Here is a 281,569-nt window from a genome sequence, read left to right as displayed (position 1 = left end):
GAGTTGTGACAGCTACATAGAGTATCCCCTTCTGAAGCACCAGAACATCAGTCTAGTATAAAGAACAGCTCATTGGTTTCAAGGACACTGTGTAATGCTTAATTTATCCTGTGGAGGCACTGTAGAATAATTCAGCACTGTTCAGTGTTTTGAGCGTCTTTTAACTACTTTAGATTTCTAAAGACAACAAGCTGTTGAAACAAGGGACCTGATCATTCTTCAGGCATTTTTGGCAGGAAATACATGCTATGCTTTATAATGTAAGTTAATGGGAAGTCTCTAAAGTCATCAGGAAAGTGCCAGGATATCATTTTCTGTTCTGGAAAAAAACACTAGAAACTTTTTTCCTTATTCAATGGAGTTAAAAAAAAGAACACCTGGAAAATGCCAGTTAAAATGACGCCTCAAAAACAACTAGAAAATGCACAAAAAAATACTGGCGGACAAAATCATCAAAGGAGCGCACAGGAAAAGAGCAAAAAAAATCTAAAAATGATGCTTCATGAAAAAAGATGCTGTTGTTTCCTGAAGCGTCTTCTTCTTGAAGATCTCGGTGGGTTTGCTGCCTGCAAAACGTGGTGTGCACATACACTTAAGATTGCTTATTTCTATCTGTGGAAACACAATCCATATCGTCAGAGCAAAAAAATCATGAAGGCAACTGAGGCAAGGGATAAAAATATAAAATAAAGGAAGCGAGAGAATAGTGGAAGACAAGTACTGAGTGCTTGACAGATGGATGTGCATTAATCAAATGCTTGGGTAAACAGATGAATGTTAAGTCTGATTTTTTTTAAGTATTTCCGGTGAGGAGAACTCTCGGACTGTAGAGATGAGGGAAATCAGGTGTTCAGGTGTAAGAGAAAAAGGCTCTGGCACCTGTGAAGAGTGAAAATAACTCATAGTGATTGCGTGAGTCTGAAGCATCTTGCTTCAGCGTTATCAAGGTTGTCCGGTTTCTAAGCAAAATTTACCAGTGGCAGTGGTGTTTTGGAAATGCTAAAATCAGGTATTCTCACTGCTCTAACCTACATGGAAACAATCCAGGCACCTCCAGTGGTGTCCATTTTTACACTATTATTATTATTTATTTATATAGCACCATTAATTCCATGGTGCTGTACATTAGACGGGGTTACATCAAAATACAGATATCACTTACAGTAAACTGTGATGGAAATATATATCATATAGATCTCACTAGCATATATACTTATATATACTCACAGCTAATATATACACTATAATCAATTGCTTAAAATGGCTGACATAAACTGATATAAGCCAGACAGACTGTTTGGGACTTAGGCTACTTTCACACTAGCGTCGTACTCGGCCCGTCGCAGTGTGTTGGGCCGACGTACCGACGCTAGCGTTGTTAGCGCTGCACAACGGGTGCAGCGGATGCAGATTTTCAGCGCATCCGCTGCCCCATTGTGAGGTGCGGGGAGGTGGGGGCGGAGTTCCGGCCGTGCATGCGCGGTCGGAAAAGACGTTTCCGACGGAGCAAAAAATGTTGCAAGCAACGTTTTTTGCTCCCGACGGTCTGCCACAACATGACGCAACCGTCGCACGACGGTTGCGACGTGTGTCAATACGTCGCAAATGCGTCGCTAATGTTAGTCAATGGGGAAAAAACGCATCCTGCAAGCACTTTTGCAAGATGCGTTTTTTCGCCAAAACTATGCATTGCGACGTATTGCAAAAAACGCTAGTGTGAAAGTACCCTTACCAGGCAAAAAGCGGAACAACACCAGATGTACTAAGTGATGAATAGATGTCTCAACTTTGTCCTAGTTGCAGAAAAGGTGACAGTTATACTTTAGCTGCTTAATCAGCATTCATATGTGCATTAATCACAATATTCCATATATATTTAGATAACCAATAACAGAGGAGCTTGACAATATGGTAATTAACTAACCACCCCTAACCACTCCCTTTCTATATGCAATTATAAAACCATGTATGTACAATAAACAGTAGGTCAGGGGTTGCAGTAGCTCCGATGGTGTTGAGGTGGCCGTGTGGTCATTACAGGTTGTAAGCTTTTTTGAAGAGATGGGTTTTCAGGTTGAAGGATCCAAATGTGGTGGATAACCGGACGTGTTGGGGCACAGAATTTCAGATGATGGGAAATATTCGGGAGAAGTCTTGGAGGCAATTGGGTGAGGAGCGAATAAGAATGGAGGAGGTCAGGAATAGCAGATGGATACAGGGTGATTGGGATCAGGAAAGATGGGTGAAGGAGATGGGATTGCAGCCAGTGGTCATACCAGGAATAGCAGACAGATACAGGGTGATTGGGATCAGGAAAGATGGGTGATGGTGCTGGGATTGCAGCCAGTGGACATACCAGGAATAGCAGATGGATACATTGTGATTGGGATCACTATTTGATGATGTCCCATTCTTTGGTCCCCTGATCTATTTGATCTGTGATTGGTAAAAGCAGTCAAGTGACTGGAATAGTGATTCTGGAGGCGTCGAAGAAGCGTTGAGAAACGCACATTGGGGCAGAGGGACGCCTAGCGAATTCCACGTGGCTGATACCAGGTACACACTTTTCTGATATTAACTACTTGTGAGCAATGTCACTTAATGATTCAGCTTATATAGACACATAGGGGCAGTTTTAGATCTGCCCGATTACCTAACAAATTGCTAATTGCTGTGTTTTCTGCTTACAAACCTACAATGCATTTGTGAGGATGGACCATTGACTGTCATACTGCTGGGAACCCACTCACATCCTTAAAGGGTTTATTATCAGATTCTGTAACCTACTCTCACTGAATTTATTTATTTTTATTTATTTTCATTTTGGCCAATGTATTGGAATACCCCATGGTAATGAAGTCCCTAACTGGATCTAGCACCTTTCTATTGTTAATGTTTTTGTTTTAGTTTTAATTGTTTTCAATAAAAGTAATATTTTATCTCAAAATACCACCTTTGGGATCATCCTTTATTCATGTTTGATCACCATCTCAGTGATATATTATCTTGCTAAAGTGGTATATTGCCCTAATTGTTGATGGGTTTAACTACTTGGGGCACTCAATTGTGAATACATTTCTTATATATGGTAATAAAGCAGCAGGCAAAAATTGTATAGTAGTTAGATGGAGCAAAGGCTGGCAAAGTAAAGTAGACTTTATTACTCAGCCATAGGGTACTGTATGGTACTGAGAATTATTACTTTAAAAAAGAACTTTCATAAATTTTTGCTTTAGAAATCTGCACATAGTAGCAGTAGCATGAAAAAAAATGTTTGTACTTATCTCATATGACATTTTTACATGGTTTAGATACTTTTTCACACTCTCTGTGCAAGAAAATGTGGCTTCATGTTAAATGGGGGCATGGCCATCACTGCAATAAATTTTTGGAGCAAATTTCTGACTCAGATTAACCCAATCTAAATATTCACCAATCTTAGCAAAAATTGTAATTTTGGCTAAGATAGAGGACTATGAGTGGCTCAATTTGACTCCTTTGCTTGGGAGGTTTCAGCAGGGGCCTGGAAGAGGCTGTTCCTGTACTCATGCCTCAACTCCTATACATGTTTCATAATGCTCCGGTCTGGTTGGCACAAAATAATTTTATAGGATCAGCTCTCTTTTTAGTGATCTGATCTGGAAGGGTGGATGGGCATGCATTAAACTGGAACATTAGCAGAGATCAAAGGACGAGGGAGGCTTAGCGGTCCCTAACCCATGGATCTACTATATGCCAGCATATGGTGGGTTGGGGAGAACCTAGACAAAGTACATCAGCTGGGATAATCATGGTATATATGGTGGGGAAGGTTCTATTGCTAGCAGGTAGGTTCAGACTGAATTTTCAGCAACAATAAGACTGAGCAATTTACTCAAGGCTTTACTGACCAAAATTCAAATCAACCAATCCAGCTTAGTCAACTTATTATTAAAACTTAGCTTTTACTCATTTACGTCTAAAATTTCAATGGTACCAGACAACAAAACAAAAAACCACATATATAAAGTGCTCAAAAACACCACTGCTTATAAAAATTGGTTTGGTCTCACCCAGTTGTTGATTCCTATTTCCTGGGATCAAGCTTGCGCCTTTGAGACCCACATGAGAGCATTTGGGGGGAGAATACTGGGGTCTGACTTCGCTGTCGTGCCCACTGTGAGAGACTCCCGCCCTGACAAGGGCAGTACCTGAGTGTGGAACTACCTTCTGATACCCATGGTACATATGGCCTCCCTGGGTGTTATGTATCTCGCTTCCCAACGCATTTCCCCCCCTGTTCAGGGGGTTCGTCAGGGGAAGTAACTCAGATTATTCTGAGTCTCCTGCAGTGGCAAGTGAGACCCTTCTCTGTGCTATGTGTCTCTGGTATGCAATCTCTATGTTACTCCTCTATTTGCTGCTCTATTTGGACCATATGATTTTTAGCGTCTTTCATCATTTCCTTTTTAGATAGGCACCATTACCCCCGTATTGCTACGTAGCATGCGGTATTTCGGCGCCATGATTCTCAATCAGCCGGTTACCTTATCTTCTATCCGCGGCCGTATATTGTATTCGGAGCATGCGCAGTCGCCAATGCTCCGGTCATGTGACCATAGGTCCTTTTCGGTAAAGTACACCTCAGACTCACTGCGCATGTCTATTCTACAGGTCCTAACATTCCCAGTCTTTCTGTCTATAGTTGCGACAGCGCATGTCTATTCTGTAGATTCTACTACTTTCTACATGTATCTGGCTACAGCAGCATACTTATTCACATTCCATTATCGGAGTCTCTTGTTAGACGGGGGTAATGGTGCCTATCTAAAAAGGAAATGATGAAAGACGCTAAAAATCATATGGTCCCACCATAAAGGAGTTTACATGTTACGTGCCAATCTGGTTTGACCCTAGAATGGTGGAACTGATGCAATTGAGAGGGTTTGGTCAGTGGAGGCGTATAGGTATTTGATCCATGTCTCCGCTGCTTGATGGTGGTGTACCCAAGATGTTTGAAATGCTCAGAAAGGAGTTTCCTTTGAGCCAGAATTTATTTTTCCAGTATCTGCAGCTGAGACACGCTTTCAATAAACAAAATAATGTGTCACGTGTGGTTTTGCAGCCAGACAGTTTATTGAATTTCATAGGACCTCAGAGGAACACGAGGGGGTTCATTACCTTAATGTATAGGGGTCTGCTAGAAACATTCCTACTGTGTCACCCGTTAAGGATGAGAGAGAAATGGGTGGCAGACCTGGGTTTGATTTCAGAGGCTCAGTGGGTGTCCATATTACAGTATATTCCGAAGGTGTCTATGAGTGAGGCCAGAAGGGTGTCACAGCTGTACTTGGTCTATAGAGTGTTCAGGACTCTAGTGTGGATGATGAAGGCAGGACTGAGAGGGGACTCAAAATGCCCAAGGTGCTCTGATGAGGGGGCCGATACCTTTCATATGATGTGGTCATGTCCTCACCTTCAGCCTTTCTGGGTGAAAATTCTTAATCTGATCCAGGAGATGATGGGGGTGAATATTCCACGTACTCTGCTGACTTGCGTACTGGGATGTGTGGAAGATATTGCTATTGATGAATTAGGGAGATTGGCTATAGCCAAGCTTTTGTATGCTGCTAGAAAACTTATCGCGGTGCACTGGCTGGATGAGAAACCGCCAGTTAAACAAGAATTTGTGAATAGAATTAGCTTTATTATCTTGATTATCTATCATAAAGAAATATGTTTATTAAGAGAGGTCAACATATGCAATTTGAAAATGTGTGGGGTGGATGGATGGTCTTTCTGGGTGTTGCATCTGCTGAATTACTGCAGAATAGAATGGTTGCCGCCTAACCGCTTTTGACTTAAGTTTGTTTTGTAAAGTGAGATAATGTAAAGTTCTATACAAATGTGCTAAGCTGTGACATACATTATTGAAAATAAGGTATAATTGGATGGGGGTTGGGGGTGGGGGTGTGGGAAGTGGGGAGGGTTATTGTTTAGAGTTGTTACCTAATGGGGAAAAAATGAACAGGAAAATTGGCATCAGCTTGATGTTTGTATTGATCTGTTTTACAATTTTCCTTAATAAAAACTACCTGATTAAAAAAAAAAGTTTATTTGGTGATCTGAAACATTTATGACAAACATGCATTAGAATAGGAAATCAGGGAGAGGACAATCATTTTTTCACACTACTGTATATCTAACTCATCCTGCAGCAAATAGAAACCCTGCTAATCTCATAGAAAAATATTTAGAATTGAGAGTCCTAGGTAGTTGATGCCTTTCAATGGCTAACTGAAAAGATGGTAATAAATTGCAAGCTTTCGAGACTACACAGGTCTCTTCATCAGGCATAGACTAAAAGAAATTATGGAGAATCACATATTTATGCACAACACATCACAGAAAAAAAACAGATGAAGAGACCTGTGTAGTCTCGAAAGCTTGCAATTTGCAAGGTGAGGTGGTGGTCTGTTCCTGTCATCACAGTGTGATTTACTGGTCATCTCCCTTGTTCCCTCACGTATGTTCTCTTCCTTTGAAGTCCACACCATTAGACTGTTCAAACCCTTCTCCCTGCGAGTGGTGGTTGTGTATTGCCCTTCAGGCTCTTCCCGTCAGTTTCTGGATCACTTTGACACCTGGATGCTCACTTCCTATCCTGTGATATTCCCACTCTCATCATGGGGGATTTCAACATCCCAATTGATGAGCCGCTCTCACCATCTGCCTCTAATCGTTGGTCTTTCACAGCTTACTAACTCTCCTACATATGAAGACGGGAATATTCTGGACCAGGTCTTCTCATGACTCTGCTCGCTGCAAGACTTTACTAACTACCCCCTCCCATTCTCTGACCATAACCTTCTATCTTTCTCTGTCAAGAACTGTTTCCACACTGAGAAATCCCCTACTTACCCCACACGCATAAATCTATGTGCCATCAATACCCAGCAGCTTATGAAGAATCTACAGTTATCTTCAGCTCCTATTTCCACCCTCTCCTGTTAAGACTCAGTATTGCCACATCTTCTATCTGTCACAGAAGAAGTGACCAGACTCCTCACTTCTTCTCGCCCTACAACTTGCAACAGTGAACCTATTCCCTTCCATCTACTTCAGTCCCTCTCCTCAGCTGTGACTACCCACCTAACTAAAATATTTAACCTCTCTCTTTCTTTGGATATCTTTCCCTTTTCATTCAAACATGCCATCATAGCCCCTTTACTTAAAAAGCCATCCCTGTGCTGCTAACTACAGACCAGTCTCTAATCTTCCTTTCATCTCTACACTTCTAGAACACTTGGTCCACTCCCATCTCATCTGCTATCTCTTAGATAGCTCTCTTCTGGACCCTTTACAATCTAGTTTCTTCTCTTCACACTCCTATGAAACTGCCCTTATTAAAGTCTCTAATAACCTACGAATAGCCAAATCCAATGGTCACTACTCCCTTCTGTTCCTCCTGGATCGCTCTGCAGCATTTGACACTGTGTGGATCACCAGCTTCGCATCACCATGCTCCACTCTATTGGCCTCAAGGACACCATTCTCTCCTGGTTCTCCTCCTAACTATCTGACTGTTCAATCTTTTGAAAGCTTTTCTTTCTCTAATCTTCCCCTTACTATCGAGATTTTTCAAGGCTCAGTCCTAAAGGCCCCATCACACATAGCGATTTACCAACGATCACGACCAGCGATACGACCTGGCCGTGATCGTTGGTAAGTCGTTGTGTGGTCGCTGGGGAGCTGTCACACAGACAGCTCTCTCCAGCGACCAACGATCAGGGGAACGACTTCGGCATCGTTGAAACTGTCTTCAACGATGCCGAAGTCCCCCTGCAGCACCCGGGTAACCAGGGTAAACATCGGGTTACTAAGTGCAGGGCCGCGCTTAGTAACCCGATGTTTACCCTGGTTACCGAAAAAAACAAACAGTACATACTCACCATCTGATGTCCGTCAGGTCCCTTGCCATCCGCTTCCTGCTCTGACTGAGTGCTGCCGTACAGTGAGAGCAGAGCGCAGCGGTGACTTCACTGCTGTGCTGTGCTCTCACTGTACGGCGGCACTCAGTCAGAGCGGGAAGCAGCCGGCAAGGGACCTGACAGACACCGGAATGTGAGTATGTACTGTTTTTTTTTTTTTTACATTTACGCTGGTAACCAGGGTAAACATCGGGTTACTAAGCGCGGCCCTGCGCTTAGTAACCCGATGTTTACCCTGGTTACCAGTGAAGACATCGCTGGATCGGTGTCACACACACCGATTCAGCGATGTCAGCTGGACCTCAACGACCAAAAAAAGGTCCAGGCCATTCCGACACGACCAGCGATCTCACAGCAGGGGCCTGATCGCTGGTACGTGTCACACATAGCGAGATCGCTACTGAGGTCGCTGTTGCGTCACAAAACTTGTGACTCAGCAGCGATCTCGCTAGCGATCTCGCTATGTGTGACGGGGCCTTAAGCCCTATTTTTTCCTCCTTATACACTGCCCCTATTGGACAAACCATCAGCAGATTTGATTCCAGCATCATCTCTATGCTGTTGAAACCCAACTATTGTCTGTCTGCATTTCTTAATACCATGTCCTCCCTGTATCTGAAACTGAATCTCACCAAAACTGAACTCTTTCCTTTCCACAGCCTCCACATATACTGCATGAGCCCCACACAGCCTCCCCATATACAGCGTGAGCCCCACATAGCCTCCCCATTACAGCATTAGCCCCACACACCCTCCCCATATACTGAATGAGCCCCACACAGCCTCTCTATACACAGCATGAGCCCCACACAGCCTCCCCATATACTGCATGAGTCTCACACTGCCTCCCTATATACTGCATGAGCCCCACACAGCCAGCCCATGTACAGCATGTCGCCCCATGTGTGCAGCACCATGTCGCCCCCATGTGTGCAGCACCATGTCGCCCCCATGTGTGCAGCACCATGTCGCCCCCATGTGTGCAGCACCATGTCGCCCCATGTGTGCAGCACCATGTCGCCCCATGTGTGCAGCACCATGTCGCCCCATGTGTGCAGCACCATGTCACCCCCATGTGTGCAGCACCATGCAGCACCATGTCGCCCCATGTGTGCAGCATCATGTCACCCCCATGTGTGCAGCACCATGTCACCCCCATGTGTGCAGCACCATGTCGCCTCATGTGTGCTGCACCATGTCACACCCCCATAGCCTTCCCACTATATAGACAGGAAAAGCACCTGGCGCATTACCATAACATGATTATAAATCAAAATCAAAACGGGGTGCAGACAATGGTGAATACCTGAATTGTATAATGTAGAAAAAAGCACCACTGTAATAATGCACACCACATCATATGTACACAAAATACAAAAGAGGCTTTTATTGATACAACACACATGGGTTAAAACATAACTAAAAATGCAACACAGCAGAGAATCTGGTCCATTAGAAATGAAATCCACATAACAATTCATGCATAATAAAATACCTAAACATGGCCTATACAACTACTGGCTCATGGGACTGCTAATCTGAACTTTATAACCCGTCACACAAGTATGACTCTAGCAGAGAAATATATACAGTATATCCTACAAAAGGAGGAATAGAGCACGAACATTCCCAAGGCTGAAAAGCCCCTGGCTGGGAAACGTCTGTGAATTAACACAAAGGCCCATATAGCAGAAACCCTAGAGATCAGAAAAGAGTATACAGGTCCTTCTCAAAAAATTAGCATATAGTGTTAAATTTCATTATTTACCAAAATGTAATGATTACAATTAAACTTTCATATATTATAGATTCATTATCCACCAACTGAAATTTGTCAGGTCTTTTATTGTTTGAATACTGATGATTTTGGCATACAACTCCTGATAACCCAAAAAACCTGTCTCAATAAATTAGCATATCAAGAAAAGGTCCTCTAAACGACCTATTACCCTAATCTTCTGAATCAACTAATTAACTCTAAACACATGCAAAAGATACCTGAGGCTTTTAAAAACTCCCTGCCTGGTTCATTACTCAAAACCCCCATCATGGGTAAGACTAGCGACCTGACAGATGTCAAGAAGGCCATCATTGACACCCTCAAGCAAGAGGGTAAGACCCAAAAAGAAATTTCTCAACAAATAGGCTGTTCCCAGAGTGCTGTATCAAGGCACCTCAATGGTAAGTCTGTTGGAAGGAAACAATGTGGCAGAAAACGCTGTACAACGAGAAGAGGTGACCGGACCCTGAGGAAGATTGTGGAGAAGGACCGATTCCAGACCTTGGGGAACCTGAGGAAGCAGTGGACTGAGTCTGGTGTGGAAACATCCAGAGCCACCGTGCACAGGCGTGTGCAGGAAATGGGCTACAGGTGCCGCATTCCCCAGGTAAAGCCACTTTTGAACAATAAACAGCGGCAGAAGCGCCTGACCTGGGCTACAGAGAAGCAGCACTGGACTGTTGCTAAGTGGTCCCAAGTACTTTTTTCTGATGAAAGCAAATTTTGCATGTCATTCGGAAATCAAGGTGCCAGAGTCTGGAGGAAGACTGGGGAGAAGGAAATGCCAAAATGCCTGAAGTCCAGTGTCAAGTACCCACAGTCAGTGATGGTGTGGGGTGCCATGTCAGCTGCTGGTGTTGGTCCACTGTGTTTCATCAAGGGCAGGGTCAATGCAGCTAGCTATCAGGAGATTTTGGAGCACTTCATGCTTCCATCGGCTGAAATGCTTTATGGAGATGAAGATTTCATTTTTCAGCACGACCTGGCACCTGCTCACAGTGCCAAAACCACTGGTAAATGGTTTACTGACCATGGTATTACTGTGCTCAATTGGCCTGCCAACTCTCCTGACCTGAACCCCATAGAGAATCTGTGGGATATTGTGAAGAGAAAGTTGAGAGACGCAAGACCCAACACTCTGGATGAGCTTAAGGCCGCTATTGAAGCATCCTGGGCCTCCATAACATCTCAGCAGTGTCACAGGCTGATTGCCTCCATGCCACGTCACATTGAAGCAGTCATTTCTGCCAAAGGATTCCCGACCAAGTATTGAGTGCATAACTGAACATTATTATTTGATGGTTTTTTTGTTTGTTATTAAAAAACACTTTTATTTGATTGGACGGGTGAAATATGCTAATTTATTGAGACAGGTTTTTTGGGTTATCAGGAGTTGTATGCCAAAATCATCAGTATTAAAACAATAAAAGACCTGACAAATTTCAGTTGGTGGATAATGAATCTATAATATATGAAAGTTTAATTGTAATCATTACATTATGGTAAATAATGAAAATTAACACTATATGCTAATTTTTTGAGAAGGACCTGTAGATTACCCGTTTGTAGATATTGGCAGGGGCAGGTCACCCCATACACAAAGTGGACGGACCCAGGAACAAGGCCCCACGCATATCACCCTCCAGAGAGGGCTTCATCAGGAAAGTGTGGTGTACCTGTAGGCCTCTGTTTAAATAGGCCACTGTAGATGAGCCTGGTAGCAGGATGAGTAACGAGCTGTACCTGAGCAGAGAAAAAAAAAGGAAGGAAAGAGGGAGCCGTGCAGCTGCGTGTATGTGGCTGGGGTCAGCAGGTGTGCAACCGCGCCTGCGCAAGCTGGAGCGCAAAATGTGTACCAGGGGGAATGAAGAGCCCCAGGGCGCACGCGCGAATTGCCACGCGTGCGCAGAAATGCGGCCGCAGCGCCAGAGAAAAGAGCCGCGTAATGCCCCCATACGCAGGCGCAGCTGGGTGGAGCGGAAATCCAAAGCGCCTGCGTGAGTTGGAACGCGGTAATGCGTGCCAGGAGGGCCACTAGGCGCATGCGCGCGATGCCGCTCATGCATAAAAAGGGGGTATGACCTGAACGTTAGAGAGGGTGGGGGGCTGTATGACGAAAGGGGGAGAGGAAACTCCCGTGCATATCTGCATATGCACACAATAGTATGTGTGCACCTGCACATGAAATAAATGCACAGGAGTGTAGGCATAGAACGGGGAGGGGGCTGATTGGCACCAAAAGGGAAAAATTAACAACAAGGTACCGGCATGTAATGCCGGTGAAACCGGAGCTGGGGTTAAAAATATAATATGGACAAGCCATTGTGTTGGTGGTGCCAGCAATGGAATGCATACACTAACACACATACCTCATACAACCCCCGGGGGTGCATTCATACATGAATCCTCAGGCGCACAAGAACACAAAAAAAGTCATGATAAACATGTATAAATAGTATATAAAAAAAATATATATCTTTATTAAATATGGCACACCAGACAAAATTCCATCATTATACAATAGAAAATTTGCAAACAAATGTCACGAAACCCCCACAATACCAAAATTGTCCCCTCCCATTTTTTATTATTTATAATCCTATTCCCCCAGTTGTATGTGCCAGGTCCCCAAATAAAGATCCAATTGAATAATGCACTTTTGCCAAAAGCCCCGCCTGCAGAATGAAGATACTGAGCCATGGTCCCGAGAATGGACACAAACCCTAATCGAACAAGAAAGCCCAGGTGTAGGGCAAGGAAATAACTTGTATAGTCACAGAGAAAACAGACCTGATGCTGAAACAGCCTACCGTATATACTCGAGTATAAGCCGACCCGAGTATAAGCCGACCCCTCTAATTTTGCCACAAAAAACTGGGAAAACTTATTGACTCGAGTATAAGCCTAGGGTGGAAAATGCAGCAGGTACCGGTGAATTTCAAAATTAAAAATAGATACTCCATACCGTTCATTATGGCCCCATAGATGCTCCACATAAAGCTGTGCCACATATAATGCTCTGCACCGTTCATTATGGCCCCATAGATGCTCCACATAAAGCTGTGCCACATATAATGCTCTGCACCGTTCATTATGGCCCCATAGATGCTCCACATAAAGCTGTGCCATATATACAATGCTCTGCACCGTTGCCCCATAGATAGCTGTGCCATATATATAATGCTCTGCACCGTTGCCCCATAGCTGTGCCATATATATAGTGCTCTGCACCGTTGCCCCATAGCTGTGCCATATATATAATGCTCTGCACCGTTGCCCCATAGCTGTGCCATATATATAGTGCTCTGCACCGTTGCCCCATAGCTGTGCCATATATATAATGCTCTGCACCGTTGCCCCATAGCTGTGCCATATAAATAATGCTCTGCACCATTGCCCCATAGCTGTGCCATATAGTGCTCTGCACCGTTGCCCCATAGCTGTGCCATATAAATAATGCTCTGCACCGTTGCCCCATAGCTGTGCCATATAGTGCTCTGCACCGTTGCCCCATAGCTGTGCCATATAGTGCTCTGCACCGTTGCCCCATAGCTGTGCCATATAGTGCTCTGCACCGTTGCCCCATAGCTGTGCCATATATATAATGCTCTGCACCGTTGCCCCATAGCTGTGCCATATATATAATGCTCTGCACCGTTGCCCCATAGCTGTGCCATATAATGCTCTGCACCGTTGCCCCATAGCTGTGCCATATAGTGCTCTGCACCGTTGCCCCATAGCTGTGCCATATATATAGTGCTCTGCACCGTTGCCCCATAGCTGTGCCATATAGTGCTCTGCACCGTTGCCCCATAGCTGTGCCATATAGTGCTCTGCACCGTTGCCCCATAGCTGTGCCATATAGTGCTCTGCACCGTTGCCCCATAGCTGTGCCATATATATAATGCTCTGCACCGTTGCCCCATAGCTGTGCCATATATATAATGCTCTGCACCGTTGCCCCATAGCTGTGCCATATAATGCTCTGCACCGTTGCCCCATAGCTGTGCCATATAGTGCTCTGCACCGTTGCCCCATAGCTGTGCCATATATATAGTGCTCTGCACCGTTGCCCCATAGCTGTGCCATATAGTGCTCTGCACCGTTGCCCCATAGCTGTGCCATATATATAGTGCTCTGCACCGTTGCCCCATAGATACTCCACATAAATCTGTGCCATTGCTGCTGCTGCAATAAAAAAAAAAAAACACATACTCACCTCTCTTGCTTGCAGCTCCTCACGTCCCGTCCCGGCGTCTCTCCGCACTGACTGATCAGGCAGAGGGCGACGGCACACTATATGCGTCATCGCGCCCTCTGACCTGCACAGTCAGTGCGGAGAGACGCCGGGAAGATGGCGCGACGCCCGGCGTGTGGAACGAGGGAAGGTAAATATGACATACTTACCTGCTCCCGGCGTCCCGCTCCTTCCCCCGGACAGCTGGTCTTCGGTGCCGCAGCCTCTTCCTCTATCAGCGGTCACCGGCACCGCTGATTAGAGAAATGAATTATGCAGCTCCGCCCCTATGGGAGGTGGAGCCGCCTATTCATTTCTCTAATGAGCGGTCCCACGTGACCGCTCAGGGGAAGAGGCTGCGGCACCCGGAGACCGTGGGACGGGCAGGGGGAGCGACAGGAACGCCGGAACTAGGTGAGTATATGACAGTCCTCACCCGCCGACCTCACCACCGATCATGACTCGAGTATAAGCCGAGAGGGGCACTTTCAGCCCAAAAATTTGGGCTGAAAATCTCGGCTTATACTCGAGTATATACGGTAATTGAAAAGAATGTCCCATGAGCCAAAAGCCCTGTCCCTACAAAAAAAAAAAATATCCCATGAGCCAGGATATCCAAATCAATGAAGGGAAGAAAAAAAAAAAAGGAAAAATACATAATAGTGTGTATACAACACACATATTCTAAATTATTGTAAATAATAGTCACACCGATAATCAGACCCCAGACACGTGCCTACAGTAAAATCCAAATGGGAGCAGAGAATTAGGCACAGAACCTGAATAAGGTCCAAAACGCCCAGTCCCAGGCAAATAGAGGGCTGGTACCCAGAAGTCTTCAGTTGTAGTTCAATAAAATTGCATGAACCATTCCATTGCCATAGAAACCCATGGGAGCCATTGAAGTAATTATGGTGAAGATGAATCGATCTCATCCCAGAAATCCTGTAAAAAGGAGCTCCTCATTAAGATCTGCCAGGGCAACAGAACCAAGGTTAAAAATCCATCGGGATTCGGCACGCAGTAAGCAAGGCTTAAAGGGACCACCCCTGTTAGATAACTGGATGTGTTCCAGCCCCACAACCCGTGTATTCAGCGTACGGCCAGCGTGATGGGCCAAAAAATGAGCAGCTACAGGCGTGAGCGCCTTACCCTTGGACAGGTTACAGGAGGCCAAATTAATGGTGGAAAAATGTTTTTGGACCCTCCTGCGAAGTTTGGCCTACATACACCAGCTGGCATGGACAAATAAGAGCATAAATCACACAGGTGGTTTTACAATTAATGTAGGACTGCAACCTATGAGTCTTCCCATCCGCAGGATTAACAAAAACATCTCTAGTGGCCACCATATGGGCTCAGATGTTGCAACCACCACAGGCAAAGGAGCCCCTACGCCTAGTATCCCGATTGGTTCTGATATGCTGTCTCCTATAATGACTCCTGGTCAGGAGATCCCTGAAGTTCGGCGCCCTCCTAGCCGTAAGTAAGGGTCGTTCGCCTACAACCGCAGAAGTGTTCAAATCCGTTGTAAGAATCCCCCAGTGTTTTTGCAAAATGGCCCTGATGTTCCCCCCAGTTATCATTAAAACTGGTAATAAACCTGGGTTTGTCATCACGTACCTTAGTACGAGTGTCCATAAGTGATTCATGTGTATGGATACGTGCCCGCTGGAAGGCCGTGGCAATACTCCTGTGTGGATAATGTCTTTCCTTAAACCGTTCCGTCAGATTCCGTGCCTCAATCCGAAAATCCGCATCCGTGGTACAGTTTCTTCGCACCCTCAAAAATTGGCCAGTTGGAACACCATTCCTGGTGTGTAATGGGTGGAAGCTCCTGTAGTCCAACAGGCTGTTGGTGGCAGTTGGCTTCCGAAACAATTTTGTAGAAATAAAGCCATTGTCGAACAACACTTGCAAATCCAAAAAGGTCACTATAGAAGACGATATGGAGTAGGTAAGTACAATATTGTTGTGTGTTGACATTTAAAGATTCAATGAATCTCCAGCAATCCTCCCTAGTACCTGTCAAGATGAAGAACACGTCATCTATATATCTCGACCAATGGCACAAGCTGTTTTTGAAGGCCAATGATGGATAAACCACCGTAGCCTCCCACCATCCTAAAAAAAGGTTTGCGAGGGCCAGGGCACATCTGGCCCCCATGGCCACCCCCGAGGTTTGCAGGTAGTATGTTCGATCAAACAAAAAATAGTTATGCCTAAGAATGAAATCCAGCAAATCTACCACCAAGGAATCATGCATCCTGTCGGAATGCCCTATCATGTCCAAAAAATACAATACCGCGGTAATAGCCTCCCCATGCCAGCCCATACACGAGAAAAAAACCACCACATACCTCAGTCCCGTTCCCTGGCACTCTGCTTCTCTCCCTGCCTCCACTCACACGCTGATTGGTGGAGGAAGTGGCCGGAGGCCCCTCCTCCACCAAAGGACTCAGTGGTGGGTGCAGCACAGAGCTGCACATGTTGACAGTCAGAGGGCAGGCACCGTGCGGCCTGTGGACTTCTTATTTCCAGCCCCACGGCTGTCTCAGTCCACGGGCCGGACTGAGACAGCCAGAGGGCCGGATGTGGCCCGCGGGCCGCACTTTGCCCAGGTCTGATCTAGCCCATATGTTTTTAAGCATGCTTTAAAAACACATCTGTTCAGACAAGGCTATTACTTAGTGTTGAGCATTCCGATACCGCAAGTATCGGGTATCGGCCGATACTTGCGGGTATCGGAATTCCGATACCGAGATCCGATACTTTTGTGGTATCGGGTATCGGTATCGAAACAACATTAATGTGTAAAAGAAAGAATTAAAATAAAAAATATTGCTATACTCACCTCTCCGACGCAGCCTGGACCTTACCGAGGGAACCGGCAGCGTTCTTTGCTTAAAATGCGCGCGTTTACTGCCTTCCGTGACGTCACGGCTTGTGATTGGTCGCGTGCCGCCCATGTGGCCGCGACGCGACCAATCACAGCAAGCCGTGACGTAATTTTCAGGTCCTGAATGCCTAATTCTAGGCATTCAGGATTTGAAAATTACGTTACGGCTTGTGATTGGTCGTGTCGCAGTCACATGGGCGACGCGACCAATCACAAGCCGTGACGTCACGGGAGGCAGGAAACGCGCGCATTTTAAAATTACGTCACGGCTTGTGATTGGTTGCGTGCCGCCCATGTGACCGCGACGTGACCAATCACAGCAAGCCGTGATGTAATTTTCAGGTCCTGAATGCAGAATTAGGCATTCAGGACCTGAAATTACATCACGGCTTGCTGTGATTGGTCGCGTCGCGGCCACATGGGCGGCATGCGACCAATCACAAGCCGTGACGTCACGGAAGGCAGTAAACGCGTGCATTTTAAGCAAAGAACGCTGCCGGTTCCCTCGGTAAGGTCCAGGCTGCGTCGGAGAGGTGAGTATAGCAATATTTTTTATTTTAATTCTTTCTTTTACACATTAATATGGATCCCAGGGCCTGAAGGAGAGTTTCCTCTCCTTCAGACCCTGGGAACCATCAGGGATACCGTCCGATACTTGAGTCCCATTGACTTGTATTGGTATCGGGTATCGGATTAGATCCGATACTTTGCCGGTATCGGCCGATACTTTCCGATACCGATACTTTCAAGTATCGGACGGTATCGCTCAACACTACTATTACTTCAACTCACAAACCTAACACTCCCCTGTTTCCTCCATAATATTAATTGTATTTCTGCTCATGCCTATGTATCTGTCTCCACATCTTCTATGCACCCAATAGCACACTGTAACTGCACTCAGACAGATCCTGGCTGATGACTGAGTCATGCAGCTGAATATGAAAACCCTTACTTATTATAATGTTGAATGGACAGTACATAACAGCACGTAAAAAATTGCTTATTATGTCCCGCTATTTCCTTATAGATTGTAAGCTTGCGAGCAGAGCCCTCACTCCTCCTGTAACTGTTAAAATGTGTTACATTGTATTGTTTTTATAGTCTATACATGTCCCTGCTTAATTGTAAAGTGCTGTGGAATATGTTGGCGATATATAAATAAAAAATATTATTATTATCATTATTACCCTAAGCTAGAAGCTCCTAACAGGTATGGTGATATACCACAATCGCAGCATAGCAACAGCACACCAGCTTGTATCGGTGCTGACCACGCCACAATGAATTTTGCTAAGTTCTTTGCATGGTGGGAGCTGGTCATCAAGGGACTTGTAAACATCCTAGATCGTACTGAGAGCCAGAAGGCATGGCAAGCTTTCTTCCAGAATGCCATCTGAGATTTAGACTTTTCCAGTACTGATGAGCGGGCACTAAAATGCTCGGGTACTCGTTACTCGAGTCGAGCAAATCGTAATGCTCGGGTGCTCGACCTGAGTAACAAGCATTTTTCCTGTGCCCTTCCCCCTAGAGAGGGTCTAAAAATAGCTGGAAATGGTAAAAAAGAGAAAAAAATGGCATGGCAATAGCATGGGGATGACCCCTCGAAGCATCTCTGAATCCTAGGTCGCTGCTGGGAGCAATGTTGTGAGAGTATTACACCACTTTTATGGACTGAAAATAAAACATACAAAATGACAGTTGAAATGGATTTGACTGGAAAAAAAATGTTAAGAATGTCCCACCACTACCTCTTACATACAGATGCTAGAGAGAAACTGTGAATGGACACATCAAATCAGTTAATTTTGCCTGCTTTGAGGAATTTCTGAGTAGAGAACACCGTAAATCACATGAATCAGTCAATTTATAAGGCAATAATCATTGACTAGATACCTGTAATATGCTACACCTACTGCCACACTTCACCCTACATGAATTGCAGATAACAGTGGTATAATTTTAGAATATAGAAGGGATTTAAACTGACCCTGAAAAGATTTTTAGCTGTATGTGGCAGCAACAAACTCTGGAGGAAAGAAAGTAACGCTGGCAGCTTTGATGAATTTCTGATTACAAATCACTGTAACATCAATAGATCAATAAGTCCATGAAAAAAAGCAGCAGCAAGGCTTAGAATTTATAAGGCAATGATACCTGACTAGATGGCAGTCATACACTGTACCTACTGCAACACCTCACCATAGAGGAAATGCAAATAAGAGCGGTATTATAACAGAACTGAATTGAATTAGCCTTGAAAAAAGCAATTAGGTAAATGTAGCAGCATCAAGGACTGTTATTTCATCAACCCTGCTGAGGAATATAGCAGAGCATTTCGCATCTACTCAACATGATATGGAGGAGACCAGGATCTTATGTACTTAGTGTATAAGGTCTCCTGTCCCGGCTGAGAAATACTATGTAGCATCACCCTGTATAGTTTCTTGCTCCATCTATACTTGTTCCACCTGCAAAGCAGGATGGTGACGCTGATTATAGCGTCATCTCCACTCACAAACTTGGTCGAGACCTCAAAGTTTTGGAGAACCACATAGATATCAGACATCCATGCCTACTCATCAGCTCTTATGGGCAGAGGCTGACCGGAATACTGATGAGCGTGGTGTAGCTAGTATTCAACTACATGACAGGAACATTTGCCCACTTCAGATGGTCTTCTTACACTGTTTTGAGGCACAACTGGAGCAGGATAAATGGCATATAACATTGAATTGCTGAAAACAATTGCGATATTACTATTGCAGGAAAATTTGCACACCGCAGATGGACTGGTTACACTGCAGGAGCAATATAGCTATGTTATTGACATCCAACTAAGTCTGGCTGTATGCTTTTGACACACAACTGCTAAAATAAAAATGGTGTATAATGTTTTCCTGCTCAGAACAATTTGCAGGATTAAGAGCACAAAGAATGTTATTAGCCCTGAGATGCAGTTTTGGGTATGAGTAGCAGGCTGCAGCATAAAGCACGTGCAATTCACCCTATCCTGTCCTACACGATCCCTTAAGCACAATATATCCCTAAGTGCTGCTAACAACAGTATTACTACTGATTATAATTAGTCCTAAAAAGGGCTGTTGTTGTACTTGAAAGAAATGTAAATGTGGTTGAATCCCTGGCTAACACTGAGCTACAATTCTTTCCCTCTTTCACCAGCACCTCTCCGTGATCTGCTTGTTTCCGGGGTACAGTGTGATGAGCATAGCGTTACTGGTCTTATATAGATCCGAAGATGCTATGCTGCCATCCAATCACAGTAATGCCACAACCAAGATGGCTACAGCATTACATTGACTTGCAGGCAATCCACATTTGTTTATTGGCTGTCTAAAAAGCGCCAAACATGCGGGACTTGTACTTGAGCTCCTGCTCAAGCATTAAAAAAATACTTGCTGAGTAACAAGCATCTTGGGCACACTGATGCTCGAGCAAGTAATGAGTAGTGACGAGCACAGTCGCTCATCACTACTTTCCAGTAGTGAGGAGTTAGATCTCCTGGTAAAGTGGAATGGGAGCGTGTCTGTTAAGCATGCCAAAAGAATCAGAAACATTTAGGCTTCTTTCACACTTCCGTCGGCCATCCTGCGTCAGAGTGCAGTGAACCAACGTATCGATGGACGTTGCAAAAATAGTTGAAAATGAGTGGAAAGCATCCAGTGTTCTGACGGATGCGTTGCATGAATCCCAGGCTGAATTTTCATGTATAAATGTCGAGAGAGCAAGAGAGACTTTTCCCCGGGTTGGAATTGGCTTCCTGGCATGCTCAGATGGAAAAACTGCATCCGTCACTGGATTCCTGCGTTTCACATTGTGTGCAGGATCCAGTGTCCATAGGCTCCCATTCTGTGCAACGACAGATGCCGCAGGAGGCGTCGGGGAACGTTTTTCCACTGCAGACAAAAGACGGTCCGTCAAATTCTGCAGGATCCAGTGCACGACGGACAAATCGTGAGGCCATCCGTCGCGATACGTCGCTAATAAAAGTCTATGAGAAAATGCAGGATCCTGCAAATTTTTTTGCAGGATCCTGTTTTCTCAAAAACTGACGTATCTCGACGGAGCTACAAAGACGGAAGCGTGAAAGAGGCCTAACATAAAGTATTCTGACATGGGTCTTTGTATGTGGAAAAGATTTAATGAATCTTATGGGTCAATGGAAGCTATGGAAAATGCTTTACACAGTACGGAAAATAAGTATTTGATACACTGACGATTTTGAAAGTTTTCCCATCTACAAAGAATGGAGAGGTCTGTAATTTTTATTGTAAGTACACTTCAACTGTGAGAGACAGAATCTAAAAATAAAAACCAGAAAATCACGTTGTATGATTTTTAAATAATGAAACTGCATGAAATAAGTATTTGATCACCTACCATCCAGCAAGAATTCTGGCTCCCGCAGACCTGTTAGTTTTTCTTTAAGAAGCCCTCCTACTCTGCACTCATTGCCTGTATTAATTGCACCTGTTTGGACTCGTTACCTGTATAAAAGACACTTGTCCACACACTACACCAGTATGGATTAAAATCCTGCAGGGCACACCAGCACATGTCCAGGCCCATTTGAAGTTCGTCAATGACCATCTGGATGATTCAGAGGAGGCATGGGATATGTCATGTGGTTAGATGAGGTAGGTATCCAGGTTCCTTCTGCAGCTTATTCGGTAATCGCCACAGCTTGCCGAATAAGGCAGGAGCCGAACATATTCGGTCATCTCTAGAAGAGACCAAACCCAAGGATCTCAGGAAGCATTATCCTATACGTAGGAAACCTCATTCACTGCTAAAATGCAGAACATTCAGAGAGAAGTCTCAAGAAGACTGCAAGGGTTTCCTAAAAAAAACCAACAACATCTGTTTCAGATGCTGCGCTACAACATCGCACTTCACCAGGAACTGTGAAACCAGTGTGAAATGCACAGAATGTGGTAGCATAGAACACAACACAGCTTTACACACTGGGCCACCCTCAAGGGCATCTTCAGAAATGGAGAAACATGATAGAAAGCAGATGGACACTGGCATAGACACGTCAGTAGTCACCTATCAGTGTATGGAGATCTGTAGAGGACTTGTATGAGGAAGGTCTTGCTCAAAAATCTTCCTTGTCAGAGTCTATCTGGCAAGCCATCAGGAAAAAGCGATCATTACACGTGTAATTATGGATGATCAAAGTAACAGGTCTTTAGCTAAGTCCGTCTTCTTCGACACTTTTAACATTCCTACTCCCTGAAGACATATGCGGGTACTATTGAACCTGCGGGGAGGAAAGTGACTGGGTTGAAAGTGGAATCAGACCTGGTAGGATCTGTTTACCTCTGCTGACCGTATTGAACTGCAATCAGATTCCTGACAACAGGTCCGAGACACCTACACTGTAGGTAGCAGCACATCACCCCCAATTGATAGCGTATAGCTCACCTGATAACAGAACTGCACCTAGAGGCTCCGATAGTCTTACTCCTCGAAGAGACATATTACGATTCCATAAGGCTAGATGACAGATCAACTGCCTCCAGAACGCTCTATATGCCCATATTCTTGACCTAAAATGGGTCATTATAGAATACATCTGTCTAGGAAGAGCACACAAGCCGACTTCAGTCAACAGAACGCTCACTGGTACACTTGAAACTTGGACGACCGTCTCTTTTACAGCAGTGTCAGAATAGTTTCCTCGTAAAAGAGTTGCCACATAGTGCTCCTCTGTCTCCTCCTTTTGCAGACCTCTCCTGTCAAAACCACGCTTGTGATGTGAGCGAGATCGCATAAGGTGCACAGTCTTCCATAGGACAAGAGAAGATAACAGAGTTGCAATGCACATAGAAGATATACTGATTGATTGATACATTATTGATCAAGAAATTGTAAAGGATGAGTTAAAAGTTGGGTCTCACCTTTACCATTTAAAGACCAAAGAACGACGCTTACCCAGTAACATGGAACTTGTCTACAGTCAATTTGTCTCCCACAAACATAAACTTCAGAAGGCACCACAAACAATTGAACACTTCTTTACCCTCATGGAAAAGATATTTCAGAACAGCCATGCTGAAATCGCACCCATACTTAAAGACTCCAAAGAGTGTTGGTATTTACTAGTGTTGAGCTATACCGTCCGATACTTGAAAGTATCGGTATCGGATAGTATCGGCCGATACCCGAAAAGTATCGGATATCGCCGATACCGATACCCGATACCAATACAAGTCAATGGGACACCAAGTATCGGAAGGTATCCTGATGGTTCCCAGGGTCTGAAGGAGAGGAAACTCTCCTTCAGGCCCTGGGATCCATATTAATGTGTAAAATAAAGAATTAAAATAAAAAATATTGATATACTCACCTCTCCGGAGGCCCCTGCACCTCACCGCTGTTAACCGGCAGCCTTCTTTGCTTAAAATGAGCGCATTTAGGGCCTTCCATGACGTCACGGCTTCTGATTGGTCGTGTGCCGCTCATGTGACCGCCAGGTGACCAATCACAAGCCGTGATGTCATTCTCAGGTCCTAAATTCCAAGAATTAGGAATTTAGGACCTGAGAATGACGTCACGGCTTGTGATTGGTCGCGTGGCGGTCACATGAGCGGCACGCGACCAATCAGAAGCCGTGATGTCATGGAAGGTGCTGAACGCGCTCATTTTAAGCAAAGCAGGCTGCCGGTTACTACCAGGGCACGTCAGAGGGTGAGTATATCCCTATTTTTTATTTTAATTCTTTATTTTTTACATGGATATGGATCCCAGGGCCTGAAGGAGAGTTTCCTCTCCTTCAGACCCTGGGAACTATACACTGGGAACTTCCGATTCCGATTCCCGATACCACAAAAGTATCGGATCTCGGTATCGGAATTCCGATACCGCAAGTATCGGCCGATACCTGATACTTGCGGTATCGGAATGCTCAACACTAGTATTTACCCATTTTGGATATGTATCATACTAAGCAACCAGGTCAGATAAGAGTAGTATTCGATTTAAGAGCCAGATGTGAAGGTGTCTTGTTAAATGATGTCCTACTCTCCAGTCCAGACCTCAACAACAGACTTCGGTGACTACTTCTCTGCTTCCACAGAGATGGCATTCATGGCAGACATACAACTGATGTTTCACTGTTTTCTTGTCAAATGAGAACAAAGTCATTACTTGAAGTTCTTCTGGTACCGCAACAATAACCCCTACTAAGAAATAGCAGAGTATCGGATGAGGGTGCACATCTTCAGAAACAGACCATATATAGTTTCAGACATTCTGCCAGAGAAGATAAAGCAAAAGTGTGGGTTGGAAGATTGCTTCCTTTGTAGAAAGGACTTTTATGTAGACGACTGCCTGAAATCCACACCCATGAACGAGGCTGCAATCAGTCTCCTTAAAAGGGCTAAAGAAATACTCGCATTGTCTAATCTGAGGTTGCACAAGATTGCTTATAACACCCATACATTTATGGAAGAATTTCCCACCTAAGAGTAGGGTTGAGCGACTTTTATTTTTATAGGATCGGGTCGGCCGAAACACGAAACCCAATGCAGTGCAATGGGATACTATGGTTCCCAGGGTCTGAAGGAGAGGAAACTCTCCTTCAGGCCCTGGGATCCATATTAATGTGTAAAATAAAGAATCAAAATAAAAAATATTGATATACTCACCCTCAGACGCGCCCTGGTACTAATCGGCAGGCTTCCTTCCTAAGAATGAGCGCGTGAATGACCTGCGGTGACGTCGCAGCTTGTGATTGGTCGCGAGCGGTCACATGGACAAGTCGCGACGTCATCTAAGGTCCTTGACGCTCTCATTCTTAGGAAGGAAGGCTGCCGGAAAGAAGCAGGGCGCGTCCGAGGGTGAGTATATTCCTATTAGGTATTGTCCATGTGACCGCTCGCGACCAATCACAAGCCGCGATGTCACCGCAGGTCATTCACGCGCTCATTCTTAGGAAGGAAGCCTGCCGATTAGTACCAGGGCGCGTCTGAGGGTGAGTATATCAATATTTTTTATTTTGATTCTTTATTTTACACTTAAATATGGATTCCGATACCGATTCCCGATATCGCAAACATATCGGAACTCGGTATCGGAATTCCGATACCAGATTCAGAAGATCGCCGACCTCATGGCCGACCCCACACAGGGGTCGGGTCGGGTTTCATGAAACCCGACTTTGCCAAAAGTCGGCGACTTCTGAAAATGGCCGACCCGTTTCACTCAACCCTACCTAAGAGTACTGAAGTGACCTAAAAGACTTGGATGTAAGCATCAACTCACTTCCCTTGCAACAGAGCCTTGGTTTTCTCTGGTATTTAAAGGCAGACACATTCACTTTTCAAAACAGCAAGGAAGAAAGGCCTTTCATGCGCAGAGGTGTCTTGTCTGTCATAAACAGCTTATATGATCCTCTAGGATTCATAGCTCCTCCTACTGTCCAAGGTAAAATAATGTTGAGACTTCACCCAAGAGACATCATCTGATTTGGATGATCCACTTCCCTGTGGGAAGGTTGGAGGAAGTCTCTTGAAGTCTTTCCAGCTTTTGTGACACAACCTTATGGTTCCATGCCATCAACAGAAGTCAAAATGCCAAGACTTTGTATCTGCTGTAATGCCTCAGTAAAAGCGACTGCAGGAGTAGCATACCTAAAAACCATAGACGTCAAAGAACAATGCCATATAGGGTTTGTTATGAGCTGGACAAAACTGGTGGCACTCAACGAACACACAATACCCAGACGGGAACTCTGTGCTGCTGTGCTTGCAGTAGAGTTGGCTGAACTTTTCATGACAGAAGTGAACATAGAAATCAAAGATGTAGAGTTCTACACAGATACCAAGGTACATCTGCAATGAAACCCAACGTTTTTACGTCTATGTCAGCAATTAGGTGCTACGGATCAAGAAATCCATTTGTGCAAAACAATGACACTATGTGTCTACACACCATAATCCTGCAGACCACGCGACTAGATCTGTTGCACTAACCTACCTTAAGAACACAACCTGGTTAATGGGTCCTGCTTCCAGACATCATTCTACGACCTGCATTATCAGATCCGACACAATTGAACTGGTAGACCCAGATGATGATGAAGAAATCCGCCCTCGGGTATCCATTCTACGAATGGTGACTTCGGACTGCCACATCAAATCCCATCCTTTCAGCAGGTTCTCATTCTGTAATTCGTTCAATCGTGCCATTGCCTGTTTAATTCATATAGCTCAGTCTTACAAATTGATATTACCTGCGAGTCAGAACCCCTGCAAAGTTTGACATCAAAGCAAATACGATATTACCTTTTCCAACCTATGGAGAGCCAAGAACTTGCTTATTCGTACTATAAAACGTGAAGCAACCCATTTCCAGAGACAGTGCTTTGAAGTAGCTTGATCCAATCATTAACCAAGATGGGCTGTTATGAATTAGAGGTCATATTCATGAAGCCGAAGTTGAACAGATAGTGAAAGCAGTATCCCTCTACCTTACAAACAAGAAAGAAGTGACAGACCAACAAATCGAAGATCAAACCTGGTAGTGTTGTACTCATGAAGGACAGCCAGCCGCACCAGAATGAGAGCCTCGTCACCAAAACATTCCCAAGTAAGGATGGGAATGTATGCCAGGTCAAAGTGTGGAAGTCTGGTGAGAGTAAACTATTCCTCAGGCCAGTAGGGGAACTTGTTTAGTTGCTTTTGCCATAGGAGACTCTCAGTGGTATCACTTGATGCCAAGCGAGGAGTGTTCTGCCCATTAGGGTAAAACATGAGGTTAAATTATTGTTGTCACTTTAATAAGCTGTAGTACTCTGTTAGTGACATGTAATGTGGTAATAAAACCATCTGGTAACGTTTAACCCCTTAAGGACCAGGGGTACTTCCGTTTTTGCGTTTCCATTTTCTACTCCCCTTCTTCCCACTGCCATAACCTTCTAATTTTTTTGTCAATATGGCCATATGAGGGCTTGTTTTTTGCAGGACGAGTTGTACTTTTGAACGGCACCACTGATTTTATCATATCATGTACTGGAAAATGGGAAAAAAAATCCAAATGCGGTGAAATTGCAAAAAAGTGCAATTCCACAATTGTTTTTTTTTTTTTTTTTTTACCATGTTCACTAAATGCTAAAACTGACCTTCCATTCTAATTCTTCAGGTCATCATTTGTTCAGAGACACCAAACATGTCTAGGTTCTTTTTTATTTAAGTGGTGAAAAAAAATCAAAAGTTTGGAAAAAAAATGTTGCCATTTTCTGAGAGTCTTAGCGTCTTCATTTTTTGGGACCTGAGCTGGGTGAGGGCTTATTGTTTGTGTGCCAATCTGACATTTTTATTCATACCATTTTGATGTATATAAGATTTTTGGATCACCCATTATAGAATTTTATTGCAATGTTGCAGTGACCAAAAAACTTAATTCTGTCATTTTTATTTTTTTTCTCGCTGCAGCCCTGCTTTATGTAGCAGAAATGCTCACTTGCTATGAGTGCCAACTGCTGGGCGGTGTTCATAGCTACCCAGCTATTACAACCACAGGGGTCTCCTGCAGACCTCAGGTTGTCATGCCAATGGAGTGCCCCCATGGGGCCATGGGGTACTCAGTACCAGGTCCTTCGGTTCACAGGGGGATGTCACGATGGCTGACCCGGTCCGTGGCCCTGGGACATCCGTATTAACGGGAAAGGTCTTTAAGAGGAAATGTTCGTGACACCACCTGTGGTATTCGGTCAGAGTGACCGACGCTGCTTTAAGGGTTCCACTGGGGTGATGTTACTGTATGGCAGCTAGATGGTATACCTTCCCACAGGTGAAGTGTATCCCCAGGGCTTCCCGGTGTGTAGATGGTGGATGGTGAGAGGTGCAGTAAAGAACGAGGACACAAGGTTGCAGTCTCTTTACCTTTACTGAAGACTTCAGCATCCACAGGCCAGAGCACCAGATCACAGGGCCAGCAGAGTCTGGCCAGTTTGGAGGCAAATTCAGAGTCCCCTTGTCCAGGTGGAAATCAGTAGCCTTCCCCTAGCGCCATGGTGTTGTAGTCCCTTATGCTAAGCTTCTCATAAGGTCCTCACAGATGTTGTAGATGTTATGTCTCTCTCTCTCTCTGTCCCCCAGATAGGATAGGACAAACCCGTATGACCGGCGGCTTGAGGCGGTTTATAGGAACAGAAAAAAAACAGTAGTGCTGCACAGCCTCTCAACCTAGAGCGAACTATACACAGTCCAACCGCGGTGTGATGGGAAAACCTGACTTCAGCAATGGAGGTACTCGCATGAACAAAGATGCACATGTCATGAATAAAAAAAGAAGTTTGCGGCAGCACTCACCAAGCTTCATGTGGTTCAGTCCTTTATTAAAGACATGTTTCAAAACAGCATCTTCACAGCTCGGGGGAGTGCAGATGGAAGGGAGGTGAGCAGGGATCAATGACGGCCGTTTCGCGCTATTGCAGTGCTTCTACGGGTTTATAGGAACGTTATCATGCCTCAGCCTCTAAGGGGTGCCACCTTGCCTCCTGGGTGTAGGGCGGACAGGTATCGTGAAATTAGCTGTCCTGCTAGTCTCTGGAGCAAGGCATAAAGGGTCATTGCTCCCTCGGTGTTCCGGCTACCGGGATCCTGAGCCTCAGAAGGAGGCAGCCTGTGTAGGGCTGATCCTCTCCTGGTCTCCACTCCTTTGCTATGACTTCTTTTCACCCTCTCTGCAATACAGTTCTCCTTCAGTGTCTCTTTCTAGGAGCTGCAGCTCTCAGGGCATGCACAGCTCCGTGTCTTTCTTCCTCGATCTCTGACAGGATCCCACCCCTGTCACCCTGTCAGGGACCAACTACCTGAGCAGAGCTCAGCCAGCAACTCACTAACTTTTCCTACAGGTCACCAGTTTTACCAATGTGAGGAGTGACCTAATAAATAGGAGCAGAAGCTCCCTGTTGTGAATTCGGTTTGTGGGCTCCCCCGGTGGTCTGTTATGGTAGTGTCTCTTATGTGCCTTCCTCCATCTCTGATTACCTGTCGCCACCCTCTAGGGGAGTTTCCTATTTAAGGCTGCTTGGCTGTTAGTCACATGCCGGCCAACAATGTGCTAGTAGCATTCTGTTGCATTCACCTGCCTCAAGTTCCAGTTCAGCTAAGTTGAATTTTGTTTCTTGTTTTGCTATTTTTGTCCAGCTATCTGCTATGTGACTCTTCAGTGCTGGAAGCTCTTGTGGACAGAAAATTACTACTCCGGTGGCATGAGTTGTCACTGGAGTTTAAAGTAGTTTCTGGATGGTGTTTTTGAATAGTGATTTTTAGGTCGACCGTGAAGTAACTCTTTCCTGTCCTTCTGCTATCTAGTAAGCGGACCTCACTGTGCTAAATCTGCTGTTCATCCTACGTATGTCATTTCCTCTGAACTCACCGTCAATATCTGTGGGGGCCTACTATCATCTTTTGGGGTTCCTCACTGGAGGTAAGGCAGGCCTGTATATTCCTCTTATAGGGGTAGTTAGATCTCCGGCTGGCGCGTGGTGTCTAGGGCATCGTAGGTACATCCCCCGGCTACTGTAAGTGTTGGGTCAGGTTCAGGTCACGGTCGACCTTAGTTTCCATCACCCGAGAGCTAGTCCGTTTTGTATTTTTTTCCCATGGTCATTGGGGTAACCATAACAGTTTGGCCGGCCCATAAAAAATCTATGTGCACTAAAGTAGGAAGGAGAAGAAAAGGTTTTTTTTTCTGTGTTTGAAAGTGCACCTTAGTTTGATCATTTGTATTCCTTGCTTAAACTGCAGTCTTCAGCCTTTTTTTTTTCTCCTCTCCTCTTAACCTCTGAATGCTTGGGTTACACCCATTTGAATCATGGATTCACAGAGTTTAGTTGCAGGTTTGAATAACCTGGCGACAAAAGTACAGAACCTACAAGATTTTGTTATACGTGCTCCAATGTCTGAACCTAAGATTCCTCTGCCTGAATACTTTACCGGAGACAGATCCCGGTTTTTGAGTTTCAGAGAAAATTGCAAATTGTTTTTGTCTCTGAGATCTCACTCTGCTGGTGATCAGACTCAACAAGTTAAAATTGTTATCTCTCTACTGCGCGGCGACCCACAAAGTTGGGCATTTGCATTATCGCCAGGGGATCCTGCGTTGTTAAATGTAGATGCGTTTTTTCAGGCTTTGGGGTTGCTTTATGAAGAACCTAATTTGGAGATTTTGGCTGAGAAAGCCTTGATAGCTCTTTCCCAAGGGCAAGATGAAGCTGAGATATACTGCCAGAAATTCCGTAAATGGTCGGTGCTTACTAAATGGAATGAGTGCGCTTTAGCAGCTAATTTCAGAGAAGGTCTCTCTGATGCCGTGAAGGATGTCATGGTGGGGTTCCCTGTGCCTACAGGTCTGAATGATGCCATGAAATTGGCTATCCAGATTGATCGGCGTTTGCGGGAGCGCAAATCTGTGCACCATATGGCGGGGTCTTCTGAGGAAAAATCTGTGCACCATATGGCGGTATCTTCTGAGCAAAAACCTGTGCACCATATGGCGGTGTCTTCTGAGCAAAGACCTGTGCACCATTTGGCGGTGACCTCTGAAAAGGCATTAGAGCATATGCAATGCGATCGTGTTTTGTCTAGAGGCGAACGTCAAAATTACAGGCGCAAAAATGGATTGTGCTTCTACTGTGGAGATCTAGCTCATGTTATATCAGCATGCTCTAAACGTATAAATAAGGTTGATAAAAAGGTTGATAAATCTTTTTCTACAGGTACCTTGCAGTCAAAATTTCTTTTGTCCGTGACATTGATTTGTACCTTATCATCTGTGACTGTGAATGCTTATGTGGATTCTGGCGCCGCTCTGAGTCTCATGGATTGGTCCTTTGCCAAGCGTTGTGGGTTTGATTTGGAGCCGTTGGAAGTTTCTATTCCCCTGAAGGGTATTGATTCTACACCTTTGGCTAGCAATAAACCACAATATTGGACACAAGTGACTATGCGTCTTACCCCAGACCATCAGGAGATTATTCGTTTCCTTGTATTATATAACCTACATGATGTCTTAGTGCTTGGATTACCATGGTTACAGATTCATAATCCCGTCTTGGACTGGAAATCTATGTCTGTGTTGAGCTGGGGATGTCGGGGTATTCATGGGGATGCACCTTTGGTTCCTATTTCTTCATCTACTCCCTCTGAGACCCCAGCATTTCTGTCAGATTTTTATGATGTCTTTCAAGAGCCTAAAGTTGATTCTCTCCCTCCCCACAGAGAGTGTGACTGCGCTATTGAATTGATCCCCGGTAGTAAGTTTCCTAAGGGTCGCTTGTTTAATTTGTCTGTACCTGAACATACTGCTATGCGGGAGTATATCAGAGAATCCTTGGAAAAGGGTCATATTCGCCCCTCGTTGTCTCCACTAGGGGCAGGATTTTTCTTTGTGGGTAAAAAGGATGGTTCATTGAGACCTTGTATCGACTATCGACTTTTGAATAAGATTACAGTTAAATACCAGTACCCGTTACCTTTACTGACTGATCTGTTTGCTCGTATAAAGGGGGCTAAGTGGTTCACTAAGATCGATCTACGTGGTGCGTATAATTTGGTGCGGATTAAGCAGGGGGATGAGTGGAAGACCGCATTTAATACGCCTGAAGGCCATTTTGAGTATTTGGTAATGCCTTTCGGTCTCGCAAATGCCCCTTCCGTTTTTCAGTCCTTTATGCACGATATTTTCCGTGAATATCTGGATAAGTTTATGATTGTGTATTTGGATGATATTCTTGTTTTTTCGGAGGACTGGGAATCTCACGTTCAACAGGTCAGGAGAGTTTTTCAGGTTTTGCGAGCTAATTCTCTTTTTGTAAAGGGCTCAAAGTGTAGTTTTGGAGTTCAGAGAATTTCCTTTTTGGGATATATTTTTTCCCCTTCATCTATGGAGATGGACCCTGTCAAGGTCCAGGCTATTTGTGATTGGATGCAACCTACTTCTTTGAAGAGTCTGCAAAAGTTCTTGGGTTTTGCTAATTTCTATCGCCGATTTATAGCGGGTTTTTCTGCCATTGCTAAACCTTTGACTGATTTGACCAAAAAGGGTGCTGATGTTGCTAATTGGTCCTCTGCGGCTGTGGAGGCCTTTCAAGAGCTTAAGCGCCGCTTTTCTTCCGCTCCTGTGTTGCGCCAACCTGATGTGTTACTTCCGTTCCAGGTTGAGGTGGATGCTTCGGAGATCGGAGCAGGTGCAGTTTTGTCGCAGAAAGATCCTGACTGCTCAGTAATGAGACCATGTGCGTTTTTCTCCCGAAAGTTTTCGCCCGCTGAGCGAAATTATGATGTGGGAAATCGGGAACTTCTGGCCATGAAGTGGGCGTTTGAGGAGTGGCGTCATTGGCTTGAGGGTGCTAGACACCAGGTGGTGGTCCTCACTGACCACAAGAATCTAATTTATCTTGAGTCGGCCAGGCGTCTGAATCCTAGACAGGCGCGCTGGTCGTTGTTTTTCTCCCGATTTAACTTTGTGGTGTCATATCTGCCTGGGTCCAAGAATGTGAAGGCGGATGCCCTCTCTAGGAGTTTTGAGCCTGACTCGCCTGGTGATTCCGAACCTACCGGCATCCTGAAGGATGGGGTGATATTGTCAGCTGTCTCCCCAGACCTGCGGCGTTCTTTGCAGGAGTTTCAGGTGGATAGGCCTGATCGCTGTCCGCCTGGTAGACTGTTTGTCCCTGATGATTGGACCAGTAGAGTTATCTCGGAGGTTCATTCTTCCGCGTTGACAGGTCATCCTGGAATTTTTGGCACCAGGGATTTGGTGTCTAGGTCCTTCTGGTGGCCTTCTTTGTCTCGAGATGTGCGCATGTTTGTGCAGTCTTGTGATGTTTGTGCTCGGGCCAAGCCCTGCTGTTCTAGGGCCAGTGGGTTGTTGTTGCCCTTGCCTATTCCTAAGAGGCCTTGGACGCACATCTCTATGGACTTTATTTCTGACCTTCCGGTTTCTCGTAGGATGTCTGTCATCTGGGTGATTTGTGACCGTTTTTCCAAGATGGTTCATTTGGTACCTTTACCCAAATTGCCCTCCTCCTCTGAGTTGGTTCCTCTATTTTTTCAGAATGTGGTGCGTTTGCATGGTATTCCTGAGAATATAGTGTCTGACAGGGGTACTCAGTTTGTGTCTAGATTTTGGCGGACGTTCTGTGCCAGGATGGGTATCGATTTGTCTTTTTCGTCTGCATTCCATCCTCAGACTAATGGCCAGACTGAGCGTACTAATCAGACCTTGGAGACTTACTTGAGGTGTTTTGTGTCCGCTGATCAGGATGATTGGCTTGACTTTTTGCCATTGGCAGAGTTTGCCCTTAACAATCGGGCTAGTTCTGCCACTTTGGTTTCTCCATTTTTTTGTAATTCAGGGTTTCACCCTCGGTTTTCGTCCGGTCAATTGGAGTCTTCGGATTGTCCTGGAGTGGATGCTGTGGTTGATAGGATGCATCGGATTTGGGGACAGGTTGTGGACAATCTGAAGTTGTCCCAGGAGAAGACTCAACAGTTCACTAATCGTCATCGGCGTATTGGTCCTCGTCTTTGTGTTGGGGACCTGGTGTGGCTGTCTTCTCGATTTGTTCCTATGAAGGTCTCGTCTCCTAAGTTTAAGCCTCGGTTTATCGGCCCTTATAGGATTCTGGAGGTTCTTAATCCTGTGTCCTTTCGTTTGGACCTCCCAGCATCTTTTAATATCCATAATGTTTTCCATCGGTCATTATTGCGGAGGTATGAGGTACCGGTTGTTCCTTCTGCTGATCCACCTGCTCCTGTGTTGGTTGAGGGTGAATTGGAGTATGTGGTGGAAAAGATCTTGGACTCCCGTGTTTCCAGACGGAAACTTCAGTATCTGGTTAAGTGGAAAGGTTATGGCCAGGAGGATAATTCTTGGGTGACAGCATCCGATGTTCATGCTCCCGATTTGGTTCGTGCATTTCATAGTGCTCATCCAGGTCGCCCTGGTGGTTCTGGTGAGGGTTCGGTGCCCCCTCCTTAAGGGGGGGGTACTGTTGTGAATTCGGTTTGTGGGCTCCCCCGGTGGTCTGTTATGGTAGTGTCTCTTATGTGCCTTCCTCCATCTCTGATTACCTGTCGCCACCCTCTAGGGGAGTTTCCTATTTAAGGCTGCTTGGCTGTTAGTCACATGCCGGCCAACAATGTGCTAGTAGCATTCTGTTGCATTCACCTGCCTCAAGTTCCAGTTCAGCTAAGTTGAATTTTGTTTCTTGTTTTGCTATTTTTGTCCAGCTATCTGCTATGTGACTCTTCAGTGCTGGAAGCTCTTGTGGACAGAAAATTACTACTCCGGTGGCATGAGTTGTCACTGGAGTTTAAAGTAGTTTCTGGATGGTGTTTTTGAATAGTGATTTTTAGGTCGACCGTGAAGTAACTCTTTCCTGTCCTTCTGCTATCTAGTAAGCGGACCTCACTGTGCTAAATCTGCTGTTCATCCTACGTATGTCATTTCCTCTGAACTCACCGTCAATATCTGTGGGGGCCTACTATCATCTTTTGGGGTTCCTCACTGGAGGTAAGGCAGGCCTGTATATTCCTCTTATAGGGGTAGTTAGATCTCCGGCTGGCGCGTGGTGTCTAGGGCATCGTAGGTACATCCCCCGGCTACTGTAAGTGTTGGGTCAGGTTCAGGTCACGGTCGACCTTAGTTTCCATCACCCGAGAGCTAGTCCGTTTTGTATTTTTTTCCCATGGTCATTGGGGTAACCATAACAGCTCCCCCTGGTGTCCTGGAGTGTGAAATGCGTTGCATGTTTGTGATACCTGGATGCAGTTGTCCTTCCTTGCCTCCAAATGTAACATCTCTCTCTCCTAGAGGAAAATTACATTACTGCAATGACCAGGACCCTGGGGCGCTGCAACAACCCATCGGCGACCCGTGGTCATGTGACATGGGCAGGGTAAATGACACGCTTCCTGCGCTTGCATGTTAAGTGCCGATGTCAGAGTTTGACAGCGGCATTTAACATGTTAACAGTCGCGGGTGGATCACGATTCCACCTGCAGCTGTCTGATCAGATGCAAACAGGGAAAGGCATCCAATGTTGGATATATCCATCATTGGACGTTAAGGGATTAATTTTATTACATGTTGTTTTTCTGTAATGCAGTCAGTTGCATTGTGGGAGTGTCCAAAACATGCTGGGTTTGAAGGTCCTTTTGATAGAGTTTTCCAGACATGTGTGTGTCTTGTTCCCTGCATTGTCTTACTTGAACTCTGTTATCTTTGACAAAGTATATGTGTTTCGACATGCATTTCGATTCTGTGCCAACCGCAACAAAATACAACATGTTGCGTTCGGCGCAGTTGCTCCTGTTACCACCCTGCCATGATACTTTCCATTGTTTCATTTGAATCTCATTCATCTGGACCAAGGACTTCAAGCATCCACCTCACCTGATAAGACATAACATCTGTTCTTATTTAAAGAGGAGGATTCCTTCTACAACATTCATTTACCCTATTATAGGGCATGAACAGTAGTTGTCTGTTGTATGAATAGTTGTCTTGACACAACAGTCACTGTAAAAAAATTTGTTTTACCCGGTATATGCAAATATTATCTCTTATGTTCAGTATGCACAATCTCCAACATAAGCTAAGCATGCTGTATAAATCATAAGAAACTGTCCTCAGAAAGAGATAATAGAACCATTGTGTGCAGCACAAAGGAGTGCACACAAGGTGATCACACAAAAAAATGACCCACAGACAAAAGCACAGGACTATAATATAGATAAAGCGTTAATTAGTTAAATTGACGGCCTTTGATTTAATTACAGGAAGGGAACTCGGCAGTATACATCATTGAATAAGACATATAAAATAGAAACACCTAGTGCAAACAACAAACTGCTAGAGATCGGATAAGATGGGAGGCATATTTATGATATCAACATCTTGTCTCGCATTTAACAAAATAGGTCAAGCTGCACAAACAGTATTTTTAGCATGTGTCTTTTATCTACATCTACTTCCGCTATATTTTTTTTGCAAATTAAAGTATTTATAACCTTTTTTCTGTATTAAAAGATTGTCCTGAAAATGTGATAAAAGATATTCAAAATTGCAGGTATCTATATTTAATGTGCCAAAGATCTAAGCTCATCCATCTGTTTGTGTGTCGAGAGCAGATTATAGCACTGGTGTTCAGCAGTTCACCCGATTGGAAAGGATAATTCAGTTTTAGTTGTTTCAGACTGCGGTTGTAATAGCATGTGTCTGGATATGATAATACTACATTACAAACAAATATGATACATATGTTCTGTATTCCTGGGCCATACTGTATAAACCTTTGTCTGGTTATGTCTGGCAGTCAATACAATATTTTTAAGGGAGACCTTGATAAACAATGCAATTGAAAGCAATGAAGGAGGAGGGAGTGTGGTGCCCCTGAAGGTTCAGTCGCCACAGAGGTACTGCGCCTCATCCAGAGGTGTGGTATCCCACTCTCAGGTAAGGAGGGGGTACTACTCAGGACTCTAACACCAGCATCCAACACCACTCCAGTCAGGGCACCTGGGTGTACCCCATAGGAGGATGGCCTCATTCCAGTCTGAAGAGGGTTACTAGGTAGAGGGTGTGGGTGGAGAGAGGAGAGATGTCATGGAAACAAGAGGGAGGAGTTAGTTAGAGAGTCAGTTGGAGCTGGGGACTTGAGCAGCGAGGAGCTCATCCCAGCATCAGAAGACAGAGAGAGAGAAGTTGCTGAAAGTGAGAGAGAAAGAAGGGGTCCTAGGGGCATGGGTAGTGAGTAGTGTTGAGCGATACCTTCCGATATCGGAAAGTATCGGTATCGGAAAGTATCGGCCGATACCGTCAAAATATCGGATCCAATCCGATACCGATACCCGATCCCAATGCAAGTCAATGGGACGAAAATATCGGAATTAAAATAAACCCTTTATAAACTTGTAGGTTCATTCTACATGAAGGAAAACAACTAAGAATAATGTAGGATTTATTGGGGGACGTGGCGGAGATATTAAAGGCACAGAGGTTTAGCCCAATGTAATAGAATAGCAGGATTTTTTTTTTTTTTATGACGTTCGGCGTTAGAAAGAATTTGACTATGTTAATTTTTTTTTTTTTTATGTCAGATATTGATGTTTCACTACTTCCACGCCCTTCACCTTCTTTTTTACTTCTCCCACGCTTTCTTCTTCATTATCCTCATCATCAGCTTCTTTGACATCAACTTCTTCACCTTATTCATCTTCTTCTTCATCTTCTACCTATTATTTTTTGGGTTACATTGTTCATATTCTTTTTATTTTACTATTATCTTCATCATATTCTACTTCTTCATCATATTCTTATTTGTGACAGGCATTCCCTTAGTTGTTATCTATAAAAGTTTGAGGATTACACCTTCCGTTCTGCCTGTCACAAAACAGTTACATTTGTCCGCGTTCAGTTTGGCCTGCAGCATCAGGCTTTATCCAGGGGCACCACGAGGAGGAACGGACTCACCCCCATACACTGCTTAGTCTTCTTCTGCTTATAATTTAGATAATATTTTTTGCTCTGATACTTTGTGTTATGCTTAATGTTCTTCTGCTATTTGTTCTGCAGCCTCTTGTTCTTCTGCTTCTCGGTCTTCCAGGTCGTCGTCGTCTCCAGGGTCGTCGTCTCCGGGGTCATCGTCTCCGGGGTCGTCGTCATCGGGGTGGTCTTCAGGGTCGTCGTCTCCGGGGTCGTCGTCATCGGGGTGGTCTTCAGGGTCATCGTCTCCAGGGTCGTAGTCATCACGGTGGTTGTCGTCTCTGGTGTCGTTGTCATCTTAGGGGTGGTCTTCCGGGTCATCGTGTTTAGTCTCTTGAACTTGGAAATGTAGCAGAAGGTACAAGAAGGCTGAGAAAATGCCGAGAACCAGCTGATGGAACTGGAACTCGGATGGCTACCCGAAGGTCCAAGAGCCAATGGAACTACCGAGGACCAGCTGACGTTACTGGAACCCGGTTACTAAGCAGGAGGTACCCGTGCCTGAAAGCACTACCAAGGACCACCTGACGTTGGTGGAACTCGGATACCCAGAGGGAGGCACCTAAGCCAAAGGCTCTGCCCGGAACCAGCTGACGGTACTGGAACCAGGATGGGGAGCAGAAGGTACAAGAGCAAAAGACACTGCCGAGAACCAGCTGACGGTGCTGGAACCCGGATGGGTAGCCGAAGGTCCAAGAGCCAATGGAACTACCGAGGACCAGCTGACGTTACTGGAACCCGGTTACTAAGCAGGAGGTACCCGTGCCTGAAAGCACTACCAAGGACCACCTGACGTTGGTGGAACTCGGATACCCAGAGGGAGGCACCTAAGCCAAAGGCTCTGCCCGGAACCAGCTGACGGTACTGGAACCAGGATGGGGAGCAGAAGGTACAAGAGCAAGTGTCTGCGTGGCTTTTGCAGGACACGATGCCGGCTGCACAGCAGGGGAACAGCTGGCGGTGCTGAACCCCACTGACACATTGGCTGGTGTTTTTCTCTGTGCAGCTAGCAGTACCGGGCCCCAACTGGTGGTGTTAGAGCCCGGGGTCAGCAGGAGGAGGAGATGGAGCAGAGTGTAGGCCGAAGCCTGCACTGGCGGCAGCTTTTGGGTCTGTTGTGCCTGCGTGGCAGTTGCAGGACACGTTGCCGGCTGCACAGCAGGGGAACAGCTGGCGGTGCTGAACCCCACTGACACATTGGCGAGGTGTTTTTCTCTGTGCAGCTAGCAGTACCGGGCCCCAACTGGCGGTGTTGGAGCCCGGGCTCTGCAGGGGGAGCAGAGTGTAGGCCGAAGCCTAATTGAACCAATTTCAAAGGTAACCTTTAACCCCCCCTCAGGGGTTACAAAGTAGAAGAGCCACAGCTTATGCAGCAGTAGTGCTGCACAAGTCAAAGGTTGCTCTTTTAATTTCGCTCCTTGCACACGCTGAATGAAACACGTCTAACATTTAGCCCTTTATACAGTCAAACTGTGTTGGAGGCGCGAGTTCCCTTTGTAATGAGACGCAGCACAGATGTCAAGAATCCCACCTTGGTGCTGGGTGCAGCCTCCTGAGCGTTGTTATTTGCTGTACAGGAGTCTGCGCTGTCGTGTTGTCCCCTGGCCTAGCGCTGTTAGCGCTGCCCATCTTCTGACATCATTTAATGTCGGCCGGTGCGGTTCGCGATGACCATGAATCCCAGCCCCGCAGTGTCTTAACATTGTTAAAACACTGCGGGGCTGGGATTCAGGGCCTGGCGCAGCACATATGTTCGCCTCTCACACTCGGGTCCTTACACCCGCTTCAGACTGTGCGGCGTCATCTGATCCCTTATCGCATGCCACGGCCATGAAGCCGCACAGTCCGAAGAAGGCGGAAGGAGAGGAGGGACAGGCGAACTGATGCACTGATCATGCCCATCAATCACACCCTCGCAGTCCCAATAAATAAGACACCGAGGGGCGTTGTGTGGGTCAGGGCGGCCGCAGAGGCGCAGCCAGCCAAACAATGATGCCAGAAGACGGGCAGCGCTACCAAGGGGGTTGCAGCGTGTCATTACAAAGGAAAGTCACACCCCCGGGACGGTTAAATGGTCACACAGAGGACACATTTCAGACGTGTTTTCAGTTCCACATGTGCGAGGAGAATACGTTTATGAGCCACCTTGCAAACATGCAGCATTACCGCTGTACAAGGTGGCTGGATAACGTAAAAACGCCTGGGGGAGGGGGGACAGGTTCCCTTCAATTTCAGTTCTGGTGTCTGCGTGGCTTTTGCAGGACACGATGCCGGCTGCACAGCAGGGGAACAGCTGGCGGTGCTGGACCCCACTGACACATTGGCTGGTGTTTTTCTCTGTGCAGCTAGCAGTACCGGGCCCCAACTGGCGGTGTTAGAGCCCGGGGTCAGCAGGAGGAGGAGATGGAGCAGAGTGTAGGCCGAAGCCTGCACTGGCGGCAGCTTTTGGGTCTGTTGTGCCTGCGTGGCAGTTGCAGGACACGTTGCCGGCTGCACAGCAGGGGAACAGCTGGCGGTGCTGAACCCCACTGACACATTGGCGAGGTGTTTTTCTCTGTGCAGCTAGCAGTACCGGGCCCCAACTGGCGGTGTTGGAGCCCGGAATCTGCAGGGGGAGCAGAGTGTAGGCCGAAGCCTAATTGAACCAATTTCAAAGGTAACCTTTAACCCCCCCTCAGGGGTTACAAAGTAGAAGAGCCACAGCTTATGCAGCAGTAGTGCTGCACAAGTCAAAGGTTGCTCTTTTAATTTCGCTCCTTGCACACGCTGAATGAAACACGTCTAACATTTAGCCCTTTATACAGTCAAACTGTGTTGGAGGCGCGAGTTCCCTTTGTAATGAGACGCAGCACAGATGTCAAGAATCCCACCTTGGTGCTGGGTGCAGCCTCCTGAGCGTTGTTATTTGCTGTACAGGAGTCTGCGCTGTCATGTTGTCCCCTGGCCTAGCGCTGTTAGCGCTGCCCATCTTCTGACATCATTTAATGTCGGCCGGTGCGGTTCGCGATGACCATGAATCCCAGCCCCGCAGTGTCTTAACATTGTTAAAACACTGCGGGGCTGGGATTCAGGGCCTGGCGCAGCACATATGTTCGCCTCTCACACTCGGGTCCTTACACCCGCTTCAGACTGTGCGGCGTCATCTGATCCCTTATCGCATGCCACGGCCATGAAGCCGCACAGTCCGAAGAAGGCGGAAGGAGAGGAGGGACAGGCGAACTGATGCACTGATCATGCCCATCAATCACACCCTCGCAGTCCCAATAAATAAGACACCGAGGGGCGTTGTGTGGGTCAGGGCGGCGGCAGAGGCGCAGCCAGCCAAACAATGATGCCAGAAGACGGGCAGCGCTACCAAGGGGGTTGCAGCGTGTCATTACAAAGGAAAGTCACACCACCGGGACGGTTAAATGGTCACACAGAGGACACATTTCAGACGTGTTTTCAGTTCCACATGTGCGAGGAGAATACGTTTATGAGCCACCTTGCACACATGCAGCATTACCGCTGTACAAGGTGGCTGGATAACGTAAAAACGCCTGGGGGAGGGGGGACAGGTTCCCTTCAATTTCAGTTCTGGTGTCTGCGTGGCTTTTGCAGGACACGATGCCGGCTGCACAGCAGGGGAACAGCTGGCGGTGCTGAACCCCACTGACACATTGGCTGGTGTTTTTCTCTGTGCAGCTAGCAGTACCGGGCCCCAACTGGCGGTGTTAGAGCCCGGGGTCAGCAGGAGGAGGAGATGGAGCAGAGTGTAGGCCGAAGCCTGCACTGGCGGCAGCTTTTGGGTCTGTTGTGCCTGCGTGGCAGTTGCAGGACACGTTGCCGGCTGCACAGCAGGGGAACAGCTGGCGGTGCTGAACCCCACTGACACATTGGCGAGGTGTTTTTCTCTGTGCAGCTAGCAGTGCCGGGCCCCAACTGGCGGTGTTGGAGCCCGGGCTCTGCAGGGGGAGCAGAGTGTAGGCCGAAGCCTAATTGAACCAATTTCAAAGGTAACCTTTAACCCCCCCTCAGGGGTTACAAAGTAGAAGAGCCACAGCTTATGCAGCAGTAGTGCTGCACAAGTCAAAGGTTGCTCTTTTAATTTCGCTCCTTGCACACGCTGAATGAAACACGTCTAACATTTAGCCCTTTATACAGTCAAACTGTGTTGGAGGCGCGAGTTCCCTTTGTAATGAGACGCAGCACAGATGTCAAGAATCCCACCTTGGTGCTGGGTGCAGCCTCCTGAGCGTTGTTATTTGCTGTACAGGAGTCTGCGCTGTCGTGTTGTCCCCTGGCCTAGCGCTGTTAGCGCTGCCCATCTTCTGACATCATTTAATGTCGGCCGGTGCGGTTCGCGATGACCATGAATCCCAGCCCCGCAGTGTCTTAACATTGTTAAAACACTGCGAGGCTGGGATTCAGGGCCTGGCGCAGCACATATGTTCGCCTCTCACACTCGGGTCCTTACACCCGCTTCAGACTGTGCGGCGTCATCTGATCCCTTATCGCATGCCACGGCCATGAAGCCGCACAGTCCGAAGAAGGCGGAAGGAGAGGAGGGACAGGCGAACTGATGCACTGATCATGCCCATCAATCACACCCTCGCAGTCCCAATAAATAAGACACCGAGGGGCGTTGTGTGGGTCAGGGCGGCCGCAGAGGCGCAGCCAGCCAAACAATGATGCCAGAAGACGGGCAGCGCTACCAAGGGGGTTGCAGCGTGTCATTACAAAGGAAAGTCACACCACCGGGACGGTTAAATGGTCACACAGAGGACACATTTCAGACGTGTTTTCAGTTCCACATGTGCGAGGAGAATACGTTTATGAGCCACCTTGCACACATGCAGCATTACCGCTGTACAAGGTGGCTGGATAACGTAAAAACGCCTGGGGGAGGGGGGACAGGTTCCCTTCAATTTCAGTTCTGGTGTCTGCGTGGCTTTTGCAGGACACGATGCCGGCTGCACAGCAGGGGAACAGCTGGCGGTGCTGGACCCCACTGACACATTGGCTGGTGTTTTTCTCTGTGCAGCTAGCAGTACCGGGTCCCAACTGGCGGTGTTAGAGCCCGGGGTCAGCAGGAGGAGGAGATGGAGCAGAGTGTAGGCCGAAGCCTGCACTGGCGGCAGCTTTTGGGTCTGTTGTGCCTGCGTGGCAGTTGCAGGACACGTTGCCGGCTGCACAGCAGGGGAACAGCTGGCGGTGCTGAACCCCACTGACACATTGGCGAGGTGTTTTTCTCTGTGCAGCTAGCAGTACCGGGCCCCAACTGGCGGTGTTGGAGCCCGGGCTCTGCAGGGGGAGCAGAGTGTAGGCCGAAGCCTAATTGAACCAATTTCAAAGGTAACCTTTAACCCCCCCTCAGGGGTTACAAAGTAGAAGAGCCACAGCTTATGCAGCAGTAGTGCTGCACAAGTCAAAGGTTGCTCTTTTAATTTCGCTCCTTGCACACGCTGAATGAAACACGTCTAACATTTAGCCCTTTATACAGTCAAACTGTGTTGGAGGCGCGAGTTCCCTTTGTAATGAGACGCAGCACAGATGTCAAGAATCCCACCTTGGTGCTGGGTGCAGCCTCCTGAGCGTTGTTATTTGCTGTACAGGAGTCTGCGCTGTCGTGTTGTCCCCTGGCCTAGCGCTGTTAGCGCTGCCCATCTTCTGACATCATTTAATGTCGGCCGGTGCGGTTCGCGATGACCATGAATCCCAGCCCCGCAGTGTCTTAACATTGTTAAAACACTGCGGGGCTGGGATTCAGGGCCTGGCGCAGCACATATGTTCGCCTCTCACACTCGGGTCCTTACACCCGCTTCAGACTGTGCGGCGTCATCTGATCCCTTATCGCATGCCACGGCCATGAAGCCGCACAGTCCGAAGAAGGCGGAAGGAGAGGAGGGACAGGCGAACTGATGCACTGATCATGCCCATCAATCACACCCTCGCAGTCCCAATAAATAAGACACCGAGGGGCGTTGTGTGGGTCAGGGCGGCCGCAGAGGCGCAGCCAGCCAAACAATGATGCCAGAAGACGGGCAGCGCTACCAAGGGGGTTGCAGCGTGTCATTACAAAGGAAAGTCACACCCCCGGGACGGTTAAATGGTCACACAGAGGACACATTTCAGACGTGTTTTCAGTTCCACATGTGCGAGGAGAATACGTTTATGAGCCACCTTGCACACATGCAGCATTACCGCTGTACAAGGTGGCTGGATAACGTAAAAACGCCTGGGGGAGGGGGGACAGGTTCCCTTCAATTTCAGTTCTGGTGTCTGCGTGGCTTTTGCAGGACACGATGCCGGCTGCACAGCAGGGGAACAGCTGGCGGTGCTGAACCCCACTGACACATTGGCTGGTGTTTTTCTCTGTGCAGCTTGCAGTACCGGGCCCCAACTGGCGGTGTTAGAGCCCGGGGTCAGCAGGAGGAGGAGATGGAGCAGAGTGTAGGCCGAAGCCTGCACTGGCGGCAGCTTTTGGGTCTGTTGTGCCTGCGTGGCAGTTGCAGGACACGTTGCCGGCTGCACAGCAGGGGAACAGCTGGCGGTGCTGAACCCCACTGACACATTGGCGAGGTGTTTTTCTCTGTGCAGCTAGCAGTACCGGGCCCCAACTGGCGGTGTTGGAGCCCGGGCTCTGCAGGGGGAGCAGAGTGTAGGCCGAAGCCTAATTGAACCAATTTCAAAGGTAACCTTTAACCCCCCCTCAGGGGTTACAAAGTAGAAGAGCCACAGCTTATGCAGCAGTAGTGCTGCACAAGTCAAAGGTTGCTCTTTTAATTTCGCTCCTTGCACACGCTGAATGAAACACGTCTAACATTTAGCCCTTTATACAGTCAAACTGTGTTGGAGGCGCGAGTTCCCTTTGTAATGAGACGCAGCACAGATGTCAAGAATCCCACCTTGGTGCTGGGTGCAGCCTCCTGAGCGTTGTTATTTGCTGTACAGGAGTCTGCGCTGTCGTGTTGTCCCCTGGCCTAGCGCTGTTAGCGCTGCCCATCTTCTGACATCATTTAATGTCGGCCGGTGCGGTTCGCGATGACCATGAATCCCAGCCCCGCAGTGTCTTAACATTGTTAAAACACTGCGGGGCTGGGATTCAGGGCCTGGCGCAGCACATATGTTCGCCTCTCATACTCGGGTCCTTACACCCGCTTCAGACTGTGCGGCGTCATCTGATCCCTTATCGCATGCCACGGCCATGAAGCCGCACAGTCCGAAGAAGGCGGAAGGAGAGGAGGGACAGGCGAACTGATGCACTGATCATGCCCATCAATCACACCCTCGCAGTCCCAATAAATAAGACACCGAGGGGCGTTGTGTGGGTCAGGGCGGCCGCAGAGGCGCAGCCAGCCAAACAATGATGCCAGAAGACGGGCAGCGCTACCAAGGGGGTTGCAGCGTGTCATTACAAAGGAAAGTCACACCATCGGGACGGTTAAATGGTCACACAGAGGACACATTTCAGACGTGTTTTCAGTTCCACATGTGCGAGGAGAATACGTTTATGAGCCACCTTGCACACATGCAGCATTACCGCTGTACAAGGTGGCTGGATAACGTAAAAACGCCTGGGGGAGGGGGGACAGGTTCCCTTCAATTTCAGTTCTGGTGTCTGCGTGGCTTTTGCAGGACACGATGCCGGCTGCACAGCAGGGGAACAGCTGGCGGTGCTGGACCCCACTGACACATTGGCTGGTGTTTTTCTCTGTGCAGCTAGCAGTACCGGGCCCCAACTGGCGGTGTTAGAGCCCGGGGTCAGCAGGAGGAGGAGATGGAGCAGAGTGTAGGCCGAAGCCTGCACTGGCGGCAGCTTTTGGGTCTGTTGTGCCTGCGTGGCAGTTGCAGGACACGTTGCCGGCTGCACAGCAGGGGAACAGCTGGCGGTGCTGAACCCCACTGACACATTGGCGAGGTGTTTTTCTCTGTGCAGCTAGCAGTGCCGGGCCCCAACTGGCGGTGTTGGAGCCCGGGCTCTGCAGGGGGAGCAGAGTGTAGGCCGAAGCCTAATTGAACCAATTTCAAAGGTAACCTTTAACCCCCCCTCAGGGGTTACAAAGTAGAAGAGCCACAGCTTATGCAGCAGTAGTGCTGCACAAGTCAAAGGTTGCTCTTTTAATTTCGCTCCTTGCACACGCTGAATGAAACACGTCTAACATTTAGCCCTTTATACAGTCAAACTGTGTTGGAGGCGCGAGTTCCCTTTGTAATGAGACGCAGCACAGATGTCAAGAATCCCACCTTGGTGCTGGGTGCAGCCTCCTGAGCGTTGTTATTTGCTGTACAGGAGTCTGCGCTGTCGTGTTGTCCCCTGGCCTAGCGCTGTTAGCGCTGCCCATCTTCTGACATCATTTAATGTCGGCCGGTGCGGTTCGCGATGACCATGAATCCCAGCCCCGCAGTGTCTTAACATTGTTAAAACACTGCGAGGCTGGGATTCAGGGCCTGGCGCAGCACATATGTTCGCCTCTCACACTCGGGTCCTTACACCCGCTTCAGACTGTGCGGCGTCATCTGATCCCTTATCGCATGCCACGGCCATGAAGCCGCACAGTCCGAAGAAGGCGGAAGGAGAGGAGGGACAGGCGAACTGATGCACTGATCATGCCCATCAATCACACCCTCGCAGTCCCAATAAATAAGACACCGAGGGGCGTTGTGTGGGTCAGGGCGGCCGCAGAGGCGCAGCCAGCCAAACAATGATGCCAGAAGACGGGCAGCGCTACCAAGGGGGTTGCAGCGTGTCATTACAAAGGAAAGTCACACCACCGGGACGGTTAAATGGTCACACAGAGGTCACATTTCAGACGTGTTTTCAGTTCCACATGTGCGAGGAGAATACGTTTATGAGCCACCTTGCACACATGCAGCATTACCGCTGTACAAGGTGGCTGGATAACGTAAAAACGCCTGGGGGAGGGGGGACAGGTTCCCTTCAATTTCAGTTCTGGTGTCTGCGTGGCTTTTGCAGGACACGATGCCGGCTGCACAGCAGGGGAACAGCTGGCGGTGCTGGACCCCACTGACACATTGGCTGGTGTTTTTCTCTGTGCAGCTAGCAGTACCGGGTCCCAACTGGCGGTGTTAGAGCCCGGGGTCAGCAGGAGGAGGAGATGGAGCAGAGTGTAGGCCGAAGCCTGCACTGGCGGCAGCTTTTGGGTCTGTTGTGCCTGCGTGGCAGTTGCAGGACACGTTGCCGGCTGCACAGCAGGGGAACAGCTGGCGGTGCTGAACCCCACTGACACATTGGCGAGGTGTTTTTCTCTGTGCAGCTAGCAGTACCGGGCCCCAACTGGCGGTGTTGGAGCCCGGGCTCTGCAGGGGGAGCAGAGTGTAGGCCGAAGCCTAATTGAACCAATTTCAAAGGTAACCTTTAACCCCCCCTCAGGGGTTACAAAGTAGAAGAGCCACAGCTTATGCAGCAGTAGTGCTGCACAAGTCAAAGGTTGCTCTTTTAATTTCGCTCCTTGCACACGCTGAATGAAACACGTCTAACATTTAGCCCTTTATACAGTCAAACTGTGTTGGAGGCGCGAGTTCCCTTTGTAATGAGACGCAGCACAGATGTCAAGAATCCCACCTTGGTGCTGGGTGCAGCCTCCTGAGCGTTGTTATTTGCTGTACAGGAGTCTGCGCTGTCGTGTTGTCCCCTGGCCTAGCGCTGTTAGCGCTGCCCATCTTCTGACATCATTTAATGTCGGCCGGTGCGGTTCACGATGACCATGAATCCCAGCCCCGCAGTGTCTTAACATTGTTAAAACACTGCGGGGCTGGGATTCAGGGCCTGGCGCAGCACATATGTTCGCCTCTCACACTCGGGTCCTTACACCCGCTTCAGACTGTGCGGCGTCATCTGATCCCTTATCGCATGCCACGGCCATGAAGCCGCACAGTCCGAAGAAGGCGGAAGGAGAGGAGGGACAGGCGAACTGATGCACTGATCATGCCCATCAATCACACCCTCGCAGTCCCAATAAATAAGACACCGAGGGGCGTTGTGTGGGTCAGGGCGGCCGCAGAGGCGCAGCCAGCCAAACAATGATGCCAGAAGACGGGCAGCGCTACCAAGGGGGTTGCAGCGTGTCATTACAAAGGAAAGTCACACCACCGGGACGGTTAAATGGTCACACAGAGGACACATTTCAGACGTGTTTTCAGTTCCACATGTGCGAGGAGAATACGTTTATGAGCCACCTTGCACACATGCAGCATTACCGCTGTACAAGGTGGCTGGATAACGTAAAAACGCCTGGGGGAGGGGGGACAGGTTCCCTTCAATTTCAGTTCTGGTGTCTGCGTGGCTTTTGCAGGACACGATGCCGGCTGCACAGCAGGGGAACAGCTGGCGGTGCTGGACCCCACTGACACATTGGCTGGTGTTTTTCTCTGTGCAGCTAGCAGTACCGGGCCCCAACTGGCGGTGTTAGAGCCCGGGGTCAGCAGGAGGAGGAGATGGAGCAGAGTGTAGGCCGAAGCCTGCACTGGCGGCAGCTTTTGGGTCTGTTGTGCCTGCGTGGCAGTTGCAGGACACGTTGCCGGCTGCACAGCAGGGGAACAGCTGGCGGTGCTGAACCCCACTGACACATTGGCTGGTGTTTTTCTCTGTGCAGCTAGCAGTACCGGGCCCCAACTGGCGGTGTTGGAGCCCAGGGTCAGCAGGAGGAGCAGGGGGAGCGGAGTGTAGGCCGAAGCCTGCACTGGAGCAAGTTGAAAGGAAACCTTTAAAACCCCCCCCAGGCGTTTGTAGCTGGAAGAGCCATCGTGTACAGCACTAATGCTGGAAAAGGTCAACTTAGCTCTTTTAATTATGGTCCTTGCAGATGCTGAACCTAACACTTATGAAATGTGTCCCCTCACAGCGTTCAACCGTCCGGTAGGTGGAACTTTCCTTTGTCATGTGACGCAGCACAGCCGTCATTTTTACCCCCTTGGCGCCGTGCGCCACCTCCTCAGCGTTGTTTGAATCTGTCCCGGAGCCTGTGCTGTTAGGTTACCCCTTGGCCATGCACACATTTTGCGCTGCCCGTCTTCTGACATCATTTGCTGTCAGGCTGGCTGCGCCTGTGCTGGTGCGCTGTCCGAGATTCAGCCTCGCGGTGTCGTCTAATGTAATCCCACCGCGGGCCTGGGATCCGTGTCCATGCGCAGTGCATATCCTCGCCTCTCACTCCCCTCCCTACGGCTTCTTAAGACTGTGCGGTGTCACGGCCGTGGCATGCTATTAGGGATCAGCTGACACCGAACAGTCTTTAGAAGCCGTAGGGAGGGGAGTGAGAGGCGAGGATATGCACTGCGCATGGCCACGGATCCCAGGCCCGCGGTGGGATTACATTAGACGACACCGCGAGGCTGAATCTCGGACAGCGCACCAGCACAGGCGCAGCCAGCCTGACAGCAAATGATGTCAGAAGACGGGCAGCGCAAAATGTGTGCATGGCCAAGGGGTAACCTAACAGCGCAGGCTCCGGGACAGATTCAAACAACGCTGAGGAGGTGGCGCACGGCGCCAAGGGGGTAAAAATGACGGCTGTGCTGCGTCACATGACAAAGGAAAGTTCCACCTACCGGACGGTTGAACGCTGTGAGGATACACATTTCATAAGTGTTAGGTTCAGCATCTGCAAGGAGCACCACGAAAAGAGGCACTTTTTCCCTTTGCATCATTATTACTGCTGCACAAGGTGGCTCCTTCAGTAAGAAACGCCTGGGGGGGGGGACAGGTTCCCTTAAATTTAACTTGTTGTGCCTGCGTGGCGGTCGCAGTACACGTTGCCGTATACACAGCAGGGGAACAGCTGGCGGTGCTGAACCCCACTAACACATTGGCGAGGTGTTTGGCTCTGTGCGTACAGCACTTCTGGACGGCAACTGGCGGTGTTGGAGCCCAGGGACAGGTGGAGGAGGAGGAGGTTGGAGGAGGTAGGAGGGATTGCCACACACACAGCAGGGGAACAGCTGACGTTACTGAACCCCAATAACAGAGGAGGGACTGTTGACTGTGCGTACAGCACTTCTGGACGGCAACTGGCGGTGTTGGAGCCCAGGGACAGGTGGAGGAGGAGGAGGTTGGAGGAGGTAGGAGGGATTGCCACACACACAGCAGGGGAACAGCTGACGTTACTGAACCCCAATAACAGAGGAGGGACTGTTGACTGTGCGTACAGCACTTCTGGACGGCAACTGGCGGTGTTGGAGCCCAGGGACAGGTGGAGGAGGAGGAGGTTGGAGGAGGTAGGAGGGATTGCCACACACACAGCAGGGGAACAGCTGACGTTACTGAACCCCAATAACAGAGGAGGGACTGTTGACTGTGCGTACAGCACTACCAGGCAACAACTAGCGGTGTTGGAGCCCAGGGAAAGGAGGGGGAGGTGGAGGTGGAGGAGATCGGAGGGATTGCCACACACACAGCAGGGGAACAGCTGACGTTACTGAACCCCAATAACAGAGGAGGGACTGTTGACTGTGCGTACAGCACTACCAGGCAACAACTAGCGGTGTTGGAGCCCAGGGAAAGGAGGGGGAGGTGGAGGTAGAGGAGATCGGAGGGATTGCCACACACACAGCAGGGGAACAGCTGACGTTACTGAACCCCAATAACAGAGGAGGGACTGTTGACTGTGCGTACAGCACTTCTGGACGGCAACTGGCGGTGTTGGAGCCCAGGGACAGGTGGAGGAGGAGGAGGTTGGAGGAGGTAGGAGGGATTGCCACACACACAGCAGGGGAACAGCTGACGTTACTGAACCCCAATAACAGAGGAGCGACTGTTGACTGTGCATACAGCACTTCTGGACGGCAACTGGCGGTGTTGGAGCCCAGGGACAGGTGGAGGAGGAGGAGGTTGGAGGAGGTAGGAGGGATTGCCACACACACAGCAGGGGAACAGCTGACGTTACTGAACCCCAATAACAGAGGAGGGACTGTTGACTGTGCGTACAGCACTACCAGGCAACAACTAGCGGTGTTGGAGCCCAGGGAAAGGAGGGGGAGGTGGAGGTGGAGGAGATCGGAGGGATTGCCACACACACAGCAGGGGAACAGCTGACGTTACTGAACCCCAATAACAGAGGAGCGACTGTTGACTGTGCGTACAGCACTTCTGGACGGCAACTGGCGGTGTTGGAGCCCAGGGGCAGGTGGAAAAGCAGAGGAACACAATGTAGGCCGAAGCCTGAGAAAGTCGAAAGGGAACCTTTAACCCCCCCCAAGGCGTTTGTAGCTGAAAGAGCCAGCTTGTGCAGCACAAAAGATGCAAAAGGAAAAGGTGGCTCTTTTCATCATGCTCCTTGCAAACACAGAACTAAACACTTATAAAATGTGTCCCCTGAAGCCGTGAAACCGTCCCGGAGGTGGGACTTTCCTTCGTAATATGACGCAGCACAGCCGTCATTCCTACCCCCCCGCCGCCGTGCCCCGGCTCCTCAGCGTTGTTTGATTCCGTCCCGGAGCCTGCGCTGTTATGTTATCCCGTGGACAGGCACACTTAGCGCTGCCCGTCTTCTGACATCATTTGGTGTCAGGCTGGCTGCGCCTGTGCGGCCGCGCTGGCCGAGAGCCCCCCTCGCAGTGTCTTCTGATTTAATCCCACTGGGGGCCTGGGATCCATGGACATGCGCAGTGCATATCTGAACCTCTCACTCCCCTCCCTATGGCTTCTTAAGACTGTGCGGTGTCACGGCCGTGGCATGCTATTAGGGACCAGCTGACACCGAACAGTCTGAAGAAGCCATAGGGAGATGAGTGAGAGGTGGAGGTTCAGATATGCACTGCGCATGTCCATGGATCCCAGGCCCCCAGTGGGATTAAATCAGAAGACACTGCGAGGCGGGCTCTCGGCCAGCGCGGCCGCACAGGCGCAGCCAGCCTGACACCAAATGATGCCAGAAGACGGGCAGCGCTAAGTGTGCCTGGCCACGGGATAACATAACAGCGCAGGCTCCGGGACGGAATCAAACAACGCTGATGAGCCGGGGCGCGGCGCCGGGGGGGTAGGAATGACGGCTGTGCTGCGTCATATTACGAAGGAAAGTCCCACCTCCGGGACGGTTTTACGGTATCAGTGGACACATTTTATAAGTGTTAAGTTTTGCGTGTGCAAGGAGCAAAACCAAAATAGCTACCTTTTTCCTTGTGCAGCATTACTGCTGTACAAGGTGGCTCTTTCAGTAACAAACGCCTTGGGGGGGGGGGGACAGATTCCCTTACATTTCAGTTGTTGTGTCAGCGTGGCGGTCGCATGACACATTGCCGGCTACACAGCTGGGGATCAGCTGACGTTACTGAAACCCAATAACACTGGGTCGTATGTTTTGACTGTGCAGACGGCACTTCTGAGCCTCAACTGGCGGTGTTGGAGCCCAGGAATTTAAGTTCAGGTGGTAGAAAGATGAACACAACAGGAGACCTGGATAACGTATACAGTGACCTAATTAGTTAATCAGGAGGAGGAGTGGGAAATTCATGCGAGATCCAGGCCTTGTTCATTTTCAGGAAAGTAAGCCGGTCAACGTTATCGGAGGATAGTCGCATGCGACGGTCAGTTAGTACACCACCTGCAGCACTAAAGACACGTTCCGATAATACACTAGCCGCAGGGCAAGACAGCACCTCCAATGCATACTGGCTTAGCTCTGGCCATGTATCCAGCTTTGAGACCCAAAACTTGAAAGGGGAAGAGCCGTCTGGGAGTACAGCAAGAGGGCAAGACATGTAGTCTGTCACCATCTGACGGAACCGTTGCCTCCTGCTGACTGGAGCCGTCTGTGATGGTGTAGACTTTTGTGGCGGGCACAGAAAACTGTGCCACAGTTCGGCCATACTGGTCTTGCCTTGGGCAGAGGCACTGCTTCTGCTCCCTCTTTGTGCAGAGCCTCCACCACTGCCTGGACGCACTGAGCTGCTTTGGAATGCACTAGCAGCACTTCTCTCAGTTGGAATGGAGAAGATGATGGAATTGACCAGTGTGTCTTGGTACTCCCGCATTTTTCGCTCCCGGTTCAACGGTATGATGAGGCTTTCTACGTTGTCCCGGTAGCGAGGATCGAGGAGGGTGAACACCCAATAATCAGACATGTTGAGAATGTGGGCGATGCGGCGGTCGTTTCTCAGGCACTGCAGCATGTAATCCACCATGTGCTGCAGACTGCCAACTGCCCAAGAAACGCTGTCCCCTGCTGGAGGCGTGATCTCTGCCCGCTCGTCATCACCCCACCCTCGCTGTACACACTGAGTACTGGACAATTGTGTAACTCCCTCCTCTGGACGGATGTCTTCCTCCTCCATTGACTCCTCCTCATCCTCCTCACAAACTGTCCCCTGCCTACGCGTTTGTGAGGAACCACGTGGCGCTGACTGTCCAGAAGATGATGGAAATGGTGAATCCTCATCCTCCACCTCTTCCACAACATCATCCCTTAGCGCTTGCAGTGATTTTTCAAGCAGGCAGATAAGGGGGACAGTCATGCTGACTAGTGCATCATCTGCACTCGCCATCCGCGTGGAATAATCAAAGGGACGCAAAACCTGGCAGACGTCATTCATAGTGGCCCACTCTGTGGTTGTGAAGTCTGTACGGCGCTGACTGCGACTTTTTTGCGCCTGAAGCAGCTGGTACTCCATTACAGCTTGCTGCTGCTCACACAACCGCTCCAACATATGTAACGTGGAATTCCACCTGGTAGGTAGGTCACATATGATGCGATGTTCCGGCAGGCGGTGTCGGCGCTGCAGAGCCGCAATGCGCGCTTTTGCCGTGCTGGAACGCCGCAAGTGAGCACACTCTAGGCGGACCTTGTGCAGCAGTGCATCAAGATCCGGATAGTCCCTCAAAAAGCTCTGCACGACCAAATTGAGCACATGTGCCAGACATGGGATGTGAGTGAGGTTGCCGAGGCCCAGAGCTGCCACCAGATTTCGGCCATTATCACACACTACCATGCCTGGCTGGAGATTCGCTGGCACAAACCACACATCGCTCTCCTGCTTGATGGCATTCCAGAGCTCCTGCGCTGTGTGGCTTCGATTCCCCCATAGAAATTAATTTCAAGACGGCCTGTTGACGTTTGGCCACGGCTGTGCTCATGTCGGTCGTAACAGGTACACGTTCATCACGGGTCCATGTGGAGGTGGACTGTGACGGCTCCTGCAGCGATGATTCTGAGGAACTGGTGTAAGAGGAGGAGTCAATGCGTACAGAATGGATTCCTGCAATCCTTGGAGTGGGCAGGACACGTCCTGCGCCACTCGCACGGTCTGTACCTGGCTCAACAACATTAACCCAATGGGCAGTGAGGGAAAGGTATCGCCCCTGTCCATGTTGACTGGTCCACGCATCGGTGGTGAGGTGGACCTTGCTACTGACGGCGTTCAGTAGCGCGTGTTTTATGTGTCCCTCCACATGCTTGTGCAGGGCAGGGACGGCTTGCCTGCTGAAGTAAAAGCGGCTGGGCACATTGTACTGTGGGACTGCCAATGACATCAAGTCACGGAAGCTGTCAGTCTCCACCAGCCTGAATGACAGCATTTCCAGTGACAGAAGTTTGGCAATGCCTGCAGTCAGAGCCTGTGCTCGTGGGTGGTTTGACGAGAAAGGCCGCCTTTTCTCCCATGCCTGTACTACCGATGGCTGTAGACTGGGCTGGGAGTGTGTGGATGACTGGGAAAGTGGCGCTGCGGGTGGAATTACAGCGGGTCTCTGGACAACAGGGCCAGAGGTTCTTCCACGGCGATCCTGGGAGGAAGCCGAACCAGCTGCGTGTGAGCTAGAGGAAGAGGCAACACGAGCTGAAGAGGTGGTAGCTGCCGCTGTTGGTTGGCCTACCTCTTCAGTGTGTTTTTCTAACTCCGCCGGGTGCCTGTTGCGCACATGTTTCCACATGTTGGAGGTATTGAGGTTGCTGACATTTCGACCTCTTTTGACTTTTTGATGACACACGTTGCATCTGACATAGCAAATGTCATCTGCAACTGTGTCAAAAAAGGACCAGGCACTGCAAGTCTTGGGAGCGCCCTTTTTGGCTTTTGGAAGAGACATGCTCCTAACGGGTGCCAAAGCGGAGGCTGCAGGATCCGCAGTCTTCCCCCTCCCTCTCCCTCTTTGGGCCGTACGGGGAATCTCTTCCTCAGAGCTGCTCCCACCACCTTCCTGTCCCTCACGCCAAGATGGGTCGAGGACCTCATCATCTACACTACCCTCTGCTCCCAACTGCTCCTCCTGGGTAGTCTCAGCAGCAGAGCACGCACCAGTAAGTGGCACCTGAGTGTCATCATCAGCTGATGCGGCCTGCGATGTGGTGACCGGAGCCACTGGCCCACCCGCCTCTTCAGAGGAAGACAGAAAAAGCTGTTGGGCATCACTGCACCCTGCCTCTTCTTCCATTTCTCCAATGCTGCTTGGCTGGCCCCCTGTTTCCAAGCCAAGAGATTCAGAGAACAGAAGTAGAGACGGCTCCTGTCCTGGGCTCTCTGTCTGCCTGGGCAATTTGGCAGGTGGTGAAGAGACAGATGGCTGCTCTCCAGTGCTCTGTGTCTGAGAGGATGTGGCACTAATGGAAGTTGATGCATTAGCTGCCATCCATCCGACAACAGCTTCAATTTGTTCTTCACGCAGCAGCGGTGTACGGCGCTCTGACACAAAGCTACGCATGAATGACTGTTGCCTGGTGAAAGTGGGTGCTGATGAGTCACCGGTGCCCGCAGCAGGCACAGAATCCCCACGTCCCCTCCCTGCTCCGCGACGGCTCCCACGCCCACGTGCCTTAGGGTACCGTCACACATTGAAATTTCCATCGCTACGACGTTACGATTCGTGATGTTCTAGCGATATCGTTACGATATCGCAGTGTCTGACACGCAGCAGCGATCAGGGACCCTGCTGAGAATCGTACGTCGTAGCAGATCGTTTGGAACTTTCTTTCGTCGCTTGATCACCCGCTGACATCGCTGGATCGTTGTGTGTGACAGCGATCCAGCGATGTCTTCGCTTGTAACCAGGGTAAACATCGGGTAACTAAGCGCAGGGCCGCGCTTAGTAACCCGATGTTTACCCTGGTTACAAGCGTAAACGTTAAAAAACAAACCGTACATACTCACCCGTCGGTGTCCTTCAGGTCCCTTGCCGTCTGCTTCCTGCTCTGAGTGCCGGCCGGAAAGTGAGAGCAGATCACAGCGGTGCTGCGATCTGCTCTCACTGTACGGCTGCACTCAGAGCAGGAAGCAGACGGCAAGGGACCTGAAGGACACCGACGGGTAAGTATGTACTGTTTGTTTTTTTACGTTTACGCTGGTAACCAGGGTAAACATCGGGTTACTAAGCGCGGCCCTGCGCTTAGTTACCCGATGTTTACCCTGGTTAACCGGGGACTTCGGCATCGCTCCAGCGCCGTGATTGCAACGTGTGACCGCAGTCTACGACGCTGGAGCGATGATTATACGACGCTGCGACGTCACGAATCGTGCCGTCGCAGCGATGAAAATTTCAATGTGTGACGGTACCCTTACTCACTGCCTTCTTCATCTTGGTTGACTGATAAAGATAAGCAGAAAAGTACTAACGGATTTGTGTGCTTATTCCTGAGCAACTCCTCCTAACAGGTATAAGAAACACTAATTTTCTAAAGTGTGGACTAGACTTTAATATGAGCTAATGTGGCCTACACAAATGTAAAGTGGTGTAACTGGTGTGTTTGGTGAACTTTATTATTTATTTATTTTTTGGGGGATGAACTGACAACAGATAGAGCTGCAGTCACACGGAGACCGTGCAGACAGACGTAAACGGCGCTACAAGGCCCAAAAACCCTCCTCTACGTTATCCTATGTAGTGTTTTTCCACAAATTAGCTGGAGACGGGTGGAAAGACACTAATAGGATTTTTTTGAATAAATTAGCAGCAGACTACACTACTTGAAAAAAAATGAAAATTGATTTGGCGGTATGACGCAGTGAACAACCCTGAGCTGGAGACAACCAGGCTACGGCTGCTCACAGACTACAGGGCGAGCTGCAGTCACACGGAGACCGTGCAGACAGCCGTAAACGGCGCTGCAAGGCCAAAAAACCCTCCTCTACGTTATCCTATGTAGTGTTTTTCCACAAATTAGCTGGAGACGGGTGGAAAGACACTAATAGGATTTTTTTGAATAAATTAGCAGCAGACTACACTACTTGAAAAAAAATGAAAATTGATTTGGCGGTATGACGCAGTGAACAACCCTGAGCTGGAGACAACCAGGCTACGGCTGCTCACAGACTACAGGGCGAGCTGCAGTCACACGGAGACCGTGCAGACAGCCGTAAACGGCGCTGCAAGGCCAAAAAACCCTCCTCTACGTTATCCTATGTAGTGTTTTTCCACAAATTAGCTGGAGACGGGTGGAAAGACACTAATAGGAATTTTTTGAAAAAATGTGCAGCAGCCTGCACTACTTAAAACAAAATGAAAATTGATTTGGCGGTATGACGCAGTGAACAACCCTGAGCTGGAGACAACCAGGCTATAGCTGCTCACAGACTACAGGGCGAGCTGCAGTCACACGGAGACCGTGCAGACAGCCGTAAACGGCGCTGCAAGGCCCAAAAACCCTCCTCTACTTTATCCTATGTAGTGTTTTTCCACAAATTAGCTGGAGACGGGTGGAAAGACGCTAATAGGATTTTTTTGAATAAATTAGCAGCAGACTACACTACTTGAAAAAAAAAAAAAAAGAACAGTATGAGGCAATGAACCACCCTCCCTGAACTGAATACAACCAGCTATGGATGGCCTATGTGGCTGCACTCAGACTAGAGAGTGGGCTGCACTCACACACACACACACACAGACCTTGCAGATCGCTGTGAAAACAGCGCTACAAGGCAAAAGCAAGGTGAATAGTAGGTGAACACAGCGGTTGCTAAATTAGCCTTTGGAAAGCACAAAGAAGCAAATCGCTATCTCTAAACTGTCCCTCAGTCAGCAAACAGCGTCCTGTCACTAACTGAATTCACAGCAGAGTGATCGCAAAATGGCGCCAGCAACTTTTAAACTGCATCATGACATCATTTCAGCAGCCAATCACAGCCTTGCGAGTACTTTCATGCCCTCCATGCTAAACAGGATGTGCCCACACTTGGAATCATTCTCATTGGCTGAATTTCTGAATTTTGAATCTTGGAACTTCCGATTCCGGTATCCGATACGCGGCAAGTATCGGAATCCCGGTATCGGAATTCCGATACCGCAAGTATCGGCCGATACCCGATACTTGCGGTATCGGAATGCTCAACACTAGTAGTGAGCAATCATCCCATGGGGCCTGCATTCACACTGACTATTGCCAGGTGGAGAGACCAGGTCGCAGTGAGGTACCAGCCCCCAAGACTAGTGGAGAACTACAAGGCTCAACTAGCCAGCCGGAGGCTGTGGTATCTGTACATGCCACAGCTACATCCATACACATTCACTGAAAAGGCAGCCATATAGGATCAAGGGGACTCAGAAGAGGTTGCCCGACACGGTCCGCGGCTGCTGGCTTGGGACACTGTGTGTGAAGGCACAGGGCAGGAGAGGTGGGATCCAGTGTAGTGAGACGGTCAGGAAAGGACCATAAGAGAGGAGTCCTGGATAAGTGTACCCTAAATCATCTTGGGGTTGGCTGGACCACAGTCCCGAAGGACACAGCACACGGCTGGAGACAGTAATCTGCAGAACTGTGAATAAAGCGTTGAAAACTGCTCCCAGCTGTGTCCTCTGAATTATTCCTGTGCCACTTGCCCTGCACTACAACTACCACAACCACCATCATCACAATTAACACCTATATCTGCCCTGGGGATTAGCACTGCCCATGGAGAGCTGAAACATCTTTGCTGCATCACCAACTGCCCCAGTGGATCTGAACTGCAGCGTCGGCCATATTGACCGAACAACACTGGTGGCGTCATGAACAAATCCCCTATAAACTTTATTTTCCCCTTTTATCATCTTTTTTATTGAACGGCCAGGGCCGTGGACCGGGTCACTGCTACCATGACACATCCCCTTTAAGAACCGGCCCGGTACCAAGTATCCCCACGGATACGCTGACGCGTCCTCCACCATTATTCTTCCTGGGGTCTGACATCTAAGCACAATGACATCACTATATGGTGTCCTCTATGCTGAGATGTGCAACGCTTCAGAAGACAAGCTGTGGAGACCAGAGCACCAGAGAAAAAAGGAGGAGACGTGAGTAATAGTATTTTATTTTATTTTGAGAAAATTGTGTTGGCCATAACAGAGTATTGAGGACTATGGGGTGAATTATACTGTATAGACTATAGGGTGCATTATTCTGTATTGACTATGGGGTACATTATACTGTATCGACTATGGGGTGCGTTATACTTTTTTACTATAGTGTGCATTATAGTTTATGGACTATGAGGTGCATGATACTGTATGGATTTGGGGTGCATTATTCTGTATGGACTTTGGGATGCATTTTAATGTATGGCCTATGGGGTGTATTTTACTGTATAGACTATGGTGTGCATTATACTGTATGAACTATGGGATGCATTAAACTGTATGGGCTGTTGTGTGCATTATACTGTATGGTTTATGAAGTGCGTTATACTGTATGGACTATTGGGTGCATTATAATGTATGGGCTATGGGGTGCATTTTACTGTATGAGCCATAGGGTGCTTTATGCTGTATGGACTGTGGGGTGCATTATGCTGTATGGACTATGGGGTGCATTATGCTGTATGGAGGGCTATGTGATGGCTATTATAATATATGGATGACTATTTGGGAGCCTTTAAACTTTATTCAATCAATTATACAGTGTAAAGGTTTGTGAGGGGTTCATCATACTCTTTGGGGGCCATTATAAAGTGTGGAGAGGTGTGGGGCCATTATATTGTATGTTGGCCTATTTTGCTGCATGGAGGACTGTGTGTGGGTCATAGTTGAGGGATCATACTGTGTTGAGGTCACCATACTTTTCTGGGGCAGTTGATGGGTGGGGTACAGTACGGTCATTATTCTGTGTGTCTGCAGGGTACTGTGGAGAAATTCACTTTAGGGGTATCTTAGAGTTTGTGGAGCACTTTTGTTGACATCAAACTTTACGAGTTAAAAGAAAGAGGAATCTAGGACTCCAGTAGGAGGAAAATTAGATGGCACACAGTAGGTGCAGTAATATGGACACATACAGCAGCAGCGGCTCAGTATTGGGATATCAGCGGAATAAGGAGTTTGTGCAGGTTGGGAATGGATGGAGATGGTGCCTTAAAGAATATGTGTCTTTATTGTAATCTCTGCAGCTGAGTCCTGGCTGGAAGAAGTTGCCATGTTGGTCTGGGCTGCATGGAAAAGACAGGAAAAGTGAATGACACCACCAGAAAGAACTTCATCTATAAATCACTATATAGAACTGTACAGTAATCTCTTATATGTCCTGCAGGACTGGTATCTACCACTTTATGGTCATCATATGGCAGTAATATCAATGTTGGTCATGGTCTTTGTATAGAGATTTCTTTTAGTAACAGCTCTGTCATCTCCTGAGGTTCTCCTACATCCACCATTGGAGTGCGCCACCATATTTGTAATCAGGATTACCTGGGTAGGGGCCCACTTAGAAGTTTCGCCCCCCTCGTCCCCCTTTCTCTCCTGAATAAAACCCTTAGCTATGACTTTGATAGGTGAGTAAAGATTTGTTTCATTTTTACAAAATGTGAGGACTGTTTTGGAAAAAAATGTGGTGGACTAACCCTTTAAATCAACATTTAAAATCAGTATTGCTTAAAGAGAATCTGTCACCAAGTTTTTACAGTGGCATGTAAAACTTTGGGCACCTATGGTCAAAATTACTGTTATTGTGAACAGTTGAGCAAATTGAAGATGAAATTATCTCTAAAAGGCATAATGTTAAAAATGACATTTTTAGTGATGAGCGAATATACTCGTTACTCGAGATTTCCCGAGCACGCTCGGGTGTCCTCTGAGTATTTTTTAGTGCTTGGAGATTTAGTTTTCATCACCTCAGCTGAATGATTTACATCTCTTAGCCAGCATAAGTACATGTGGGGATTCCCTAGCAAACAGGCAACCCCCACATGTACTTATGCTGGCTAACAGATGTAAATCATTCAGCTGCGGCAATGAAAACTAAATCTCCGAGCACTAAAAAATACTCGGAGGACACCCGAGCGTGCTCGAGAAATCTCGAGTAACGAGTATATTCGCTCATCACTACACATTTTCTTTGTATTTCAGGAAAAAAATATATAGTTTTTTTTACATTTTAAAAAGTATAATAAGGAAAATGGGCCTATGAAAGAGTTTGGGCACCCTTAGAGATTTGTGTGCTCAGATAACTTTCTCCAAGGTTTCAGACCTTAATTAACCTGGTAGGGTTATGGCTTGTTCACTATAATCGTTAGGAAAGGTTTGGTGATGCAAATTTCCCAGCTTTCAAAAAACTTAACCTCCTCTAACCTTGTGCCAAAACTCTGAAAATTAAAATGGCAGAGGTCCATGAAGCAGGAGAAGGCTACATTGTTCTACTGTTCAGAGACACCTGCCCAAACAAGGCCTTCATGGAAGAGTCATCAAAAGAAATCCTCTCCTGTGTCCTCACAATAAAATTCAGAGTCAGAAGTATGCAAAATAATATTTAAACAAGCCTGATGAATTTTGGAAACAAGTCATGTGGACTAATGAGCATAAAATAGAACTGTTTGGAAACACTGATAAAAGGTATGTGCGGAGAAAAAAAGGACACAGAATTTCTGGAAAAGAACATCTTGCCAACAATTAACCATGGGGTGTGGATCAATCATGCTTTGGGGTTGTGTTGCAGACAATGGCACGGGGAACATTTCACAGGCAGAGAGGAGAATGGATTCAATGAAAATTCAACAAATTCTTGTTGCAACACAACGTAATCTGTAAAAAAGCTGAAGTTGAAAAGACGATGGTGTCTACAAATAGATAATGATCCTAAACGCACGTCAAAAATCCACAATAGACTACCTAAAAAGATGCAAGCTGAAGGTTTTACAATGGCCCTCACAGTCCCCTCATCTGAACATCATTGAGAATCTGTGTCTAGACCTCAAAATAGCAGCGCATGCAAGATGACTCAGAAATCTCACAGAACTGGAAGGATTTTCCAAGGAAGAATGGATGAAAATCACTCTAACAAGAATTTAAATACTCTTGCATAGCTACAAAAAGCTTTTACAAGTATTTTTTAAAAGGGGGTGCTACAAGGTACTAACCATGCAGGGTGCCCAAACTTTTACTCTTTGTAATTTTTAAAATCTAAAAGATGAAAATATATATATACTAGCTGTAGAGCTCGGTGTTGCCAGGGCATAATAACTAATTGGTTAGTTATAACAAATTATAATGATTATCCTTCATCCCTCTTCCTCTCCTCGTCCCCTTACTATTGGGGTTCCGCAGGGCTCAGTCCTAGGCCCCCTCCTCTTCTCTCTATACACGGCCCCTATTGGACAAACAATCAGCAGATTTGGGTTCCAGTATCATCTCTATGCTGATGACACCCAATTATACACTTCTTCCCCTGTCATCACCCCTACCCTAATTAAAAATACCAAGGATTGTATGTCTGCTGTCTCTAACATCATGTCCTCCCTCTATCTGAAACTAAATCTCTCCAAAACGGAACTTCTTGTGTTTCTCCCTTCTACTAACCTCACTCTTCCCAACATCGAAATTACTCTGGAGGGTTCAACCATAACTGCCAAGCAGCATGCCCGCAGTCTTGGGGTCATATTCGACTCCAAACTTTCCTTTACTCCCTATATCCGATCACTCACTCGCTCTTGTCACCTGCATCTTAAAAACATCTCCAGAATCCGACCTTTTCTCACCTCTGAAACTGCTAAGACTCTTACTGTCGCTCTTATTCATTCTCGTCTGGACTACTGCAACTCTCTTCTGATCGGTCTCCCTCTTACCAAATTTCTCCTCTCCAATCCATCTTGAATGCGGCAGCCAGGGTCATATTTCTGTCCAACCGCTTCACCAATGCCTCCATCTTGTGCCAGTCATTACACTGGCTACCCATTCGCTACAGGGTCCAGTATAAACTCATCTCTCTCACCCACAAAGCCCTCCACAGTTCTGCACCGCCTTATATCTCCTCTCTCCTCTCTGTCTATCGCCCTACACGTGCCCTCCGTTCTACAAATGACCTAAGACTAATGTCCCCTGTAATCCGAACCTCACACCTCCGTCTACAAGACTTCTCTCGTGCTGCGCCAGCTCTCTGGAATGCACTTCCCCAGACGGTCAGACTGATACCTAGCCCCGACCTATTCAAGCGCGCTCTAAAAACCCATCTCTTCAAACAAGCCTACCACATCAACTACTCAGTAAACTAACTTTGCCCTGTTCCCTCCTTCCAAATATTATTCTAAATCTGCACCCTACTATTCATCTGTCTCCACACCCTCCATGCACATGATAACTGCACTTGATACTTGACTATTGCACTTAAACACACGGGCTGATGACCGGATCATGAAGCTTTATATGAAAATCCATATTTATTATAATTGCCAGACCTGAAATAACAAGCACTTTTCACCTATTGTGTCCCCCCCATTTCCTTGTAGATTGTAAGCTTGCGAGCAGGGACCTCATTCCTAATGTCACTGTTTAAATTGTCTTAACTTGTATTGAATTTGTCTGTATATGTCCCCGCTTAATTGTAAAGTGCTGCGGAATATGTTGGCGCTATATAAATAAAGATTATTATTATTATTATCCCATAGTCCCTTGCCCATACACCCATCATACATATCCTCCATCTCATAGTCCCGTGCCCATATACCCATCATACATAACCTCCATCCCATAGTCCCATGCCCATATACCCAGGGCCTTATTTGCCACTAGGCACTTGAGGGCACGTGCCTAGGGTGGGGACGATGCAGGGGCGGCACCTGAGCAAGGTTTTTGTTTTTTTTAAAAAAGACCTGGGTCACCTCCAGACACCTGCTGCAGAGTAATGGTGGACGGACGTTTTCTCACACGTGGGTTAGACCTCATCCAGTGTGAATAGAAGCGAACTCTGTTGCTTCACAGAGTCGCCAATATACGCTGTGCCCTGTTAGCAGTCACAGGGAGCAGCTGAAAGACACTAGTGGGATCCCTATGAATCACCCCCACTAAGCTGGTGATTGGACCCGCTCTGACCCTCGTGGCTTTTTAGCATGAGCCTGAGGACGCCCTGAGTCAGATGCTGAGTCCAAGCGGGAATTCCCAACCCTACACTGACAGGCTGTCAGGAAAGTGCACTGATTGCGCACGGTGCTGTATAAACGGGCACTGCAAAGGCACTGTAACGTGTGCTTGGTGTGCAGATGGCATTGTTGGGCGCTAGATAGCAAACATTGACCATACGCGAGCAGACAACAACACTAGGGAGGGGATCATTAAAGAGCGACTTTCACATATCTACACACACAAGTTTTCAAGTATACACTAGCGCATGGCCGGGCGGCCATGCAAACCTTTTATAGCAGCAGTGCTACGGGACCTTCCAGATTGGTCCAATAGGAGCCGCAACAGGACCTGAGCATGTGAACCCCGACCTCCAATGGGAGGTCATCCCGTGGGCATGCTCAGTATGGGAAAAGCAGGACTTAGTCCCAGAAAGACCTGCTCACTGCTGATTAGTGCTGGCTACAAAGGCAGTGCCTGGAAGGGCATCAGTAACCAGTCGCACAGTATCAGCTTGAGCCAGACGCTGGGACCGACGTCTCCGCTGGGCAGGCTCCACTGCAGCTGGAGAAGAATGGGAGACCGCAGCGGAGATGGTTCGACATTCCCCTTGTGCAGAGGCGGCAACTCGCCACCTAACATACACATCCTCCATCCCATAGTCCTGTGACCATACACCCATCATACATATCCTCCATCCCATAGTCCCGTGCCCATATACCATCACACATACTCCACCCCATAGTCCCATGCCCATATTCCCATCAAACATATCCTCCATCCCATAGTCCCGTGCCCATATTCCTCTCATACACATCCTCCATCCCATAGTTCCGTGCCTATATACCCATTATGACATCATCTTCACCATGACAACCATTCTGATATCATCATCGCCATGGCAACCTATTATGACATCATCGTCACCATGGCAACCATTATGACATAACCGTCACCATTACAACCTATTATGACATCATCGTCGCGATGGCAACCATTATGACATAACCGTCACCATTGCAACTTATTATGACATCATTGTCACCATGGCAACCGTTATGACATCATCTTCACCTTGGCAACCATTATGACATCATCGTCAATACACACACACACATACACTCAGTTTTATATATATATAGATTTTGCTTAAAATCCAAAGGAAATGTAACTTTAAAAAACTGTTAGGAAAAGACAGCGCAATAGGGCTATATCCAAGGGAGATAGGGCTGTTAAATAAGGTTATGCTATCTTGATTTAGTTGTGTATACACAACATTTCCATCACTTATAAATTCAGCTACTGCAGATCCAATGACTCATCAGACCAGGAAAACACAGATAAGGAGAATTTGCGGATAATCTGCGTTGCTGGTTAGAAAAGAGCGAACATGTTTGCCAATCTCAAATTCGTCACGAACCTTGCACATTCAAATACATGTTCGGATTCCAGAGCATTTTCCTCAAATTAGGCAAAATTCGGCCAAAGTTTGGCAAACGATCAAGTTTCCACTAATGATTTGTTAGGACTCTGTCTAGGTTAGTGGTGCTGTATGATGAGCGAGGAGGGACGTGCTTGATTAGGGGAGGATGTGGGGAGAGGTCAGAGGAGCAGCAGACTGTTATTATTTTTATCATATTTTTATTATCTTATTTTGTGGATATTCCAGCAGCCAATCAGGGCACAGAAATCATCAACAACGTCTAGACACAAGGACATGTGTCATTGGCTGTCGAAGTCATATGTTCCTCTACATATATAAAGTAGACACATGGCTTCGGAGCCATTTTGTGAGTGCAACAGCGAAGTGTGGCTGCTGCAAGTAGTCAGATAGTTGGCTAGGCGGCTTATTCTCAGCTAGTTCAGATAGAAAGGTCCAGGCACAAGTCCATATTTCAGCATCTAAATCCTTTGTGCTAATTGTGTGGTCCAGCCGCTAGTGTTGAGCGATACCGTCCGATACTTGAAAGTATCGGTATCGGAAAGTATCGGCCGATACCGGCAAAGTATCGGATCTAATCCGATACCGATACCCGATACCAATACAAGTCAATGGGACTCATGTATCGGACGGTATTCCTGATGGTTCCCAGGGTCTGAAGGAGAGGAAACTCTCCTTCAGGCCCTGGGAACCATATTAATGTGTAAAATAAAGAATTAAAATAAAAAATATTGCTATACTCACCGCTCCGACGCAGCCTGCACCTTACCGAGGGAACCGGCAGCGTTGTTTGCTTAAAATTCGCGCTTTAACTTCCTTACGCGAAGTCCCGGCTTGTGATTGGTCGCGCGCCGCCCATGTGGCCGGGACGCAACCAATCACAGCAAGCCGTGACGTAATTTCAGGTCCTTCAGGATTTTAAAATTACGTTCCGGCGTTGTGATTGGTTGCGTCGCGGTCACATGGGCGACGCGACCAATCACAAGCCGTGACGTCACGGGAGGCAGGAGACGCGCGCATTTTAAAATGCGCGCGTCTCCTGCCTCCCGTGATGTCACGGCTTGTGATTGGTCGCGTCGCCCATGTGACCGCGACGCAACCAATCACAACGCCGGAACGTAATTTTAAAATCCTGAAGGACCTGAAATTACGTCACGGCTTGCTGTGATTGGTTGCGTCGCGGTCACATGGGCGACGCGACCAATCTCAAGCCGTGACGTCACGGGAGGCTGGACACGCGCGCATTTTAAAATGCGCGCGTCTCCTGCCTCCCGTGACGTCACGGCTTGTGATTGGTCGCGTCGCCCATGTGACCGCGACGCAACCAATCACAACGCCGGAACGTAATTTTAAAATCCTGAAGGACCTGAAATTACGTCACGGCTTGCTGTGATTGGTTGCGTCCCGGCCACATGGGCGGCGCGCGACCAATCACAAGCCGGGACTTCGCGTAAGGAAGTTAAAGCGCGAATTTTAAGCAAACAACGCTGCCGGTTCCCTCGGTAAGGTGCAGGCTGCGTCGGAGAGGTGAGTATAGCAATATTTTTTATTTTAATTCTTTATTTTACACATTAATGTTGTTTCGATACCGATACCCGATACCACAAAAGTATCGGATCTCGGTATCGGAATTCCGATACAGCAAATATCGGCCGATACCCGATACTTGCGGTATCGGAATGCTCAACACTACCAGCCGCCAGTCCACATTTCATCACATAAATCCTTCGTGCTAACTGTGTGGTCCAGCCACCAGTTCACATTTCAGCATATACTGTAAATCTTTTGTGCTAATTGTGTGGCCCAGCCACCAGTCCACAATTCAGCATGTAAATCTTTTGTGGTAATTGTACTGTCCAGACACCAGTCCACATTTCAGCATATAAATCCTTTGTATTAATTGTGTGGTCCAGCCATCAGCCCACATTTCAGCATATAAATCCTGTGTGCTAATTTTGTGGTCCAGCCACCAGTCCATGTTTCAGCATATAAATCTTTTGTGCTAATTCTGTAGTTCAGCCACACTATCTTAGTAAATAAATACTGACTGTTAATTTAGTGACAGGTGACTGACAGGTCTGGGCTGTGAAACGTCTGGCTAAAAGAGAGGAGGGGTACATCCAACTTGAGTGGGAAAAAGCGAGGTCGTGGCGGAAGGGGGAAAAGGCTTGGTGTTCGAGGTGCACATGGTAAGTGGTAATGTTACTCAACTGAACAAACACCAATTTGTCCTATCCAAAGACAACTGACAACTTCTGTTACTGGATGGGCTACTCGACTCCCTTTCTTTGCAGCCATGCAGCGATACGCCTTGTAGAAATGGGCCAGAAAGAGCATGTGCTCCAGTGGATGGCAAGCGCTGCATCAAGTGGCCTCTCCTCCTCTTCCTCCATCCAAACATCACACACAGTACAGTCCTCAGAGGTGGCATCTCAATTACCCTAGTTTCTCCCCATGTCACAACTCTCCAAATGTGCAACTGACTGTGGGGAACCACAGATGGACGAGTCTACTGAGATGTTCACACATTCTATACCATGGGCATTAGAGGTCTCCTCTAAAGTTCACGAACTCAAAAGCAGGAAAGCATCCGCACAGATGCCCACATTTTTTTTCAGTTGGATCCGAAGCCGGACAAAGTAGGGTCCGAGCAGAATCCAGACCATCATCACCAGATGTTAACTCCGAGGGTGGAGGTGATCCTGATGAGACTAAGATACCTGAGGTGCACAAGGACTGTACTATGCTGTCCGGGCAGGAAGAGGAGGAAAGTGATACTCAGAGCGAGGAGTGGGAGAACAGAGAGGATGGCGATGAGTTTGTAGATCCATCTGCTGGGGTGGGCATAATGAAAGTCATGTTGGTCCCTTTTAGACTATTTCTTCTCTTGTGAAATTTATGCCACTTTGGTGGTGTCTGCCAATAGTTTTTGGAAATGTGAACACTACTGGTTGGGTGACGTGCCGGACGTTGAAAGTCTGGAGCTGCGATGCGCACTGTGTTTATCACTGCTGTCTTAAGGTTGTATAAAAGCGTGTTTCAATACTCCAGAATTCACTGGTCCCTTTTCAGGGCAAGAAGCATCTGGCAAAATTTGGTTTTATAACATGGTTCTAATAGAGTGGCAACCCAGTAGTCAGCACTACTTCTAATCATAACTATACATGGATCATGTTGCAGATAGTGCAGTAAGAAAGCACTCATATGTCGGGCTCCACTATGAGGTCCAAGCCCATGCTGTGTTGGTGGCTGGGTAACACTGATGCTTGTTTCCTCTGTCCTCTCCCGCCAACCACAAACAACAGAGACGAGATGATAATCCTCTTCATCTCCTGACAGTAGCTCACCTACCACCTCTTCCTCCTCCAATTGTTCCTTCACTAGCAGTTTGCCTGTTATCACCAGCCCCCCTCGATCACAGTAATACACCCTCCCTTCGCAGCCACCTGTGTGACCACAGTCTGGGACTTTGAGACTATGTTATCCCTTCTGCATTCTCCTCTATGTCCTCCTCTTCCTCTGGGAACACCACGTCCTCCCACAGGCTTTTCAATTCAGCTCCAGCTATAGTAGATGTTTGGAATAATGATACTGATGAGGCGGCATTAGTGCTAATCATCTTAGTAGCCATTTTGAAACTTGTAGCATAGCGCCTACTACGTGTCTTGGGGAACACTCGCTTGGCAGCAGAATCAAAGCACTCGGGCATGGTTTTCTATCAAAAACAGTCTTTTTGGTTTATTTCACACAATGTAAACCACATCCACAGGAACTTGGTAACAGTTTGAACACAGTCTGCATATATTCATCTTTACCACAGTTCGTCTCTTACCCCAGTCAGCATTATACACGGTTTTCAGACCGTTACCCGTTGGCAACCTTTACGGGTTCCTGGACACCCCTTGGCCTCCGAGCTGCCCATACACAATGTCTCTCACTCTGACCCCGGTCAGTATCACACGGTTCCTTCCCGTTACCTGTTGGTGCCACACAGGTTTCCCGGATCCCTCTTCTCCACAGAGGTATCCATCAGACGTTTCTCACTGACCCCGGTCAGTATCATACACGGATCTCCATCCGTCCCACACACTCACACTGACTTCAGGTCAGTCCCAGGTCCTCAACACAGACCTCCCAGGTCTACGGTCTCCAGGTGCTTCCAGGACGACTCCACTCGCCGGAGCCTCCAACACCAACTGTCCGTGCTATGTCCAGCACGCAGGCTCTCCAGCCTGGAATAGTCACTGTGTGCTTCCAGGACGTCTGTCCCCACCTGGGACCGTCCAGCACACAGGCCACTTTGCAGTGTCCTGCCAGGACACACGGAAGTGTGTCCACCCTGACGGACATTTACCCACTAACACTCACATTCCACCATGTGCTCCACACACCTCCTTTACATAGGTGTAACCACACCCAGGTACCTGTCACTTGGCTAGTCAGGTGAGCATGACATCACCACAGGTCCTTGCACACCATATATATGCCTCAATGCATATCTCAAGGAGCACACACAGCGCCCCCTAGCTGCCACAGGGGTCGCTATACCACAAACTGTACAGAAGGGTGCAGAGGTCCTTAATCTGTGCCCACTACGTAAACATGATATGCGCCATGTCTGTACTGCAATGGCCCAGGCTATACAATATGACTTACTGCGGCTGACACCATGAAAATGACAAATGAAAATGCAAATAAATTTATATAATTTATACAATGTGATTTTCTTGATTTTATTTTTGATATTCTATCTCTTAACCTACCCTTAAAATTATAGACTGTTCATGTCTTTGTCAGTGGGCAAACTTACAAAATCAGCAAGGGATCAGCTACTTATCTCCCCCACTGTGTACTGTGGTGAAATTGATGCCATTTTGGTGGTGTCTGCCACTAATTTTTGCAAATGTGAACACTCCTGGTTGGGTGTCCATCTGCTGGGTTGGGTGCAGTGGAAGGCATGTCGGTCCCTATTGTATTATTTCTACTCTAGTGAAAGTTATGCCACTTTGATGGTGTCTGCCAAAATATGTACTAATAAAGAATATTTTTTGAAGGAGTGGGCTGCCATTGATTGACAGCAGATTTGAAAACCGTGGCTATTCAACCAGTGTGCTAGAAAAGGCAAGGATTAAGGCTGATAGTAAAAGCAGAGCAGAATACCTTCAACAGAAAGAAACTGCACGTAAAAATCTGCCTAATTTAACTTTTCAACTACATATAGTAATAATTTTCATTAAGTAATTGATGTGATTACAAAATACCTTCCTCTGTTACATGCTGATGACATCTTGAAAAAGCTGTTTGATAAAGGTGTAAATTTTGTATCCAGGAGAGGAATTACTACCAATTACTATTATTACAATATCACCTTCTGATCACAGTAAGGCAAAAGGTTAAAACAAAATGCAACAGGTTATCTCTACCTAGTTCATATAAATGCGGTAAACGACATTGTGGCTTATGTCGATATATGGACAATTCAAATGAAATTAAAGCCACAGCTGCTGCTTATATACACAAGAATCGTACGTTTATTAATTGCAGTACAACGTGTGTGGTTTATGTTATTACGTGCACACAGTGTAGTTTTCAATATGTCGGATGCACTACACGATCTCTCAGGACTAGAATTGTGGAACATATGCAGTGCCCCAGAGTCCTGGTTGCTGCAGTAATGTCGCTCTTCCACCAGGGGGAGTGATATTACGTCTGATGGTACTAAAGGAGTTCACCTTGCCAGGTATCACAAGTCACACACTACACTTCACACTCCAGTCCACCAGGGGGAGCCTTGCTTCTATCTATTAGGGCACTCCTCACACACGGGTAAAACTGGTGGGTTGGATAGGAAGTTAGTCAGAAGCTGCCTGGGTTTGACCCAGAGAGGACCTGTCAGGCAGACAGGGGGAAAAGGAGGAACATCTGAGCTGCAGACAGAGGGTCCCTGTCAGGGGTGGGATCCTGGCAGAGGCCTAGCACGAGATAGAAAGCTACGGAGCTGCGCCTGCCCCACGTGCGGCAGCATCCTAAGAAAGGACATGAAGAGAAGTGTATTGTGGAGAGTGAGAAACGAAGTCACAGCACAAGGAGATAATACCGGGAGGAGTTCTGCCCCAAGATCGGCAGCCTCTTCTGAGGTGCGTAGCCAGTGGCCGGAACACCGAGGGAGTAATTGACTCTACGCATTACTTCAGAGACCGGCAGGACAGTCAATTCCAAGTTCATGTAGAAAAGCCGCGGAGACACCATCAAGTGTTTCTCAACGCAAGCAATGAATAGCCGGGTCTTTCACCGGGAAGGAACAACCACGGGAAGGGCAGCATCCAATAAAGGAAAACCACCTATGCCAAAACATGGTATTCATCCACAGACAGCTGTTTCGGGGTATTTGCCCCTCATCAGTGTGGAGTAGGAAACTGGCTATTAGGAGCAGTGCCTAGTGAAAGGACTATAAACATAAAGATGAATGACCTCGGGAAGATCAAAACATGATCCAGAACACTGCCCCCATCCCTTAAGGGAAATATGCAAATGCAAGTAGAAAAGCCGCGGAGACACCATCACTGCGTTGAGAAACACGTGATGGTGTCTCCGCGGTGTTGGATGTTTTGATCTCCCCGAGGTCATTCATCCTTATGTTTATAGTCCTTTCACTAGGCACTGCTCCTAATAGCCAGTTTCCTACTCCACACTGATGAGGGGAAAATACCCCGAAACAGCTGTCTGTGGATGGATACCATGTTTTGGCATAGGTGGTTTTCCTTTATTGGATGCTGCCCTTCCCGTGGCTGTTCCTTCCCGGTGAAAGACCTGGCTATTCATTGCTTGCGTTGAGAAACACATGATAGTGTCTCCGCGGCTTTTCTACATGCATTTGCATATTTCCCTTAAGGGATGGGGGCAGTGTTCTGGATCACTGCGTTGAGAAACACGTGATGGTGTCTCCGCGGTGTTGGATGTTTTGATCTCCCCGAGGTCATTCAGCCTTATGTTTATAGTCAATTCCAAGTTGGCTACCCGACCTTAATACCTAAGAAGACACGGTGGCAAATTGTGGGGGTCGGGGCGTCTCTAGGATCCCTACAAACAAGCCCCAGGCTATCCCAGTCATACGGGTTGTCCTATCCATACCTTCTGGGGGGACAGAGAGAGAGAGAGAACATCAGAAACATCTACGAAAGTTGTGAGGACTATCCCGTGGTGCTCAGCAGGGAGGTACTGCAACACACAGGCGCTAGTAGGAAGGCTACTGATTTCCACCTGGTTAAGAGAACTCTGGATTTGCCTTCGGACCAGCCAGACTCTGCCTGCCCTGTGAACGGTACTCTGGACTGTGGATGCTGAAGTCTTCAGTAAAAGGTAAAGAGACTGCAACCTTTGTGTCCTCGTTATTCATTGCGCCTTACATCATCCACCATCACCACCTACACATCTGGAAGCCCTGGGGACATACTTCACCTGTGGGAAGGTATACCATCTAGCTGCCATTCCATCACCCCAGCGGACCCCTAAGCAGCGTCGGTCACCCTGACCGAATACCACAGGTGGCGTCATGAACACCAGACAAACTTCACCTTTAATTGGACGCCCCTCAGAAGGGCCACGGACCGGGTCAGGTCACCGTGACATCCCCAGAACCGAGAGAGAGATAGACCCGGTCCCGAGTACCCCATTGCCCTTGACGTGGGGGCACTCCACATATACAGTATATGATGCCACAAATATTACAACAAGAAGTTTATCAGGAGCTTTTTTTCACCAGTCTCCACAAAGGTTGTCTGGACTTTTTTCATGTTCATGCATAAAGGCCCCGTCTCACTAAGCGATTTACCAACGATCACGACCAGCGATACGACCTGGCCGTGATCGTTGGTAAGTCGCTGTGTGGTCGCTGGGGAGCTGTCACACAGACCGCTCTCTCCAGCGACCAACGATCAGGGGAACGACTTCGGCATCGTTGAAACTGTCTTCAACGATGCCGAAGTCCCCCTGCAGCACTCGGGTAACCAGGGTAAACATCGGGTTACTAAGCGCAGGGCCGCGCTTAGTAACCCGATGTTTACCCTGGTTACCAAAAAAAACAAACAGTACATACTCGCCTTTCGGTGTCCAGGTCCCTTGCCGTCTGCTTCCTGCTCTGACTGAGATCCGGCCGTACAGTGAGAGCAGAGCGCAGCGGTGACGTCACTGCTGTGCTCTCACTTCTCACTGTACGGCGGCAGTCAGTGAGAGCAGGAAGCAGACGGCAAGGGACCTGGACACCAAAAGGCGAGTATGTACTGTTTGTTTTTTTTGGTAACCAGGGTAAACATCGGGTTACTAAGCGCGGCCCTGCGCTTAGTAACCCGATGTTTACCCTGGTTACCAGTGAAGACATCGCTGGATCGGTGTCACACACACCGATTCAGCGATGTCAGCGGGACCTCAACGACCAAAAAAAGGTCCAGGCCATTCCGACACGACCAGCGATCTCGCAGCAGGGGCCTGATCGCTGGTATGTGTCACACATAGCGAGATCGCTATGGAGGTCGCTGTTGCGTCACAAAACTTGTGACTCAGCAGCGATCTCGCTAGCGATCTCGCTATGTGAGACGGGGCCTTTAGAGGAAGTTCTTATCAGTGATTGAGGCCGTGATAGAGACAAAGTATTCTAAAGAAGCGCAATTCATTATCAAGTTTAATTCCTGAGTTCCTTCTGGACTGAATAAGAGAATGAATATTATGTATTATTATTGAATTCATGTTTTTGCATCTTTGATATTATGCATTTTTTTCTTGAGTATTTTGTGTCATTAGCATAATTGTCTCATTAACATGACTAATTGCTCACCTCGTTTCCTTTTCCTCCATTTCTATTTGACTATGCTTTTGTACGGATCACAGACATGGATATGATTAAGAACATTTTTGTTCGAAACGCGCAATCCCTCACTTACGATTTTAACAGAATGCTTTTAAAGGCATTGGAATAAAATGAAGTTTTTATCGTCCACACAATAACCTGATTTTGGATGTCTGTTGCTGGAACCCTTTTTGATTGATTACCACAGTCGCTTTTTCCGAGCACCATCCTGGAGTCCACACTCAAAGCCACAAAAATTCATCTAAGGCCGGCGTCACACTAGCAGTATTTGGTCAGTATTTTACATCAGTATTTGTAAGCCAAAACCAGGAGTGGAACAATTAGAGGAAAAGTATGATAGAAACATATGCACCACTTCTGCATTTGTCACCCACTCCTGGTTTTGGCTTACAAATACTGATGTAAAATACTGACCAAATACTGCTAGTGTGACGGCAGCCTAATGGTGAGCTGAACTACTTTTTTTTTCCTATAATGACAAAAGCAAGACAGTATCCTTCGCTCACCAATTTATAAAAAAAAAAATACCCACACGCGCCCCATGACCTATATGTGCCCTACACAGGTACATATAGAGAGGATAACCCTATCTCTGTATCCCTGTATAGAGAATTGAGAATTTTTTTTTTCATCCCTTCTATATTTCATGCAGCACCAAAGCTCTTTGTTACCAGGACATAAAGAATACATTTTTCCCCACTGATGACTATTACTGGATTGCAATTATGGAGGATTTGTGATCTATGATTTCTAAGAATACTTCGTTATTAGGGTTGAGCGACTTTCATTTTTTTAAGATCGAGTAGGGTTTTGGGAAACCCGATTTTGTCCAGAGTCGAGTCGAGTGCAGTCGGCCGATTATCGCTAAAAGTCGGGGATCGACCGAAACACGAAACCCAATGCAAGTCAATGGGGAAGCATAGTCGGCAGTGAGTGGAGGCCAGGAAAACACCTACAGTGCCCATTTTAATGCCAAAAACATCCATTCTTGTTTCTGAAGCTTGCCAATCTTAATTAACTGTATAATAATAGTTGGGCATAGGGAATTGGGGGAAAGTTGTGGGGGGAGTAGGGCTGGCTCAAGTTTTTCGTGGGCCCAGGAAATGCGGACTACGTCACGGCGGTGTTGCAGGGAAAGGTAAGTATTTAAAAGTTGCAAGTGCTGTGATCCTGAGCAAGCAGGGGGGGCCCACTCGTTCGCATTGCCACTGGCACAGGGCCCCTCAAAGTACGGCGGTGTGTTTGCATGGCGGGGGCGCCTCCCACCAGCAGCGACACTTTTGCGTACTCTGAGGGGCCCTGTGCCAGTGACGTCGCCAACGAGTATGCCCCCCCACCTGATGAAGGAACCTGCACTTTCATCTGCACCTTCCTCTTTGTCCCTGTGTAAGGTGGTATAACATGCGGGAAGGGGAACCTTACTTTCAGCAGGGACAGATTCTGGCTGTGTAGAGTACAAGGGGAATGTAGTGGTCTAGGTCAATGTACCAGCAGACTCATTTAGCAGTGGCTGGGCAATGGGCAGGATGAGGAGGAAACAGATATAGGGCCAAAGAATAAAGTAGGCTACATGCAGTTCAAAATTGGTAACAGGACTAAACAGGCGGCATTGCTTTGTTCAGTGGAGTAGCAAACCCAAGAGCAGCAGACACTGTTTCAAGGGCCTAACCACACTAGTAGGCCAAATGCAGTTTAATATCTGATAGTATAGGGCGAAAGCCAGAATGTGGAAGCTCAGCTTTGTTCAGTTGAGGACAACACCAGGGAGGGGCAGACACCTTTAGTAGGCCGGAAAAGCCTATTGCATTTTTTAAAATGGTAATTTGGAGCAGAAGGTTGAAGCTCAGCTTTATTTAGTTGAGGGCAACACCAGGGAGGGGCAGAAGCCGTTAGTAGGCCCTAACCACCATTTTTTTTTTTTTTAAAACCACTTAATGAGAGCCGGAAGGTTGAAGCTCAGCTTTATTTAGTTGAGGACAACACCAGGGAGGGGCAGAAGCCGTTAGTAGGCCCTAACCACCATTTTTTTTTTAAAACCACATAATGAGAGCCGGAAGGTTGAAGCTCAGCTTTATTTAGTTGAGGACAACACCAGGGAGGGGCAGAAGCCGTTAGTAGGCCCTAACCACCATTTTTTTTTTAAAACCACTTAATGAGAGCCGGAAGGTTGAAGCTCAGCTTTATTTAGTTGAGGACAACACCAGGGAGGGGCAGAAGCCGTTAGTAGGCCCTAACCACCATTTTTTTTTTTTTTAAAACCACATAATGAGAGCCGGAAGGTTGAAGCTCAGCTTTATTTAGTTGAGGACAACACCAGGGAGGGGCAGAAGCCGTTAGTAGGCCCTAACCACCATTTTTTTTTTAAAACCACTTAATGAGAGCCGGAAGGTTGAAGCTCAGCTTTATTTAGTTGAGGACAACACCAGGGAGGGGCAGAAGCCGTTAGTAGGCCCTAACCACCATTTTTTTTTTAAAACCACATAATGAGAGCCGGAAGGTTGAAGCTCAGCTTTATTTAGTTGAGGACAACACCAGGGAGGGGCAGAAGCCGTTAGTAGGCCCTAACCACCATTTTTTTTTTAAAACCACTTAATGAGAGCCGGAAGGTTGAAGCTCAGCTTTATTTAGTTGAGGACAACACCAGGGAGGGGCAGAAGCCGTTAGTAGGCCCTAACCACCAATTTTTTTTTTTTTAAAACCACTTAATGAGAGCCGGAAGGTTGAAGCTCAGCTTTATTTAGTTGAGGACAACACCAGGGAGGGGCAGAAGCCGTTAGTAGGCCCTAACCACCATTTTTTTTTAAAAACCACTTAATGAGAGCCGGAAGGTTGAAGCTCAGCTTTATTTAGTTGAGGACAACACCAGGGAGGGGCAGAAGCCGTTAGTAGGCCCTAACCACCATTTTTTTTTTTAAAACCACATAATGAGAGCCGGAAGGTTGAAGCTCAGCTTTATTTAGTTGAGGACAACACCAGGGAGGGGCAGAAGCCGTTAGTAGGCCCTAACCACCATTTTTTTTTAAAAACCACTTAATGAGAGCCGGAAGGTTGAAGCTCAGCTTTATTTAGTTGAGGACAACACCAGGGAGGGGCAGAAGCCGTTAGTAGGCCCTAACCACCATTTTTTTTTTTAAAACCACATAATGAGAGCCGGAAGGTTGAAGCTCAGCTTTATTTAGTTGAGGACAACACCAGGGAGGGGCAGAAGCCGTTAGTAGGCCCTAACCACCATTTTTTTTTTTTAAACCACATAATGAGAGCCGGAAGGTTGAAGCTCAGCTTTATTTAGTTGAGGACAACACCAGGGAGGGGCAGAAGCCGTTAGTAGGCCCTAACCAAAGTTGAAGGCCAAATGCAGTTTAATTTCTGATACTATAGGCCGAAAGCCAGAAGGTGGAAGTTCCGATTTAGACAGTGGAGGACAATTTGAATTAGGGACTGCAGACAGACTTAGTAGGCTGTCCCCTGTGGACCATGCATCCACCACATTAACCCATTGCGCCGTAATGGACACGTAATCTTCCGTGGCCATGCCTACAGGTCCATGCGTCTGTTGTCAGGTGCACCTTTGTACTCACAGATTGCCAGAGTGCATGGACAATGCGGTCTTCTACATGCTGGTGGAGGGTTGGGATGGCTTTTCTCGCAAAAGAAGTGTCGACTGGTTAGCTTGTAGCGTGGTACAGCGTAGTCCATCATGGCCTTATTAATAGTAAATAAAATATATAACTAGGCTCTATGAACTTTTAAATAGGTTCCAGGGGTACACGGGCAGCATTGGTGTGGTCAGTGGAGGAGTATTGCAAGTAGGGGCTGCAGACAGGCTATCAAAGGCCTAAAATAACAAACAGTAGGCAGTCATGGCAGTTTTACATCGGTTACATGGATACACAGGCAGGCACTCCAGGCAGCATTGTGCTCAGTGGAGGAGTATTGCAAGTAGGGGCCGCAGACAGGCTATCAAAGGCCTAAAATAACAAACAGTAGGCAGTCATGGCAGTTTTACATCGGTTACATGGATACACAGGCAGCTAGGTGGTGAGTGGAGGAGTATTTAAAGTAAGGACCGCAGACAGGCTATCAAAGGCCTAACATAACAAACAATAGGCTCATGGCAGTTTTACAGCGGTTACATGGATACACGGGCAGGCAGCTTGGTGGTGAGTGGAGGAGTATTTAAAGTATGGACCGCAGACAGGCTTCGAAGGCCTAACACAATAAAATGGGCTGGCTGTAGGCACTTTAAAATTGGTTCCAGGGGTACACGGGCAGCAGTGGTCTGGTCAGTGGAGGCCTAGTGGAAGTATGGACCGCAGACAGGCTTCGAAGGCCTAACACAATAAAATGGGCTGGCTGTAGGCACTTTAAAATTGGTTCCAGGGGTACACGGGCAGCAGTGGTCTGGTCAGTGGAGGACTAGTGGAAGTATGGACCGCAGACAGGCTTCGAAGGCCTAACACAATAAAATGGGCTGGCTGTAGGCACTTTAAAATTGGTTCCAGGGGTACACGGGCAGCAGTGGTCTGGTCAGTGGAGGCCTAGTGGAAGTATGGACCGCAGACAGGCTTCGAAGGCCTAACACAATAAAATGGGCTGGCTGTAGGCACTTTAAAATTGGTTCCAGGGGTACACGGGCAGCAGTGGTCTGGTCAGTGGAGGACTAGTGGAAGTATGGACCGCAGACAGGCTTCGAAGGCCTAACACAATAAAATGGGCTGGCTGTAGGCACTTTAAAATTGGTTCCAGGGGTACACGGGCAGCAGTGGTCTGGTCAGTGGAGGCCTAGTGGAAGTATGGACCGCAGACAGGCTTCGAAGGCCTAACACAATAAAATGGGCTGACTGTAGGCACTTTAAAATTGGTTCCAGGGGTACACGGGCAGCAGTGGTCTGGTCAGTGGAGGACTAGTGGAAGTATGGACCGCAGACAGGCTTCGAAGGCCTAACACAATAAAATGGGCTGGCTGTAGGCACTTTAAAATTGGTTCCAGGGGTACACGGGCAGCAGTGGTCTGGTCAGTGGAGGACTAGTGGAAGTATGGACCGCAGACAGGCTTCGAAGGCCTAACACAATAAAATGGGCTGGCTGTAGGCACTTTAAAATTGGTTCCAGGGGTACACGGGCAGCAGTGGTCTGGTCAGTGGAGGACTAGTGGAAGGAGGGAGCGCAGAAAGGCTTCAAAGGCCTAAAATAACAAACAATAGGCTCATGGCAGTTTTACAGCGGTTACATGGATACACGGGCAGGCAGCTTGGTGGTCAGTGGAGGAGTAGGGACCGCAGACAGGCTATCAAAGGCCTAAAATAACAAACAATAGGCTCATGGCAGTTTTACAGCGGTTACATGGATACACGGGCAGGCAGCTTGGTGCTGAGTGGAGGAGTATTTAAAGTATGGACCGCAGACAGGCTTCGAAGGCCTAACACAATAAAATGGGCTGGCTGTAGGCACTTTAAAATTGGTTCCAGGGGTACACGGGCAGCAGTGGTCTGGTCAGTGGAGGACTAGTGGAAGGAGGGAGCGCAGAAAGGCTTCAAAGGCCTAAAATAACAAACAATAGGCTCATGGCAGTTTTACAGCGGTTACATGGATACACGGGCAGGCAGCTTGGTGGTCAGTGGAGGAGTAGGGACCGCAGACAGGCTATCAAAGGCCTAAAATAACAAACAATAGGCTCATGGCAGTTTTACAGCGGTTACATGGATACACGGGCAGGCAGCTTGGTGCTGAGTGGAGGAGTAGTGCAAGGAGTGTCTGTCCCAGTACTCCCAAAATATAAATAGATGTTAATGTCTCGCAAAACAACCAAAACAAAAAAAAAGATGGCATACTTAGGTACAGGGGTGGGCTCATCTGCTGTGTTTCTGACATAGTAATTTGGCAGTAACTATTTAATGGTGCCAATATAGGACACAGACACAGACTACTTTAAGTTGCATCATAGATGTCTACAAATTTGTATTGTCAGTGCCAGACATTGAATGATGTCAGCGAATAGACTAAAGATTGGTGGAGCTGTGCGACATAATTTTGCACGTAGTAGAGCCCAGTTTGAGCTGGGGTAGGGGGGAACTCTCTTGAGGCCGGCGGGACCGCCCCAGGGCCACTCATGTTACAACGGTGTGTCTGACGTTGGGTGCGCACCACCACCGCCAGAGACACTACATTGTACTATGAGGGACCCAGTAGCAATGCCGTCAACCAAAAGCGAGCACACCCACCTCTTCAGACAAACAGCAGTCTCACGGGTGCTTGCGCCAAGTCGCGATACCACGGCCCCGTGTGGGGAGTTTGGCCATTTAGGGAGGTGTAAACATGTCGTATGCTGTACAATCTGCAGCAGCAAATTAGACATTAGAAAAGTAATTCACAGGCAAGAGCTTTTCATAGGAAAGCTAGGTGTCGGCCGGGCAAGGTGGGGCAAAAGATTTTGAAATCCAGTTGTGGTTCATTTTAATGAATGTTAGATCGTCAACATTTTGGGTAGCCAGACGAGTCCTTTTTTCGGTTAATATTGACCCTGCAGCACTGAATACTCTTTCTGATAGGACACTTGCTGCCGGGCAAGCAAGCTCCTGCAATGCATATTCTGCCAATTCTGGCCAGGTGTCTAATTTGGAGGCCCAGTAATCAAATGGGAATGACGGTTGAGGGAGAACATCGATAAGGGATGAAAAATAGTTAGTAACCATACTGGACAAATGTTGTCTCCTGTCACTTTCAATTGATGCAGCAGTACCTGTCCTGTCTGCGGTCATAGCAAAATCACTCCACAACCTGGTCAGAAAACCCCTCTGTCCAACGCCACTTCTGATGTGTGCACCCCTAACACTCCTAGTCTGCTGCCCCCTGGAGCTCGTGTGAGAACGATCACGTGCGCTGTGTGCTGGGAATGCCTGAAGCAAACGGTCAACAAGAGTTGATTGTTTGGTTGCTAATATTAGTTCCAAGTTCTCATGTGGCATAATATTTTGCAATTTGCCTTTATAGCGTGGATCAAGGAGGCAGGCCAACCAGTAATCGTCATCGTTCATCATTTTCGTAATGCGTGTGTCCCTTTGTAGGATACGTAAGGCATAATCCGCCATGTGGGCCAAAGTTCCACTTGTCAAATCTCCGGTTGTGATTGGTTGAGGGGCAGTTGCAGGCAAATCTACGTCACTTGTGTCCCTCAAAAAACCAGAACCCGGCCGTGACACGCAACCAATTTCCTGTGCCCCCGTGAAAGTTTCCGCATTAAAAATATACTCATCCCCATCATCCTCCTCGTCCTCCACCTCCTCTTCGCCCGCTACCTCGTCCTGTACACTGCCCTGACCAGACAATGGCTGACTGTCATCAAGGCTTCCCTCTTCCTCTGGTGCAGACGCCTGCTCCTTTATGTGCGTCAAACTTTGCATCAGCAGACGCATTAGGGGGATGCTCATGCTTATTACGGCGTTGTCTGCACTAACCAGCCGTGTGCATTCCTCAAAACACTGAAGGACTTGACACATGTCTTGTATCTTCGACCACTGCACACCTGACAACTCCATGTCTGCCATCCTACTGCCTGCCCGTGTATCCTCCCACAAATAAATAACAGCACGCCTCTGTTCGCACAGTCTCTGAAGCATGTGCAGTGTTGAGTTCCACCTTGTTGCAACGTCTATGATTAGGCGATGCTGGGGAAGGTTCAAAGACCGCTGATAGGTCTGCATACGGCTGGCGTGTACAGGCGAACGTCGGATATGTGAGCAAAGTGCACGCACTTTGAGGAGCAGGTCGGAGAACCCAGGATAAGTTTTCAATAAGCACTGCACCACCAGGTTTAAGGTGTGAGCCAGGCAAGGAATGTGTTTCAGTTGGGAAAGGGAGATGGCAGCCATGAAATTCCTTCCGTTATCACTCACTACCTTGCCTGCCTCAAGATCTACTGTGCCCAGCCACGACTGCGTTTCTTGTTGCAAGAACTCGGACAGAACTTCCGCGGTGTGTCTGTTGTCGCCCAAACACTTCATAGCCAATACAGCCTGCTGACGCTTGGCAGTAGCTGGCCCATAATGGGACAACTGGTGTGCAACAGTGTCATCTGCCGATGGAGTGGTTGGCCGACTGCGTTCTGTGGAAGAGCTGTAGCTTCTGCAGGAGGACGAGGAGGAGGAGGAGGGGGTGCGAACGCCTACAGCCAACTGTTTCCTAGACCGTGGGCTAGGCACAACTGTCCCTAAATTGATGTCGCCTGTGGACCCTGCATCCACCACATTCACCCAGTGTGCCGTGATGGACACATAACGTCCCTGGCCATGCCTACTGGTCCATGCATCTGTAGTCAGGTGCACCTTTGTACTCACAGATTGCCTGAGTGCATGGACGATGCGCTGTTTAACATGCTGGTGCAGGGCTGGGATGGCTTTTCTGGAAAAAAAGTGTCGACTGGGTAGCTCGTATCGTGGTTCAGCGTACTCCATCAGGGCTTTGAAAGCTTCGCTTTCAACTAACCGGTAGGGCATCATCTCTAACGAGATTAGTCTAGCTATGTGGGCGTTAAAACCCTGTGTACGCGGATGCGAGGATAAGTACTTCCTTTTTCTAACCAGAGTCTCATGTAGGGTGAGCTGGACTGGAGAGCTGTAGATCGTGGAACTTTCGGGTGTGCCGGTGGACATGGCAGACTGAGAGACGGTTGGAGACGGTATTGTTTCCGCCGGTGCCCTACATGCAATATTTCCTCCTACAAAACTGGTGATTCCCTGACCCTGACTGCTTTTGGCTGGCAAAGAAACCTGCACAGATACTGCCGGTGGTGCGGAAAATGGTGGCCTTACAGTGACGGAAGGGATGTTGCGTTGCTGACTAGCTTCATTGGCCGAGGGTGCTACAACCTTGAGGGACGTTTGGTAGTTAGTCCAGGCTTGAGAATGCATGGTGGTTAAGTGTCTATGCATGCAACTAGTATTTAGACTTTTCAGATTCTGACCTCTGCTTAAGCTAGTTGAACATTTTTGACAGATGACTTTGCGCTGATCAGTTGGATGTTGTTTAAAAAAATGCCAGACTGCACTCTTCCTAGACTCTGATCCCTTTTCAGGGATTGCAGACTGAGCTTTAACCGGATGGCAACGCTGTGCTCCAACAGGTTTTGGCTTTGACACGCGTTTTGGTCCAGATACGGGCCCGGCAGATGGAACCTGTTGCGATGTTGATGCCTGCTGCGGCCCCTCCTCCACCTCCGCTTCTGAACTACTGCCGCCTGCACCCTGTTCCCCCAATGGCTGCCAATCGGGGTCAATAACTGGGTCATCTATTACCTCCTCTTCGAGCTCGTGTGCAACTTCGTCTGTGTCACTGTGTCGGTCGGTGGTATAGCGTTCGTGGCGGGGCAACATAGTCTCATCAGGGTCTGATTGTGGATCTGTACCCTGAGAGGGCAATGTGGTGGTCTGAGTCAAAGGAGCAGCATAGTACTCTGGCTGTGGCTGTGCATCAGTGCACTCCATGTCAGAATATACTTGTAATGGGCATGGCCTGTTAAATGTTTCACTTTCTAAGCCAGGGACGGTATGTGTAAAGAGCTCCATGGAGTGACCCGTTGTGTCGCCTGCTGCATCCTTCTCTCTTGTTGTAGTTTTTGCTGAGGAGGACAAGGAAGCGACTTGTCCCTGACCGTGAACATCCACAAGCGACGCGCTGCTTTTACATTTACCAGTTTCGGAAGAGGAGGCAAAAGAGCTAGAGGCTGAGTCTGCAATGTAAGCCAAAACTTGCTGTTGCTGCTCCGCCTTTAAAAGCGGTTTTCCTACTCCCAGAAAAGAGAGCGTTCGAGGCCTTGTGTAGCCTGACGACGAAACTGGCTCCACAGCTCCAGACTTAGGTGGAATATTTTTATCCCCACGACCACCTGATGCTCCACTACCACTACCATCATTACCAGCTGACAATGAACGCCCACGACGACCTCTTGCACCAGACTTCCTCATTGTTTTAAAATCTTAACCAAAGTAACTTTATTTGTTGCTATCAAACAACTTACACGGTGAGCTATAACTTCAGTATGATTTCAATATCCCTTAACAGGTTGGTGAGACCACAAGGAAAATCAGGCACAATGTTACACACTCTGTTTTCTGTGGCACAAAATCACAGAGATGACACACACGCAGGACTGTCACTCAAGCACTAATGTCAATATTAATCTCCCACCTAATTTATTTATTTATTTTTCTCAGGGAGACTTTAGAAACCAAATAATATTAAAAAAAAAAAAAAAAAAGGCTTTCTATGGCCCACAATTAGAGAGAGAGAGGTGGCACAACCAGGAGTCAAGACTGGCGCACAAGCTGAAAGGGCAATATTACTCTCCCACTGTTTTTTATGTTTTTTTTGTTTTTTTCAGGGAGACTTTAGAAACCAAATAATATTAAAAAAACCAAAAAAAAAAAAGGCTTTCTATGGCCCACTGAATGAGAGGGAGAGAGGTGGCACACCCAGGAGTCAAGACTGGCACACAAGCTGAAAGGGCAATATTACTCTCCCACTGTTTTTTTATGTATTTTTTGTTTTTTCAGGGAGACTTTAGAAACCCAATAATATTTAAAAAAAAAAATAAATAGGCTTTCTATGGCCCACTGAATGAGAGGGAGAGAGGTGACACACCCAGGAGTCAAGACTGGCACACAAGCTGAAAGGGCAATATTACTCTCCCACTGTTTTTTTAGGTTTTTTTTTTTTTTTCAGGGAGAATTAGAAACCAAATAATATTAAAAAAAAAAAAAAAATAGGCTTTCTATGGCCCACTGAATGAAAGGGAGAGAGGTGGCACACCCAGGAGTCAAGACTGGCACACAAGCTGAAAGGGCAATATTACTCTCCCACTGTTTTTTTATGTATTTTTTGTTTTTTCAGGGAGACTTTAGAAACCCAATAATATTTAAAAAAAAAAATAAATAGGCTTTCTATGGCCCACTGAATGAGAGGGAGAGAGGTGGCACACCCAGGAGTCAAGACTGGCACACAAGCTGAAAGGGCAATATTACTCTCCCACTGTTTTTTTATGTATTTTTTGTTTTTTCAGGGAGACTTTAGAAACCCAATAATATTTAAAAAAAAAAATAAATAGGCTTTCTATGGCCCACTGAATGAGAGGGAGAGAGGTGGCACACCCAGGAGTCAAGACTGGCACACAAGCTGAAAGGGCAATATTACTCTCCCACTGTTTTTTTAGGTTTTTTTTTTTTTTTCAGGGAGAATTAGAAACCAAATAATATTAAAAAAAAAAAAAATAGGCTTTCTATGGCCCACTGAATGAAAGGGAGAGAGGTGGCACACCCAGGAGTCAAGACTGGCACACAAGCTGAAAGGGCAATATTACTCTCCCACTGTTTTTTTATGTATTTTTTGTTTTTTCAGGGAGACTTTAGAAACCCAATAATATTTAAAAAAAAAAATAAATAGGCTTTCTATGGCCCACTGAATGAGAGGGAGAGAGGTGGCACACCCAGGAGTCAAGACTGGCACACAAGCTGAAAGGGCAATATTACTCTCCCACTGTTTTTTTAGGTTTTTTTTTTTTTTTCAGGGAGAATTAGAAACCAAATAATATTAAAAAAAAAAAAAATAGGCTTTCTATGGCCCACTGAATGAAAGGGAGAGAGGTGGCACACCCAGGAGTCAAGACTGGCACACAAGCTGAAAGGGCAATATTACTCTCCCACTGTTTTTTTATGTATTTTTTGTTTTTTCAGGGAGACTTTAGAAACCCAATAATATTTAAAAAAAAAAATAAATAGGCTTTCTATGGCCCACTGAATGAGAGGGAGAGAGGTGACACACCCAGGAGTCAAGACTGGCACACAAGCTGAAAGGGCAATATTACTCTCCCACTGTTTTTTTAGGTTTTTTTTTTTTTTCAGGGAGAATTAGAAACCAAATAATATTAAAAAAAAAAAAAAAATAGGCTTTCTATGGCCCACTGAATGAAAGGGAGAGAGGTGGCACACCCAGGAGTCAAGACTGGCACACAAGCTGAAAGGGCAATATTACTCTCCCACTGTTTTTTTATGTATTTTTTGTTTTTTCAGGGAGACTTTAGAAACCCAATAATATTTAAAAAAAAAAATAAATAGGCTTTCTATGGCCCACTGAATGAGAGGGAGAGAGGTGGCACACCCAGGAGTCAAGACTGGCACACAAGCTGAAAGGGCAATATTACTCTCCCACTGTTTTTTTAGGTTTTTTTTTTTTTTTCAGGGAGAATTAGAAACCAAATAATATTAAAAAAAAAAAAAATAGGCTTTCTATGGCCCACTGAATGAAAGGGAGAGAGGTGGCACACCCAGGAGTCAAGACTGGCACACAAGCTGAAAGGGCAATATTACTCTCCCACTGTTTTTTTAGGTTTTTTTTTTTTTTCAGGGAGACTTTAGAAACCAAATAATATTAAAAAAAAAAAAAAAAAAAAAAAAATAGGCTTGCTATAGCCCACTGAATGAGAGATAGCACACACAGCAGTGGCACACAAGCCCTTACTGAGGCCAATATTTTTCTCCCACTGATTGATGTAGTGTTTTTGTGTTGAGGTAGAATTTAGAACACAAATCACGGAAAAAATAAATAGGCTTTCTATGGCCCACTGAATGAAAGGGAGAGAGGTGGCACACCCAGGAGTCAAGACTGGCACACAAGCTGAAAGGGCAATATTACTCTCCCACTGTTTTTTTAGGTTTTTTTTTTTTTTCAGGGAGACTTTTGAAACCAAATAATATTAAAAAAAAAAAAAAAAATAAATATAGGCTTGCTATAGCCCACTGAATGAGAGATAGCGCACACACAGCAGTGGCACACAAGCCCTGACTGAGGCCAATATTTTTCTCCCACTGATTGATGTAGTGTTTCTGTGTTGAGGTAGATTTTAGAACACAAATCACGGAAAAAATAAATAGGCTTTCTATGGCCCACTCAGTGAGAGATGGCACACACAGGGATGGCACTGTAGCAGAAATGCCAATCTTAATCTCCCACAAAAAAAAAACAAAAAAAAAAAAACAGGGACTGTCCTACAATTACTATCTCCCTGCAGTAATGTAAGCCAGGTATGGCAGGCAGCAATAGGAGTGGACTGATGCACAAATTAAATAAAAAGTGTGGACAAACAAAAAAGATAGCTGTGCAGAAAGGAAGGAACAAGAGGATATGTGCTTTGAAAAAAGCAGTTGGTTTCCACAGTGGCGTACACACAGCAATACAGCTATCACGGAGCCTTCTAGGGCAGCCCAATGAGCTACAGCGCTGAGGGGAAAAAAAAAAAAAAATAGCTTCCACTGTTCCTGCACACCGAAGGTGGTGTTGGACAGTGGAAATCGCTGCAGCACAAGCGGTTTGGTGGTTAGTGGACCCTGCCTAACGCTCTCCCTGCTTCTGATGAAGCGGCAGCAACCTGTCCCTAAGCTCAGATCAGCAGCAGTAAGATGGCGGTCGGCGGGAACGCCCCTTTATAGCCCCTGTGACGCCGCAGACAGCAAGCCAATCACTGCAATGCCCTTCTCTAAGATGGTGGGGACCAGGATCTATGTCATCACGCTGCCCACACTCTGCGTTCACCTTCATTGGCTGAGAAATGGCGCTTTTCGCGTCATTGAAACGCGACTTTGGCGCGAAAGTCGCGTACCGCATGGCCGACAAGCACAGGGGTCGGATCGGGTTTCATGAGACGCCGACTTAGCCAAAAGTCGGCGACTTTTGAAAATGATCGACCCGTTTCGCTCAACCCTATTCGTTATTAATTAGGGAATGCAGATGGAGTTCGGTATGTCACAAATTAATCATACTCTGGAATTTATATGTCAGTGTCAGCATGGTTTGAATCTATAGGAAAACAGCCAGGCTGTAAGACTGACTTGTCAACAATTAGATTTATATTAGGTGACTGAGATGCAGCAGAGCTGTGGATTTCATATGGAGGAACCTATAATGAGATGACAATGTGGGTTCTATGGTTTTACATAGGACTGCAGGAAAATCTGCTCAGTTATGCGGTGGCAATGAAGTGAAGCTTCAATGAATCTTTATATCTCAGTTTACAACTTCAAGTGTCTTCTAGTTTTCTCACCATACATTGATCCATGGTTTGGAATGTATATCAATGGCAGGGCTAGAATTTTGCATTCACATTCTATATATATTCATCAGGATTTATAGCTTGGTAAAGTCGTTTCTTATCTAGAGAAAAATTGCCTTCAGTTTACAGGCGCCTATAGAGCCCTTGTCTTATTCCGCTACAAACCAAATATGACACTGACTTCAATAAAGATAAGTCAGATTAGTACGGTGCTACCCGTGCATGCACTGTATTCATTGTGTTTGATAACACTTATGATATATGAGAGTCCATGTATTTCCTGCCTATTGTGCCTTCTTTGTGAAGGGAAAAGCTGGCAACGATTCATCCGTGTTTCACAATGGCAATATTTCAAAGCAGAAAATTTGGAAAGCAAAGAGAGAAAACAAAAATACCCTGGAAAATCAGCAAAAGGAAAACTGTTCTCTGTACATTCAGGATATGTAGAACAAAAATGAAAACTGTGACTTGATGGGAGACTGCCAACATAGCTGTATAAATATTGGACATTTTCCTTTAATTTCTCTCAGAGATACTTTACAACTGGGTCGATATTGGCTCTAAAATTTAATTCAGCGAGATAGGAGAAAGCTTCTAATTCAAGCCCCACCCCTGAGTAATATGGCCACTGCTTTTACACTAGTTGTGACCAAGCCCAATACTGATTTTATTGGTACTAAACTTTAATTCAGCGAAGTAGAAGACAACAGTACTGAAAGTGTACTTCTCTTATGCATATAATGATGAAGTATGCTTTGAACCTAAATGACTAGCTGTGGAATACATTGGTGTGGGACCTAAGTAATGAAAGTATAAGTATCCAGCAGAGCTTCTGATGCAAGCCCCACCCCTGAGTACTATGACCACTCCTTCTAAACTACTTTTGGTCACATCAAGTACTCATATTGGTACATAAATTTTATTCAGCTATGTAGGAGACTTGCAGTACTGAGTGTGTACTTTATATATATATACAGTTATATGAAAAAGTTTGGGCACCCCTATTAATCTTAAGCTTAATGTTTTATAAAAATTGTTTTTTTTTTGCAACAGCTATTTCAGTTTCATATATCTAATAACTGTTGGACACAGTAATGTTTCTGACTTGAAATGAGGTTTATTGTGCTAACAGAAAATGTGTAATCTGCATTCAAACAAAATTTGACAGGTGCATAAATATGGGCACCCTTATCATTTTCTTGTTTAAAATACTCCTACCTACTTTTTACTGACTTACTAAAGCACTTTTCTTGGTTTTGTAACCTCATTGAGCTTTGAACTTCATAGCCAGGTGTAAGCAATCATGAGAAAAGCTACTTAAAGTGGCCACTTGCAAGTTGTTCTCCTGTTTGAATCTCCTCTGACGAGTGGCATCATGGGCTCCTCAAAACAACTGTCAAATGATCTGAAAACAAAGATTATTCAACATAGTTGTTCAGGGGAAGGATACAAAAAGCTGTCTCAGAGATTTAACCTGTCAATTTCCACTGTGAGGAACATAGTAAGGAAATGGAAGAACACAGGTACAGTTCTTGTTAAGGCCAGAAGTGGCAGGCCAAGAAAAACATCAGAAAGGCAGAGAAGAAGAATGGTGAGATCAGTCAAGGATAATCCTCAGACCACCTCCAGAGAGCTGCAGCATCAACTTGCTGCAGATGGTGTCACTGTGCATCTGTCAACTATACAACGCACTTTGCACAGGGAGAAGCTGTATGGGAGAGTGATGCGAAAGAAGCCGTTTCTGCAAGCACGCTACAAACAGAGTCGGCTGAGGTATGCAAAAGCACATTTGGAGAAGCCAATTTCTTTTTGGAAGAAGGTCCTGTGGACTGATGAAACCAAGATTGAGTTGTTTGGTCACACAAAAAGGCGTTATGCATGGGGGCAAAAAAACAAAGTGCGTTGTATAGTTGACAGATGCACAGTGACACCATCTGCAGCAAGTTATTAGATATATGAAACTGAAATAGCTGTTGCAAAAAAAACAATTTTTATAAAACATTAAGCTTAAGATTAATAGGGGTGCCCAAACTTTTTCATATAACTGTATATAAATAAATATATATATATATACATATATATATATATATATATATATATATATATATATATATATATATACAGTATAATGGAATAGAATATGTCTCTGAATGTTTTTATGTGGAATATATATTGCTGAGGTAAGAAAAGTATTTTTATCTAGTAAAGCTTCTGATGTAACCCAACCCTTGAATACTATGGCCACACTTTTTAAACTACTGTGGTCACACCCAGTACTCATAGTGTCAGGCTTAAAGGGAACCTGCCACCAGTTTTGTGACATAGCCGCTAAAAATATCACCTTATGCAGTGTCTGCGCGGAATTCCCCAAATCCTTATACAACCCCCTAACTCCCCTTGTATACTCCTGAAAAACCTTTTTAATTTCTCCCGCACTGTATGGCAATTGTCTCAGTCCAGTCTGATGGGCATGGTTTCGGGGCTCTTAATCCCTCCCATTGGCTGTTACTCGCCGTACTACTTCGTGGATGATGCCTCTTGCATCATCCCCATCACCATGGGACATCTCGCGCCTGCTCAGTAATACTGCGTTTCGCACCTTTGTAGTATGCTTTGCCCAACTGCGGGCCGAAAAACAAAATAATGAGTGAGTGGAATACGTGAAAAGTGACTATATGACTAAGCAGAATGTGTTGGTAATACTGTATGAGAAAACAAAAAGTGTGAAAGGGAGGGCGATGTGGATCATTATCCATGTCAGGAGGACGACGAGCAGAAGCCGGGAGGAGGGATGCAGAAGTCTGAAACAACACCCATCGGACCGGACTGAGATAATTACAATACAGCGCAGGAGAAATGAAAAAATGTTTCTGGGAGTATAGAAGGAGAGTGAGGAGGTTATATAAGGATTTAGGGAATGCATAGCAGATGCTGAATAAGGTGATATTTTTAGCTGCTATTTCAAAAAACTGGTGACAGGTTCCCTTTAAAGTAAAACACTATACTGCTGTCAATAAACTTTTCACTAATCAATTGAACAAGCAATTATAAGAAGCTTTGAAACATATCTTACCAGAGAAATCTGCTTCTTTCTCACTTATGAGCCATTTCTTCCCAATACTCTGCTGCCTGAAATCACAATCCAGTCAAAAAACGAGCTCAAACCCATTTTGCTCAAAAACAGATGACATATTCAATCAAACTATGGACAGGTAACGGCCATGTGCACACGTTGCGGATTTCTTGCAGAAATTTCCTGAAGAAAACCGGAAATTTTCTGCAAGAAATCCACATTTTTTTTTTGCGTTTTTTTTCCGTTTTTTTCGCGTTTTTTTAGCATTCTGCAAGCGTAATTAGCTTGCAGAATGCTAAAGTTTTCCAAGCGATCTGTAGCATCGCTTGGAAAACTGACTGACAAGTTGGTCACACTTGTCAAACATACTGTTTGACAAGTGTGACCAACTTTTTACTATAGATGCTGCCTATGCAGCATCTATAGTAAAAGATAGAATGCTTAAAAATAATAAAAAAAATAAAAAAATGCTTATACTCACCCAGACATCTCATAAGCGGCGTCCGTTCGTCTTCCTATAGCTGGTCTGTGCGCACAGGGCCTTCCGTGACGTCACGGTCACGTGAGCGGTCACATGACCGCTCACGACCAATCACAGGACAGTGACGTCATCGGCAAGGTCCTTCGCCGCACACCAGCTACAGGAACCGAACGGCAGCGTGCAGCGGTGAGGCAGGAACACTGCGCGGGACATCGAGGGTGAGTATAGGACTATTTTTTATTTTATTTCTTATTTTTTGACCAGTTATATGGTGCCCAGTGCGTGGAGGAGAGTCTCCTCTCCTCCACCCTGGGTACCAACCGCACATAATCTGCTTACTTCCCGCATGGTGGGCACAGCCCCGTGCGGGAAGTAAGCAGATCAATGGACTCCTAGGTGTGCGGAATCCCTGCAATTCCGCATTTTTAGGCCATGTGCACACGTTCAGGATTTTTAGCGTTTTTTTCGCGTTTTTTCGCTATAAAACGTGATAAAAACGCGAAAAAAACGCTAACATATGCCTCCTATTATTTACAAGGTATTCCGCATTTTTTGTGCAAATGTTGCGATTTTTTCCGCGAAAAAATCGCATAGCGGAAAAAAAAGCAACATGTTCATTAAAAATGCGGAATTGCAGGGAATCGGTCCTTCTCCACAATCTTCCTCAGGGTCCGGTCACCTCTTCTCGTTGTACAGCGTTTTCTGCCACATTGTTTCCTTCCAACAGACTTACCATTGAGGTGCCTTGATACAGCACTCTGGGAACAGCCTATTTGTTGAGAAATTTATTTCTGGGTCTTACCCTCTTGCTTGAGGGTGTCAATGATGGCCTTCTTGACATCTGTCAGGTCGCTAGTCTTACCCATGATGGGGGTTTTGAGTAATGAACCAGGCAGGGAGTTTTTAAAAGCCTCAGGTATCTTTTGCATGTGTTTAGAGTTAATTAGTTGATTCAGAAGATTAGGGTAATAGGTCATTTAGAGAACCTTTTCTTGATATGCTAATTTATTGAGACAGGTTTTTTGGGTTATCAGGAGTTGTATGCCAAAATCATCAGTATTCAAACAATAAAAGACCTGACAAATTTCAGTTGGTGGATAATGAATCTATAATATATGAAAGTTTAATTGTAATCATTACATTATGGTAAATAATGAAATTTAACACTATATGCTAATTTTTTGAGAAGGACCTGTATACGCCTCCGATTCAAGTGCATGGAATGTATATACACTTGAAACCAGAAGTTTACATACACTATATAAAAAGACACATATGCATGCTTTTATAAATACAGTATCTGACATGAAATCAGAAAAAACCTTTAAAGTCAATTAGGATTACCATAATTATTAATATTTGCCAAATGCCAGAATAATGAGAGAGAGAATGTGTTAAGGCATTTTTATTACTTACTGCAAAGTCAAAAGTTTACATACATTTAATTAATATTTGGTACCATTGCCTTTAACATAAATGACTTGGGTCAAACGTTTGGGATATCCTTCTACAAGCTTCTCACAATAATTTGTCGGAATTTGGGCCCATTCACCTGACAAAACTGGTGTAACTGATCCAGGTTTGTAGGTCGCCTTGCTCACACCTGCCTTTTCAGCTTTGTCCATACTTTTCTATTAGGATTGAGATCAGGGCTTTGTGATGGCCTCTCCAAATATTGACTTTGTTATCCTTAAGCCACCTTGTTACCATTTTGACAGTTTGCTTTGGGCCATTGTTCATTTGGAAGACCCATTTCCGCCCAAGCTTTAACGTCCTGGCTGATGTCTTGAGATGTTGCTTCAGTATTGCCAAATAATCTTCTTTTCTCATGATGCCATCTATTTTGTAAAGGGCACCAGTCTCTACTGCATCAAAACAACCCACACCACATGATGCTGCCACCCTCGGTATCTGCGATAATGGCCACTACACCCCAATTGGTGGAAGAATTGCGGAAGGAGAGCTGACCTGGCGGGAAGACTGAGTGTGCAGCAGGGTAATGTGCCGGCCTTGTGAGCGGAGCATCGCGTGAGCGCAGGCCCACCTTGAAGATCCCCTGTGACGGTGTCCACTGTTTGTGTACTATTGACTGCAAAACCACTGTTTTCTCCCGCTCATGGCGGAAGCTCACACTCTAGACCAGTGACTGCTGTGTGCACACGGTCCCGCCGAGAACAGGGGACTAGGCCAGTACTGACTGACTCCTCACCCGCATACACCACGGAACAGAGGTACATTCCGACGGTATCACCCTTTTGCGCTGAGCCCTATACAAAGAAACTGTGGGAACAGGAGCCATCCTAGGACAGTAAAGACTCCCCGCTTGCATCGAGAATCGGACCTCTGTCTACTCAGGACGACTCCGGGACATCACGTGTCGCTAGTGTCGGTGCCATCATTGGAGACCGAGATGCTGCAATCAAGAAACCGACAGACTGATAAATTTACTCTCTCTTGAACTTTCACCATACTCTAGTTCTCCCTTTTCATTCCCTCTGTCTCCACATCGTTCTTTACCTTAGCTTCCATACTCCCTCTCTCTCTGCGTGGAGTTTGACTCTGTTAATAAATTTGTTAACTCTAGATCTGCCTCCTGTCCGTGACGACATCCCGGCTCCTGCATTTTTACACTTGGCATAGTGCGGCAGGATCCCACAACCATGCAGCGTGGGAATGCTGTGGAAGATGTGATTCATGTGACTGGGAAAAGTGAAGATGAAGAAATTGTGAATGTTACCAAAATACTGGATGTGACTGATATAGTAGACATGTCTAAAACCCTAAATGTGACTGACGTGGTGATGGCAGAGATGGCGTCTCTAAAGATGGTGGAGTTTGGCGCCAACAAGGAGAACGACAACTATAACTTCACCCTTCGTGGGTGTGATCCCCCAAAGTTGGCGTGAAAATCAGTCCCACCTTGTCTCTCGTCCCACCCATGGTGGGTGCGTCGCAGTAGGAGAAGGCCTAGCTTTCTGGCACACACTACTAGAAAATGGGTGGAGCGGCCAGAAGTGACCCCACCCTGGAAGGGTTGGGGCCCAGAAGACATCTCCGGGTGCAGCTGCGCTGTGTCATTACGAACCACGGCCCCGGCAGCGATGGAGCACTCTTGCATATGTCACTGCAAGTAGGCTATGTGGAGCTAAAATGAAGGTAGGAAGAGGAGAGGACCTGACCCGGACGAGAGAGGAGTGTCGGATGAGTTTTGGACTGCCTGCTTTCCAGAGTTTCCCCAGGAGAGGACCTGAGCCGGACAACAGAGGGGGGACGATGTTGCAATATGCCCGTTACCTGAGGAGGAGAGTTGCTGGCAGCTGCTGGAGCCAGAGCGCCATCCACAGGAGCCCGAGCCACGTACAGAGCCGGAGCATTGGCGGGAGGTGGAGCCTCAGCATCTTCCGGAACGGGAGCCTGGCCTATAGGATTCGAGACTGCAGCGAAGGCCGGAACCACTTTGTCCATAACATTTCCCTCAACACCATCGGGGAACGGGATCAGCGACAGCGCTGGAGGAGCCTGAACCAGAAGCGATGGTCCAGCCGGGACTTCGTCAGCGGGAGCCGGAGTGTGCAGTGGTGTCTGTGGAGGGATTCACCAATCTGAGGATTGGCGCGGCCAGACCACTGCAGACAACAGCAGTGAGTGCGCCTCGGCCCTTGACCCCAGAGGGTTGGTTCCTACTACGGCCCTCCACTCTGCCAGGGCGGACTGTCCTTCAACCTTCTGTTTTGGGGAACGAGCTCATTGATCCATCCTGCAGCTGTCCAGAGTGGGAGACCAGGCCCACGTCTGGCACAAATACAGCGGTGGGCACTTCTTGTTCTTATCAGGCTGCAATGGGCCCAGTCCCATCTTACGGGCAGTCCACCTGCACTGCTGACGTCATTGAGAAAAAGAAGCAGCGGGAAAGAGAGATTTGGGCCGAATTGCATCGGCATGGAGAGGGTGCTATGGCTGGTCGACGCACTCGCAGCCAGTTTGTGTATACGGAGGTGGGAAGAGGTTTCGGCTTTATTTGTAAGTCGGGAACTGATGACAAGATTAATGTCAATGCTGCCTCGATAAAATTCGGGAGACCCCTGAAAGAAGGGAACTGGGTCTCCTTTATAAAAGAGGACTGTACCAGGGGCTACTATGCCGTGGCAGTGACCCATTGCTCAGAGATTGATGGCCTGGGACTGTATGCGGGCCCGGACCAGGCTAGGTCGGCCCCCTGTATCTTGTCCACCTCCCATTCTGATGGAGAGGCATAGGATGCGTGCCGTTGAACTGCGTACACTTGCTGGTGAGACTTAAGAAAAGTTGTGCTTTTTGCACCTTGAGAATAAACGGGACTGTTCTGCATCCCTGCGGGCTAGGAGCCCTGGTGATATTCCCAGAGTCGGGAGTAATGCGGCTGATACGGCTAGAGAAGAAAGTTGAGTTGTTATTTAAGTTTTGTTGGGCCTATTGTGCCCTTTCTGCTAGATAGCAGAACATTGCCTTTGTAGAAAAGAAGGGTCCTTGGACTAATGGACCAGGTGTGGCTGCAGCAACAGACTGTGCTCTATGACCAGGCAGCGCACATGTGGCACGTGCCATACACAAAGGGAGGGGGACTTCTCCCTTAAAAAACTGCTGACCTTACGAGAAGGTCATACCCTTGTAAATACGTTGTATTTGGGTAGATGGGTCCGGACTGCTTCATCTGTGAACTAGCGGTGCTTAGGGAAGGACTGTTTCTGGGCACTCGTTAAAAAAAGTTTTGTGGGTAAACATACCTTAGGTTCCCACATTGCACTGAAGGTGTAACCTGTAGGACTGTGAGCCAGGCACCTCTTAAGGGAGACAGGACTCTCGTGCGTTAGCTTTGCACAGTTTCATTATCTATCTTGTTGACCTCCCTGCGTGAAGTATTTATTGTAACTATTGAAGTTTTGGTAAATGGTCAGTGACAACCATTGTTAAAGGGAGGGGGAATGTAAGGGGTGCCACGTCCCTACCCCCTTAAAGGTTTATAGTCGTTATGCTGCTATGTATTTAAGTGATGTTGCTACATGTTAGATCTGTATATATATTCCATTTTGTCATATGTCTATATCAGTACTGATAGGGTAAGTGTAGGACCTTACATCAGACACTAGAAGGGGCACCACATTTTACATAGTTATGCAGGAGGGGCTGTCTGTGTCAAGAGAAAAGTGTCTCCTTGTTAGTGGGGAGTAGGGGCCTAGCGCCCATGTTGGGCGGACAGCTCCGCAATGTTAAGCCTGATACCCAGCCATTCAAAGTCCGGATGGACAGAAGTACAGCTGAGGCAGCAGCATTACCGCAGTTTGGAACAGGAGCTTGAGAAGTGGTCCTGGATCAGTACAGGGACACAGGTCTCTCACGATGTGGCAGATTATTTCTTGGTCTGATGCCCTCCGTACCGGGTCAAAACGGACAAGGGAATCTCAGCAGAAGTCAGCTCACACAGGGCGCAGTAAGTGCGGAGAACATGAACTGTGTGGAACCTAATGCTGATGATGTGGCTGAAAGAAAATGTGCTGCAACAAGCAAAAAGTAAAGTTCATAGTTTTAAGTTTGAAAACTACTTTGTCTCTTATTGTACAAAGGAAGCTGCAAAACTTCAGCCAGATGGTGCAGAAGGTGAAGTGAAAGGTATGCTGCAGAAAGGACATTGTTTGTATGTTACTGGGGGCCAGGGCGCACGTAACCAGTTATACTCAGCCACGACTACTACTCTGGCCCTGCCTTTTACATGTTCTTAAGCTTCCAACCTTCTCCTTTTTTCATCAAAATGTAACGATGGTCATTATGCCCCAAAAAGTTCAATTTTAGTTTCATCAGACCACAGGACATCTCCAAAATTTAACGTCTTTATTCCTGTGTGCATTTGCAAACAGAAATCTGGCTTTTTTATGTTTGTTTTAGAGTAATGGCTTCTTCCTGACACAGTGGCCTTTCAGCCCATGTTGATACAGTGCTCGTTTCACTGTGGATATTGACACAATCTTCCCATCTTGTTTGTACTGTAAGGTGCTAGCAGGAACGCGGGATGCAGTGACGAGCAGGAGGCAGAGCAAGAGATAACAGGTTTTATATATACCGTATATACTCGAGTATAAGCCGAGATTTTCAGCCCACTTTTTTGGGCTGAAAGTGACCCTCTCGGCTTATAATCGAGTCAGTGTCGGCGTGGTGTCGGCGGGGAGGGGGAGTGGCGGCTGTCACATACTCACCTGCTCCTGGCACGGTCCCTGCATGTCCCATGGTCTCCGGTGCAGCTCTTCCTGTGTTCAGCGGTCACGTGGTACCGCTCATTACAGTAATGAATATGCACGCATATTCATTACTGTAATGAGCGGTACGTGACCGCTTAACACAGGAAGATGCCGCCGGTTCCCGGAGACCATCTGACAGTGAGACGTTGCCAGGGACCGTGCCGGGAGCAGGTGAGTATATCAGGGGAGGTGAGCATTGCGCGATAGTCACCTTCCTTGTTCCATCGCTGCGTGCTGCTCTGTCTTCAGTCCTCTGGCTGTGACTGTTCAGGTCAGAGGGCGTGATGACGCGATTAGTGTGCGCGCTGCCCTCTGCCTGAACAGTCAGTGCAGAGGATGGAAGAAAGAGCAGCACGCAGCGATGGAACGAGGAAGGTGACTATCGCAAGTGCCGGGGGCCTGAGCGAAGAGAGGTGAGTATGTGATTTTTTTTATTTTAATTGCAGCAACAGCAAATGGGGCAAATGTATGGAGCATCGTATGGGGCGATAATGTGTGGAGCATCTCATGGGGCCACAATGTATGGAGCATCTTATGGGGCCACAATGTATGGAGCCACAATGTATGGGGCCACAATGTATGGAGCCACAACGTATGGGGCCACAATGTATGGGGCATCTCATGGGGCCATAATGTGTGGAGCATCTCATGGGGCCACAATGTATGGAGCATCTCATGGGGCCACAATGTATGGAGCATCTCATGGGGCCACAATGTATGGAGCATCTCATGGGGCCATAATGTGTGGAGCATCTCATGGGGCCACAATGTATGGAGCATCTTATGGGGAAACAATGTATGGAGCATCTCATGGGGCCACAATTTATGGAGCATCTCATGGGGCCATAATGTGTGGAGCATCTCATGGGGCCATAATGTGTGGAGCATCTTATGGGGCCACAATGTATGGAGCATCTCATGGGGCCACAATGTACGGAGCATCTCATGTGGCCACAATGTATGGAGCATCTCATGGGGCCACAATGTGTGGAGCATCTCATGGGGCCATAATGTGTGGAGCATCTCATGGGGCCACAATGTATGGAGCATCTTATGGAGCCATAATGTATGGAGCATCTTATGGGGCCATAATGTATGGAGCATCTCATGGGGCCATAATGTGTGGAGCATCTTATGGGGCCATCAACCTTTATGCAGCATTGTATGGGGCAAATGTTTCTATGGAGCATCTTATGGGGCCATTATTAATTTTTGTGCAGCATTATATGGGGTATATTTTATCATGGAGCCTCTTATGGGGCCATCATGAACTGTATGGAGCATTATATGGAGCTCCTGATTCAATATGGATATTCAAAAACACTTAACCTACTGATGTCTCAATTAATTTTACTTTTATTGGTATATATTTTTATTTTTGACATTTACCGGTAGCTGCTGCATTTCCCACCCAAGGCTTATACTCGAGACAATAAGTTTTCATAGTTTTTTGTGGCAAAATTAGGGGGGTCGGCTTATACTCGGGTCGGCTTATACTCGAGAATATACGGTAAATGTCTCAACAGTAAATACTCCAGGCAGGGAGAAAGGGAGTGTAAATATGCAGGCCCACAATGTGTATATAGCAACAAAGTAACTGCAATGGGTGAAATAACGGGTTAACTTATCAGTCTCTGGTTCCTGGATGATGGTGGCTGGAAAATCCCATGATGGTGCCATAGGTGGCGGATGACGTCACAGAGCCGGTCCTGGAGAAAAGTGAAGCACCGTCTCTGTACAGCGGTAAAGTATTCTGATCTTCTTACACGCGTTCTTGTGATTCTGGAACGAGGTGCAGAATGGGGAAAAGTCTGCTGCACAGCCAACGAAGTACAAAGTCCCAGCGTGGAGGCCGCAGTCTCACCGCTGCAAACCGTGTGCGATACCAGATCAGCATTGAAAAGAGAGTCAGCAGATGTCCGATACACCAACCGGTTAGTACTGTTAGGGCCGGGGATTAGTGGGGAGTTAGTCTCTGGAGATGCACAGTCTGTATCCGTGGGGATGGAATACTGCAAAGCGGGCCTGTCAGTTGGCGTCGGTCTGCGGAGAGGGAGTCAACCTTCTCCTGTAGCACACGCTGGGTACCCGCCAAAAGCCCCGTTCCTGTGCGTGCAGTAACTTTTATCTCACACCCGCCCCCTGCAGTCAGGTGCATAGGTCCACTCCGGTCAGAAAGTACTTCCCCGGGCAACACTAGTGACAGTCCTGACAGTTCCGGCCTGGACACACAAGAGAGACTACTATTCTGATCCACCTTCCTACAGTACTTGCGAATAATTGTTTGTACAGATGAAGGAGGCACCTTCAGGTATCTTGAAATTATACCCAAGGATGAGCCTGACTTGTGCAAGTCCACATTCTCTTACTGATATCTTGGATGATTTCTTGAGACTTTCTCATGATGCTACACAAAGAAGCAGTGTGTTTCAGGTGTGCATTAAAATACATTTACAGGTGTGTCTCTAATTAACTCAGATTTTGCAGAATGCCAATACGCCTTTTAACAGTGGCAGTTAAGTTTACTTATGTCTCAGTGCCACTTTTTAACGGCGCTGAGAAATAAGTGCTTAGCGCTCCCCAGAGTCAGAATTTCTCCAGGGCCTCGGCTAACGGGGATAGGTGAGACCCCAGAGAACATGATTCGGGTTGGTTTTTACCGACCCCAATGTTGCGATCACCGTTATTAATGGTATAAAGGCGACCGCAAAAAAAAAAGTAGGATTTTCCATTTAATTTCTCTCTCCTCTGATGTGATTGCACATCAGAGGAAGGAGAAATAGGGTCCCCTGATCCCCCCGATACCTCCAGAGTCCCTGCATACCCCCACGAAGTCCCACGGGCCGCCGGAGTCTTCTTCTGGGAGGAAATGGTGGGCCCGAAGAGATCTGCCTGCTGGCATCCGGCAACAATAGGAAATTTTTCCTATTGATTGATTTTGATCACTGTGATTGTTAGGCGTCAGGATTCTCCTGCTGCGCGGGATAGATCCTGGGCATTGCCTGGTGCTGTGGTCTCCTATTCTGGCCTGGGCGCTGCGGGTGCTGTTCAGCACAGATGTCGGTCCCAGCATCTTTCTCAGGTTTATGATATTCATGTGGTTACTGCTGGCCCTCCAGCCAAGTCTATGGTAATCAGCGAGAGGCAGGTGCAGCCTGACGTTTGGGAGTCTAAGCAGAGTTCACCCAACTGAGTATATCCGTGATGTGGCGTCTGCTCATTGGTGGTTGAACATTTGCTGCTCTGGTGAGGTGGTAGCCCTGGATTGGTCCGCGAGCGATGTCTCAGCCGACAGGGCTTGAGTATTTGAGGTGGAGCCTAGTGTATAAAAGGCCCCCAGCGGCACACGTGGACACATTAGTATCACTTTTGTGAGGTGTAAGTTAGTGGATACTCTATTGCTCTGTTTGCACTCATAAACAGAGAGCACTTGCGTTGGCAGGTATGGTTAGGACTGGGCAACTTCCCCTTGGCTTAGCACCTGTCTCCTTCATGTGTGCGGTTAGCACAGTTGAGTTACAGAGCAAGTCCAACCCTCAGGCTACACCTTTCAGGGAGAGCGTCAGGGCTTTGCAGCTAGCGTCACATGAGCTCTTTCCCTTGACTCGGTATCTGCTTTATTACACGTGTGCAGTTAACACAGTTTACTTGCAAAGCGAGCACTACTCACACGCTATTTCTCCTGTGACATTTAACAGGGTTTAGCATCTTGCTTTCTTTCAGCAGTACCTTTCTGTGCAGTAACTGAGCTGGGTACTCTGAGTTCTGTTCACACTGTGTGACGTTTAACACAGTGCGGTTATAGTGATTGCTTGCTGTGTAGTTCCACCATTGTTCACTAGCAGCAGTGTTCCATCTCTGCATGGTGGACCCCGGGTTGCAATTGCATTTTATTATTTACTTTTATTTAGCGCAATCCACCAACCCTAACAGTGATAGACTCTATCACAGTGATCAAAATAACAAAAATAGGAAATCAAACCCCCCTTTATTACCCCCTTAGTTAGGATAAAATAAAAATAAAGTATTTATTTCCATTTTTCCATTTGAGTTAGAGTTGGGCTAAAGTGAGTTGGGCTAAAGTTAGGGTTAGGGTTGGGCTAAAGTTTGGGTTAGGGTTGGCCTAAAGTGAGCTGGGCTAAAGTGATTTTGGATAAAGTTACGGATAAGGTTGGGTTAGAGTTATTGTTGGGGCTAGGTTTAAGGTTGGGGCTAGGGATAGGGTTGGGCTAATGTTAGGGTTGTGCTAAAGTTAGGGTTGGACTAGGCTTAAGGTTATGATTATGGTTGGGATTAAGGTTAGGTTGGGATTAGGGGTGTGTTAGGGTTAGGTTTGTTGCTAGGGTTATAGCTAGGGTTGGGATTAGGGTTAGGGGTGTGTTGGGGTTAGGATTGTGGTTAGGGTTATGGTTAGGGTTGGGATTAGGGTTAGGAGTGTATTAGGGTTGGAGTTAGAATTGGGGAGGTTCCACTGTTTAGGTACATCAGGGGATATCCAAATGCGACATGGCACCACCATTGATTCCAGCCAATCTTGTGTTCAAAAAGTAAAACGGTGCTCCCTCCCTTCCGAGCCCTGCCATGCACAAAAACAGTGGATTTTCCCCACATATAGGGTATCATCGTACTCAAGAGAAATTGCACAAGAAAATTTGTGGTCCATTTTGTCCTGAAACCCTTGGGAAAATAAAAAAAAATAATTCCAAATAAAAAAATTTGTGAAAAAAGTAAAATGTTCATTTTTTCCTTCCACATTGCTGTAGTTCTCGTGAAGCACCTGAAGGGTTAATAAACTTATTGAATATGGTTTTGCACAGATTGAGTGGTGAAGTTTTTAGAATGGTGTCACTTTTGGATATTTTCTGTAATATTGACCCTCCAAACTTTAAATGTGGGGTTGTCCCTAAAAAAATGGTTTTGTAAATTTTGTTGGAAAAATGAGAAATCGCTGGTCAACTTTTAATTCTTATAATGTGCTAATAAAAAAAACATGTTTCTAAAATTGAGCTGATGTAAAGTAGACATTTGGGAAATCTTATTTATTAACTATTTTATGTGACACCACTTTCTGATATACATAAGTGTACAAAAATTAAAAGTTTGAAAATTGCTAAATTTACAAAATTTTTGCCAATTTTCTATTTTTTCATAAATAAATGCAAGTTATATCGAAGAAATTTTATCACTAACAGGAACTACAATATGTCATGAAAAAACAGCCAAATTGGCTCTGTCACTAAGGGGTTAAAGGCATAGTAATCTTAGTTTTTGTAAACTTTTGACTTTGCAGTAAGTAATAAAATGACTTAACACATTCTCTCTTTCATTATTCTAGCATTTGGCAAATATTAATAAATTATTAAAGTTTTATTCTGATTTGATGTAAAATATTAAGAAAAACATGCATATGTGACTTTTTATGTAGGGTGTGTAAACTTCTAGTTTCAACTGTATAAACCCCCAATACGGTCACTGCCCACTCCATAATAACTCACGTATTACCTGGGGTGTGGGCTACCGAACAAAAGAAAGAGAAAAGTAAAATGTTATATTTAATCCAAAACAATAGACAGTGTTTATAAAAAAAATACACAAATGATTTTACATAGGGGACAAAACAATACAGCATGTACAATTACATAAAATAAAACAGGATTAACAAAAGAACTTACTACTCTGCTTACAGAGATGATTCAACTTCATGGATGGAAGCAATCCGATTGAAAATGTCTGCTTAGCAAGATAAATCCTACACCTACACTGGTATGTATCTTCCTCATTATTGAACCCAGATCATATTATGTCCTGATCTTTAATTAGCACCTAAAGTTACACCAAGACACCCTCTTGATGACCTCATGTGGGCCAAGTTGTGGGATGTCCTCAGCCCTTCAGGATTTTATGAAATTCCCAACTTGTGCAATAAATTTACTCTTGATGATCGCAGAAGTTCAAGATCGCCATCATATTTTTAATTTGGATTTTACCATTACTCAGAGACCAAACATGACATGGCTGTTGTCAGTGATCTGCCCACTATTGATTTGGAGCTTATAGGCAAGGGTTAAAGTTATGAAAAAACATATATTTTCCTCCCTGATTCGTACTGAATCTGATAATGTATGTCCCATCACTATTGCACCTATACGAACTCCAATAATCATAATTTTCTTTCAGAGACATTATTCTGGGGTCAATATATAGCATTTTCCATGCAGGAAACAACAGTGTCACTTGAATTCAAGATGCATTTTCTGTGGACAAAACCTCTTTCCATTTTGCTATTTATGTGTAAACACAAGTACATTTGTTGTAACCCTCTGAAAAGACCTTTTCCTGTCTCAATTATTTGTTCTATCTATAACTGTTTATCTGCGCACAATAGACATCCCCTTTTTCACTGCAGGGGCCGTTAGTACTAAAAGGGGCTGCCTGCATTTTAATTAGGATGGTTCACCTCACAACTATATATAATATAGTACTTCCTTATGTCCATTATACAGTCAATTCCAAGAGACTGTTGGTTCCTAACTGCAAATCTGTGTGAGAGGAGGAGGAGGGAAGAAAGTGAATGCCTCCTTTGCTGGTGGCTTCAAAGCTTTTACTATTTTCTATGACAAGTGGCTTCCAAAGAATAATCATGCCACTTCTTTTAATCGTTTCATGGTTTCCGAATCTTGAAGTGGTTAAAAAAAGTGTTAAAAGACTGAACATACGTACGTACAGCATTGCTGTTTTTACATTGCTGTGCATTATCTTATTTTTTTACAGCGGTCTTGCTGCAATTTTTCATGCTGAATTCTCATGAAAGAGATGTTGTTTGCACAACCAAAGATGATTAAAGAGGACAATTCACTACATTTTTCGTGTTGAACTGGACACATGATGAAATAGTGTCTGCAGAGGAGAATTAAACTACCATAAAGCATTTTGCACCTAATAAATTAAATTTCATTAAGCTCAAGGTGCCTTAAACAGTGCATTTTCACTAGAGGCATGTACTTTTCCCCTAGTATGGCGTGACCAGTCATAATACACCCCCATGATAGCATAGAACAGTCTTTCTCCTGTAGAGAAAAATAAATGGGGGGAGAGACAAGCACACATAGAGTGATATTGACAGTTACAGATGAGAAGGGAGTTATGGAGTTGCTCACCTGGAAGGGTTGTGATTGTCACCACTCCAATAATTGCCCATTAATATTACAGCTGTTGCAGTCCCGTAGGCAAATGAAGATAAACCCTCTTTTGCGTATTGATTAATAGAAAAAGGAGAAACAGTTCCAGGGTGGTGTCACACTCAGGTCTGTTGCACTCACAGAAACTTGTATTTGATCTTTAGTTTGATCTCGCTGTCTGTCATTATATGCCTCACAGTGAAAAACATGCTTTAAGCTATTGAGTTTTTGGTGTTTTTCTCCTGTTTGTAACTGCCTGCTTGAGCTTGGGCAATGTTTGACTGGGAGAAGAAGTACACGCCCGCAGTGAAAACTATCTGATAAAGCCCACTTAGACTTAATGAGAATTAATTTATGTTTTATTCTGCTCTGCAGACACTATTACATCATGTGTCCAGTTTAACATAAAAAATATAGTGAAAAATCCTCTTGAAACTTTTTTTCACAACTGTAGACTGAAAAAAAATGCATAAACTGTGTGTTAAGGAGGCCCAAATTACTGTGTGTAGCACTTATATGTAAAAGCAAATTATCAGTCTAAATTTCTTAATCACTATAAAATTACATTATGCTAAGGGACAATAAAAAGTGACATTTATTATCTTAATAAGGCGAAATTGGATATTTAGTTCATATTCCGTGCAGTCCTCTTTTCTTTTTTAAATCATCTTAATGTACACAAGCAAAGTAACAATAACATTTCATACAAATTGAGAAGTACCAAACATGTTGTACAAAAAGTAATGTTTCTTACTTTCCAGGTTGGAGAATTCTAAAAGAAAATCTGTGTTCAGAATGGAGACAACAAATAATCCTTAGAAGAAAAAGGGGAAGGGTGTTCGTAAAAATAAGCATCTGTTCAAAAGCACATTTAGCAGTGTGAGGGCCCAGTGAGCCCCATTAGTCAGGTGTGTTGGCTTGTGTTCTTTTGTCTCATTAGACTGACACTACTATCAACCCAGAGAGAAGTGTAGCCTACAACTGGTTTGTCAGAAGTAGAGAATCCAAACCCTTCCCAATGGACGCTAGGCCCCTTTACATGTCCTGATTTTACTGGTACTGGAAAAAATAGAGTTGTGTGCCTGTGTGACATACTTCTGTACGTGTGCATCATCCGTGTCCTGTCCGTGTGACATGTACCGGAATAGAATGCAGAATAGAAATTACAGCCTTTTTGGTGTTAAAGATGTGCAAAGATATATATACCGTATATACTCGAGTATAAGCCGAGATTTTCAGCCCACTTTTTGGGGCTGAAAGTCCTCCTCTCGGCTTATACTCGAGTCATACCCAGAGGTCGGCAGGGGAGGGGGAGCGGGGGCTGTCTAAAAATACTCACCTAGTCCAGGCGTGGTCCCTGCAGGTCCCTGGCTTCCCCGGCGCCGGCAGCAGCAGCTTCTTCCTGTACTGAGCGGTCACATGGTACCGCTCATTATGACAATGAATATGCGGCTCCACCTCCCATAGGGGTGGAGCCGCATATTCATTACTGTAATCAGCGGTAACGGTGACCGCTTAGTACAGGATGAAGCTGCGGCGCCGGCCCGGGTAAGCAGGGACTGCACCGCGCCAGGACCAGGTAAGTATATGGGAGGGGGAGCGCTGCGCTGCGCGATAGTCACCTTTCCTCGTTCCAGGCGCCGATCTGTCTTCAGCAGTGATGCTCAGGTCAGAGGGCGCGGTGACGTAGTTAGTGTGCGCCCTCTGCTAAACGTCGGTGCTGAACATGGAGCGGCACCGGAACGAGGTGCGGGTGACAATTGAAAGTGCCGGGGGCCTGACCAACCGAGAGGTGAGTATGTGATTTTTTTTTTTCGCAGCAAATGGGGCAAGTGTCTGTATGGGGCATCTATGGGGCCATAACATTTGTGCAGCACTATATGGGGCCATAAAGTTTGTGCAGCATTATATGGGACCATAACATTTGTGCAGCACTATATGGGGCCATAACATTTGTGCAACATTATATGGGGCCATAACATTTGTGCAGCACTATATGGGGCAATAATGTTTGTGCAGCACTATATGGGGCCATACCGTTTGTGCAGCACTATATGGGGCCATAACATTTGTGCAGCATTATATGGTGGCCATAACGTTTGTGCAGCACTATATGGGGCCATAACATTTGTGCAGCATTATATGGGGGCCATAACGTTTGTGCAGCACTATATGGGGCCATAACATTTGTGCAGCACTATATGGGGCCATAACATTGTGCAGCACTATATGGGGCAAGTGTCTGTATGGGGCCATAATTAACGTTTGTAGGGCACTACGGTATATGGGGCAAGTGTCTGTATGGAGCATCTTATAGGGCCATACTAAAGGTTTGTGCAGCACTATATGGGGCAAATATCTTTATGGAGCATCTTATGGGGCCATAATCAGCATTTGTGCAGCATTATATTGGGCAAATGTGTCTATGGAGCATCTTATGGGGCCTTTATTAACCTTTATGCAGGATTATATGGGGCATATTCTAATATGGAACATCTTATAGGGCCTTTATTAACCTTTGTGCAGCATTATATGGGGCATATTTTAGTATGGAGCATCTTATGGGGCCATCATAAACTGCATGGAGCATTATATGGGGCTCCTGATTCAATATGGATATTCAAAAACACGACCTACTGACGTCTCAATTAATTTTACTTTTATTGGTATCTATTTTTATTTTTGAAATTTGCCAGTAGCTGCTGCATTCCCACCCAAGGCTTATACTAGAGTCAATAAGTTTTCCCAGTTTTTTTGTGGCTAAATTATGGGTCTCGGCTTATACTCGGGTATCGGCCGATATTCGCTGTATCGGAATTCCGATACCGAGTTCCGATATTTTTGTGATATCGGAAATCGGAATCGGAAGTTCCCAGTATGTGGTTCCCAGGGTCTGGAGGAGAGGATACTGTCCTTCAGGCCCTGGGATCCATATTCATGTAAAAAATAAAGAATAAAAATAAAAAATATGGATATACTCACCCCTCCGGCGGACCCTGGATCTTAGCGGTGTAACCGGCAGCCTCCGTTCCTAAGAATGCGGTGAGTGTAGGACCTGCGATGACGTCGTGGCTTGTGATTGGTTGCGTGAGCGGTCACATGAGTGGTCACGCAACCAATCACAAGCCGCGACGTCATCAAAGGTCCTTCACTCTGCATTCTTAGGAACGGAGGCAGAAATGAATATGGATCCCAGGGCCTGAAGGAGAGTTTCCTCTCCTTCAGACCCTGGGAACCATCCAGGATACCTTCCGATATTTGTGTCCCATTGACTTGTATTGGTATCGGGTATCGGCGAGATCCGATATTTTGCCGGTATCGGCCGATCCAATCCGATACCGATACTTTCGAATATCGGAAGGTATCGCTCAACACTACATAGAAACAAAGGTGTGGTAATTTTTAATTGGGCCAAGGGTATGGAACAGCCTTTGGTAATTGTTTAATAACTATGTATGTTAGGTGTTCTGAAGCCAAATTAACACAGTTTTCTACAGTAAATTTTGAAGCTACAGTTTACACATAGGGCAGATTAAATGTCTACAATTACTGCTACTTAAAGGTGTATTCTCAAGTTCAGAAGTTAGCCAGTATTGATGGGATAGTGGATAACTTCACAGTTGCTGACGTTCCAAATTAACCAAAGCTTTGAAGGGCCCCATGTAAATAGAGCTGTGGTTCAACATGAGCACTGCGTGCCGATTCATTCATTCTTATAGGAGTGCTGAGGACAAGACTAGCACAGTGCTTTTTCATAGGCTATTTCTGGCGGTGCCACTAATAATGAATTGCGTTGTAGATCGCATGATTGTTCATCACTAGAGATGGGTGAACTAGAACAGCAAAGTTCGAGGTCCGTACCAAACACCTACTGTTCAGGCGTAGACCCCAAACACCGACTTCACCAGGATGTCCATTTTACTGTTCAGGTTTGGCAACCCGAACACTGGTTGTTTATTGCGCTGTCAATTGCATAACAACACAAAAAACACTCTTATTGTTGGTAAGATTAATACCACTGGTACGAGTGCCGAGTTCCCCGCAGTTTACTGTGAGAAGAATTGAAATCTAAATCCATTACTAAACTGCGGTTTACTCACCTCTGCACTGTGAGACTTTTTCTCACTGTGCTAGCGGTGATCTCACTAAGGTCACCGCAGTTCAGGTGCCCGGCTGGGATCCCAGCCTCAGTTACCTGCAGTAACCTTGATGACGTCACCACTAGTCACTGAGGCTGAGCTCACAGCAGCTCATTCCTGAGTGGTTCTCAGCATGGATGGTGGCATCTTGGCACCATCCAGGTTGAAAACTGTTCATCCCAGACTATGGATTACGGCATGGGACAGGTGAGGAATATGGTTTTTTTTTAGTTTTTTACAGAAGATGTTGGCTTCAGAGGAATTAGGTGTTAGCTGGCTATAACTGTTTTTGTTATTTAAAACCCCTTAATCCCATATGACGTACTATCCCATCGAGGTGACCTGGGACTTAATTCCCCGTGACGGGATAGTACATCATATGCAATCAATGACTATTGCAGCTGACATACGGAACATGATCGCAGCGTTCCGGGGGCATAGGGAAGCATCGCGCAGGGAGGGGGCTCCCTGTGGGCTTCCCTGAGACCCTCAGAACAAGGCGCTGTGCTCACCTTGTACCGAGCGTCTCCTCCCTGCAGGCCCCGGATCCAAAATGGCCACGGGGCTACTTCCGGGTCCTGCAGGGAGGTGGCTTACAAGCGCCTGCTCAGAGCAGGAGCCTGTAAGCCAGGAGCACTGCATGTCAGATCACTGATCTGACACAGTGCTCTGCAAAGTGTCAGATCAGTAATCTGTCACTATATAGTGATGTCCCCCCCCCCCCGGGACAATGTGATAATGTAAAAAAAAATATTTAGATGTGTAAAAAAAAAAAAAAAAATCCTAAATAAAGAAAAAAAAATATTGTTCCCATAAATACATTTCTTTATCTAAATAAAAAAAACAATAAAAATACACATATTTAGTATCGCCGCGTCTGTAACGACCCGACTTATAAAACTGTCCCACTAGTTAACCCCTTCAGTGAACACCATAAAAAAACGAGGCAAAAAACAACGCTTTATTATCATACCGCCAAACAAAAAGTGAAATAACACGTGATCAAAAAGACGGATATAAATAACCATGGTACCGCTGAAAACATCATCTTGTCAAGCAAAAAACAAGCTGCCATACAGCATCATCAGCGAAAAAATAAAAAAGTTATAGTCCTAAGAATAAAGCGATGCAAAAATAATTATTTTTTCTATAAAATAGTTTTTATCGTATAAAAGTGCCAAAGCATAAAAAAAAGATATACATCAGGTATCGCTGTAATCGTACTGACCCGAAGAATAAAACTGCTTTATCAATTTTACCAAACATGGAACGGTATGAACGCCCCCCCACAAAAGAAATTCATGAATAGCTGGTTTTTGGTCATTCTGCCTCACAAAAATCAGAATAAAAAGCGATCAAAATTGTCATGTGCCCAAAAATGTTACCAATAAAAACGTCAACTCGTCCCGCAAAAAACAAGACCTCATATGACTCTGTGGACCAAAATATGGAAAAATTATAGCTATCAAAATGTGGAGACGCAAAAACTATTATATAAGTAAATCAAACCCCCCTTCATGACCCCCTTAGTTAGGGAAAGTAATAAAATTTAAAAAATGTTTTTATTTCCATTTTCCCATTAGGGTTAGGGCTAGGATTAGGGCTAGGGTTAGGTCTAGGGTTAGGGCTAAGGTTAGGGCTAGGGATAGGGCTAGGGTTAGGGCTAGGGCTAGGGTTAGGGCTAGGGTTAGGGTTGGGGCTAGAGTTAGGGTTGGGGCTAGGGTTAGGGCTGGGGCTAGGGTTAGGGCTACAGTTAGGGTTGGGGCTGGGGCTAAAGTTAGGTTTAGGGTTGGGGCTAAATTTAGGGTCAGGGCTACTGTTAGGGTTTGTGCTAAAGTTAGGGTTAGGGTTGGGGCTAAAGTTAGGGTTGGGGCTAAAGTTAGGGTTAGGGTTGGGGCTAAAGTTAGGGTTGGGGCTAAAGTTAGGGTTGGGGCTAAAGTTAGGGTTAGGGCTACAGTTAGAGTTGGGGCTAAAGTTAGGTTTAGCGTTGGGGCTAAAGTTAGGGTTAGGGTTGGGGCAAAAGTTAGGGTTAGGGCTGCAGTTAGGGTTGGGGCTAAAGTTAGGGTTAGGGTTGGGGCTAAAGTTAGGGTTGGGGCTAAAGTTAGGGTTAGGGCTACAGTTAGGGTTGGGGCTAAAGTTAGGGTTAGGGTTTGGATTACATTTACAGTTGGGATTAGGGTTAGGTGTGTGTCAGGGTTAGGCGTGTGGTTAGGGTTATGGTTGGGATTAGGGTTAGGGGTGTGTTGGAGTTAGGGGTGTGGTTAGGGTTGGGTTAGGGTTGGGGGTGTGGTTGGGGTTAGGGGTGTGGTTGGGATTAGGGTTATAGGGTGTGTTTGGGTTAGGGTTTCAGTTACAATTGGGGGGTTTCCACTGTTTAGGCACATCAGGGCTCTCCAAACGCGACATTGCGTCTGATCTCATTTCCAGCCAATTCTGCGTTGAAAAAGTAAAACAGTGCTCCTTCCCTCCCGAGCTCTCTCGTGCGCCCAAACAGGGGTTTACCCCAACATTTGGGGTATAAGCGTACTCAGGACAAATTGGACAACAACTTTTGGGGTTCATTTCTCTTGTTAACCTTGGGAAAATAAAAAATTGGGGGTGAAAAGATCATTTTTGTGAAAAAATATGATTTTTTATTTTTACGGCTCTGCATTATAAACTTCTGTGAAGCACTTGGTTTATCAAAGTGCTCACCACATGTCTAGATAAGTTCCTTAGGGGGTCTACTTTCCAAAATGGTGTCACTTGTGGGGGGTTTAAATGTTTAGGCACATCAGGGGCTCTCCAAATGCAACATGGCATCCCATCTCAATTCCAGTCAATTTTGCATTGAAAAGTCAAATGGCGCTCCTTCCCTTCCGAGCTCTGCTATGCGCCCAAACAGTGGTTTACCCCCACATATGGGGTATCGGCGTACTCAGGACAAATTGTACAACAACTTTTGGGGTCCATTCTTTCCTGTTACCCTTGGTAAAATAAAACAAATTGGAGCTGAATACATTTTTTGTGAAAAAAAGTTAAATGTTCATTTTTTTTAAACATTCCAAAAATTCCTGTGAAACACCTAAAGGGTTAATAAACTTCTTGACTGTGATTTTGAGCACCTTGAGGGGTGTAGTTTTTAGAATGGTGTCACACTAGGTTATTTTCTATCATATAGACCCCTTAAAATGACTTCAAATGTGATGTGGTCCCTAAAAAAAAATGGTGTTGTATAAATGAGAAATTGCTGGTCAACTTTTAACCCTTATAACTCCCTAACAAAAACATTTTGGTTCCAAAATTGTGCTGATGTAAAGTAGACATGTGGGAAATGTTACTTATTAAGTATTTTGTGTGACATATCTCTGTGATTTAAGGGCATAAAAATTCAAAGTTGGAAAATTGCGAAATTTTCGCCAAATTTCTTTTTTTTCCACACATAAATGCAGGTAATATCAAAGAAATTTTACCACTATCATGAAACCCAATATGTCATGAGAAAACATTGTCAGAATCACCAGGATCCGTTGAAGCATTCCAGAGTTATAACCTCATAAAGGGACAGTGGTCAGAATTGTAAAAATTGGCCCGGCCATTAACGTGCAAACTACCCTTGGGGCTTAAGGGGTTAAATAAAAAAGTAAAAGTTTTTTTTTTTATTTCAAATAAAGGACTTTGTTCTGGCTGTGTGTTTATTTACAATACTGCTATAGGATTAGTCATGGAGAGGCGTGTTATAGATGGTGGGCTTGATGTCACCGGACAATACAAAGGTGACCTCAACCCCACAAATATCAATCGTACTTGCCACTGCCACAGGGCAAGAGCTTTGCAAAGAGCTGGAATTTGCGCATGTAATAGATACGCCTTTTCTGGGCAGCTGTGGGCTGCTATTTTTAGGCTGGGGAGTAATATCCATGTGGTCAAAAATGGGGGAACCCCACTCCATTTTTTAAAATTATTTATGCAAATAATTTAAGAAAAATGGTGTGGGAACCCCTTTATTCTTGATAACCAACCTTGCTAATGCTGACAGCTGAGGGTTACAGCCCACAGCTGTCAGTTTTGCCTGGCTGGTTATCAATAATACAGGGGAACCCACACCATTTTTTTTTCCTTGGTATTTATTTAGAGCGCAGGTGCTGACTGATGAATATCTCATCAGCCACCACCTGCTCTCACTGTTATTCGCGGCATCAAACATAGGCTCATGGAAGTAGAATTCATTTAAGGATGTGGTGTTTTTTTAACCCACAGGTGTTTGATAGAAGTATATAACATTGGGAAGTGAAAATGAAAAAAAAAACATTTCACTAACATGATGTTTTAGCCCCAAAGTTTTCTTTTTAACAAGGAAAAATGGGTAAAAATGGACCTAACAATATGTAAAACAAATTCTAAAAAACATAGCAATACCCCATATGTGGTCGGAAACTACTGTTTGAACACATGGCAGAGTTCGGAAGGGAAGAAATGCTATTTGGCTTTTGGAGTGCAGATTTGCAGGCACAACCTACAGAGTCCTCTAGGTAACAGAACACTCCCCCCCCAAAGTGATCACAGTTCAGAAACTACACTACTCCAGAAATTAACCTACGGGTAGCATGAGCATTTTTAACCCAAAGAGTCATCACAGAATTTTAAAATGCTGGGTTATCAAAATAGGAAATAGTGTTGTTTTTTCATTTTTCATATTCGCAAGGAATAATAGGAAAATATGGCCCCAACAATTTGTAAAGCAATTTTTTACAAATTCGGCAATACTGATTATGTGTTCAGAAACTACTGTTTGTACACATAATGGGGCTCAAAATGAAGAATCCGTATTTGGCTTTTAGAACACTAATTTGAAAGTAACAGCTTATTGGTGCCACTTGCAGAACCCTTAAAGTGAAAGAACAGCAGAAAACCCCTAATGTGACCTCATTATGAAAACTAGACCCTCAGGGAATTCATCTGAGGGTATTCTGAACATTTTTATCCAAAAGATAATTCACTGATTTCTTTTCCATTGGACTGAGTGAAAGTGAAAAATTTACATTTGTTACAATAAGTAGATTTGGATAACTATGTTTCATCTTTCCATAACTAATGTAAAAAAATTACCCTGATATTTATTACACTATTTCTCCCAATTGTGGCAATATGCTATTTGTGGTCATACATGTCTGTTTTGGGCACATGGCAGAGCTCAGAAGAGAAGGAGTGCCATTTGGCTTTGGAGGCACAGAGTTTCCTGCCATAATACCTGCATGCTATCTATAGAGCCTACAACCTGCCAAAACAGCAGAAATGTCCAATAAGTCATGGCATTTTGCGATTTACACACAAGAAAATTGTTTATGTGTTTAGAGCCTACTTTGACCCCACTGGTGTTTTCGAGAAATTAGTGCGTAGTGGGTGTTGCAGTGAAATTTGCAAATTTGCCATTTTAGTGTCCAAAGTATAGCGCCCAGTTAGAAGATACATGAACCATAAATTGTTAAGAGGTTGAAGACTCATCTCAATTTGACATTGGTGGGGGTCCGATATCCCACGATCAGCACCAGATGAAAACTGAACCCAGCAATGTACAGACTGAACACATTGCTTGATAGCCTCTGTGAAGTACTGCAGTGCATTTAATTCAAAAAGAGTGTACTTATTTTTCTCATGACTGTACATGCAGTAGAAGTAACATGTTGTTTGATGTAAGTATTATAAATTGTCATTTGTCATGAATTGTGGCTCAGAAGCACCATGTGGCTCTCGTGCATCTGATATATTGTACCTTTAGATAATTTACTGGTGGTATTATGGATCATGTCCTAATTTCATAGCAAAACTAAAATGCTGTACTAGGGTCAAAACTATAAAAGTGGTATAAGAGCCATATATTGCTGTTATATTTTTCAAACGGTTGACCATTAATGAGCAACTCCTTATTGATAACCCCGAGGTGCCTTTCTTACCTCCTGAACTAGTGTTCCTTTTCCTCTCTCAGCCCCTTGTCCCCTGCTGGTCTCCTGAGAAAATGTCATGTGATCACTGCAGTCAATCAGTGGGCCTGATCCCATTTATGACTATTTAATGTGGTGGAAGGACAGGGGTTTTTTTTCTGCTTGGATGGAGATATGAAGGCTCTAGCTGAGACTATAGGGGACACAGGGCTGAGAGTGGAGGAACGGTGCTGGTTTGAGATTTAAGCATAGAATTTTTTAACATTCACGCAGCACCCTGAGACAATTAACAAGGGGTCATCCAGTAGTCAACAATGCCCTTAATGCCAGCACCAGTTGTCAAATTTGAATATGGCTATTGGGCGTCACTAATGTAAAGTAGATTAGCTTATTTTTTTTTTATTGACCATCCAGCCTTTGGTTCTAAAATTCCCCAAAACAGACAAATGCAGGGTTTGGCTATTTTTGGCAATGCAATAGACTGTAAACCTGCTCCATTGAGACTTCACCTAGCCAGGGCATCATACCTGGGAAAAAATGAGGTAACTGGGGTAATAATGGGGGGTTCACTACAGGTGGACTACCGCTGATCCATTGAATTGGTGATAATAACACTTTGGTCTGAAATACCACTTTAAATATTAGTAACTATATAATTATCCATTATAAGTTATATATCTCAAAACCTCTGGCTTTAAAACAAAATTAGCAAATACAAGAAGCATTCAACATACCTAGTGTACCGGTTTTCTGATCTGAATTAAAAATTCAGTTGCAACAGCACAAAACATAACCAATTAAAATAGCAATTTCTAAGTGCTCAACAGTCTTTTAATCTTAACAGCGATAATTATGTAGTGAAATAAAGAAAACACAAGAAAACAGCTTACGGCTACTGTGTAATCTAAATAGAGATATATTGCTGCATTGTAGCCTCCCTAAAATGTGAATGCAAAAGTAGTTGATTAGCATTGCCACTTTTTAAATCATACACATCATGTGCATGGAGCCGTTATGGTGACACATAGAGTCCATACAGTTCATACTACAGAGTTCATTGATGAGCACAGTCAAGGAGTTATTTTTTTTACCTTGAAAGGAAGCTAGAATCCTAAAATGACCTATTATTTAACCCCTTAGTGACAAAGCCAGTTTGGCACTTAATGACCAAACCAGTTTTTACAATTCTGACCACTGTCAATATATGAAGTTATAGCTATGAAAAGCTTCAATGTATCCCACTGATTCTGAGAATGTTTTTTTCATGACATATTGTACTTCATGTTAGTGGTAAAATTTCTTCGATATAACTTGCGTTTATTTATAAAAAAAAACAGAAATTTATCAAAAATTTTTAATTTTTGTAGCCTTAAATCAGAGAGTTGTGTCACACAAAATAGTTAATAAATAACATTTCCCACATGTCAAGTTTACATCAGCACAATTTTGGAAACATAATTTTTTTGGTTAGGACGTTATAAGGGTTAACAGTTGACCAGCGATTTCTCATTTTTCCAACAAAATTTACAAAACCATTTTTTTTATTGACTACACATTTGAAGTGAGTCTGGGGGTCAATATAACAGAAAATACCCAAAAGTGACACCATTCTAAAAACTGCACCCCTCAAGGTGTGCAAAACCACATTCAAAAAGTTTATTAACCCTTCAGGTGCTTCACGAGAACTAAAGCAATCTGAAAGGAAAAAATGAACATTTTACTTTTTTCACAAAAAATTTACTTTGAAACCAAATTTTTTTATTTTCACAAGGGTGTCTGGAGAAAATGGACAACAGAATTTGTTATGCAATTTCTCCTGAGTACGCCGAAACCCCATATGTGGGGGAAAGCCACTGTTTGGGTGCATGGCAGGGCTCAGAAGGGAGGGAGCTCCGTTTGACTTTTTGAAAGCAAAATTGGCTTGAATCAATGGCGGGTACCATGTCGCATTTGGAGACACCCCTGACGTCAGCACACCCCTAACCCTATTCCCAACCCTAACCATAACCACAACCCTAACCCTAACACACCCCTAATACTAATGCCAACCCTAACCGTAGCCCAACCCTAACCATAGCTCCAACCCTAACCCTAGCCCAACCCTAACCCTAGCCCAACCCTAACCCTAGCCCCAGCCCTAACCACAGCCCAACCCTAACCCTAGCCCAACCCTAACCCTTGCCCCAACACTAACCCTAGCCCAACCCTAACATTAGCTCTAGCCCCAACCCTAACCCTAACCCTAATGGAAAAATGGAAACTGTTTTTTATTTTATTTTTACCTGACTAAGGGGGGATAAAGGGGGGGTTATTTACTATTTTTTTATTTTGATCACTGTGATAGGGTCTATCACAGTGATCAAAATGAATCAATAGGAAAAATTTCCTATTGTTGCTGGATGACGGCTGGCAGATCTCTGCACATGTGCCAGCCATTTTTTTTTTCCTGGAAGAAAATGCCAATGGCTGGAGGGACAGGAAGGACCGGAGGATACAGGAAGATCCAGGGACAATGGAAGTTCAGTGGGGGTTTGGGGACCCCATTTCTCTCTCCTCTGATGTGCTAGATCATATCAGAGGAGAGAGAAATTAAATGGGATATCTGACTTTTTTTGAGGTCCCCGTTATTCTGTAAATAACGGTGATCGCAATACTGGGGTCGGTAAAACCGACCTGAGTTATGTTCTCTGGGGTCTCAGCTACCCCCAGTAGCCAGGACCCTGGAGAATTTCCGACACTAGGGGGTGCTATAACCTTATTTCTCAGCGTCGAGGAATAAGTACCCTTAACTGCCACCGTTAAAGGGCATATCGGCAATCGTTAAGGGGTTAAATCAAGTTTATGAGTTACATGTATTTGAAAAAAATTGGCAATGTTTTTTGTGATGTGTCATTGTGATGATCTTTATTAAAAGAAACAAAACATATTAGTCTTGCACTTTCCATATTGGCCGCTACATTTGCTGCTTTTTATTCATTCTACCTCCCAAAAATCGCAATAGAAAGCAATCAAAAAATGTTACATGACTGAAAATGGTACCAATAAAAGCAACAACTCACTCATCCGACAAAAGACAAGCCCTCTCATTGACTCTATTGGCAGAAATATAGAAAAATTATAGCTCTCAAACAATAGTAATGCAAAAACATTGTTTTGCAAAAAAAAATAAGCGATATTTAGTGTGACAGCAGCCAAACATAACAAAGATATGAATCTGGTATCACTGGAATCGCATTGACCTGAAGAATAAAGTCGTCTGATCACTTATTGTTAAAGAATCAAATATTAATGTCTAATTTCAATTCTGTATTGGTACATTGTTTCACTCTCATGGAAGCTTTAGCTGACATTACATGTGTTATTTCTGTATACTTAGCTCAGGGTAGATGGTAGGACCATACATAGAAATACATGTTAAGTGAGACATATGTACAGTATATAAACCACGTGACACACAGGGAGGGCTCGCTTCTTTCTGACTTCATTCATTAGAAGGATCTACGGACAACAGCTGAAATGTGCTCCTCTGGTACCAGAACTTGAATATTACTCACAGATAAAGGTTTGACAAGTGTTCCTATCCATTGGGTCTACACATACACACAAAGGCATGTGCTCCTGAAGTTTATGAAATCCTGGGTAAGCAGCTGAGATGTGGTACTACAACCTACTGTAACTTGAAAGGTTGAAAGGACACTCATGGACTAGCAACTGATCTAATGAGCAAATTATGCACACATGGATAATTCCTTTGTAACTACTTGATCCATTTTATGTTTTGCTGCAATTATACTTTTTGGTGGACAATCCAATAAACTACAATTTTTTTTCTAAAAATTACCGTGATATTTTCTTTTTGAGTATCGCATCTGGTAAGAAGTCCTGAATAAATAAATATACAAAATAAGTATAGTTAACACTTATTCCACACGATGAACAGCATAAAAAGTAAATAAGTCCAATGCTTCTCCTGCTGTTGATTTGTTGATTCTGCCTTACAAAGATTTTAGCTTAGTTCATATTTACCCTGTGCTCTAGGCTGAGCACTTTCTATGTAAATCTCTGAAATATGTGATTTAGACAGAAGATTTCCTATATTGTGACAGATGGAGACAATTTTGACTCTGGCCTATGATTTGGCGGTGTACATTTTTTTAAAATATGCATAAAAGTGCAGTTGACCACAGTTTTCTGCACCTCTGAAAAGAAGTACAACACTGAACAGAGGCCAGAATGACTACAGAGTAATGCTGTTGCCTCATTATAGTGAATGGATCCCTCGGGGGTTTCATCTGAATCATGTTATTAGAATATTTACATGCAATCCCCCATGTAAGTGCTCAGCGTAGCGTGCAGGATAAAAGTGATCCAACATTTTATGTAAAATATGTTCCCAATAAAAGCTTTAACTCAAGCCACAAAAAGTTCCCACTCAGGTCTGTCACCTGTCAATGGAAATATAGGGGGCTTCCACGTTACTGGTAGCACAAAGGCTCTGGAAAAGCACTTTAGTTCCTTGCCCCCCCAAAACAATGAAACATCTAATTCTGTGCTCCCTAATCTAAATGACCCCCTGCCTTCTGAGCCCCACAGAGTGCAGAAACACATTTAGTGTCCACATGTTTGGCATCTCTGTAGTGATGAGAGCCCACTTAATTTACGAGGTCCATGTCTCCAGAAGCACGAGCTGGGCACAATGTACAGGCACTACAACGTATGGGCACTACAACGTATGTACACTACAATGTAAGGGCACTACAGTAGCAGGTTTTCAATTTTCACTCAGCAATATTCACTGCTGCTTGTTCCTTGCAAACACCCTTGGAGTAAAAAAACATTACTACACATGTAGATAAATTCCCAGAGGGGTATATTTTCGAAAATGGGGTCATTTGAGGGGGATTCTGCTTTTCTGGCATTTAGGTACTCGGCGTATGGAGTCTACATACTTCTACAATTTATTCTCCAAGAATCAAGCACTCCATCCTTTCCAAGTCTCGCCGTGTGGATAAGCATTACTGTACAGCCATATTTGGGATATTAACAAGTTCAGCAGAAATTGTGTGACAAATTTTGGTGACATTTTTACTTAGATCACTGTGTAAAAATGTAAACATTTTACACACTTGTGGTGTCAATATGATCATTGCGCCCCTAGATGAATTCCTTGAGATGCATAGTTCTGAATATAAGGTCACTTAAAGGGGAGTTCTGCTATTCTGTCTACTTGGGGCTCTGACAATGTGATATGGCACCTTCAAACCATTCCACCATTCCAGTCTCTGCATACGCAACATGGTGTCTGCTATTTATTACAGACAAATTTACACTCCAAAAGTCAAATGGCGCTCATTCCCTTCAAAGCCCTGCATTGTGCCAAAACAGTAGTTTTCCCTGTAAGAATGCAAAATTTAGGGCTAAATGAATATTTTTGTGGGGAAAAATTAAAATCTTCATTTTTTCTTTCTACATTGCTTAAATTTATGTGAAACACCTAAATGTGGCTTTGAGCACTTGAGGGGTGCAGTTTTTAAAAGTGTGTCACTTTTGAGTATTTTCTGGCATATAGGCCCCTCAATGTCACTTCAAATGTCATGTGGTCCCTAAAAAATATGTTATTTTTTAATTTTGTTGGAAAAGTGAGAAATTGCTAAGAAACGTTTAACCCTTCTAACTTCCTAGCAAAATAAAATGAGGTTTCAAAAATGATGCTAATTTAAAATAGACATATGGGAAATGTTATTTATAAGTTATTTGAACAGCATGACTAACTGGATTAAGAATATAAAAATTGAAAGTTTGAAAACTGCGACATTTTCTATATTTTTGCCAAAATTCTGATATTTTCGAAAATATCAGAAATGTCTGATAAGGAAATGGAGAGCATGTGACTTAAATATGATTGTCTGAGTAAAGGGTCTGAATACTTATGACCATGTGATATTTCCTTTTTTCTTTTTTAATAAATTTGCAAAAATGTCTACATTTCTGTTTCTTTTTCCAGTCAAGATGGGGTGCAGGATGTACATTAATGTGAAAAAAAATGAACTTTTTTGAATTTACCAAATGGCTGCAATGAAACAAAGAGTGAAAAATGTAAAGGGGTCTGAATACTTTCAGTACCCACTGTATATTTAATGTGAGCTCCGCATACCCTCCATAATGTATATACAGTGTGAGTCCCACAGTGTGAGTCTCATCAGCAGTGCAATGAAATGACATTATCCCGTCTACTGTCTCATACTCTAATTGGTGGAAGATGAAGCTGGTGGCCCTGTCCTCCACCAATGGATTACAAAGAATGCAGATAGGGGTGACAGCAGACTGCAGATGGAAGGTGGATGGGAGAGGGCAGGGTTCGGCCCATGGGGCACTGTTTCAGCCCTTTGGCTATCTTGGTTTGCCTAGGTATGGTCTAAATGGTGCTTCATCAGTGAAAATAACTTAGCAGGAAGTACAGAATGGAGATTGGACTGCAGAGGACTGGGATAAAGTTGTTTTCTCTAATGAAACTCTTTTCAGACTGTCTGAGACGTTTGAAAGAATGATTGTCTGAAGAAGAAAAGGTGATCATGATCATAAGGCCTGTGTCATGTCAACAGTAAAGCATTCTGAGACAAGCCATGTGGGAAGTTCTTTTTTATCCAAGGGGTTGAGTTCACTCACAGTTTTGCTTAAGAACACTGTTCATTTACTTTGAATTTTATTAAGCGATAAAAACCAAACTATTACTTCTGTCTTTGAAGAGGCATTCTTCTTGCATCTGTCACCATATACTCTGCCCGTATAATGTACACTTTACATGACAAGGTTCATTTAACCTCTTGCTTAATTCAGGGCAAAACACCTCATACTTGCTTCACGGCTAACGCTAGTATATATATATTTTTTTTCACCTGGTCAGTCACTTTCTCTTATGCCTCCTCCTCCATGTCGCCTTGATATCCATCTTTCACTCACTTTATAGTATATGACCCACATTCCTTCTTTTCTCCCCAACTCCTTTTTTTAAGTAATATATTTTTATATACACTCCGAATGGGTAAGAATAGGCACTGTTTCTGCATCTCGCCTGTTTCCTTTTTTTATGTGTTCAATGATGGCCATAATTTACAAGCAAATCCTGTTACCTTTATTAGGGTCCACCAATCAGATACCAGAGCACATCTCTACCACCGGGGTTTTCCTTTAGAGAAATCTCTTTGTAAGATCCAGTTCGATCCCCCTCTGGGATTGTTTTTCTCCTCAAACATTTGATCTCATTTTATATCATTAACAGGGGCATCCCAACCTTCTATTTTAATCATTTTCTTTAATGTTTTAATTAATTTAAAGTTTTAATAAAATGTATATAAATGCACTAATAATCTGTATTATAAGAATTATATGTTACATATGCCATAATACATATTAACTGTTTGGAATCTATTCGGTCATGTGCCCGGTTTGGTGTTTTGGTTTTTTTTAAATGACCGCTTATAACTTAAGATGAACTTTCCTGACCGCTATTCTTTTTGGTTTTTGCCCTGATGAAGAGGCCTTGCAGAACCTTGAAACGAGTTGACATTTAAAAACCTGTAATATAAAAGTCTGGATTTTACTTCTGCCTTGAGTGTTATCAGCAGCACAAGTGAATAAAAACCACTGGCTTGTACAACTATTTTTCTGGTCTATCTCTGATCGATGTCTTGCGGCAGCTGTACATATACCTGTTTATTGTTGCTAGTTTGCAGCCACACCAGGTGAGTGGTTCCACATCTCTTATTTATCTGTACCATCGAATAAGACTCTATTGCGCTTCTTGTCTCCTAGTTTTCTCTCCACTTATGTCTTTGAAAGCATTCTTACTTTGCAGCATTTTTCCACAGTTGTCTAAAACTTCTGCACAGTGCTGTATATATATCCTCCTACCTTTTTCTGGTGCAGCGGTCGATTTGCTGCAAACTATATGTGTAATTTTTAAGAATAAACTTTAATAACAGGAAAACAGAAAAAAATAGTTTTAGGATTATAACATATGATTACTAGTAGGTAGAATATAGAACATCATATAACTACATTATTTTACACAATATAAGCCTACATATATTAAATACAAAAATTAAATGTCTCTGGAATGGTTAAGAAATGCTGAAATACTATGTAGATCCACTCAAGTATATTCCTGACATACTGGATATGCTGGCATGAGACTGGATAGCGTTTTCTTTCTTTCTGCTGCTGTTCTTTGGTGGGATCGTACTGCAGGAGACGGCCATGGTTTACACAGTAGACGGTAGGTGTCACTGTTGAACTCCTTTGAGCAAATGCATTATAGGCTGATAGAGGAAAATATTTTAGATATTTAGCAAAGCAGACTAAGCTGCCAGAGTATATGCTAAGTGATAGATGAGGCACAGTGGCAAGTTCAGACACATTCTAGAGAACAGAAATAAAAATGCAAATAAACCAAAATAAACTCATAAACTTTACTTAGAGAGTAATTTCCATGACACAATTTGTCACTTATTTCTATCACTTTTATTTGCTGTGTATTTCACAATGTAGTTAAAACCTAGAGGCAAAATAGAGGGAATGAGCATTAGACCTGAGTGCCATGACAATATTAATTTAGGCCCAAGTATAAATATATTTAATTATCAAAATAGCAAAAATGAAGACTAAAAACCTTAGCTATCATACAATTGGAGGCAGTTTCTGACTCTGGCGCTTAAGTCTAGCAGAGAAAATAATTATGAGGGTATATTCTCTTTCTATACAGATCATGTGCGCATGCACATGGGATATAATAAGAAGATCTACAGGATTGTTAGTGGGACAAAATTAAACACCTGGACTAAGTCGCAGGCCAAACTTGATATTTATTACATTAATGACAGAAAAAGGGGGAGAATCTGCCTAGGGAAGAGAGACCCCCAATACTGCAGGAGAAGTTAGGGCTGAGGGGATGGTAGATGGCAATATACAGGGGGAATGCAACGGGTGTGGTGACTCTCAACTAGAAAGAAATAAAGGGGAGCAGTGTACATCACAAGTCAAGATGGTAGGGAGTGAACAATAATGGTAAGATCTCAATACATAGGGAAAGTATAACAATGTATGAAAAATAGGAGTGCAGCCGATCAATAGCATACAGTGGGGGAAATAAGTTTTTGATCCCTTGCTGATTTTGCAAGTTTGCCCACTGACAAAGACATGAACATTATATAATTTTAAGGGTAGGTTAATTTTAACATTGAGAGATAGAATATCAGAAATACAGTTAGGTCCATATATATTTGGACAGAGACAACATTTTTCTAATTTTGGTTATAGACATTACCACAATGAATTTTAAACAAAACAGATGCAGTTGAAGTTCAGACTTTCAGCTTTCATTTGAGGGTGTCCACATTAAAATTGAATGAAGGGTTTAGGAGTTTCAGCTCCTTAACATGTGCCACCCTGTTTTTAAAGGGACCAAAAGTAATTGGACAATTGACCCCAAGTCTATTTCATGGACAGGTGTGGGCAATCCCTTTGTTATGTCATTCTCAATTAAGCAGATAAAAGGCCTGGAGTTGATTTGAGGTGTGGTGCTTGCATTTGGAAGGTTTTGCTGTGAAGTAAACATGCGGTCAAAGGAGCTCTCCATGCAGGTGAAACAAGCCATCCTTAAGCTGTGAAAACAGAAAAAAGCCATCTGAGAAATTGCTACAATATTAGGAGTGGCAAAATCTACAGTTTGGTACATCCTGAGAAAGAAAGAAAGCACTGGTGAACTCTTCAATGCAAAAAGACCTGGGCGCCCATGGAAGACAACAGTGGTGGATGATCGCAGAATAATCTCCATGGTGAAGAGAAATCCCTTCACAACAGCCAACCAAGTGATCAACACTCTCCAGGAGGTAAGCGTATCAATATCCAAATCTACCATAAAGAGAAGACTGCATGAAAGTAAATACAGAGGGTTCACTGCACGGTGCAAGCCACTCATAAGCATCAAGAATAAAAAGGCTAGACTGGACTTTGCTAAAAAACATCTAAAAAAGCCAGCACAGTTCTGGAAGAACATTCTTTGGACAGATGACACCAAGATCAACCTCTACCAGAATGATGGAAAAAGAAAAGTATGGCAAAGACGTGTTATAGCTCATGATCCGAAGCATACCACATCATCTGTAAAACACGGTGGAGACAGTGTGATGGCTTGGGTATGCATGGCTGCCAGTGGCACTGGGTCACTAGTGTTTATTGATGATGTGACACAGGACAAAAGCAGCCAAATGAATTCTGAGGTATTCAGAGCCATACTGTGTGCTCAGATCCAGCCAGATGCAGCCCAACTGATTGGTCGTCGTTTCATACTACAGATGGACAATGACCCAAAACATAAAGCCAAAGCAACCCAGGAGTTTATTAAAGCAAAGAAGTGGAATATTCAAGTCAGTCACCTGATCTCAACCCAATTGATCATGCATTTCACTTGTAAAAGACTAAACTTCAGACAGAAAGGCCCACAAACAAACAGCAACTGAAAACCACCATAGTTAAGGCCTGGCAGAGCATCAAAAAGGAGTAAACACAGCGTCTGGTGATGTCCATGAGTTCAAGACTTCAGGCAGTCATTGACAACAAAGGGTTTTCAACCAAGTACTAAAAATGAACATTTTATTTAAAATTATTGAATCTGTCCAATTACTTTTGGTCCCTTTACAAACAGGGTGGCACATGTTAAGGAGCTGACACTCCTAAACCCTTCATCCAATTTTAATGTGGATACCCTCAAATGAAAGCTGAAAGTCTAAACTTCAACTGCATCTGAATTGTTTTGTTTAAAATTCATTGTGGTAATGTCTATAACCAAAATTAGAAAAATGTTGTCTCTGTCCAAATATATATGGACCTAACTGTAAATTCCAGAAAATCACATTGTATAAATTATATAAATTTATTTACGTTTTGCAGTGAGAAATAAGTATTTGCTCCCTCTGGCAAACAAGACTTAATACTTGTTGCAAAACCCTTGTTGGCAAGCCCAGCAGTCAGACATTTTTTGTAGTTGATGATGAGGTTTGCGCACATGTCAAGGGGAATATTGCTATGTGACACAAACAGCAAAGCACACGATTAGTTCTTAGAAGGACAGCTAGTATGATGGTTCAGCATTAGCACCAGTATCAACACTAGAGGTCTCTGATTAGTTAAATTGTGCACACATGGGCCTGGATAACTTCTTTCTCCCTCCAATACCTGTGCCTGAGCTGTGCAATTGTGTCATTGAGCTGTGCAATGGTGTCATTACATAGTTACATAGTTAGTAAGGCCGAAAAAAGACATTTGTCCATCCAGTTCAGCCTATATTCCATCATAATTAATCCCCAGATCTACGTCCTTCTACAGAACCTAATAATTGTATGATACAATATTGTTCTGCTCCAGGAAGACATCCAGGCCTCTCTTGAACCCCTCAACTGAGTTCGCCATCACCACCTCCTCAGGCAAGCAATTCCAGATTCTCACTGCCCTAACAGTAAAGAATCCTCTTCTATTTTGGTGGAAAAACCTTCTCTCCTCCAGACGCAAAGAATGCCCCCTTGTGCCCGTCACCTTCCTTGGTATAAACAGATCCTCAGCGAGATATTTGTATTGTCCCCTTATATACTTATACATGGTTATTAGATCGCCCCTCAGTCGTCTTTTTTCTAGACTAAATAATCCTAATTTCGCTAATCTATCTGGGTATTGTAGTTCTCCCATCCCCTTTATTAATTTTGTTGCCCTCCTTTGTACTCTCTCTAGTTCCATTATATCCTTCTTGAGCAACGGTGCCCAAAACTGGACACAGTACTCCATGTGCGGTCTAACTAGGGATTTGTACAGAGGCAGTATAATGCTCTCATCATGTGTATCCAGACCTCTTTTAATGCACCCCATGATCCTGTTTGCCTTGGCAGCTGCTGCCTGGCACTGGCTGCTCCAGGTAAGTTTATCATTAACTAGGATCCCCAAGTCCTTCTCCATGTCAGATTTACCCAGTGGTTTCCCATTCAGTGTGTAATGGTGACATTGATTCCTTCTTCCCATGTGTATAACCTTACATTTATCATTGTTAAACCTCATCTGCCACCTTTCAGCCCAAGTTTCCAACTTATCCAGATCCATCTGTAGCAGAATACTATCTTCTCTTGTATTAACTGCTTTACATAGTTTTGTATCATCTGCAAATATCAATATTTTACTGTGTAAACCTTCTACCAGATCATTAATGAATATGTTGAAGAGAACAGGTCCCAATACCGACCCCTGCGGTACCCCACTGGTCACAGCGACCCAGTTAGAGACTATACCATTTATAACCACCCTCTGCTTTCTATCACTATGCCAGTTACTAACCCATTTACACACATTTTCCCCCAGACCAAGCATTCTCATTTTGTGTACCAACCTCTTGTGCGGCACGGTATCAAATGCTTTGGAAAAATCGAGATATACCACGTCCAATGACTCACCGTGGTCCAGCCTATAGCTTACCTCTTCATAAAAACTGATTAGATTGGTTTGACAGGAGCGATTTCTCATAAACCCATGCTGATATGGAGTTAAACAGTTATTCTCATTGAGATAATCCAGAATAACATCCTTCAGAAACCCTTCAAATATTTTACCAACAGTAGAGGTTAGACTTACTGGCCTATAATTTCCAGGTTCACTTTTAGAGCCCTTTTTGAATATTGGCACCACATTTGCTATGCGCCAGTCCTGCGGAACAGACCCCGTCACTATAGAGTCCCTAAAAATAAGAAATAATGGTTTATCTATTACATTACTTAGTTCTCTTAGTACTCGTGGGTGTATGCCATCCGGACCCGGAGATTTATCTATTTTAATCTTATTTAGCCGGTTTCGCACTTCTTCTTGGGTTAGATTGGTGACCCTTAATATAGGGTTTTCATTGTTTCTTGGGATTTCACCTAGCATTTCATTTTCCACCGTGAATACCGTGGAGAAGAAGGTGTTTAATATGTTAGCTTTTTCCTCGTCATCTACAACCATTCTTTCCTCACTATTTTTTAAGGGGCCTACATTTTCAGTTTTTATTCTTTTACTATTGATATAGTTGAAGAACAGTTTGGGATTAGTTTTACTCTCCTTAGCAATGTGCTTCTCTGTTTCCTTTTTGGCAGCTTTAGTTAGTTTTTTAGATAAAGTATTTTTCTCCCTATAGTTTTTTTGAGCTTCAATGGTGCCATCCTGCTTTAGTAGTGCAAATGCTTTCTTTTTACTGTTAATTGCCTGTCTTACTTCTTTGTTTAGCCACATTGGGTTTTTCCTATTTCTAGTCCTTTTATTCCCACAAGGTATAAACCGCTTACAGTGCCTATTTAGGATGTTCTTAAACATTTTCCATTTTTTATCTGTATTCTTATTTCTGAGGATATTGTCCCAGTCTACCAGATTAAGGGCATCTCTAAGCTGGTCAAACCTTGCCTTCCTAAAGTTCAGTGTTTTTGTGACTCCCTGACAAGTCCCCCTAGTGAAAGACAGTTGAAACTGTACAATATTGTGGTCGCTATTTCCTAGATGCCCGACCACCTGCAGATTTGTTATTCTGTCAGGTCTATTAGATAGTATTAGGTCTAAAAGTGCTGCTCCTCTGGTTGGATTCTGCACCAATTGTGAAAGATAATTTTTCTTGGTTATTAGCAGAAACCTGTTGCCTTTATGGGTTTCACAGGTATCTGTTTCCCAGTTAATATCCGGGTAGTTAAAGTCCCCCATAACCAGGACCTCATTATGGGTTGCAGCTTCATCTATCTGCTTTAGAAGTAGACTTTCCATGATTTCTGTTATATTTGGGGGTTTGTAACAGACCCCAATGAGAATTTTGTTACCATTTTTCCCTCCACGAATTTCGACCCATATGGACTCGACATCCTCATTCCCTTCGCTAATATCCTCCCTTAAAGTGGACTTTAGACAAGACTTTACATAGAGACAAACCCCTCCTCCTCTCCGATTTTTACGATCCTTTCTAAACAGACTGTAACCCTGTAAGTTAACTGCCCAGTCATAGCTTTCATCTAACCATGTCTCAGTTATTCCCACTATGTCAAAGTTACCTGTAGATATTTCTGCTTCTAGTTCTTCCATCTTGTTTGTCAGGCTTCTGGCGTTTGCGAGCATGCAGTTTAGAGGATTTTGTTTTGTTCCAATCTCCTCGCTGTGGATTGTTTTAGAAATGTTCTTACCTCCCTTCTGAGTATGTTTTCCTGGGTCTTCTGTGTTCGAGTCTAATGTTTTTCTTCCCGTCCCCTCTACTTCTAGTTTAACGCCCTCCTGATGAGTGTAGCGAGTCTTCTGGCGAATGTGTGTTTCCCAGGTTTGTTGAGGTGTAGTCCGTCTCTGGCGAGGAGTCCATCGTACAAGTAATTTACACCGTGGTCCAGGAATCCGAATCCTTGTTGTCTGCACCATCGTCTTAGCCAGTTGTTCGTATCAAGGATCCTGTTCCATCTCCTGGTGCCATGCCCGTCTACTGGAAGGATAGAAGAAAAAACTACCTGTGCATCCAGTTCCTTTACTTTCTTCCCCAACTCTTCAAAGTCCTTGCAGATTGTCGGTAGGTCCTTCCTTGCCGTGTCATTGGTGCCAACATGTATCAGCAGAAATGGGTGGACGTCCTTGGAGCTGAAGAGCTTTGGTATCCTATCGGTCACATCCTTGATCATCGCACCTGGACTGCAGCATACTTCTCTTGCGGTTATGTCCGGTCTGCAGATGGCTGCTTCTGTGCCTCTCAGTAGTGAGTCTCCCACCACCACCACTCTTCGTTGCTTCTTGGCTGTACTTTTTGCTGTCACTTGTTGCTGTGTGCCCTTTTCTTTTTTGCTTACTGGTATTGCTTCATCCTTAGGTGTGCCATCTTCATCCTCTACAAAGATTTGTGCCGAAATGGTGGCACAGGTTCTTTTATAACCTCTGATGAGGTCATGTGGCCAGCCAAGATGGCTACTGCATTACAGTGACTGGCAGGCAATCTCTGTATTTTTATTAGCCGTGTAACAGGCTCCAAACATGCAGGGCAGGGAGCATCAGCCAATGGTTGTCGAGTGCCGAGCACATCAGAGAACCCAGATCATCTAGTGTGATATCCGAGTGTCACTGAGCACGTTCATGTAGCGCCCCCACTGCCGCAGGGCCGAGGGGTACCCGGTACCGGGCCTCTGAGTCTCTGCTTCTGGGGTTGTCACGGCGGCTAGGCCCCGGCCCGTGACCCTGCCGTGGGGTGCACAGTGAATGATAGGTGTGGATGTTGGTGGTGCAGTTGTGGGGTGCAGGTCGCGGTAAATAACGAGGACACCAGGTTGCAGTCTCTTTACCTCTTTACTGGAGATCTCTGAGTCCTCAGTCCAGAATACGGTTCACCAGGCTGCGCAAGTCCGGCCGGTCCAATGGCACCTCCAGAGTTCACTTCACAGGTGGAAATCGGTGCCTTCCTTCTTAGCGCTATGTGTTGTAGTCCTTCCCTGCTATGCTTACGGAAAGTACCCCACAACCGTTGTGTCTGTTTCTCGTGTTCCCTCACAACTCGATTAACTGATCTTCTGCTAATCTTCCGTCCCTTCCTGATGTTACAGTTAGAACGGCACCCGTTTGTCGGGTAGGCCTGGAGTTCTTCCGGGACCCTAGAGACGCCCCTCTCCCGCAATTGCCTCCCAAGACTTCATAGGTGATTTAGGTGAGACAGCCCGCCTGAGACTGACTGTCCTGCCGCTGTTTAGAGTATTGCTTGAAGCTGTCTAATGAAATACTCCCTCGGCGTTCCGGCCGCCGGTAGTGCGCCTCAGTAGGATGTTGCTCCGGTCTTACAGCACGACCCCTACTGGTATTCTCCTATTGCTTGATCTCGTTTCTCACTCAGCACAATCTATCTCGCTTCTAGTCCTTTTTTGGGTCCCGCCGCTTCCCGGAGCTGGCGCGGACCCGTTACGTTCTTTTCAATGCCAAGCCTCTGTCAGGATCCCACCCCTGACAGAGACCCTACTGTCTCTTCCTCCACAACACCCTCTGCCTCTAGGTGTTGCTTCGTCCAATCCAGTCAGCTTTCTCTTCTAACTTCCTGCCTGACCCCCAGTTTACCCACTATGGTGGGGAGTGGCCTAATGAATAGAACCCTTAGCTCCCCCCCGGAGGCCCAGCTGTGAAATCTATTGGTGTCTGTGATACCTGATCAGATGAACTCCTTCAGTGCCATCGGACGCACCATGGCTCCCCATAGTGGCGGAGCCACAGTACTGCAACGACCAGGACTCTGGGGCGCTGCACTCCCCCCTGGTTAAACACAGTACTCCGGGACTGGGAAGAAAACAACAATACAGGTTAGCAAAAAGACATACAATTTTTGTTGAGTGCAAATAATAATAAGTATACTTGAACAGAGCTTCCCTTTATGGGAGGTGAGGACACTTGAACGTTACAAACATGGTTAACATTATAAATTACAGGCTATAAATAACTCCTGTTACCCAACCGGGTATTCTACTAAGTACAAAATTGTTGAACAATAATTTAACATTGCCTTTAAGGACTCACACTCTAAATCCACTAAAGACCTTCCTATAATCACATTATAAGGTATTTTAACTTTCCCATTCGCCTTCTTTAAATCTGCAGGACCGCCTGTCCTATCGGCACCAGACCTACTGCCTCTCCTTTCTGTTACAGGACCGCCCCATTCAGCCAGGGCCTACTGCCTTTTCAACTACTATACACAGTATAGAACATAACATTACTTTCAGTTTAAGAGCACTAAGTCATCTCTACATGACTCCTATGAGGACTCAGGGTTTACCTTCTATCCTAACTATCTATCAACATTATCTAAACATTTTCTATCAAACATTAAGCCTTCTCATTATCTTTCTTCCTTTCTTGCATGCTGGACACCACATCTATCTCTACGGGCCCACTGCATCCTTCTTCTATCTTTCACCTTTTAATTCTCAGAGCACATCATCAGTATTTCTTCACATTTAACTAATTAAACACATATAACTTTTCTCGTACAACATTATCATCACTTTTCTCTTCATCAACGTTATTGCTACTTGTCTTAAGCAATATTACTATCAAAATGCGGCAAATGAACATCCCCTTTAAGAGGGGATCAAGTCTTTCTGAGGTAGTTCGTCTTCTCAGACTACCAGTCCATGCTCAGCAAAGGTTCCAGTGCGGTATCTTCGCAAAGAGTCTTTAAATAAAACCAGTAGGGAGCGCCTTTAATAAGGTGCAAACTATATACAAAAAGTTCGGATCATGCACTGTTCATGATTTCAGCAGTTCTGTAAACTTTGTGCAAAAACTTGGAAAACAAACAAGAAAACAAAACAATAGGGATCCCGGGTCAACAAAGGGATCCCTTTAAGAGTTTACCCTGAGCGGGTTTAGCAGCAGGAAATAGTAACTATATACATACTCATGGTATCGAGGTTTATCTTCATAGTAAATCACAAGACATCAGCCGAAAGTGGGTACCTTCTGACTGTGCAGACTGTGATTCTAGGTCAGCAGCTGATGCCGCACCAGTATCACCAATGGATTTCCCTGGTGCAGTCAGACCACCCGATGTCTGGACCCGAAGGCGGACTCTAGCCGCCAGCTCAGTCGCTGCAATGAGACATATGGCGGCAATGTTGGTAAGATCCGTTACGTCTGGTTCCATCATGGTGGAAGTACCAGACGACGCTCCCCCAAGCTCACAACGGCGCACGTCCCGGGCATACCACCCGTATGCATTCCGATGACGGGTGTAAGTCACCGGATCTCCCCTTTGTAGCGGATCACCCCTTCGGCCACAGCAGGGGGCCCTCACGTTGCAACTGGCAACGAAGACGTCGGTTGGCAGTCCCGGTTCCTGTATGGAGCCCCATCCTCTCTTCGGGTGGAAGGCCAATACAGTGCCCCGCCTCACCATGTCCCGGTCATCACATGCAGGCGGTGGTTGTCGTACCCTCGGTGGGGCAGTCAGCTCTGCCTCTTTCTGCCTTTTCCAATGTAGGATCAGGCATTGTTTGTATTGCTCCCAGGTAAGCACAGCAAGGGTGAATCCTTCTTCCCGAACCCCATCTGGCCCAACCCAGGGGGTGTCCCACTGGAGGGTCACCCCATCTGGGCCTACGTCTACGGGTTCCCCCATCCTAGTCGGCAGCGGTGGCACCAGCTTCCCCATTGCATCGGGGGGTAACACCACTAGCTCTGCCGATAGTAGGCGGCTTTTACTGGGGTGAGGACCGGTCGCGGGAGCGGGATCGAGCAGGGGAGCAGGGGCGTCTCCCATACCTGCGCCTGATGTGGTTCCACCGATGTCGATCCGGTCCATTGACGAGAACGCTGGAGTCGGCCGCAGCCCGGACCGCGGCTCCTCCAATGGGGTCCCCGGGTGCGGCTCCGCCCACCATGGTTCCTCCTCCGCTGGCTCCGAGGACGGGATGGGTAAGCTCAGCTCCGCGGCCGGTTCCAAAGAATTCGGATCTTTCCGCTGCAGTGGACATAGGTCCGCCTCTGGTGAAGGAGGGCAAGCCGGAATCGCTTCTTCCTCGTTCAGGTACTTGCTGCTCGTCATCGCTGCCTGATAGTCGGTGGCAGTGCATGCACCTGACTCCGCCATTTCTCCTGGGCCGGGCTTCTCCATCTCCTGCTTCCCGCCGTTGCAAATCAGGGGGTGGTCTTGTACTCCGAGGCAGGTCATCGCTTTGCAGCCAGAAACACAGGGGGCGGTAGCCATTTCTCGCGCCACTCTGATAGTCTCCTCCCATGGCACGCCCTCCTTCTTCTCTGGCGTAGCAATGGCGGCGGCTTTTGGCGGGAACTTCTCTTGGTCAATGGCAGTACACAGTCTCTCAATAAAGTACAGTCCAAGCACAACAAATTACAGTTCCAAGGCACACATGACCCGATTCTTCAGGCTTAAGTAGATCCTGTTCGTGACGCCAAGTTGTAGCGCCCCAACTGCCGCAGGGCCGAGGGGTACCCGGTACCGGGCCTCTGAGTCTCTGCTTCTGGGGTTGTCACGGCGGCTAGGCCCCGGCCCGTGACCCTGCCGTGGGGTGCACAGTGAATGATAGGTGTGGATGTTGGTGGTGCAGTTGTGGGGTGCAAGTCGCGGTAAATAACGAGGACACCAGGTTGCAGTCTCTTTACCTCTTTACTGGAGATCTCTGAGTCCTCAGTCCAGAATACGGTTCACCAGGCTGCGCAAGTCCGGCCGGTCCAATGGCACCTCCAGAGTTCACTTCACAGGTGGAAATCGGTGCCTTCCTTCTTAGCGCTATGTGTTGTAGTCCTTCCCTGCTATGCTTACGGAAAGTACCCCACAACCGTTGTGTCTGTTTCTCGTATTCCCTCACAACTCGATTAACTGATCTTCTGCTAATCTTCCGTCCCTTCCTGATGTTACAGTTAGAACGGCACCCGTTTGTCGGGTAGGCCTGGAGTTCTTCCGGGACCCTAGAGACGCCCCTCTCCCGCAATTGCCTCCCAAGACTTCATAGGTGATTTAGGTGAGACAGCCCACCTGAGACTGACTGTCCTGCCGCTGTTTAGAGTATTGCTTGAAGCTGTCTAATGAAATACTCCCTCGGCGTTCCGGCCGCCGGTAGTGCGCCTCAGTAGGATGTTGCTCCGGTCTTACAGCACGACCCCTACTGGTATTCTCCTATTGCTTGATCTCGTTTCTCACTCAGCACAATCTATCTCGCTTCTAGTCCTTTCTTGGGTCCCGCCGCTTCCCGGAGCTGGCGCGGACCCGTTACGTTCTTTTCAATGCCAAGCCTCTGTCAGGATCCCACCCCTGACAGAGACCCTACTGTCTCTTCCTCCACAACACCCTCTGCCACTAGGTGTTGCTTCGTCCAATCCAGTCAGCTTTCTCTTCTAACTTCCTGCCTGACCCCCAGTTTACCCACTATGGTGGGGAGTGGCCTAATGAATAGAACCCTTAGCTCCCCCCGGAGGCCCAGCTGTGAAATCTATTGGTGTCTGTGATACCTGATCAGATGAACTCCTTCAGTGCCATCGGACACACCATGGCTCCCCATAGTGGCGGAGCCACAGTACTGCAACGACCAGGACTCTGGGGCGCTGCACTCACACATCCCTAGTTAACACGTGTTTTGTATAGGATCTAGAAGGTTACAGGGACCCATGACCAACATTCTGGTGGGGGAAACCAGGTCCATATTTTGCACTGGGGCCCATAGGACTCTAGTTACACTTCTGTTCCCACCACATGACTTGATTGACATTCATGAGAACTGGGCTTGTGATCTCATTCCATGCCCTTATGGACATCAGTAGAGACATTTAGGGTTGGAATAAGGTATGGACAACGCCTTGACTAGATGGACCAACAGTGTTTATCTTATGAGACCTGAAGGCATTAAACTTCATATTTAAGAAAATAACATAATGACTGAAACAACTAAGGAGAGAATAGATAGTGGTGTCAGTATGGAGGCAAAAACCTTCTGACAGGGTGCCTTTACTAACAGTGCCAGAGTATCCCCTACCAAGTATTTTCCAACATCATCTTAAAGCATTTGTATTCTTAAAACATGAGAAGTGGAATGAAATTGTAAAAGAGATGTGATGAATAATTTAGAAGGAAATACTTCAAAGGTCAAGTACTTACAACTAGTGTTGAGCGATACCGTCCGATACTTGAAAGTATCGGTATCGGAAAGTATCGGCCGATACCGGCAAAGTATCGGATCCAATCCGATACCGATACCCGATACCAATACAAGTCAATGGGACTCAAGTATCGGACGGTATTCCTGATGGTTCTCAGGGTCTGAAGGAGAGGAAACTCTCCTTCAGGCCCTGGGATCCATATTAATGTGTAAAAGAAAGAATTAAAATAAAAAATATTGCTATACTCACCTCTCCGACGCAGCCTGCACCTTACCGAGGGAAGCGGCAGCGTTCTTTGTTTAAAATTCGCGCTTTTCTTTCCTTACGTGAAGTCCCGGCTTGTGATTGGTCGCATGCCGCCCATGTGGCGGCGACGCAACCAATCACAGCAAGCCGTGACGTAATTTCAGGTCATTCAGTATTTTAAAATTACGCTCCGGCTTTGTGATTGGTTGCGTCGCAGTCACATGGGCGACGCAACCAATCACAGCAAGCCGTGACGTAATTTCAGGTCCTTAAGGATTTTAAAATTACGTCCCGGCTTTGTGATTGGTTGCGTCGCAGTCACATGGGCGACGCAACCAATCACAAGCCGTGACGTCACAGGAGGCTGGACACGCGCGCATTTTAAAATGGGCGCGTGTCCAGCCTTCCGTGACGTCCCGGCTTGTGATTGGTTGCGGCGCGGTCAACCAATCACAAGCCGGGAGGCTGGACACGCGCGCATTTTAAAATGGGCGCGTGTCCAGCCTCCCGTGACGTCCCGGCTTGTGATTGGTTGCGGCGCGGTCAACCAATCACAAGCCGGGAGGCTGGACACGCGCGCATTTTAAAATGGGCGCGTGTCCAGCCTCCCGTGACGTCCCGGCTTGTGATTGGTTGCGTCGCGGTCAACCAATCACAAGCCGGGAGGCTGGACACGCGCGCATTTTAAAATGGCTTCCCGGCTTGTGATTGGTTGACCGCGCCGCAACCAATCACAAGCCGGGACGTCACGGGAGGCTGGACACGCGACCATTTTAAAATGCGCGCGTGTCCAGCCTCCCGGCTTGTGATTGGTTGACCGCGCCGCAACCAATCACAAGCCGGGACGTCACGGGAGGCTGGACACGCGCCCATTTTAAAATGCGCGCGTGTCCAGCCTCCCGGCTTGTGATTGGTTGACCGCGCCGCAACCAATCACAAGCCGGGACGTCACGGGAGGCTGGACACGCGCCCATTTTAAAATGCGCGCGTGTCCAGCCTCCCGGCTTGTGATTGGTTGACCGCGCCACAACCAATCACAAGCCGGGACGTCACGGGAGGCTGGACACGCGCCCATTTTAAAATGCGCGCGTGTCCAGCCTCCCGTGACGTCACGGCTTGTGATTGGTTGCGTCGCCCATGTGACTGCACAAAAAATAGAGAAAAAGAGGTAGCATGCATAACAAGAGGGATCACCACAAGAATTGTAAATAATTTGTATAAGTTTATTACAACACTTTAAACACTACAAAAAGACATTTAAAAACATTTAAAATTGCCAAACACAGCAAAAGGTAGAAACAGCGACCTGTAATAAGGTCATACCACGGTGCCACTTTGAATATACATAGATCCAACATGTCTTATTCATCCACAATTAACTCTAAGTACCACACAAATAAAAGGATACTCTAACACAGCAAGATTCAAAATGGAAAAGCCAGGGTATTAAGGGTTGAGAATATCATAGCTACCCATATAGGGATCCCCCTAGAACCAGGATATCAGGCAATAAAGCATCCCATACAACCTGGCGCTGTGAGTGAAATGTCCAAAAATAGTGTAGAGTCCCTGTAGAGCACAACAGTGCAATGAAAAGTGGTAGCAAAGAGGGGTGGCACCGGGCACAAGTGCCCAACGCGTATCGCCAGTAGTACTGGCTTCCTCAGGGGCAATGCATGTAGTGACTGTGCTGTATCCTTAAATACCTGTAAGATTAGTGTTAGACCAGAAGCAGCTGGAGACCGGAGTGGCATGATGTAGTCCGAGAGACCGGTATAAAACATGGAGACCGGATATGAGCGAAGACGCCCGCGGCTGCGCAATAATCAGAAGAAGGTCGCGACTCCCGTGCACAAGTGTCCGGCCAGGCACAGCGCGCACGCGCGATCTAGCGCACGCGCACTGCGCACCAGACGGGCACAAGGCAAACAGGAAGTACACGGCCCAAAACTGCAGGTGACGGCGCCTGCGCTGTCTGACAGATGAAGTCAGGACGCCTGTTCAAAGATGTCCATTGAGGACCGAGTGCACATGCGTGAACCAGCCGCTTGCGCATAAGGTCCAGGGCGGGCGAGAAGGGGATAAAAAGGAAAGGGCAAGATAGAAAAATATTAATAAATAAATCCATGCCATGGTCCAAAGAATGGATTCACTATGGGCCCAACATACGAGGGGTTCTTGTACAATATATATATATCCAAGGAGAACTATACATATGAATGTTGACAGCAACCACACAGAAATGATCAATACACTTTCTCCAGGTATGACAAACTGATGGAGCGAGTGTTATTTAATAAACAGCTGTAAGTAATTATACTTAAGAAAACCATGGTTTTCAACGGATAGAAACTAGTTCATCCGTGCATAGATATATTACTGTTAGATATTTACATCTTTACATCTATACAGCCCCAGAGAAAAAAAAAAAAAAAAAAACACATCATAATAACATATTCTTAGAGTTGTTTATAGTAACCAGAAAAAAGCAGTTCCTCATTTAGTCCATATGGAGTAAGAGTATTTAAGTTGTGGATCCACTTAGATTCACATCTGAGTAGTTTTCTGACCACATCACCACCTCGGATATTCTGTGAAATCCCCTCTAATCCCATAACTTTTAGTCCCTTCGTCCGTCCATTATGACAATCCAGAAAATGAGCAGCAACAGACGAGATGCCCTTGCCCTTTTCACGGTCTCTTGATGCCGTGGAGATATTTGATAGGTGTTGCTGTGTTCTTCGACGCAGTTCTTGAGTAGTCTGTCCCACGTAGACTTTCGGGCAATCACAGATCAAGGCATAAATGAGTGAGCGAGTCTTGCAATTGAAGAACACCTTTTTGGGTGAAATCTGGAAAGGAGAAACAGTAAGCGATATACCATCCTGGGCCACCATATACTGGCACACATTGCAGTTACCACATGGGTAAGTGCCAAAGATCCTCCCTCCCCTATTCAACCTAGTGGTGGGACGTACAAAATGACTATGGCAGAGCAGATCTTTTAAATTTTTGGCCCGCCGAGCTATCAATTTCGGGGTGGCCGGGATATGCGATGTAAGTCTGGGTTCGCTCAATAAGGTACCCCAACCCCGATCCAAAATTTTATAGATGTCCTGCCACTGATTGTTAAAGGTAGTTACAATACCAAGTGACTACCCATGTGACTGCGACGCAACCAATCACAAAGCCGGGACGTAATTTTAAAATCCTTAAGGACCTGAAATTACGTCACGGCTTGCTGTGATTGGTTGCGTCGCCCATGTGACTGCGACGCAACCAATCACAAAGCCGGAGCGTAATTTTAAAATACTGAATGACCTGAAATTACGTCACGGCTTGCTGTGATTGGTTGCGTCGCCGCCACATGGGCGGCATGCGACCAATCACAAGCCGGGACTTCACGTAAGGAAAGAAAAGCGCGAATTTTAAACAAAGAACGCTGCCGCTTCCCTCGGTAAGGTGCAGGCTGCGTCGGAGAGGTGAGTATAGCAATATTTTTTATTTTAATTCTCTCTTTTACACATTTTTACATTAATGTTGTTTCGATACCGATACCCGATACCACAAAAGTATCGGATCTCGGTATCGGAATTCCGATACCCGCAAGTATCGGCCGATACCCGATACTTGCAGTATCGGAATGCTCAACACTACTTACAACATTTGAATACAAACATAGTAATTGTTGCACAAAAAGAAAATTATATGGTTATATATACTGTATATACACTGTGTGGCAGATACACTTAGCTACATCTGTTCTAACTGTCCAACAAAATTGTTTCGATGTCTAAAACAAACTCCACAGTCTATGACAGTGTTCCCCAAAGTGTATGGCTGACCTTCCAGCCACACTGACTGATGCTGGATGCAATATGGTTCACACTTACCCTACATGTCGTTTGGTTCCTCATGCTTTGGCCAGAGGATCAGTCTTAGAAGCCTATTAAACCCTTTTCATTTTGCCTGTGCCTCACTCTGTTCTTTTGAAGCTGTTGTATCTCCACGTTACACTATATATTACCCCCGCAAAGAACTATATTAATTCACAATATAATTTAAACTTGGCACCAGGGCAAGAAGTATTTGTAAACTGACACAAAACTAAGAACCATATCACTAGCACTTTGCTTTAATGTCATGATCTCTTCTTCACACCATAATCAGACGTGGTGTTTTGAAACTGATCTTTTCTTTACATCACTTCAATAAGGTGTTTCATAATGTATGTCATAGACTACATGCTTTAATACTTAATGTGGTTTAGCACCACTTGCTATATTAGACAGTGTTAATATCAACCATCGGAAAAAAACAAGTAAAACTGTAGAGGAATCAATATTTTAGGAGCAGCTGGCGGCTATTTTGCTATGCACATTTTATAGCCATTTTTATTTAACCAGCATTGTTATATATTTTTAATATTTTTCAGACTATCCTTGATGACATTTTGACTAGTAGACTGTGAGACATGGAAAAAGAAAAGAAAAAAATAAATACATAATCAAAATATTCTTTTTCATGCAGTTCCTTTTATTTAATCATGGAGAATTGTGGCTCCAGTTGGTATTCTTCACCTAACAGCAAATGTTCATGCCATTCATTTGTTCTGCATGTAAAAAGTAAAATGGTACAAATGTATGATACAATAAAACACATCAATATATGTAATAACGTCTGTGCTATACCTATATAGCGGTGTGTGTCAATGGACATATTCAAAGCGGATATGTCAACAGATTTTACAATACTAATTGCATACACTATTAAAAAGATCTTCTTTTTTTGAAAATTAATTTCAGAATGGCTGTATAATCCTCTCATTAGAAAGAATTTAGCTGTACAAAGAAATAGCTCATGAGTCAAAAATGTATTCCATTTCCATCCAGTCTGACTGACAGCAGCAGCTTGTACTGTACAGTGTGAGATCTCAGCAAGGAGGAGGGACACTGAGGAACTTTCAACCAGGCTGCTGCAGGTGGGTGAAAATGGAGTTTAAATTTCCATAATGGATTAAACAGCTATTCTGACATGAATTTTCAAAGTAAATATAGTATCTACATCAGGAAGGGAGATCTATTTAGTACTGTATGCAGATTTTTTTTGTGAAATTTGGTGACTCCCATTCTCATGAAACAAACACACACACCTACCATTACTTAGGGCTCAGAAGGCAAACATTGGAAAAACACAAAACTCCAGTTAGGCTTTAGCTGGCATCAAATCAAAGTCTAGTTTCAGCCACTGAACTACAATGCTGCAATGTGTCACCTAAGTAGCATTGGCACAAGACACTTAAAAGACAGCACAGACAATTCTAAAACTATGGTATAGCATGCCAGGTAGTTCATGCCAGTGTTTAGTGGTCATGGTTATCACAAACTTTAACTAACTTCTTGAAGTACAGTACAGAATTTCTGTAATTATTGCAAAACTTTCTAAGAGATAAAGTGTTCAAAACAAGGAAAACTTCCAGTGTTTGGCCCAGAGATTATCTACTTTTTTGACTGGGGATTACCACCTGTGGGATTCATAGCATCGGCTGTATTGGCAATTATGTCAATGAGATGGAATAAAACTAAACGGCACATGTGGACAGCACCGGGTAAGTCAGGGCAAAACAGGTCTTCTACAGTCCTATAGTGTGATGACTAGTGACTGTTACGGAACTGCAACACAGAACTAGGATAGAAGGGGGAAAACTGACCTTGCACTGGGACTAGGCTGATACCCTACAATGGATTGAGCGACCCATTCCTTGTGAATAGACACACCGACGATCCTAGGTTAATCTCAAGCGAAGACCTATAGATAGGGGGAAGGAGGTCCCTAAAAGATCTAATGACTGAGTATGAAAACAGGTCACCTCCTAATAGAAAATACAGGGAAGGCTGCAGAAACCAACAGAAAACAGAAACTAAGGATAGCAGAACAGGGGGTCCCAGAACTGCACAATATCAAACACAGAAAGCTATCAAAGCACCTAGCCAGAACTCTAGCGGATTAATACTGTTGTCCAGCAAGGACTGGGAGGAAGGTGCTGGGTAATAAAGGGTGATACAATCACCTGACCTAAGACAACCCAGCACCAGGGGAAAAAGACCAGCAGCCAGAAAACCACAACAAGATGGCAGATGGTCAAAAACAAAACAGATTCTACCAGTGACAAGTTCTAGTTTGATTTCTATTGGTTAATATTCATGAATCACACAAATGTCATACCTTGGTCAGAGCACGGTAAGGAGACGTGTGCTGCAGGAATTTCCTTGTAGCCTAGATTGAAGTGAGAGAACACAAGATCCATTAAAAACCACTTCCTACCAAACGATCAGACAGCATTAAAGTTTTGCTTTTCTTCATAGTGTATTGAGCTTGACATATTAATGCATGTTTTCTGTGAGCTAGCCAAGAAAATTCTAATAAGCCTTAAACAAATTGATCCTAGCTGTGGTTGGACTTAGTATATTCCTTAATAACAAATGACAAATTGTCTTTCCAAGTGGCTTTTGTCTCTGATCATTATACATTGCAAATGCGGATTTATGGCGTAATGCATGATTATGTGTAGTTGTTTTCATGGTAGCTGCTCAAGGAAGAATTTTACAGTGTGTGCATGGATTTTAAACAATTCCATAAAATAATATTATAACACAGCAGCAAATACCAGAATAGATCAGCTGATATTTAGCTCCCACAAATGAACCTCCACCTCTTTAAAGCAGCGATCACATAATGTTCTGCTTAGAACTGAACACTACATTGGGGTGTCCATCTGCATAAACCAAAAAAACAGTATTCATACATTCCTTCAGCATCAGTCTACCACGCTATTGTGTCTGGAGAGGGTAAATGGTGTCAAAAATTCATATTTTAGACCCCGCTTATCTCATTCAGGTACATGGCTACTTTGGGGAAATGTCTGAATCCCATTTGGGGGCTACTGAGGCAGAAGCCCCCAAAGGCGTATTCATATAATTATATTGTGTATATGCCTAAATGTTTGAACAGACATTTTCGGTATCCGCGCACCTGAATTGGGTTATTGCTGCATCTGTATCTGTACAATAAAATTCTCACAAGCATCTATCAAGAGTGTGTCGTGATTGAACATTACTCTACTACAGGGATTGCCATCCCACTTCATCAGCACCTCGGAACTCTCCAGGCAAGAGTGCTTGCCACACTACCAGTCTATACCAAGCTCAAGGGCATTGCTGAATGGGTTATGATGATTGTGAGAAGCCATTTAATAAATGGAGAACAAAACAACTTGTCTGTCCAATCACACTGTACATTTCATGAGACAGACCTTCTTTATGGCCCTCAGGAAAATGAATCACTGGTCTCTTTCAACTATTAGGAAATAGGAGTTATAGATGCAGATCATTAATATTGTCCCTATCATATAGTATAACAGACAGTCCTAAGGTACAATTCCTCCCCAGCCTGTTGGGCTCAAGTGCAACAACACAGGTTTCATAAGGGTTATGTCCACCCCTTAAGCTACAAAATTATTATTATAGTGGTCATATATGGTGTCATCTGATATAATTACACCAAATCAATATATCATGTTGCACTGTGGTGGGATCTAAATCTGCAAATCAACTCAACCCAAATCAAATATTTGGCTGGTGGGACAAGAAATGCTTTGTAGTTAAGATAATTACAAGCTTCTAGTCAGAGCCTCTCACCTAACCAAATCAGTTCTCATGCTTCGCACTGACGAGGGCCAACAGCCCGAAACACCGTGTCTGCGAATTGAGATACTGATTTGGCTTTTATCCTAAGTCATATTGTACGACTCGTTAAAGGGTTGATTGTGACTTGTAGGATCGCTACTTCCAATAGGTGGCGCTGTAGAGTTTAAGTCCTCTTTTTCTCAGAAGAGGCAATTTGCATATTTAAATTCCCAGAGGAGCATTGTACGGCAAATAAGCCTCCTTACCTTGACAAGCCAGAGATGGTATGTCACTCTCCATAAGGAGAAACGATACCCTTTAGACCCCAAGCTTCTAGTCCTAATTATGATCAGTAACCACCATTATTTGGTCTCCACTGGAGCATGGACACCCAGACATTTTTCTGCGTTGGCCACTAAACTATGCCCAAAACAAAACTGGGTCGATTCAAATGACTCCATAAAAATGTTTATAATTCTGGAAACTTTTTCTTCAAAATTACATACAGTAACTCCACCTAAAAATGTTTATAATCTGTTGCTGAGATGGGTGAAATTCTAACATTCGATTGCAGACAACCTTCGTACGTTAGGTCTCCTTAATCTAAGGAGAAATTTTGCTACAAGTTAGCTCCAAATCCAGAATTGAAGGAATTATTCCAACAATTCAATGAGATTTCTTGACTTCAAAGAATAACACTACACAAGACACCCATGAGTGCTCATTAGAGATCTAGTCCTCTGCTTATCAAAGAGCGAACAGATGGTAGCGATGCTTTTTTTGTTTTGTATCGACAATGTTATATGAAAGGTGTTGCATACAGCTCACCATACCAAGTGACACTGGCCCAGAAAATACTGATAAATTATAACAAAACCACTAATGATGCAATTACAAGATGCTTCTTGATATGTGCGGTTCAGTACCAATATGATTCATTATGGTCTGAACTGATTCCCATGATGTTACCAGGTTATTGGGGGCATCTCCCATAGGTACTGTTAGCACCATTTATAATACTTTTTCAATACATATATCAAATCACCTTCCATTCACGTTCCCATTTCTTGTGATCATAGTATGGTTTGCTATCCAGAATCTTCTTGTGTATTGCCTGGTTCTCTGCTGTAATCCTTGCAATTTCTCTGTTTCGTTTGTTGCTATTAATACTATGAAAGAGAAAGAAGTGAAAAATATCAATAATCATCTGTATTCCCTTCCCGACAGGGCAACTTTCTATTTCCCCCTTTCTTCCAAGAGCTATAACTTTTTAATTTTTCCAGAAGTCGGCTTGTTTTTTTTGTAGCATGAATTGTTGTTTTGATAGACACCAATTATTTTATCATTCAACGGACTGGAAAACTGTCAAATAAATTTTTTAATAAGTGCAATGAAAAAAATGCAGAAAAAAGCCCGCAATTTATTTTTGAGATTAATTTTTATGGCATTCACAGTGGTGTAGAAATGACTTGGCGATATGATTTTCTAGGTAAGTACAATTAGAGATAACAAACTTGTAGTTTTTAAGAGGAGCAAAAAATGGGAACTTTGTAAAGATATTTACAGCAAGGTAGGACTGTAGTTAAATAATAAAATATAACTTTTAATAAATATTGCTAAAAAGAGTTACTAAGGCTCATAAGACAACATGAAACACAACATACATATGTATATGCTGGCAACTAACACCACTGAGCTTCATATGATGCTCCAAAAAACCAGCACGGTGTAAATATACCACCATCTTATTATACAAACTGACACCGTATAGGAGGCATCCTCTCTCACAGAGCCCCTAACTAATACACGTCATAGAAAAGAAAAATCAAAAGGGGAATATTTTGATTGCTGTATGTAATCAGAACAATCTCACCCAAAGTGAAGGTCGCTTCATAAAGGCGCTGTGGTCCAAGGATCCAAATATGTGAGGTGGCACCTTACGTGTCCTTTCCAAACCTCATTCACATGGATCCAGCCACATGCTAATTCTATCCCTCATTCACGGTTTCTCCCAACGCGTTTCTTTGTGGCAATGTCATCAGGGGAGAGGCCACTTCACAAAATTCCTTTATGTGTGTGTCGTCCACCCGGCACACTACAGAGGGTCGGTTTCCCCGTGTGCAGCTCATACCTTTATGCCCAGCGCCGCCATCGCTGCATGTGTGACGCATCAGGCGCTACATCCGGGTTCCGGTTTGCATGCGATCACATGATCCTGATCACAGGGACCATGTCCGCATGAAGCGCACAGTGACACGCAAGGGTCACTTCCGGTCACAGAAGAAGGGTGGAAGCTCCACCCACCGGAGGATGCTTAGCGTTGTGTACATGTACGGACACACACAGTGTCCACATATAGGTTAGAGAGAGTTTTAACCCCTAAGGTACCTGTATCGCAGGAATTGTGAACCTTATTCTCACGGGGGAAAGGATAATTTTTGAAAAACAAATATAACAAGATATAAATAAGTCCTACAACCTCCATATCCCGGAGGGAGAACATAAGAGGCATTGGCGGTCCCTAAAAATAAGGGGAGAAACAAAACTGACTAATACCCAGAGGCATTTGTAAAGAGCTCAAGACAATAATAATGGATTCCTCCATATAGTAGGAAGACACCAGGTCACCAGTGGTCATTTTTTATGGTCTAACGGACTCCTCTTAGGGTAATAGCGGCTTATTCTGAGTGGTAATTAATATAATTAATCCTGTGACAGGAATAGTGATCTATTCCAAACGAGGGCAACATATGTCTTCCTACTATATGGAGGAATCCATTATTATTGTCTTGAGCTCGTTAAAAATGCCTCTGGGTATTAGTCAGTTTTGTTTCTCCCCTTATTTTTAGGGACCGCCAATGCCTCTTATGTTCTCCCTCCGGGATATGGAGGTTGTAGGACTTATTTATATCTTGTTATATTTGTTTTTCAAAAATTATCCTTTCCCCCGTGAGAATAAGGTTCACAATTCCTGCGATACAGGTACCTTAGGGGTTAAAACTCTCTCTAACCTATATGTGGACACTGTGTGTGTCCGTACATGTACACAACGCTAAGCATCCTCCGGTGGGTGGAGCTTCCACCCTTCTTCTGTGACCGGAAGTGACCCTTGCGTGTCACTGTGCGCTTCATGCGGACATGGTCCCTGTGATCAGGATCATGTGATCGCATGCAAACCGGAACCCGGATGTAGCGCCTGATGCGTCACACATGCAGCGATGGCGGCGCTGGGCATAAAGGTATGAGCTGCACACGGGGAAACCGACCCTCTGTAGTGTGCCGGGTGGACGACACACACTTTAAGGAATTTTGTGAAGTGGCCTCTCCCCTGATGACATTGCCACAAAGAAACGCGTTGGGAGAAACCGTGAATGAGGGATAGAATTAGCATGTGGCTGGATCCATGTGAATGAGGTTTGGAAAGGACACGTAAGGTGCCACCTCACATATTTGGATCCTTGGACCACAGCGCCTTTATGAAGCGACCTTCACTTTGGGTGAGATTGTTCTGATTACATACAGCAATCAAAATATTCCCCTTTTGATTTTTCTTTTCTATGACGTGTATTAGTTAGGGGCTCTGTGAGAGAGGATGCCTCCTATACGGTGTCAGTTTGTATAATAAGATGGTGGTATATTTACACCGTGCTGGTTTTTTGGAGCATCATATGAAGCTCAGTGGTGTTAGTTGCCAGCATATACATATGTATGTTGTGTTTCATGTTGTCTTATGAGCCTTAGTGACTCTTTTTAGCAATATTTATTAAAAGTTATATTTTATTATTTAACTACAGTCCTACCTTGCTGTAAATATATATAGTTATTGATTGGGGGCATTGCATATTGAACTTTGTTAAGAGAAACAAAATTTGTTTGTCAAAATTTTCCAAGACCAGGAGCCATTTGAGGGCTTGTTTTTTGTGTGGCAAGCTGACATTTTCATAGATACAACTATAGGGTTAATATGGCATTTTGATTGCTATTGCATTTTGCACCTCCCATGACCAAAACAAAGCAATTCTGACCTTTCATTTTTTTTTCATTATGGCGTTTCAGGATCAGGTTAATACATTTGATATTTTGATTCAGAGATACCAAATATGTTAATTTTTTACATTTTAAAATTAATTTTTAATGACAGAAAATAGTGCTGCTTAATATTTAATTCTTTTAAATTATTATTATTATTATTATTATTATTATTAATTTATGCTTTTGTCCCCTTAGGGTCTTGAATCCCCGATTATATTGCTGTTTATAGTTAAAATTGAGTTCTCCTATGATGCCCAGCCACAGTCTGGCCTTCACAGGCGCATCATCATGGCACGCACGGGGGCATTCAGCAGTCCCATGGCAAATTATGCTGGGCACTACTCCCTGTTGTCAGCCCCAAATGTCAAGTCCAAAGGGAACCAAGATCAAGTTCACTATAACATGCTACAGGTCTGGGATAAAAAGATATGCTCATACCAAGTGAGCATTTCTGCTACACACAGGCGATCTGATCATCGCCTGTGTGTAGCAAAGGTGATAGAAGTATTGCAGCTTCTAGTCTCCCATGGAGACTATTGAAGCATGCAAAAAGTAAAATAAATGTTTTAAAAATATTTAAAAAATATAAAAGTTTAAATCACCCCCCTTTCACCCCATTCAAAATGAAAGTTAACAAAATCAAATATACACATATTTGGAATAGCCAGTTTCAGAATCACCTGATCTGTCAATATAAAAAAAAATTAACCTTATCCCTAAATGGCGTAACGAGAAACAAATTCAAAACACCAGAATTACGTTTTTTGGTTGCTGTTACATTGCAATAAAATACAATAACAGGCGATCAAAAGATCGCATCTGCACCAAAATGGTATCAATTAAAACATCAGCTCAGCACGCAAAAATAGCCCTCACCCAAAGCCAGATCATGAAAATTGGAGATGCTACAGATCTTGCAAAATGGCACCATTTTTGTTTTTTTTTTTACAAATTTTTGATTTTTTTTTCATCACAAATAAAAAAGAACCTAGACATGTTTAGTGTCTGTGAACTTGTAATGACCTGGAAAATCATAATGGCAGGTCAATGTTAGCATTTAGTGAACATGGTAAAAACAAAAAACAACTGTGGAATTGCACTTTTTTTCAATTTCACCACACTTGGAATTTTTTTCCTGTTTTGCAATACACAGTATGTTAAAACCAATGGTGTTTTTCAAAAGTGCAACTTGTTCTGCATAAAACAAGCCCTCACATGGCCATAATGACAGAAAAATCAAAATGTTATGGCTCTGGGAAGAAGGGGAACAAAAAAAACAGAAATTCAAAAACTGAAATACCCCTACTTTATGCTAATTTTTCAGCAGTGTCTGACTTTTTGAGTTGTGCACAAAAGCGCAGTTGACCGTGCTTTTGTGCACAGCTCAAAAAATAGACATGCCGAAAATGAGGTCAGACAGAGCACAAAGTGACTCCATCTGCTTTATTAAAGTCAGTGGCTCTGTCACCTTGTCGGCAGAAATGCATGAATCCAATTTTTCTGGTCTTCAGATGGACACCCTAACGGAGTCACTGATGTGTGGCTACAACGTGACATGAACCTGCCTTAAACAATTACTGAGTATTAAAACCGATGACAATCTTGGAAAAGTAAGAAAGCTTGGCTCTTCAGACTATTTTTCCTTTACATGCTCAATAAGTCTAGTCGGCCCTTTAATTTTTATTGAAAATCTATGTTCCTAATGCCTTAAAGGGGAGATTGTTTTTCCACTATATTTGAACTGGCATAGACAAAAAACAACAGGTGATAAAATTAAGATGTACCGCCACCATGGACTGACTTTGTGTTAGTTTTAAATCATTAATTAAATTTTACTTGTGACTTTTATATCGACCTGTGACAAGTTTATGCCTCAAGCTTTTACACCTTCTAGTTGACACAAATGGCAGGAGTTTTACCCGTTTAGCAAACTCTTCGTCCGCTTCAACAAAATGCCAATATTTACAGATATTAATATTATCCACTTTGGAACTATATTTGAAGGAAAATAAAATGAAGGAAAAAACTGATCTCTTATTTTTCTTTTTTTAGCCCTTTAATGCAATAATGAGTTGATATCCTGATTAATCAACCTAGTAATGGCTTTGGAGATAACTGTTTCACTATATTCTCTACCACGTATCCTGTCAATCAATTGAAGTAATTTTTCTAAGAAGGATTCATATGCATTATTGATCCTTCTGAACCTAAGGAACTGTCCAAAAGGGACTGAATATAGTCTGAGTGCTATCTGTCCTCTCTGTTTTTATTCCTGTCTTGCATTTTTAATAAAATAATGGAAATAATTATTAGTATTGGATTAGTGTAATGAGATTGCCCTTAAATTGTATTAAATCACATTTTCATGAGAATATTACAGATACGTCTTTACTTAAAAGCGACAGAATCACAGAATTAGTGAGCTTAGCAAGCCAATTTATGAACATGTTGTCAATTTTGCCAATAACAGTTGACCACTAGATAACCATTACATGGAGAAGTTAGATCTGTGGTGGAGTTTTTTGATGTTCGAAAATCCTTGACTTAGGCACCAAAATGACATAGAAAAAAACACTGTCAACTGCTTTACAACAAATGTGTTTTCATATATTGGGCGTTTTTATCTATTACTTAATATATAGTGCTTAGCATAATTGTATACAACCCTTTTGAAAAGTAAAATTGTAATCAATATCTCACTGAACACAAGAACAATTTCCAAAATTGAATTTTTATAGAACATTTTTTTTAAACCCATAGCATATAAGCAAGTAAAAAAATATAGCTTTCACTAGAAAGTCTTCAGTTTTACTCCAAATAGATGATGACAAAAATGAATTCACCACATGTCAAAAACCACAACATCCATAATTTTTTATGTCTCTTTTTTTTGTAAGGACAGTACCAAGTCTTCTAGGCATAGAAGACTTGGTACTTTTAGATAGATGCTGGATAGAGAGTGATGCTCAACTTGTTTCTTTAGAATTCCACATAGCTGGTCGATTGTGTTCAGATCAGGAGACAGACTTGGCCACTGAATCACTTTCACCCTGTTCTTCTTCTGCTACAATGGCCTTAGATGTGCATTTGTGATCTTTGTCATGTTGGAAAGTTCACGTCTACTAAGGGCATGGAGTGATTGTAACACCTCTTTGCTTTCAATATAGAGAAGTAAATCTATTAATTCATGATAACATCAATGTAATCTACTGTAGCTCACCAACATCAGGAGCACTCATGCAGCTCTACAAAAGGGCACTGCGCCCACCATATTTCACTGTAGGTACCATGCATTTTTCTTTGTGCTCCTCACCCTTGCCATGCCATTAAGTTTTGAAGCCATTAGTTCCAAAAACATTTAAATTGTTCCCATCACTCCTGAGTATAGCATTCCAGTAGGCTTCATATTTTTCAGCATAGGCCTTGGCAAATTGTAGGCTTTTTGTGCATGGGCTTTAGGAGAGACTTTCTTTATTTAAGACACTCGTACATGCCATTCCTTTGCAGTGTATGCCGTATTGTTTCAAGGAAAACACTCACTCTGATTTGGCTTTCTATTTCTTTAGCTAACTGCAGTGAACCTGCATATCAATTTTCTTCAACCCTTTTCATCAGAAGACGCTCCTGTTTAGGTGTAAACTTTCATGGTTGGCCTGGAAGTCTCTGTGATATGGTTGCAGTTCTTTCTTTGCTAAATTTTGTTATCACTTTTGTTACATTGTTCTGACTGAAAATTAAAACTTTTCTGATCTTCTTGTAGCTTTCACCTTTCTTGTATAAAGAAACTGTTTTCTCTCTAAGGTCTTGTGACAATTCTCTTTCACTTGTTGCCATTGTTGCCAGACTGAAATGGGAAGGGGTTTGTGTAATGCCCTTTTATAGTTAACTGTATGCTGAACTTCTGTTTAACAAAAAATTAGACAGCTGTGGTTGAACTCTCGTTAATTAGACTTATGTAGTCTAAACTTTAGCTTTGCTCCTAAGACTTTCATTGCAGTGCACCCATTTTTAGAACATGGTCTTGAATTGAATTTGTGGGGAAAATTATTTTTTTTTGAATATGCAAATTAACACATTTTGTTTGCAATCAGTGGCCCACATTTGTTGGAGTATTTTATAATATGGTATCCAAGGAAATTGTTGATTTTGAAAGGAAACTAAAAGTTTTCTGACATCTGTTGGGGTGTACTTATTTATGCTGAGCACGGTAAGACCAACCAGTGTTTCTAAATATTGACCAGGAGCCACATGTAGCATCCATTGCATGTGGTCCTTGCACCTATTGTGGACCTATTGCAATAGTTCATGGCAGCTACAGATATTGTTGCGCACAAGTGTCACCACTCACCAGTAACATTTCAGGGTGGGTACTGAGTTAGAAAAAGTGGAATATCTGTCATAACCTACCATATAAGAAAAGAAAAAACACTGGAAAAAGACAAAGCGCAAATAGGGTAACAAATTAAATAGAAATGCACAAAATGTGCTCACCTGATTTGGTTGTGTGCACACAACCACTTACTGTATAGTGCTTAAGGCTGCTGTTGACCCACAAGGAGATGAATGCATAAAAGAAGGAGCAAATGGGTTGTCCTGATGAAGAAGCTGTATGCTTTGAAATGCGTTGACTAATGTACCCCTTACTATTGGATTTTCATCCTCCATTCTTTCATGACAGTGCAGAACAACCCATTTGTGTAGCATCATGGTTAAGTCTCAAGAAATCAGCCAAGATATCAGGAAGAGTATTGTGTGCTTGCACAAGTCTGGCATATTCTTGGGAACAAGTTCAATATACCTAAAGATGCCTCGCTCATCAGTACAAACAATTATACGCAAGTACAAACTAGATGGGAATGTCCAGCCATCATACCGCTCAGGAAGGAGACAGATTCTGTGTCCCAGAGATGAACGTGCTTTGGTCCGTCATGTGCATATCAACCCAAGGACAAAAGCAAAAGACCTCGTGAAGATGATGCCAGAGGCTGGTAAGATTGTGTCAATATCCGCAGTGAAACGAGTACGGTATCAACATGGGCTTAAAGCCACTCTGCCAGGAAGAAGCCATGACTCCAAAAGAAACATAAAGAAGCCAGACTTATGTTTGCAAATGCACTCAGGAACAAAGACCTTAATGTTTGGAGACATTTAACTTTTGGGGCATAATGACCATCGCTACGTTTGGAGGATAAAGGGAGAAACTTGGAAACCTAAGAACACCATCTCAACTGTGAAACACAGGGGTGGCAGCATCATGTTGTAGGGTTGTTTTTGCTGGAGGAGAGACTGGTGCACTTCACAAAATAGATGGCATCATGAGGAAAGAAGATTATATGGCAATACTGGAGCAATATTTCAAGACATCAGCCTGAAAGTTAAAGCTTGGGCGGAAATGGCCCTTCCAAATGGACAATGACTGGAAGTATCCTGCCAAAATGGTAACAAAGTGGCTTAAGGAGTGACCATCACAAAGCCCTGATCTCAATCCAATTGATAATTTATGGGCAAAGCTGAAAAGGCAAGTTCGAGCAATGCGACCTACAAACCTGGATCAGTTATGCCAGTTTTGTCAGGAGGAATGGGCCCAAATTCCGACCAACTATTGTGAGAAGCTTATGGAAGGACATCCCAAACGTTTGACCCAAGTCATTCAGTTTAAGGGCAATGGTACCAAATATTAATGAAATGTATGTAAACTTTTGACTTTGCAGTAAGTAATAAAAATGTCTTAACACATTCTCTAGCTAGCTCTCATTATTCCGGCATTTGGCAAATATTAATAATTATGGTAATCCTAATTGACCTAAAACGGGAAAGGTTTATTCTGATTTCATGTCAGATACTGAGAAAAACATGCATGTGTGTCTTTTTTATATAGTGTATGTAAACTTCTGGTTTCAACTGTAGCTTTCCCAATAATTACTAATTACCACTCATAGCATCTTACAAAAGCACAGCACTTAGTCATTGCAGTTTAATGTATTCTTCATCATAGATGTGTTCTTGCCTCTAGGAAAGTACAATTTCCCAGCACTGTTAGGAGAGCCATGCATAGAAAAAAAGAAACAAAATGAAAGGCAAAGAAGCTCACGCCAGCCAAACCAGAAACTAATCTATAGACAGAGCTGTTTGATGTTCTTACCCCTCATCAGTACAGAGAAGTAAACTGGTTGACTGAGTTTCAAACTACATTTTTGTACCTATTGGAAGCCACAGATTTTTATATTGGAAACAAAAAAAAATGATCTGTTGTAAAACCAATGCAAATGGATGTACTTTAAAAATAATGTCAAGAGATCATGTTTCTTGTTTTTGGGGAAAAAAAATTGAAAATTTCAAAAACTGATGCAAACGTATGACAATAGGTTTGCAATCATCTTCGATAGACTGCAATGATAGAAAAAAAGTGATCTGTTTTTTCACCCTTTTTTTAAAGGATGAAACAGTCCTGCAGACTGTTTTTCCATCATGTAAAAAATCAGATTGAATCAGACATGTATATGAATGTTACTAAAAACATTATAAACTGATACCCATTTGACAAACATTTTTGCTATTGTACTCTATGGAAACACATGACGTATTCATGTATCCATTTGTGTACATATTTTTGCAGTACAAATGGATACTTCAAGTATACCACAAAAATGTGACGTGAACTATGCCTTAAAGTGGTTATCCACTACTCGGACTACCCCTTCTAAATCCATATGTTTTAGCCTTAGAAAATAATATCACTTCTACTCACCTCCAGTGCCGCCACCATTCTAGCACTGTTTGCTCTGGCTCTCCCAGCGATCAATTAACAGTGTGACGTCATGCAAATCCTGCTTCCAATCGGCGGCTGCTTTACTCTCCCCGACTTTGGACGTATCACATACATCAGGAGCAAGAAAGAGCAGCAGCACTTTGTTCAGAGACGGGAAGAATGAAGTTATGTCACAGTTAGGCGACAAACCCTTTAATGAGATGCTTGATATGCAGCTCAGGGATGATATTGGCTTTCATTGAAGAGATCAAACTCACTATGAAAACTTATTTTCAAGGCAATACTCCATTGGAAATATAATATGCAAAGTAGCCCATACCAGCCAAACCAGAAACCAATCTGTAGACAGCACTGTTCAAGGTTTCTTGCCCCTCATCAGAACAGAGTCAGTATTAACCCTGAGCTCCACCTAAGGCATCATATTTAGTCAACCAGTACCCTATACTGTAATGATAACAGACAAGAACCGAAAAACAGTGCTCTGTGTACATGGGTCTCTGGTGTGGATAGTATGAGCTAGTTTGCCTATCCTTTTTCCAGGAGAGTGTGGCCTCGAAAATAGATCTTCATGCTAAGTTAGATCTGTTTATTGAGGGCCAGTATCCCCTAAGTTAAAAAAGAAAACAAAACACATGAGAAATGCATTAACAATAATTAAGTCTGCAGAAGTTATAAGTCTGGCTTAGAGTTACTGCCCCTGACATGTATCTACATTGTGTGAATAAGTAAAAGTATAGTGTTAGTAATGAATACCTTCATTTAAGATTTAGGCAAATATCATTAATCTCTGCTCTATTATCACAAAATCAGAAGTTCTGTATTTATTTCTCTCTCGATAAGAATTGCTCCCTTGGGGGGGATGTCAGTGGGCCATGTGACTGAAGGAGTTTAGCTATCTTTTATGATGCACTCCAAGTTGCTCTCCTTAATCCCTACCCCCTATGTAAGGTCTTCCATAGCACTAAGGTTTCTGCTTCCCTAGGTTTCTGCCCACCTAGCTAGCTCGCAGTCCCCCCTGCTTGTTGTTCTGAGGCCGCCCCTGAGCAATGTAACTTAATGCTGACAAGTAAAGCCATGTAGCACAGGACGCATAGAGAAGATCCTATTCATTACCCAAACAAGCAGCTTCTGCCACCAGTCATCTGCATCAAGTGATACAGTTGTCTGTGGCTTGTTTCCACTCATTGCTAAGAAAGGATGGCCCCACATTTGGGTCATTGCCCTTCTCTCCCTCCCTAATGTTGTGGTGCTTCTTGAATGTAGGTGCCTTTGTTATACTTTCAGCAGAATCCATCATGCAGATTACACCATTGAAGCTTATGTTCGACATGCCAATAGAAGAAAAACAATGCGCAATCTGTGCACATTAGCAAACATGCAATGTTCTTGTACGGGCCGCTGTGCACTGTAGTCTGGAGATAAAAGAGGCAATCTAGTGGATTGCTGCACATGACAGATAGGTGTAAGAAATCTAATTAAAACAGTAAGGAAAAAAATGTAATCTGCGTTGTACAAAGAATTTACCAGAACAGAATTTCATCTCAAGTCAGACTCCAATGCTTTGGCTTCTGGATACTTTGATAAATTATACTGGAAGACTACTAAAGCAGAGAACGCTAAATGATCAGAAATATACATAACAATTGAGAAAACTATGGAATAGGTTATGTACAATGCTATGTGCTCTTTTATATCTAGTGGTCTACTTTTATTTGTTTCACGATACTGAACTATGACTTGATAGCACAATAATGTCACACTGATATCCAAACTATTGTGGTTGTGCCTCATCCCATTTACCTGAGTGAGGGTCAGCCGGCCAAAGTTGCAGTGCCAAGTATAGTCACATTCTTGTAGATGTTACTTACTATGCTTGGCACTGAAGTAAAAGGACTAATGTCGGAGTTGGGTTGTTCCTTTTTTTCCTCTTGGAAATGTATGAATAAATTGGCAACCGAGCAACAACATACACTTATCAACAGTACTAAAACTGTTAAAATGTGTAGACACATATGTCAAGGGGAATAGTAGTACCTAAATATTATTTTTTTCCCACATTTCAAGGAGGAATGATGCAGAGCGGAGAAAAAGATACTCCAGAAATGTAATTTCATAGGAAATAAGTCCACAGATAAGGTAAGAAAACTGAAAGATCCTCTTTAAAAGGAACCTGTCAGTAGGATGAACCCTCCTAAGATGGGCATGTAGGTCATAGGAAGCAGAGTAAAATGAAACCTTGATATCTGCAATCCAATGTCTTATTATTAGATATCAATGTGTTTCTGATATGTAATTGAGCCATTCAGCCGGACACCAATCTGAATGAAAATCTGCTTCTAGAGCTTATTATAGATGAAAGGGGAAGTTACCAGTGTGAGACATGTAACTAACTCAGAACAGTAGAACTGAACATTGTCCCATAACAACAGGTTAGGAGCTGCAGCTCTCACAGCTCTGCTGTATTGCAACAATAGTGCAACCTTTCTGCCTGTGAGATGGGGATTGAAGCCTAGAGGAACCTGCAGATGTGTCAGGTATAATCACACACAGCTCTTCAGTGTGATCAAGAGAGCAACCATTACATGTCTTACTGGTAACACATTATCTGGGAGATCTGTGTCCGGCCCATAGTCCTGAACAGTTAAATAAGAAAAATGTGGATTTCTCTGGAATAAGACACACTGCAGATACCAAGGTGTCATTTTATTCAGCTTCCTATGATCTGGGTGGCAATATAGATGTATTAAGAGTGTTGATTCAACTGACAGATCCCCTTTGAAGGGAACCTGTCATGTTTAAAAATAAGTCTGACCTGCCAGCAGGAGGAACTGAATAGATTGTTGTTTGGGAAATTTTATTTTATTTTTAAAATCAGTACTCATTGCTAGCTTTGAGATTCTGTGGGCAGTCTTATCAGTTAATGATAGCCTTCCCTGAATAGAACCACCCACTGGACCTCTGAGTCAAAACTAAGAGGGAGTTAAGTGAATAAAATAGGTTACATAAAATATTTTCCAAAAAGATGTCTTAGTCTACCTCTGCTTTATATTAAATAGAATATTGGACAGCCTTCCATGGGGACATATTCTCTTCATCTATAGCTGCACAGGTATTGGGGGTAAACTCTATGCTTCATATGCAAATTGTTACAGAGGCACTCATCTTTCCAAACATAAAGCAAGATTTGATATAATTTGCTAGAATGCTGTCCTTGACAGCAACAAATGAAAGTGAAGAGTAATGATAAGAATATGTTTGCATGGCAGACACTGCAAATTGGTCCCTACGCAATTCTATGACATTCACTTTATTCTAATCAATACAAAGAATGGATTTTTTTATTTGACATTTTTATCCACTTATATTGATTGTCTCCTGTGTAATCTGCCACTGTTTAGTCATTGTAGTAAAGCTATATTTGCTCAGAGATTTGTGTTAGAGGACAAGCTAATTTATTAGTGTCAGATGGTCCAAATTTGATATCCAGTGAGGGCCTATGTGACAGAAAATACACAAAAGTGACACCATTTTAATAATTGCACCTCTCAAAATGCTCAAAATCACATTCAATAAGTTTATTTACTCTTCAGGTGTTTCACAAGGAATTAAGGCAATGTTGATGGAAAAAAATGACAATTTGACTTTTTCTTTCAAAAATTTTAATTTAGCTCCAAAATTTTACATTTTCAAAAGGGTAACAGGAGAAACCATACAATACAATTTGTTGTGCAATTTCTCCTAAGTACGCTGATATCCCATGTGATGAATCTGGGGGGGGGGAATTAATGTCATGACCATAAACTGTATCAACTGTATCCGGTCCGAGATTACAAAACTCCTTCAGCATGTGAATCTGAAACAGTACACCTGGCTTAGCAGGTGGTCCAGCTTTAAGAGATCCAAAGGAAAACTCCTACCCTCAACAGCTTAGCATAGCATCATGACAGGATGACCCCCTGCCACTGCCTATGTAACTGCTTAAGTCAAATTCAGTCAGTTGAGAATTTCATAAGGAGATTATGGAGTTATCGTACGTCCTAGCTATGTATTAGGTACATTTTCAAAATCTCGGGAACAAGATAAATGCCTGCCATTGTCTCAATCTGTTCTAGCACCCCAGAGTAGGGAGACACATTGAACAGCTAATAGAAGCCAGGTAGTGAAGCTGTGTTTGGTCTTCAAACGTAACGTTTGCCTAGATGGATACAATGGTGCCAAATCCACCACCCTATGACCTTCCATGGAAAACTTATGATCCATCATAGGTTTTGGAGTTCCAGCTACATTAAGCCAAGGTAGGGGGACCAGAACCATCCTGGGGGGGTGGAAAAAGGAGTGACTGATCAAGGGGTTAAATGCTCATTTAAGGCCATGTGGCTTCCCTTCTTCTCATGCTTGCTGTTCAGTTCTGAGAGGGGTCACACTGTGTAACATGTTGGAAGGAACTGGAAACAGCTGTCACCCCACACCCACCATGTAGTCCAGCTCCATGGCCGAACATCAAGCCTGTAACTGACATGTTTCATCTGCTTATACCTTTTGTACTACCACCTCTATTTTCATATCTGACAATTGTATATGTGAATCCACCTAGTATATAGTGTTTTGTCTAGTGTACCCTTAAGGTGATTAAATATCTAATTTAACCTTGGACTGCGTATAACAGTGGAAAACTTCTATAAATGACCACATTTTGGAAACTACACCTCTTGAGGAATTCATTTAGGGGTGCAGTGACCATTTTTAGCCTTCAGGTGATTAACATATTTGCATAACATTAGGCTGAGAAAATGGAAAATTACAATTTTTTCCACTAAAATCTTGTTTTGGCCCCAAGTTTTTAATTTTCAAAAGGGATAACAGGAGAAAATTAATGGTATGATTTGTTACACAATTTCTTCTGAGTATGCCAATACTCCATATGTGGTCGAAAACTACTTTTGAAGCACAGTGCAAAGCTCAGAAGGGAAGAAGAGCCATATTGGAGTTCAGATTTTGCAGGAATGGTTTGAGGGTGCATTAGAAGAGCCCCTGAGGTGCCAGGACCGCAGAGTCTCCCTTTAAGTGACCCCAATTTACAAAGTACATCTCAATGACTTAATCTAAGTGTGCAGTGATCATATTGACACAATGAGTGTGTCACAGAATTTTATACCATTGGACAGTGAAGAAAAAATAGTTACATTTTTACCACAAAAATTTTGTTTTAACTAGTGTTGAGCATTCCGATGCTGCAAGTATCGGGTATCGGCCGATACTTGCTGTATCGGAATTCCGATACCGGGATTCCGATACTCTTGTGGTATCGGGTATCGGGTATCGGAACAACATTAATGTTAAAATGTGTAAAATAGAGAATTAAAATAAAAAATATCGCTATACTCACCTGTCCGACGCAGCCGGGACCTCAGCGCAGGAACCGGCAGCGTTGTTTGTTTAAAATTCCCGCTTTTACATGGTTACGCGAAGTCCCGGCTTGTGATTGGTCAGGGCGGCCATGTTGCCGGGCCGCGGACCAATCACAGCAAGCCGTGACGAAAATACGTCACGGCTTGCTGTGATTGGTCCGCGTCCCGGCAACATGGCCGCCATTAACCAATCACAAGCCGTGACGTCACGGGAGGCTGGAAACGCGCTCATTTTAAAAAGGGCGCGTGTCCAGCCTCCCGTGACGTCACGGCTTGTGATTGGTTGCGTCGCGGTCAACCAATCACAAGCCGGGAGGCTGGACACGCGCCCATTTCAAAATGAGCGCGTCCAGCCTCCCGGCTTGTGATTGGTTGATCGCGGCGCAACCAATCACAAGCCGTGACGTCACGGGAGGCTGGACACGCGCCCATTTCAAAATGAGCGCGTCCAGCCTCCCGGCTTGTGATTGGTTGATCGCGGCGCAACCAATCACAAGCCGTGACGTCACGGGAGGCTGGACACGCGCCCATTTCAAAATGAGCGCGTCCAGCCTCCCGGCTTGTGATTGGTTGATCGCGGCGCAACCAATCACAAGCCGTGACGTCACGGGAGGCTGGACACGCGCCCATTTCAAAATGAGCGCGTCCAGCCTCCCGGCTTGTGATTGGTTGATCGCGGCGCAACCAATCACAAGCCGTGACGTCACGGGAGGCTGGACACGCGCCCATTTCAAAATGAGCGCGTCCAGCCTCCCGGCTTGTGATTGGTTGATCGCGGCGCAACCAATCACAAGCCGTGACGTCACGGGAGGCTGGACACGCGCCCATTTTAAAATGAGCGCGTGTCCAGCCTCCCGTGACGTCCCGGCTTGTGATTGGTCAGGGCGGCCATATTGCCGGGACGCGGACCAATCACAGCAAGCCGTGACGTAATTTCGTCACGGCTTGCTGTGATTGGTCCGCGTCCCGGCAACATGGCCGACCTGACCAATCACAAGCCGGGAATTCACGTAACCAAGTAATAGCGCGATTTTTAAACAAACAACGCTGCCGGTTCCCTCGCTGAAGTCCCGGCTGCGTCGGACAGGTGAGTATAGCGATATTTTTTATTTTAATTCTTTCTTTTACACATTTATATGGTTCCCAGGGCCTGAAGGAGAGTTTCCTCTCCTTCAGACCCTGGGAACCATCAGGGATACCGTCCGATACATGAGTCCCATTGACTTGTATTGGTATCGGGTATCGGTATCGGATTGGATTCCGATACTGTGACGGTATCGGCCGATACTTTCCGATACCGATACTTTCAAGTATCGGACGGTATCGCTCAACACTAGTTTTAACCCTAATTTTACAATTTCACAAGGGGGAAAGGGTAAGAATGGCACCAAAATTACAGTTACTGCTGAAAGTGGCAATACCCCATATGTGGCTGTACAATACTGCTTAGCCACACGGCAAGACTCAGGTGGAAAAGAGCGCTATGTGACTATTGGAGCACAAATTATCTCATCATAGTTTGCAGACTCAATGTACAGAGCCCCTATGTGCTATAAGAACAGAATTCTCTCTAGTGACCCCATTTTGGATATTACATCCCTGTGGGAATTTAAATGCTGCTTGTTGCATCTATATGCTGCCAAGAGCGGTGTGGGCAATGCTCCTGGCAGTGTCAGTCGAGGATTGGCTTTCACTTAAGCCAAGCTCCCAGCAGTGATCATGTGGGCACTGCTCCCGTCCCCGCAGAATCGCCATGACAAAAATGTACGTAATTTTGCGGGATCCTCTTCCTGACCATGACACAAACTTACGTCAAATGTCATGAAGGGGTTACAGAAAATGTTGCAGACATTGCGCTAAATCTGTAATCGTCCACCACAACATAAGCAAATTTTTTCTGAAACGAAAGAGAAATGGACAAAAGCAAAGCAGAAGCCTTTTTTTCTTATACAAACCCTTTAAAGGAAATCTATTAAAAGCATAATGTAGTGAAAGAGCCCCTGATTCCAGCGATGTATTTTTTAGTTTACTGTTTACTTTTAGTTGTAGCATGTAGCAGAGCTCAGAAAGCTAATCCCACCTAAACCACAGATTTCTGTGTACATTGTCTGTTGACAATGAGCTGCTTATCAGAGAAGAGGGCGTGGTCGGACCAGGACTCATCTGCACTGTAGAACTGGCAGCTATTATCTCCTGGTGATAAAACCTCATTGTATGAAAACAGCATACAGCCTAATAAGTGACACATCGCTGAAATCTGTGTTTCAGCCCCTACTCCATGCTGCACTCACATTACATAACAAAAGTCTACTGACAGATTCCCTTTAAATTCAATAATCTGAAGAGGTCATAGGTCAAGAAAAAATGGAATAAGCTCTACATTAATTGTGATAAAGGACATTTAATAGATCTTTTATCTAGAAAATATTTTTTTTACAATGTTCTGCATTTTAGCAGACTGAGTGATGACACATAAAAGGTTTGACGGGAAAAGGATTTACCACATGGAGTGACGTTTGTGATAAAAAATAATCAAAATGTTATCTTCATATGAAAATAAAAAGCTTGAATATGCGGCTGTTTCTCCAGCCATTAAATTTTCACTCTTTTATAATAGAGGCTTAACCCAGTCTATTATGCTCCATAATGTATGGCACTAAGATGATATAATGAAGTGGTAGCTACAAAAATACCTGGATAAACAGTGGCACAATGTAGTGGGTGCTCAACTCACTGGTATTTCGCATAAACCGTTTTATTTAAATCAGGTTTTTCAATAAAATGGATTCTTTTTCAAATGGTTGGTAATTTTCGTTTTATTTCTCTTATAATCTAGATTAAAAAATTGCTATTTTCACTTTGGCCACTGGGGTAATACTGTTCTTTCTGGAAGACGGATTCGGGCCCCTTCTTTTGTATTGAAGCATCTACTGAGCATGTGAAAGATTATTTTGAAAAGAGGGGGAGGAGTGATATCAACAATTGTGATTGGTGGATTCTGTGTTATTAGCTGTATGATGGAAATGAGACTTCTGAAAAGTTTTCTGAAAAAAAGGAGGTACACACCATCATTTTAACATAGCCCTAAAGACTGTTGTGAAAATGGCAAGATTTCTATTTTTTCATCTAGATCGTGACTGTAAATTGTAAAAAATATATTTAACACAAATACCTGATTTAAACAATTAGCCATTTTTGATGCTACTTACTGTTGGGGTTGGCGGAACGCACCGAATATATATATATGAGACAGTAGGTGCGTTTGCAACCCGGGGTCCACCGTGCAGGAGAGTAACCTGCTGCTAGTAGCAGGCGGTACTATCTGGCGGTATAAGTGAACTCTGTTACTTCACAGATTCACTACGAAAAGAGAACACCGTGCCCTGTTAACCTCACAGGAGATCACGGCTACCTAATAGAGCCAACAGTGGTCATGCAGTCAGAATAGCACAGAAGCAGCTCCTCTCCGGTAGAGCCGGAATTCTAATGGCTATACGCCAGCCCTGAATCCACATACACAAAACTCCTCACCGGAGGTGCCGGTATTCTAGGGGCTTATTTCAGCCAAACCCTGACCACATACAACCATGACCACACTGGCGCTGAGCTCATAAAGTAGGTTTGATACTAGCGCATGGCCGTGCGGCCATGCGTACCTTTTATAGTTTTAGCACTCAAGGACCTTCCTAGTGGTCCTGTTGACCTTCCTAGTGGTCCAACAGGAACCGCTTCAGGACCTGCGCATGTGACCCTCGACCTCCAATGGGAGGTCGTCCCATGGGCATGCCCAGTATGGGAAAAGCAGGACTTAGTCCCAGAAAGATCTGCTCGCTGCTGATCAGTGCTGGCTACAAAGGCAGAGCCTGGAAGAGCAGTAGTAACCGGTCGCCCAGTATCAGCCTGAGTCAGACGCTGGGATCGACGTCTCCGCTGAGCTGGCTCCACTGTGGCTGGAGAAGAATGGGAGACCGCAGCGGAGATGGTTCGAGATTCCCCCTGTACAGAGGCGGGAACTCGACATCTGACTTTCTGTCACCAGGTTTTTGCTCCCTGATTTGAGATAATCATAATGTCGCAAAAGAGACCCTGATTCCAATGATGTGTTACTTAGTTTACTGGGTGCAGCAGTTGTGATACCATCAGTTTTTAAATGAAGTAGAGTCAAGAAAGCTGACACCACACCACCACAGCTTTCTGTATATATTGTTTATTGACAGTGAGCTGCTTATCAGAGGAGGGGGCGTGGTTGGCACTAGAGCTGTAGTCCTGGCAAGGATAGTCTCCAGTGATAAAACCTTCATTGTAAATAAACAATAGCACACAGCCTAATAAGTGACGCAATGCTGAAATTAGTGTTTCAGCCATTATCTACTGCTGTTGTCAGATTACATACCAAAAACCTGCTGATAGATTGCCTTGAAAGCAGTAGACGATAATGTGTGCAAAAAACTGTAAAGCGCTGTGGAATATGTTAGCGCTATATAAAAATAAAGATTATTATTATTATTATTATTATTATTATTATAGACGGCCAATTTATCACAGTGGCTCACTTACTGTTTTGGCACATCTTGTTAGAATTTTAAAAAAACCTCCCAGGCTAAGTTTCCACAGTGCAAAAACACAGCGGATTATCCACTGCACATTTGGTTGCAGTAAATCCGCTGCATTCTACAGTTCCAGCATATCTCAAAAATGGTAAATGATAGAAAAGAGTTAGAAATTACTTGATTCTATTTTTAAAACCTCTTTTTATCTATAAGGAAAATAAAATATGCCTCCATATTACAGATCTGTCTTTTCGATATTAAAGGGTTTGTCCAGTTTAAATTGCTTTGTGTGACTGCAGACTCTTGAATCCCCGTGCTGACGGGATTCGTCGGTTTCTACTCCCAGGCAGAAGCCATCTAGTGGGTGCAGGCTCGCTACATGTGGAGCGAGTTTGTTCCCATTAGATGGCCACGCCCACTAGATGACCACGCCCACTAGATGGCCACGCCCCTGGGCCAAACACTGGTATGGAGCATGGCCTTGCCCACTAGATGGCTTCTGTCCGGGAGTATGCATTTCATATACATCACTGCCATTCCCGACCCAGAAACCAGTGAATCCTTGACTGCAGACTTTTCACTTTAGACCAGACAACCTCTTTAATATAGAAAAGACAGATCTGTAAAAGGAAGCATATTTTCTTTACCCTATAGATGTAAATGAGTTTAATAAATAGAATCTTTAACTCATTTCTACCATTTGCCATTTTGGAGATCAGTTTCTTGTTTACGAGGCTGGCATCAGATTGAAAGTTAGTGCAGACCTCGCACATTTCACAGCTGCAGTCTTTTTGCAATGTGTCAATCAGATGACAAGGCTTATGGCAGTAGATGTGCTCATCACATAATGGTTCTCTATACAGTACACTAAAAAGATCCATTAGCAGTAGTAAGGGATTGTGCACGCAACATCTTCAGGTGGGTCCTCTATGAAACCCATCTGGAAAAGCACTTAAAGAAATCCCGTCAGCACTATTATGTAGTGAACAGCAGAGACATGGCTGTAACGGTGCTGTAATACTGATTATATTGCCCTGATGATTTTCTGTAATCGCCATTTGAAGTTTTCTGCTAATTAGATTTCGGTGCACAAGGGCCGGACTGTTCCCAGGGTCTTCCCCTCACTATCTGTGATTCCCTGACCTCTCCATCTTCCCCCGGTTTGTGAATGACCTGCCTCTTCTGCTTGAAATTTCAGCAGTGACCTGTCATTCAAAGATCGGATGCAGGCGGAGGGGCCGGGGAATCACAGGCAGGGAGGAAAAGACCAAGGGGACAGTTCAGCCCCTGAGCACCAAGATCTAATTAGCAAAAAATGTCAAATGGTGATTAAAGAAGAACAACAAAGCAGATTTTTCACTACAGGTATCAATGTGATCAGTATTACAGCAGTGTTACAGCAATTCATACATAAAATCCATACCTTTTCCTCTCTTCTATGGGCGCTGCAGTCAGGGATCTTCTGCACAGGTGCCGGCGAGTCACTGTGACCTCCGGCATGTGCGACGATAAGGTGCTCTCCCCACCTCCTGCATAGTCATTGCTAGGAACCAGTGGCATAACTACAAAGTTATGGGCCCCGGTGCGAACTTCCAAATGGGCCCCCCCCACGCCCCCCCCACCTTCCTCTAGATACGCCTTGGACTGTTGCAGGAATCTCCTGCACTGCAACATGGTGTTGGGTGCCAGCACAGCCCGCACAGTGGTATATCCAGCACAGCCCGCACAGTGGTATATAGAACACAGCCCGCACAGTGGTATATCCAGCACAGCCCGCACAGTGGTATATAGAACACAGCCCGCACAGTGGTATATCCAGCACAGCCCGCACAGTGGTATATAGAGCACAGCCCGCACAGTGGTATATCCAGCACAGCCCGCACAGTGGTATATCCAGCACAGCCCGCACAGTGGTATATCCAGCACAGCCCGCACAGTGGTATATCCAGCACAGCCAGCACAGTGGTATATCCAACACAGCCCGCACAGTGGTATATCCAGCACAGCCCGCAGAGTGGTATATCCAGCACAGCCCGCACAGTGGTATATCCAGCACAGCCCGCACAGTGGTATATCCAGCACAGCCCGCACAGTGGTATATCCAGCACAGCCCGCACAGTGGTATATCCAGCACAGCCCGCACAGTGGTATATCCAGCACAGCCCGCACAGTGGTATATCCAGCACAGCCTGCACAGTGGTATATCCAGCACAGCCCGCACAGTGGTATATACAGCACAGCCCGCACAGGGGTATATCCAGCACAGCCCGCACAGTGGTATATCCAGCACAGCCCGCACAGTGGTATATCCAGCACAGCCCGCACAGTGGTATATCCAGCACAGCCTGCACAGTGGTATATCCAGCACAGCCCGCACAGTGGTATATACAGCACAGCCCGCACAGGGGTATATACAGCACAGCCCGCACAGTGGTATATACAGCACAGCCCGCACAGGGGTATATACAGCACAGCCCACATCTCATCCCCCCCCCGATAATGGCCCCACAGTCCAGTTAAAAAGAAAAAAAAAAAACTCTCCTCACCTTTCCTTTTGCCCGCGCTGCTCACGGCGGTTGCAGTCTGCCCAGGACACAGCAGGTGCGCGATGATATGACGTCATCGCGCACCCGCAGTGTGCTGTCAGAGGCAGAGCGGGGAATGATGGGAGAGGGAGCGTCAGGTGACGCTCTCTCCTCCATCATTGCATTGAACTGTACCGGTGTCATAGACGCCGGTATAGTTAAATGCGGCGGCAGGCGGCACTGGCGGGGGGGCGGGGGGCGGGAACAGTGCAGCGGGCGGCCCACTACTGGCACCGGCTCTTCTGGCATTTGCCAGAAGTGCCCGATGGCCAGTCCGGCCCCGCAGGTCAGGGGCCGGCCCTGGGCCCCTGACCTGCGGGGCCCGGTCGCAATGGCGACCGCTGCGACCGCGGTGGTTACGCCCCTGCTAGGAACCATGTATACAGTGGATACAGAAAGTATTCAGACTCCTTTAAATTTTTCACTCTTTGTTTCATTGCAGTAAATTCAAAAAAGTTCATTTTTTTTCTCATTAATGTACACTCTGCACCCCATCTTGACTGAAAAAAACAGAAATGTAGAAATTTTGGCAAATTTATTAAAAAAGAGAAAATTAATTCTTTACCTATGAATTAAGCTAGAGGCTGATGTTGGGCATGAAAACAACCTCAGGGGAAAAACACTCTATCACACCCAGAGGATTTAATACATCATTTGCATATGACTTTATATGATTGACAGATTCCATTTAATTACAGATGAGTAAACAATTAAAAAAAAATGTAAAATTGGACATCACCTTCTAAAAACACAAGTGTTCCAGTTGTCCACTGTTCCTCCAGTGCGCATAATGAGAGCAATTTTCTCCATGAGGAGCCGGTTATTTTTTTCTATCTCGGCCAGACGTTCTTGTTCCTTCTGTATGAACAAGGGTGAAGCAGAAAATGGGCCTATTAGACAAATCCCGTCCAAGTCTTCTTTAAATTAACCATTGTTATTAAATATGAAAAGCTTTGATACCTGGATTTTTTTCATTTGGACATGCTGGTGGAGAAATATGCTTGGAGGCTTATTGTCCACTTCAGGTTTAACTATAAAACATAATGAAAGAGTGCATATGATAACTAATAGACATCTACCCAGTTAAGGCTTCACCCTATACAATCTAATATTATATATGCTGCATTCATTCAGCAGCCATAATTTTCTGATAATGCATATACAGAGCTGCAAGCAATACCCCCGTGTCCTGCTCAAACCCCCCTCTATTACACAAAGTAGGAAGCTACCACATAGAGTTGTTGCTGCTCTGCTTATCACCCAAGGGTTGTCCTAGCTTTCACCCTAAAATTTCTGCACCGGTGTACAGGGATTTGTATTTACACAGGGGCCCCTGGGATGGGTCCAAAGAGTAACTACTGGCAGTTGGCTAGAAGAGAATGGTAATGAAGCCACATCAATGCCAGAAGGTCCTAAACGGGCAGAATTGTCAGTGAGAAGGATAGTCTATACATAGGCTGAGGTCAGAAACAGGAATCAAAAAAAGCTGAATAGGAACCATGGTCGATAAGGTGAATTTTACTTATTTTTTTATTTTACTGCATTCTGAGAGTGTTTCTTTCTACATAATAAGTAACTGGACAACCCATCTAAAGGGTGATTCACAACATTAATAATTTTCACTTATCCCAATGACAGGTGATGACTTACATATTGGTGGAGTCCAACAGCTGGTGACCACACCGACACCTAGAACGTGGCTGTGAAATTCTCTGTTGGAATTTAGCCACTCATGTGCACTTCCACTCCATTAATTCTCTAAGTAACTGCCGGAGCTAGCCTAGCACTATTCGTGGTTATCTTCAGCATTTCCATAGGTGATACATTTTATTGGGGCATTTTAGAGCCAGCAATTATTAGTACTTTTGGTAGCAAGCATAGTGCTGCATGCAGGACACCGCAATGGCTGCATCATTCACATTTTGGATCCATTGTCTAAACGGAGCACCAGAAGAAATAAAGCAATGATACAGAACAGAATAATGTCTTTTTCCCAATCAATGTAAAAAAAAAAAGATATTAATTAACAGGAATATGTTGTGGATTTAATTAACTTACTTGACGTTGTTCACATAGTTTCAGCTTGGGGATATTTCTGTTCTCTGTAATCAGTGTCTGTGAAAGTTTTCTAATCCAAGTTGGTATAGTAAAATTTATGATCTGTGTAGATGCTGTAAATACTGTATCAGTATATTAACTATTTAAGGAGCTGAAATAATTACCGTAGATGTAAATCGCACCTTTCGAGGTATCATTCCCAATCACTGTGCAGGCAGAATACCATAGCATAATGTGCTTACCTTCATGCATTGTGTAGGAGTAGTTTAGATGTTAATCTAGGATTTTAACTACAGGTCCTCTGTTGTACTTAGTTTTAGGGCATTTGTAAGGTAATTTATTAATTGACACAAAAAATTAATTCAAATTTTTAAATATTCTGAAGGATTAGATAGAAGATATCTAATGGCAAAATGCTTGCGATGAATATAATTTTGTACATATATGGCATTTATCTTCTGAGCTCTTCAATGTTGAGAAAGCTTCAAGAGGTCAGAGGTACGTTATACATGAGCTTGGTTATTCCATTGCATCTGATCAGCATTCTTCTCTTGCATGCTTGTTCTTTTTGCAGGTTCATCAGTTAAGCTTTAACTCCTTTAAGGCCAGCTATTTTGGGCCTTGAGGCCAGGCAGGTTTTTTTTTTGTTCATTCTTGCATCACTGTGTTCCAAGAGCCATAACTTTTTTTTATCAATGTGTTATGAGCACTTATGGTTTGACACAATGTGATCAGATTTTTTATTGGCACCATCTTGGGGTACATATAATGTCTTAATTTTGTTATAAAATCTGTTTGTTTTTGTGCTGCCCCATTTTGACAGCCATATGTTTTTTATTTTTCTTTTGATGGAGCTATGTTAACGGTTATTTTCTGTGAGGCAAATTGTAGTTTTAATAGAGATAATTTGCTGGATCTGGTTCTGTCAAATAGACCAGATACAATTTCAGATCTACAAGTCAGGGAGGATTTGGGATACAGTGACCATCATATGGTAAGTTTCAATGTAATTTTCAATCAAACATTCAAAAGGGGAAATGCAAAAAACCTGGAACTTTCGGAAAGCCCATTTCAACAAATTAACCCCCAAAATCGAAGGTGAGCTAAGCCCACCAGCATCAGGGGCTTATCTACAGCATTCTGGAATGCTGTAGATAAGGCTCTGATATATCCTAAAAGATGAGAAAAAGAGGTTAGATTATACTCATCAAGGGGCGGTCCCGGTACGATGGGAGTCGCGGTCCGGGGCCTCACATCTTCTTACGATGACGTCCTCTTCTTGTCTTCACGCTGTGGCTCCGGCTTCGGTGCAGACACCGGGAAAGGTCAGAGAGGCCCGGCGCCTGCGCACTGCAGTACTTTGCTCTGCCCTCAACAGGGCAGACAAAGTACGCCTGCACCGGAGCCACAGCGTGAAGATAAGAAGAGGATGTCATCTGATGAAGATAGGAGGCGCCGGACCGTACCGCAACACCCATCGGACCGGACCGGGACCACCCCTGGGTGAGTATAATCTAACCTCTTTTTCATATCTTTTAGGATGCAGCAGAGGCTTATCTACAGCATTCCAGAATGCTGTAGATAAGCCCCTGATGCTGGTGGGCTTAGCTCACCTTCGATTTTGGGGGTGACAGGTTCACTTTAAGGCAAGAGCTTAATCGTGTAGAGTGGGACCATCTCATGGTAACTGGGGATGCAGAATATAAATGGGGCATGTTTAAGGATATAATACTAGAATCCTGTAGAAAACTTCTACCCTCCTCCAGTAATAAAATGTCAAGGAATAAAAAGAAAAAATTATGGATAAATAAGACAGCACACAGATTAATAGGATGAAAACAAAGGACATTCAGAATCTTGAATGCTGAGAATACAGAAAGAGCATTTGAGGAGTATAAAGATCTAAATAAGACATGTTAAAAATAAATCAAGTTAGTAAAGTTATCTACAGGGAAACCAATTGCCAGCAACATTAAAATAAATCCCCCAAAATATTATTAATACATCAAAGACAAAAAGAAAAAACGGATGGTATTGACCCCCTAAAAGATGATAATAACAAGATAATTATAGAGGAGAAAGAAAAGGCTGAGATATTAAATAGTCACTTTTCATCCGTGTTCACCAATGAACTGTCTGTTGCAGGGTTCATTCAACAAGGCAAAAATCAAAGTTCACCACCTGATATAACTAGTTTAACACAAGAAGAAGTAAACCTGCGTCTGAGCAAATTAAACGTTGACAAATACGCCTGCTCAGTAAGTGACAGACCGATGCATCTCATATTCTTAGACTCTCTTTTAACAGGGTTGGTGTCACAGGATTGGAGGATGATTCACGTGGTACCAATATATTTAAGAAATATAAGAAGATGGATCCAGGCAACTACCATCCGATAAGTCTGACATCAGTAGTGTGCAAAGTTTTTGAGGGCATTATAAGAGATGATCTGCAAAAATATATTGCACAGGATAATATAACTGCCAACCACCATGGATTCATCAAGATAAGTCGTGTCTAACCATCGTGTCTAACCAACATGTTGGGTTTCCATGAGGAGTTAAGTGGAAATCTGGATGTTGATAATGCAGCTGATATGATTTATCTGGACTTTGCTAAGGCATTTGATACTATACTACAAAAAAGCCTTATACTGAAGCTCCAGAAGCAGGAACAGGGGGAAACTATAAGCAGATGGGTAACAAATTGACTAAAAGACAGGAAACAAAGACTCATCATAAATTGTACGTTTTCTAAATGGGATATAGTTAGCAATAGGAACCAGAGGGATCTGTAGTGGCAGCAGTGATGACCACAGGGATCTGTACTGGGAGCAGTGGAGACCACAGGGATCTGTACAGGGAGCAGTGGGAACAACAGAGATCTGTACTTGGACCAATTCTTTTTAACCTTTTAATTAATGACTGTAATAATTATAGGGGATAACTCAGGAGACTCTTTGCGTGGAACAAGATAACTACAGGACACAGTTTTATAAGTGGTAAAGTCTATATTATCACACGGTGATTCAAACAGGTGCAGAGAGAAACTCAAGTCCACAACACTTGGTGCAAATAATAAACGCAGCTTAGCAGTCTATAGGAAACTTCAGAGGAAAATGCAATCAAGCAGAAAGTCTATGAAGCACAGTTATTCTTGAGGATACTTGACACGAATAAATCCTTGTCTTAGTCCAGACACAGATAGATATGCTTATAAGGCAGTTCAAATCAAATCTTAGCTCAACCAGGGAGGCCTGGTTAATAGTCTCAGGTTATTGCAAAGCAGCAACAGCTTACATGTCCAGCAAATGCAGATGGAAGTAAACACGAGCAGCAGATGAAGGAGGATTACTGGAAACTTGTGTATGCAGCAGGAACTCAGAGCAGAGTAGCAGGATCACCACACAGGTTCACAGGAGCAGGTGTATAGCCAGGGAGTAATCAGAGGTCAGGAGCTGGATGCAAGGCAGAATACTCTAGCACAGACTGAAGGCTGGGGTGGAGTTTTATAGCAGGAAGACACAGTACACATGAGACCAAAGTCGCCATCTTGGAAAAGGGCAGTATTGCACAAAAGGTAAAAAATGTTCAGAGTCCTTTCAATGACCTTATGGATGGGATTGAGAGTAAAGTGTCATTCTTTGCTGACAAAACCAAACGATGTAGAATATTCAAATCTGACCTTGACATTACAATATTAGAAAACAATCTGTATAAGATGACTGAATGGACAAAACTTGGAAAATGAGATATAATGGTGATAAATGTAGAGTAATGCACCTAGGAAGGAGTAATACTATTGCTGCATGGACATTAAATGGGAGTATACTCATGATTACTGAACAGGATAAGGTATTCTGGTTACAACTAAGCTGAGCAGCAGTACTCAATGTCAAACAGCAGCCGCAAAAGCAAACAAGATTAGGGTGTGAGAGATAAAATCCTGCGATCCCAAAGTATTGTTACCCCTATAAATTTGTGTTCGCTTTCACAAGCATTTTTACTCAAAGTCGGCAAAATTCGGTCACAGTTCGGTAAATCATCATGTTTCCACTAATGCTGTTGTTATTGCTTTGGCTAGGATACTGGTGCTGTTTGATGAGTGGGGTAGACAGGGGAACATGTTTGATTTATTTTATTTTTTTTTTCCCCTGAAGTTTATGTGTGTTGATTCCGGCAGCCAATCAGGGTGCAGAAACCATCCACAACGTCATGACACAAGGTCTTCTGTGATGGGCTGTGAATCGCCACATGCACCTCACTCAGTCCAGCAGTTTGTCCTGTTTTCCATACTCTATCCTCTCTCAGCACAGCAGCCAGCCCTTGGTCCCACGGCTGTGGTTATGTAGAAAAATGTTTCCTCCTACACATGCCAAAGCTAAGAACCTGACCTCCACCAGCTCCAATTTGTTGGCCGTGGAAATGCTGCCTTTCCGCCTGTTGGATACAGATGGTTTCAGAAAGTTGATGGCCGTTGCAGTCCCTCATTACTAGATGCCCAGTCACTATTACCTCTCTAAGAAAACTGTGCTTGCACTACACCAGCATGTCACAGACATCACCCTTTCCCTGAAAAAATCTGTGTCTGCCAGGGTGCATTTCACCACTTGAACCGGGACGAGCAAACATGAGCAAGGGTGTTACGTCTCACTGACTGAACACTGAGTGACTCTTGTGGCTGTGGGGGCATGTGGTCAAGGGACTTCTCCACAAGTCTTTGAATCCCAAAGGCTTTTGGGACAAACATCTGAATCTATCAATTCCTCCGCTGCTTCTGGCTTCTCCACCTCCTCTAGAGCCTCTACCTGTGCCCTTAACCTCTTCCTTAATCAGACACACGTTCCAACAGTGTAGATAGAATGACCCCCACCTCCGTACTGCACAGCCATGGCTCACCGCATTCAGGCAGTGTTCAAATTAATATGCCTTGGAGATTGCAGTAACACCTCAAGAGTTGTGCACAGCTATTCAGGCCAAGTTAGAACAATGGCTGTTTCCACTGAACCTGGGGCCATGGAAGGCCATGTGCGATAATGGTGCAAACCCGGTGGCGGCCCTATGCTGGGACAACCTCACACACGCGCCTTGCATGGCTCACATCCTCAACCTGGTGGTACAGTAATTTCTCCACCACTATCCCGGCCTGGATATGCTGTGGAAGAAAGCTTGGCTGCTGTGTGCTCACTTCCAATGATCGCACCCCACAGGTCATCGACTTGCATCGCTACAGGGGTTTTTCGGTCTACTGGGTAACTGTTTAATTTTCGATGTTTCGACACAGGTGAATTCCACTCTGCACATGTTGCAGTGACTGTGACAGCAGCAACGAGCCCTGACGCAGTATGTCATGTTGTATAGTGTGGGCCAACGCAGTACAGATGTGGTGCATATCATATTTACAGAGTGGGCACAGATTAAGGACCTCTGCATCCTTCTGCACAGTTTCAAAATGGCTACGAAGATGGTTAGCGCTGACGCCATCATCAGTATCACTATTCCCGCTTTCTATATGCTGGAGCAGACTTTGAATGGCTTGAGGAAAGAAGTGGTGGTCCCAGAGAAAGAGGAGGAAGCAGAGGAGGATGTGGAAGGGATAATATTGTCTAAAAGCTCCAGACTGTGGTCACCTGTAGTGAGTGCCAAGGGAGGGTGGATTACTGCGATCGACAGGGGCTCGTGATAACAGACAAACTGTTAGTGAAGGTGCAAGAGCCGAGGAACAAATGGAGGAAGAAGAGGTGATGGATGAGCAACTGTCCGGAGATGAAGAGGATAATCATCTCCTCTCTGTTGCTCATGGTTGGCGGGAGAGAAAGGAGGAACAAGCATCAGTGTTACCCAGCCACCAACACAGTATGGGCTTGGACCTCATGGAAGAGCTTGACATACGAGTGCCTTCTTGCTGCACTAACTGCAACATGATCCCCGTACAGTTATGATTCATAATAGTACTGAATACTGGGTTGCCACTCTGTTAGATCCATGTTATAAGACCAAATTTTGCCAGATGCTTCCCACCCTGACAAGGGACCCGCAAATGCTGGAGTATCCAAACACAGTTTTACACAAGCCTAAGAGAGATTTTCCTCAATAAAGCAGCGAGGCACACAGTTCGCATCGCAGCTCTAGACTTCCAACCTCCGGCATGTCAATTTGTCAAAGCCAAAACATTAGGAGCAGCAGCTGCTGAAGTAGTGTAAGTGGAAGAAGCAATTTCTGTGAGCCCTTTAACCATTTTTTAGACCAGCTCGTGCACCAGCACAACAGAGTCGAAGTCTTACACGTGGTGAATGAATAGAGAGGAGGGAGCAGGAGAATCTAGAACGGAATATCAATACCATCAGAGAAGGTTTGGACCCTTTCACATTTTGGTCTTCAAAAATGGATGAGTGGCCCGAACTTACCTCTCATGTCTTGGGTTTTTTTTTATCATGCCCGGCAGCTAGCGTTCTTGCAGAACATGTCTTCAGCGCTGCTGGTGGTGTCCTAACTGATAAGCACAGCTGGCTTTCCCCTAAAAGTGTAGACAACCTAACTTTCATCAAGATGAACAAGTCTGGGATCTCTGAGGACTTTTGCACCCCTGTTGGGTTGTGTGTAGTGGAAGACATGTTGGTCTCTATTATACTATTTACACTGTGGTGAAATTGATGCCACTTCAGTGGTGTCTGCCAATAATTTTTGGAAATGTGAATACTCCTGATTGGGTGTCCATCTGCTGCTTGGGTGTAGTGGAAGACATGTCAGTCATTATACTAATTATGCTGTGGTGAAATTGATTCCACTTTGGTGGAGTTTGCCAATTATTTTTGGAAATGTGGACAGACCTGATTGTGTCTCTCCATCTGCTGTGTTGGCTGTAGTGAAAGAGATATCGTTCTCTAATATACTATTTGTACTCTTGTGAAACTGATGACCACTTCAGTGGTGTCAGGCCCTAATTTTTGAAAATGTGAACACTCCTGGTTGGGTATCCATGTGATGGGTTGGCTGTAATGGAAGATATGTCGATCCCCATTGTACTATTTCTACTCTTTAGAAACTGATGCAACTTTGGTGTTGTCTGCCAATCATTTTTGGAAATGTGAACACTCCTGGTTGGGTGTCCATCTGCTGGGTTGGGTGTAGTGGAAGACCTGTCAGTCCTTATTATACTAATTATGCTGTGGTGAAATTGATTCCACTTTGGTGAAGTTTGCCAATAATTTTTGGAAATGTGGACAGTCCTGATTGTGTCTCTCCATCTGCTGTGTTGGCTGTAGTGAAAGAGATATCATTCTCTAATATACTATTTGTACTCTGGTGAAATTGATGACCACTTCAGTGGTGTCAAGCCCTGATTTTTGAAAATGTGAACACTCCTGGTTGGGAGTCTATCTGCTGGGTTGGGTGTAGTGTTGGTCCTTATTATACTAATTATACTTACTGTGGTGAAATTGATGTCACTTTGGTGGTGTCTGCCAATAATTTGGGGAAATGTGTAGAGTCCTGATTGTGTCTCTCTATCTGCTGTGTTGGCTGTAGTAAAAGAGATATCGTTCTCCATTATACTATTTGTACTGTGGTGAAATTTTGGTGGTGTCTGCCAATAATTTTGAGAAATGTGAACACTCCTGGTTGGATGTCCATCTGCTGGGTTGGGTGTAATAGAAGACCTGTTGTTCCTTATTATACTATTTCTTCTGTGGTGAAATTGATGCCATTTTGGTGGTGTGTGCCAATAATTTTTGGAAATGTGGAGAGTCCTGATTATGTCTCTTCATCTGCAATTTTGGCTGTAGTTAAAGCGATATCGTTCGCCATTATACTATTTAGACTCATGGTTGGGTTTTCTTCATGCGTGTTGCCTGTAGCAGTAGGTCTCCAAGACCGTCAGGCCTCCAATTCCTTTGAGTCAACTACCCATGTTACTACTATCCTTAGATTTGAAATAGTAGTCTACAAAACTGATATTTGTGCAACCTGAGTATGGCTGGGCATGAAAGCAGGTTGAGCTGTTGTATGTGTTATTAGGGATCCCAGCACAGCAGGCCTACACCAATCCTTCACCCACCTCATCTTACTTTGACTTTCAATTCAAAGCTGTAAATGCTGTCCCAGATCCCGATACCTCATGCCTGGCTAATTGCTGCAGTGCCATGCTACAATTTATACTGTGGGTGAATTGAGGTCACTTTCCTGGTGTCTGCCCCTATGTCAGGACTCTGAACATTTTTTAATACCTTTTGTGCATTACTGCCCTTCTCCAAGATGGCACCTTTGGTCTCATGTGCACTGTGTCTTCCTGCTATAAAACTCCACCCCAGCCTTCAGTCTGTGCTAGAGTATTCTGCCTTGCATCCAGCTCCTGACCTCTGGTTACTCCCTGGCTATATACCTGCTCCTGTGAACCTGTTGGGGTTATCCTGCTACTCTGCTCTAAATTCCTGCTGCATACACCAGTTCCAATAATCCTCCATCTGCTGCTCGTGTTTACTTCCATCTGCATTTGCTGGACATGTAAGCTGTTGCTGCTCTGCAAGAACCTGAGACTATTACCCAGGCCTCCCTGGTTGAGCTAAGATATTATTTGAACTGCCTTATAAGCATATCTATCTGTGTTTTGGACTAAGCAAGGACTTATTCGTGTCAAGTATCCTCAAGAATAATTGTGCTTCATAGACTTTCTGCGTGATTTCATTTTCCTCTGAAGTTTCCTATAGACTGCTAAGCTGCATTTAATATTTACTCCAAGTGTTGTGGACTTGAGTTTCTCTCTGCACCTATTTGAATCACCGTGTGATAATATAGACTTTACCACTTATAAAACTGTGCCCTGTAGTTGTCTTGTTCCACGCAGAGTCCCCTGAGTTATCCCCTATAATTATTACAGGATACTCTAGCCTAAAGAAAAAAAAAAGGAGACTGCTGGAACAATGACTGCAGAAAGCAGACTAGAGCAGGTGTTTTCCACAATTAGATCACTGCAGAAAGATGTGGAAGGTCTGCAAAAGAAGTTTGGAAGCTTTGAACACAATCAACAAGTGTTTGGACAGACTTTGCAGAACTTAAGCACCCGCATGGCAGCCCAGGAAAACAAACTTGCTGGCATAGAGTCCCAGTATGGACGGGCTTTTCAGGAAATAAGCACGCAAATAGCTGCACAAGCGACTTTTCCCTCTGGGCAACCGCCACCAACTAGCCCACCTAAGTTGCCCCCATTCAAATTTAATGGTCATCGCGACAAATTTTGTGGCTTTGTGAATCAATGTATGCTATATTTTGATGTGCATGCTGACCGTTTTCCTAATGATAGATCCAAAGTATTGTGTGTAATAATGCTGCTGACCGCATGAGCGCTCGCCTGGGCGAATCCGATGATTGAGTCTCGTGACCAACGGTTAAATAACTTGGATAATTTCTTGGCCGCTATGGCATTAATGTTTGATGATCCTAATCGCCGTGCAACTGCTGAATCTGCTTTATTGTCTTTACGCCAGGCAAAACGTTCTGTTATTGAGTATGCTACTGAATTAAGGAGATTAGCGGTAGATACCAATTGGGACAGTTATGCACAATTGCCTATTTTTAAAAGGGGTCTGTCTAGTATTGTAAAAGATGAACTAGCTTGCTCTGAGACACCACAAGAGCTAGAGACATTTATACAACATTGTGTGCGCATTGACATTCGCCTTACTGAGCGTAGGCAGGAGAAGTTTGCTGCATATAACCATATTTCTAACTTTTCCCTTCCTTCCAAAGAGCCTGCCGGTAAAACATCTCGGGAGGTGGAGGAGGTGCCCATGCAAATTGATTCCGTTCAGAGGCGCGAGATCAATGAGCGCCGGGAGCATCGCCTTCGTGAAAGTCTATGTTTCTACTGCGGCCAGTCTGACCACTTCTTGATCAATTGTCCTAAGTGTCCTAGACGGCCTAACAAGGTGCTAGCAGCAGTAGGGGAGTATGACAACTGTGATGATGAATCTGACATCTCTGAATGTAGCCTGCCTTTAAACGCTGTATTCCATTCACTTTCTATGACTTCACCCCCCAAGGAGCTTAAGGAAAAGAACTCTCACTGTTCTCTCCCTATTAAGATCCTGTGTTCAGGACAGTGGATTTCCAGTGCAGCTATGATTGACTCTGGTGCAGGTGGCAATTTCATGGATATCGCATTTGCCAAGGAACATGGTATTGAAATTCAGCAAAGAGCCTCTCCAATTACCATGAAAACAGTGGATGGGTCACCTTTAATCTCTGGGCCTGTGGATCAGGAGACCGTACCCCTTGGAATTTTGTTGGAGCCTAATCATCAGGAGCAACTTTCTTTCTTGCTAATTTCTTCTCCTCATTTTCCTGTGATTTTAGGCATTCCTTGGTTGCATTCTCAGAACCCAATTATCAACTGGGAGACCAAGGAGATTATCTTTCCAACAAGGAGCAACTCAGCGTTAACAGAAGCTGTCCCTGAGTCCACGGCTACGGAACCACATGTACAGGTATTTTCTTGACCTCCAGCATATAAAGAGTTCTCTGACATCTGTGACAAGAAGAATGCAGATCGGCTTCCTCCACACAGGCATTATGACTGTCCCATTGAGTTGCTTCCTGGGGCAGCTATTCCTTTTGGTAACGTATACCCTTTGGCGGCACCTTAGCTTCAAGCCTTAAAGGAGTATATTGATGAAAATCTGGCCAAAGGCTTCATACATCCTTCTTCCTCATCAGCAGGGGCACGTATATTTTTTGTAAAGAAGAAGGATGGGACCCTGAGACCCTGTGTTGACTATCAGGAACTCAATAAGGTAATCGTACGAAACCGTTACCCTTTGCCTCTGATTCCCGAATTACTGGAAAGAGTCCGCCATGCTAATGTGTTCTCTAAACTGGATCTTCGTGAGGCTTATAATTTGGTGCATATTCGTCCAGGAGATGAGTGGAAGACAGCATTCAGATGCCGGTATGGACACTTTGAATCCCTTGTGATGCCCTTCGGGCTTTGTAACGCCCCTGTAACATTTCAACACCTTGCTAATTACATTTTCAGAGATTTGTTTGACCAGTTTGTAGTGGTCTATTTGGACGATATACTAATCTTTTCTGACTCTCTACAGGAACATGAAGAACATGTCAAAACTGTTTTAAGACGTCTGAAAGAGAACCATCTGTATATTAAGCCGGAGAAATGCGAGTTCCATCATTCTGAGATACAGTTCTTAGGTTATATCATCTCTCCCCAGGGGCTGAACATGGAATCTGGTAAGATTCAGGCTATCCTTGACTGGCCGGTACCCAAGAACGTTAAGGAGGTCCAACGTTTTATTGGTTTTGCAAAATTCTACAGACGCTTCATTTGAAATTTTTCTGATATTGTCCGTCCCATTACTTCCTTGACAAAGAAGGAAAAGCCCTTTAAGTGGTCATCACAGGCTCACGAAGCTTTTGATCGGCTTAAGATCTGTTTCACATAAGCACCGCTGTTGATACACCCCAATCCAACACTTTCTTTCATTGTGGAGGTGGACGCTTCTGATAATGCTTTGGGGGCTATTCTCTCCCAAAGAACTGGAGAGAAGGGTCTGCTACATCCTTGTGCTTTCTTTTCTGTTAGACTAACCTCAGCAGAGAATTACGACGTGGGAGACAAGGAATTGCTGGCTATTATTGTGGCTTTCAAAGAATGGAGGCATAATCTGCAAGGAGCTGCACAACAGATCATAGTGCTAACTGACCATCGCAATTTAGAGTTCCTTAGATCCGCTAGATGTCTTTCTCCTCGTCAGGCTCATTGGAACTTATTTTTAAATCAATTTAATTTTGTTATCTCGTACTGTCCAGGTTCTCGTAATGGGAAGGCTGATGCTTTATCCCGAATCCATGCTGTGGATTCCGTACCTGGAGCCCCGTCCAAGACCATTCTATCTGATGCCAATGTCATCGGAGTTATCCACGATCAGGACTTGTGGAAGGAGTGCAGGGAGGCCTATGACGGTGATGTATTTCTGGCCAACCCACCTGTGGATATTAATCTTGTCTTTAAGGGTGGCATGTGGTTCAGAGATCGACGTATCTACGTCCCTGAGGTCATCCGTCTGCAGATCCTCAAGTTGGTACATGACTCCAAGTTGGCTGGTCACAGGGGGGTACAGAAGACACAAGAGTTCCTGAGCCGATTCTTCTGGTGGCCAACTTGCCTGAAGGATATCAAGGACTATGTTCTCTCTTGCGAGGTATGTGCTCGTTACAAGACTCCTCATGTGACACCTACAGGTCTTCTACAACCATTACCTGTTCCGTCCTGCCCTTGGGGGTCTATATCAATGGACTTTATTGTGGAGCTGCCTACATCGGGGGGCATGAATACATGGTGGTAGTTGATCGCCTGACTAAAGCTGCTCATTTTGTTCCGTGCATCGGCCTCCCCTCAGCTAAAGATACAGTGAACTTGGTTATACAGAATGTCTTTCGGTTGCATGGGGTTCCGGATGAGATCATCTTTGACCGTGGAGTGCAGTTCACTTCAAGATTCTGGAAGGGGTTTTGCTCTGCACTCAATATTAATGTCTGTCTCTCTTCCGATTACCATCCCCAGACAAATGGTCAGACTGAGCGTACCAACCAGACACTGGAACAATATCTAAGATGCTATGTCAGCCATCTCCAGGATGATTGGTTGGAGTTGCTGCCGTTAGCTGAATTTTCATATAACAATTCTCAGAGCGCCTCCACTAAATTTACACCTTTCTTTGCCAATCTGGGTTATCATCCGTGTATCTTACCAAGGTCTCCAATTAATTCTCCGGTTCCGGCAGTGGAGGAAAGGCTGACTGCGATGATGCAAAATCTGGATGTTCTGAAGGAATCCCTGACCACAGCTCAAGAAGGTTATAAGAGATCGGCTCATAGATTCCGTAAACCTGCACCTATGTTCAAGATAGGAGATTCCGTGTGGTTAGCAACTAAGAATCTGAAGTTAAACGTTCCTTCACAAAAACTTGGACAGAAATTCATTGGCCCTTTCAAGATCAACGGTATTGTGAGCTCTGTGGCCTGCCGGCTGAAGCTGCCTAGGACTATGAAGGTACACCCAGTGTTTCATGTATCTTTACTAAAGCCTGTATCTCCTGATACCTTCCAGGCACGTGTTGTGCCACCTCCGCAGCCTGTGGTGATTGATGGGCAAGAACAATTTGTGGTGGAGGAAATTGTTGATTCCAGGATTCGCAGGAATCGGCTCCAATATCTGATAAGATGGCAGGGATATCCCCCTGAGGAAGACTCTTGGGAACCTGTGGAAAACATCAATGCCCAACAGAAGATTTCTCGTTTTCATCAGAGATTCCCTGAGAAACCAGGTCCAGGATCGTCCTGAGGCCGCTTCTAAGGAGGGAGTAATGTCAGGACTCTGAACATTTTTTATTACCTTTTGTGCATTACTGCCCTTTTCCAAGATGACATCTTTGGTCTCATGTGCACTGTGTCTTTCTGCTATAAAACTCCACCCCAGCCTTCAGTCTGTGCTAGAGTATTCTGCTTTGCATCCAGCTCTTGACCTCTGGTTACTCCCTGGCTATATACCTGCTCCTGTGAACCTGTTGGGGTTATCCTGCTACTCTGCTCTGAGTTCCTGCTGCATACACCAGTTCCAGTAATCCTCCTTCATCTGCTGCTCGTGTTTACTTCCATCTGCATTTGCTGGACATGTAAGCTGTTGCTGCTCTGCAAGAACCTGAGACTATTACCCAGGCCTCCCTGGTTGAGCTAAGATATTATTTGAACTGCCTTATAAGCATATCTATCTGTGTTTTGGACTAAGCAAGGACTTTTTCGTGTCAAGTATCCTCAAGAATAATTGTGCTTCATAGACTTTCTGCTTGATTGCATTTTGCTCTGAAGTTTCCTATAGACTGCTAAGCTGCATTTATTATTTGCACCAAGTGTTGTGGACTTGAGTTTCTCTCTGCACCTGTTTGAATCACCGTGTGATAATATAGACTTTACCACTTATAAACCTGTGTCCTGTAGTTGTCTTGTTCCACGCAAAGAGTCTCCTGAGTTATCCCCTATAATTATTACACCCTAATTTGATATGTTTTGGCAGCTTTGGGGGCCATTTATGGGGGTTGTGCATGCATTTGTTTTTGCCAACCCTTGACTTGAATGGTGTTTTGTTATGTTCAACGAATTTTGCAAATTCGGCGATCGTAATCCGAACCAAACATTAAAATATTCGCTCATTTCTACTCTCAGACAGGCAAGCCTGCACTTACTTTCAGTTAACTATCTGTGTTATTTTCCATACATTTTTCTACCAATATTACTGTATGAAACTGATGTTTGTGCCATCTGAGTGTGGCTGGAATAAAAAAAATAAATTGGTGGTGTTGTATGAGGTATCAGGGGCTCAAAGCTAAGAAGGTTTACACCGCTCCCTCAACCACCAGGTTCTCATTCAAACTTCAATTAAAACTGTGAATGCTGGCCCAGACCCTAATATCAGCCCATGGCTGACTGCTGTTGTGCCATTTGCAAATTTCTACTGTGGGTCAATTGATTCCACTTTTCATGGTGTCTGCCCCTAATTTAAGCTATTTGGAAAGCTTTTTGTCACCCCTTAAGGTGTTGTGTATACGTTTGGTTTGGCCTCCCATTGAATTTAACCCCTTTCCGACATTGGGCGTAATAGTATGCCGAAGTCGGACTCACCCTGTTTGGTGTGGGATCCGGCACTGAGCCCGCACCTTTCTGGTATATGACAGCTGATCTGCACAGCTGACATGCACCCGCAACAGCCACAGGTGGAATTGAGATCCACCCACGGCTATTCACTAGTTAAATGCCGCTGTCAATTTCTGACAGTGGCATTTAACTCGCGCTTACCAGAAGCACATTGCTAATCCTGCCCATTGGTGACCCCGTCACATGATTACCAATGGGTCGGTATGACAACCAGAGGTCTGAAGCGTGGTCGGCGCTCATAGCAGGTGAGCATTTTTGCTACACACAAGCGATCTGATTATCAACTGTGTGTAGCAGAGGCAATCGAAGAACTGCAGCTTCTAGTCTCCCATGGAGACTATTGAAGCATGCAAAAGGTAAAAAAAGTGTTTAAAAATATTTTTAAAAAAAACATACGGTATATAAAATTCAAATCACCCGCCTTTTGCCCCATTCAAAATAAAACAATTAAAAAAAATCAATTCTACACATATTTGGTATTGCCGCGGTCAGAATCGCCCGATCTATCAAAATAAAAAAAGAATTAACCCGGTCACTAAAAGGCGTAACGAGAAAAAAATTCAAAACATCAAAATCATTTTTTTTTTGTCGCTGCTATATTCAAATAAAATGCAATAATGGGCAATCAAAAGATCATATCTACACAAAAATGATATCAACAAGAATGTCAGCTCAGTGTGCAAAAATAAGCCCTCACCCATCCCAAGATCATGAAAAATGGAGACACTACAGGTCTCAGAAAATGGCGCCATTTTGTTTTTTTAGCAAATTTGGGAATTGTTTTTCACCACTTCAATAAAAAAGAACCTAGACATGTTTGGTTTTTATGAACTCATAATGACCTGGAGAATCATAATGGCAGGTCAGTTTTAGCATATAATGGATATGCTAATAAAAACACCAAAAAGCAACTGTGGAATTGCACTTTTTTTGTAATTTCACTGCACTTGGAATTTCTTTTCCCATTTTCTAGTACATGATATGTTAAAACCAATGGAGTTTTTCAAAAGTACAACTTGTCCTACAAAAAACAAGCCCTCACATGGCCATTATGACCAAAAACTAAAAAAGTTATGGCTCTGGAAAGAAGGGGAGCCAAAAACGAAAACGCAAAAACTGAAATACCTCTGGTCATTAAGGGGTTAATGGGGTTTAGGTACGTTTGTCGAACTGTTTGATGAACATGTTTGGTGAATAACGGCAAATCGAACTGAACCTTGAAAGTTTCGCTCATCTCCATTCAGCACTCCTTCCACCCACAGTAGTGACAACGAGAACCTGGTATAAAGACAGCCAAAGCTTCCCCACAAAAAAGAACATCATGACCTTGTGCCCCTTCCTTTGCAGTCAGCATACTTACATCTAAGAGTGCTTACTTTACCCCATTCAGTATTCTTACATAAAGCAAACTGTATTACTTACCACACTGTTGTATCCAGTTTCAAGCACCCCTCCCCTCTAACGGGCAGTATCATTCCATCTTCATCTTAGCATATTTATCTACCTTGACACAGTAGGTGAGCATCCAAACTTGCTCTTCAGCGTGAGGCTACTCAGCAAAGTCACCCCCTGGAGAACTTACTCCATAGCTATTTGCTAGATATCATTAGCCAGTGAGAAATATGTGGCTCCTGAGCCACAGGTTGATGTCCCCTGTTCTAGAAGTATACAAACGATTTGCTAAATTTCTTTCAATGATAAAAGTCCCTTTAAGAATGGAGCATAGAGACCATTTTTGTCATTGAGTCAAATATTGAAAATTAAAATGAAAATGAGAGAGGAAAGGGAATGAATGGTACTTGGGAATGGGAGAAAATATAATACCTGTTGTTTTTAACTTTGAAGCAAGAGGTCAGGCCTCAGTCTATTGACCAAGTGTGATAGCCGTCTACAAATTAGAGGGCGTAAAAAGTATAAAAACATATACAAAGTATACACTATATAAATATATAAAGTGATACTGTGGCATTAAGAAATGTAAAATAGGCTTGTCTGGCATGGTGAAGTACATTTGTGTCGGGAGGCTTGGAGTGCAGAGGGCACTGCTTAAGCCAGTGGTCCCCAACCTTTCTGACCTTGAGAGCCACATTCAGCTCTGCCAGAGGGTCACGAGCCACATCCAGCTACTGCCCCCCTCACTGTAGTGTGTTGTGAACTATACTTCTTGGCTCCCTCTTGTGGTCACTAGTGTTTTGGCACTTGGATTGTCTTTTACCAGGTTGGTACTCACCTGCTTCGTTAGGCCTGGGGTGTTGCTATTTAAACTTCCTGGATTCTCAGTCCAGTGCCTGGCATCGTTGTAATCAGTTCATTTCTGTTTGCTCCTGTCTTCAGGTTCTGGTTCTTTGCAAGATAAGCTAAGTCCTGCTTCCTTATTTTTTGTTATTTTGCTTTGTTCATATTTTTGTCCAGTTTGTACAAAATGTGATTCCTGATATTGCTGGAAGCTCTAGGGGGCTGATATTCTTCCCCCTCACCGTTAGTCGGTTTGGGGGTTCTTGGATATTCAGCGTGGATATTTTGCAGGGTTTTTTGCTGACCATATAAGTCATCTTACTATTTTCTGCTATTAGTCAGTGGGCCTCTCTTTGCTAAAATCTAGTTCATTCTTACGTTTGTCTTTTCTTCTTACCTCACCGTTATTATTTGTTGGGGGCTTGTATTACTTTGGGGTCTTTTCTCTGGAGGCAAGAGAGGTCTTATTTTCCCTGATAGGGTTAGTTAGTTCTCCGGCTGGCGCGAGACGTCTAGGATCAACGTAGGCACGTTCCCCGGCTACTGTTAGTGTTTGTGCTAGGATCAGGTATATGGTCAGCCTAGTTACCACGTCCCTATGAGCTGGTATTTATGTTTGCAGACTTTTGCTGTAATCTCTGAGATCCTTGCCATTGGGATCATAACAGTAGTGGCAACCAAAGTGATAACCAAAGCTTTTCCACACAAATCACCCCGAAGCAGTATACCAAGATCCAGGGGTTCCTGTCATGGTTCTCAATGGCAAGAGACCGTAGTAAAGCATACAAAAGGACTAGCTCTTGGAAGATGGGAACTCGAGCTGACTGTGAGCTAAACCTACCGCACAACTAACAGTGGCTGGGTAGCGTGCCTACGTTTTATCCCTAGACGCCCAGCGCCAGCCGGAGGACTGACTGACCCTAGCAGAGGAAAATACAGACCTGGCTTACCTCTAGAGAAATTTTCCCCAAAAGGCAGACAGTAGCCCCCACATATATTGTCGGTGATTTTAGAGGAAATTGACATACGAAGTATGAAGATAGGTTTAGCAAATTGAGGTCCGCTTACTAGATAGTAGGAAGACAGAAAAGGGAACTTCACAGTCAGCTGAAAACCCTTTCAAAACACCATCCTGAAATTACTTTAAGACTCTAATATCAACTCATGACACCAGAGTGGCAATTTCAGCTCACAAGAGCTTCCAGCCTCAGAAATATTCAAACACAGAGAACTGGAACAAAAATGCAAAACAATCTTAGGACTACAAGTCCAACTTAGCTGATAGTAGTCTAGGAGCAGGAACATGCAACAGAAAGGCTTCTGGTAACATTGTTGGCCGGCATAGAAATGACTGAGGAGCAAGGCTAAATAGACAACTCCCACATCCTGATGGAAACAGGTGAACAGAGGAGATGAAGCACACAAGTGCAGTACCACCAGAAACCACCGGGGGAGCCCAGAAACCAAATTCACAACAGGTTCCCACCACACCCCACGACATTCAGCATTCTCCCATCACGCACTCCCTACACAGTCACATCCATCTTCAAGCACCTCCTCAGACCGGTAGTATCATCCTGTCTCCAGCGTACCATACTTAAATTATCTCTAAACCCCAAGACCAGTAGAAGTGTACCGAAATCTGCTCTTCTATGCAGGGCTACTCACAAAGTTCACCATTTTGAGATATGCTCTGTCTTCATACCAGTTTACTAAATCTGGAGCTAATGCACCAAGCTGGCAGACAGCCATGAGCCACAATTCATGGGACTGCGAGCCACGTGTGGCTCCCAAGCTACAGGTTGGGAACCCCTGGCTTAAGCCAAGGCACACTCGACAGTTTCATTATAGCGTTTGACAGATAAATTGGGACAGAAGAGGGAAGTCAATGGGGACGATAGAGACTGTAAAACTTGAATAATTTAATTTTTGATAGTCATGAATAAAAATTGAGCAGAGGCAGAAGACCAGATCAAGTAAATTCTCATTCTCATTTTCATGTGTAGCAGAATTAGTTGTGAAAGACCAAAGAAGGAGGTTAAAGATAGAAACTTAAACTGAGAGGCTAATGAGAAGATTGGGTTGATATTGGAAATGTCAAAGTCTCTCTTAATGAGAGTAGATATTTTGCAAAAAATGAAGTGAGGAAGCCAAGCAATATAGTAATGAAAAAAAACTGATTGGGTGAACTCCGAGGCAGTAAATAATTTCCACTTAGTGGAAGAGGGCAAAGACCCCAAACACATTAGACTAATGTTGGCAGAATTGGCCAATAGAGACTGGTTTGGCTGACAGTCTAATGTGTATGTGGGCACTGGCCAACTGATCATTGGTTAAGAAGATGTCAATAGGGCATGTCCAATTTTGGAATCCCAATTTTATTGTTCTCCCAGAGATAAGAATTGTTGGCCAGTGACTCCCGCATAGAGAACACAGGTGCACTCGGATGAACAAGTGCTCCTGTGTATGGGAGAGTCAGAAAACCAAAAAGAAAAATAACCCTTAAAAAATACCTTTATTTATTCTTATTTAAAATTCCATCGATAAAAGGTCAAATATATATAGACTAACACCATAAGAGAGTAGGGCTGGGTGTTGGTGGGCCGGTGCAGTGGACAAAAAAGGGGGGGCGAGGGGGAGAAAAATACCTACTGAGACCCTAATAAGATCCTAGATGACCTGAACCCTACCTAGCAGTGGAGGTTGGCACCATAACACACGATGTGGTGCCCCCACTCCGCGTCGACTGTCCCTTATGTCCCTAAACCGCCCTGACCACTACCCAAACCCAAATCCCTCCACACCATGCACACAAAAAAGGCAAATCTAGCTGAGCAAAAAAATAATATTTTTTGCCTAAACAATGGGCCAGAAAAAAGGATGGTTTGCCAATAAAATGCGGCTCTAGTTATTTTTAACAGTGTGTCAACCAAATGTGGACCACACCTGAATCTATTTATGCTCAAAAAGGTGAGGTAGATAAATACCAAGGTATTCTATAAATTAATAGTGTCTGTTAACAGTGATATAATACACTATGTTCCAAATTATTATGCAACTGACATTTTTCTCGGATTTTCCTAAATGATCGGTGCAAATGACAGTCAGTCTAATAAAAGTCATCACCCGTTAGAGTATACATCGAATTTTATTGAAGAAACCTCCCAATGATAACAGTATAATCTCCAAAATGAATAAAAACTTAAAATGCACTGTTCCAAATTATTAGGCACAGTAGAATTTCTAAACATTTGATATGTTTTAAAGAACTGAAAATGCTCATTTGTGGAATTTGCAGCATTAGGAGGTCACATTAACTGAACAAAAAAGCTATTTAACTCCAAAACATCCTAACAGGCCAAGTTATATGTTAACATAGGAACCCTTCTGTTATATGACCTTCACGATTCTTGCATCCATTGAACTTGTGAGTTTGTGGAGAGTTTCTGCTTGTATTTCTTTGCATGAAGTCGGAATAGCCTCCGAGAGCTGCTGTTTTGCTGTGAACTGCCTCCCACCCTCATAGATCTTTTGCTTGATGATACTCAAAAGGTTCTCTATAGGGTTGTGGTCAGGGGAAGATGGTGGCCACACCATGAGTTTATCTCCTTTTATGCCCATAGCAGCCAATGAGGTATTCTTTGCATCATGAGATGGGGCATTGTCAGCATGAAGATGATTTTGCTCCTGAAGGCACGTTTCTGCTTTTTATACCATGGAGGAAAGTTGTCAGTCAGAAACTCTATATAGTATACTTTGCAGAGGTCATTTTCACACCTTCAGGAACCTTAAAGGGCCCTACCAGCTGTTTCTCCATGATTCCAGCCCAAAACATGACTCCTCCACCTCCTCGCTGTTGTTGCAGCCTTGTTGGGACATGGTGGCCATACACCACCCATCCACTACTCCATCCATTTGGACCATCTAGGGTTGCTCAACGCTTATCAGTAAACAAGACTGTTTGGAAATTAGTCTTCATGTATGTGTGGGCCCAATGCAACCATTTCTGCTTGTGAACACTGTTTAAGGGTGGCCGAATAGTAGGTTTATGCACCACAGCAAGCCTTTGAAGGAGCCTACACCTTGAGGTTCGAGGGACTCCAGAGGCACCAGCAGCTTCAAATATCTGTTTGCTGCTTTGTAATGGCTTTTTAGCAGCTGCTCTCTTAATCCGATGAACTTGCCTTCCTCATTATGCCTTTATCAGCATAAACACATCTGTGCTCAGATTCAGCCACAAATCTCTTAACAGTACGATGATCACGCTTAAGTTTTCGGGAAATTTCTAATGTTTTCATCCCTTCACCAAGGCATTGCACTATCTGATGCTTTTCGGCAGCAGAGAGATCCTTTTTCTTTCCCATGTTACTTGAAAACTGTGGCCTGCCTAATAATGTGGAACATCATTTTTAAGTAGTTTTCCTTTAACCCCTTCACCCCCAAGGGTGGTTTGCACGTTAATGACCGGGCCAATTTTTACAATTCTGACCACTGTCCCTTTAGGAGGTTATAACTCTGGAACGCTTCAACGGATCTTGGCGATTCTGACATTGTTTTCTTGTGACATATTGTACTTCATGATAGTGGTAAAATTTATTCGATATAACTTGCGTTTATTTGTGAAAAAAACGGAAATTTGGCGAAAATTTTGAAAATTTTGCAATTTTCCAACTTTGAATTTTTATGCCCTTAAATCACAGACATATGTCACGCAAAATACTTAATAAGTAACATTTCCCACATGTCTACTTTACATCAGCACAATTTTGGAACCAAAATTTTTTTTTGTTAGGGAGTTATAAGGGTTAAAAGTTGACCAGAAATTTCTCATTTTTACAACACCATTTTTTTTTAGGGACCACATCTCATTTGAAGTCATTTTGAGGGGTCTGTATGATAGAAAATACCCAAGTGTGACACCATTCTAAAAACTGCACCCCTCAAGGTGCTCAAAACCACACTCAAGAAGTTTAATAACCCTTCAGGTGTTTCACAGGAATTTTTGGAATGTTTAAATAAAAATGAACATTTAATTTTTTTTCACACAAAATTTATTTCAGCTCCAATTTGTTTTATTTTACCAAGGGTAACAGGAGAAAATAGACTGCAAAAGTTGTTGTACAATTTGTCCTGAGTACGCTGATACCCCATATGTGGGTGTAAACCATTGTTTGGGCGCATGGCAGAGCTTGGAAGGGAAGGAGCGCCATTTGACTTTTCAATGCAAAATTTACTGGAATTGAGATGGGACGCCATGTTGCGTTTGGAGAGCCCCTGATGTGCCTAAACATTGAAACCCCCTACAAGTGACACCATTTTGGAAAGTAGACCCCCTAAGGAACTTATCTAGATGTGTGGTGAGCACTTTGACCCACCAAGTGCTTCACAGAAGTTTATAATGCAGAGCCGTAAAAATAAAAAATCATATTTTTTCACAAAAATGATCTTTTCGCCCCCAATTTTTTATTTTCCCAAGGGTAAGAGAAGAAATTGGTCCCCAAAAAATGTTGTGCAATTTGTCCTGAGTACGCAGATACCCCATATGTTGGGGTAAACCACTGTTTGGGCGCATGGCAGAGCTTGGAAGGGAAGGAGCGCCATTTGACTTTTCAATGCAAAATTGACTGGAATTGAGATGGGACGCCATGTTGCGTTTGGAGAGCCCCTGATGTGCCTAAACATTGAAACCCCCTACAAGTGACACCATTTTGGAAAGTAGACCCCCTAAGGAACTTATCTAGATGTGTGGTGAGCACTTTGACCCACCAAGTGCTTCACAGAAGTTTATAATGCAGAGCCGTAAAAATAAAAAATCATATTTTTTCACAAAAATGATCTTTTCGCCCCCAATTTTTTATTTTCCCAAGGGTAAGAGAAGAAATTGGTCCCCAAAAAATGTTGTGCAATTTGTCCTGAGTACGCAGATACCCCATACGTTGGGGTAAACCACTGTTTGGGCGCATGGCAGAGCTCGGAAGTGAAGGAGCGCCATTTGACTTTTCAATGCAAAATTGACTGGAATTGAGATGGGACGCCATGTTGCGTTTGGAGAGCCCCTGATGTGCCTAAACATTGAAACCTCCTACAAGTGACACCATTTTGGAAAGTAGACCCCCTAAGGAACTTATCTAGATGTGTGGTGAGCACTTTGACCCACCAAGTGCTTCACAGAAGTTTATAATGCAGAGCCGTAAAAATAAAAAATCATATTTTTTCACAAAAATGATCTTTTCGCCCCCAATTTTTTATTTTCCCAAGGGTAAGAGAAGAAATTGGTCCACAAAAAATGTTGTGCAATTTGTCCTGAGTACGCAGATACCCCATATGTTGGGGTAAACCACTGTTTGGGCGCATGGCAGAGCTTGGAAGGGAAGGAGCGCCATTTGACTTTTCAATGCAAAATTGACTGGAATTGAGATGGGACGCCATGTTGCGTTTGGAGAGCCCCTGATGTGCCTAAACATTGAAACCCCCCACAAATGACACCATTTTGGAAATTAGACCCCCTAAGGAACTTATCTAGATGTGTTTTGAGAGCTTTGCACCCCCAAGTGTTTCACTACAGATTATAACGCAGAGCCGTGAAAATAAAAATTCTTTTTTTTTTTCACAAAAATGATTTTTTAGCCCCCAGCTTTTGTATTTTTACAAGAGTAACAGAATAAACTGGACCCCAAAAGTTGTTGTCCAATTTGTCCTGAGTACGCTGATACCCCATATATGGAGGGTAACCACTGTTTGGGCGCATGACAGAGCTCGGAAGGGAAGGAGCGCCATTTGGAATGCAGACTTAAATGGATTGGTCTGCAGGCGTCACGTTGCATTTGCAGAGCCCCTGATGTACCCAAACAGTACAAACCCCCCACAAGTGACCCCATATTGGAAACTAGACCTCCCAAGGAACTTATCTAGATGTGTTGTGAGAACTTTGAACCCCCAAGTGTTTCACTACAGTTTGTAACGCAAAGCCGTGAAAATAAAAATTCTTTTTTTTTTCACAAAAATGATTTTTTAGCCCCCAGCTTTGTATTTTTACAAGTGTAACAGAATAAATTGGACCCTAAAAGTTGTTTTCCAATTTGTCCTGAGTACGCTGATACCCCCTATGTGGGGGGTAACCACTGTTTGGGCACATGACAGAGCTCGGAAGGGAAGGAGCGCCATTTGGAATGCAGACTTAAATGGATTGGTCTGCAGGCGTCACGTTGCATTTGCAGAGCCCCTGATGTACCCAAACAGTACAAACCCCCCACAAGTGACCCCATATTGGAAACTAGACCTCCCAAGGAACTTATCTAGATGTGTTGTGAGAACTTTGAACCCCCAAGTGTTTCACTACAGTTTGTAACGCAAAGCCGTGAAAATAAAAATTCTTTTTTTTTTTTTCACAAAAATGATTTTTTAGCCCCCAGCTTTGTATTTTTACAAGGGTAACAGAATAAATTGGACCCTACAAGTTGTTGTCCAATTTGTCCTGAGTACGCTGATACCCCCTATGTGGGGGGTAACCACTGTTTGGGCACATGACAGAGCTCGGAAGGGAAGGAGCGCCATTTGGAATGCAGACTTAAATGGATTGGTCTGCAGGCGTCACGTTGCATTTGCAGAGCCCCTGATGTACCCAAACAGTACAAACCCCCCACAAGTGACCCCATATTGGAAACTAGACCTCCCAAGGAACTTATCTAGATGTGTTGTGAGAACTTTGAACCCCCAAGTGTTTCACTACAGTTTGTAACGCAAAGCCTTGAAAATAAAAATTCTTTTTTTTTTTTTCACAAAAATGATTTTTTAGCCCCCAGCTTTGTATTTTTACAAGGGTAACAGAATAAATTGGACCCTACAAGTTGTTGTCCAATTTGTCCTGAGTACGCTGATACCCCCTATGTGGGGGGTAACCACTGTTTGGGCACATGACAGAGCTCGGAAGGGAAGGAGCGCCATTTGGAATGCAGACTTAAATGGATTGGTCTGCAGGCGTCACGTTGCATTTGCAGAGCCCCTGATGTACCCAAACAGTACAAACCCCCCACAAGTGACCCCATATTGGAAACTAGACCTCCCAAGGAACTTATCTAGATGTGTTGTGAGAACTTTGAACCCCCAAGTGTTTCACTACAGTTTGTAACGCAAAGCCGTGAAAATAAAAATTCTTTTTTTTTTTTTCACAAAAATGATTTTTTAGCCCCCAGCTTTGTATTTTTACAAGGGTAACAGAATAAATTGGACCCTACAAGTTGTTGTCCAATTTGTCCTGAGTACGCTGATACCCCCTATGTGGGGGGTAACCACTGTTTGGGCACATGACAGAGCTCGGAAGGGAAGGAGCGCCATTTGGAATGCAGACTTAAATGGATTGGTCTGCAGGCGTCACGTTGCATTTGCAGAGCCCCTGATGTACCCAAACAGTACAAACCCCCCACAAGTGACCCCATATTGGAAACTAGACCTCCCAAGGAACTTATCTAGATGTGTTGTGAGAACTTTGAACCCCCAAGTGTTTCACTACAGTTTGTAACGCAAAGCCGTGAAAATAAAAATTCTTTTTTTTTTTCACAAAAATGATTTTTTAGCCCCCAGCTTTGTATTTTTACAAGGGTAACAGAATAAATTGGACCCTACAAGTTGTTGTCCAATTTGTCCTGAGTACGCTGATACCCCCTATGTGGGGGGTAACCACTGTTTGGGCACATGACAGAGCTCGGAAGGGAAGGAGCGCCATTTGGAATGCAGACTTAAATGGATTGGTCTGCAGGCGTCACGTTGCATTTGCAGAGCCCCTGATGTACCCAAACAGTACAAACCCCCCACAAGTGACCCCATATTGGAAACTAGACCTCCCAAGGAACTTATCTAGATGTGTTGTGAGAACTTTGAACCCCCAAGTGTTTCACTACAGTTTACAACGCAGAGCCGTGAAAATAAAACATATTTTTTTCCCACAAAAATGATTTTTAGCCCCCCAAATTTTTATTTTCCCAAGGATAACAAGAGAACTTGGACCCCAGAAGTTGTTGTTCAATTTGTCCCGAGTACGCTGATAACCCATATGTTGGGGTAAACCCCTTTTTGGACGCACGGGAGAGCTCGGAAGGGAAGGAGCACTGTTTTACTTTTTCAACGCAGAATTGGCTGGAATTGAGATCGGACGCCATGTCGCGTTTGGAGAGCCCCTGATGTGCCTGAACAGTGGAAACTCCCCAATTCTACCTGAAACCCTAACCCAAACACACCCCTAACCCTAATCCCAACGGTAACCCTAACCCTACCCCTAACCTCACCTCTAACCGTTTAATGAACATTTTCTGACAGTCATAAGTGCCACGTATTTAAGTGCCACGTATTTAAGTGCCACATATTTAAGTGCCACGTATTTAAGTGCCACGTGTTTCAGTGCCACGTGTTTCAGTGCCACGTGTTTCAGTGCCACGATATTTCAGTGCCACGTATTTCAGTGCCACGTACTATAAATACTATAACTATGTGGTTATACGTGGCACTGAAATATCGTGGCACGTAAATACGTGGCACTTAAGTACGTGGCACTTAAGTACGTGGCACTTAAATACGTGGCACGTAAATACGTGGCACGCAAATACGTGGCACTTAAGTACGTGGCACTTAAGTACGTGGCACTTAAGTACGTGGCACTTAAGTACGTGGCACTTATATACGTGGCACTTATATACGCCACTGAAATATCGTGGCACTTATATACGTATATAAACGTATATTTTAGTGCCACGTATTTCAGGTTAGGGGTAGGGTTAGGGGTAGGGTTTTTTTTGTTTGTTTGTTTTCTTGTGTTTTTCTATAAAAACGCATGCGTCTAAAAACGCATGCGTTTTACCACGTTTACATGCGTTTTTTCACACATGCGTTTTTTTAAAAAACGCATGCAGATAAAAACGCAAGTGTGAAACCAGCCTAAAAGACGCTTTTTATAGCAAAAAAGTTTTTGCGTCTCCACATTTTGAGACCTATAATTTTTCCACATTTTGGTCCACAGAGTCATGTGAGGTCTTGTTTTTTGTGGGACGAGTTGACGTTTTTATTGGTAACATTTTCGGACACGTGACCATTTTTGATCACTTTTTATTCCGATTTTTGTGAGGCAGAATGACCAAAAACCAGCTATTCATGAATTTCTTTTGGGAGAGGCGTTTATACCGTTCCGCGTTTGGTAAAATTGATAAAGCAGTTTTATTCGTCGGGTCAGTACGATTACAGCGATATCTCATTTATATAATTTTTTTATGTTTTGGCGCTTTTATACGATAAAAACTATTTTATAGAAAAAATAATTATTTTGGTATCGCTTTATTCTCAGGACTATAACTTTTTTATTTTTTTGCTGATGATGCTGTATGGCAGCTTGTTTTTTGCGGGACAAGATGACGTTTTCAGCGGTACCATGGTTATTTATATCCGTCTTTTTGATCGCGTGTTATTCCACTTTTTGTTCGGCGGTATGGTAATAAAGCGTTGTTTTTTGCCTCGTTTTTTTTTTTTTTTTCTTACGGTGTTTACTGAAGGGGTTAACTAGTGGGGCAGTTTTATAGGTTGGGTCGTTACGGACGCGGCGATACTAAATATGTGTACTTTTATTGTTTTTTTTATTTTATTTAGATAAAGAAATGTATTTATGGGAATAATATTTTATTTTTTTTTTCATTATTTTGGAATATTTTTTTTTTTTTTTTTTTACACATTTGGAAAAAAATTTTTTTAACTTTTTTACTTTGCCCCAGGGGGGGACAATACAGATCGGTGATCTGCCAGTTTGCATAGCACTCTGACAGATCACCGATCTGAGGAAAGTGCAGGCTGCTTCACAGTGCCTGCTCTGAGCAGGCGTCTGTGAAGCCACCTCCCTCCCTGCAGGACCCGGATCCGCGGCCATCTTGGATCCGGGTCTGGGAGCTGCAGGGAGGGAGGTAAGACCCTCGCAGCAACGCGATCACATCGCGTTGCTGCGGGGGGCTCAGGGAAGCCCGCAGGGAGCCCCCTCCCTGCGCGATGCTTCCCTGCACCGCCGGCACATCGCGATCATGTTTGATCGCGGTGTGCCGGGGGTTAATGTGCCGGGGGCGGTCCGTGACCGCTCCTGGCACATAGTGCCGGATGTCAGCTGTGATAATCAGCTGACACCCGGCCGCGATCGGCGGCGCTCCCCCCGTGAGCGCCGCTGATCGCGTATGACGTACTATCCCGTCGGCGGTCATATGGGCCCACCCCACCTCGACGGGATAGTACGTCGGATGTCAGGAAGGGGTTAATTAGAATCACCTGGAAAACCAATTATCACGTGTGTTTAAGATTGATTTCAGTGATACATTGAGCCCTGAGACACAATACCATCCACGAGTTTATTTGAAAAACAAAACAATTAAACTTTATGACACTTAAATCCAATTTGCATAATAATTTGGAACACAGTGTATATATACAGGCATGTTTTGACTGAAGACGAGAAATATATACTCATGGCTGGACTATCTTTCGTCCCGACAACTAAATTTGATCTTTTTGTGTGGGTAAAGGACATTAATCTCTTCCTGAGGAAACTCAGGTGGAGAAAGTTCTTTGCCCACAACGATCGCAATAAATGCCAACAACTAGGTATATTGCCAGAGGAATTGGACGATGTGCGTCTCCTTACAGACCTAGCTGAAGAGGGAGCTAGAGGTCTAGGAGAGGGTCCTTTTACAGATCTTAAACCCAAAAGCAAAAAAATGCCACCACTAGGTGATCAGGGAACTATTGATGTGTTTCAAAAGCTGGTGGTGGAGGAGATCAAAAGGATCACTCTGAGACATAGACCTACAGTCTCCAATATAACAGATGGAGAAAGGAATGCTATAGAATGTCTTCAGTCAGACACATCATTAATAGTAAAGCCCTCTGACAAAGGGGGAATACTGTATTGATGAATAGATTAGACTATGTACAAATGTGCATGGATATATTATCTGATGACACCACCTATGAAGTGTTATGTCAGGACCCTTCCCCCTTATATAAGAAGGCATTGAATGACATTCTATTGAAAGCTAAAGCAGCCAATTTGATTTCAAATAGCGAATTCAGCTACCTCCTGCCAAAAACCCAGTCATTGCAACATTTTATGCCATCCCAAAGATCCACAAGGGCTATCCCCCACTCAAGGGGAGACCGATAGTGTCGGGAAAAGACACCCTGGCGCAGAACAGTCGCGTCTATCTGGACCAGATTCTAAGACATTTTGTTGTGGCCTTACCGTCATATGTGAGAGACACCACCGACCTCCTTACAAAGCTAGATGGGATAATGGTTGAACCAGGTATGATACTATTTTCCATCGATGTTGAGGCTCTGTATTCAAGCATACATCATGCTGCAGGCCTTAGAGCGGTTGAATACTTCTTGAGTACAAGAGGAAACCATTTATTTCCACATAATGGCTTTATATTGGAACTTTTGAACTATATTTTGCGGCACAATTTTTTTGTGTTCAATGATAAGTACTACCACCAGCTCAGGGGCACCGCAATGGGTAGCCCCTGTGCACCCACTTATGAGAATTTGCTCCTGGGCTGATGGGAGGACACGGTGGTCTTTGGGGACGAGGATGTCGTCTGGGGCCCCTTTATTCAGTTTTGGGGCAGATACATAGACAACATCCTCGTCCTCTGGACAGGAGATATACCTACCTTCAATAGGTTTATGGAATCTCTGAATGATAACCAATTGGGCCTTAGGTTCACATATGAGATGGGAGGTAGAGACATTGCTTTTCTTGATATGAAAATCTAAATTGAAAGCAATGGCTCAATCAAAACCACGTTGCATCGCAAGCCGACTGCGGCAAATAGTTTACTCAGATGGGAAAGCTATCACCCTACCCTTCTGAAACGTGGTATCCCCAAGGGACAGTTTCTTAGAATAAGAAGAAACTGTTCCTGGGGAACGGATTTCAACAATGCCAGGGATCTCAAGAAGAGATTCCTCGATCGGGGCTACCCGGGAGCATCATTGGATGAAGCCTGTCATAATGCCCAGATGACTGATAGGGCCACACTACTTAATCCACGGATAAGGGATGAGAGAGACTCTAAAAAGAGACTAATAGGGACCTTTGACGATCAGCAGAAGAAAGTTTTGGGAATTTTAAGGAAATACTGGGGTATTTTACAGGCAGACTCGGACCTTGTCAAATGGATTTCTCCTTACCCTTCAGTTACATATAGGAAGGGGAGGTCCATCAAGGATCAGATAACCAGGAGCCACTATAACCCCCCGAAGAGACCTGAGACTTGGCTTACTAATAGAGCGGTCGGCACCTTTAAGTGTGGTCATTGCAGGTTTTGCAAACACCTTGAGCCATCCAATACATTTCAGAGCTCAGTTACCAAACGGATCTATAAAAATAAGAACTTTGCAAACTGCAAAACGGAAGGGGTAATTTACCTATGCACTTGCCCTTGTCCCATGGATTACGTGGGAAAAACAAAGAGACAACTGCGGGTGAGAATAGGGGAACACCTAGGTGATATCAGGAACAAAAGAGATACTCCCTTAGCGAGACACGTCAATTCCCATCATGGAGGCAATGTGGACAGTGTGACTTTTAAAGTCATCGAAGTGGTTAATCCCCCAATCAGGCAAGGAGATTGGGACAATAAAATCCTTCAGCAAGAATGTAGATGGATTTTTTGGATGAAGAGCATTAGCCCAGGAGGTATGAATGAACAACTGAATTACACCTGCTTCATTTAAATCTATGTGTTCAGTATCTATATGAATGATAGTTAACTCGGTTATATGCCTGATATGAACTAATTTTTAGTTCTTTTCTACACTACCGTACGATTCTGCTCTGCGGTAATTCTGACACCATATACATTATTAGGGCATTTATATATTTTTTAGGTAATGCTTTTGGTGGTCATTTAGATACATGCAACTCTTATCTGGTAGTTTTTGACATGTGGATATATGCCTTACTTTGAACCCAACATAGAAAATAAGGTTTCTAAATATTTTAAGTATTGTGGCGGTTTTAGGCTGCGCTTTGAACTATATTTTTTCTAGCTGCAGATGAATGATAACTGGAGCAAGTACGCTAGAGAGTATCACTGAGCATGTCATCCTGGAGGAACGCAGTTTGCGTTTCACATTAAAGTAATGGGTGGAGCGTATCTGCGCTCCTAACCTCTGCAGAGTAATCGCAGCAGTCATGTTAGAGAACATCACCGCGCATGTCATTTTGGTGGAACGCAGCTTGCGTTTCACATTAAAATAATGGGTGGAGCGTATTTGCGCTCCAAACTACCGGAAATAGCCGGGCGGGTCATGGCCTATGTCATTGGCAGAGGAGTGCGCATGACGAGAATTATGTATGGCAGACTGAATAAGTCCCGCTAGTATAGTCAAAAAGAGGCTTGAATATTGGCGTGCGTTTCAACTAAGCTAACAGGTGAGAGTGCCGTATTTGTACCGATAAGGTCAAAGTAGAAAATGGGTTATCTATACGAACAGCTAGACGTGTAGAGGCAATACGGTACTCTGTGGTTATTTAAGGTACAACATACCGCCCCTTCTTTCTTCCACATTTTTTGCCATTATGGTTTACTCCAACTTATGGTCCCCTGATGAGCCCCTATACTAGGAGAGGGTGAAACGCGTTGGGACAAGGACACTGGGACAAAGACACTGGGACAAAGAATGCTGTTTTTACCCAGATATGTTTACCTATTACGGTGTTTCTGGCATGCTGTTGTCTAAATATTTTTAAACATGTTAGGCCAAGCTATTGGTCGTTGAGGTATATTACCGTGTGTCAACCTACTATATATGTAGACCTGAAATACAGGTATTATAAAAGTGCTAAATAATTTTTTTGCCTGTATATATATTATATCACAGTTAACAGACACTATTAATTTATAGAATACCTTGGTATTTATCTACCTCATTTTTTTGAGCATAAATAGATTCAGGTGTGGTCCACATTTGGTTGACACACTGTTAAAAATAACTAGAGCCGCATTTTATTGGCAAACCTTCCTTTTTTCTGGCCCATTGTTTAGGCAAAAAATATTATTTTTTTGCTCAGCTAGATTTGGCTTTTTTGTGTGCTTGGTGTGGAGGGATTTGGGTTTGGGTAGTGGTCAGGGCGGTTTAGGGACATAAGGGACAGTCGACACGGAGTGGGGGCGCCACATCATGTGTTAGGGTGCCAACCTCCACTGCTAGGTAGGGTACAGGTCATCTAGGATCTTATTAGGGTCTCAGTAGGTATTTTTCTCCTCCTCGCCCCCCCTTTTTTGTCCACTGCACCGGCCCATCAACACCCAGCCCTACTCTCTTATGGTGTTAGTCTATATATATTTGACCTTTTATCGATGGAATTTTAAATAAGAATAAATAAAGGTATTTTTTAAGGGTTATTTTTCTTTTTGGTTTTCTAATTCAATATACCCTGGTTGTATTCAGTTCGGTCTGTTATGGGAGAGTCAGCCAAGGTATGATCGGCTGAAGCATCATTTGGCCGATGGTCATCGAATGTGTATGACTTGATTTTGGGCAAGGACTTCAAGGGATGGTAATGTGACAGGGAAATAACGTGGGAAGAGTGTTGCATTATAAAAATATGTCTTGTCCTCCACGGTGCTCATACTCTGATCTATGGGTTTGAGAAGAGTATAAACCACCATGAGCTGAAGCAGCAAGGTAAGTAAGTATTCATGTGAACTCGACCGTGGGAACTTTTCTGAAAAGTTCCCAGGCTCGAGTTCATATGAGTTCATCCAGCAGAGGGCGCATCACCGCGACTCGAGGTAACTACAGGACATTCCCCTGCATTCCATTCATTCCCCAAATTTTACAGACAGGAGCACAGCTGCATTAGCAGAGCTCCTGGGTGTAAAATGATTTAACCCCTTCAGATGGATTTACAGCGTGGGACAAGACTGATCGACGGAAGGTATGGAATATTGTTGTTTGTTATGTTTAACTTTATTTCAGGTGACAAGGGTCTTCAGGTGGATTGAGAGTATAATAAAATATTAAAACACCCTGTGTCTTTATTTCATTAAAATATTTTTTAATTATGTGTGTGTGTGTTTTATTAACCATTTCATACTATTGGATTAATAATGGATAGGTGTCATAATTGACGCCTCTCCATTATTAACCTGGCTTAATGTCACCTTACAATAGCAAGGTGACATTAACCCTTCAGTACCCCATATCCCACCGCTACACGGGAGTGGGAAGAGAGAGGCTAAGTGCCAGAATAGGCGCATCTTCTAGATGTGCCTTTTCTGGGGTGGCTGGGGGCAGATGTTTTTAGCCGGGGGGGGGGTCCTGTAACCATGGTACCTCCCTAGGCTATTAATATCTGCCCTCAGTCACTGGCTTTCCCACTCTGGCGGAGAAAATTGCGCGGGAGCCCACGCCAATTTTTTCCGGGATTTAACCCTTTAATTTAATAGCTAGAGCTTCAAAATTTTACACACAGACACTTGTTACATTACTAAAGAGGAATATGTAATAAAAAAAGGGATATGCGAGGGTTTACTGTATGTAAACCATGTCTCATATCATGTCGGGTTTGTGAAGGAGAGAGCAAAAGCCGGCAATTGAATTACCGGCTTTTATGCTATCTTGCACTGAATTAAATATAAATTATATATATATATATATATATATATATATATATATATATATATAGTAGCATAGCGCCTACTACGTGTCTTGGGGGACACTCGCTTGGCATGGGATTAACGCACTCGGGCACGGTTTTCTATCAAAACAGAGTCTTTTAGGTTTATTTCACACAACCTAAACCATATCCTTAGGAACTTAGTAACAGTTTATACACCATCTGGACGTATTCAACTTCACAACAGTTCGCCTCTGACCCAGGTCAGCATAACACACGGTTTTCAGACCGTTACCCATTGGCAACCTTCAAGGGTTCCTGGACTCCTCTTGGCCTCAGAGGTGCCCTATACACAATGTCTCTCTTCTAACCCCGGTTAGCATCACACGGATCCCTTTCCGTTACCTGTTGGTGCCACACAGGTTTCTCGGATACCTCTCCTCCACAGAGGTATCCTTCAGACGTTTCTCACTCTGACCCCGGTCAGTACAACACGGATCTCCATCCGTCCCACACACTAGCATGTGCTAGGTCCAGAGCCCTGCCATGTGCTCTTCAGGAATCCTATTCTCCAGGACTTCCAACACAGGCTTCCAGGACCTTCTGGCATAGACCATTCAGGTCCACACTCCAAGACCATATGACCATCCCTCAGTCACATTATATAGTACTAACCACTCCCACAGGTTGGAGCGTGGATGTGTGGCTAGTTTGTCCCGCCCATCTCACACAACTAGCCTAGTAAGTCTCCCTTACAACTACACCATAGATATACACACTCTTGAGGGACTACAGGTCCCAGAACAACAACATTGCATCAGACTTACCATGCAGACTCCCTCTGCGACACATATCGGCCATTCACAACACTGCCAGTCACTGTTTCACCACGATTATAATGACAAATATGCCTCCATGCACATCCCAAGGAGCACACACAGCGCCCCCTAGCTGCCACAGGGGTCAGTACACCACAATATATATATAGACTGTATATATGTTTTTAGGAATATTTTAGCCAATGGATCCATGATTTGTCCATTTTGCAAGCCTGCGCAAAAAAAATCGCTGTACGGAAGCCATACGGATGCCATACGGCTGACACACGGATTCATTTGTCCGTAAAATTCGCATCCTCGCATTGAATACGGAACAGTGTTTTGGGAAAATTACTGCGTATTACGGCCGTAAAATACGGACCGTATTTCCCTACGCTGAGTGTGACGCCGGTCTGAATGTTAATCAGATTTGCAGCTTTCCTTTGCATACCAAATGAATAGTCGAAGTTGGCAGGGTTAGGAAAGATCTCCCCTGCAGTTAATCGCAGCAGAATTGAGAGAGACAGCAGATGGATTAGTGATTTAAGAGATTGACTTTTGTGTTGTATAGTGAAATGTGATGGCTATGTGGACATAAATGTAGGTTTACAAACAAATCATAATTTTTAAAAATGAGATAAACTGTAAACATTTTGGATATGAGCGAAATGATTAGCTGCAAGTCAAATTTGAGACAAATTTCTTGAAATTTGCAGGTCTTTTCAAATTCAATAAAATTGTGATTTAATTTGCAATGGTAAAAAAAATCATGGTGCCAATTTACATGCTGCTGTAAGTTGCAGCAGCCACAGACCTGGCTCATGACTTTAGTCCCCCTGGCAGCTTCCTCATAATACATTGCATGATTTAGAGCAGTCAATCACAGGATCCTATCACAGGGACTATGAAAGATGAGGACAAGGCAAGTAGCGACCATTTTAAAATTTTATAACCCAATGATAGGCGGTCTTAGCACACGGATCATTACAGGATAGAAAAAAAGGTTTAACTCTAAGGGCTCCTTTCCACTTGTGAGAAATACGTCCGTGTCTCGCATGTGGAAACCAACCTCTGGTGCCGCCACTTGGGAGCGAAGCGTGCGGCTGCATAGCAACACATGGAGCCACATGCTCCGCTCCCAAGTGCCAGCGCCAGAGCTTGGTTTCCACATGTGAGACACGGACGTCATTCTCGCAAGTGGAAAGGAGCCCTAATTGTGGTGTACTACTGCAGTATTGAAGCACACTGAAAATGGGACTGGTAGTATTTTACATCAGTATTTGAAAGAAACAACCAGGAGTGGGTCAAAAATGCAGAAGTGGTGACGTGTTTCTATCATACTTTTCCTCTGATTTTTCTACTAGTGGTTTTGGCTTACAAGTAGTGATGTACAGTACTGACCAAATACTGAATGTGGGAATGTGGCCTAACCGTAATAATCCAAAGATGCAAGAGAAATAGTGAAGTGCCTGCAGAATCCGTGTGACTGTGGATTGATTGATTTGTGATATACTGCAGCAACAGCACCTTAAAAACAGCATTTTATTTATTCTTCACACACTGAAAACAGGGAGAGCAATTTAATAACTCATTGTCCTCATATTGATAGTAAATAAAAATCCTGAAACCAAGGCTTGTGTGTCAGAGGAATTATGCCTTTTAAAGCTCTGTAGGCAAAAAAATTAAGTTACAGCTATCAGAATATGATGATGGAAAAACAACTTATTTGTAAAAAACTGATTTTAGTGTGCAAAATAAGCAAAATATAAAAACCTAGATAAATGTGGTAGCACTGCGATCTTAATGACTCAAAGATTAAAGTTGTGTGATCAGTTTTACTGCTCGGTAAACTGGATGAAAATAGAAAAATAAAATCCAATTAAATTTTTTTTTTGTTCGCTCTGCCAAAAAAAAGGATAAAAAAGTTATGCAGTCCAAAATGGTATGAATAAAAACATCAATTCATCCCACAAAAAACTAGCCCACAGACATCATGTTCACCGGAAAAATAAAAAGGTTATAGGTCTCAGAATATGGCAATGCAAAAACAAATATTTTTTTTTGTAAATCAATGTTATTACCATGCAAAAATAGCAAATCATAAAAATACCACATAACTCTGGCATCGTGGTATTTGTACTGACCCGAAGAATAAAGTCACCTATTCAAATTTTCTGCTAGATGAGCAGTGTAAATTGGTGTAAAAAAAACAAAATTAAGGATAATTCTTGAATTTCATTTTATTTCTTCATTCTGTTTCTGAAAAATTGGAAGAAAAAGCAAATAAAAACTGAAATTCCATATTAGCACTAGCATTGGTGGCGGAAAATGGCAAACATAGATAAAGGAGGGACAGACTGTCATGTAAAAAAACTTATCCCCTTGTGACACTAACATTTTAATGAGCTGAAGATTCACTCTCTTAACAAAAGTGTTTTGTACTTTAGAATATACTATAGAGTTGTCAGCACAATTTATATCTCAAATTACAAAACAGAAAGGCCAGAAGAAACAAAGTGATCCGGAAAATAGGAGATGTATTTTAAGCCCATCTCTGTTGTAAGAGGGCAATGCTTCTTCTAACGAGGGTCTATAATTATTGTTAAAACCCTTTTCTCCATGATATACCCACACTTACTAAATAAAGACTTTCACTAATGTCACTGAGAATAATTACTTTCAGAGACAAGGGTTTAAAATAGGATTCAAAGAATGGTACAGGCTGAAACATAAAGATATAGTTCTGCAATAAATATAGGTTTTCACAGCAAAGTAACGGATTCCTATTGGAAATATAACAATACAAACAGTTCTTTCTTTTGGAGAGTGAGTGGATTTAGGATAATGTGGAGCTACATAAGGATGTCTGGCCATGGAATATTCCAGCCACGTTATGTGACGTTTGTATTATGAGATGAGTAATTTTTTACACTTATCACCCTTCATAACTATTTAACTGTGATTGCACAGAACTAGGTCAATACACTTCCTACCATGGCAGACAGTGATGTGCAAGCCCTTTATGGAATCAAGGGCACATTTAAAGGGGTTGTTCACTAGGACAACCCATTCTCAATCTGAATGTTTACCCCATGAAAATAAAAGTACTTATGTTCACCTCCCATGCCAGTGCAATTCCAGCAGTGTTGGCACTCGCATTCTCGTGGGCTTACGTGAGGTTGTTATGACATGTGAGCCCTGTGCCCATGGCACAAGCCATGATCATGGGCTCTGAAGCTCACTCCCAATACCCACTGAAGCCCATGAACAGGAATGGTACAGTGTCTACAGAAAAGCAGAAGGGTTTCCGCCAAAGTAACCTTCAGCAAACCCCATCAAATATATGTAAGTTGTCCAACCTGGTTACTGGGAAATTCATTCTACTGTGTATGGATAAGGCCTGTGAGTAAAGATGAGCGAACCTGAACTGTAAAGTTCACACCATTTTAAATCAGTTCCATCGAGATGGGAGGATTAGGAGCAGGACAAGAGTATGGCCAAGCCCGCCTGTCAAATTCATCAAGAGTGTTGGTATTTTGTATAAGAGGAATGCTACTATGGCACATGGTGAAGCACAGCACTCAGAAGCGGCAATGAATTCATTAAGTTAAGCGATCCATTTAACCCCTTCCCGACATGCGCCGTACTAGTACTGCTCTGCGGGAACTGAGTTCCCGTCAACCACAGTACTAGTACGGCGGCACGATCGCGCGGCCTCACGCTGAGCGCCGCGGCGATCGCGTGCAGGTGTCAGCTGTATATGACAGCTGACACCCCGCAGCAATGCCCACGATTGGCGCTAGTGCCGATCGTGGGCATTTAACCCCTCTGATGCCGCTGTCAGTAGTGAAAGCGACATAGAGGGGCATCGTGCAGGGACGGGGGCTCCCTGCGCTCTCCCACTGGAACAACGAGATGCGATCGCATTGTTCCGGTGCTCCGGAAGGAGTCCCCGGATCCAAGATAGCCGCGGGACTCCTTCCGAGTCATGAAGTGAGGTGGCTAGCCGGCGCCTGCTCAGAGCAGGCGCCGGAAAGCCTCCTGCACTGCATGTCAGATCGCTGATCTGACACAGTGCTATGCACAGTGTCAGATCAACGATCTGATGAAATATAGTGATATCCCACCCTGGGACAATGTTAAAAAGTAAAAAAAAAAAGAAAACAGAATGTACCAAAAGAAAAAAAAATCCCCAAATTAAAACAAACAAAAAAAAATTCCCAATAAATCCATTTATTTATGTAAATTAAAAAAAAAACAATAAAAGTGCACATATTTGGTATGGCCGCGTCCATAACGACCCGCTCTATAAAACTGTCCCACTATTTAACCCCTTCAGTGAACACCGCAAAAAAAAAAAAAAAAAGGCAAAAAACAACGCTTTATTATCATACTGGTGAACAAAAAGTGGAATAACACGTGATCAAAAAGACGGATATAAATAAACATGGTACCACTGAAAACGTCATCTTGTCCTGCAAAAAAAAAGCGGCTATACAGTGTCATCAGCAGAGAAATGAAAAAGTTATAGCTCTCAGAATAAAGCGATGCAAAAACAATTATTTTTTATATAAAATAGTTTTTATTGTGTAAAAGCTCCAAAACATAAAAAAAGATATAAATGAGGTATCGCTGTAATCGTACTGACCTGAAGAATAAAGCTGCTTTATCAATTTTACCACACGTGGAACGGTATAAACGTTCATTCAGCCTCCCAAAAATTGGAATAAAAAGCGATCAAAAAATGTCATGTGCCTGAAAATGGTACCAATAAAAACGTCAAGTCCCGCAAAAAACAAGACCTCACATGACTCTGTTGGCCAAAATATGGATAAATTATAGCTCTCAAAATGTGGTGATGCAAAAACAATTTTTTGCAATACAAAGTGTCTTTTAGCGTGTGACAGCTGTCAATCATAAAAATCCGCCAAAACACGCTATGAAAGTAAATCAAGCCCCCCCCCCCTTATCACTCCCTTAGTTAGGGAAAAATAATAAAATTTTAAAAAATGTATTTATTTCCATTTTCCCATTAGGGTTAGGGCTAGGGTAGGGCTAGGGTTAGGTTAGGGCTAGGGTTAGGGCTAGGGATAGGGCTAGGGCTAGGGTTAGGGTTAGGGATAGGGTTAGAGATAGGGTTAGGGTTGGGGTTAGGGTTAGGGTTGGGGCTTAATTTAGGGTTGGGGTTAGGGTTAGGGTTGGGGCTAAAGTTACGGTTTGGATTACATTTAGGGTTGGGATTAGGGTTAAGGGTGTGGTTAGGGTTATGGTTGGGATTAGGGTTAGGGGTGTGTTTGGGTTAGGGTTTCAGTTAGAATTGGGGGTTTCCACTGTTTAGGCACATCAGGGGCTCTCCAAACGCGACATGGTGTCTGATTTCAATTCCAGCCAATTCTGCGTTGAAAAAGTAAAACAGTGCTCCTTCCCTTCCGAGCTCTCCCGTGCGCCCAAACAGGGGTTTACCCCCATATATGGAGAATCAGCGTACTCAGGACAAATTGGACAGCAAATTTTGGGGTCCAATTTTTCCTGTTACTTTTGGGAAAATACAAAACCGGGGGCTAAAAAAAAATTTTTGTGGAAAAAAAAAAGATTTTTTATTTTCACGGCTCTGCGTTATAAACTGTAGTGAAACACTTGGGGGTTCAAAGCTCTCACAACACATCTAGATAAGTTCCTTAGGGGGTCTAGTTTCCAATATGGGGTCACTTGTGGCGGGGTTTCTACTATTTAGGTACATCAGGGGCTCTGCAAATGCAACGTGATGCCTGCAGACCAATCCATCTAAGTCTGCATTCCAAACAGTGCTCCTTCCCTTCCGAGCTCTGCTGTGCGTCCAAACAGTGGTTCCCCCCCACATATGGGGTATCAGCGTACTCAGAATAAATTGGACAACAACTTTTGGGGTCCAATTTGTCCTGTTACCCTTGAGAAAATAAAAATTTGGGGGCTAAAATATCATTTTTGTGGAAAAAAATATATTTTTTATTTTCACGGCTCTGCTGTCATGTCGGATGCTGTTCACACTAGGGCGTCCGACAGACAGGGGAATTCCTCATTCGTCCACTATATGCTCAGTGGCGCTGGCTAGATTGATCCAGATTGTCCGGGGTTAATCTGGCTGGTACTCGGGTTGGAGGCTTAGTCACGCCCATTGCCTTTAAATAGTTTTGCTGGGCTTTGGGCGTTGCCGATTATAGCTTGTGTCTTGTGCCTGGTGATCTCGGTCTGGAGTGGTGGTCTAGGAGAGGAAATATTGTATCTGGTGGTGTAGTATCCTTCGTTATATTTCTCCTTCCTATATTTGTATTGTTTTGCCCTGTGCACATTATAGTGTTTTTCTGTGTGTCTGCGGCGTGGTGCGTTTTTTAGTTTTCCCTGTCTGTGCCTTCTGTAGGGGTTGGTGAGAGGTCTTATGACTGGGTTGCGGGTGGAGGTTTCAGGTTAGTACTGAAACAGGACTCAGGGTCAGGCCTGGCAGCCCAGACATGCACACCTTCAGTGTAAACTCTGGGAGAGGGACAGACAGGGTTTCTCTAGTTTGAGGGATATTGCAGGGGCCCGGGTAATCAGCTGTAGTCTACCCAGTACCCCCGTGACATCTGCGTTATAAACTTTATCGAAACACTTGGGGGTTCAAAGTTCTCACAACACATCTAGATAAGTTCCTTAGGGGGTCTAGTTTCCAATATGGGGTCACTTGTGGGGGGTTTCTACTGTTTAGGTACATCAGGGGCTCTGGAAATGCAACATGACACCTGCAGACCAATCCACCTAAGTCTGCATTCCAAACGGCGCTCCTTCCCTTCCGAGCTCTGCCGTGCGCCCACACAGTGGTTCCCACCCCCCACATATGGGGTATCAGCATACTCAGGAGAAATTGGACAACTTTAGCAGTCCAATTTCTCCTGTTACCCTTGGGAAAAAAAATTGCGCGCTAAAACATAATTTTGTGGAAAGAAAAAAATATTTTTTTATTTTCACGGCTCTACATTCTACACTTTAGTGAAACAATTGGAGGTTAAAAGTGCTCACCATACATCTAGATAAGTTCCTTAGGGGGTCTTCTTTCCAAAATGGGGTCACTTGTGGGGGTTTCCACTGTTTAAGCATATCAGGGGCTCTCCAAACGCGACATGGGTTCCGATCTCAATTTGCATTGAAAAGTCAAACGGCGCTCCTTCCCTTCTGAGCTCTGCCATGCGCTCAAACAGTGGTTTACCCCCATATGTGGGGTATCAGCGTACTCAGGACAAATTGCCCAACAATTTTTAAGGTCCAATTTGTCCTCTTACCCTTGGGAAAATAAAAAATTTGGGGTGAAAAATCATTTTTGTGAAAGAAAAAAAAAGATTTTTTTTGACGGCTCTACATTATAAACTTTTGTGAAGTACTAGGGGGTTCAAAGTGCTCACCACACATCTAGATTAGTTCCCTAGGTGCTCTACTTTCCAAAATGGTGTCACTTGTGGGGGTTTCCACTGTTTAGACACATCAGGGGCTCTCCAAACGCGACATGGTGTCCGATCTCAATTTCAGCCAATTTTGCATTGAAAAGTCAAACGGCGCTCCTTCCCTTCCGAGCTTTGCCATGCACCCAAACAGTGGTTTACCCCCACACACGGGGTATCAGCATACTCAGGACAAATTGTACAACGTCTTTTGTGGTCCAATTTCTCCTGTTACCCTTGGTAAAATAAAACAAATTGGTGTCACGGGAAGACTAGGTGGGCAAGAGCAAATAACCCGGGCCCCTGCAATTTCCCTCAGACTAGGGAAATCCTGACTGACCCTCTACCTTGAGTTTACACTGATGGTGTGCATGTCTAGGCCTCGAACCTCACCCTGTCTCCTGTTTCAACCCTAGGCTGAAACCACTACCCGCCACCCAGTGAAACGATAATACACCAATACTCACAGTTAGCACAGACAAGGATAACGGAAAATATACACCACGCCGCAGTCACTCAGGAATGCACAATAAGTGCACAGGGCAAAATGAATACAAATATAGGAAGGAGTAAATAAGACAAAGGGAAATACACCACCAGCAACGATACTCCAACTACTAGCTCACCACTCCAGACCGAGATAACAACGCACAAGACAGAAGCTATAATCGGCGACGCCCAAAGTTCAGGAGAACTATTTAAAGGCAGTGGGCATGGCCCAGCTTCCAATCCGAGCACCAGGTAAATTAACCCCGGACCAGCTAGATAAAATCTAGCCGACGCCAATGAGCATAGTGGTCAAAAGCGGAATTACCGCTGTCTGTCGAATGACCTGGTCTGAACAGCGTCCGACATGACAGTACCCCAACTTCTACGAGGGACCCCAGGGCCCTCACGGCTTATAGGACCCGGCTTGTCCGGATGGTGGTGGTGAAAAAACCTGACCAGCCGATCCACATGAACGTCCGAGGCTGGTGCCCAGGACCTCTCCTCAGGCCCATAACCACGCCAGTGTACCAAGTACTGTAAAGTGCGGCGCACTACACGAGAGTCAACCACCTTGGAGACTTCAAATTCCAAATTACCATCCACCAAGACTGGAGGTGGCATAGGCGCCGCGTCCATGGAACCCACCACCTTCTTTAACAGAGACCTGTGGAACACGTTGTGTATCTTATACACCGTAGGAAGCTCCAATCGGTACGCTACTGGGTTAATGACGGCGGTGACCCTAAATGGACCAATAAACCGTTGACCCAATTTAAGGGATGGTATTTTGAGTCTTATGTTTTGTGGATAACCACACCCAGTCATCCACACTCAGGTCCGGACCTGGCACACGCCTACTGTCAGCCACATGTTTGTACCTAGCACCCACACTCAACAGGCGCTGTTTAACTCTCCTCCAGACTGATGATAATTGTGCTCCTAACTGGTCTTCCTCCGGGATGCCGGAAGAGCCCCCCTGACTCAAAGTACAAAATTGAGGATGAAGTCCGTAAACACAAAAAAACGGAGACTCCCCAGACGACTCCTGGCGGTAATTATTGATGGCAAACTCAGCCAAAGGAAGAAACTTTGACCACTCCTCCTGGTTATCCGAAACAAAGCAGCGTAAGTACTGTTCCAAATTTTGGTTCATACGCTCGGTCTGACCATTAGACTGAGGGTGAAACGCCGAAGAATGAGACAACTTGATCCCCAGCCGTGAAAAAAATGCTTTCCAAAATTTTGCCACAAACTGAGACCCCCTATCAGAAACGATGTCAGATGGAACCCCATGAAGTCTGACCACCTCCTGCACAAATACCTGAGCCAGAGTCTTAGCGTTAGGTAATGAAGGCAAAGACACAAAGTGCGACATTTTTGAGAACCGATCAACAATCACCAAGATGACCATGTTCCCAGCTGAGGAGGGCAAGTCAGTGATAAAATCCATGGAGATTTCCATCCATGGCTTACTAGGTACCTCGAGAGGAAGTAGTGTGCCAACAGGATGGGAGTGAGGCGTCTTAGTCCTGGCGCACGTGGTGCAAGCTGACACGTATGAGACCACGTCCTGTCGGATCTTGGGCCACCAAAACCGGCGTGACACCAACTCCAAGGTACCCTGTTGTGAATTCTGCTCTTGGGCTCCCTCCGGTGGTTGTTAGTGGTAGTGCAGTAGGCCAGGGCAGGTGTTTCTGCTTATTGCAGCTCTATTAGGTATTTAGGTTTGTAGGATCCATCAATCCCTGCCAGTTGTCCATTGTATCTTGGAGGGATTGCATCTCTGTCTGGCTCCACTGCCCTGCTGTCATTTCAACTAAGATAAGTGCCTTGTTTTGGTTCTCTGTAGCACGCATGCAGTGTGCTTTTATGTGCAGTGCAATCTATTGTGTTTTTGTCCAGCTTGACTTGTTTGGATTTTTCTGTCATGCTGGTTTCTCTGGAGATGCAGATATACATCCTATGTCTTTAGTTAGATGTAGTATATAGTATTTTCCGCTGTGGAATTTTCTAGTGTTTTAATACTGACCGCTTAGAATTCTGTCCTATCCTTTCTATCTAGCTAGAAGGGCCTCTTTTGCTAAACTCTGTTTTTTCTGCCTGTGTACGTATTTCCTCTTAAACTCACAGTCAATATTTGTGGGGGGCTGCCTATCCTTTGGGGCTCTGCTCTGAGGCAAGATAGGATTTCCCATTTCCATCTTTAGGGGTATTTAGTCCTCCGGCTGTGTCGAGGTGTCTAGGCCTGGTTAGGTACATCCCACGGCTACTTCTAGTTGCGGTGTCAGTATTAGGATTGCAGTCAGTACAGGTACCACCTACTCCAGAGATAGTCTCATGCGGCTCCAGGGTCACTGGATCATAACAATACAACTGGCCAACAATGAGTTAAATGCATCTCAGAAGAAGGGAAGAAAAGTCCTGAGCCATTTTTTTTTCTGCAGTCTGTTTTGTCTTTCCTTCCCTCTTTTCCTCTGGGTGACTGAGGAGCTGTGTGCTAGCATGGATGTTCAGGGATTAGCTTCTCGTGTAGACCAACTAGCTGCTAGGGTACAGGGTATTTCCGATTATATTGTTCAGACTCCGGTTTTAGAGCCTAAGATTCCTACTCCTGAGTTATTTTTTGGGGACAGGTCTAAATTTTTGAGTTTTAAAAATAACTGTAAACTGTTTTTTGCTCTGAAACCTCGTTCTTCTGGTGATCCCATTCAGCAGGTTAAAATAGTAATCTCCCTGCTGCGTGGCGATCCTCAGGATTGGGCATTTTCCCTGGAATCTGGGAATCCTGCCTTGCTTAATGTAGAAGCCTTCTTTCAGGCTCTAGGGTTATTATATGATGAACCAAATTCTGTGGATCATGCTGAGAAGACCTTGTTGACCCTGTTTCAGGGTCAAGAAGCGGCAGAATTGTATTGTCAGAAATTTAGAAAATGGTCTGTGCTGACTAAATGGAATGAGGATGCTTTGGCGGCAATTTTCAGAAAGGGTCTTTCTGAATCTGTTAAAGATGTTATGGTGGGGTTTCCCACACCTATTGGTCTGAGCTAGGGTTGAGCGAAACGGGTCGGCAATTTTCAGAAGTCGCCGACTTTTGGCAAAGTCGGGTTTCATGAAACCCGACCCGACCCCTGTGTGGGGTCGGCCATGAAGTCGGCGATCTTCTGAATCTGGAATCGGAATTCCGATACCGATTCCCGATATGTTTAAGATATCGGGAATTGGTATCGGAATTCAGATTTAAGTGTAAAATAAAGAATTAAAATAAAAAATATTGCCATACTTACCATCTGATGCGCCCTGGTACTAAGCGGGAACCTTCCTTCCTTAGAACCAGCCTTCCAGGACCTTGCGGTGACATCGCGGTGACGTCGCGGCTTGTGATTGGTCGCGCGGCCGCCCATGTGACCGCTCGCGCGACCAATCAAAAGCCGCGATGTCACCGTGACGTCACCGAAGGTCCTGGAAGGGCTGATTCTTAGGAAGGAAGGCTGCCGGAAAGAAGCAGGGCGCGTCCCAGGGTGAGTATATACCTAATAGGAATATACTCACCCTCGGCTTCTTTCCGGCAGCCTTCCTTCCTAAGAATCAGCCTTTCCAGGACCTTCGGTGACATCACGGTGACGTCGCGGCTTGTGATTGGTCGCGCGAGCGGTCACATGGGCGGCCGCGCGACCAATCACAAGCCGCGACGTCACCGCGACGTCACCGCAAGGTCCTGGAAGGCTGATTCTAAGGAAGGAAGGTTCCCGCTTAGTACCAGGGCGCATCAGATGGTAAGTATGGCGATATTTTTTATTTTAATTCTTTATTTTACACTTAAATATGGATCCCAGGGCCTGAAGGAGAGTTTCCGCTCCTTCAGACCCTGGGAACCATTGGAAACCCAATGCACTGCATTGGGTTTCGAGTTTCGGCCGACCCCGACCCCGACTTTTTTATAGGATCGGCCGATTTCACTCGACCTGACTTTTGAAAAAGTCGCGTTTCGTGAAACCCGACCCGATCCTATAAATGTAAAGGTCGCTCAACCCTAGTCTGAGCGATTCTATGTCTCTGGCCATTCAGATTGATCGGCGCCTGCGTGAGCGCAGAGTTGTGCACGCTGTGGCGTTGTCCTCAGAGCAGATACCTGAGCCTATGCAGTGCGATAGGATTCTGTCTGGAGCTGAACGACGGGGATTCAGACGTCAGAATGGGTTGTGTTTTTACTGTGGCGATGCTTCTCATGTCATTTCGGTCTGCCCTAAGCGTATTAAGAGAATCACTAGTTCAGTTACCATTAGTACCGTACAACCTAAATTTCTGTTATCTGTGACATTGATCTGCTCATTGTTGTCATTTTCTGTCATGGCGTTTGTAGATTCTGGCGCCGCCTTGAATTTAATGGACTTTGAATTCGCTAGACGTTGTGGTTTCCCCTTGCAGTCTTTGGAGAACCCTATTCCTTTAAGGGGCATTGATGCTACACCTTTGGCTAAAAATAAACCCCAGTTTTGGACACAGGTGACCATGTGCATGGCGCCAGCCCATCGGGAGGATTGTCGCTTTTTGGTGTTGCATAATTTGCATGATGCTATTGTGCTGGGTTTTCCATGGTTGCAGGTACATAATCCGGTGTTGGATTGGAAATCTATGTCTGTGACTAGTTGGGGTTGTGAGGGAGCTCATGGTGACATTCCTTTGATGTCAATCTCCTCTTCCCCCCCTTCTGAAATTCCAGAGTTCTTGTCTGATTTTCAGGATGTGTTCGGTGAGCCCAAGTCCAGTTCCCTTCCACCGCATAGGGACTGTGATTGTGCTATTGACTTGATTCCAGGTTGTAAGTTTCCTAAGGGCCGACTTTTCAACCTGTCGGTGCCTGAACATACCGCTATGCGGAGTTATGTTAAGGAGTCTTTGGAGAAAGGGCATATTCAGCCATCTTCTTCACCATTGGGAGCGGGATTTTTTTTTGTTGCCAAGAAGGATGGCTCCTTGAGACCTTGTATTGATTATCGCCTCTTGAATAAGATCACGGTCAAATTTCAATACCCTTTGCCTTTGCTTTCTGATTTGTTTGCTAGGATTAAGGGGGCTAGTTGGTTTACTAAGATTGACCTTCGAGGGGCATATAATCTTATTCGTATTAAGCAGGGTGACGAATGGAAAACTGCATTTAATACGCCGGAGGGCCATTTTGAATACCTTGTGATGCCCTTCGGGCTCTCTAATGCTCCATCTGTTTTTCAGGAATTATCGTGATAAATTCATGATTGTATATTTGGATGACATTTTGATTTTTTCCGATGATTGGGAGTCTCATGTGAAACAAGTCAGGATGGTTTTTCAGATCCTTCATGACAATGCTTTGTTTGTGAAGGGGTCTAAGTGTCTTTTTGGAGTGCAGAAGGTTTCTTTTTTGGGCTTTATTTTTTCTCCCTCAACTATAGAGATGGATCCGGTTAAGGTTCAGGCCATTCATGATTGGATTCAGCCCACGTCCGTGAAGAGTCTTCAGAAATTTTTGGGCTTTGCTAATTTTTATCGCCGTTTCATTGCTAACTTCTCCAGTGTGGTTAAACCCCTGACCGATTTGACGAAAAAGGGCGCTGATGTGACGAATTGGTCCTCTGCGGCTGTCTCTGCCTTTCAGGAGCTTAAACGCTGATTTACTTCCGCTCCGGTGTTGCGTCAGCCAGATGTTTCTCTTCCATTTCAGGTTGAGGTTGACGCTTCTGAGATTGGGGCAGGGGCCGTTTTGTCTCAGAGGAATTCTGATGGTTCCTTGATGAAACCATGTGCCTTCTTTTCCAGAAAGTTTTCGCCTGCTGAACGTAATTATGATGTCGGCAATCGGGAATTGTTGGCTATGAAGTGGGCGTTCGAGGAATGGCGACATTGGCTTGAGGGAGCCAAGCATCGCATTGTGGTTTTGACCGATCATAAAAATCTGATTTACCTTGAGTCTGCCAAGCGGCTGAATCCTAAACAGGCTCGATGGTCTTTGTTTTTCTCCCGTTTTGATTTCGTGGTCTCGTATCTTCCGGGTTGTAAGAATATTAAAGCTGATGCCCTCTCTAGGAGCTTTTTGCCTGATTCTCCGGAGGTCCTTGAACCGGTCGGCATTCTAAAGGAAGGGGTGGTTCTTTCTGCCATCTCCCCTGATCTACGACGGGTCCTTCAGGAATTTCAGGCTGACAAACCTGACCGCTGTCCAGTGGGGAAACTGTTCGTTCCTGATAAATGGACTAGTAGGGTGATTTCGGAGGTTCATTGTTCTGTGTTGGCTGGTCATCCTGGTATTTTTGGTACCAGAGATTTGGTTGGTAGGTCTTTTTGGTGGCCTTCTTTGTCGCGGGATGTGCGTTCTTTTGTGCAGTCCTGTGGGACTTGTGCGCGGGCTAAGCCTTGTTGTTCCCGCGCTAGTGGGTTGCTTTTGCCTTTGCCGGTCCCTGAGAGGCCTTGGACGCATATTTCTAGGGATTTTATTTCAGACCTTCCGGTTTCCCAGAGGATGTCAGTTATCTGGGTGGTTTGTGACCGGTTTTCTAAGATGGTTCATTTGGTGCCTTTGCCTAAGTTGCCTTCCTCTTCTGATTTGGTTCCATTGTTTTTTCAGCATGTGGTTCGTTTGCTTGGTATTCCGGAGAATATTGTGTCCGACAGAGATTCCCAGTTTGTTTCTAGGTTTTGGCGAGCCTTTTTTGCTAGGCTGGGCATTGATTTATCTTTTTCTTCTGCATTTCATCCTCAGACAAATGGCCAAACCGAGCGAACCAACCAGACTTTGGAAACTTATTTGAGATGCTTCGTGTCTGCTGATCAGGATGATTGGGTGGCTTTCTTGCCATTGGCCGAGTTTGTCCTTAATAATCGGGCTAGTTCGGCTACCTTGGTTTCGCCTTTTTTTTGTAATTTTGGTTTTCATCCTCGTTTTTCTTCAGGGCAGGTTGAGCCTTCTGATTGTCCTGGTGTGGATTCTGTGGTGGACAGGTTGCAGCAAATTTGGGCTCATGTGGTGGACAATTTGGTGTTGTCTCAGGAGGAGGCGCAACGTTTTGCTAATCGTCGTCGGTGTGTTGGTTCCCGGCTTCGGGTTGGGGATTTGGTCTGGTTGTCTTCTCGTCATGTTCCTATGAAGGTTTCTTCCCCTAAGTTTAAGCCTCGGTTTATTGGTCCTTACAGGATTTCTGAGATTATCAATCCGGTGTCTTTTCGTTTGGCCCTTCCGGCATCTTTTGCTATCCATAATGTTTTCCATAGATCTTTATTGCGGAAATATGTGGTGCCCGTTCTTCCCTCTCTTGATCCTCCGGCTCCTGTGTTGGTTGATGGGGAGTTGGAGTATGTGGTTGAGAAGATTTTGGATTCTCGTTTTTTGAGACGGAAGCTTCAGTACCTTGTCAAATGGAAAGGTTATGGCCAGGAGGATAATTCTTGGGTTTTTGCCTCTGATGTCCATGCTGCTGATTTGGTTCGGGCCTTTCATCTGGCTCATCCTGATCGGCCTGGGGGCTCTGGTGAGAGTTCGGTGACCCCTCTTCAAGGGGGGGGTACTGTTGTGAATTCTGCTCTTGGGCTCCCTCCGGTGGTTGTTAGTGGTAGTGCAGTGGTCTCTGGATTATAGGCCAGGGCAGGTGTTTCTGCTTATTGCAGCTCTATTAGGTATTTAGGTTTGTAGGATCCATCAATCCCTGCCAGTTGTCCATTGTATCTTGGAGGGATTGCATCTCTGTCTGGCTCCACTGCCCTGCTGTCATTTCAACTAAGATAAGTGCCTTGTTTTGGTTCTCTGTAGCACGCATGCAGTGTGCTTTTATGTGCAGTGCAATCTATTGTGTTTTTGTCCAGCTTGACTTGTTTGGATTTTTCTGTCATGCTGGTTTCTCTGGAGATGCAGATATACATCCTATGTCTTTAGTTAGATGTAGTATATAGTATTTTCTGCTGTGGAATTTTCTAGTGTTTTAATACTGACCGCTTAGAATTCTGTCCTATCCTTTCTATCTAGCTAGAAGGGCCTCTTTTGCTAAACTCTGTTTTTTCTGCCTGTGTACGTATTTCCTCTTAAACTCACAGTCAATATTTGTGGGGGGCTGCCTATCCTTTGGGGCTCTGCTCTGAGGCAAGATAGGATTTCCCATTTCCATTTTTAGGGGTATTTAGTCCTCCGGCTGTGTCGAGGTGTCTAGGCCTGGTTAGGTACATCCCACGGCTACTTCTAGTTGTGGTGTCAGTATTAGGATTGCGGTCAGTACAGGTACCACCTACTCCAGAGATAGTCTCATGCGGCTCCAGGGTCACCGGATCATAACAGTACCCCTAACCCCTGGATGGCCAGCCAGGACAGCATCATGATGCTCCGCCAAAACCTTTAAGCGGAGATAAAGCAGTACAAATGTTTTGTTGACGGGAAGCTCAGAAGGTACCTCTTCCTGGGCCTCGGCAATCTCAGCCTCAATCTCGGTAGTGAGAGCCGAAACCACAACACCCTTTTGGAGGATGGGTACTGGATCTTCCCGAGGCTCTCCCCCCGGAAAACACCTGGACAAAGCATCCGCCTTAGTGTTTTTAGAACCAGGCCTGTAAGTGACAACAAAGTTGAACCGCGTGAAAAACAATGCCCAGCGAGCCTGCCTGGGAGACAGACGCTTGGCAGACTCCAAATAATGCAAATTCTTATGGTCGGTAATAACAGTAACCTGATGTACCGACCCCTCCAAGAAGTGTCGCCATTCCTCAAAGGCCAATTTGATTGCCAACAACTCTCTGTTGCCGATATCGTAGTTACGTTCGGCGGGCGACAGTTTCTTGGAAAAATAGGCGCATGGACGCAAACCGCTCAAGGATGAGCCTTGTGACAGCACCGCCCCCACACCAACCTCAGACGCATCGACTTCTACAACAAAAGGTTTCGATACATCTGGCTGCACCAGAATGGGAGCCGAAACAAACCTGTTTTTAAGAGATTCAAATGCGCACACAGCAGCCTCAGGCCAAACTGAGAAATTGGTACCCTTTTTAGTCATGTCAGTTAGCGGTTTAGCAATGATAGAAAAATCCTTGATAAACTTCCTATAGTAGTTAGAAAACCCAAGGAACCGCTGAAGTGCTTTTAGGTTATCAGGCCATTCCCAATGCAACACCGCTTGCACCTTAGCGGCGTCCATTTTAAACCCTGAAGCAGACACAATATAGCCCAAGAAAGGCAACTCCTGTACCGAAAATACACATTTCTCCAGTTTCGCATATAGCTTATTCTCTCTGAGAAGGTGTAACACCTGCCTGACATGATCTAAATGAGTATCATGGTCGCAAGAATATATGAGGATGTCATCTAGGTACACAATAACGAATTTCCCCAAAACATGCGAGAACACATCATTTATGAAATGCTAAAACACTGCAGGTGCGTTGGTCAACCCAAATGGCATCACCAAATTTTCAAAATGACCCTCAGGGGTATTAAAAGCCGTCTTCCACTCATCACCTTGACGGACTCTTATGAGGTTGTACGCCCCCCTGAGGTCAAGCTTGGTAAACCACTTAGCACCTGCCACCTGGTTGAACAAATCCGGTATCAGTGGCATAGGATATGGATCACAAACCGCAATCTGGTTCAACTCCCTGAAATCCAAACACAGGCGTAATCCGCCATCTTTCTTCTTCACGAAGAAGAACCCTGCTGCCACAGGTGAGGATGAAGGCCTGATGTGCCCTTTGCTCAAACTTTCAGCAATGTAATCCTTTAACGCTTGTCTCTCCGGACCGGAGATGTTAAACATCCTTGCTTTAGGCAATTTGGCCCCTGGTTTAAACCTGATAGTACAGTCATAGGGACGATGTGGCGGCAACTCTGAACAACCCTTCTCAGAGAACACATCCACAAAATCCAGAAGTGACTCCGGAACGCTTGAAGTCACAGCAGACACACATGTGGCCAGGCAATTCTCCTGGCAGAACTCGCTCCACTGAACTATGTCCTGAGTTTTCCAGTCAATTACCGGGTTGTGCATAGACAACCATGGAAAACCCCAAACCACCTGAGCAGGAAGATTCCTGAGCACCTTACATGTAACCTGCTCGGAATGTAAAACCCCAATGTGGAGTTTCACCTCAGCCACAAATTCAGTAATCTCCCCCTGTGAGAGAGGAGCAGCATTGATGGTGACCACGCGGATAGGATGAGGCAGTTTTTCAATCCTAAAACCTGCTGTGCGCGCAAACTCCTCATCAATGAGATTTGTGGCTGAACCACTATCCACAAAAACAGTAATTGGCAGCTCACTGCCAGCGATAATAACCTTAGCAGGGAGCATGCATTGAGAAACCACCATGGAGGATATACATAAGCTCAGATTGGTCTCCTCCATACCCTCTGAGCTTAGAAGTTTTCCGCCGTTGCGTTTTTCTTAGACAGCAGAGGACAGATGTTAATAAAATCACCAGTTTTACCACAGTAAAAACAGTCTCCCTGCTTCCTGAGCTCAGGGGCTCAATGCTTCACATGTGACACCCCTGCGATTTGCATAGGCTCCGTGGGCTCACCTGCAGCAACCTCACGTGAACCTAAACCCTCTCCCATAGGTGATGTCTCATGCTCCCCCTGACGCAAACGGCGATCAATGCGGACAACCAGACTCATAGCGGAGTCTAGAGAAGTAGGAGTCTCGTACATCAGAAGGGCTTTTTTAACCCTTCTAGAAACCCCATGAATAAACTGACTCCGCAGCGCTGGATCATTCCACTGTGTATCGATCGCCCAGCGACGAAATTCAGAACAGTAATCCTCTGCAACTTGCTCCCCCTGGCGAATAGTGCGTATCTTAGATTCTGCTAGAGCCATTCTGCCAGGCTCATTGTAAATATTTCCAAGAAAGAAAAAAAAACTCTCCACAGAGTCAAATGCAGCAGAATCAGATGGCAAAGAAAACGCCCATGCTTGGGGATCCCCGCTTAACAATGACAACACCAGGCCCACACGCTGAGCCTCATTACCCGAGGAGATCGGGCGCATACGGAAATATAGTTTGCAAGCTTCACGAAAAGAAATAAATTTACTGCATTCCCCAGCAAATTTTTCAGGCAAAGGAAACTTAGGCTCAGCAACTCTACCTGTCGCTCCAGCTTGCACATTAGATACTGCTAGTCCTTGTTGCTGCACTGCCCCCCTCAACTCAGTGACCTGTAGGGACAGCGCCTCCAACTGGTGGGTTATGGAAGTCATGGGATCCATGACAAAACAACAAAAAAAAACGAAACCCCCATTTTTTTTTTGTTTTAAAGGCCGATTATAATGTCACGGGAAGACTAGGTGGGCAAGAGCAAATAACCCAGGCCCCTGCAATTTCCCTCAGACTAGGGAAATCCTGGCTGACCCTCTACCTAGAGTTTACACTGATGGTGTGCATGTCTAGGCCTCGAACCTCACCCTGTCTCCTGTTTCAACCCTAGGCTGAAACCACTACCCGCCACCCAGTGAAACGATAATACACCAATACTCACAGTTAGCACAGACAAGGATAACGGAAAATATACACCATGCCGCAGTCACTCAGGAATACACAATAAGTGCACAGGGCAAAATAAATACAAATATAGGAAGGAGTAAATAAGACAAAGGGAAATACACCACCAGCAACGATACTCCAACTACTAGTTCACCACTCCAGACCGAGATAACAACGCACAAGACAGAAGCTATAATCGGCGACGCCCAAAGTTCAGGAGAACTATTTAAAGGCAGTGGGCATGGCCCAGCTTCCAATCCGAGCACCAGGTAAATTAACCCCGGACCAGCTAGATAAAATCTAGCCGACGCCAATGAGCACATAGTGGTCAAAAGCGGAATTACCGCTGTCTGTCGAACAACCTGGTCTGAACAGCGTCCGACATGACAATTGGATCTGAAGTAAAAATTTTGTGAAAAAAAGTTACCGTAAATGCTCAATTTTTTTAAACATTCCAAAAATTCCTGTGAAGCACCTGAAGGGTTAATAAACTTTTTGAATGTGCTTTTGAGTACCTTGAAGGGTGCAGTTTTTAGAATGGTGTCACTTTTGGCCATTTTCTGTCAGATAGACCCCTCAAAGTCACTTCAAGTGTGAGGTGGTCTCTAAAAAAAATGGTTTTGCAAATTTTGTTGTAAATGAGAAATCGCTGGTCAATTTTTAACCCTTATAGCTTCCTAACAAAAAAATTATGTTTCCAAAATTGTGGTAATGTAAAGCAGACATGTGGATAATGTTATTTATTAACTATTTTGTGTCACATAACTCTCTGGTTTAACAGAATAAAAATTCAAAATTTGAAAATTGTGACATTTTCCAAATTTTCGCCAAATTTCCATTTTTTTCACAAATAAACGCAAGTCAAATTGAAGAAATTGAAGAATTTTACCACTATCATAAAGTACAATATGTCATGAGAAAATAATCTCAGAATCACCAGGATCCGTTGAAGCGTTTCAGAATTATGACCTCATAAAGTGCCAGTGGTCAGAATTGAAAAAAATGGCCTGGTCAGGAAGTTGAAAGCAGGCTTTGGGGTGAAGGGGTTAAAGAGAATAGTTATAAAATAAATCAATAAAATAAATAATACACATTTAAATATTAATATTTTTTCTAAATAACTTTATTTAGCAAAAAGATATGCTTTATCCACTGCACTTTGCCAGGATTTTGGCCCTTTTCCGACATCGGGCGTAATAGTACCTTTGATGTGGGCTCCGGCAGCCCACATCTTTCCTGGCACATGTCAGCTATATTGAACAGCTGACATGTGCCCGAAACAGCCACGAGTGGAATCGCGAACCACCCGTGGCTATTAATGCTGCTGTCTAACTCTGATCGCGGGTCACCGATGGGTTAGCATGACAACAAGAGGTCTCCTGAGCTGTGACAAAGATCCATACTAGGATCGAAATGCATCTCTTGGCCGCCAGTGCCTGGTGTGCATGTCCACAAATATAGAGGTTTCTACCGTTTGCTATGTTTTAACTACTTGGAAGAATAAAGGAATCGTTTTAACCCCTTCATGACCTTGCCGTTTTTTGCAATTCTGACCAGTGTCCCTTTATGAGGTAATAACTCAGGAACGCTTCAACGGATCCTAGCGATTCTGAGATTGTTTTTTCGTGACATAGTGGGCTTCATGTTAGTGGTAAATTTAGGTCGATAATTTCTGAGTTTATTTGTGAAAAAAACGGAAATTTGGCAAAAATTTTGAAAATTTCGCAATTTTCACATTTTGAATTTTTATTCTGTTAAACCAGAGAGTTATGTGACACAAAATAGTTAATAAATAACATTTCCCACATGTCTACTTTACATCAGCACAATTTTGGAAACAAATTTTTTTTTTGCTAGGAAGTTATAAGGGTTAAAATTTGACCAGTGATTTCTCATTTTTACAACAAAATTTACAAAACCATTTTTTTTAGGGATCACCTCACATTTGAAGTCAGTTTGAGGGTTCTATATGGCTGAAAATACCCAAAAGTTACACCATTCTAAAAACTGCACCCCTCAAGGTGCTCAAAACCACATTCAAGAAGTTTATTAACCCTTCAGGTGTTTCACAGCAGCAGAAGCAACATGGAAGTAAAAAATGAACATTTAACTTTTTAGTCACAAAAATGATATTTTAGCGAAAATTTTTTTATTTTCCCAAGGGTAAAAGGAGAAACTGGACCACGGACGTTGTTGTCCAATTTGTCCTGAGTACGCTGATACCTCATATGTGGGGGTAAACCACTGTTTGGGTGCACGGCAGGGCTCGGAAGGGAAGGAGCGCCATTTGACTTTTTCAATGAAAAATTGGCTCCAATCTTTAGCGGACACCATGTCGCGTTTGGAGAGCCCCCGTGTGCCTAAACATTGGAGCTCCCCCACAAGTGACCCCATTTTGGAAACTAGACCCCCCAAGGAACTTATCTAGAAGCATAGTGAGCACTTTAAACCCCCAGGTGCTTCACAAATTGATCCGTAAAAATGAAAAAGTACTTTTTTTTCACGAAAAAATTATTTTAGCCTCAATTTTTTCATTTTCACATGGGCAACAGGATAAAATGGATCCTAAATTTTGTTGGGCAATTTCTCCTGAGTACACCAATACCTCACATGTGGGGGTAAACCACTGTTTGGGCACATGGTAAGGCTCGGAAGGGAAGGAGCGCCATTTGACTTTTTGAATGAAAAATTATCTCCATCGTTAGCGGACACCATGTCGCGTTTGGAAAGCCCCTGTGTGCCTAAACATTGGAGCTCCTCCACAAGTGACCCCATTTTGGAAAGTAGACCCCCCAAGGAACTCATCTAGAGGCATAGTGAGCACTTTAAACCCCCAGGTGCTTCACAAATTGATCCGCAAAAATGAAAAAGTACTTTTTTTTCACACAAAATTTCTTTTAGTCTCAATTCTTTCATTTTCACATGGGCAACAGGATAAAATGGATCCTAAAATTTGTTGGGCAATTTCTCCTGAGTATGCCGATACCTCATATGTGGGGGTAAACCACTGTTTGGGTGCACGGCAAGGCTCGGAAGGGGAGGCGTGCCATTTGACTTTTTGAATGGAAAATTAGCTCCAATCGTTAGCGGACACCATGTCGCGTTTGGAGAGCCCCTGTGTGCCTAAACATTGGAGCTCCCCTACAAGTGACCCCATTTTGGAAACTAGACCCCCCAAGGAACTTATCTAGATGCATAGTAAACACTTATAACCCCCAGGTGCTTCACAGAAGTTTATAACGCAGAGCCGTGAAAATAAAAAAATAATTTTTCTTTCCTCAAAAATGATTTTTAGCCCAGAATTTTTTATTTTCCCAAGGGTAATAGGAGAAATTGGACCCCAAATGTTGTTGTCCAGTTTGTCCTGAGTACGATGATACCCCATATGTGGGGGTAAACCACTGTTTGGGCGCACGGCAGGGCTCGGAAGGGAAGGCACGCCATTTGGCTTTTTGAATGGAAAATTAGCTCCAATCATTAGCGGACACCATGTCGCGTTTGGAGAGCCCCTGTGTGCCTAAACATTGGAGCTCCCGCACAAGTGGCCCCATTTTGGAAACTAGACCTCCCAAGGAACTAATCTAGATGTGTGGTGAGCACTTTGAACCCCCAAGTGCTTCACAGAAGTTTATAACGCAGAGCCATGAAAATAAAAAATAATTTTTCTTTTCTCAAAAATGATTTTTTAGCCCACAATTTTTTATTTTCCCAATGGTAATAGGAGAAATTGGACCCCAAAAGTTGTTTTCCAGTTTCTCCTGAGTACGATGATACCCCATATGTGGGGGTAAACCACTGTTTTGGCACACGTCGGGGTTCGGAAGGGAAGTAGTGACGTTTTGAAATGCAGACTTTGATGGAATGCTCTGCGGGCGTCAGGTTGCGTTTGCAGAGCCCCTGATGTGCCTAAACAGTAGGAACTCCCCACAATTGACTCCATTTTGGAAACTAGACCCCCAAGGGAACTTATCTAGATGTGTAGTGAGCACTTTGAACCCCCAAGTGCTTCACAGAAGTTTATAACGCAGAGCCGTGAAAATAAAAAATGTGTTTCCTTTCCTCAAAAATATTTTTTTAGCCCAGAATTTTTTTATTTTTGCAAGAGTAACAGGAGAAATTGGACCCCAAAAGTTGTTGTCCAGTTTCTCCTGAGTACGCTGATACCCCATATGTGGGGGTAAACCACTGTTTTGGCACACGTCGGGGTTCGGAAGGGAAGTAGTGACGTTTTGAAATGCAGACTTTGATGGAATGCTCTGCGGGCATCAGGTTGCGTTTGCAGAGCCCCTGATGTGCCTAAACAGTAGGAACTCCCCACAAGTGACTCCATTTTGGAAACTAGACCCCCAAGGGAACTTATCTAGATGTGTGGTGAGCACTTTGAACCCCCAAGTGCTTCACAGAAGTTTATAACGCAGAGCCGTGAAAATAATAAATGTGTTTCCTTTCCTCAAAAATATTTTTTTAGCCCAGAATTTTTTATTTTTGCAAGAGTAACAGGAGAAATTGGACCCCAAAAGTTGTTTTCCAGTTTCTCCTGAGTACGCTGATACCCCATATGTGGGGGTAAACCACTGTTTGGGTACATGCCGGGGCTCGGAAGGGAAGTAGTGACGTTTTGGAATGCAGACTTTGATGGAATGGTCTGCGGGCATCATGTTACGTTTGCAGAGCCCCTGATATGCCTAAACAGTAGAAACCCCCCACAAGTGACCCCATTTTGGAAACTAGACCCCCCAAGGAACTTATCTAGATGTGTGGTGAGCACGTTCAACCCCCAAGTGCTTCACAGAAGTTTACAACGCAGAGCCGTGAAAATAAAAAATCATTTTTCTTTCCTCAAAAAAGATGTTTTAGCAAGCAATTTTTTATTTTCACAAGGGTAACAGGAGAATTTGGACCCCAATATTTGTTGCCCAGTTTGTTGTGAGTACGCTGATACCCCATATGTGGGGGTAAACCACTGTTTGGGCACACGTCAGGGCTCGGAAGGGAAGTAGTGACATTTGAAATGCAGACTTTGATGGAATGGTCTGCGGGCGTCACATTGCATTTGCAGAGCCCCTGATGTGCCTAAACAGTAGAAACACCCCACAAGTGACCCCATTTTGGAAACTAGACCCCCGAAGGAACTTATCTAGATGTGTGGTGAGCACTTTCAACCCCCAAGTGCTTCACAGAAGTTTATAACGCAGAGCCGTGAAAATAAAAAATAATTGTTCTTTCCTCAAAAATTATGTTTTAGCAAGTAATTTTTTATTTTTGCAAGGGTAACAGGAGAAATTGGACCCCAACAGTTGTTGCCCAGTTTGTCCTGAGTACGCTGGTACCCCAAATGTGGGGGTAAACCACTGTTTGGGCGTACGTCGGGGCTTGGAAGGGCGGGAGCACCATTTGACTTTTTGAACGCAAGATTGGCTGGAATCAATGGTGGCGCCATGTTGCGTTTGGAGACCCCTGATGTGCCTAAAACAGTGGAAACCCCTCAATTCTAACTTCAACACTAACCCCAACACACCCCTAATCCTAATCCCAACTGTAGCCATAACCCTAATCACAACCCTAACCCCAACACACCCCTAACCACAACCCTAACCGCAACACAACCGTAACCCTAATTCCAACCCTAATCCTAACCCTAATCCCAACCGTAACCCTAATCCCAACCCTAACCACAACTGTAACCCCAACACACCCCTAACCCTATCCGTAACCCTAACCACAAGCCTATTCTTAACCCTATTTCCAACCCTAGCCCTAATTCCAACCCTAACCCTAAGGGTATGTGCCCACGTTGCGGATTCGTGTGAGATTTTTCCGCACGATTTTTGAAAAATCTGCAGGTAAAAGGCACTGCGTTTTGCCTGCGGATTTACAGCAGATTTCCAGTGTTTTTTTGTGCGGATTTCACCTGCGGATTCCTATTGAGGAACAGGTGTAAACCGCTGCGGAATCCGCACAAAGAATTGACATGCTGCGGAAAATACAATGCAGCGTTTCTGCACGGAATTTTCCGCACCATGGGCACAGCAGATTTGGTTTTCCTTAGGTGTACATGGTACTGTAAACCTGATGGAAAACTGCTTCGAATTCGCAGCGGCCAATCCGCTGCGGATCCGCGGCCAATCCGCTGCCAATCCGCTGCGGATCCGCGGCCAATCCGCTGCCAATCCGCTGCGGATCCGCGGCCAATCCGCTGCCAATCCGCTGCAGATCTGCGGCCAATCCGCTGCGGATCCGCGGCCAATCCGCTGCCAATCCGCTGCAGATCCGCGGCCAATCCGCTGCGGATCCGCTGCCGATCCGCGGCCAATCCGCTGCAGATCCGCGGCCAATCTGCTGCGGATCCGCTGCCGATCCGCTGCGGATCCGCGGCCGATCCGCTGCGGATCCGCTGCAGATCCGCGGCCAATCCGCTGCGGATCCCCTGCGGATCCGCGGCCGATCCGCTGCGGATCCGCGGCCGATCCGCTGCGGATCCGCTGCGATCCGCGGCCGATCCGCTGCGGATCCGCGGCCGATCCGCTGCGGATCCGCAGCCGATCCGCTCTGTGTGCACATGCCATAACCCTACCCCTAACCCTAACCCTACCCGTAACCCTAACCCTACCCCTAACCCTACCCCTAGTTCTAACCCTAACCCTAGTGGTAAAAGAAAAAAAAATATTTTCTTTATTTTATTATTGTCCCTACCTCTGGGGGTGATAAAGGGGGGGGTTTATTTATTATTTTTTTATTTTGATCGCTGTGGTAGAACCTACCACAGCGATCAAAATGTACCTGTAACGAATCTGCCAGCCTGCAGATTCGGCGGGCGTACTGAGCATGCGCCCGCCATTTTCCAAGATGGCGGCGCCCAGCGAGGACACGGCCGGACACCGGGAGGCTCGGTAAGTATGAGGGGGTGGTGGGGGGGTGGATCGGAGCACAGGGGGGGGGGATCGGAGGACGGGGGGAGCGGACAGGAGCACGGGGGAGCGAACAGGGGGACGGAGGGGGGTACCTGACAGAACGGACGACTGGGGAGGAGATCGGGGGCGGTGGGGGGGGCCAGTACATGATTTCCAGCCATGGCAGATGCTATTGCAGCATCGGCCATGGCTGGATTGCAATATTTCACCATTTTCATAGGTGAAATATTGCAAATTGCTCTGATTGGCTGTTGCACTTTCAACAGCCAATCAGAGCGATCGTAGCCACGTGGGGGCAAAGCCACCCCCCCTAGGCTGAAGTACAACTCCCCCTCTCCCTGCAGATCGGGTAAAATAGGAATTAACCCTTTCACCCGATCTGCAGGGATGCGATCATTCCATGACGCCGCATAGGCGTCATGGGTCGGGAGGTTGAACGTCTATTTTCGTACTCCTGCAGAACTCTATAATTGTCACTGCCAGATTGCTATGAGCACCACCCAGTGGTCAGCGCTCATAGCAAGTGAGTAATTCTGCTAAATGCAGACGATCTGATCATCACCTCTATGCAGCTCAGGCGATCGGGTTATGGTAAGATTCCAGTGTCCCATGGAGACTATTGAAGCTGGCAAAAAGTAAAAAAAAAAGTTTTAAAAAATATTTAAAAAAGATTATATATATATATATATATATATATATATATACTAGCTGAAGAGCCCGGCGTTGCCTGAGCATAGTAAATATCTGTGGTTAGTTATGGCACCTCACGTCTCTTATTTTCCCATCACGCCTCTCATTTTTCCCTCACATCTTTCATTTTCCCCTCACATCTCTCATTTTCTCCCTCACACCTCTCATTTTCCCCTTCACACCTCTTATTTTCCCCCTCACTCCTCTCATTCCCCCCTCACTCCTCTCATTCCCCCTTACTCCTCTAATTCCCCACTAACACTTGTCATTTCGACCTCACATCTGTCATTTTCTGATCACTCCACTATTTTCCCTCACTCCTCTCATTTTGCACTCACACCTTTTCATTTTCACCTCACACCTCTCATTTTCACCTCACACCTCTCATTTTCCCCTCAGTATATACATGTTTGTCATCTCCCTTATATATAGTATACACCTGTATGTCATCTCCTGTATATAGTATATACCTGTATGTCATCTCCCCTGTATATAGTATATACCTGCATGTCATCTCCCCTGTAAATAGTATATACCTGCTGTATGTCATCTCCTCCTGTATATTGTATATACCTATGTCATCTCCTCCTGTATAAAGTATAGACCTGTATGTCATCTCTTCTGTATATAGTATATACCTGTATGTCATCTCCTGTATATAGTATATACCTGTATACCATCCACCTCTTGTGTCTCCCCTTTTCCTCATAGATTGTAAGCTTGCGAGCAGCAGGGCCCTCATTCCTCCTGGTATCTGTTTTGAACTGTGATTTCTGTTATGCTGTAATGTCTGTTGTCTGTATAAGTCCCCTCTATAAGTTGTAAAGCGCTGCGGAATATGTTGGCGCTATATAAATAAAATTATTATTATTATTATTATTATGTCATCTCCCCTGTATATACCTGCTGTATGTCATCTCCTCCTCTATATACCTATGAGTCATCTCCTCTTTTATATAGTATATACCTGATGTATGTCATCTCCTCCTGTATATAGTATATACGTGTGTCATCTCCTCCTGTATATAGTATATACCTGTATGTCATCTCCTCCTATATATAGTATATACCTGTATGTCATCTCCTCCTGTATATAGTATATACCTGTAAGTCACCTCCTCCTGTATATAGTATATACCTGTGAGTCATCTGCTCCTGTATATAGTATATACCTGTGTGTCATCTCCCCTGTATATAGTATGTACCTGTATGTCATCTCTTCCTGTATTAGACCTCGCTCACACATTATTTGGTCAGTATTTTTACCTCAGTATTTGTAAGCTAAATTGGCAGCCTGATACATCCCCAGCCTACAGGAAGCCCTCTCCCCTGGCAGTATATATTGGCTCACACATGCTAACGATTGGAGCTAATTTTTCATTCAAAAAGTCAAATGGCACTCCTTCCCTTTCAAGCCTTGCTGTGTGCCCAAACAGTGGTTTACCCATACATGTGAGGTATCGGTGTATTCAGGAAAAATTGCCCAACAAATTTTAGGATCCATTTTATCCTTTTACCATTGGGAAAATAAAAAAATAGTTGCTAAAATTCATTTTTGTGACAAAAAAGTTAAATGTTCATTTTTTCCTTCCATGTTGCTTCTGCTGCTGTGAAACACCTCAAGGGTTAATAAACTTCTTGAATGTGGTTTTGAGCACCTTGAGGGGTGCAGTTGTTAGAATGGTGTCACTTTTGACTTCAGTTTTAGGTGGTCCCTAAAAAAAATGGTTTTGCAAATTTTGTTGTTAATATGAGAAATCATTAGTCAAATTTTAACCCTTATAACTTCCTAGCAAAAAAAAATTTGTTTACAAAATTATGCTGATGTAAAGTAGACATGTGGGAAATGTTATTTATTAATTATTTTGTGTCACATAACTCTCTGGTTTAACAGAATAAGAATTAAAAATTTGAAAATTGCCAAATTTTCAAAATTTTTGCCAAATTTCCGTTTTTTTCACAAATAATCGCAAAAATTATCGACCTAAATTTACCACGAACATGAAGCTCAATATGTCATGAAAAAACATTCTCAAAATCTCTAGGATCCGTTGAAGCGTTCTTGAGTTATTACCTCATAAAGGTCAGAATTGCAGAAAATGGCCATTTCATTAAGGTCAAAATAAGCTGGGTCATGAAGGGGTTAAAAAGAATTCTTCCAAATAAAGCCGAATGAAAGATTTTTATCAACACCCTGATGTGTGAGCTGGATCCATTTTCACACTGTTCAAGTTGCTGAGTGCTGTACACATGAACTGTGCCATGTGAGCCAAGCTGCAAAAAGGCAAATGTTCTGTGTCCCCAAGAGTAGGAACAGTACCCATCCTCTCCTCACGCTGACTTGCCTCCTCCTCCTTCTCAACCTCCTCCTCTCCAGCCCATCCAGGCTGCACAGACATGAAACTTGGGTTAGATAGCACAGAGAAACAAGTCCTCTCCCTCCTCATCCTCCTCATCTTCCTCCTCATCACCCAATGTTGCCTGAGAATATTGGCTGGGCTGGGTAGTATCACTCATTATGAAATCTGGCTCCATACCAACATACCAACATGCTGGGCACTCAAAGCTTCCTATTTGAGATTGTGCAGTGATTGCTTCAAGAGACACAGCAGGGGATGGTTACGCTGATAATAGCCTGATCACCACTCAGGAGGTTGGTGCAGTACTCAAAATTCTCAAGAACCTCGCAAATGTCAGTGATCCACACCCACTCGACAGTTGTTATGTGTGGTGGTGGCTGACTCCCAGTCTGACGGGCATGTTGAAGCTGGTATTCAGCTACTGCCCTATGCTGCTCATTAATCCTCGCCTCGGAGCGGCCAAGCTTGGGGTCATATGTCTCCTGTGACTGACAATGGCGGGAGGAAGTAGAACCAGCTTCAGGATTGGATGGGTCAGCCATCTGTGTATCAACAGTAGACTGTGTGGTCGTGGAAGATTTGTTGCTGCATGACAAATGCGTAGAGACCTTATTTGCTATCCAAGACAGAATCTGCTCTTGCTCTTCTGGCTTCCACACACTTTTACGTTCCAGTCTGGGACATTTTTCCAGGAACATAGTGGATGCAACAAGCTTCTTCTGATCTGGCACAGACTCAGTGCCTTCTTGTGCACTACTGACAGCACCACGTCCACATCCCTGTCCCTTAACAACAGGCTTTCTTGGCATTTTGGGTTTTGCTCACAGATTTTCAGATATTGATGGCACAAGCCAAGCTAGCTGTCACAGTCAAAATAGTAATAGCCCGGTAGTAGAGGGGGAGGTGTGTCAGTGATGTTCTTGGAAGCAGACAGAGCAGTTGTCTGCAGAGCACTCCCTGTGTGAAGCAACAAAGGGGCATGAGACTGACACCCTGTTTCTCGAGCTGTCTTATGTTTACCCGGCTGCAATCCGGAAGATCTAGCGTGCAGCGCACGTTGTGAGTAAAGAGATTTGGTACCGGCGTGCTGTCGCCCAGGGAAACTGGACAAAGGGAAGTCCGGCCTGTTTAAGGACTGCAACCTAAAGCCCTGTACTGTGTAATTCTAATGGACTGTGTGAAGAAGCCGTGTACTGTGTATTTCCAATGGTCTGGGTGAAGAAGCCTTGTATTGTGTACAGTATTTCTAATGGACTGTGTGAAGTAACACATTAAAGGAACGTTTTGTTTGAACTTGATTGGGTCACTGCCGTTTCACTGCGTACGGTGCTACTGTTGCATCACAGTGGACTAATGTGGACAGCATAAGGCAGGCTGTGACCACACAAACAGTGGGGAAAATGACCTGGTGCGTGCTTGGTAGCAGGCAGTAGGAAATGTTTGGACTACTGCTTTGTGTAGGGCACTAACTGCCTTTTTATGTGGATTAATGTGGACAGCAGAAGGCAGGTTGTGACTCCAAAACAGCGGGGAAAATGGCCTGGTGCGTGCTTGGTAGAAACCTCCCAATGATAACAGTATAATTTCCAAAATGAATCAAAACTCAAAATGCGCTGTTCCAAATTATTAGGCACAGTAGAATTTCTAAACATTTGATATACAAATTGCCTCTTCAGAAAAAAAGAGGACGTAAACTCTATAGCACCACCTGTTGGAAGTGGCGATCCTACAAGTCACAATCAACCCTTTAACGAGTCGTGCAATATGACTTAGGATAAAAGCCAAATCAGCGAATTGAGATACTGATTTGGCTTTTATCCTAAGTCATATTGCACGACTCGTTAAAGGGTTGATTGTGACTTGTAGGATCGCTACTTCCAACAGGTGGCGCTATAGAGTTTTTTTTCTGAAGAGGCAATTTGCATATTAAATTTCCCAGAGGAGCATTGAATGGCGAATAAGCCTCCTTACCTTGACAAGCCAGAGCTGGTATGTCACTCTCCATAAGGAGAAACGTTGCCCCTTAGGCTGCCGTCACACAAGCAGTATTTGGTCAGTATTTTACATCAGTATTTGTAAGCCAAAACCAGGAGTGGGTGATAAATGCAGAAGTTGAGCATATGTTTCTATTATACTTTTACTCTATTTGTTCCATTCCTGGTTTTGGCTTACAAATACTGATGTAAAATACTGACCAAATACTGCTAGTGTGACTGCAGCCTTAAACATTTGATATGTTTTCAAGAACTAAGAATGCTCATTTGTTGAATTTGCAGCATTAGGAGGTCACATTCACTGAACAAAAAAGCTATTTAACTCCAAAACATTGTAACAGGCCAAGTTACATGTTAACATAGGACCCCTTCTTTGATACCACCTTCACAATTCTTGCATCCATTGAACTTGTGAGTTTTAGGAGAGTTTCTGCTTGTATTTCTTTGCATGAATTCAGAATAGCCTCCCAGAGCTGCTGTTTTGATGTGAACTGACTTGCACCCTCATAGTTCTTTTGCTTGATGATACTCCAAAGGTTCTCTATAGGGTTGAGATCAGGGGAAGATGGTGGCCACACCATGAGTTTATCTCCTTTTATGCCCATAGCAGCCAATGACTCAGAGGTATTCTTTGCAGCATGAGATGGTGCATTGTCATGCATGAAGATGATTTTGCTCCTGCAGGCACGTTTATGCTTTTTATACTATGGAAGAAAGTTGTCAGTCAGAAACTCTATATACTTGGCAGAGGTCATTTTCACACCTTCAGGAACCTTAAAGGGCCCTACCAGCTGTTTCCCCATGATTCCGGCCCAAAACATGACTCCTCCACCTCCTTGCTGACGTCGCAGCCTTGTTGGGACATGATAGCCATCCACCACCCATCCACTACTCCATCCATTCCTGCTTGTGAACAGTATTTAGGGGTATTTAGTAGGTTTATGCACCACAGCAAGCCTTTGAAGAATCCTACACCTTGAGGTTTGAAAGACTCCAGAGGCACCAGCAGCTTCAAATATATGTTTGCTGGTTTGTAATGGCTTTTTAGCAGCTGCTCTCTTAATCCGATGAACTTGCCTGGCAGAAACCTTCCTCATTCTGCCTTTATCAGCACGAACACGTCTGTGCTCAGAATCAGCCACGAATCTCTTAACAGTACGATGATCACGCTTAAGTTTTTGGGAAATATCTAAACATCCCTTGACCAAGGCATTGCACTATTTGATGCTTTTCGGCAGCAGAGAGATCCTTTTTCTTTCCCATGTTACTTGAAAACTGTGGCCTGCTTAATAATGTGGAACATCACTTTTAAGTAATTTTCCTTTAATTAGAATCACTTGGAAAACTAATTATCACATGTTTAAGATTGGTTTCAGTGATTCATTGAGCCTTGAGATACAATACCATCCACGAGTTTATTTGAAAAACAAAACAATCAAATCTTTATGACACTTAAATCCAATTTGCATAATAATTTGGAACACGGTGTATTCTATGTGTAATGTGATGTATAAATATATGTATGTTATTTGGCTAGGGAAAGCGTAGTTAACCAACAGGTCAGCTAGAGAGAGCACCTTATAGTTTAGTAGCCAGCACACTATTAATAGTTAACCTAGGAGGGGCCATCCGTGGATAAGATAGGAGTACTTCCTTCTTACAGTTCAGTGGAGCCAGGGAGCTGACACAACTCAGGAGGGCCAGAGAGCCCAGGCAGTCCCGGAGGGCCCTAGAGCCTGGGGCAACACAGTGGGCCCTGTAACATTTGATGCAAGGGACCCAGCCGTCCAGGGCCAGTAGGCAAAATGTGCAGCAGTGACAGCGGCAGAGAAAGAAGCTGTGACAGCAGTAGTGAGAGCAGGAGCTACAGCCAGAGTCACAGCAAGACCGTAACGCAAGTCACTCCTAAAAATGTGGCAGCTTGCTACTTGGGAAGACGCCCTTATGACTGGGGCGAAATTAACAGGGGAATTCTTTAGAGTAGTCAAGCTGGACAGGAAGGACGCTGCGGTACTGTGTGGGATGGGATGTCCCAGATATTAAGTGAAGGACATAAGGAAGAGCACAGGGAAAGCGAAGGATATAAACTGTGTGGAACCTTATGTTGATGCTGCAAAAGACATGGATGTGCTGAGAGATAAAAACAGTAACATTATCTGTTTTCAGTTGAACGTGAACTCTGTCTCTGTTTGTGCAACAATGCCAGCAGCGGAACTTCGGCCACTCAGATGGGACCCTGACGGTGCAGATGATGTAGCTGAAAGTACGTTGAAAAGGGGACACTGTGTGCATGTGGTGGAAGGCCAGGGCGCATGTAAACAGATATCAGGCACTACTACAGCCCTGGCACTTCTTCACACTTGGCGTAGTCGGCAGGATCCCGCAGCCTTGCAAAGCGGAAATGCCATGAAAAAAGAAGAAACTGATACTCCGAAAGTGACTTGTTTATCAGATGTGACAGAAACCATGGAAATGACTGACACTTTGTTTGTGACCAAGATGGCGACCTTGAAGATGGCGGAAAATGGCGCCAAAAAGGAGAGTGATGACTGTGATCCCACCCTTCGTGGGCGTTCCGATGCAGAGATTGCGCGAAAATCTGTCTGACAACACCTCCGGCCTGGCCATGGTGGGCGCATTTGAGAAGGGGAAGATCTTGACCCTCAATGCAGAATTCCAGAAAATGGATGGAGTGGTCGGAAGTGGCCCCACCCTGGAACGGATGGGGTCCAGGAGAAAACCCCGAGTGCAGCTGCGCGGTGCTATTTTGCGACACAGAAGCTGCCACAATGGAACATTCTTGCACTCGGGACTGCGGGGCATAGGCCGCGTGGAGTGGAGTTGGCAGCAGGAGGAGGATAGGACATGACTCGGACAACTGGGGAGAGTCAAGGACAAGTGTTGTGCTCACCAGTTACCTGTGACACTGGAGGAGCGGTACCGGTGGCACCTGGAGCTGGAACATCGTCCATTGGAGCCACAATGACATCAAGAGCCAGTGCCAGTGTCGCCACCGTATGAGGAGTCAGAACCTTTGCAGCAGGAGCCGGAATGGGAGCCTCGGGAGCTGGAGGACGGAGGACCGGAAGCAGCAACTGCCCTGGAGGAGTCTGTGTCAGGGATGGAGGATGAGCCAGACCTTTATCAACACATACGGGGTGCACAGACACAGCCGCGGAAGGATACAGCGGTCCCGGGATGGGCACAGCCAGTGTCCTGGAGCAAGAGAGGGTGAGTGCACCTCGGTCCTTGACCCCACAGGGTTGGTCCATGCCCTGGCCCTTCCCTGCATGAGCTGTTGCTCAGTCCCTAACCCCAGAAGATTGTTCCACTCCATGATCACAGACCCCGGAACCCAGGCTCACATCTAGTAACAAGTCAGGCCTCAGCACCTCGTGTTTCCATCATGCGGTGGAAGGCCCCTTCCCCTCCCCTGGAGAGGCTGCCTGGATTGAAGGAGTGATTAAAAATAAAAAACAGCGGGAGAGGGAAGTGTGGGCGGAGTTGAGCCAACCCAGAGGGGGCGCTATGGCTGGCCATCGCATGCATGGGGAACTCTTATTCACGGACATAGACCACGGGTACGAGTTCATAAGAGAGGTCGGCACCAATGATAAGATCTATGTCAACGCTGCCTCTGTTAAGTTTGAGAGACCCCTGCATGAAGGTGATTGGGTCTCCTATAAGGAGGATAGCCCTGAGGATATTTCACGGTGGCAGTTACCTTGTCCCAGGAGAAGGACCTGGATTTGTGCATGGGCCCGGAATAGGCTTGTGTTGTGAACTCTATTTTTGGGCTCCCTCTCTGAGAATACCAGCCGGCTCAGAAACTCCCGGAGAGTCAGGCACAAAACTCCTAGAAAGTGCATCAGCTTTCACGTTCTTCGAACCAGGCAGGTATGAGACCACGAAGTTGAAACGGGAGAAAAACAACGACCAACGAGCCTGTCTAGGATTCAGGCGCTTGGCAGATTCAAGGTAAATCAGATTTTTGTGATCAGTCAAGACCACAACACGATGTTTAGCTCCTTCGAGCCAATGTCGCCACTCCTCAAATGCTCACTTCATAGCCAACAACTCCCGATTACCAACATCATAATTCCGCTCGGCAGGCGAAAACTTTCGTGAAAAGAAAGCACATGACTTCATCACAGAGCCATCAGAGCTTCTCTGCGACAAAACAGCCCCTGCTCCAATCTCAGAAGCATCAACCTCGACCTGGAAGGGGAGAGAGACATCTGGCTGACATAAGACTGGAGCTGAAGAAAACCGGTGCTTCAGCTCCCGAAAGGCCTCCACGGCCGCAGGAGACCAATTAGTCACATCAGAACCCTTCTTGGTCAAATCCGTCAAAGGTTTAACCATGCTAGAAAAATTAGCGATGAAACGACGGTAAAAATTAGCAAAACCCAAGAACTTCTGAAGACTCTTAACAGACGTGGGCTGAGTCCAGTCATGAATAGCCTGGACCTTGACTGGGTCCATCTCCACAGTAGAAGGAGAAAAAATAAAACCCAAAAAGGAGACCTTCTGTACTCCAAAGAGGCATTTTGAGCCCTTCACAAATAAAGCATTAGCACGCAGGACCTGAAACACCATCCTGACCTGCTTCACATGGGACTCCCAATCATCAGAAAAGACCAAAATGTCATCCAGATAAACAATCATAAATTTATCCAGATATTCTCGGAAGATGTCATGCATGAAGGACTGAAACACAGAAGGAGCATTAGAGAGTCCAAAAGTGTTTAATGCATCGCAGAAGTGGGATAAAAAGAAGACCTGAGTACATTTTTTTTTTTCCTCCCGCTTTTCCTTTGCTGCAGTCTGTTTAGCTTCTTTCATCCCCTTGAACTCTGGGTGGTTTTGAGCTCAGCTGCAGACATGAATGTTCAGACTCTGGCTCTCTACTGTTATGATCCTTAGTGGTTGAGGATCACAAAATACTCCAGCTAAGTAACAAAACATGGGACAAGCTCTAGGGAGGTGGTAAACTGGACTGACCGCAAATCTGAACCTATCCAACACACTAGAGGTAGCCGGTGAACATGACTAAAATCCTAGACGTCTCGAGCCAGCCTGAGGAACTAACTACCCCTAGAGAGAAAGAAAGACCTCACTTGCCTCCAGAAAAAAAATCCCCAAAGATATAGAAGCCCCCAACAAATAATAACAGTGAGGTAAGAGGAAGGCACATACACAGGGGTGAAAGCAGATTCAGCAAATGAGGCCCACTAATACTAGATAGCAGAAAATAGAAAAGGGGTCTGTGCGGTCAGTAAAAAACCCTTACAAAATATCCACACTGAGATTTCAAGAACCCCCGCACCAACTAACGGTGTGGGGGGAGAAACTCAGTCCCCTAGAGCAACCAGCAAGCGAGGAAATCACATTTTAGCAAGCTGGACAAGAAACATGATGAATGCTGATAATCAAAAAATAAACAAAAAAAAACTTAGCTGGTCTTGGAGAGACTGGGAGCAAGGTAGTCACAAGGAATCTGAAGAGCACTGAATACATTGAGAGCAGGCAAGGAACTGAGTATCCAGGTGAGCTAAATAGGAAACCAACCAAGGATAACGAACCAGCTGATGCTGCCAACCTGCAGAAAGACAACACTACACAGTACCGCTTGTGACCACTAGAGGGAGCCCAAAAATAGAGTTCACAACAGGCTTGGTCAGCTCCCTGTTCCATGTCCTGGCATCCAACAACATCTGTGGCTGCAGAGTCGTCATCCCGAACTCGGGCATGGAACCCAGAAGCTGATAAAGCGGCATGGGGCGCGTGCCATTGAATTGATATAGTGATTTACTGATTTAAGGATGTTGTGCTCATTGCACTAAAATAATGTACGGGACTGTTCTGTGTCCCAGCGGGCAAAGGAACCCTGGAGCACTAGAACAATGGGTACAGTAAGGCCGGTACGGGCCGAAGTTTAATGTTTAGTTTGGACCCCATCTTTAAGTTTTTGTTGTGCCTGTTGCGCCCCTTCTGCTGGATGGCAGGACTTTGCCCTTAAGGAGAAACAGGTCCTTGGACTAACAGACTATGTGCAGCTGTGGCAACGGAATGTGTTTCAGCACCAGGCAGCCCACACATGGCTAACGGAACCATGCTCTGCACAAAGGGGAGGGGGGAAACCAAGGACTAATGGGTCTAATGGACAGGTCCCATCTGTTATCGTATGGACCGAGTCAAAGTTAACCCCTTCACCCCCAAGGGTGGTTTGTACGTTAATGACCGGGCCAATTTTTACAATTCTGACCACTGTCCGTTTATGAGGTTATAACTCTGGAACGCTTCAACGGATCTTGGCGATTCTGACAATGTTTTCTCGTGACATATTGTACTTCATGATCGTGGTAAAATTTCTTTGATATTACCTGCATTTATTTAAAAAAAAAATGGAAATTTGGTGAAAATTTTGAAAATTTTGCAATTTTCCAACTTTGAATTTTTATGCCCTTAAATCACAGAGATATGTCACACAAAATACTTAATAAGTAACATTTCCCACATGTCTACTTTACATCAGCACAATTTTGGAACCAAAATTTTTTTTTGTTAGGGAGTTATAAGGGTTAAAAGTTGACCAGCAATTTCTCATTTATACCACACCATTTTTTTTTAGGGACCACATCTCATTTGAAGTCATTTTGAGGGGTCTATATGATAGAAAATACCCAAGTGTGACACCATTCTAAAAACTGCACCCCTCAAGGTGCTCAAAACCATATTCAAGAAGTTTATTAACCCTTCTGGTGCTTCACAGGAATTTTTGGAATGTTTAAATAAAAATGAACATTTAACTTTTTTTCACAAAAAATTTATTTCAGCTCCAATTTGTTTTATTTTACCAAGGGTAACAGGAGAAAATGGACCCCAAAAGTTGTTGTACAATTTGTCCTGAGTACGCTGATACCCCATATGTGGGGGTAAACCACTGTTTGTGCGCATGACCGAGCTCGGAAGCGAAGGAGCGCCATTTGACTTTTCAATGCAAAATTGACAGGAATTGAGATGGGACGTCATGTTGCGTTTGGAGAGCCACTGATGTGCCTAAACATTGAAACCCCCCACAAGTGACACCATTTTGGAAAGTAGACCCCCTAAGGAACTTATCTAGAGGTGTGGTGAGCACTTTGACCCACCAAGTGCTTCACAGAAGTTTATAATGCAGAACCGTAAAAATAAAAAATCACAATTTTTCACAAAAATGATCTTTTCGCCCCCAATTTTTTATTTTCCCAAGGGTAAGAGAAGAAATTGGACCACAAAAGTTGTTGTGCAATTTGTCCTGAGTACGCTGATACCCCATATGTGGGGGTAAACCACTGTTTGGGCGCATGGGAGAGCTCGGAAGGGAAGGAGCGCCGTTTGACTTTTCACTGCAAAATTGACAGGAATTGAGATGGGACGCCATGTTGCGTTTGGAGAGCCACTGATGTGCCTAAACATTGAAACCCCCCACAAGTGACACCATTTTGGAAAGTAGACCCCCTAAGGAACTTATCTAGAGGTGTGGTGAGCACTTTGACCCACCAAGTGCTTCACAGAAGTTTATAATGCAGAACCGTAAAAATAAAAAATCATATTTTTTCACAAAAATTATCTTTTCACCCCCAATTTTTTATTTTCCCAAGGGTAAGAGAAGAAATTGGACCCCAAAAGTTGTTGTACAATTTGTCCCGAGTACGCTGATACCCCATATGTGGGGGTAAACCACTGTTTGGGCGCATGGGAGAGCTCGGAAGGGAAGTAGCACCGTTTGACTTTTCAATGCAAAATTGACAGGAATTGAGATGGGACGCCATGTTGCGTTTGGAGAGCCACTGATGTGCATAAACATTGAAACCCCCCACAAGTGACACCATTTTGTAAAGTAGACCCCCTAAGGAACTTATCTAGATGTGTTTTGAGCGCTTTGACCCACCAAGGGCTTCACAGAAGTTAATAATGCAGAGCCGTAAAAATAAAACAAAAATTTTTTCCCACAAAAATTATTTTTTTAGCCCCCAGTTTTGTATTTTCCCGAGGGTAGCAGGAGAAATTGGACCCCAAAATTTGTTGTCCAAGTTGTCCTGAGTGCGATGATACACCATATGTGGGGAGAACCACTGTTTGGGCGCATGGGAGGGCTCGGAAAGGAAGGAGTGCCATTTGGAATGCAGGCTTAGATGGAATGGTCTGCAGGCGTCACATTGCGTTTGCAGAGCCCCTAATGTACCTAAACAGTAGAAACCCCCCACAAGTGACACCATGTTGGAAAGTAGACCCCCTAAGGAACTTATCTAGATGTGTGGTGAGCGCTTTGACCCACCAAGGGCTTCACAGAAGTTTATAATGCAGAGCCGTAAAAATAAAACTAAAATTTTTTCCCACAAAAATTATTTTTCAGCCCCCAGTTTTGTATTTTCCCGAGGGTAACAGGAGAAATTGGACCCTGTTGTGAATTTGGTTTTTGGGCTCCCCCGGTGGTCGCTGGTTGTACTGGACTTGTGTGCTTCACTTTCTCTGTTCACCTGTTTCCATCAGGATGTGGGAGTATCCTATTTAGCCTTGCTGCTCAGTTATTCTAGTGCCGGCCATCAATGTAACCAGAGCCTTTCTGTTGCATGTTCCTGCTTCTAGACTACTATCAGCTAAGTTGGACTCTTAGTCCTAAGTTTGTTTGCATTTTTGTTCCAGTTCACAGTTATGTTATGTTTCTGTAGCTGGAAGCTCTTGTGGGCCGAAATTACCACTCCGGTGTCATGAGTTGACACATGAGTCTTAAAGTAATTTCTGGATGGTATTTTAATAGGGTTTTCAGCTGACCGTGAAGTTCCCTATTGTATCTTCTTACTATCTAGTAAGCGGACCTCGCTTTGCTGAACCTACCTTCATACTGCGTATGTCTTTTCCTCTGAACTCACCGTCAATATATGTGGGGGGCTTCTGTCTCCTTTATGGGGGAATTTCCCTAGAGGTAAGCCAGGTCTGTTTTTTCCTCTATTAGGGTTAGTTAGTTCTCCGGCTGGCGCTGGGCGTCTAGGGATAAAACGTAGGTACGTCACCCGGCCACTGTTAGTTGTGTGGTAGGTTTAGCTCACGGTCAGCTCGAGATTCCATCACCCAAGAGCTAGTCTGTTATTTAAGTTCTCTGACGTTCCCTTGCCATTGGGAACCATGACAGTATGGCCGGCCAAGGGTTAAAACCGTTGGCAGAAGAAAGGAGAGAAAAAGAAGTCTGCAGATTTTTTATTTTTTTTTTTCTTCTGAGCTTGCTCTATAGTTGACTCAGTTGCATTTCTGCTCTAATTGCAGCCTTTGCCTCTCTCTCTCCTTCTAATCCTTGAATGGCTCTGATCTCACCTGATTAAAATGGATCCTCAGAGTTTGGCTACAGGTTTGAATAATCTTGCTACGAAGGTTCAAAATGTACAGGATTTTGTTATTCATGCTCCTATATCTGAACCTAGAATTCCTATACCAGAATTTTTCTCCGGGGATAGATCTCGTTTCCTGAATTTCAAATATAATTGTAAATTATTTCTTTCCCTGAGATCTCGCTCCGCTGGAGATCCCGCACAGCAGGTTAGGATAGTAATTTCCTTGCTGCGGGGTGACCCTCAAGACTGGGCATTTGCATTGGCACCCGGGGATCCTGCGTTGCTCAATGTGGATGCGTTTTTTCTGGCTTTGGGGTTGCTTTATGAGGAACCTAATTTAGAGATTCAGGCTGAAAAAACCTTGATGGCCCTATCTCAAGGGCAAGATGAAGCTGAAATATACTGCCAAAAATTTCGTAAATGGTCTGTGCTTACTCAGTGGAATGAGTGCGCCCTGGCGGCGAATTTCAGAGAGGGTCTCTCTGATGCCATTAAAGATGTTATGGTGGGGTTCCCTGCACCTACAGGTCTGAATGAGTCCATGACAATGGCTATTCAGATTGATCGGCGTTTGCGGGAGCGCAAACCTGTGCACCATTTGGCGGTGTCTTCTGAGAAGGCTCCAGAAAATATGCAATGTGATAGAATTCTGTCCAGAAGCGAACGGCAGAATTTTAGGCAAAAAAATGGGTTGTGCTTCTATTGTGGTGATTCAACTCATGTTATATCAGCATGCTCTAAACGTACAAAAAAGGTTGATAAGTCTATTTCAATTGGCACTTTACAGTCTAAGTTTATTTTGTCTGTGACCTTGATTTGTTCATTATCGTCAATTACCGCGGATGCCTATGTCGACTCTGGCGCCGCTTTGAGTCTCATGGATTGGTCCTTTGCCAGGCGCTGTGGGTTTGATCTAGAGCCTCTGGAAGTTCCTATACCTCTGAAGGGTATTGACTCTACACCATTGGCTAGTAATAAACCACAATACTGGACACAAGTGACTATGCGTATGAATCCAGACCATCAGGAGACGATTCGCTTCCTTGTGTTGTACAATCTACATGACGTTTTGGTGCTCGGATTACCATGGTTACAATCTCATAACCCAGTTCTTGACTGGAAAGCAATGTCTGTGTTAAGCTGGGGATGTCAGGGGGCTCATGGGGACGTACCTTTGGTTTCCATTTCGTCATCTATTCCCTCTGAGATTCCGGAATTTTTATCTGATTATCATGATGTTTTTGAGGAGCCTAAGCTTGGTTCACTACCTCCTCACAGAGATTGCGATTGTACCATAGATCTGATTCCGGGCAGTAAATTTCCAAAGGGTCGTTTATTTAATCTATCTGTACCTGAACATGCTGCTATGCGAGAATATATTAAGGAGTCCCTGGAAAAGGGACATATTCGTCCTTCTTCATCTCCCTTAGGAGCCGGTTTTTTCTTTGTATCTAAAAAAGATGGCTCTTTGAGGCCGTGTATTGATTATCGACTCTTGAATAAAATTACAGTCAGATATCAGTATCCTCTGCCACTGCTGACTGATTTGTTTGCTCGAATAAAAGGGGCTAAGTGGTTCTCTAAGATTGATCTCCGTGGGGCGTATAATTTGGTGCGAATTAAGCAGGGGGATGAGTGGAAAACCGCATTTAATACGCCCGAGGGCCATTTTGAGTATTTAGTAATGCCTTTTGGTCTTTCAAATGCCCCTTCAGTCTTTCAGTCCTTTATGCATGACATTTTCCGGGAATATTTGGATAAATTCATGATCGTGTATCTGGATGATATTTTGATTTTTTCGGATGACTGGGATTCTCATGTCCAACAGGTCAGGAGGGTTTTTCAGGTTTTGCGGGCTAATTCCTTGTGTGTGAAGGATTCTAAGTGTATTTTTGGGGTTCAAAAGATTTCTTTTTTGGGGTACATTTTTTCCCCCTCTTCCATTGAGATGGATCCTGTCAAGGTTCGGGCTATTTGTGATTGGACGCAACCTTCTTCGCTTAAGAGCCTTCAGAAATTTTTGGGCTTTGCTAATTTTTATCGTCGATTTATAACTGGTTTTTCTGATGTTGCTAAACCTTTGACTGATTTGACCAAAAAGGGTGCTGATGTTGCTGATTGGTCCCCTGCTGCTGTGGAGGCCTTTCAGGAGCTTAAGCGCCGCTTTTCTTCCGCCCCTGTGTTGCGTCAGCCTGATGTTACTCTTCCTTTTCAGGTTGAGGTCGATGCTTCCGAGATCGGAGCTGGGGCGGTCTTGTCGCAGAAAAGTTCCGATTGCTCCGTGATGAGACCTTGTGCGTTCTTTTCTCGAAAATTTTCGCCCGCCGAGCGAAATTATGATATTGGTAATCGGGAGCTTTTGGCTATGAAGTGGGCTTTTGAGGAGTGGCGTCATTGGCTTGAGGGGGCTAGACATCAGGTGGTGGTATTGACCGATCACAAGAATTTGATTTATCTTGAGTCTGCCAGGCGCCTGAATCCTAGACAGGCGCGCTGGTCGTTGTTTTTCTCTCGGTTTAATTTTGTGGTCTCATACTTACCAGGTTCTAAAAATGTGAAGGCGGATGCCCTTTCTAGGAGTTTTGAGCCTGATTTCCCTGGTGATTCTGAACCTACAGGTATCCTTAAGGATGGGGTGATATTATCTGCTGTTTCCCCAGACCTGCGACGGGCTTTGCAGGAGTTTCAGGCGGATAGACCTGATCGTTGCCCGCCTGGTAGACTGTTTGTTCCTGATGATTGGACCAGTAGAGTCATCTCGGAGGTTCATTCTTCTGCGTTGGCAGGTCATCCCGGGATCTTTGGTACCAGGGATTTGGTGGCTAGGTCCTTCTGGTGGCCTTCTCTGTCTCGAGATGTACGAGTTTTTGTGCAGTCTTGTGATGTTTGTGCTCGGGCCAAACCTTGTTGTTCTCGGGCTAGCGGATTGTTGTTATCTTTGCCTATTCCAAAGAGGCCTTGGACTCACATCTCTATGGATTTTATTTCTGATCTCCCTGTTTCTCAGAAAATGTCTGTCATCTGGGTGGTGTGTGACCGTTTTTCAAAGATGGTTCATTTGGTGCCCTTGCCTAAGTTGCCGTCCTCTTCCGAGTTGGTTCCTCTGTTTTTTCAAAATGTGGTTCGCTTGCATGGTATTCCGGAGAATATCGTTTCTGACAGGGGGACCCAGTTCGTGTCTAGATTTTGGCGGGCGTTCTGTGCTAGGATGGGCATTGATTTGTCTTTTTCGTCTGCGTTCCATCCTCAGACTAATGGCCAGACTGAGCGAACTAATCAGACCTTGGAGACTTATTTGAGGTGTTTTGTGTCTGCAGATCAGGATGACTGGGTTGCCTTTTTGCCGTTGGCGGAGTTTGCCCTCAATAATCGGGCTAGTTCTGCCACTTTGGTTTCTCCTTTCTTTTGCAATTCGGGGTTTCATCCTCGCTTTTCTTCTGGTCAGGTGGAGTCTTCGGATTGTCCTGGAGTGGATACTGTGGTGGATAGGTTGCATCGGATTTGGGGACAGGTGGTGGACAATTTGGAGTTGTCCCAGGAGAAGACTCGGCATTTTGCTAACCGCCGTCGTCGTGTTGGTCCTCGTCTTCGTGTTGGGGACTTGGTGTGGTTGTCTTCTCGTTTTGTCCCTATGAGGGTTTCTTCTCCTAAGTTTAAGCCTCGGTTCATCGGCCCGTATAAGATTTTGGAGATTCTTAACCCTGTGTCCTTTCGATTGGACCTCCCGGCATCTTTTTCTATCCATAATGTCTTCCATCGGTCATTGTTGCGCAGGTATGAGGTACCGGTTGTGCCTTCCGTTGAGCCTCCCGCTCCGGTGTTGGTTGAGGGTGAATTGGAGTACGTTGTGGAGAAGATCTTGGACTCCCGTGTTTCCAGACGGAAACTTCAGTATCTGGTCAAGTGGAAGGGTTACGGTCAGGAGGATAATTCTTGGGTGACAGCCTCTGATGTTCATGCCTCTGATTTGGTCCGTGCCTTTCATAGGGCTCATCCTGATCGCCCTGGTGGTTCTTGTGAGGGTTCGGTGCCCCCTCCTTGAGGGGGGGGTACTGTTGTGAATTTGGTTTTTGGGCTCCCCCGGTGGTCGCTGGTGGTACTGGACTTGTGTGCTTCACTTTCTCTGTTCACCTGTTTCCATCAGGATGTGGGAGTATCCTATTTAGCCTTGCTGCTCAGTTATTCTAGTGCTGGCCATCAATGTAACCAGAGCCTTTCTGTTGCATGTTCCTGCTTCTAGACTACTATCAGCTAAGTTGGACTCTTAGTCCTAAGTTTGTCTGCATTTTTGTTCCAGTTCACAGTTATGTTATGTTTCTGTAGCTGGAAGCTCTTGTGGGCCGAAATTACCACTCCGGTGTCATGAGTTGACACATGAGTCTTAAAGTAATTTCTGGATGGTATTTTAATAGGGTTTTCAGCTGACCGTGAAGTTCCCTATTGTATCTTCTTACTATCTAGTAAGCGGACCTCGCTTTGCTGAACCTACCTTCATACTGCGTATGTCTTTTCCTCTGAACTCACCGTCAATATATGTGGGGGGCTTCTGTCTCCTTTTTGGGGGAATTTCCCTAGAGGTAAGCCAGGTCTGTTTTTTCCTCTATTAGGGTTAGTTAGTTCTCCGGCTGGTGCTGGGCGTCTAGGGATAAAACGTAGGTACGTCACCCGGCCACTGTTAGTTGTGTGGTAGGTTTAGCTCACGGTCAGCTCGAGATTCCATCACCCAAGAGCTAGTCTGTTATTTAAGTTCTCTGACGTTCCCTTGCCATTGGGAACCATGACAGGACCCCAAAATTTGTTGTCCAATTTGTCCTGAGTGTGCTGATACCCCATATGTGGGGGGGAACCACCGTTTGGACGCATGGAAGGGCTCGGAAGTGAAGGAGCGCCATTTGGAATGCAGACTTAGATGGAATGGTCTGCAGGCGTCACATTGTGTTTGCAGAGCCCCTAATGTACCTAAACAGTAGAAACCCCCCACAAGTGACACCATGTTGGAAAGTAGACCCCCTAAGGAACTTATCTAGATGTGTGGTGAGCGCTTTGACCCACCAAGGGCTTCACAGAAGTTTATAATGCAGAGCCGTAAAAATAAAACTAAAATTTTTTCCCACAAAAATTATTTTTCAGCCCCCAATTTTGTATTTTCCCGAGGGTAACAGGAGAAATTGGACCCCAAAAGTTGTTGTCCAATTTGTCCTGAGTGCGCTGATACCCCATATGTGGGGGGAACCACCGTTTGGATGCATGGGAGGGCTCGGAAGGGAAGGAGCGCCATTTGGAATGCAGACTTAGATGGAATGGTCTGCAGGCGTCACATTGCGTTTGCAGAGCCCCTAATGTACCTAAACAGTAGAAACCCCCCACAAGTGACATCATGTTGGAAAGTAGACCCCCTAAGGAACTTATCTAGATGTGTGGTGAGCGCTTTGACCCACCAAGGGCTTCACAGAAGTTTATAATGCAGAGCCGTAAAAATAAAACTAAAATTTTTTCCCACAAAAATTTTTTTTCAGCCCTCAGTTTTGTATTTTCCCGAGGGTAACAGGAGAAATTGGACCCCAAAAGTTGTTGTCCAATTTGTTCTGAGTGCGCTGATACCCCATATGTGGGGGGAACCACCGTTTGGATGCATGGGAGGGCTCGGAAGGGAAGGAGCGCCATTTGGAATGCAGACTTAGATGGAATGGTCTGCAGGCGTCACATTGCGTTTGCAGAGCCCCTAATGTACCTAAACAGTAGAAGCCCCGCACAAGTGACCCCATTTTGGAAACTAGACCCCCCAAGGAACTTATCTAGATGTGTTGTAAGAACTTTGAACCCCCAAGTGTTTCACTACAGTTTATAACGCAGAGCCGTGAAAATAAAAAATATTTTTTTTTTCCCACAAAAATTATTTTTTAGCCCCCAGTTTTGTATTTTCCCAGGGGTAACAGGAGAAATTGGACCCCAAAGGTTGTTGTCCTATTTGTCCCGAGTACGCTGCTACCCCATATGTTGGGGTAAACCCCTGTTTGGGCACACGGGAAAGCTCGGAAGGGAAGGAGCACTGTTTTACTTTTTCAATGCAGAATTGGCTGGAATTAAGATCGGACGCCATGTCGCGTTTGGAGAGCCCCTGATGTGCCGAAACAGTGGAAACCCCCCAATTATAACTGAAACCCTAATCCAAACACACCCCTAACCCTAATCCCAACAGTAACCCTAACCACACCTCTAACCCTGACACACCCCTATCCCTAATCCCAACCCTATTCCCAACCGTAAATGTAATCTAAACCCTAACCGTAACTTTAGCCCCAACCCTAACCCTAACTTTAGCCCCAACCCTAACTGTAGCCTTAACCCTAGCTCCAACCCTAGCCCTAATGGGAAAATGGAAATAAATACATTTTTTTTATTTTTCCCTAACTAAGGGGGTGATGAAGGGGGGTTTGATTTACTTTTATAGCGAGTTTTTTAGCGGATTTTTATGATTGGCAGCCGTCACACACTGAAAGACGCTTTTCATTGCAAAAAATATTTTTTGCGTTACCACATTTTGAGAGCTATAAATTTTCCAAATTTTGGTCCATTGTGTCATGTGAGGTCTTGTTTTTTGCGGGACGAGTTGACGTTTTTATTGGTAACATTTTCGGACATGTGACAGTTTTTGATCGCTTTTTATTCTGATTTTTGTGAGGCAGAATGACCAAAAACCAGCTATTCATGAATTTCTTTTGGGGGAGGCGTTTATACCGTTCCGCGTTTGGTAAAATTGATAAAGCAGTTTTATTCTTCGGGTCAGTACGATTACAGTGATACCTCATTTATATTATTTTTTTATGTTTTGGCGCTTTTATATGATAAAAACTATTTTATGGAATAAATAATTATTTTTGCATCGCTTTATTCTCAGGACTATAACTTTTTTATTTTTTTGCTGATCATGCTGTGTGGCGGCTCGTTATTTGCGGGACAAGATGATGCTTTCAGTGGTACCATGGTTATTTATATCTGTCTTTTTGATCGCGTGTTATTCCACTTTTTGTTCGGCGGTATGATAATAAAGCGTTGTTTTTTGCCTTGTTTTTTTTTTTTTTCTTACGGTGTTTACTGAAGGGGTTAACTAGTGGGCCAGTTTTATAGGTCGGGTCGTTACGGACGCGGCGATACTAAATACGTGTGCTTTTATTTTTTTTTTATTTTATTTAGATAAAGAAATGTATTTATGGGAATAATATTTTTTTTTTTTTTCATTATTTTGGAATATTTTTTTTTTTTTTTTTTACACATTTGGAATTTTTTTTTTTAACTTTTTTACTTTGCCCCAGGGGGGGACAATACAGATCGGTGATCTGCCAGTTTGCATAGCACTCTGACAGATCACCGATCTGAGAGAAGTGCAGGCTGCTTCACAGTGCCTGCTCTGAGCAGGCTTCTGTGAAGCCACCTCCCTCCCTGCAGGACCCGGATCCGCGGCCATCTTGGATCCGGCTCTGGAGCAGGCAGGGAGGGAGGTAAGACCCTCGCAGCAACGCGATCACATCGCGTTGCTGCGGGGGGCTCAGGGAAGCCCGCAGGGAGCCCCCTCCCTGCGCGATGCTTCCCTGCACCGCCGGCACATCGCGATCATGTTTGATCGCGGTGTGCCGGGGGTTAATGTGCCGGGAGCGGTCCGTGAATGCTCCTGGCACATAGTGCCGGATGTCAGCTGCGATAGGCAGCTGACACCCGGCCGCGATCGGCCGCACTCCCCCCGTGAGCGCCGCCGATCGCGCTGGACGTACTATCCCGTCCGTGGTCATGGGGGCCCACCCCACCTCGACGGGATAGTACGTCCGATGTCAGGAAGGGGTTAAATGTGTACTTTTTGCACGCTCGAGTCCTGCATGCGGACAGGACTGGGGACTATAGGACACAAATTTGAAGTTGTCTAAAAAGAAACGGACATTGTGGAGCATGGATTTTGCTTACCACAAGCATGTTTTTTGTATAACGAGCTCCCACGTGAGCCATAGGACTTTCTGCGGTGGGTGATTACGGCACCTTTGGCAGGGTTGAAAGATAGACTACCTCGCATATCCGTTTACCTCCCTGCGTGGAGTATTATTTGTATCTATTAAAGTTTATCACGGTATGTTTGGGGACGACCATTGTTAAGGAAATGGGGAATGTAAGGGGTTGCATCAACTGTTATGTATACTCCCTTTAACACGTCCCAGTTAAATGGTTATTTTATTGGTCTGTAAATATTGTTATTTAAATCTTGGTTTCCTGTATTCTGTGTGTAATGTGATGTATAAATATATGTATGTTATTTGGCTAGGGAAAGTGTAGTTAACTAACAGGTCCACTAGAGTAAGCACCTTATAGTTTACTAGCCATCACACTGTTAATAGTTAACCTAGGAGGGGTCAGCTGTGGATAAGATAGGAGTACTTCCTTGTTACAGTTCAGTGGAGCCAGGGAGCTGAGACAGCTCAGGAGGGCCAGAGAGCCCAGGCAGTCCCGAAGGGCGCAAGAGCCTGGGGCAACACAGTGGGCCCCGTACCATTTGAAGCAAGGGACCAATCCATAAAGGGCCAGTAGGCCAAAAGTGCAGCAGTGACAGTAGCAGAGAAAGAAGCTGTGACAGCGGTATGGAGAGAAGGAGCTACAGCCATGTGGCAGCTTGCTACTTGGACAGACGCCCTTATGTCTGGTGCGAAATGGACAGGGGAATTCCTAAGAGTACTCAAGCTGGACAGGGAGGACGCTGCGGTACCATTCGGGATGGGACGTCCCGGATATAAAGTGAAGGACATAGGGAAGAGCACAGCGAAAGCGAAGGATATAAACTGTGTGGAACCTTATGTTGATGCTGCAAAAGACATGGATGTGCTGAGAGAAGAAACCAGTAAAGTTATCTGTTTTAAGTTGAACGTGAACTCTGTCTCTGTTTGTGCAACAATGCCAGCCGCAGAATTTCTGCCGCTCAGATGGGACCCTGACAGTGCAGATGATGTAGGTGAAGGTACCTGAAAAGGGGACATTGTGTGCATGTGGCGGGTGGCCAGGGCACGTGTAAACAGATAGTCTCAGCCACGACTATGGCCCTGGCCCTCCCTCACACTTGCGAAGTACAGCTATCGGATCACCGATAGCTGCTACTGCACAGGCATGGCCGGAGACATTTTCAAAATGATTTTTTTTAGGAACTTCTGCTGACAGGTTCCCTTTAATGAACCTGAAGTCTTCTACTTCAACAAGACTGGGGTAGCGCAAGCGTGAATTGGCCCCTTTCTCTTATTTTATATGTTCCTAACTGTATTCAGGAAAGATTGCATAACAAAATTTAAGGCCATTTTTACCTATTGCCTTTTGTGAAAATGAAAAATATGGGCCGAAAGCATCGTATATCTATCAAAAGTTCACACATTTTGCCATTTTTTATTTTAATTTCAGATGATTTTATAAATTAATACAAATCATAGAGACCTAAATTTACCAATAATAGAATCATTAGACATACTGATAGGGAATTTAGATTCGTAGATTAGTGAGCCCCATCGGGGACAGCGATGATAATGTGTGCAAACTGTAAAGCGCTGCGGAGCATGTTAGCGCTATATAAAAATAAAGATTTGTTTGTTTATTTATTTATTTATAGTTTATTGTGAAAAAAACATTCTTAGAATCACAGTGATATGCTGTGACATTCCAGAGTTATTACTGCATAAATTTACAAGTCAGATTTGAAAAATTTGACCTGTTCAGGAAGGTAAAAACTGGCTTTGGTGGGAAGGAGTTAAACGTACAAAATAAAGAGAAAATGTTTTATTTATCAGTGAGTGCCACTGTGCTTCTACTACCCGAAGAGATTGCTTATGAAACTATGCTGATCAACTGTACTGTTTGCTAAGCATGGCAGATATCTGTGTACGAAGCTTTCGAATGGTTTTCCGGAGTGCCGGTATCATTTCTTGTAGGCTCTGTTTTAGAGACATTGAAAATGTTGTCCCCATAGTGCAATTAGATAGTTACATAGTAAGGTTTGCTAGGGCTCACTTGGTGCACATTAGTGAATAAGCACATGCTGTACCCATGCAGAATATTTCATTAGCATAGACGAAATTTAGCGGCTGGTACGTCTAGTGACTGTAATATATACTGCCCATTGTTAGGGCTCTTTATGTCCTGTAGCTGTAGTAGTTGCATCTTTAGACTGACAAACCTGGAAATTTTAGCAAAAAGAGTCAATGATCTAATGTGTGTATAGGGGCCATTTGACTGTCCCCTGATGCGTGTGTGTGAGAGGAGCAGAATTAGAAATGTAGGATTTCAACATTTTGGATCCTGTCTTACCAGTTACAAAGGACAAGCGTACTTGCTGGCAGATATATTAGGAGAGGCAAATGTTTGCCAAACAAATCTAATGTATACAGCCCCTTAGGTCAGCATCACACTACCGTAGAATACGGGTGCTGTGCGAGGAAACATCGTATAGGACTCGTCCCAGTGTTAATTTATGGGGGAGATCACATCACCGTTTATTTCATATTTCGCATATTCAACGTGAATGTAAAATTGTAGCATGCTGCGATTGTCACCGAGACTCGGCCGAGACACATATAGTAATATCACATTGACAGGTTAGAATAAAAAAGATAGAATAGATATATACACATAGAATACATAGATATATAGATGTCAGTGACACACACATATATATACTGTGTATATATATATATATATATATATATATATATATATATATATATTACATAGATAGATAGATAGAAGAAAAGCTGGTAATTCATCTACTGTGTTCTGTAAAATCACTGCAGGAGCTGACAGGATAGAAGAGATGGATTACATACAGTAAATACAAATGGAATAGGTATATAGATGTCAGTGGCAAATACAATTAGTACAGTGTGTGTGCAAATTACTGGACATGTATTTAATTAATAAAAGATAATTTTTTGAAAAAAAAATGGCGTGGGCTCCTGCGCAATTTTTGTAACCAGCAGAGGGAAAACCGATGGCTGGGGGGCAGATGTTTATAGCCTGGGAAGGGGGTAATACCCATGGAGCTTCCCAGGCTATTAATATCATCTCACAGCTGTATAATTAGCCTTTACTGGCTATTAAAATGGGGTACCCTTAAAAAAATGATGTAGGGTCCCCCTATAATTTATAACTAGTAAAAGCTATGCAGACAGCTGTGGGTTGATTATTAATAGCTTAGGAAGGGGCCATGGATACTGGCCCTCCCAGGCTAAAAACATCAGCTCTCAGTCGCCCCAGAAAAGGTGCATCTCTAAGATGCGCCAATTCTGGCACTTAGCCTCGCTCTTCTGTTGTGAACTCTGTTTTCAGGCTCCCTCTTGTGGTCACAGGTGGTATTGTGTGACTTTTGTTTTGGGCTCCCCCTGGTGGCTTTGTTTGTTATCCTGCGGGTCTGTGGCTGATCAGCTGCCTCGTTATTCACTTGGGAGTTTCCTATTTAGCTCTGTTTCACTTCCACTTGTTGCCGGCTGTCAATGTACTCAGTGCTATTCTGATTACTCCTGATTATCTTCGGTTTTAGTCTCTTCAGGAGAAGCTAAGTTCTGTTTAATTATTTTTTGCTCATCAGTCTGCAATATGACTTCTGTGTATGATGAGTTTAGTCCAGCTTGCTAATATGTGATTTCTTCTGCTGGTTTGCTCTGGGGTACAGAGTTGCTTCCCCCGCACCGTTAGTTGGTGGCGATCTCTGCGTGGATATTTTGAATAGGGTTTTTAATTGACCGCACAGTTCCCTTTCTATTTTCTGCTTTCTAGTGTTAGCGGGCCTCATTTGCTAAATCTAATTTCATCTCTGCGTTTGTGCTTTCCCCTTAACTCACCGTTAATATTTGTGGGGGGCTATTCTATATCTTTGCGGTCATTTCACTGAGGCAAGTGAGGACTTTCGTTCCCTCTAGGAATAGTCAGTTTCTCAGGCTGTGAAGAGACGTCTAGGATTTTCAGGTAACGTTCCACGGCTGCCTATAGTTGTTTGCGGATAGGATCAGGTTGCGGTCAATTCAGTTACCACTTCCCCAGAGTTTGTAGTCGGTTTAGTTACATAGCTAGTCCTACTTGCGATCCTTGCCACTAGGATCATAACACTCTTCCCACTTGTCCTGTAGCGGTGGCAAGTGGAGTGATAGTTGGAGGGGTTGATGTCACCTTTGTTATTATCAGGTGACATCAAGCCCAGAGGTTAGTAATGGAGAGACGTCAATAAGACGCCCCCATTACTAACCCCATAGTCACATTGTAAGAAAACACAGACAGACAGAAAAAAGTCCTTTAATTGAAAGAATGACACAGACTCCATTAATATTCTTAATTAAACCATACTTACGACCTCAACCATTCCCTCGATGTCCTCGTCATCTGCAAAAGAGGTAAAAAAAACAAACAACAGTATTCCTCACATTACCGCAGAGATGCTTTTAAGCCATTTATCCCTAGCTCTGCTGTATCTAGATGGCAGGCTGCATGGATGCATGATGCATCCATACAGCCTGTCATCCAGTCACGATGCTCAGTGTGTCCCTGTGAACTGCTATTCCCTGTCTGAGGGCACCACGAGCGTGAGAAAGTTTTCCTGCTTGCGGTGCCGTCAGACAGGTCCCGGGAGTTCACAGCCAGTTAACTCGGTTCACCTTTCTGACGTCAGTGTAAGCACCATGGGAAAATTTCCCACGGCGCTTGTGCTGATGTCATAAACTGCCTCTACAGTTTGGGCTAGTGGTGTGACGCTGCTGTTGGTCTGAACCGTCAATCAAGCAGGAGTCCACTGCTCCCCTGGCAATTAGAAAGCTGGAAAGCAGGGAAGCAGTTGGCCCCTGCAGAAGAAAATAAGACAGTGCCTTTAATACTGAATGTGAATGTTATCTAACATCCACCACACAGCAATATAAACTAGGTATATCAATCACTTCGTAATGAATTGTAACCGAAGAGTCCACGATGCTAAAAGGAAGTTTTGATAAAATTCCTATTTCCACTGCTGTAGATGTAACAGTTTTCTAAATGCTGAGCTCTGTATAACCCCGCCCACACCACTGATTGGCATCTTTCTGAGTACACTGTGCATAGGCAGACAGCTGCTAATTAGTTGAGGTTGTGGGATTACAAAGATTAGCTGGACTAACTGATACAAGACACCCAGTCTTGCAGTAATAATCTGAAGCTGATAAAACTCTCATTACATTGAAACTAGAACAAGCTGCTGAGCAAGTGACACATCTCTGGAATCAGCGTATCTGCATCTACATTACGCTGTTCTCAGATAAAATAGCAAAAACATGCTGACAGATTCCATATAATCATAACATCAATTTCTCTTTTGCACTCTCTGCTGCATACCTAACTTCAACTGTTTATTATAATAACTGGCTGGGGATTTTACAATCCTCGGTGGATTCTGCAGTAATAGGCTTTTGATTTCTCACGTTGTAAAATCATTATTTTGCTGGAGTAATGCAAGGTTAATGAGGACAAGACACTTCATTAACTTTACAACATAAATAACACATTTCTAAGTGTGAACAAGACAATAATTGACTTCATGGGATGTTATTTTATTTTTGGATCTTGCTGCTTTTGATTGCATATTTCTCATACTCAATAAGGTAGAGTATAATGCATTTTCTGGCACCTCTATAATAAACTGACTGAGGAGGCTGCAGTGTTCTGCAAGTGCATCATTACCTTCATTCTTTTACAAACACAGCTCCATACATTTTCTAGTGGCTTTACGTAGTGCAGCTCACTACTGCTCCTATTCAAGTGAATAGACTAAGCTTCATGACACAATGTACAGAGATGTGCCTGAAAAACAATAATGGGGATCAAGTTTTTGATGAGCCCCATAGCCCTTTCAACCAGTTAAAGAAGCACTCCCATCAAAATTTATATCCTCTCAATGCAAAAACCCTAGTCCTTGCCCCCATCATCTCCCGCCTCGACTACTGTAGCCTCCTGCTCTGTGGCCTCCCCTCGAACACTCTTGCACCCCTCCAATCTATTCTAAACTCTGCTGCCCGACTAATCCACCTGTCCCCCGCTATTCCCCGGCCTCTCCCCTCTGTCAATCCCTTCACTGGCTCCCCATTACCCAGAGACTCCAGTACAAAACCCTAACCATGACATACAAAGCCAACCACAGCCTGTCTCCTCCATACATCTGTGACCTTGTCTCCCGGTACTTTCCTGCACGCAACCTCCGATCTTCACAAGATCTCCTCCTCAACTCCCCTCTTATCTCCTCTTCCCACAATCGCATACAAGATTTCTCCCGCGTATCACCCCTACTCTGGAACCCTCTACCACAACACATCAGACTCTCGCCTACCATCGAAACCTTCAAAAAGAACCTGAAGATCTACCTATTCCAACAAACCTACAACCTGCAGTAACCACCGATCGACCAAATCGCTACATGACAAGCTCTACCCTCACCTACTGTATCCTCACCCATCCCTTGTAGATTGTGAGCCATTGTGGGCAGGGTCCTCTCTCCCCATGTACCAGCCATGACTTGCATTGTGTAAGATTATTGTACTTGTTTTTATTATGTATACCCCTCCTCACATGTAAAGCGTCATGGAATAAATGGTGCTATAATAAAAAATAATAATAATAGTAATAATGTATTGCAGTCATCATATTATATAGTACTGTGTACTTACAATTTTGCCTTTCCACACAGTTCATTCTTCTTTTTTCTATTAAGGCCGGTTTCACATTTGCGGTTGTGTCCGCAGTGTTTCTTCCGCAGGTATCCGCATGAGTTGTGTATTCCTATATTTAACATTAGGGACGCATGCGTCTGCGATCGGCTGCTTTTTGCCGCGTTTGACGACGCATGCGTCGTTTCGTCGTCTGCGGTTTGGCGCGGAAATGCTACATGTAGTAATTTTTAGAGGCGTCAACTTGCCGTCTAGAAACATATGCGGTCGATTGCGTAAGGAATGCACCAAAAAAATGCATTGTTGTCTATGTGAACGCATGCGTTCACAGGCACATGCGTTTGCTTGCGTTCGTGAACGCATGCGTTGCACCAGAGAAAAACATGTCTAGACACTGATAAGCCACCCCCCACATACAAGGTGATAAAGGGAGGGAGTGGACATTTGCAGGTCACTACTCAGCAGACAGCCAAGCAGAGCAGACAAACCATAGCACCTTGGAGCAAATAAGCCTTTGAACAATGTGAGTATATCCTAGCCAATGCCTTTATTTTCTATTTTCTGTCTCTACATGTCCTAATTTCTGCCATTTCTTTCTTTCTGCATGCATCAGAATGTCTTCTTCTTCTGATGAGGAGCAACGTCCTGGGCCTTCTGAAGTAGAACATGTCAGTGAAGTGAGTACTCGCCTCCTCAGATTGGTAAGTATTCACTGTCACATCTACACATATGACAATTTTTGTTTTTCATTTTTTTAGAGCACTTCTACTGCGGCAGAGACTGAGCAGGAGCAGCGGAGTCATGGTCGGAGTGGCAAGGCGGCAGCGTGTACGTATACAAGGCTGACTGTTTACTGTATCCTCACTTTAGTATTCTTGAATCTTCCTTTCTTTACATTCCTATTTCTTTAGATTTTTCTTCTGGAATCCTTTTGTATCTTGACTTTCCTTATTCATGCCATTTCTCAGCCTCTGTTTTCTTTCTTTTTCTTATGTTAATGTATCCAACATTAATGTCTTTATTTAATTTTTAGCTTCCAGAACGGGATGAAGACCTCATAGAAAATGACCTCCTCATCTCCCTGGTCCAGGAGCGAGTCCCATTGTGGGACCCCCGGGTTCCACAGCACACATCACTCGGACAATGTGATGATCCGGCGCCTATGGAATGAGGTGGCCAAAGAGATGTGGGATGGCTGGGACAACGCCCCGACTCGGGTTCGAAATGCATTTGGTAAGTATTGCAATGCAGTGAGAAGCAGCAGAGACCTTGGCCGTGCTCACACAACTGTGTGTGATGAGATAAACTCTTAGGAGTTTCTATCATCACACACAGTTGTGTGAGCACGGCCAAAAGTCCATTGTCTGACCATTATGTTTTGTTTTTTCAACAGTGGCCAGAGTCAAAACACGTTGGTGTTCGATGAAGGACCGCTTCAACAATGACCTGCGTCAAGAGAGCCGTGTTCCCAGTGGTTCAGGAGCAAGGATCAGAAAGTACAAATACCATCGCGTTCTGGCATTTTTAAAACCGGTCCTTGGCCAGAGAACGTAAGTATTTCTTCCGTGTATTAGGTTGTGTTGTATTGCCATAATCTGTATGTTTCTATTTCACAGGAGTTGGCGTCTGGTTAATTTGTGGTATTAATTTTTTTTATCGTTTTTTCACAGCACATGGAGCAGCACTGTTGGCCCAGGTTCTGGAGCGGTCCTTCATCAGACAGCCACGGACCCATCCTAGCCATCCAGCAGCACTGCAGCAAGTAGGCCTTCCACACAAACTGGAGACCAGGAAGCTGGTCCATCAGGTCTTCCCCTTTCCCAGTCCTCTGCCACTGCCCCTTTTTTTTGGGCTCCTCCCGGCAGCGGCAGAGGGCATCGGACAGGTCCCTCATGCCCGAGTTTTTGCATTTGAGCTCGGTTTTTCACGAAGGACTCAAGGCTTTGGGTGACCAAATGGATATTTCCCTTAGCCACATGAATACACGTATCCAGGAGGTCACCAAAAGCCTTGACCAAGTAAAAGCCGACCTCCAGAGGCCAGCACATCATTTTTTTAACCAAATTGAGCAGGGCATGTCGGAACACCTTACTCCTGATCTCCAGCTTAGTGTCATGCAGGCCTGCAATGCTGCTTACGTGAAGGCTATGCAGCAGAGTCGGTATTTTCAGCACACAGTGGCGGCATATCCACCTGTGCCTTCACTGTCACGATTAACCTCAATGCCGACCTCTGCTGCATACCACTGCACGGCCACCTCTATTCCTAGCACTGCTGGACACCAGTACAGCACCACCACCATGCCGAGTGCTGTTGGACAGCCCAAGCCACCACCATGACAACCGCTGCTCCTGATTGGACCTCCTCCACTAACACCACGATGCAGCCGGACCCAGGCATGGCCTTCCGTACTGCCACCACTACGATGCAGCAGGACCCTGGCATGGCCTTCCGTACCGCCACCACCACGATGCAGCAGGACCCTGGCATGGCCTTCTGTACAGCCACCACCACCACGATGCAGCAGGACCCAGGCATGGCCTTCCGTACCACCACCTCCACGATGCAGCAGGACCCTGGCATGGCCTTCCGTACTGCCACCACCACGATGCAGCAGGACCCTGACATGGCCTTCCGCTCTACAAGCATTATGGACTCTGGCATGGCTGCACACTCTACGAGCACTATGGACTCTGGCATGGCTGCACACTCTACGAGCGCTATGGACTCTGACACAGTGCAGCCGGACCCTGACAGGTCACCTACCACGACCATGCCACAACATATGAGCCCATCGAGGCTTACCAGAACCCGGCAATCCCAGAAACAAACAAAAAAAAAACTGTGGACTCTTAGTATTCCTCCCCCTTCACCTCCCAGTGTGTCTGTAATGTCTGGTTTGTCTCACCCTTCCAGTGCGTCTCAAGCCTCTCATGTGTCTAGCCCTATCCCCGAACTACCAGACCCCACAAGTTTCATTGCCCCTTCTCCTGCCACCTCTGCGTCGTCCATGGTTAGCCAGGCCTCACTGCTTCACACCCCCCATTTACATCACTCTACCCCAAGCAGGCGCAGTAAATAAAAATTTTGTGTATAACAAAATAAATAATATTGTTTTTTGCCCCAATTATGTATGGTTTACTTGTGTATTTCGCCGCCGTCAACACACACCGTCCGTCAAACACTTAATTTTTTGGCCATATCATAGCTCCAGTAGTTTTAGCAAATAAAAGACTGCAGCTTTGTGTGTCTTTAGTATAGAGATATGAGGTGGGCCAAAATATTTATACTTGTATTATCTCCATAATTTCTTCCTTCTGCTTAGTCTGTGACTAGTGTTGCAGAGTGAAGAGAAAATAGCGGAAATAAAATGCAGAACTATACTCAACAGGTCAGGTGTCCACAAACTCATTAGTTTTAGGACACCTGATCTGGTGAGTAGAGAACTGCCTTGTATAACCTCTATTTTCTCTTCTGTGTACGTAATCTATTTCACACAAAGTGAAGGGACGTTGTCAGTCATACACTGCATATCTATGCTCACCTGTACATGTGTCAGAAATAGTGAATTCATGAGGCTGTAATCTGTGCATCATGAATTCATTATTTCTGACACCTGACTTGATGAGTATAGATCTGTTTTGTATGACAGTCATTGTCTCTTCAGTCTGTATCCAATGGATACTGCAGAACAGAATCCGGACGCAATGACATCAGCAACCTTTAAAACAACATGGCTGTCGTCACATTAACAGTATGTGGTCAGTATTTTATATCAGTAAGTCAAAACAATGATTGGAACAATTAGAGGAAAATGTTAAGAGGAAAATTATAATAACATATCTAGCACCTCAGCTATTATCACCCACTCCTGGTTTTAGATTAAAAATACTGATATGAAATACAGACCAAATACAGCTAGTGTGAGGACAGCCTTGGTTTGTAGAGGACATAGGAGACACGGTCAAGACACCAAAAAATAAATTTTATTAATGAGAAATATTAGTAACATTTTAAAAAATAACTGGTACAGATAAAATCCAAACAGGACATTTACACAACATTGTCCAGCCATGACACACGCCCAATATCAGAATCAAAAAAGGCAGCAAATTGGTTCCGCATGTGGCCAACTTCAGCTGTTGACCGCAGCGGGTGATGTTGGTAATCGGGCAGTGGGTGTGCAACTGCTTCATCCAGTTCAATGTTGGGCCGCTCCTTAGCCATTATGTAATTGTGCAGAACCACACAGGCTTTGACCACCTCGTCGACTGTCTCCATTTTTAGAATAATGGCTGATGCAAGAATGCGCCATTTTGAGACCAGAATCCCAAAGGTACACTCTACTGTTCTTCGTGCCCTGGTCAGTCTGTAGTTAAAAATCCTTTTAGTGTGGTTCAAGTCACGACTGGAATAGGGCTTCAGTAGGTTTTCACACATCTGAAAGGCCTCATCACCAACCATAACAAATGGCATTGGTGGGCCTTGAGTGTTGGGGAGTGGTCGTGGCCGTGGAAAATTAAAATTTTTGCCATACACACGGCGGCCCATATCAGTGTTCTTAAAAGTCTGGGAATCGTTGCCACGGCCAAAAGCTCCAATGTCCACGGCAATGAAGCGACAGTCCGCATCGACTATTGCCATGAGCACAACAGAAAAATATTTTTTGTAATTGAAGTACTCCAATCCTGTTCTGGCTGGTTTGATAATGTGGATGTGCTTTCCATCCACCGCTCCCAAACAGTTGAGGAAATCACAGACACTCCAGAATTTTTCCGCAATTTCAATCCACATGTCCAAGGTGGGTAGGGGAATAAACTCATCCCGGAGTACATTCCACAAAGCCCGGCAGGTGTCCGCAACAATTCTGGACAGGGTGGAAATTCCAAGCTGGTATTAAAAGTGGAGGGATGATAAACTCTCTCCGGTTGCCAGAAATCTGGAAGAAAAAAAACAAAAAAACAATTACTATCAATTCTATTTATGGTGTTGTTATGCTAAAGACATAAAGGAAAATATAAAAAAAAAACATGTCAGAACACCCAAAATTAGCACTGCCATTGGTTTAGATTTTTATGTACCTTAATGTAACCAGCAGACGTTCCTCTGGTGGAATCGCTCTACGGAGCTGGGTGTCCTGTCTCCATATGGCTCCTTGGACACGAGCAAGCAAATCCCAGAATGAGTCTTGCGACATCCTTGTATATTCCGGGAATTTGTCCGGGTTGTCATTAAGCTCGCTATCCAGCGTGTGATAGGCTCCACGGCTCTGACGTAATTCAATAATGGGGTGTCTCTAAAAACGCCTACGACGTCTCCTTCTCCATCTTTCGTGATTTCTGTCTTGCTCCCAAGCAAACGCACAGGAAAGAAACAGCTTGGTGCTTAAATCCAGGTTTAAATAAAAGCTCTCCATGCGAAGATCCATCATGACACAGGATACAGTAGCACACTGTTAAGATTTCAGCAGCCCTAGGGTCTATATATAGAGATCCCATAATACACGCCCTTTGTAGTCCCATTGGCGGTGTCTGGTTATCTAGATTTTTCTCCTGTAAAATTTGTCACCATGTGCACCAAAAACGCAAACGCAGGAAAAAACGCATAGAAAAGCATGCAAACGCTGCGTTTTTTTAACCGCATGCGTCTAAAAAACGCCGCGTTTGGACGTGTTTCTATGCGTTTTTTCCTGCACTTGCGCATGCGGATTAAACGCTGCGGATTCTAACGCAAATGTGAAACTAGCCTACTCTTGCACCCCTCCAATCTATTCTAAACTCTGCAGCCCGACTAATCCACCTGTCCCCCGCTATTCCCCGGCTTCTCCCCTCTGTCAATCCCTTCACTGGCTCCCCATTACCCAGAGACTCCAGTACAAAACCCTAACCATGACATACAAAGCCAACCACAGCCTGTCTCCTCCATACATCTGTGACCTTGTCTCCCGGTACTTTACTGCACGCAACCTCCGATCTTCACAAGATCTCCTTCTCTACTCCCCTCTTATCTCCTCTTCCCACAATCGCATACAAGATTTCTCTCGCGCATCACCCCTACTCTGGAACTCTCTACCACAACACATCAGACTCTCGCCTACCATCGAAACCTTCAAAAAGAACCTGAATACCTACCTCTTCCAACAAGCCTACAACCTGCAGTAACCACCGATCGACCAAATCGCTACACGACCAGCTCTATCCTCACCTACTGTATCCTCACCCATCCCTTGTAGATTGTGAGCCCTCGTGGGCAGGGTCCTCTCTCCTCCTGTACTAGTCGTGACTTGTATTGCGTAAGATTATTGTACTTGTTTTTATTATGTATACCCCTCCTCACATGTAAAGCGCCATGGAATAAATGGTGCTATAATAAAAAATAATAATAATAGTAATAATGTATTGCAGTCATCATATTATATAGTACTGTGTACTTACAATTTTGCCTTTCCACACAGTTCATTCTTCTCTTTTCTATTAAGTCTGTGACATGATTAACCCCTTCACCCCCCTAAACCTATTTTCACCTTCATGACCAGGCCAAATTTTTACAATTCTGACCAGTTTCACTTTATGTGGTAATAACTGTGGAACGCTTCAACAAATCCCACCCATTCTGAGATTTATTTTTTTTGTGATATATTGTACTTCATGATAGTGGTAACATTTCTTCAGTATGATTTACAATTATTTCGGAAATTTGGCAAAAATGTTGAAAATCTAGCAATTTTCAATTTTTTTACCTTAAATCAGAGAGATTTGTTACACAAAATAGTTAATAAATAACATTTCCCACATGATGAAACCTCTGTAAAATCGCCACCCAAAATTGCATCGAGAAGTGTTCTTCAAAATGAATAGTGCATTCAGAGAGAACTATACATATACTGTATGAATTGTAAATTCAGCCAATGAGGTGCTGCCATGCTTACAAGGGTTTCTATTAGAAGAGCATGCTAGGAAGTCTAAAAAGAAGGCATACAGTGCTAGTGGTGGACTAAATGTGATTATCCTGCTGACAATTTCCCTTTAAATGCAATCTGTCAGCAGGATTTCACACCACCAACTATTTATATGCTCATTTTGCTCTTTCAAGACAAGTCCAGAAATACCCTTAGATGGCCAGTCTGCTCTTCTGTTACTGAGAAATCAGCATTTGAATTGAGATGCATATGAGGCTGAAGAACTATTTGTAGATCCGAAGCCTCTGTCACTCCAGCTCTACTGCCCGCCCAGTGCCGCCTCCTCCTGCGTGACTGATGATTTCTTAGTCTGAAGTTACACAACATAAAAGTAGTCAGGCAAGCAATAGGAGGCAGCACAGGGAAGGGCCTAGAGCTGGAGTGACAGAGGTTTCAGATCTGCAATCTGTAATCTGTAATTACCAAAACAGAATAGAAACACATTTAAAAATTGGCTCCGCTGCTGGTAAGACATGTCTTGCTGCAATATTCTTAGAAGGTTCTTTATTGTCCACTACGCATTTCAATGCCGTACTGGCATCTTTATCAAGTGTAAAAAAAGCCAAACAGTTTTTATCCTGTTTTAGTCATTCCCATCTGAAGATCTTTTCCCCAGCCACAAGGCAATGGCAGCTGGCTATGTAAACCTTTATAGCGGTTGTGTCTTCATAAACAAGGTGAGCAAACCGATTATTTTTACTGTCTCCTATATTAGGATTTTGCCCTATTATGCACTTCTCCCTTCACAGTCAGTCACTGTTTACTCAATTTCTCAGTAATGGAAGAATGGACTTGCCATGTAAAGGTATTGCTGGACTTGTCTTTGAAAGAGCTACATGCACATATAATTTGCATTAGTGAAATTGAATATTAACAAAAGTTAAATGATACTTGTTGTAAATGAGGATTCACTACTGGATTGCTGAGGGACTGAAAGATGAACCCACATCCAAGAGGGAAGATGCAGGCTGAGGCACATAAGAGTTCACCCCAAAAAATACATTATCATTGTTGAGTGGTTTGGGTGGTTTTGTGGCACAATGACACACTAGGGCATATGTACATGCTTTGTTCCCCCATTGAAAATGTTTTATATATTGGATATACAATTAAGCAACTAGTGACCGAGTATCAAAGCATCTATATACTAGAAAGGTAAGTACAGTTGTGTTAAAAAGTGTTTGCCCCCTTGCTGATTTCCTATTCATTTGCATGTTTGTCACACTTAAATACTTCAGATCACCAAACAAATTTAAATATTAGACAAAGATAACACAAAATGCATTTTAAATGAAGGTCTTTGTTATTAACCCATTATCTTCCAATGTCCTTTTTTTGGGACGCCTAATCTTTAGCTTCTAGCAACTAAGATTTTATAATTTTTATAATTAGGTCCAATTTTTTGTGTTGTGTTTCTAAAATGAATGTTTTCAAAATAGGAAATCATGTCATTGTCATTTTTAATTGAATTTTGGGATGCCCTTTTCTGAAAAATCCGTACTTGTAAAAATTTTAATTTGGCAAGTAATGGGTTAAGGGAAAAATAAATCCAAACCTACAGAGCCCTGTGTGAAAAAGTGATTGCCCCCTAAACCTAATTATTGGTTGGGCCACACTTAGCAGCAACAACTGCAATCAAGCATTTGTGATAACTGGCAATGAGTTTTTACAACGCTGTGGAGGAATTTTGGCCCACTCATCTTTGCAGAATTGTTGTAATTCAGCCATATTGGAGGGTTTCCGAGCATAAACTGCCTTTTTAAGGTCATGCCACAGCATCTCTATCGGAATAAGGTCAGGACTTTGACTAGGCCACTCCAAAGTCTTAATTTTGCTTTTCTTAAGCCATTCAGAGTTGGACGTGCTATTGTGCTTTGGATCATTGTCCTGCTGCATAACCCAAGTACGCTTAAGCTTGAGGTCATGAACAGATGGCCGGACATTCTCCTTCAGGATTTTTTGGTAGACTGCAGAATTCATGGTTCCATTTATCTCAGAAATTCTTCCAGGTCCTTAAACAGCAAAACAGCCCCAGACCATCACACTACCACCACCACATTTTACTATTGGTATGATGTTCCTTTTCTGAAATGCCGTGTTACTTACACCAGATGTAATTGGACATATACCTTCCAAAAAGTTCAACTTTTGACTCCTTATTCCACAGAGTATTCTACTAAAAGTCTTGGGGATCATCAACATGTTTTTTGGAAAAACTGAGCTGAGCCTTTATGTTGTTATTGCTCAGCAGTGGTTTTCGTCTTGGAACTCTGCCATGCAGGCCATTTTTGCCCAGTTTCTTTCTTATGGTGGAGTCATGAACATGAACATTGACCTTAACTGAGCCAAGTAAGGCCTGCAGTTCTTTGGATGCTGTTGTGGGGTCTTTTGTGACCTCTTGGATGAGTCGTGAGTGCTTTCTTGGGGTAATTTTGGTCTGCCTGCCAGTCCGGGGAAGGTTCACCACTGTTGCATGTTTTTGCTATTTTTGGATAATGGCTTTCACTGTGGTTTGTTGGAGTGCCAAAGCTTTAGAAATGGCTAAATAACCTTTTCCAGACTGACAGATATCAAATATTTTGTTTCTCATTTGTTACAAAATTTCTTTGGATTGCGGCATTATGTCTAGCTTTTGAGGATCTTTTGATCCGCTTCACTTTGTCAGGCCGATCCTATTTAAGTGATTTCTTGATTGAGAACAGGTGTGGCAGCAATCAGGCCTGGGTGTGGCTAGGGAATTTGAACTCAGCTTTCCAAAGATGTGATAAGCGACAGTTAATTTATGTTTTAGGGGGGGGCAATCCATTTTTCACTCAGGGCCCTGTAGGCTTGGATTTTTTTTCCCTTAATAATAAAGACCATCATTTAAAAAACATGCATTTTCTGTTTACTTGTGTTATCTTTGTCTTATATTTAAATCTGGTGACCTGAAACATTTAAGTGCGACAAACATGCAAAAGAATAGGGAATCAGGAAGGGGGCAAACACTTTTTCACACAACTGTATGTGCCAAAATTATTACAAGAAATGAATAACAGCAATTGATTTGGTAACCTCATAGTTAATATGGTTTTCTGGGATCTTCCATGGCTGTTAACCATGGGCTGTTGTTGGCATTGCGGCTTAACCACTTTTGCTTTAAATAGAACTTGTCATGTAAAATTATGCTATTAACCTGCAGATGTGGGGTTAATCTGCAGGTTTATCGTGTTGTGACACTGTGGGGCACCCGCACTGAGAGACCCGCTGCCAGGAGGAAAAAACTTTATTCCTCTCATCAGGATCGCTCTTTCAGTCATAGAGGCGACGTCAGCAACGCTGCAGTCACCGCTCTATGCATATGTAAGGGGCTTTAAGGACTGGTACTTGCCCCTACCCCATTAAGAACTGACCCAGTTCTCATTGTAGAATATGGATGCTATATATATGATTATAATTGTTGTTATGTACCTTTTTGCTGCTATGTTACCAGATTTACTAAGCCATTTTGTGTGCTGCTTACAATGTATACTACTTTATTATAGGGAAAGTGCAGTACCTCAGTTGGGACACTAGATGGGGCACCATAATGTACACAGTTATCTATAGGAGGAGCTAGCTGTGGGTAAGACAGGAACATTTCCTGATTCTAGTTCAGTGAAGACAGGGAGGTAGTACAGCTCAGATAGGCCAGGGAGCCTCAGGCGTCCTGAAGGGCTTAAGAGCCCAGGACAGTGCAGCAGCACTGCAATGTTTGATGGAAAGGGCCCAGTCATCCAGTGCCAGTGGGTCAGAGTGTTACAGCTTAGGAATTGCAGCAGAATAAAGACACAGGTAGCTACAAAATGTGGCAGCTTTCTACGTGGGCAGAAGCCCTTCACCTAAGAGTAGTCATGCTGAACAGGGAGGACGCTGCAGTACCGAACGGGTTGGTACGTCCCGGGGAAACCCTGGGAGGAATAAGTGAAGACACAGGGAAAGGAAAGGATGCGAATTATCTCATACTCTGTGTTGATGCAGTAACTAATTTGGATGTGCTGCATTTGGAAACAAGTAAAGTTCCTCGTTTAAAGTTTGAAAAGGACTCTGTCTCTTTGTGCTTTTCAACATCAGCAGCCGAACTTCAGCAGCCCCGATGGGACCCTGATGGTGCAGAGAGTGCAACAGAAGGTATGCAAAAAAAGGGACATTGTTTATATGTGTCGGGAGGCCAGGGCACGTGTACCCAGATATACTCAGCCACGACTACGGCCCTGGCTCTGCCCCTCACACATAGAGAGTGGCAGCTCTTACTGCGACCCCTGCACTGACTGACAGTCTCTGGCACCACTGCCATGACTAAAAGAGTGAGCCTGCCAGGAGTACTAAAGTACATTTCCTGCTGGCAGCGGGGCTCTCAGTGTGGGCGCTACATGGTGTCAGAACACTATGAACCTGCGGATTAACCCAATATCTGCAGGTTAATAGCATTATGTTACATGACAGGTTCCCTTTAAAGGCAATGGGATACAGTAACATATAGCCCATGGGCAAAAATCGTGATGTTTCTGAATAAAATCTAGACCCATTATTCTAATAATAAAGTCATTCCTTACTAATTCTTCAACTAAACTGTTCCTCTTTAATTGTTTAATCTGTTTAATGATAAGGGACCATTAGTATCGCTTTTCTTTATGACATTCAGCCATAATTACCTCAGATGGGATACAGACACAAGCAATATGGGCACGCCCTGTGAAACCCAATTTCCATTGTAGACTTTGCCATAGAAGGTTATTGACTTGGAGGTTTGCATTATGTTTGTAGTCTTTATGTAGAAGGATGACAGACTTTGTATGTTCCACAAAGTGGGGCATCGTGGGGCAGAATTGGGTTTATTACATGTTCCTTGTACTATAATAAAATTTAGCCAATGAAAAATACAATATTGCAATAATTTCCACCCCCATGCAAAATTATCTGATAATGTTCACCCTGACCAAACCAATCTGCCACATTACTGCCTTGCAGCTGTTGCAGATTTCCATTACTGCTTACACTGCACATATTACATTATATTGTAGGCAGCTGTCATAATGCACAAACATTCGCTTTCCTGGTTTCCTAATCTAATTAACTCATTTTCTGCCAGACAGTCTGTGTCTCAATTCACTGTAAAACCTACTAGCTGAAAATGGACAGTAACCAATATGTCAGAAGAATTGTCATAATTAGTCCTTAGAATAAATATTTCTAATGTAGCCACATTGTCTATTTAGTTGCCTAGATCTAGGAGCATAAGATACATGTAGTGAGAAGGAGGCTATGCAAATTATGATTGTTATGAAAGTATCTACAGTAGATAGAACTGATATTCTTTATAATCATATATTATACATTATCTTCTAGTATACCCCAATAGTAGCTTACATTATATCCTATAGTCTAAGACATTATATATTTTCTGTTTCCTGCAGGGTTGGAACTAACAGTGTAGCAGTTTCAGCAGATGATTAGGACCACCCTAAGGAGCTCCAGAGGACACTGAAAGTGGGGTCTAAAACATGTGCTAGGACTATAATTACATAATAATGGAAAGTGTGAATTGCTACGTGCTTAGGACTTTTAAAAGTGTCCCATCACCCCTGAAATTAAAAGAAACTGTCAGTAGGATCAACCCTCCTAAGCCGTCTATATGGGCATGTAGGCAACAGTTAGTTGAATAAAATGATACCTTGATATCTGTGATCCGATGTCTTATTCCAGAGAAATCCATGTTTTTCTTCCATATAAATGAGCTTTTCCAGGCTATGGGGTGGACAGTGATCTGCCTGAGAATCTGCCTCCAGAGCTTATTTTAAACAAAAGGACGAGTTACCAGTGTGAGACATGTAACTAACACAGGACAATAGAACTGAGCTTTGTCTTCTTACAAACACATTTTTTGCAGCTCTTGAGCTCTGCTGTATTGCAACACTATTGCAAACCAGTCTGCCTGTGAAATGGAGGCTGAAGCTGAGAAGAACCTGCAGATGTGTCAGGTATAATCACACACAGCTCTGCAGTGAGATAAGGAGAACATTACACATTAATCACACTCTTAACATCTACTTTTATTTAAAATAAGCTTTGGAGACAGATTACCATGTAGATCTACAGTATTTCCAGCCCATAGCCCAGAACAATTCATTTACATAGAAGAAAAATGTGGATTTCTCGGGAATAAGATATTGGACCATCAATATCAATGTATCATTTTATTCAGCTTCCTTTGACCTGCGTGCCTGTAGGAGGGTTGATGCTACTGACAGTTTCCCTTTAAATATGACTATACATTACATACCTAACACTCGCTTTTGCTGCCACTTATTCCTTACGTAAGATTGCTGGACTGTTCTTCTACAAAATGACCACTGCAGAGCCATGGGGAACTCAGTGGAAAGTCTAAAGTGCATCTCTTCCACAGGATGGACAGAACATCGTCATCATTGGCAATGGTCCATTCCCCACAAATGGAAATGCAAAGGAGATGTGGTACAGATTTTCCGTATAGCGCTCCATGCATGAGAGTAACTATTGCCATAGCAGACATATCAGCTGTTATGGAACCCAGAAATTGAGTAGGCCCACCGAGGTGCAAAAAATGGTAATAACCTTGTCGCATGTCCTAGGATAGAAAGCCAAACCAGAAAAGACTTTGCTGACAACTGTTTCAGGGACTTTGCCTTTCGTCAGTGTGAGTAGCAACTTGACGGCTGCTTTCCTAAGTTAGTAGTAGCTTATGCCTCCGCTATCTATGTTGCTGGCCTATCCCAGGCATCTTGAATGGGCAGCAGGCAACACGAATAGCATAAACATCCTACCCTACCGCAGAAGTGCGATGCAGCTGTCACTTTTCAATATTATTTCTCAAAGGTTTCAGTAGTTTGTATTGATTCAGTGTAGGTACCTTTGCTTGAGTGCCATCTCTTCAATCCATATTACTGCACATTATCAACTAGGGTGGGGCTCAAAGCTGCTAGACCCGACTGATGTGAGGACTGGGGCATGACTGACTGATACATCAAAGCATTCATTCATGACAAAAGCCATTTAAAGGCAGAAACACTGCAGCCAATGATATCTATTCTCTATGTATCTATCCAATATCTATCTGTCTACCTACCTGTCTACCTATGTATCTATCTATCTATATGTCTATCTATCTATCTATCTATCTATCCCATATCTATCTATCTATCTATCTATCTATCTATCTATCTATCTATCTATCTATCCCATATCTATCTATCTATCTATCTATCTATCTATCTATCTATCTATCTATCTATCTATCTCTGTGGGGTGTACACATAGCATGCACTGTTATACATAAATATGTCAAAGAAAGTGTTTGCAAATGTACACCTACCAGCTCTCACCCTTGACACGTGGCACTGGTAGTGGTAGCTGTCCCATTTTTTCTTCAGGATATTATTTTGTCTGTGATTGGCACATATTAGAGGAAAAGCCAAATAATCTACAGTGTTCATCCTTTTTCAATCACAGGTAAGAAGTGAGCAGCTGATTCGTCCGGTAGCATCACATAACTATTCTTGGAGGGGTTACTATGGCAACCTGTATAGTGACATCAATGATGAGGACCATCGCTGGCAGGAAAAATTGCACAGTACAGTACATGTAATGGGGTACCAGGGTCTGTGCAGAAAAGAAAAATTACATCAACTATAGGCTATAGAAAGCAACGAACGACATGTGCAGAAAGTGGAAGGACAATCAATTAGTATTCTAAATTGTATCAGAAACGTCCAATGTCATAACTGCATAGTGTACCAGCCCCTGACATACTATAATATAATGTCATAATGGCTCTTTTGTAGAAAGAGCCTTAAAGAAGTGTGAGCAGACACTGCTGTTTTATCATAGCTTGTGCCCTTTAAAGGTATTGTCCACTACCAGTCAGCCTATTATTAATAATACAAAGGTGCTGCAAAAATGTAAACAAAATCCATCTTAATTCTCAGGCCGGCACTGCCTCCTGCCTGTGTCCCCGCCAGTCTCCTGATGTGAATAATGGCATATGACCGCTGCAGACAATCGTCAGTCACTGATCAGCTACAGCCTTCCCTACGCCATCGGAGTGGAGGAACAGTTTCTCTCGTACAGGATCTGATCTGCAGTACTGCACTGTTCAGCTCCATGCAATGATTACATCCGGCTGCAGGTGGTACTAAGAAGAGCTGATTAGTGGGGTACCAGATTTCGGACCTGCACCAATTCTGACCTGAATTCAACAGATTTAATCTCTTCACCACCTTGCAATTTTCCACTTTCATTTCTTGCTCCCCTTTTTCCTCACAGTCATAACTTTTTTTATTTTTCCATCAATATGGCCATGTGAGGGCTTGTTTTTTGTTGTACTTTTGAACTACTCCATTGGTTTTACCATATCGTGTACTGCAAAACAGGAAAAAGTTCCAAGTGCGGTGAAATTGCAAAAAAGTGCAATCCTACAATTGTTTTTTGGTTTTTTTATTTACCATGTTCACTAAATACTAAAACTGACTTGCCATTATGATTCTCCAGGTCATTACAAGTTTGTAGATACCAAACATGTACAGGTTCTTTTTTATTTAAGTGGTGAAAAAAAAGCTGAAATTTGTAAGAAAAAAAAATATTGCCACAGTGTCTCCATTTTACGGTATCTGGGGCTGGATGAGGGGCTTATTTTTTGCTCGCCAAGCTGAAGTTTTTATTGATACCATTTTGGGGTAGATACAATTTTTGATCGCCCGTTATTGCATTTTATTGCAACATTGCGGCTGTGTTTCTATTATTTTCTCATTGCGTCATTTACAGATTAATTAACTTATATTTTGATGGATCGGACATTTATGAAAGCAGCGATAGCAAATATGTATATTTTTTATTGTTTTATTTTAGATGGGTTAAAAGCAGGGGCGATTTGAACTTTAATGTTTTTTTTAATTTTTTTTAACCTTTTTTTACTGGCTTCAATAGTCTCCTTAAGAGACTTGAAGCTGTGATCATCCGATCGCCTGTGTGGCATAAATTAAGAAAATCGGCCAAGGACTGGCGCTCATAGGAGATTTACAATGACAAGCATGGGGGTCTTCTGCAGACCCCCGGCTGTGATGACAACCCATCGGCGCCCCACGATCACGTGATGGGTGCTGATGGGCGGGGGTAGTGATGTGCTTCTGCCTGGCACGTGTTAAATGCTCCAGTCAGAAATTGACCATAGAATTAACATTAACAGTTGCATATTGATTTTCGGATCCACCCGTGGCTGTGAGATGCACATGACTGTTAATCAGATCAGCTTTCATGTGCAGGGAAAGATGTGGGCTCCGGAGCAGGGAGAGGACCTTAGACGTACCTATATGTCCAAGGTCGTGAAGGGGTTAATGGCATATTTGAGGTGGTTAAATTCTGTTCAAGAGACCACAAGCATTCAGTAAACGGTGGTCCATACACAAACGGTGAATGTTCGATGCGTAAATGCAGGCTAAGGGCTCATTCCCACTTGCGATGAAATCAAACGAATGCAATCCGATAAAAAATCGGATTGCATTCGGACCAATGTTATTGTATGATTGTGTCTTAATCTGCATTTTTCTTTTCCAGCTCGTATCAGATCATGATCGGACTGGAAAAAATTTGCAGCATGCTGCGATTGTAATCAGAATTCGGATCGCATCCCGTAATAGAAGTCACTGGGTGTGAGAAAAAAAATCACACTGATAGGTTACAAGAATAGAATAGATAGAATAGATATATACACATTGAATACATATATACTGTATATACAGTATATGTATTCTATATGTATATATCTATTCTATTGTAACCTGTCATTGTGATTTTACTGCACCCGCATATGAATTGCCGGCTTTTCTTTTTTCTTTCTATCTATCTATCTATCTATCTATCTATCTATCTATCTATCTATCTATCTATCTATCTATCTATCTATCTATCTATGTTTTGAAGAATATTTCCTTTGAAAAGGATGTATAAATGACTAAGAGAATTTATGTAAATGCTCATGTTAAAATCGCATTGCAGTACAATAGCAATCGCACTGCATTCGGATAGAAATCGGATGCTACTGTAGATGTGAAAAATTTGATTGTACTTGCATAAAAAAAACGCATGATACTCGCATAACATTTGCATTACACTCGTCCGATTCTCCTGCATCAAAATGGGACCGATTTTAAAATTGCTAGTGTCTCCAGCCTAAAGCCTCATTCAGACGTCCATAATTTTAATCATATGTAAAAACACAGACTTCTGTTTTGGATCTGATTTTTATCAATGTTAGGTCCGTGTGTTAGTTTTTACCTTCAGTGCATATATATATATATATATATATATTGCAAATGAGTCGCCCGCCAGGGCCTTGGGGTATTCGGTACCAAGCCCGGTACTTAAAGGGGATGTCACGGTGGCTGCGACTCGGTCCGTGGCCCTGGGCACCCAAATAATGGGAAAGGTCTTTTAAGGGATTAATAAAGTTTGTGTTCGTGGCGCCACCTCTGGTATTCGGTCAGTGGGGACCGACGCTGTTAATGGGGTCCTCTGTGGTGATGTTATGGCAGCTAAGATGGTATAACTTCCCACAGGTGAAGTAGGTCCCCAGGGCTCCCGATGTGTAGAGGAGGATGGTGAGAGGTGCAGTAAAGAATGGAGGACACAGGCCTGCACTCTATTTAACTGGTTTACTGGAGACTTCAGGCAATTGCAGTCCAGGGCACCAGATCACAGGTACAGGTAAGGTCCGTCCGGCTTGGAAGCAAATTCAGAGTCCCCTTTACCAGGTGGAGTTAGAAGCCTTCCTATTAGCGCGGTGATGTTGATGTTGTCCCTTACTGTGAATGGTTTTTGGCAAGGTCCTCACAGTTCACTCGTCCTCCATGAAGGTTAGGATACAAACCCGTATGACAGGTGACTCGAGCTTTTTTTATAGGGTCTCTATCACGACCCGGGCTCTATGTGCCACTGTGCCTCCTGGGTATTAGGGAGAACAGGTTACTTGTAGTCCAGCTGTCTTGCCAGCTTCTGCGGTGCCTCCTATTGTAGTCCAGCTGTCCTGTTGGTTTCTGCTATGCCTCCTAGAGTCTCACACAACCTTGGTCTTCCGGCTACAGGGATCTGCGTTCAGCCAGGGCGGTAGCCCAAATGCTGCTGTGCTCCCGTTGTGTCACTCTCCTGCTCTTTGCTCTCCTGCACGCTCACTAAACACTGTTCTTCCTTCGGTATATCACTATCCAGGAGCTGCAGCACCTATGGCTGCATGGCCCCTCACACTGCTCTGTGCCTCAGACTGGTCCAGTCTGCTGTCTGGCACTCACTCTCTGAGGGTATGTGTGCACGTCAGGATTTCTTGCAGAAATTTTCCTGACAAAAACCGGACATTTCTGCCAGAAATCCGCACGCGCTTTTTTCGCGGTTTTTCATGCGTTTTGATGCGTTTTTGATGCATTTTTGACGCGTTTTTGTGCGTTTTTTGTGTGTTTTTTTCCAAATGCATAGAATTGCAGGAAAAACATGGAAAATCTGCAAAATTAATGAACATGCTGCTTTTTTTACCGCGATGCGTTTTTTTCGCAGAAAAAAATGCACCATGTGCACAAAACATGCAGAATGCTTTCTAAATGATAGGATGCATAATGTATGCATTTTTAATGAGTTTTTATAGCGTTTTTATAGCGAAAAAAACGCGAAAAAACCTGAACTTGTGCACATAGCCTGAAACTGACTGTCTTTCCCTCCAGACCAGAATATATATACTGTATATGTATATAGGGAAGTTTCCCTTAATCCGGGTTCAGAGCTCCCCCTTCTGGTCTGGAGTGTGAACATGTGTGCTTTGTGGTTACCTGATGAAAGAGATCTTCCTTCGCTTCCAAGCGTGACACCACTCTCCCTGTGAGGAAAGCAATGCCACTGTGACAACCAGGAGCGTGGGGTGTCACACAAATCTCTTTTCATTGCACACATATTATACACTGATGCCAGTCATGTGTGTCACGGACCCTAAACCTGTGTGGGTAATTTTGATGTCACAACAATTTTTGAGGACCACTCGGTCTGTAAAAACCATGGACATTTGATAAACCACATTGACTATAATGGGTATCTGTTCTATCCGTAAAAAAACCTAGATACAAGGTGTATATCACTCACGGATGTCTGAATGAGCCCTTACATTGGGACATTTTGCAGTGCTACTGAGTTTAACCATCTAGGCAATACAAGACTGCAGACAACTCAGTGTATTCATTTGGACTGCAGCTGTAGCTTAGTGGTTAAAACCAGTAAGTAGCGCTACAAAATCTCAGTGTATTCCAGGCTTCCATCATTTTGTCTCATTAATAATTTATTTGTCATTGTTTTGTTGGTGTAAATTATTTAAAACTCAAATTATATTCACCTGCATGGATTTATAGGGGATGATTGTATTTGATTAGCTGCTGGGATGTCTTAAGGATGAGCACCACACAGTGGGTCATTAACTATGCTAAACGAATATCTAAGGAAAAGTAAACAAGCTGCGATCAACTTCTCGGATTATTGATCGGCGCATGTGGTGAACAATTTATTGGTCCATGTAAAGGAACCCTTTCTGCCTTCTGCACCTTCTTCTTAAGCCCCCGTCTCACTAAGCGAGATCGCTAGCGAGATCGCTGCTGAGTCACAAGTTTTGTGACGCAACAGCGACCCCAGTAGCGATCTCGCTATGTGTGACACGTACCAGCGATCAGGCCCCTGCTGTGAGATCGCTGGTCGTGTCGGAATGGCCTGGACCTTTTTTTGATCGTTGAGGTTCCGCTGGGTAGCACACATCGCTGTGTTTGACACCTTACCAACGACCTCGTTGATGACTCAGACACTGAATCGTCATAATAGCTCCCATGTGACATTGTTGTACAGGTCGCTACAGGTCGCTGGTGAGATGTCAAACAGTGAGATTAGGAAGATCTCACTGTTTGACATCTCACCAGCGACCACATAGCGACGCAGCAACAATCCCTGACAGGTCGTATCGTTGTCGGGATCGCTTTAGTGTCGCTAAGTGAGACGGGGCCTTTACTGTCCTATTGATCAGACTATACAGGTTTCTTTAGAGTCTGTAAGAGTAGATTCACACTAGCGTATAAAGTTTCATCCAGAAAATTCAAAAGATTTTTTTCTCACTTGTCATCTGTGTGCAGCCTGTGTACTATCCGTTTTTTTACAACAGCAGCTATTAATAATTTACAGGACTAATTACAGCCTCCCATGTTACAGAATTGCAGTGTATCCATAAAACAAACTGCTCCATATTGCATCCATAGTCTTGAACGGCCAAGTCTCATCTGATTTATGAAAGAAATTAAGGCATTGAATAAGATTGAACATTGGTCCGAGTGTTGTCCGTTTTTTTCATGGACAGCACTTAGACTCAAAATATGGTCATGTGAACAAGCCTCAACTATGAAGATACATACTGTAGGTCTGCAAATGGGTTGTGTACTATGACAGCATTTTATTTTAAAAGAAAGACTATTTATTTTTGTTTTTTAGATGCTTTGGATCCATAAAAAAGCTGCAAAGCTTCATGGACTCTTTAACCCCTTTACCCCCAAGGGTGGTTTGCACGTTAATGACCGGGCCAATTTTTACAATTCTGACCACTGTCCCTTTATGAGGTTATAACTCTGGAACGCTTCAACGGATCTTGGCGATTCTGACATTGTTTTCTCGTGACATATTGTACTTCATGTTAGTGGTAAAATTTCTTCGATATAACTTGCGTTTATTTGTGAAAAAAATGAATATTTGGCGAAAATTTTAAAAATTTTGCAATTTTCCAACTTTGAATTTTTATGCCCTTAAATCACAGACATATGTCACACAAAATACTTAATAAATAACATTTCCCACATATCTACTTTACATCAGCACAATTTTGGAACCAAAATTTTTTTTTGTGACGGAGTTATAAGGGTTAAAAGTTGACCAGCAATTTCTCATTTTTACAACACCATTTTTTTTTAGGGACCACATCTCATTTGAAGTCATTTTGACGGGTCTATATGATAGAAAATACCCAAGTGTGACACCATTCTAAAAACTGCACCCCTCAAGGTACTCAAAACCACTTTCAAGAAGTTTATTAACCCTTCAGGTGTTTCACAGGAATTTTTGGAATGTTTAAATAAAAATGAACATTTAACTTTTTTTCACACAAAATTTATTTCAGCTCCAATTTGTTTTATTTTACCAAGGGTAACAGGAGAAAATAGACCCCAAAAGTTGTTGTACAATTTGTCCTGAGTACGCTGATACCCCATATGTGGGGGTAAACCACAGTTTGGGCGCATGGCAGAGCTTGGAAGCAAAGGAGCGCCATTTGACTTTTCAATGCAAAATTGACTGGAATTGAGATGGGACGCCATGTTGCATTTGGAGAGCCCCTGATGTGCCTAAACATTGAAACCCCTAACAAGTGACACCATTTTGGAAAGTAGACCCCCTAAGGAACTTATCTTGATGTGTGGTGAGCACTTTGACCCAACAAGTGCTTTACAGAAGTTTATAATGCAGAGCCGTAAAAATAAAAAATCATATTTTTTCACAAAAATGATCTTTTCACCCCCAATTTTTTAATTTTCCCAAGGGTGAGAGAAGAAATTGGACCCCAAAAATTGTTGTGCAATTTGTCCTGAGTATGCTGATACCCCATATGTGGGTGTAAACCATTGTTTGGGCGCAGGGCAGAGCTCGGAAGGGAAGGAGCGCCATTTGACTTTTCAATGCAAAATTGACTGGAATTGAGATGGGACGCCATGTTGCATTTAGAGAGCCCTTGATGTGCCTAAACATTGAAACCCCTAACAAGTGACACCATTTTGGAAAGTAGACCCCCTAAGGAACTTATCTAGATGTGTGGTGAGCACTTTGACCCACCAAGTGCTTCACAGAAGTTTATAATGCAGAGCCGTAAAAATAAAAAATCATATTGTTTCACAAAAATGATCTTTTAACCCCCATTTTTTTATTTCCCCAAGGGTAAGAGAAGAAATTAGACCACAAAAGTTGTTGTGCAATTTGTCCTGAGTACGACGATACCCCATATGTGGGGGGGAACCACTGTTTGGGCGCATAGCAGAGCTCAGAAGGGAAGAAGCGCTATTTTACTTTTCAATGCAAAATTGACTGGAATTAAGATGGGATGCCATGTTGCGTTTGGAGAGCCCCTGATGTGCCTAAACATTAAACCCCCCCACAAGTGACACCATTTTGGAAAGTAGACCCCCTAAGGAACTTATCTAGATGTGTTTTGAGAGCTTTGAACCCCCAAGTGTTTCACTACAGTTTATAACGCAGAGCCGTGAAAATAAAAATTATTTTTTTTTTTCACAAAAATGATTTTTTAGCCCCCAGTTTTGTATTTTCACAAGGGTATCAGGATAAATTGGACCTCAAAAGTTGTTGTGCAATTTGTCTGGAGTACGCTGATACCCCATTTGTGGGGGGGGACCACTGTTTGGGCGCATGACAGAGCTCGGAAGGGAAGGAGCGCCATTTGGAATGCAGACTTAAATGGATTGGTCTGCAGGCGTCACGTTGCATTTGCAGAGCCCCTGATGTACCCAAACAGTACAAACCCCCCACA

At 44.4% G+C, this 281,569-nt stretch overlaps 1 protein-coding gene across 3 annotated transcripts; it reads right to left on the bottom strand.

Annotated features, from left to right (window-relative positions):
• Window positions 1-124,557: 124,557 nt before the first annotated feature.
• CFAP97D1 (CFAP97 domain containing 1) lies at window positions 124,558-273,550 on the bottom strand. Of its 3 annotated transcripts, none has more exons than XM_077252090.1 (6): window positions 273,293-273,523; window positions 167,996-168,066; window positions 167,775-167,893; window positions 144,737-144,860; window positions 142,232-142,282; window positions 124,558-124,746 (listed from the first exon to the last, which is right to left on the bottom strand). In XM_077252090.1, the coding sequence occupies exons 1-6, from the start codon at window positions 273,411-273,413 to the stop codon at window positions 124,705-124,707; spliced, it is 528 nt and encodes a 175-aa protein (XP_077108205.1). In that variant the 5' UTR covers window positions 273,414-273,523; the 3' UTR covers window positions 124,558-124,704. The 3 variants fall into 3 exon arrangements, with proteins under 3 accessions (XP_077108205.1, XP_077108204.1, XP_077108206.1); XM_077252089.1 differs by lacking the exon at window positions 124,558-124,746 and adding an exon at window positions 137,242-138,858 and having other exon boundaries at window positions 273,293-273,550; XM_077252091.1 differs by lacking the exon at window positions 124,558-124,746 and adding an exon at window positions 140,122-140,618 and having other exon boundaries at window positions 273,293-273,511.
• Window positions 273,551-281,569: the final 8,019 nt, after the last annotated feature.

Source organism: Ranitomeya variabilis, chromosome 4 (assembly GCF_051348905.1).
Source record: "Ranitomeya variabilis isolate aRanVar5 chromosome 4, aRanVar5.hap1, whole genome shotgun sequence".
Taxonomy (NCBI): Eukaryota; Metazoa; Chordata; class Amphibia; order Anura; family Dendrobatidae; genus Ranitomeya; species Ranitomeya variabilis.
Note: the sequence above shows the minus strand (reverse complement) of the source record. Positions and strands in the feature narration are given on the sequence as shown.

What these genes read in the sequence shown, in the direction of transcription:
- CFAP97D1 (XM_077252089.1), bottom strand. Translation starts at nt 273,413, where the DNA reads ATGAACACTGTAGATTATTTGGCTTTTCCTCTAATATGTGCCAATCAC. An exon ending in TCCAAATGAAAAAAATCCAG is followed by an intron (nt 167,894 to 167,995) that starts GTATCAAAGCTT and finishes TTGTTCATACAG; the next exon opens with AAGGAACAAGAACGTCTGGC. An exon ending in CTTACCGTGCTCTGACCAAG is followed by an intron (nt 138,859 to 142,231) that starts GTATGACATTTG and finishes TCTCCTTTCCAG; the next exon opens with ATTTCACCCAAAAAGGTGTT.